This window comes from Rhinolophus sinicus, linkage group LG15 (genome assembly GCF_036562045.2).
Source record: "Rhinolophus sinicus isolate RSC01 linkage group LG15, ASM3656204v1, whole genome shotgun sequence".
Classification (NCBI taxonomy): Eukaryota; Metazoa; Chordata; class Mammalia; order Chiroptera; family Rhinolophidae; genus Rhinolophus; species Rhinolophus sinicus.
In genome coordinates, this window is record NC_133764.1 from 11,791,350 (window position 1) to 12,079,707 (window position 288,358).

Sequence of the window (288,358 nt, forward strand, 5' to 3'; positions counted from 1 at the left end):
AAAACAATCCAATTAAAACACAGGGAAAATATTTGAACCGATACTTCAGCAAAAAAGATATACAAATGGCAAATAAGCACATGAAAACATCCTCAACACCATTAGTGATTAGGGAAATACAAATTCAGACCTCAATGAGATATTTACATACCTATGTTAGAATGGCTAAAATTAAGAAGACTGACATCTACGTGCTGGTGAAGATGTGGAGGAAATGGAACTCTCACACACTGCTGGTGGGAATGGAAAATGGAGCAACCACTTTGGAAAAGAGTTTGGTAGTTTCTAAAAAAAAATTAAATACCGGTATGCACTTACCCATTAACTCCTAGGCATTTACCCAAGAGGAAAGAATGCATATATTCATGTGAAGACATGTACACAGATGTTCAGAGTTGCTTTATTTGAGGGTCAAAAACTGGGAACAATCAAAATGTTCATCAACAGGTAAATAGATCAACAAATTGTAGTACATTCATACAATCGGATGCATTAAACTTATCAATCAAAAGAAATGAACTAATGATACACATAGCAGCAGGGATGAGTCTCAGAATAATTGTGCAAAGTGAAAGAAGCCAGACCAAAAAAGAGTCTATACTGTACAATTCCATTTGTACTTAAAAGCCCCTCAAATTGTAAACTTATACTGATAGAAAGCATATCAACAGTCGCTTGGGTAAGGGTTTGGGGAGAAGTGGAAAGAAGGAGTGATAGGGATACGAGGAAACTTTTGGGGATGATGGATATGTTCATTATTTTTATTGTGATGTTGGTTTCCGTGATATGTACAAAACTTTAAATATGTGCAGTTTTTTTTTTTTGTCAGTAATACCTCAGCAAAGCTATTGAAAAAAGTCTTGGGGTGGGGAAAGCTGGGTATCAGAACAGGGAGGACTTTGAATGCCAGACAGAAGGGCGTGGATGACCCTGAGGCCAGGGGCAGCTTTGGATGTGGGAAGCCAGTCCTGGAGGGGCCAAACCCAGGTCAGGATATCCTTACAATGGCCCCACCTGAGGGGTGGGGATGGAGTCCAGAGATAAGAAGGAAAAGCAACTCGATCATTGATAATTTAGGGCCCCTGCCCTGCCTCCCAGGGCAGTAATTTGATAAATCAAATCTGGGGCAAGGAAGGCCTTTGAGGCTTGAAACAAAAATCCTGTATGTCCACTTCTTTCTGGTTTCTCCCCTGTGAATGAGGTTCTGTGATCACAGCTCTTTCTGCTGACCACAGCTGGGTGTTACTGCCTGTCAAAAAGTCACTCATGGGCCAGCCCGGTGGCTCAGGTGGTTAGAGCTCCATGCTCCTAACGCCGAAGGCTGCCGGTTCGATTCCCACATGGGCCAGTGGGCTCTCAACCACAAGGTTGCCGGTTCAACTCCTCGAGTCCCGCAAGGGATGGATGGTGGGCTGCGCCCCCTGCAACTAGCAACAGCAACTGGACCTGGAGCTGAGCTGCGCCCTCCACAACTAAGGGTGAATGGACAGCAACTTGAAGCTGAACGGCACCCTCTACAACTAAGATTGAAAGGACAACAACTTGACTTGGAAAAAAAAAGTCCTGGAAGTACACACTGTTCCCCAATAAAGTTCTGTTCCTCTTCCCCAATAAAATCTTTAGGAAAAAAAAAAAAAAGTCACTCACTCACTGAGGCTTACCAAACAGGAAGGGGCTGGAGATTTGTCCCTAACCCCGGTCTCCAGGGCAGGAAGTGGACTTGACCCACTGAGCCACTTTTCCGGCTGATATCCCCCAGCTGTCCTTCCCCTGTCTAAGCCAGGCACTGATTTCTCACTCAAGTCACGGACCTTCTTGGGTCTGACCTCCATCTCTCCAGGTTTAATGTAAGGCACACATTTTTATCTCTGGCCTGGGACTTGCTTAAATGATCCTGAAGTCAATGCCTGGCTTTCTTGCCCACTTCTTCACTGCCCCTGTTCCCACCTCAGTTTACACCCAAAATGCCACAGCTGCCACTGTGCCCTGATTAATGGATGACCCCATCAGGTGACAGAATCTAAATATAACTTGGCTGTCTGCCTGGCTGGCGGACTTCCTGTGTGTGCTCAGGGAAAAGACCAGGACTTGTGCCTTTCCCAAGCTTGCACATCCAGTTCCTTGCTTTGGGAAGGCAAGCAGGACACACGCTTGCTAGAGAGAAAGAGAAAGTATTTGTGGTAGGAGAAAGCATGGTCCAGAGAAATATGGGGAATCTGCAAAATCATGGCTTGGGCAGGATATTCAGGTACCAGTTCACTATTAGGACGTCCATCAAAGGCCCTTTGCAGATGGGGAGGATGAACCTCACAGAAGCCCATCGCTTAGAGATGTTAGTTACTCTGTGAGGCTCTTAACTTTGCCTCTGACTTTGGGTTTAGCCCCCATCTTTCTCTGGACTTTCAGTATTGGATGGATGGATGGATGGATGGATGGATGGATGGATGGATGGATGGATGGATGGATGGAGTAGATACGTGTTATAAAAACATTCTTGGGGCTTGGTGACTTGGCCAAAGTAACTGGCCTAGGGAGCGCAGATCTAAGGCTCACACTAAGTCAGTGTTCTTCTGTTAATCGGCCCTACACTTATTTATACAGCAGGGTACTTGGAGCCCAGCAAGGACAGTTACATGGCCCTGGGGCAGAAATGAAGCAATTTGGAAGGAAGCCATCCTATGGAAAAGATTGCAACTGCTCATGTCTGTGGACTTGCCCTTCTGGTTTCTCCTTTTGGAATGCTCTTCCCTGCTTTCATCCGGCTAACTTCTATTCATCACTTAAGACTGAGCTCAATTTAGTTACATGGTAGGATACAGCACAAATTTATAAAGACTAGAAGCCATACAGAAAATATTTATCAGCTTGACTTTATATATGTATGAAAATCCAAACTTCCATACTGGGGTAGACATTGAAAAGTTAAAAAATAAGCAGGAGGCTGGGAGAAAATATTTGTAACACATATAACAGACAAAGGATTACTATCTATAATGTAGACAGGGCTCCTATAAATAAATAAAAAGATAAACAAAGAAACTCAGGCAGAATGGATAAACAAAATATGGTACGTCTATACAATGGAAGATTATTCAGTGATAAAAACAGTTAAAAGGATATGAACAGTCAATTCAAGACTAGAAATAAAGTGGGCAATTAACTTATGAATGAACCAGAGAAATACAAAATAAAACTTCATATCATATTTCACCTATCAGATTGCCAAAAACTTAAAAGACTGATAGCATACAGTGTTGATGAGGGTGCAGGAAATGGGTACTTTTATAGACTATTTGTGGGAAGGTAAATTGGCAAAGACTTTTTGGAGAAAAAAATTGGCAATTTGTACCAAAACTATTTTTAAAAGCACCACCATTTTTTAAGTACACCCCATTCATATGGATCTAGTTTATTGAAATTCTCTAGCCAAAACTCTATAAAGTTACTATTCATTGCTGTAGTATTGGTTTTAATTAGAAACAAGCCAAATATTCCTCAACCGGGTAATGGATAATAAAAATTATGGCACATCTGTAAGCTAAAATACTATAAAAATGTGTTAGGCCCGTAAGTACTGAAATGAAATAACGTTCATGATACGTTAAATTAAAAAGTGATTTGTTGAATAGTGTGTAAAGCATGTTCCCGTTTCTCTGGAAGACACAATTTTAGAACATCATTACATTCTTACATTCTTCGTCTTTTCTTTTTATGACATATGAATCTTCTTCCAAAGTAAACATTTTGTATGAGAGAAAAAGTGGGTTTTTTTTTGTTTTTTTTTACAAAGCTTCAGTGTTGTTTTGAACTCAATTAAAAACTTTCGTAACTAATTTTCTTAAATAATATCATTAAATTTAATTGAAGATCTGTCCTCATTGGCTAAGTGACTTACTTTATATAAACATAGAAAAATATTATTACTACCTTATGGTAATTTAAATTAGAACAAAAACCAAACTCACAGAATTCAGAAGCCGTGGAATACCCTGAAACGGGTTTGGATCTGCTGCCACAAAAATATGGGCATAGGACCGGCTCGGTGGCTCAGGTGGTTGGAGCGCCCTGCTCCTAATGCCGAGGTTACTCGTTCGATTCCCACATGGGCCAGTGAGCTGCACCCTCTACAGCTAAGATTGTGAACAATGACTCTCCCTGGAGCTGGGCGGTGGTGAGCAGCCAGAGGTTGGTGTGAGCTGCCGCTGAGCTCCCGGATGGATCAGTTGGTTGGAGTGCGTCCTCTCAACCACAAGGTTGCCGGTTTCAACTCCTGCAAGGGATGGTGGGCTGCACCCCCTGCAACTAGCAACAGCAACTGGACCTGGAGCTGAGCTGCGCCCTCCACAACTAAGATTGAAAGGACAACAACTTGACTTGGAAAAAAGTTCTGGAAGTACACACTATTCCCCAATAAAGTCCTGTCCCCCTTCCCCAATAAAACCTAAAAAAATAAATAAATAAATAAAGAGTTGAGGGTTTTAACCAATGCAATGAGACCAAAAAAAAAAAAGATACAAAATTTACAATTGCTAGAAATGTAGACTCTAAATTATAAGACTCAAAACTTTAATCTAGCCTTAGTTAAAATCAAAAGAAACTATCTGTCACAAGGTTATTGGACGAGAATGCTGGAAGAGAAATATATTTTTGCCAAAATAATTTGAGAATGCAAGTGTTGTGCTGGTTACTGCCATCTCAGCAAGAGAAGGAAGAAAAAGTTAGCACTGTTGGAGACCAGCCAGGTGTCACCAAAGATCTAATTTATGATTAAACTGTACATGCTTGTTTCCTTGTCGTCATGATGGCAGTTCCTCTTGGTGTGTTCACTGGTATTCGAGGAGAAGGAACTAAAGAGGTTCCATGAGATATTCATCTGTTAGAGTACAAGAGGTTTTTGTTTCTGATTAATCTTACAGGAATGTAACCTTTAACCACAAGGCTTGGACTAACCATAAAACTTGTAAAATATGATTATTTTGACATTTTGTATTTGTTCATTGAGGCCACAAAATACACTTGTTATAGGAAATTAAATTTGCTCACTTAATCTGTAAATGAATTCGATGGTTTTGTGATAATTAATGTACCGTTTTATAAATGAAGTTATTTGCATTGCATAGACATTGGTTGCCTCAAAGAATTGCTGGGACAGCTGGAGAGCCAGGTTTGAGGTTGTGCAGTGAGAACCACAACCAAAATTATGGCACAGAACCAGTGTTGTGAGGACGTTTTCCGCTGCCATCCCAGAGGGGTGGATGCTGTAGGGACACTGACAATGGCTTTGCAACTGGAGGCTACCACTGGCATTGCTGCCACTGCTGATACCAGAAACTGGATGTTGCCGTCACCATCTCCACTCCTGTTAGTGATGATGCTCCCTTGTCTCTGTTCATTCCTTAGCTCCCGATGGAAACTTCAGGACTGTGCATTTGACTGGCTGCATCTAGGTCGTTTGCTCAGTCCTAGCGGCAAAGGACACTGGGAAAGTGAGCATCTGGCAGTTTTAGCTTCTATGGTGAGAGGGTTATGCCATTCACCAAGACTGGAAAGGTGGGGAAAGGAGTTCCAAATATAGGAAATATAGGAAAGGAGTTCCAATACATAGGGAAGGGGTTCAATTCTGAGCGGCCAATAAAAGTCATAAAAGTCCATTATAACTTGTTAACCCCAACTATCCTCTTACTCTGCACCTGTGACTGAAAAGTGAATGTTGTGAGAGAAAAAATCATCTCATCACACTGATTGAACTCACTTTCAATTTATGGCCACAAGTTTAAAATGAGCTGGCAACACTGCCAGGCTATTCTCCACTTTCTTAGTAAATTCATTTTTCTACTCTCTGTGATACTATTTCATATTTCTCTCTCTTGAAATCTCCAACATCTCTCTCTCCTCCTCCATTTAGTGATCCCTTAAGAAAACAGATGCCTTCCGAGGAGCTCTATCTATGTCCTCTTTCCACCAATCACACCCTTCCAAGTGGATCCCATCCCCTCTCCTACTCCAAGACTTCACTCCTGCAATCTCCCTTCTTTCACATTCTACTGGATCATTTCACTGATATGTAAACATATCATCAGATGACTCATCTTCAAAAATGCAAACAAGCCCATGTCCCCTTCCAACTCTTGGCCTCATTTCCCTGTTCCCTTTCCCAAACAAACCTTATTACCATGTTTCCCCGAAAACAAGACCTAGATGGACAATCAGCTCTAATGCATCTTTTGGAGCAAAAATTAATATAAGACCGGTTTTATTTTACTATAAGACCGGGTCTTATATAATAATATAATATAATAAAATATAATATAAACTGGGTCTTATATTAATTTTTGCTCTAAAAGACGCATTAGAGCTGATTGTCCAGCTAGGTCTTATTTTTGGGGAAACATGGTAGAATTGTCCATTCTTTTTTTTTCCTCCTTCTTCCGCCTCCCTCGCACCCCCACTCGGGTTCAAGCCGTTGTTTCTCAGTCTAGTTGTGTAGGACTCAGCTCCCTGGCTCATGCTGGTATTGTGAGCCTTGTTCTCCCTGTCCCCCCGCCTCCCCCCACCCCCCAAGCAATCGGTCGCAGGTTGTTGGTCGGATGCTCACAGCAGCTCTCGGCAGCTGCCAGCCACTCACGCTGGCCACTGGCCGCTCCTGGCAGCACACGGTAGCCCACAGCAGCAGCACACAGCAGTTCATGCCCACCTCCGGCTGCTCACGGCAGCCCAGCTCCAGGGAGCTGGTGTTGTTTCACAATCTTAGCTGTAGAGGGTGCAGCTCATTGGCCCATGTGGGAATCGAACCCGGCATTAGGAGCACAGTGCTCCAACCACCTGAGCCACCCGGCCGGCCAAATTGTCCATTCTTGCTGTCACTCTTCCTCATCTCCAACTTTTCCATAAATTGTTTCAATCAGGCTCTTGTCCTCACTACAGAGGGTGCCAAAAAAATGTGTACACATTTTAAGAAAGGAAAACTGTGTTAAAATTGTAATACTCCATATATACCGATAACAAAAGATGAATACACGTTTGACTTCTGCAATTACAAGAGGTGCTCAAAGTGGTTATCATCAGCGTCCAGACACTTCTGATTATGGGGAACTATTGCTTTAGCAATGTTGACCAAAGTGTCCACTTGTACAGATTTTTTTTTTTCATCCCTGGTATTTTATCAAGGTCACCAATGACCCATATCTTGCCAAATCCAATTTTTGTTTGATTTTTCTCTTGGCATCTCACTGAACTTCTAAGCAGCATTTGATACTGTTGGACACTCTCCTCTATGAAACATTTTCTTCTTGAGCTTCCAGGATGTCCCACTCCCCTGGTTTTTCTCCTCTTTCTCAACCTATTGTGCTTTCCCAGCACTCTGTCCTTAATAGTCTTCTGTTCTACCTACAGTCTCTCCCTCAGTGATTTTCAGCCTCTTTACCTAATTTTTTTCTCCACAAATTTTATTGTATTTCCCCTCAACTTCTTATTTTGAAAAATTTTAAACTTACTCAAAGTTGGAAGAATAGTAACACCCAAATACTCTTCCATGAAATTCATCAGTTGTTAACATTTAGCCAACGTTTGTGTGTACACTCTTCCTCTGTCCCTCACCTCTCCTGCATCCCCGTTCACTTAATTTTTTGCTGAAACATTTGAAAGCAAGTTTCAATCAACATAACACTTATCTCTTAAATATTTTAGCATATATATCCCAAAATTGGAATAAAGATTTTCCTAAGTAACTATAATATGGTTATTATATCTAAGAAAATTAACAATAAGTTAATGTCATCTAATATGTAGTACATATTCAAATTTCCCCAAATCTCCAAAATATTACTTTTGTAAAAGTTTTTCCTTTAAATCCAAGATCCAATCAAGATTTACCTATTACATTTGGTCATTACATCTCTAGTCTGTTTTATTGCAAAACAGACAACGCCTGCCTGCCTTTTTTTTCTCTACAAAATTGATTTTTTTAGAAGAGCTCCCTATTATAGAATGCATTCTAGATCAGTGATTCTCAACTGGGGATGATTTTGCCCCTTAGGGAACATTTAGCAATGGCAGGAGACTTTTTTGGTTGTCATAACTTGGGAGGTATGCCTTAGTCCTTTTTGGCTGCTATAACAAAGCACCATAGATTGGGTAGCTTATAAACAACAGGAATTTACTTCTTACCGTTTAGGAGGCTGGGAAGTCCGAGATCAAGGTGTCAGCAGGCTTAGTGTCTGGTGAGAACCTGCTGGCTGTCTTTTTGCTATAATCTCAAATGGTGAAAGGTAGGAGGGAGCTTTTTTGGGCGTCTTTTATAAGGACACTAATCCCATTCATGAAAGCTCCGTTCTGCCCTTATGACCTAATTGCCTCCCAAAGGCCCCACCTCTAAATACTATTATTACCTTGGGGATTAGGATTTCAACATATGAATCTTGGGGGGACACAAACATTTACTCTATAGCAAGGTGCTACTGACATGTAGTGAGTGGGTAGAGGCCAGGAATGCTTCTAAAACGTCCTATAGTGCACAGAACACTTGCCACGACAAAAATTATCCAGCCCAAAGTTTCAGTAGTACTGAGGTCAAGAAACCCTAGTCTGGATGTATCTGATTGTTTACTTATGATTAGATTCAGGTTCAATAGTTTTTGGTGAGAAAACTACACAGGTGCTATTGTGGCTTGTTAGTGAATCTCATCAGGAGGCCCTTCCTGTCAAACTGTCCCTCTTGGTGGTCCCTAAGTGTGATCACCTGAAGTTGGAGGCTACAGGATCGCTCTATTGTAAAGCTACATTTCCACCTTGGTAATTAGTAAGTAATCTGGGGGTGATACTTGAAGATCTTGTGAATGTTCTATTGCCCCAAAATATTTTAAGCAATAGTTTCGGATTGATGATCCATTGAAAATCAATCAAGGATCCATTGACAATCCTTGCCTGAACCAACTGTCACACTGGGGAATTGCAGAATATTTATTTTCTTTTATTCTATCATTCCTTCTATGATTATTAAACTGGCATTCTCCTATAAAGAAGAGTTTTTCATTTCTATTTCTCTTTTTCATTTTAGTATTGCTATGGACTAATGGAAAACATTTTTCCCCCCTTCTTCTTCCTCCCCGCCCTCCACTCCGGTTCAAGCTGTTGTTTCTCAGTCTAGTTGTGTAGACACAGCTCCCTGGCCCATGCTGGTATTATGAGCCTTGCGCTCCCCCCAGCTGAGGCAGTTGGTCGCTGGTTGTCAGACAGCCGCTCACAGCAGCTCATGGTAGCTCTCGCTGGCTGCTGGCCACTCATCCTGGCTGTTGGCCACTTACGTTGGCCACTGGTCACTCAAGCCAGCACACAGTAGCCCGAGGCAGCACACAGCAGCTCAAGCTGGCTGCCGGCCACTCATGCTGGCCACTGGCCGCTCCTGGCAGCCCACAGCAGCCCAGCTCCAGGGAGAGCTGTTGTTCACAATCTTAGCTGTAGAGGGCACAGCTCACTGGCCCATGTGGGAATCGAACCAGTGACCTCAGGTGTTAGGAGCATGGTGCTCCAATCACTTGAGCCACCAGGCCGGCCCAGCGTTTCTTTTTGTGTTGATGAAAATGTTCTAAAATTGATTGTGGTGATGGTGGCTTACCTTAATAAATATACTAAAAACCGAGGTTTCCAGGCGGGAATTCCTGCCATTCTCAGGAATTTTTTTTGCTTTCCTGTTCCCAAATCCTGAGAAAAGTTGGTTGGGAAATCGGGAAAATCCGCTCCTCAAACCCAGTAATACCCACAATGGGAAATAAACGTACTACTCACAATGTATTTCTCCGACATTTTTCCTATTTGTTGCTAGAGTTTCCGGGTGGGAATTCCCGCCCGTTCTCAGGAATTTCTTCACTTTTCCATTCCCAAATCCTGAGAAAAGTTGGTCGGGAAATCAGGAAAATCGGCTCCTTGAACCCGGGTGATTGGTAGTATCGGCTGTCACTTTGCGGACATGATTCATCGTGGAGAACGGAAAACAGTTTATATCTTGGGATTCGGGAACGGGAAAGAAAACAAATTTCTGAGAATGGGCGGGAATTCCTGCATGGAAACCCTACTAAAAACCACTGACACGTATACCTTAAAAGGGTGAATTTTTTGTTATTTGAATTATATCTCAATAAAGCTGTAATAAAAAAGTTGGAAATACAGGATATATAGGTTAATTCCCCCATTTTTTCTTAACAAAATGTAGCATAGTATATGTACTTTTTGAACTCTGCTTTTTCCCCCTTAACAGTGTATCTTGGTATTCACTTCAAATTAGTACACAGAACTCCTCTTCATTCTTTTTATGGCTACATAGTATTCAATTATTTAGCTGTACCATATATAATTCAACAAGTTTCCTATGTTGGTTGCATTTGGGTTGTTTTTCATGTTTTGCTATTAAAAATAATGCCACAATTAATAACCTTGTGTATTTGTTGTTTCATATTTTTGCAGACATAGCCTCAGGGTAACTTCCTATAAAAGAGGTTACTGGGTCAAGGGTAAATGCATATGAATATATAATTTCATTAAATATTGCCAAACTTTCCTTCTACAGTGTTCTGTTCTGTGCTTCCAACAGCAATGTAAAAGAGAGTGCCTATTTTCCACACAGCCCACTAATAGAGCAGGTTGTTAACCTTTTGAATTTTTGTCAATCAATGGGTGAGAAACAATACCTCAGTGTAGTTTCAATTTGAATTCTTTTTTGAGTGAGGTTGAGCATCTTGAGTTTAAAGAACTTCTGATGCCCTTTTAAATCAACTGCTGTCTTTTGCCCATTTTTCCATCAGGTTTTTGGTCTTACACACACACACACACACACACACACATTTTTCTCATATATATACATACATACATATATAGACATACTCTAGCTGCTGACTATAAATATCATCTAAACTGCTGACTCCCAAACCACATGCCATACCTGAGCTCCAAATCTGTATATCCAACTATCTACTTGACGTTTTCACTTAGATACCCAATAGGCTCTTAGACACACCATGGCAAAAACAGGACTCTTTGTTTTTCCCCTCAGCAAATGCTCATCTTAAAAAATTGTACCCTGGCAGCCGGTTGGCTCAGTTGGTTAGAGCACAGTGCTCATAACACCAAAGTCGCGGGTTCAATTCCCACATGGGCCAGTGAGCTGCGCCCTCTACAACTAGATTAAAAACAACGACCTGACTTGGAGCTGATGGGTCCTGGAAAAACACAGTGTTCCTCAATATTCCCCAATAAAAAAAAAATTATACCCAAACACCTGATCTTTTTTTTTTTTGTATCTCCTCTGGTATAACCCTGGACCAAACCACCATCATTTCTCTCCCTGACTATGGCAGCACCTCCTAACTGGCCTCTCCACTTTCTCTTTACCTTTCCCCAACCCCACAATCCATTTTCCAAATAGTGACCAGGGTGCTCTCTTTAAAAGTGTAAATCAAATAATATAGCTCTCTGTTTAAAACTCTCAATGGCTACCCATGGTAGATGGAATAAAATAGAATAGAATTCAATTCTTTGCGGCTTCAATGTCTTACAGGATTTGACCCTTGCCTACTCTCTAATTGTTTCCCACTACTCTGGCCCTCATTCTCCTTGCTCTAGTTATCATGGCTTTCTTTTGTCTCTTGAACATGCTAAGCTTGTTATACACACATTCTCAGGAGTTTTACAAGTTTCTTCTCTTTTTGCATGAATATTCTTCCCTTCCACATCTTCCTGTGACTGCCTCCATCTTCCCACTCAGGTCTCAGACAAAGCAACTCCAGCCCCACCTTCTATTGCTCTAGTTGATTTTATTCAAAGCCTCTCCCCAAACCAGTTGCTGTTCTGGCCATCTCAGTAATACGAGCAAACAAATTCACCTTCTTTTTAAAAACCAGTATGAGTGCTTTTTTTTTTTTCTCTTGCAACAAAGCAATTCATTAATATATTTATAAAAATGTATCAATAATAAAGGTGGCATTTCAAATCAGTGGGGAAATAATCATTTGGGGATAATTGCCTAACCATCTGAAAAAAATAAAGTTAGTTTCCCTACCTCATACCATATAAAAAGTTATTCTTAGTAGATTAAAAAGCTAAAATGAAAAAGTGAAACTGTACAAATATTGGGAAAACTATTGAGAATACATTTATGAATTTGGGAATGAGAAAGGCCTCTTGGACAAGATAAAAATTCAGAAACTATGAAAGGATAGATAAGTTGGCAATCAAAATGTAAAACTTCTGTAAACACGTAATACTACTAGTATTATTAAAATTAAAAAACAAATAACAAACTGGAAGAAAATACACCGTATATAACATACAAAAGGTTGATATCCAAAATATGTTAAGAGTTCCTACAAATCAATAATAAAAGGCAACAAGTGACAAATGGGCAAAAGATAAATAAAATTCACTGTAGAAAAAATACAAACAGCTAATAAAATTATGGAAAGATTTCTAACCTCACTGATATTCAGGGAAATGCTTATTAAAATGACATTAATATATAATATTTACCCATCAGATTGACAGACATAAAGAAGATTGATAAAAGCCAGTATTGGCAAGGAAGTGACAGCAAAAAATATATACACTTTGGAGTGAAAGTTGGATTTGAATTCTGGTTCTTCCTTTCACTGTGTGACTTTGGCAAGTCATTTAACCTCTGAGCTCTGGGATATTAAGTGGAACCTACTTCAAAGACTTGTGATGAGGATCGTGGAGATAACACAGGTAAAAATCTCTAGCATTGTAGTAGGTGCTGGGTTAAATGGCAGGTATTATTAGTAGCAGTAACGGTTAAAATTCTGGTCTGTAATCCAATGAGAAGTGAAAGGCAGGTGAATGGTGACCAAATAGAATTAAATCACACAGATTTAACCTGCAGATTGTAGATCTTCTCACCACCAAGGATTCCTTATTATTTGCTCCATATATACCTAGTGTTATTCATTTGTTCATCCATCCATCCATTTATTCATTCAATAAGTATTTATTGAGCACATCTTATGTTAGGCATTAGACATACAATATTACAAATGAATGGCTATCTCTATTTTCTTGGCATTGACACCTTACCCCAATGGGAGAAAGAGACACATAGATAGTTGGCAACAAACGTAGCATGGGAGTTACACATGGGCACTGGACCCACCTGGGTGTGACTTCCAGCTCTATCACTTACTAGCTCTGTGACCCTGGATGAGTTATTTAACCTCTTTAGTCTCATCATCAGTAAAATGTGTTGACAACATTCCTCCCCCCCCATTTCCCCATCATAAGGTTCTTAGGAGGATTAAATGAGTCAATACAAGTGTAAAATACTTTGCCCAGTGCCTGGCACAATGGTGCACACTAGTAAATGTCAGTGATTTTTATTTCCAGGCAATAATGCCACTGTGTGGTTGACGTTATATAAGAGGGGGATTCTGACAGAAGGGAGAACCCACCAGATGTAAAGATACTTGTCTATCTAGCAAACTACATATTTAAGTAATAATGGGTCCTTCTTTGTATTATTAATCAACAGCAAACATAGAACTGGAATAAGAACTTCTAATCAGCATGAGATAAGCTCTGTGATATAATTTCTGTCCAAAGCAAAGAAACTTGACATTTTAGCCTTGGGGCCTTATCTAGTGTAAATGGAACAGTTCCGTTAGGCTTTGGGAATATTGGAAATTTCTACTCTGGATCTCTGGGAATACTTTCACAGACTAACTTCTAAGGTGCAAGGGTCTGTCTTCCCCAGGATGGAAACTACTGATCTAGGAAAAGAGGAAGGAAAGAAGAGAAGGAGAGGAGGAAGCAGACATTTGTAGATTAACTACTATGTGTTAGGGGCTAGGTCCTTTATCCCTTTAGTTCTCCTGATGTGCCATGAGACTGGTCTATTATCCTCATTTTAGAGATAAGTAAACAAGAGCGCAAAGAAATTAAATAATGTATTCTGAGTCAACAGCTAATCTGTGTCAGAATTTCCAGGTCTTCCGATTCAAAGCTTGGAGTCCTTCCCTGGACATCAACCTGCAACTTGTGCGAGTATGGGAAAGAAGTCATCCTTCAGTTTTGGGTACTCTTCCGTATACTTCTCACTTGGGAGAGGAATAGGGCGAGGATGGATTGGAGCAATGCTCACTAATCACTGTCTTCCCACTTCAAGTCCCAGGAGGGGAAAGTAGCTGCTCGTGGCAAAATGGACGAGGGGATAACTGGCGAGAGAGGGATCAGGCTGGGGTATTATGACTGAGGACATAATGGTGTCTGTCCCTGATGGGCTCTTCCTGGGAACCCTTATCGAGGAAGCCAGCACCCAGGTTGGGACTTTCCAAGTCGCCATGTGCCTAAAAGCAGACCAGGCCCCTGAGGGAGAGTCCCGATTCTTGTTCTTCCCCCATAACCTTCCCTGAAGCTGTCCCTGTTGAAAGCCAGAGAAGTATGGGACCCTCACCCTACTCCCTGGTTCCTTCCTGCCATTGAGAATTTGGGTCCTAGAGAGAGAACCCCAACACTACTGAGTGCTATCAGCTGAACCCCAAGTTGAGACACCCGGTCTGATAGCCATGTCTGTACTTACAGAAACCACAGGATAGAATTTTGAAATGGAACTTATCCAGGAAAATTTGGTTTATCTACTCGGTGCCTATTGTACAACTTTTGGGTTGCTGTGAGGAGTTAAACGAAATAATACTATATACAGGAAAGCACGTAGTAAATTTTAAAATGCAGCAAACTTATTACTGTCATTACAGAATACTAAATTAAAAAGGGCTGTAAAGATGGTCTAGTCTAATCTCCCAAATGTAGCAGGAATCCCTTCTATAGCACCTCTGACCAATTGCCAGCCATCTCTACTTTCATACTTGCAGTAACAGGGAGCTCACTCTCCAAAAGGAAGCCACTTCTCTCTCTGGTTAATTCTGACTGAGAAAAAGTTCTTTAGATTGAGTTGAAGACTGTCTTGCTGCAATCTCTGGGCATACAGTACATTTGTACCCTTTGTCCTCCAGGGTTTGGGGAGAGTCTTCACGGCCCAAGTCATCTTTTCTCTCCCAGACTAACTTTCTCTGATATCTCCATGTACTTTGCACAGAGTAAGTTTCACTCCTTGGGGCTCCACCCACTCCAGCTGGTCAGTGTCTCCTCACAAATAATGGTGCCTAGAATAAACACAACACTGCTGATGTGTCCTAATCAGGGCAAAGTGCAGGGGAGGTATCACCTCCTATAATCTACACTGTGCGGCTATAGTAATGAATCACAACTCGAGCGCTTTCCAGCAGTTGCATCGAATTTGCTCATTTTAAGCTTGTAATCAGCAAGCACTCCAAAATCTTTTTTTAATTTATTTTTTATTAGTTTCAGGTGTACAAAGCAATGTACTAGTTAGACACTTAAACCCCTCATAAAGTGATAGCCCACCCCCCAAGTCAATATTGTGCTAATTCAGCTTCAGGTGTAGAGCACAGTGGTCAGGCATCTACACAGTCTATGAAGTGGTCTCCCTGATAAGTCCAGTGCCCATAAGCACTCCCAAATCTTTATCACTAAACTACGTCAAAGTTTGTGCTTCCCAGATTTATAATTAGTTTAAATGGACCCATGTTAAGAAATATCACATTGTCAGCACCCGAGAAGGTAGGCTTTTATGCGCCCTCCTTAATCGCATGCCGCTCCTTCCCTGGTCCAGGGACCACTGTCATACCTTCTGTGATACTGGTTCTGTTCCTATCTTTACAATTTACCAACTATGTGTGCATAATGTTTAGTTTTGCCCGTTTTGGAACTTTATATAAATGGAATCACGCTGTATTTTATAATTTGTTTCTTTCTCTCAAAATTGTTTGTGAGATTCATCTCTGTTGACTATGTAGCTGTAGTTTGTTCATTTTCATTGCTGTAAAGTATTCCATTGTATGAATATTTTAAAATTTATCTGTCCTATTGTTAATAAATATTTGGGTTATTTATGTATTTGTTGTATTTTGCCACTATGAATAATTTTGTGCACAATGTGCCATGTAATTGATAAGTAATTATTTCATGTGTTTAAATCTTAGCTCCTAATTTCCTTTAGAACATAAAAATCATCTCTTTTACACTTAATAAAGGCTTTGAGCACACATTAGTTTTCTTTAAATATATACTGCGGGGTGGAATTGCTGGGTTTAGGGTTTACCTAAAAATATGAAAATATACATAACTCTTACATCTCCTGATTTGAAAATTGTGTTTTAACCACCTCCTTCGTATGGGGAGTTCTAGGTGTCCAAACCAGCAGCCTGACCATTTCTGACTGATGATCTTGAGGGTTTGGCTTCAAGCCCCAGCTTATCAATGGCAGTGAACGTGTCTCTCACTCACTGGAAGGAGCCCTTTCTGTAGAGAGCATCCATATCAGCTATCTTTACGGCCACTGCCTCGCATTAGTCATCACAAGACAGAGGATGCACTGGGCTGCCTTATTCTGGACAAAGGTCTCCCAGCCAAGCACAGATTTGCCCACTCAGGAAAGTCATTTATGGAGAGGTGAGCGTGGGGGGAATGACCCTGCTTGCTCTCCCAAAGGCACATCAGCCATTCGAGGATATTAACTGCTCAAAAACTCAGGTCTGGATATAGGCCCTCCCCTGATGTTAGCAAGATTTAGGGCAAAAGTAGATGCCGCATGGCTACCTAATTATTTAAAATTATAAATCACTCCAATTAACTGGTAACCTTAGTATATTCTATTCTGCTTGGACAAATACACATCTTTAATGATGCAGATTCAAATTTAGAATTCCTGGATTCCTCAGATTTATGAACTTGAATGAGGTGGTGACGGGAAGGCACTGTTGGCGTATAGCCCACCTGTCTTCTTTTCCCACCTCTGTCCTGCACTAGCGGTCTGTGGACACAGCGGCTCAAATGTCCAAATGCTGTGCCACCTACCCCAAACACAGCTGCCCCTTAGCCACTTTTAGGGATGTCCTCTGTCATAGAGAGAATGTACCTGGGGAAGAGGCCACAGCCTCGAGCCATTTGGGGAAGGAATTCAGGGGTCTGGGGTTCCCAGAACTTGGCACAAGGTTGGTATGTTCCCTGGACCTGTGGAATCACCCCGTGAGAGGAGTGTGGCCAGAAAGGGGCTAGAGCGGAGCCTCTAACTACGGGGCCTAAGGTAGACTCTCTTGCCCAGGTTAAGGGCAGTACTGTCTGTTTATCATCTCTCCTCTCGCTCCTGAATGCAGGCACCGTGTCTGGATCTATCTCTAGCATTTAGCACAGTGCCTGCCACCTAAGTCACATAGCACGTTGGTGCTTATGGAAAGTAAATCCGAAACAGTTCCTCACATTTTACCTCATTTAAAGTCATCTTAGCCATCATGCTGTGAGGCTTAAAGAGGTTAAGTGACTCGCCCAAGGTCACACAGCTAGAAGTGTAGACGCTGGATCTGCACTCACTTCACCAACCGGCCTCCTCTCTCGTCTTTGTAGTATTTTTTTCTTTGCCTTTGTGCTGGGACGAAGGGACGGAAGCGGTCGCTCTAAACTGCCGGGCTTTACCTGCCGCCGTCCCTCCTCCACGCCCTTCTAGCCCTCTCCGCCCCAATTCATTCTAACGCGGTCCAGCAGCCAGCTCCGCGGCGTCCCGAGCCTCCCCATCCACCCGCTCACTGACCCAGCGTGAAGCCCCGCCCCCTTCAGGGCGACGTCACGTGCCGCTCCGTCCGCCCCCCCCCCCCACGCGCCTGCGCACCGCTTATTTCCCGCTGTCAGGATGAGGAGGCGGAGGTCGGCGTTCGGGTCCGTCTCTGCCCGCGGCTGTGGCGGCGCCGGCGGCTCCAGCCTTAGCGGTTCCTCCCTGGGCGGCGGCGGCGGCGGCTCCGTCGACGCCTCCTCCGCCAGCTGAGCCCGCGGGAGCCCGGGTCGCCGCTTCCCCGTCCATCCCCGCTCCCCGAGGCCCGCCGCCTGGCCATGGCGCAGCCGGGCCCGGCTTCTCAGCCTGACGGTGAGGCGCCCACCATGGCAGGCGCGGCGGGCGCGGCCTTCCCGGCGCCGGCGTCGCGGGGGGACCTCTGGGCGGCGGGAAGGGCACGCGCAGGCCCCGGGGGTGACCCCGCCGGGCGGAGGCGGGAGCGCGCGGGTTCCGGCGCCTGCTGCGCGCGAGGGCGGCGCGGGGGCCTGGGCGGCCGTCGCTGGGGAGGGGGCGGGAGGCGCCGGCGGCTGCGCTGGCGGGAGGCGGAGGGAAGGGCGTGGGGAGGCTACCGGGACCTGGCTGCAGCTGGGGAGCGTGGAGAGGGAGCTGCGATGGGTGGCGGTGGGACTGGCACGTGGGTTCTGCCCGTGGGGAGGGTGGAAATGGGGAACATGTGCTGTATTCGTTGAAGAGAAAAAAAATTGCTTCGATAGTGGTGGTGTGCCCAACCCACCGCCCCGCCCGCCCCTCCCCCGCCTCCCCCGACTCGATCCATGCTACAGACAGCTCTGCGCCCAGTTTTGTGACAAAACTAGTTGGGATCAGTAACTGGAGGCAGTGTGGCTTCATGGTAAGTGCTGGGGCCTGGGAGTCTAAGGGACCTGGATCCTTCACTAACGAGCTCTGGGCAGGTTTTTTTAGCCTCTTTGAACTAAAGTATTCTCGCTTACGAAAAGAAGTTACTTTGTGCCTTTATAGTTTATCTGTAAAGATGGCAACATGTATGTATGTAAACTTTTAGTATCATAGTATCATTAGTACCATTATTTGGGAATAATGAAAAGGATGGTGTTTGATAATGCTGAAGTGGAGGAAACGTGTCTTTTGTAGCATTTATATTCTTGGAAGGAAAAAGGGCCCCATCCTAAGTAATCTTAAATTGGTTGTCAGAGTCCTTCCTGACCTTCTGGGAAGGGGACTAAGCTCCGTTTCAGAGATTGACCACATCCTTCCAGGATTTACTACATGGAGTTAGGTTTAGAAAGAATGTGCTTGATCTTTGTCAAGGTCCTACCATATCTAGTTGAGAAAGTTCTCTCAGGTGTATTTCTATAATCAGTGTGTGTGCTTAGCATCTTTAAGTGTGAGTGAAATGTTGGGATATGGGGCTGGGCACACAGTAGGCACTTTAAAACTTGCTTTTGTGTCGGGTTGTCTCTTAAAATAACCTTTCCTGTAAACCTTACTCTTTGTTCTTGCTTTTGCAGAACCTGAAACAATGTTATCAGATTTTAAAGGCTAGCTGCCTTTCTGGAAGTATGTTTCAAAGCCTGTTAGCCTCTAGTTTTAGGTTTTGTTAGCTACTTGAGGAGAGGTGTCCAGTACCCTTACCTTGTCTAAGAATCTGCTTGCTGTTTCCCTTTCAGCAGAAGAGAAGGGAGGCATTTCTGGTTGGCTATCAGAGAGCGGAAACTGGAGTGTTTTCAGGCTACGTTTTAATTCTCACCTTTTGCATTTGGTGTCAGGGAAGAAAACTTTGCTTTTCCCACAAACTCCTCTTTGTTCCTGCAGACAGGCAGAATACAGAGAGCTCCAGTGGCTTCTGGTTCTGATCTGGAGTGGTAGGTAGGTATGCTTAGTTGGCTGCTGCCTTCTCTTGAGTTGCATGGAAACAAATGTCTAGGGCAGCTCAGGTGACATGACAGTCTGGAATCAAAATTCCCTGCCTCTTTCGAGATGTGAAATGGTCTTCCTTGTAAATAAGCAGAAGTGACTAAGCACTTGAAAGAGGCTAGGAAAAATTAGCTTTAGGAAATCTCTTATTCTTGCTATTCTTAGTACAGGCTTATTCCCTATTTTTCAAATCTTGTGACTCTAGGATGAGATTCAGTGTGCATAGATTGCAGTATTTATTTTCAATTAGTGTAGTAAATGAGCAGCCACAGCTACTGTTTACAAAAGGAGAATTTGGTTTATTTGAGTGCTTTGTGTGTCGGTGTCTTCTTAGAAGTTCATGTTGGGGGTTTAATTTTTCTTTGGCTGAACTTTATATAGATCAGTTCTTAAAACACTTCAGCTTTAAGCACAGTCAAATTTCCTAGCCCTGCTGATTTTTAAAAAAAAACTATTGCAGAATTCTTTTGAGTTAAACTGACAAAGGCTAACTGCTTACTTTTTTTTAAATTTTGCTTTTATCCCATTTGAGAAGCAGTTGTCTTTTATGTTGACAGTTTTCTTTTTTTAATTTAATTTTTTTTACTTTTAATTACAGTTCACATACAGTATTACATTAGTTTCAGATGTACAACATAGTGATTAGACAGTTATATAACTTATGAAGTGATTACTCCGATGAGTCTAGTACCCATTGGACATCATACAGAGTTGTTAAAATATTATTGACTGTATTCCCTATGCTGTACTTTACATCCTCATGACTGTTTTTATATTTGGCAATTTGTACATCTTAATCTCTTCCCCCTTTTCACTCATCCCCTCAACCTTGACATTGTTTTCCTTTTTTTTATTCATTTTTTTGTTTTTTTGTTTTCCTTTTTGACATATCTTTGTTTTCCATGGCGATATGTTAGGTTAAGAAAAGAATTTGACTTGTGTGTAATTGACAGGATGAACTGGAATAATTTTCTTTATTCTCTCTCATTTCTTATTTTGTAAATTTTTGAAAAAGTTTTGTTCTTTTTTGGTGTATCTTAGTTTACTTGTTTAGAATAAAGGTAATTTCAATAGCCAAACACATTTCAACTGATTATTCCATTTTGCCATGAGAATTCAAAGACTATAAGGTAAAAATTTGAAATTTTAATATTTTAAAATCTAAGTTAAACTATATCTTAGAAACGTTTGGTCTGATTTTACTTTATGTCTTTTTTAAAGTCCCTCTATTAAAACGTATATATGTAAGTATGACTTCTTCCATCTCCCAGAAGTAACTACTATTAAATTTTCTGTCCTTGACTTTTTTCTGTAGTTACACAGACATGCTACCTTTTTCCCCTGTCCTGAAGTGCACATGCTTTACATACATAGATCTGCAGCTTGTCTATTTCACTTAATAAATGTTAGCTATAATTATTATATGTGTGTAAATTTTCATGCCATGTAGTGTGCTATATGCACTGCATGTATTATCTCAGGAAATCTTCGTATCAGTAAGGTGGGTACTATTGTAATTGTTCGTATTTGTATTGTTCCTATTTTATTGATGAGGATACTGAAGCCTGGAGAGGTTAAAAGTGCCTAGAGTTATATAGCTAAGACATGGGGGGGAGACAGGATTCAAATCCAGGTTATCTGATGCCAGGGCCCTCTGATCTCTTTGTTTACTAGATCATAGACTACTTTCCACTTTACTGTTATAGATCTACCTCATTCTTATTAAAGAGTATTCCATCACATGCATGTGCCATGCATAATTTATTTGCCTATTTCTCTGTTGATGGACAAGTAGATTGCTTTAGATTTTTTTCGTTATATTATAAGCAGTGCTGGAATAGATACTGTTTTACATATTTTTTAGGTATTCTTGCTTTTACTTCTGTAAGACTACTGAATTAAAGGGCATGAGCTCTGAGTGGTTTAAATTTTAATAGCTATTGCTAGCTTACTCTCAAAAAAAGTATCAATTTACATACCTCCAACAGTGTATGAGAGGGTGGATTTCCCCTACACTCTTACAAGTCCTGGATAATGTCAGTTGTTTTAAATTTGTGTCTTCTGATGGATTAAAAAAATGATATTCTTCAATTCACAAATGTTTCCATGCCTAGCCTGTGGCAAGCCCTATGCTAGGCTCTAGAAAATACAGTAACAAACAAAACCAAACGCAGTCCCCATTCTTAGGTAGTGAATCAGATGACCATTATTGTATTGTGCCGTGTGTAATGCGCTTCCGTGTATAATGCTCACCCATGTTTTTTGCTGAAACTTTCAGGGAAAAAAATCTTTTGTTTTAATTTTTTTAATTCAATTTTTTATTTGTTTACGTTTAGGTACTTGTTTTTTTGTATTATAACGGAATTTTAGCATTTATTTTTTAATATATTATGGTACAAGAAATTTTATGTAACAAATGATTGCAAAACATAAGGACAGATACAAGGTATAAGAAATTTTATGTACTGGTAACAAATTAACGATATTTATGCATCATAGAAGGCCAAGAACTCTTTGTTTTTTTGCAAGTTCGTCATAAGTTCAACAAAACTGATTATCGTATTTCAGGGTATTATTTTGCATATGGAAATGGTTGATTTCGAGAGTTAAACTTTTAACTCATAAGTATAAATAAAATAATTAAAAACATTTATATAGATATGGAAATAGTACTACCCATGTATAATGTGCATCCTTATTTTTCCCCTCACAAATTTGGGCAAAAAAAATGCTCATTATACATGGCAAAATACGGTAATTGAATGATTCCCCCAGACAAGTACAAAACTACTTATTCCACAAATACGAGTGTGTACTACTTGCCAGGCACATTTCTAGGTATTTGGAATACATCAGTGGGCAACACAGATGATAAATAACCCTGTTCTAGTGTGGGAGAAACAGATATTAAAGAACAAACATAAGCAAATGGTATGTATTGTTAGGTAATAAGTGCTGTGGAAAAAAGAAAAAATAGAGCAGGGTAAAAGGAAGGGGGAGATAGGCTGGTTTTAAAGAGGGTGGTCAGAGTTGCCTTATTGAGATATTTGTGCAAAGACTTGAAAGAGATAGAGGAAATAGAGGAGTTAGCTTAACACCAGTTATTCAATAATCCATGTATTTGGTTTGTTTGTTATAACTTGATCAATCTCCCATCCACTGAACTTCAGGTATTTGATCCAAAGCACGAAAACTCTGTGCTTTCCTCATAGTCTTATCACTCCAATGTCACAACACACAGTAACCTGGAATTGTGTAATGTCCTTAATTTGTATACCTTACCTGACTTAGGATAGCTGGAGAAAGTGTTCCAGACAGTGGGATCGATTTTTGCAAAATCTTAACAAAGGAGTGTATCTGGCATGTTTGAGGAATGCCATGAATGTCGGTGGCTAAAATGAAGTTATGGGGGTACAGGGGCTAGGTGGGAGAGGTGAGTAGTTGGGTATGAAATGAGATGTGGTGGGGTGGGCGGCAGATCTTGTTGGGCCCTATCTACATTGTAGCCAAAAAACATAAACATTGGCTTTCATTATGGGGAATCATTGAAAAGGTTTTGAGCAGAGTGATGTGATCTGACTTATGTTTTAACAAATCACTCTGGTAGCTAAATTGGCACTAGAGAGTAAAGGGAGGCAAGGAAAGCATTAATCCAGGAAAAAGATGATGAGGCTTGGACCAAGGGTATATTGGTAGAGGTTATATTTTGAGGTATGGTCAACAGGATTTGGATTAGATATGCAAGGGAGAGAGGAGTTAAGATCATTCAAAGGTGTTTTTTTTTTTTTAATCAGTTCTGATTTTTTTTTTTTAAACTTTTTAAAAAGCTTTATTGGGGAATATTGGGGGACAGTGTGTTTCTCCAGGGCCCATCAGCTCCAAGTCCAGTTGCCGTTTTTCAGTCAGTTGCAGGGGGCACAGCCCACCATCCCATGTGGGAATTGAACCGGCAACCTTGTTCAGAGCTTGTGCTCCAACCAACTGAGCCATCCGGAAGCTCAGCGGCAGCTCAGTTCAAGGTGCCGTGTTCAATCTTATTTGCAGGGGCCGGAGCCCTCTATCCCTTGCGGGAGTCGAGGAATCGAACTGGCAGCCTTTGGCGTTAGGATCACGGAGCTCCAACCACCTGAGCCACCGGGCTGGCTCAGTTTCGTCTTTTATATTTAGTACTTTAAGCTACCTGGCATTTATTTATTTTTAAATTTAAATAGGGAAAGTTTAATATAAAGAATTAACTAAACAGTAGATTACCTAAGAGGAAAAACAAACAAACAATGTACTGTATTTCCCCGAAAATAAGACTTAGCCGGACAATCTCTAATGCGTCCTTTGCAGCAAAAATTAATATAAGACCTGGTCTTAGGTATACTATTGTGTTATATTAATTTTTGCTCCAAAAGACGCATTAGAGCTAAATGTCCGGCTAGGTCTTATATTTTTTGGGAAACAGGGTAGCAATAGCAGATATAAGGAGCAGTCGCTACCTCCAGGGCTGAGGCAGAGCACCCAAGGAAGGAACAGATCTTCAAGAGAGGCCGCTCCCAGGACTGAGATCCAGACTTGGTTGGAGAGGGTGCATATGTGGCCCTCTGAAGGGCAGACTTCACTTTGGCAGAACTTGCTGGAAAGCTGCTTTCTTGTTTGCTGGGAAAGTTGCCTCCATCTGGAATTTAGTTTTGATGTGACATAGGGATCTAACTTTATTTTTCTTCCAAATGGACAGCCTTAATGCAATTTATTCAATAATCCATGTATTTGGTTTGTTTATTGTAACTTGATCAATTACCCAAACACTAAACTTCAGAGACTTGATCCAAAACACGAAAGCTGTGTCCTTTCCTCACAGTAGTTTGATCACGCCAATGTCCCAACACAGTAACCTGGAATTGTGTAATGTCCTTTAACATGTGTATCTCACTTGACTGCCTGTGAGCAGAACTATCTTTAAATCTTAAGGGCTCTGATTTCTAAAATAACTTGATATACACTAGGTTCTTATCCAGTGAAATTTGACGTGCTTCTCTGTGTAATCGTTAAATTGAGTTTAGTCTTCATACGATTTTAGTAAACATTTATTTTGTTTATTTTTGTGTTTTAGAGTTGTGCTAGGTAGTATGGAAAGGATACAGAAATGAATGAGCTGTAGAACAAGAACTTTATGACCTACTAGAGGAATGGGCCTTAGGCATGCTAATGTGAATTGAGGCGGTGCCTAGCCAACGAAGGTAATTTTCCTCTGTTGGATCACAAGTGAAAGAACTGGAAGAGCAATGAAGGAAGGTACCTTTGTTCAGTTTTTTCATTGGAAACCTGAATCTCTTCCAAGTGGTAGTCTGATTTCTCTTTGAATGCCTCTGGAGAGAAGGAACTTATTATCTCCTAGTTTTGACTAGTTCTGATGTTTTGTGTATCCTTTAATTAAGTGGAAATTTGCCTCACCATACAGAGGAAATGCAAGGCATTCTTCTCCATGTTAGTCTGAATAAATTTGATAATAACATTATGTCCTTCCTAAATATTCTTGTTTCTCCTATCAGATGGTTTTGAACCTACTTAACATTCTTTTGATTCTCTTTGAGACAGATTCTAGTTGTTAATGACTTTTGGTGGTACCTGATGTTCTCTAGATGGATATAACCGTAGAGAGTAGTAGACACACAGACATAGCACTGAAAGGAATACTCAAGATTCGTTATCTTCCCTCATTTTACAGATCAGGAAACATAAGGGACTAATGAAGTGGAAGTGACTTGCATTATGGCAGAGGTCCTTTCCTTATGGAGCTTAAACTCTAGTGATGAATACAGACAAATGCCATAAGGGAAGGATATTTTGCCTGGCTGATGATGGTATCCGCAGCACAGCACTTACTGTAGAATGAGCTATAGGTATTTGTTGAAAGAAAGTCAGAGGACAACATGCAGTTACAATAATGTGGTAGCTCTTTACTATTCACAATATTTGACAAAACACAGCAGGAACATCTTATACAGGAAATTTAGTTAACATGGGACCCTCCCTCTATTCCACCCTCACCTCACCCCAAGTTATATCAGAGAAAGTGGCATTTGAATAGAGCCTTAGAGAGTTGTGTAGAATTTTTGACAGGTGGAACAGTGTCTTGGAGAAAGCTGTTGCAGGAGAGCGAGAATCTTTGCAGGGTATGGGTTGAACATATGCAGTGTAAGGTGAGGTGTGTGAATAATCTGATGTCCTGGGAGCGTGAGTCCTGTTTCGAGACAGGTTTGATAAAGGGGGTTGAGCCTGAATGGTAGAAAGCTTTGCTGCCAGCTAAGGAGTTCGGGGTTTTCTAGATGATGTGGCTAGGCCTATGTGTAATAGGGTGGCCCAAACAGTGCTATAGGAAGCTTGCTCTGTAAAGCATACAGAGGTTAGTTTGGTTTTAAGGCAGATGCTTGGTTAAGGAAATTGGTTAGGCTACTGCTGTGGTCCAGGAGAGATGATGGGGTTATAATTTATGTCAGTGGAGAAAAGGAAATAATTGATGTGAGAAATACTGTGGTGGTAAAATAGCAACTTGATGAACATTTAGTTCGGGGTGTAGACAGGAGAGAAATTGAGGAATCTGAGAATGTAGATGCTGTTTACCAATCTAGGCAACCAGTGGGAGGGTGGATTTAGTAGTAGAAAGTGGCAAATTTGGTGTTAGTATGTTGATGGGGAATACTAGTGGGACAGCCATGTAGAAATACCTAGTGGATAGCTGGATAAGCCTGGAGGAAGAAATCAGGGGTGTAGATACACTTTTCGTAGTCAAATGTTTGGAACTCATCCAGGATGAACAGTGCTCTTTGCTTATGCTTATTGCATGATGGGCATTGTGTTGGGTATGACAACAAAAGTACAGGCTATGAGGAAGTCATAGGTAAAACTAAGGGGTTGGATGAGAAAGACGAAACCAATGATTAATCATAGAAAAGGAGAGTTAGGAGGAAAATTAGTATTAGAAGTCAGTGTTAGAGAAAGTTTGAAGGAGGAGGGGGATGGTCACCAGTATTAAATGCTGCAGAGAAGTCAGATGAAGACAAGTGGTCGTTGACATCAGTAGTTAAGGGACCATCAGGACCTCTAAGAGAAGTTTCAGTAAGAAAGAAGTCAAGTAGGTAGAGGCAGCGTGTATAGATTACGTTTTAAAATTATGGTGATACACGTGCAAGTGGGGCACTCACTTGAGAGTAGTAGAATTGTGGCAAGTGTGTGTTTGTGTTTGTGTGTGTGTGTGTATATTTCAAGAATACAGATTTAAATAATTGTGGATGCTGGAGGAACTGCCAGTGGAAAGGGAAAGCCTAAAGATACCAAGACGTCAGGAATTGAGAGCAGGTAATGTGGATCAGGAGCTTGAGTGTCAAGAGGTGAGACAGGGAGCTCATCCTTGAAAACAGACAGAATTTATGTGACTTGTGCAAAGAACAGCAAAAGCATTTCGGTCAAGATCTTCAACTCTTTGTAATGTAGGCTAACATTCCCTCAATTTATCTTTTAATTCACTGTATCATATTGGTTCACAATAAAATGACAACTATGATTTATTGAGAAGCTGTATGCCTTGCACTGTGCCATGGGTTTTTTTCTTTAGCATTTACTATAGGCCAGGCACTGGGGATACAAATATAGTTACAATTAAAAAAGAAATGTAATAAACTTTATTTTTTAGAGCAGTTTTAGATTTACAGCAAAATTGAACAGGAAGTACAGAGAGTTTCTATATACTTCTCTCCCTTGCAAGACACTCCCACCATCAACATTCCACACCAGTGTGGTCATTTGTTACAATTAGTGAACCCACACTTCGTTATCACCCAAAGTCCATCATTTACATTAGGGTTCACTCTTGATGGTGTTCATTTTTTGGATTTGGATAAATGTGCAGTTATATGTATCCACTGACCATTGTAGTATACAGAATGGTTTCATTGTCCTAAAAATCTTGTGTTCCATTTATTCATCCATCTTTTCCCCTAAACCTCTGGCAACCACTGATCTTTTTACTGTTTCCATAGTTTTGCCTTTTCCAGGATGTCATATACGTAGTTGGAATCATACAGTATGTAGCCTTTTCCAATTGGCTTCTTTCGCTTAGTCATGTGCAGTTAAGGTTCCTTAATGTCTTTTGGTGGCTTGATGGCTCATTTCATTTTAGCACTCATTAATATTCCATTGTATGGATGTATCAGTTTATCCTTTCATGTATGAAGGACATCATGGTTGCTTCCAAGTTTTGGCAATTATGAATAAAACTGCTAAAATGCAGATTTTTGTGTGGATGTTAAGTTTTCGGCTCGTTTGGGTAAATAACAAGGAGCATTGTTGCTAGATCATATGTATGGTAAGATATTAAAGTGGCTGTACCACTTTATATTCCCACCAGCAATGAATGAGGATTCCTGTTGCTCCACTTCCTCATTAGGAGTCGGTGTTGTCTGTTTGGGATTTTAGCCGTTCCAGCAGGTGTGTAGTGGTATGTCATTGTTTTAATTTTACTTAGGGCAGGGGAAACATTGGCTTGGTGTGTGAGAGTTCGATGAAAGAGGTGGTTGGAGTATGGACGGGGGTGAGATTGGTTGGTTTGTATATGATAGCCATATTCTGGATGAGTTACTATCTCTAGAAATTAGCTAGCTCTTGGAGGAGCACTCTCTCCCTGGACAGCAGGGCCCCATGACATCAAAGTATCATAAAATGCAGAAAATAAAAATACATTTAAACATCATCCTTTAAGATTACAGTACTTTGTCCCCCCACCAGCAGTGTATGAGCATGCCAACACTAGGTAGTGGTATCTTTGATTAAAATAAATCCACAAAAAAAGTTGGCTAATTTTGGTGAGTAAAAAGTCTTCTTTAGATTTGCATTTCTTTGATTTCTGTTTGTATTTGGAGTTCTTTTACAAAAGATCTATCTTATAATGTTTGTCATTTTATTGATCATTAAGAGCTTTTTATACAAGGACATTATACCAGCAAGTCTAGTGAGGTTTTTTTTTGTTTGTTTGTTTGTTTGTTTTTTTCTGTCCCTATCTCTTGATTTGACTGTACAATTGATGGAAATACTGCATACCTTTGGACCATGTTTACTCCTTCAAGAATCTTAAAATTTTTGTACAGAAGACACTTGTGGATAAATTCCTTTCTCTTTATTCCCAAACCAGAGTATTTCTTGTTTGGTGACATGAAAGCGAAAGCCTTTTTGTTTGACTACTGTTGAGTGATCTGGTTGAATTTGGAACAAGAAATTGGATTGTTTAACTTTCACAGTCTTTCCTCATTAAAAAAAAATTTTTATGAACTTTGAAAAACACCCATGAGTATTTCAGTTTCAGTGTTTGCTTAGTTTTAATAGGACTGCTGTGTCTTTCATGTATCTCTCCAATATGTAAATTAAACTTCATTTTTTTTGAGACTGAGAGTATTGGAAAACACCTAAGCAGGTAAATGAGTATTTGAGAGAGTTGTTGCAGAGATTTAGTCTGTCACTCTTTGTCAGAAGTTCTCAACCCTGTTAGTTTATAACAGGTTTCTCACTTTTGTCAGTATTGATATTTTGGGCCAGATAATTCTTTGTTGTGAATGGCTGCCCTGTATATTGTAGGATGTTTAGCAGCATTTCTGGCCTCTACCTACTAAAATGCCAGTACCCCTTCCCCCAGTTGTGACAACCAAAAATATCTCTAGATATTGCCAAATGTCACCTGGGAAGCAAAATCCCCTCTGGTTAAGAACCATTGGTTTATAACAAAATGCTAATTAAGAATAGATATTTCAACATGTAAATGAACATTGTGACTAAATAAAAGAATCCCTAGGAGGTGGTATTACTTCTGTTCATGATGCCTAAATCTCCTATATTAATTTCTTCTATTAAATCCTTATAATCACCGGGAAATCTGCCTAGGCCTTGGAGCCAGGCAGCTCAGTGTTTGAATCCGGCTCTGCCACTTACTGGTTGACTAACAATAGGCAGATTACTTACTCGCTCAGAGAATATTTTGGCATCTATAACTGGGGATGATGTTGCCTACTTTATGGCTTGTTTTGAAAATTTAATGAGCCAGTGCATAAAATAACTTGCCTAATACTCCACGAAGAGCTATATGTGGTTTATTTAATCCTTGCTACAATCCTAGAAGGTAGTATTCTAGTCCCCTTTTTTACAGACGGAGAGAAGGAGCTATTAGGTTGGTGCAAAAGTAATTGCGGTTTAAAAGGTTAACAATAATTGCAAAAACCGCAATTACTTTTCCACCAACCTAATAGTTTATAAGTAGTCGCGTTGGGCTTCAAACCCTAATTTCAGTCCAGTGCTCTCAACTATTACGCTATACTGTCCCATATAATAACTGATGAATAAGCAATAACTACTAGCCCCTGTTCTTTCTTATTTCAATTTTTCTAGCTTTGAGACTCCCCCACCTCCAATATTAACATCAGTGCTCTCTCGTTAAAATGTTTTACCTGTTGGTTTCTGATGTTTCCTTCCAAAGATACACAATTAGTCTATTTTAGGTATTAGAATTCTGATCCCTCTGTATGTACGACCTTGATATTTCTGAAAAGCTCATAAATAATGCATTCAACTTTCCTTATAAATAAAATATAACCCTTGTTTTTTTATTTATTTATGAACTTCTGATAAGTAACTCCTAATGTCAAATTTATAGCTATATTGTATCCTTTTTGTAACAGTGTATGGAGATAAGAGATTACATTTACATTTTGTTTTTTTTGTGTGTTAAAATGGAGGACAGTGTCTACGCAGGGCATTTGATTTGTTTTACAATATAATGAAACATATCTTAATGTTGCATTAAGCTTGACTTTTCCCGTCAATGATTAAAAAATCTTCAGAATATTCTAAACCAGTTATCATTTTATATGAAAGGAATTGGTAATAACCAGAAATAATTAAATTTTTTATTAGTAGTTCCCCATTGTGAATTGTATGTGTGAATATGTATAATGCCCCATTTCAGGAATGGTTCAAGAATGATGTTTTATTTTATGGGTACGTTATTTTTCAGCTAATTTAGACATAGGCTCTCAAGCACAGAAATGGCAAGACTTAAAAAAAAAAAATTAACCTTGGGAGTCCTTCATATGGAACTTTTAAAACACTTAAAAAGTAAAAGGATTAGGTTGTAGACCCACTGCCCTCTATGTGTCACGATTATCAGTGTATAGCCAGTCTTGTTTCATCGATAATTCTCTCCCCACTTACCCTCCTGGATTTTTAAAAAGCAAATCTCAGACGTTATATGACTTAATTTGGAAACATTTCAGTATATACGTAAACATAGCCACAATACTATTATAACACCTAAAAACAGTAATAATTCTTTAATATCACCAAATATCTGGTCAGTGTGGAAATTCCCCAGTTGTCTCAATTTTAAAAATTGAGTTTCTTTAAATCAGGATCCAAAATAAGGGCCATCCTTAAAATTGGTTGGTATGTTTTGTCTTTTTTTCTCTCTTATAATTTATTTGTTGAAGAAATCCGTTCTGTAGAATGTTCACACTTGGAATTTCCTAATTGCATCCATATGATGGTATTCTCCATTTTCTTCTGCCTTTTGTGTTTCCTCTAATTTGGAAGTTAGCTCTAAAGTCATGATCATATCCAGGGTTTTTTTGGTTTGTTTGTTTATGCGTTATGTTTTTTGTGGTTACTTTGTTTTGCTTTTTAAGAGAATATTTCTGAAGTGGTAGCGCGTACCTTCACCAGGAGGCACATAATGTCTGGCTGTCTCTCTTTGAGATGTTAGGACCATTGAAGATCATTGCCTAGATCTCCATTCCTTAGGGTTTGTAAAATTGTAATTTATTAGCTAGAATACTTCCATAAAGAAAAATTCTCATATATTTTGCTAGCTTAAGGTATAGTTTATGTAGGATATGGAAAAGAAATGTTTGATACTTTTCCCTTTGCCAGTTTTCAAAATAATGACTTGGTAGTCTAGAATCCTTGAACGGTGACCAATCAGTTTTTTGTTTTTTTTCTTTGTATATCATCAAGAACACATGAGTTAAAAAAAAACAAAAATCGTGTATTAGGTTGGTGCAAAAGTAATTGCGGTTTTTGCAATTGTTTCTAACCTTTTAAACCACAATTACTTTTGCACCAACCTAATATATATATGTTTTACTTCATTGTAGTTATTCTTACTGATTGTATTAGTTTACTATGACTGTGCCCACAAATTACCACAAACTGGGTGGCTTAAAACAACAGAAATGTGTTCTTTCACAGTTGAGGAGGCAGGAGGCCAGAAGTCCGAAATCAGTATCACTGGGCTGAAATCAGGTGTCAGCACGTCTGTGCTCCTTCCAGAGGCTCTAGGGGAGCATCCGTTCCTTGCCTCTTTAGCTTCTGGTGGCGGCCGCCATTCCTTGGCTATGTCACTCCAATCTCTGCCTCTGTTGTCCCCTTGCATAGTCCTCTGTGTGTCTTTGTCAAAACTGTTTCTTTCTTGTAAGGGTACATGTGGTTGCATTTAGGGCCCACTATAGATAATCCAGGAGAGAATCCTCTTCCCAAGATCCTTAACGTAATCACATCTTTTGCCATATAACTATTTGCAGGTTTTGGGGGTGAGGAAGTGAATATAGCTTGAGGGCGGGGTTCAGCCTGTGACACTGATGTTCAAATTACCTCATTTTTGGTCAGTGTATCCTCTAAGTTGACTTGTAAGTCCTTTGATAAAGCTGCAATAGATGCCAAGATGTTCTAGGTTTGTCGTGTATATTTCCTGCCAGGCCTGGAATCAGTAGTTTTTCCCAAGGATCCCTGGTTCCTTTTAGTGGGAAATTGTATTTAGAGACCACATCCGGGTGCTATAAGGATAGCATGTATTTTTCTTATTAGAAATTTTTCTAAAATAAATTGCACTTTACCCTGCTTCCTAAACAGAGTACACTGGACATCATTGAATCTTTTATTGATGACATACTGTTATAAACCTTATTAGTTGTGGGACTGAGCTGTAAGCCGGTGACTTCCCCAGTGCTGCTGAAGTTTTTTAAAAATTACATTTATTTGCCTTTATATTAAATGGACCAAATTCCAATGCAGTTCTGGTCATTGTTTTATTTTTGTTTCCCCGTGACCCAGTCCTCCTTGGTATTAGTGGGGTCTCTTACATACAGGGCTTTTCAACTTAGTATTATCTGCACTCATCTCTAAACTTGGCTTTTCTGTATCCATTGTTCTTGGACTAAATAAAACCAAGGGTTATTAGGAGATAAAATCGGATCTTACAGTGTGTAATATTAAGTCGGATAGGAAGGGATGTGTGTCCTCTCCTCAGCTAAGCATTCAGATGTATGAGTTTTTCATTTCTATTAAGCTTGAAGTCTCTTTTGGAGGGAGGGGTATTTGCTCTTTTCTGGGCAGTCAACACTGCCAGACCTCTAGTTCCAGCTTTGGTAAAAGGTATTCATTTATTTGGATTTGAAAACTATTTGAAGCTTAATAGCATTAAAAAAAACCTATTTTAGAATAGTTTTAGATATACAGAAAAGTTGGGAAGATATACAGAGAGTTTTCATACGCTGCAAATCCAGTGTCTCCTGTCGTTAACGTCATATGAGGTCAGACAATTGAGTTTGCGAACTTGTGGCAACGATGTTGCTTACCTTTTTTGATATCAGAGGGATTATTCATTATGAATTTGTACCAACTGGACAAACAGTTAACCAAGTTGGCTATTTGGAAGTGCTGAAAAGGCTGCATGAAATAGACGACCTGAACTTTTCGCCAACAATTCGTGGCTCTTGCATCACGACAATGCACCAGCTCACACGGCACTGTCCGTGAGGGAGTTTTTTAGCCAGTAAACAAATGACTGTATTGGAACACCCTCCCTACTCACCTGATCTGGCCCCCAATGACTTCTTTCTTTACTCTAAGATAAAGGAAATATTGAAAGGAAGACATTTTGATGACATTCAGTACATCAAGGGTAATACAACAACAACTCTGATGGCCATTTCAGAAAAAGAGTTCCAAAATTGCTTTGAAGGGTGGACTAGGCGCTGGTGTTGGTGCATAGCCTCCCAAGGGGAGTCCTTCGAAGGTGACTGTAGTGATATTCAGCAATGAGTTATGTAGCACTTTTTCTAGGATGAGTTCATAAACTTAATTGCCAGACCTCGTGTATTAGTAAGGTACATTTGTCAAAATTAATGAACTAATATTGATGCATTATTCCTAACTAAAGTCCATAGTTTATTCAGATTTCCTTAGCTTTTCCTTTTTTTTTTTTTAACTTTTATTTATTTTAAGTGTGTTTTTCCAGGCCCCATCAGCTCCAAGTCAAGTAGTTGTTTCAATCTAGTTGTGGAGGGTGCAGCTCACAGTGGCCCATGTGGGGATCGAATCCGCAACCTTGTTAAGAGCACCGCGCTCTAACCAACTGAGCTAACTGGCCGCCCCTCCTTAGCTTTTTCTTAATGTCCTTTTTCTGTTCCTATATCCTACCTAGATACTACATTACATTTAGTCACCATGTCTCCTTAGGCTCCTCTAGACTGTGAAAATTTCTCTGACTCTGTTTTTGATGAACTTTTAAGAGGTATGGTCAGATATTCTGTAGAGTGTCCCTCTTAATTGGAATCTATCTGGTGTCTTTCTCATGATTAGACTGGGATTGTACATTTTTGCGGAGAAGATTACACAGGTAAAGTGCCATTTTCTTTGCATCATGTCAAGAGTACATACTATCAGCATGGCTTATATTATTATCACCCCTATTGAATGTAGTATTTGTTACAGTTTCAAGGAACTGTAAAGTTTCTCTCCCTCTCGCTCTTTCGTTATGTGTGTGTGACTTTACATACTGTGCTCTTTGGAAGGAGGTCAGTATGTGCCCCTGACATAATATTATGAAATAAATCAACTAGGTTGATTGTAAGCAGATTTTTCCAGAGTGTTTCCTATCTTCTAACCAAGGTTAATCCCTTGTGGATTTTTTTTTTTTAAGATTTTATTGGGGAAGGGGAACAGGACTTTATTGGGGAACAGTGTGTACTTCCAGGACTTTTTTCCAAGTCAAGTTGTTGTCCTTTCAATCTTAGTTGTGAAGGGCGCAGCTCAGCTCCAGGTTCAGTCGCCGTTGCTAGTTGCAGGGGGCGCAGCCCACCATCCCTTGCAGGAGTCGAACCGGCAACCTTGTGGTTGAGAGGACGCACTCCAACCAACTGAACCATCCAGGAGCTCAGCGGCAGCTCAGCTCAAGGTGCCGTGTTCAATCTTAGTTGCAGGGGGTGCTGCCCACCATCCTTTGCGGGACTCGAGGAATTGAACTGGCAACCTTGTGGTTGAGAGCCCTCTGGCCCATGTGGGAATCGAACCGGCAGCCTTCGGAGTTAGGAGCTTGGAGCTCTAACAGCCTGAGCCACCCGGCTGGCCCCGGATTTTTTTTTTTTAAGTCAATGTCTATGAGCTGTCTAAGAGAATGGTGATGGAAGTAACAGTATAGTATGTTTCACTCAGGGTTGTTTCTTGCAAACAAAAACAATTTATCTTGTCTGGTTTAAGCATAAAAGGAATGTTTTGGAAGCTATGAGGTAGCTTACAGAGTCATTAGGAGGGCCTGGAGAAATAGATTCTAGGCTATTGGTTCTCAGACTTTAGCATGGATCTAAAGGGTTTGTTAAAACACATTTCTGGGCCAAAATACCCAGAATTTCTGATTCAAGAAGGTGCTGGGTGGGGTCTGAGAATTTGCACTACTAACAAGTTCCCAGGTGATGGTGATTCTGTGATCTCGGAACCACGCTTTGAGAATCGCTGCTCTTGCTAAATTTTAACACCCAAAAGCTGTCATTGAACTGGCCGGATAGGAAACTGTTCTCTCTGCTGCTGCTCATCATATGAAGCTTCACTTTAATACAGTTGCTATGCTGCTTGCACATTTCTGGTTCAGGAACTAGACCTATAACCAGTGGCAAGCCACGGAAAGCCTCACAGTAATGAGAACTGAACTTTGTTTCTTTATACGGCTCAATTCTGAATTGAAGTTACATTTGTGTATGTATGATTGGAGGAGTATAGGTGATACGTTGGCCTTCTGGTTTCAAGAGAGATTGGAAATTTGTTTGACTTCTGTTTTAGAAAGCTGCAACTCATAAAATGGAAATGTCTTTAAATGTAGAAAGGATGTTTAAAAGATGATGGGCAGCCGTGGGTTTGACAGTTGTCTGCAAGGAGATAAAAGAGCTTGTACCAGAATGTAAATTCATGTACTGCTTCCTTCATCAAAAAATGTCAGTTGAACTGAGCAATGTGTTTGGGGGTCTTAGTTGATTTTACATTCTGGCACAAACTCCTATCTCGTTAGACCAGTAACAGTCTGCATGCTACATTAGGCTGCATACTACATACTACTGTGCTACTGTAAAAGCGCAAGAGAGAAGGGAATCTAGGGTTTTAAAATGGCTGACCGTAGGGTCTAAGTTGGCTCTGAAGTGTGGTGATACTTGAAGCAGCCTGGCAACTTGGGAAAAAATAGAGCAGGTGAGACAATTAGAGGTAAAAATGAGGGCTCAAAATATCTGGGATATCCAATAAACCCTTCTAAACAGGGCCGTCTAGTAGAAATGTAATGTGAGCCAAAGAATGCAATTTAAAATTTTCTAGTAGCCACATTAAAAAAGTAAAAAACAGCAACAAGAAACAAAACAAACCCCCAAAACTTGAAAATAAAAAAAGGAGAAATTAATTTAAAAAAACAGCTTTATTGAGATTTAATTCACATACCATCAGTTTCATCCTTTTAAAGTATACAATTCAGTGGTTTTTAGAATATCCACAGAGCTGTGCATTCATCACCACTAATTCCAGAGCATTTTAATCACCCCCCCAAAAGAATCCCATACCAGTAGCAGTCACTCGCCACTCCATTCCTCCCTCCTTCAGCCCCGGCAAACACTAATTTACTCTTAGTCTCTATGGATTTTTCTGTTCTGGCATTACATATAAATGGATTCATACGATATGTAGCCTTTGGTGTTTGCCTTCTTTCACTTAGCATAATATTTTCAAGGTTCACGCATTTTATAACATGTATGAGTACTTCATTCCTATTTATGGATAAGTAATATTCTGTTGTATGAATATACCACATTTTGTCCATTCATCAGTTGGTGGACGGACATTTGGATTTCTTTTGGTTTTTTTTGGCTGTTATTAATAATGTTGCTCTGAACAGTTGTGTGTAACTTTCTGTGGAAATTAATTTTGATGCATTTTATTTAATCTGGTATATTCCAGATGTTATAATTTCTATATGTAATCACTAAAAATTATTGAGCTATTTTAGATTTTTTTTGTACTGAAGTCTTCAAAATTCCATATAAATTTCATTCTTAGCAGCATATCTCATTTCAGACAGCCACATGTCAGGTGCTCAGTAGCCTCACGTGGCTAGTGGCTACCATAATGAAAAGCAACAGCATAAAAGGAGCTCAAGGGGACGACTATGCTATATAGGGAAAACGCAGTTTTCCCCAATGGGAGGTGATTGCTTGTTTGCCCCTGGATGGATAACATAGTGTTATTGCCTTTGATGTTCCCACAGGAATGCTCTTCTTGGCTTCTTTAAATCCTTGCTGTCTTTTAAAATCCTGACTTATGTCCTTTATCAGTGGGGTTTAGTTAGTCCAGCTCACTTTTTTGTTTACTTATTTATTTAGTAAATGTTTATTGAACACCCTGTCTGTGCTAAGTGCTGGAAATGTAGCATTGAACAGAGTACATAAGGTCTCTGTTTGCACTGAGCATATACTCTAGTAAGAAGCAACATTTAAGAGAAATCATTTCAGATAGTGACAAGTACTGTGTGGATAATAAAATCAGCCTGAGGAGGAAATCACCTCTGTTGAAAGCACCAATTTATTCTTGCAACTTTAAACTCCTATTTCAATAAGGCTGATGAAAAGATAATTTACATAACTAAAATTTACTAATTTTTTAAATTAAATTAAATTGTATTATTGGTTTCAGGTGTACAAAACAATGTAATGATTAAATATTTATATCCTTTACAAAGTGATAACCCCACCAAGTCTACTACCCCTGTGACATCCTGTACGGCTGTTATAATACCATTGATTGTATGCCCTATGCTGTACTCTATGTCCTGTGACTATACATATATATGTTATATATATTTATATATATACACACATTTTTAATTATAATTCACACTCATTATTTATATTAGTTTCAGGTATACAGCACGGTGGTTAGGCATTTATATATAATCTATGAAGTGATCCCCCAGGAGGTCCAGTGCCCATCTGACACCATACATAGTCTCTACAACATTATTATTGTATTCCCCATAGTGTATTTCATATCCCCATGACTATTTTGTGACTACCAATTTGTATTTTAAATTTACTAATTTTAAGCATATAGATCCATGAGTTTTCACAAACATGTACATACAGCCTGTAACCATCACTATTACTATATTGTAGAACGTTTTACCCCAGAAAGTTCTTTCACGCCCCTTTGGGGTTAAACCCCTCCTCCCACTCTGGGGCAAGTGCTGGTCTGCTTTCTGTCACTATAGTTTTGTCTTTCCTAGAACGTAAGTGGAATCATACTTTCTGTGTCTGGTTTCTTTCACTTAGCATGATGCTCTTGAGATTTATCCATGTTGTGTATATTAATTAGTGGCTCAGTCCTTTTGGTTGCTGAATAGTATTCCATTGTGTGAATATATCATAATTGGTTAATTTATAGTGGGCATTTGGGTTATTTCCAAGTTTTGACTATTACAAGTAAAGATGCTGTGAACATTTGTGTACCAATCTTTGTGTGGAAATATGTTTTCAGTTGTAGGATTGCTGGATCGCATGGTAAGTGTGTGTTTGTAAGAAACAACCAAACTGTTTTCCAAAGTGGTTGCACTATTTTGCATTCCCACTGGAAGCCTTACCAAAACCTGATAAATGCAAGCACAAAATAAGGATTAAATTTAACTTCACTGATAGTGAATCTAGGGTCCTAAGCCAGGTCCTTCTGCAGTGGCAAGATGTAGTTCCACTTATGAATGCCAGTAGAGTTATAGGCAGAAAACTGAAATCTTTCAGCTATTTCCTTAAACAAGCCTGATATTTGAGTTTTGAATAGCCTTCTTCATCTTGTACGTGAGGAACTGAAATATTTAAGTATCCAAATAGTTAGAAAATATATCTGGTAATCAGCCCAGTGATAGTCATCCCTTTCATCTGCCTTGGCATTATGGTGTTTCAAATACTTGGGAAGTAGAATAACACCAGTTTGTACAAATTGAATAGATAGCAGCCCATTTTTATCCATGTGTACTTATGTCAGCTGTTGAACACCAGCTTTTGACAATTATGATAGTTGGACTAAATGTAATCAGAAAAACTGTATAGTTGACTTATTTCTGAAGTTATCCTTGTTTGGTAACTACTTGAGACTTTTTTCATGGTTCACATTTTCAATATCCCATATGGAAATAATGGTAGAATATAGCTTTATAGCCTTATGATAATATAGAAATAGAGCATAGAATATAGTTTATACTGCATTTTTAATCTACTGAACATTCACTGAAATTTGTTCACAGTTCTCTTCTATATTTTTTACTTTTTCTCAAAGTTTTGTTTACCTGCTTGTCTTAATTGATAACTTTGCTTGAATACAACTTCTGGAACATTTAAAAAAGAATAGATTATTGAGCAAGCGGTTTATGAACATTTTAGAAAATGAAGCGATTTTGTAATTATCACTAGGAAGAATCTCTGGAACAAGTTGAGCTAAATGAACAGCGTCATTTTTTTTTTTAAGCAGAATTATGAACCTGAAACTTAAATTCTGAAGTTGTTGATAGTAACTTTCATTTGAGTGCCTATTATATGTGAGTTGCTTTTATATGATGCTATGTCTAATTTTCATAGTATGTGACACTTTGCGAAATGGTATCATCTTTATTTTAATATAGAAATCTTGGAAAGGTTAAACTGCTTGCCCTAGTTCATATAACAAAAGCTTGGGTTTGGGTTGAAATACAAGTTTCTCTGACTCCAAAATTGTAGATGGCTTATCTTTGAATTTTAATAAGCTGTTATGAAATCATGGATAAGATGAAGAAATTAATTTGATACTAAAGATGGTTGGAATGAATTTGTAACTAACAGAGTAATCTAATATATCAATATCAACCTCCACCGAGATCTCAGATGATGCACCAAAGGGCTCTATCATTAGTTCTAATTTAAAACTTTGTTTAAACGAAACAACCCCCCGAAGCCCCAAACTCTGCAACATGGCTACATTTGCACCAGGTATAGGTTGGAGGAAGCCTTGGCTTAAGTGTAGTTCAAAGGAAAGGATTTAAGGATAGTGTTATTGGATAGATTACGTAGTCTTACGGGCTAACAATGACTGTGGCGGTGTGGCCAAAAAAAGCTCGGGTATATTTACGGTACATTATGAAGAGTATAGCCCTCAGATATAATGTTTCTCCTAGACTCCATGCTGGTGTTGTGTTAGGATCACATGTCCTATTCTATGTAGAACTTGACTACCTGTAGTATGTGAGGAGAGCAACTGAGATAATGATGAACTTAGAAATTACTAAAGGGTTAGGAAGCGTTTCATCTAAAGAAGAAAGGAGAGAGCAAGTGTAGGATGTCAGATACTAGAAAATTTCCTCTCTAAGTCTATAGGGCAGAACTAAGATCTCTAAGGAAGCCCATTTAGGGTTGTGTTAGTAAAAGTACGTATTTCTAATAAATGACCAATTATCCAAGGGAATGGACATGGAGGAGGATAATGTAAAATCTCTGAATAGTGGAAGTGGCTGCCCCGTGAGGCAGTAAACTGTTATTATATTTATGTTCGTGTGGAAGCCATGCGATATTGTAGGAATGGATTCCTGCAGGAATTAGGAATCGGGGTTTTCAAACTATTTTTGACCTCTCTCCACAGTGAGAAACACATTTTTTGTTGCAACCCAGTATAAATGTGTGAGTACAGGTTTCCCTTGCCATATGAAAGTAGAATGTTCCTATGAAACCTTTTGTAAGCTGAAGTGGTGTAAAGTGACGAGGCAGTTACCATTAGTTTATATGGAAAAAATTTTGAGTGTTCCCACACCAAAAAAATAACCTACTAAATCATACCAAATAACATAAAACCTAAAATAACACTAGCATATAGTAAAAGGAGCGCTATCATTGCTCAGGGCACACGCTGCCTCTATAACGGCTCCTTGCAAAACAAGCACTGAACACTGTTTTCTCTTTTTTCCTAAAAGTGAAATTCCTTTCTGTTAGTGACAACAGTGCTAATGTAGACCTTCCATAAAAGCAGAACGACATGAGGCAAACTTACAAAAAGTGGGGGATACCTGTATCTGAAATACAAATTTCATGAAATAACATACCCGTATTAAATATGTTGCTGATATTTTCGGTTATATTTCATTATTTTAAAAAGGCAGATTGCTAAACACTAAATTGATTTAACAACTCACCCATGGATTGAAACTCAGTTTGAAATACACTGGACGAGGATAATCTAAAATTGTTTCAACACTGAACCTGTGATTGTTCTTACTCAAGTGATAAACAGAACTAAAAATTAGGCCCAGAAAATTCTATACTGCAAGTGCCTGGACGTTATTAATTTTGGTCATAAATGTCTCTAAGGAGGTGGAAAATGAGAAAACATCCCTGTGTCCTTGGAATCTTCCCGTCTCCACCCTTACCGCCCCTCCAACTCCTCCCCCAAATCAGGCTTTTCCATTGTTTCTTCTCCCTATTTCTACTTTTACCCTTTTGAAGAATCTCTTATTATATAGTTTTTCATTATCTCATTTTTGCCCTGATTTTCTTTTGGGTGTCAGTTAATATTTTTCCTGGATTCATAATAATATCTTCAGGTAGTTAACATAAACACCTAATCTTTACAGAAGAAATAATTGGTTTTCTTATTTGAAACCCATCATCTTAAAAGTGTTGTCTTTTATCTGAAGTATATTGACATCTAATTGCTTTCAGAGAGTTGCAAAACAGAAAAGTAAAAGACAAAATAAGATTTTTCACTTTGATTCACTGAAGGAAGGCAAAGAAGTTGTTCTGTGTAAACTTCTTAACCAAATGTTATTCTGTTTTAAAATTGGTTCATCTCAGTAAATGGACAAGGTGAAAGGGTGCAGTTTCTTCAAGTTGCTAAAGTCAGCTGTTTTGGGGATTATATAAAATAAAATGGGATTATATAAAGTGAAGTCACAATTTTCTGTTGTACTAAAGAATTATGATTATCTTTGTGTTATGGAAAAAGTGATTCCCAAATGCCCTATCTAGTTATGCCATATCTATTTGTTCTAATATTGTAAAGTAATGTTAATCCAGTTACCCACATGTGGACTGCTATTTGTGATGAGTATTCTCTAGATTAGTAATCCCTGGCAGCCCCACCCACTTTCTCCTCTCCCCTTCTCTGAGGCATCCTAAGTAAGTATGGATTTATTTAAATGTTAGCCTAAACAAATCACAATTCAGTGGATAGATTTACTGCAAATGATCATTTTTAGTAATTTCTAAAAGAAGCTAGACATAGTGAGGTTTTTTTTTAAATATTAATTTTTATTTTCATAGTGAGTTTTTAGAGCACAAAAAGAAGGCTACCTAGAAAGCCACTTCTGAAACAGAAGAATAAATTATGTTTTTCAGAAAATTAATCTATTTTAGTAAATTGTTTGTCCTGGGAAAATATGTGTAGTTAAAAAAAAAAAAGATTGTATATAGTATATAGTATATATACAAATATTTTAAGACCACGGAAGTAAATTATGTGCCCTTTTAATGAGCACCAAGATTGATATGGAGCAATAAGATAAAATTATAATAATAACAAATAAAATGAAGTACTTCATTACCTTTTAATTTAAATCCCATCAGTGTAATTTATTTTTTTCATTACTGTTTGATTCAGAGAGGCAGTATAATTTGGCATATTCTTTCCAGTCTTTTTCCTATATATTTTTTGCATAGCTCATATTGTTTGCATATAGTTTTTTATCTTGTTCTTTTTGATTAATATAATTTTTCTGGCCTGATTATTCTGCTGGATGGATGTACCTACCACATTTAATAGTGTCATTTTAAAGTACAAGTTAAGACTTCTGAGTTACAGGAACTGTTCAGATCTTTTGTTACACTGGAATTATGTTCTGTTGTGTGTAGGTTTTTTGTTTTTTGTTTTTTTTTGGCTTGAAATAGGTATTTTATTGGATCTTTAATATCTTTAAGCAAAAAGATTCTGATTGTAGTAATCTTTGACCAAAACTGCTTTTTTCCTTCTCCTATTGCTTGTCTTACCAAATTTATTTAAACAGGTGCTAGCTAGTATAGTAATAGGACACAGGTTGGGGGTTAAAAATATTTTAAAGTTATTATGTGGTCTCTCATTCATATCAAAATTAGGGAAGACGTACCTAAGAATTATTGAATCTTCATTTATTTACCATGTTATTTTTTCTTTTCTTTCTGTGTTGTTGCTTAATTCACATATTTTGAATAGATGGTATATATAATAATTTTTCACTTTGGAAAACCACTAAAAGTAACCATTGCATGAGATAGTTTCCCCCTTTTTCTTATTACGCAAATAAAGGTAACAATATAAGCAATGTGTGGAATGGTTAACAAAGGCTGGCATACTAATAGCTCTCCGCAGCTAAGTTACAGAAGGCTTAATATTGTTGAAGGTTAACATTAACACTAATTAATTTGTCCGTGATGCTTTGAAGATACATGGTAATAGGGAAGGGGATGAACTGGAAGTGTCAGCACGGAACTGAGTCCGAATCATGCATTTGGAAGTGACTTCTGTGGCTGTATACAGGGTCACTTGATCACTCTGCTTTTTCCCTTTATTTAAATAAATATTACTAATTTAATAATTATAGGTAACATTTGTCAATTTTTCTATAAGCCAGGCAAAGTACTACTTTTTACATAAACTATTAGCTAATTATTTTGAACTACTAGTCATCATGTTAGAAAATTATATAGTATTTTGTGTGATGAGAGCTATTTTCAGTTTGATTTGTAGTTGGAGGTTAATGCCCTAGGATATGCCTGTTTGTAAATTCTCCTGCTGTCTTATGCAAGGTGAATTGATTTTTCTAGATATAGCCGTAGAGGCATTCTTATAAAAAGCAGTTGTTTTGGCCCTTTCTGTATTGTAAAATTGCAGTATGTTAGAAGTACTTGAGGTAGATTTGAATTTTTTTTTATTTAAAAAAAAAGGGAATAAAGGAGTTACTTGTTATATCCTCAAAGGGATCCTGAATCCTGGAATAGAAAACTGTCCTGAAGCCTGGAGAGAGGGGTGTGGCCTGTGTCTGAGCTGGGAGTCATAACAACACAATCGGCTGCAGTTTTAAAGGATGCATTTTAGTTTTTATTGATTCGTTAACCTCTGTTTCTAAATATAAAATACAGTGTTGAAAGAATTGGGGTGTGTGTGTGTGTTGGTTGAAGTAGGAGTGGGTGGTGGTGTGGTTGTTAGGAAAAAGTAAGAACAGAGGGATCTTGCTTTTTCTTCTTTTTTGATTCCCCAGAGCCCTTCCCTACCTCATGCAGTAATCAGTAGCTACCAGTAATATTAAAGAGTTAAGTGGAAAACTTGTTTAATTTGTTTAACAGTTGGGATAGGACAATAAAAATACTAGAGAAATAAATAGCACAGAACAATTTTTCTTCATGATTTCAAATGTTCAATATGACAGAACTGCATATTTCCCCTTTTCAGTGGATTCTCCATCTCTTTTTCTGCAAAGGTTATCAAATGTTCCAACGACCCAGTGTCATTCTTTGCTTTGACCTAAAGACCCTAGTATGTGCTCCTCAAAATGACTCTTACCTTTAATGCTGTGGAACTCAAAACAGCAGTCATTTCCTCTTCCTGCCATGGATTGCACAGATACTGTTAGATCTGCTGTAGTGAGGCTTTTCTGAAGATGTCATGGGAATGAACTGGTTTTAGTTCATTATTATCAAAGGAGTCGTAGAGATCTTTGAAAAGCACATGGAAGAAATTAATGAGCCGTAATTCTGATACTAATAGATAAATCATTGGTGTATTTTTCGAGTCTTTTTTCTACGTACCATGAAGTCAGCTCTCAATTAAACTGGGGTAATGGATTGGGAGAGAGGAGGGCCTTTCGAGATAATCTCAGATCATGACCAAAATTCGAGGCAAATCATCATTCTGGGGTGGCTTGTAGTAGGAAACTGGGAACTCTGCTGGCCTAGGTAACTAGGCAGGGGCATTAGTACTGATAGGTATCCTCTGCAGGGATTAGGGCCGTAACTTTGTGGCTGGGCTGCTATTGAGCAAAGGAGGAGGTCAAGGGTTAGACTCCTGGATGTCTCACTCCTCTCTCCAACCAGAAGAGCCTTTGGGTTTGGTCAGGATAGGCATTTATTTAATGGCCAAATTGTGGAGCCCCAAAAGTAAAAATGGGTCCCAGTCCCTGCCATACCACAGTCAACACGAATCTAAAAACCAGATAATCGCCCAGTAACGGAGAGTTCATATAGACTGTAGCGTTCTGTATCCTTTCTACATAAGAGTTTTTGATTATGATTTCAGTATAATGGTACTGAATCGCCTTGAAATTGGAGGAGTAGTTCAGGCTAGTGTGGCTATCCTAATCAGGGAAATTGTTAGATTTTGCTCGTGACACTTGAGAGAAACAGGTGCTAGCAAGATTGGCAGTGGGTTCATTTGTGGCATAAATAGCCCAAGTAATCCAATAATTTAACACTTCCAGCAGTGGATTGACATTCTGTCAGTTATACAAAGCGACTTAGAAATTCTCTTGGGAAATTTGCCTATGTGATTCTCTGTATATATGCTGTTTCACTTTACATGATTCATTCACAGTGTGTATACGTACTAAGTCTAACAGAAGTGTCTTTAAAAATAAAAAAGTTAGAATTTCCTATATTGCATCTTCGGAAGAACCTTGACTACTTGTTTCATTAGAAATGTGCAGCTGGAATACTAATTTATTCTAACTTAATTTATAAATAAAAGTTATTATTTGTTAATTAGTATCTTTTTTTCCAGTTTCTCTTCAGCAACGGGTAGCAGAATTGGAAAAAATTAACGCAGAATTTTTACGTGCACAGCAGCAGCTTGAGCAAGAATTTAATCAAAAGAGAGCAAAATTTAAAGAGTTGTATTTGGCTAAAGAGGGTAAGTTTATAAGTCTTCCCCTAGCCCCTATACTAAAACTGCCTTAAAATGTCAAGTTTCTTGGTAATACAATGTTGTCGTTAAATAAACCTTGATTTTATTTGTGCTTATGTTGTATATAATAAAAGCCTGTTTAGAGGTAAGGATTAAGAATGGAACTGAAAAACAAAATGAGAAATATGTTACTAAGATTTGTCCTTGTCTTTTCACCTTAATGATGATACTTAACATAGTAGGCTGCCTGGTCCTGGGACAGGATTTTCAGTGCTCTTGACCCTTGAGAGAGAGCCCCAGGCAAATCAGGACTGTTAGCATTTCAGTAATAGCCTTAGCCATGTTATATTAAAACTGATAGTTCATGGAATTTATCCAACAATTGTTCAGTTATTTATTACTAGATATTTGTTTAATATTTGTTTAATGAGGCAGAAATTGTGTCTAGGTGCTGGGTATACCGAAGGAGCAAGAGTCACGTGGTTCTTTAACTCATAGAGCTTGAACTCTAGTGAGGAAAACAGATATTAAGTAATTGCGTGATATGCTTTTAAAAAGGGCAAATATATTAGAGCATATCATGAGGGACCTAATCTGAAGGATAAAGGAAAGGGTTTACATTTTGGGTATTAACCTAGGAAAATATGGATATGGTTTTCACAGCCCTCTAGACTAATGGCTGTCAAACTTTAATAACATGGAGAAAAATCACCTGGAGAGCTCGTTAGAACACAGTGTGTTGGGGTAGGGCCCGAGAATTTGCATTTCTAGTAAGCGTGTAGGGGACTGCAATACTGCTAGTCCTGGGACCACAGTTGGAGAACCACTGCTCTAGACTAGTGATCATCCAACTTTCAAATTTATGTACTCCCTAAGGTATTTATCCACGCCCCTCACACCTTTTTAAAGTTGATGTTTAAAATTTTTTATTTTAAGTTTAAAAGCTGTGAAGGATATTTAAATGAAAACTTTCCATCACCACCTGATTTAATAAAACAAATTAGTGAATAAGGTCTTTAGCAGATATTTTGTATTTTTCCCTTCCTTCCTTGTATTGGATTTTCTTTTTTGCATCTCCTTCATAATATTATTCTTAAAGTGTATTTTTTAGAACACAAACTGGAGTGTGCATCAGAATTTTACCTGCAGAATTTGTTGAAACAAAGATTGCTGGGCTCCACTCCCAGAGTTTCTGATTCACTATGTCTGTGGGATCCTGGAATTTGCATTTCCAGCAAGCAGGTGATACTGATGTTACTGATTCAGACACCACAATTTGAGAACTATTGGCCTAAATAAAGTAGTGAAAGAATATTTTGTGCTTAAGCTATTTAAAAAATTTTGGGTGAGACTTCTCTGCAACAAAAATGTACATGTACAAATATATGGTGATGGAAGGAGAACTGACTCTGGGTGGTGAACACACAATGTGATATATAGATGATGTATTACAGAATTGTATACTTGAAACCTGTGTAATTTTACTAACCATTGTTACCCCAATAAATTAAAAAAAAGTTTTTTGAACCAAAAAGTATGCATGTAAATTTATTCTGTATTAAGTTATCATTATAGATATTAAAAGTACACAATTGATCACATGATAAATATTTTGCACATTTAAAAAATAATTATTAAAATGTAAAAATTACTGGACATGCAAGTCTTATGAGTTATGTTGGGTCTTCCTCCCAATTAAGTTATTAACCTCTTGTTGAATATTACTTACTTCCAGAAGAAGATAAGTTTCAGGTTTTTTGTTTTATTAAATAGATACAAGTGCTGAGAACCTTTGGTCTCATAAATAAGTAGATGAAAATAGAATTTAAAAAAAAATAGCAATTATTCCATTCTCTTAACTCTTTCTAAATTGTATGTTAAATCAGTGTTCTAGCCTCAGAAATATTTGTATTCTATTGATTCACAACTCAGTTAGGTCTTCCTTCAATTTTGTTGAAAGTAGACTATCACCTAGCTCACTTGCCAAAAGATTTGTTAGTTATTAGTCATTCACTTTTTTTTTACTGACATTGATATTTTAAGTTATCCCTCTGATTTAATATAACAGGAGTTTTTATATAACAGGGCAGTGAACCATAGTAAAATTCAGGATGGGTAAAAAGACTTTCTTTTGTTAAGTGGGAGAAGGATGTTAAGAAAAAGGAGCTGGGTAAGGAGAACCTGTATTTAAACACCCATTTGTTTTAGGAAACAATATTTATGAAAGTTGAGGATCTAGACGTTGATTCCTTTAAAACAACATGTTCCTATGAATCCCTTGGAAAATCTTTGCTTACTCCCAGGGGTACATGTATGTATACTTTGAAAACCACTGCTGTGGAGTGGTATTATTCAGACTACAGGTTGTAACCCATTGATGGATAACAAAATCGAGGGGATTGTGACCAGCAATTAAAAAAATAAAAAGGAATAAAGTGGAAAACAAATAGCACCTTATACTTGGTAAGGTTAAGTAAGTATAGTTACATAAGTCTTTCGTTTCAGTTAAATATATACATGTATGTATAGAGTTGTTATATATGTATTTTTATATATACCTATATCTATATCTGATCTATATATATCTTATGAGTTGTGGTCAAAGAAGTTTGAAGGCCACTGTTCTACAGGATGGAAGGTTCTTAGGCCTCACAGAATTCAGCTCTGGCTTGGAAATATTTACTGACTGGAATATGGGATGGGGTTCTGTTTTCTGATGGCTTGCAGGAGGGCTGTTTCCTGTTTTATTTTGTTCCTTTATAGGCTGACAAGGAGATTGGGAAGCTGGTGTGCCTGGCTAGGCATGGTGGCACTCTGCAAGGCACTGTGGAGGTTGGGTGAATGAGAGATAGTTTTTGTCTTCCAGAAAGGATAGTTAGTCTTCGGGGGTAGATAATGCATTTGGCACGTATCATGATTGTTTGAATATATGTGAAGTATTGTGAGAAATAAGTTCTGTCCAGTTCTTCATTATGTTCAATGTGAATTTGTAAACCTCTCCTTTTTAAAATTTGTTTTAACCTTGAATTGATGAGACCACTTCAAACTCTGCAATGGTATGTTGTCAAGATAACCTGTAAAACCTTTAAAGTATATGTATAAGGTCATGGCAGTATTTCCTCTGATGACCAATTCAAACTCACTGTGATACTGGTTAGTGACATCCTTTTTCCCCTTCACCTCTCACACCAATAATCCCCTCTGCAGCTTTTTCAAATTTCAGTCTTTGTCTATTCAATAAATTCAAGTTAATCTTGTCCAAAGTTTGTTCATTTGCTTTGTTTTTTTTCCTGTTCCCAAATAAAACTGTTAGGGTTTCCCTTGTTTTCTTATTTTCTTCTTTGAAATGATAAAATTGACTTTTCTATAAAATTCTGAAGAAATGAAAATGACCAAGAACCTCTCATTTCTGAAATACATTATCAATTACAGTTTCATATCTCTGAACTGAAACAGCTTGTAATGTGGATTCATTCACAAAACACACTTGGTATTAAAAGTTAAAATTGCTTTGATACATCTAAACCCAGTAAATCTGTGTGTGTACTATTTATCTACTGTGTGAAGTTCTCAGTGAACCTAATTGAAGCTGGCCATAAAGAACACTTAAGGTAACAAAAGTTCAAAAGGAATAATAATGTGGAACTTTTTGAGAGTTTTTGGTTTCTAAAGAAAATGCATAGTGTGTAAAAGGTAAACGTAGATTTAGTTTCTGACTTGGCTGTTTGCCTATTTCATAATAAAAATCAAATTTAAAGGTGTCCTCTAAAGCAGCAACTTATATTATTGCATATACTGTACACTATAAACCTAGTCTTTTATGACTGTCACAGGTAATGACAGTATAAGTCATTGTTTTGATGTGTTCAGCAGTCTTTGTTTTATCTCTCAGCAAACCAGGTCAAGGTAACCCCAGAAGTCCCAACGTTGGTATTTTTCCGGATAGAAACAGCTTTTGCTTTGGTGCTTTCACTTATTTGGAGAAAGCTGGTGGAATTGCAGACAGTAATGAGGAATGGTAATAAAAGAGATTACCTTTTGACTCCTTTTACTGCCTGTTCCTACATTGGTACCCATTCTTTTCCCAGCTGATTTCAACTGGGAATGTTTTAAATATTTCTGAAAGTTTTGTTGCTTTTCCGTTAAATTTGAAAAAAAGTATCTTTCAAAAATTATTTGATTTAGCTTTTTCCTTTAACCACCTTCACTACAAAGCTTTGACACTGCAGCAGTGTTTGTATTTTGTGTTTTGGCAATCCTCAATTTTGGGCAATGAGTAAGAGCCTATTACATGAGGCAGCAAACAAAGGCCATAGAGTTCTCAATTGAAGGAAATAGTAGAAATGGAATCACCAGAAGACCATGAAGTTTTCTAGTGTTCGGAAAGATTTTGTACATGGTCATAATTTGTATAAAAGTCTGATGCTAACTAACCAGAGTTTCAATAGGTAGAAGCTAGGTTTAGGGAGATATAAGCTTGCATTTGGACATGAAAATAAAACTAGAGTATATTTAAAACTTTTTAAACCATTAGAAACCTTAGAAACACAATAAATAAATTGAAATAAGGTAAATAGATGGTTTAAACTGTAGACAAAGCACAGAGATGTTAGTAAATTTGAAGAATGTATTGTGGAGTCCTCTCTCCCAGTGAGACATAGAGAAATCTCAAAGCAGTTGACATACAGGACGAATTGAATCCTCAACACACATCTAACAAGAGTTCCAGGAGAAGAGAATGAAGGGAATAATAGAGAATATTTGAGGAGATAATAACTTCAAGCATTAAGGAAAAAAAGTGAGTCCTTATCATAAATACTGAGTACCAAGCAGGGTAAATAATAGTAAATTCATACTTTGACACATCGTAAACTGTGGAACATCAAGAATGAAAAGAAAATTTTGAAAGCTACCAGAGAGAAGAAACAATTATGCTGACAAGAGATACCACATAAGCAAAATAGATGCCAGGAGACAATGAAATAAGGTCTTTGAAGTGCAGAGAAAAAATAATCATCAACCTAAAATTTTATATGCAACCTAAAATTTAAATTATTTAAGAGTAAAAGCAAAATAGATATTGCAAGCATGGAAAAAGTAGAGCATTTATCACCCACATAAATCACCAAATGAACTAGTAAAGATAACATTTGCAGAAAGAAAAGTAAACAGAAGGAATGGATAGGATATAAGAAACAATACTAAGCATCTTAACTGATAAATCTGACTAAACACAAAACCAAAAAAACTTCCTAGTTCACTATTATGTTTTTAATAGAAGAAAGTGAAACAACTGAGGCAATAAGATTGGTGCTTAGAGGCAAAAAACATTGAAGGGATGTAGAAGGCTATTATAATGAAAGAAACCATCTACCAAGAAAATGTAATAATCATGAACTATGCACCTAACAAAATAGCCATGACACATCATGTAAAACAAAAAGTGATAGAACTATAAGGGAAATTGATAAATGCACACATAGGAGATGTTTAACATTATATCAATTGCTAGATCAAGCAATAAGTAAAGATATAGTCGCTTTCAGCAACAGAATTTTAAAAAGCTTGATCTCTGAGAAATTCTGTACCCAAGAAATAGAAAATACGCGTATGCATTCCTTTTTTACAGTAGTTCTGCATCTGCAATTTTGCTTTCTGCAGTTTCAGTTATGCAGTCAACTGTAGTCTGAAAATATTAAATGGAAAATTCCAGAAATGAAAAAAAAATCATGTTTTAAATTGTATGTGGTTCTGAGTAAGTAGCATGATGAAATCTTGCACTGTCCTGCTTCATCCCTCCCAGGATGTGAATGATTCCTTTGTCCAGTGTATCCATGCTGTATCTGCTTCTTGCCCATTAGTTACTTAGTAGCTGTCTTGGTTACCAGATTGACTGTCAAGATATCACAGTGATTGTGTTCAAGTAACCCTTATTTTACTTAATAATGGCCCCAAAGCACAAGAGTAGTGATGCTTGGCAGTTCAGATATGCCAAAGAGAAGCCATAAAGTGCTTTCTTTAAGTGAAAAGATACGTATGTATAGGAAAAAAAGAGTATATACAGGATTTGGTGCTATTTGCAGTTTCAGGCATCCACTGGAGATCTTGGAATGTAGCCCCTGCATATAAGGGGGGAGACTTCTGTATATTAAACAGGGAATACTTAAAAAATTGTCTACATTTCAAAGGAAGACAGCATATTAAAAATCAATCTACTCACCATGTTTTCTTACCAAATGCAATTATATTTTAACAATTAACTGTTTTTTCCAAAAGTTTGGAAACTAAGAATATATTCCTATTTCTCATAAGTTAAAGAGGAAATTGCAATGGAGATTGCAAAGTACTTAGCATACAATGAATATGCTTGTGGGGTGCAGCTAAAACAATACTTTGAGAGTAAGTTTATAAGTTTAAATGCATTTTTTTTTAAAAGATTTTATTGGGGAAGTGGAACAGGACTTTATTGGGAAACAGTGTGTACTTCCGGGACTTTTCCAAGTCAAGTTGTTGTCCTTTCAATCTTCGTTGTGGAGGGTGCAGCTCAACTCCAGGTCCAGTTGCCATTGTTAGTTGTAGGGGGCGCAGCCCACCATCCCTTGTGGGAGTCGAGGAGTCAAACCGGGCAACCTTGTTGAGAGGCTGCGCTCCAACCAACAGCCATCTGGCCACCCAGGAGCTGAGCAGCAGCTCACTGACTTCATTCTGGCTGTGGAGGGCGCAGCTCGCTGGCCCATGTGGGAATTGAACTGGCAGCCCTGTTGCCCAGAGCTCGTGCTCTAACCAACCGAGCCACCCGTTTGCCCCTAAATGCATTTATTAAAAGACACAAGAGATTAAAAATAAATGATCTAATTGTTCAACTCCAGAAGATAGAAAAAGAGTGAACTTAAAGAAAATAATAATAGAGATTAATGAAATAGAAAACAAAGTAACAGTTAAAATCAAAAGCACATCTTTTGGAAAAAACTAATGAGAAAATAAAAAGACTATGCAATAGCAATGTAACAGCATACGAGTACTGTGTATGTCTAGGCCAATATATTTGGAAATTTAGGTGAAATGAGTAATTTCCAAGAAAATACGAATTAACAAAAGTACCTCAGAAAACCTGAATAAACCATAACCATAAGAGAAACTGAATCAATAAGCAGAATTCTTATTTACAAACGATACCACAGGCATAGATTTTATAGACAAATTTTGTTAAAACTTCTAGGAACATTTGTTCCTATCTTTTGTATACTATGTCAGAAACAAAAAAAGTCATCCAGTTTATTTTGTGGGATTAATTTAACCTTGATACATAAACAAGAAGCACTGATAATAGCATACCAATAAATCTCATTTATGACCATAGAGATTAAAATCCTAAATAAAATTGACTTCCGTAGAGTATATAAAAATAGTATACTATGACCATGTGTATTAGGAATGCAATGAGAGTTTAACTTTAGAACATCTATTGATGTAACTCACTAAATTAACAAATGAGAAAAAACAGAAAGGACAGTCAATAAAATTGAACACCCTTTAATAATACCAGTTCATTCTAGTTTTTAGCAAACTAATAATTGAGGGGACCTGCTTTAGCCTATGAAAATGTTTCTATTAGAAACTGATAACATATATTATACTTAATGGTGAAACAAGACAAAAAGGCTTATTATTAGTACTGTAATTTGTTTTGTACTATAGGGTCTCCTAGCCAATGCAATAAAATTTTAAAAAATGAGTTATAAAATTTGGAAAGTTAAGGATAGTTTTGTTTCTGTGTGGATACTAGATGACTATCAGAGGAACCAAGACAGTCTACATTATTAGAACTAAAGAGGGTTATCAACATTGTTGGAATAAAGATTAATAAAGAAGAATCAGTAATGTTTCTTTGTACCAACTAATTATTGAAGTAACGGAAAAAGAAATCCTGAAGCAAATAAAATAAGACAGAAGAAAAAAATCAGAGCCCTTATTCACTTTGGAATAAGTCTAACCAAGGATGTATATAAAACCTTTATAAAGGAACCTTATAAAATAGTTTTGAAGGACATACAAGAAACACCTTAATTAAATGGAATGAGATACCGTGTTTCCCCGAAAGTAAGACCTAGCTGGACCATCAGCTCTAATGCGTCTTTTGGAGCAAAAATTAACAATAAGACCTGGTATTATACCCAGATAGTATATTATATTATATGATTATACCCGGTCTTATATAAGACCCGGTCTTATATTAATTTTTGCTCCAAAAGATGCATTAGAGCTGATGGTCCGGCTAGGTCTTATTTTCAGGGAAACACGGTACCATGTTCATAGGTGGAAAGACTCAATCTCAGAGATGCCAACTCTTCAGTTAATCTATAAATTTAGAGCAATTTGAATTAAAATCAGTTTTTCCCCCCTTATGGGTCTTCCAAAGTATCTTTGTGTAAGGAAGAACAAGATCAAGATGGTGACCATTATATTGAACTACCAATTTATAGAAAATACAAAGAACAAAGGAACAAGTTCAACTATATTACAGGAATGCAATTAGCAAAATCCAGACTCTGAGAAGCTCCACAAGACAACTTAGCTTCCTCAACTAACAAATAAATTGCAAGGTAAAAAACTGGAGGGGAAACCTGTAGACTAAAAGACTTAAAATACATTGCAACTAGCTATAAAGTATGGACCTTATTTGGGTTCTGATTCAAAGAGCTAAACTATTTTTAAAAATTTAGACAACTGGAAATTTAAACATTGGATGTTTTATGATACTCAGGTATTGTAAAAAATTTTCAGATGTGAAATGAGCCAGTCAGAAAAAGACAAATACTGTATGATTCCACTTAATGAGGTATCTAGAATAATTAAACTAATTGAAAAAAGAAAGTAGAATGTGATTGCCAGGGGCTTGGAGAAGGGTGAAATAGGGAGTTGTTTAATGGATATACCATATTTTGCCGTGTATAAATGTGTTCCTGTGTATAATGTGAACCCACATTTTTGGCCCAAAGTTTCAGAGAAAAAAATCTTTCATTTTAATTATTATTTTTTTAATTAAGATTTTATTGGGGAGGGGGAACAGGACTTTATTGGGGACCAGTGTGTACTTCCGGGACTTTTCCAAGTTAAGTTGTTGTCCTTTCAGTCTTAGTTGTGGAGGGTGCAGTTCAGCTCCAGATCCAGTTGCCGCATTCCTTGCGGGAGTTGAGGAGTCGAACTGGCAACCTTATGGTTGAGAGCCCGCGCTCCAACCAACTGAGCCATCCGGCTGTCCCCCAGGAGCTGAGCGGCAGCTCATTGACTTCATTCTAGTTGTGGAGGGTGCCGCTCGCTGGCCCATGTGGGAATCGAACTGGCAGCCCCGTTGCCCAGAGCTCGCGCTTTAACCAACTGAGCCACCCATCTGCCCCCGTTTTAATTCAAATTTTTATTTGTTTACATTTAGGTATTTGTTTTTTGTATTATAAAGGAATTTTAGCATTTAAAAAAATATATTATGGTACAAGAAGTTTTATGTAACAAATAATTACAAAACACAGGAACAGATACAAGATACAAGAAGTTTTATGTACTGGTAACAAATTTACAATATTTACGCATCACAGAAGGCCAAGAACTCTTCATTGTTGCAAGTTCGTCATAAGTTCAACAAAACTGGTTATTGTATTCCAGGATATTATTTTGCATACAGATATCATTATTGATTGCTAGAGTTACACTTTAACTCATAAGTATAAATAAAAGAATTAAAATCATTTATATAGATGCAGAATTAGTACTACCCATTTATAACGGACATCCTTATTTTTCCCTCACAAATTTGGGCCAAAAAGTGCACATTATACATAGTAAAATATGATAGTTTCTGTTTTGTAAGATGAAAAGTTCTGGAGCTTGTACAGCAATGTGAATGACTTAACAACACTGAACTGTACATTTAAAGTTCAGTGGTGTTAAGATGGTACATTTTATGTGTACATTTTATGTGTATTTTTAAGAAATGGTTCTTACCTTTTAGAGATACATACTGAAATATTTATGGGTAAATGGTAAGTTTGAGAGTTCTACTTCTGGCATGGTAATGTGAGGAGCTCCCATAGACCCACTCCCCAGCAAAACCAGTGAAAATTATTTTTAAAAACCACCATTTAAAGTCTCTAGAAGTGGTCCTAAGGCATACAGAAAATGAGACATTTCTTCAAGAAAATTGACTAAATCTTGGTAAAAATAGAGTCTGTGGCATTTGATTGATGAAGTACTCCCTTCCTCTCCCCTCCTATCTTGCTGTGATAGAAACTGAAGTCCAGGCAGATGATGCCAGGAACACAGGTCTCCCTCTCTCCCCAGCTCACAGTTGAGGGCTACAGAATCATTATCCCTCTGCCCCCCACACCTGTCATGGCGGCAGAGTTTCAGTTGAGTGTGGCCAAGAGGTCTAGAGGTCCTTTCTTCCATCCAGCGCCCACTCTTAGGACAGAGGGTCTACCTTGGTTGTGGTATACTCAAAATTCTGATAGCCCTTGCTCTAGCTTGTGTGTAGGGTGGAGGTTCCATGCTGGGAGAAGCAAGTCAAGAAGACCAGAGCCTACCACTCCATCTCCCCCACTCAGCGCCCTGTTCCTAAAGCAGATACGTCACTCAGAGAGATGAGCACCAGCAGTTAAGTGGAGTTTGACAGATGGATGTGGTCAGCAAAGAGACACTCAGAGGGGATCCCTACAAAAACTCATCCCCGCGTGACTGCACGTGCCCAAGGCTGTGCCACCTGAGGAGTAACGTCAGTGGCTACTCTGTGTGTTTGTGTGTGTGTGTGTGTGGGGGGGCAGAAATAGGCTTTATTAAAATAATCCAGCCAACCACAAAACAAACAGCAGACAATAGTAACAAGCCAGAAAGGGGGTGGTGAGGAACTAGAGTTGCTGCAATATATTATCAAAAATCTCATTTTCAACAAAAATGAGATGAAATAACCAGGAAAAACCCATACAAAGGAAAAAAAGCTTGCAGTGCCTGTGAGGGTGACCAGATGTCAGATTTAACAGATGGACTTCAAAGTAGTCATAAATATATTCAAAGAACTGAAGAAAACCATCTTAAAACAAGTAAAGTGTGATGATGTTTTATCAAATAGAGAATATCAATAAAGAAATTGTAACAATCAAATGGACATTCTGGAGTTGAAAAGTACAATAATCAAAATGAAAAATTCACTATAGGGGCTCAACAGTGGATTTGAACTGGAAGAAGAATTCGTTAATTTGAAGATAGGTCACTTAACATTATCAAGTCTGGGGGGCGGCTGGTTGGCTCTGTGGTTAGAGCGCAGTGCTCATAACACCAAGGTCCCCGGTTCGATTCCCACATGGGCCAGTGAACTGCGACCTCCATAACTTGATTGAAAATGACTTGATTTGGAGCTGAGATGCACCCTCCACGGCTAGATGGAAAAGAACGACTTGACTTGCCAACTAGATTAAAAAAAAAACGACTTGGAGCTGATGGGTGCTGTAAAAACACACAGTTTCCCAATATTCCCCAATTAAAAAAAAAAATCCAGTCTGAAGAGCCGAAAGAAAATAGAAAAAGGAACAGAGCCTCAGAAATGTGAGATATCATTAAGTGTGCGAACGTCTCGTATGTATAATGGGAGTGCCAGAGGAGAGGTGAGAGATAGAAAAAAAATATTTGAAGAGATAATGGCTGAAAGGTTCCCATATTTGATGGGACCTACACATTGCACTCCCGGTAGGATAGAGATGTGTAGATATAGATGATGCATGCACCACACACACACACACACACACACACACACAGTAAAAATCCTAAAATAAGCCAGAAAAAAAAAAAAAGCTGACTTCTCATTGGTAACAATGGAGGCCAGAAGGCAGTGGGATGGCTTTTAAAATGCTCAAAGGTAAAAAACAAAACAAAACTCTGTTAACCAAGAATCCTATGCCCAGCAAAAACATCTCTCCAAGATGAAGGTGAAATAAAGACATCCTCAGATAAACAAACACTGAGCGAAGTTTTCCTGGCAGACTTCTTACAAGAAATACTAAAGGAAATTCTTCAGCTGAAAGCAAGTGGTTCCAGACAGTAATTTGAATTCAAATGAAAGAAACAATGTCCTCAGTAAATGTAATTGTGTGATTATAACAGTATAAATACATATTTCTTAATGGATTTAAAAGCAGTTCTATAAACCAATGTGTATATTGTGGACTTACTAGGTCCTATGGAAATACATTTGCCAGTATCAGCAGTACCAGATAGTAATTCCAACCCATATAGAATCAAGTGAATAAAGCCAGAAATGGTAAATGTGACGGTTAATATAACATAGGCTATTAATATACACTTGGCTTCCTTTCTCCTCTCAGGTTTTTTAAAACACAGTTATATGAAACAGTAATTACAGCAATGTATGATGAGTTTATAACATACATAGATGGCCACGTATGTAACAGTAATAGCATACGCAGATGTGGGGAAAGGGAATAGAGCTACAGAGGAGTAACATTTCTATACCTGCACACCTCAGAGATGTTGTGCGTTCAGTTCTAGACCACTGTGATAAAGCGAATATCAAAATAAAGTGAATCGTCTTTTTGCTGGTGTGTGTGTGTGTAGGGATCTTTAGTTTGTAAAAAGCACAACATCTATGAAGCACAATAAAGCAAAGTGCAATAAAGTGAGGTATGTGGAATGGAGGCCAGAGAGGTTAGACGTAAACTCATTTAGCCAATAGGTGAAAGAGCTTAAATTGAGCTCTGAAACTATGGCCTTCATCCCTGTTTGGTTAGATAGTTAATATTAATTGATTTGTGATACCCAGCATATCTTACAGCTTACCTTTAATTGAAATGGTTTCATTTTCTAACTTAACATTTTAAAATTAAATGCTTAACTTCTTCATAACAGTGTTAACATTATAAATTTAATGTTTTGTTTCTACTTTGGAATGTTAGCCTTATAAAAGTGAATGCCTCATTAATGGAGTCTTTTACTTTTTTCCCAGAGGATCTGAAGAGGCAAAATGCAGTGTTACAAGCTGCACAGGATGATTTGGGACACCTTCGAACACAGCTCTGGGAAGCCCAGGCAGAGATGGAGAATATTAAGGCCATTGCCACAGTCTCTGAGAATACCAAGCAAGAAGCTATAGATGAAGTGAAAAGACAGTGGAGAGAAGAAGTTGCTTCACTTCAGGCTGTTATGAAAGGTAAAGATAAAGAAAGATTTGTCTTATGATTTTCTAACACAACTGATTCTGATGATTGAGAACATTTTCAGAGGGTCTTAAAATGTGCCCTGAGTGTCGTTTGTGGCTTTATGTATTACCATCTCCAAGGTGTCATTTTCCAAATAAAAGGGAAGCCAATAATATTGTATATGGGTATATCATTTGTATTTTTAACAAATTTAATAATGGAGAATAATAATAAGAGTGTTACAGAGATGTTGCATTAAATGAGAACTATAGTTCATCATAAGGTTTAAAGCAGGGCTTTTAAATGGATTTTTTTATAGGAGTCAGGCAAGTAGTATTAATAAAGCTTTACGGGTACAGAGAGTATGTAGAGCTGGAGAAACCTCCCATGCAAAGAGTAAAGTTACTATTTACACTTATTAATTCCAGCTAATTATTGCCCATTCAGTCCAGTGTTGCCATATCTTTCACCTTTTTAAGAAAAATTTGGATTTTTATGTAACACCTTCACTGCAATCTATGAGGTAGAATGGGCTATGGCTTAGAATAGGCTTGATGGGCTGCCAGCTTGTCCAAGGAAGAGTAGTGGTTTAATTTCTCTCTAATGTTGGTACCAGTGCTGAATTATTTCCTGCATTTCTGAGAAGATAATGAAATGAAGTCAGTTGCCTCCTGAATATTTTGGTTCCTGGAATTTGTTTAGTTAATATTGTAAGTGTGAAATAGTGGTGACTTTATTTTTTCCGTCTTAGCATTTCAGTGTCTTTTTTGCTTTAGTGCTCTTAGGAAAAAGTTGGTAAGACTAGCCCTATTTCTCAGTTTGTGGCTATCACCTAGGGATGACTCTGAGCCTCTGTGACAATACTGATTACAGTGGCTTACATAAATAGGGGTGTATTTTACTCACAGAAGAAGATATCCACAGGTAGGTAATCCAGAGCTGGTTACGGTGGTTCCACGATGTCCCCAGTGTTCTTGGTCCTTCAGTCCTTCTGTTCCTTCATCCTTAGTATGTGGTTTTCAACTTCATTTTGCCTCATGGCTGAAAAATGGCTGCTCCTCCTTCAGGCTGCCTCAGAAAAGCAAAAATTTGCTAGAAATATCCAGCATACATCCCCCCCCCCCCCCAAACACTTAATTGAGGTATGTGGTTACCTATAACGGGAAAATCTAGTTTTTAAGTTGGGCCATTGACTTCCTGGACAAAATTGGGGTTTTGTTAGTAAGGAAGAAGGAGCCGTGGAAATTAATGGGCCACCATCAGTGTTTATCACATAGTGTTTTCAGATTATATTACATTTGAAGCCATTTTATAAAGACTATAGAATTTATTTTAATTCAGAATCTTGGGTTATAGTAAAATATTCCGGAAATACTTCCTTTTTTCTCATACTTGCAGGTAGTTGGATTGGGGTGACATGTTGTATTTGACTTAGGAACCATAGCGTAGTATCTGAGAACAGAGTTTTGGAGTGGCCTTAGGTTTGAATTCCAGCTCTGCTTTTCGGTTATGAAACATTGGCGAGGGCACTTAACCTTTTCTCAACTTTCCTTATCTGTAAAATAATATATGACACAGGTTTATTTGAAGATTAGAAATGATTTAAAGCCCTTAGTAAAATTTCTACACATAATAAGAACTAGAAATGTTAGTTTAGTGGTTTTGTTTTTTTAATGAATTAAAAGATTTCCAGAAACTAGGCAAAAGCTCTTTATATAACTACTTTTTAAATTTTAGTGTGCCAGAACCTTTTTTTTTTCAGAATGCTTAGACGTGAAATATTTGGTGATGTTTTGTAGAAACAGTTCGTGACTATGAGCACCAGTTCCACCTTAGGCTGGAGCAGGAGCGAACACAGTGGGCACAGTATCGAGAATCCGCAGAGAGGGAAATAGCTGATTTGAGGAGAAGGCTGTCTGAAGGTCAAGAGGAGGAAAATTTAGAAAATGAAATGAAAAAGGTATGAAGGAATGTATTCATCTATAGAAATATTTAAAATCCAAATGCAAGATGCTTTAATATTATTGTGGTAATAGAAGTTGTATTTTCATGTTTTCTGTTAGGGGAATTATTTGGACACAGACCTAACTATAATACTAGATAATTTGATGCCATTCCCCCATATATTTGTATAGGAAACTCCCTCACCTTCTTCAGATCTTTGACCAAAAGTCTCCGCCTCATGAGGCCTATCCTGACCGCCCCGTTTAACACTGCAACCTGCCCGTCTCCTTCCCCCACTTACCACAACTCTGCTGATCGCCCTTATCCTATTCTAATTTTTCTGTTTCCACAGCACATATTTCCTTATAATATCCAGTGTTCAGCTATTTATTATGTTTAATGTTTGCTGCCTTTTTCTCCTTGCTAGCATGTATGCTCCACGAGGGCAGGAGTCTTGTTTATTTCTGTATCCTCAATGCCTAGAACAGTGTCTAGAATGTAGGTGCTCAATAAATATTTGTTGAATGAGTGTTGTTGCTTGGTGCTTTAGTTTCTGGTTTTATTCCTTTCTCAATCTACCTTGGTTCCTGTGTGATGAATGTACTGCATATTGTGCTTGAACATATTACCATAAGATGCCTGAACATAGACCAACTAAATATAAGGTGAAATATGTTATTATTGAGAAAATTTAAAAAGCTTTATGGCCAGTTTGATTATATAAACTTTTACATTACTAAATTATGTCTGTGTGTGTGTGTGTGTGTGTGTGTGAGTACATACTTGTATATATATTATATTTAAAATCACATATTATATAAAATAATAATTAGAATTTGATTTTTCTTTTCAATGGGATTAATCATAGTCTTAGATTCCAAATTCTTGGTCCATACAAGGACTACTTTCATGGTTAGTTAGTTTTTTAAAATAATGTAAAAATCTGAGAACCCAACACTCAAAAGTTTGAATCTTGAGGAATAGTTTTTTCCATTCTCTCATTTTAGGAAAAGATTTTAATTCAGAATCTTTATGAGGATCTGACAATGTCTTCATCATCACTAGCATCACTTAGTTATCTAACAATAGACAACCTTCATTTCTCTCAAGTTGAGATGAATTCATATTTGATGCTGCCATTGGAAATTTTATTCCTAGCTACAACTACCCCTTCACATGAGGATAGTGGTTTTTTACACTTTTCTAATATATTCATATTCATGATTTCCACAATCTGCTACTTTTTGTCATTTTTAAAATTTATTTTTTAAAATAAATTTTATTTTTTAGAATAGTTTTTGATCTACAAAAAAAGTGAATACCATGTGGAATTCCCATATACTCCACACCCAGTTTCCCCTATTATTGACATCATATGTTAGTATGGTGCATTTGTCACAATAAACCAGTATTGATTTATTATTAACTGAAGTCCATTATTTGTATTCAGATTTCATTAATTTTTGCCTAATGTTCTTTTGTCTGTTCCAGGCTCTCATCCAGGATACCACATTACATTTAGTCATGTCTCTAGGCTCCTCTTGGCTGTGACAGTTTCTCAGATTTTCTTTGTTTTTAATGACCTTTCTGTCATTTAAAAATATTGTCTTATAAAAGTTTGTTTATAATGTTATGCAGCACTTTGAATTGTGAGGTCATCTTTGCATTAATAAATCATTCCATTAATTCTTTGCATTTTTCTTTCTATTCGCTTTCCTGCTCTTTTCTTTCAGCAGACTTCTGTGAGGATACCAAATTAGCCTTGACTGAAGATATTTTAAAATCATATGTCTTTTCCAAACAGGACTTAGTGCAAAATAAAATAAATGATGAAATGACTTTGTAAGGACTGGAAAACAAAGTGAACCTCTCTTGTGTGAGAGGTTTGTTATTTTAGGGAACATCTTCACTCACATTTGCACATATATGATATTTTCCGTGTCATGAAGAATTTAGGATAAGCTTGAGCTCATTTAAACTTAGTGGATAAGGTGAATTTTCATTTTTACTATAAGGAAACAAGCCAATTTTTTGAGTCTGCCTTTGTTTCAATTTATGCGTGTGTGTGTGTGTATGTGTGTGTGTATAAATAAAATGAAAATTAATTTTCTCACCAGTTTAAGAGTTTATGGATGTTGTTTCCTTTTAATCCATGTTTTTGAGAATGAAGGATGGAAAACAGTGTGGTAATTTTAGGGGTCATCTTTGGGTTTGTTTTATTTAAATATCAAAAATAAATTTATATTTAAATAGTCTGTTTAAATAACTGGATGTAAGCCTTTTTATAGCAATGTAATTTTCTAATATTTTAGCAAAGACATTGTTTTGTTTTTTAATGTTTAAAAAAGTCTTCAATATTCATAAGAAATTATGGTTTCATTAATTTAGTAACCAGATTTTTAAAAAAGTATTTAATATGTGTATTTCCTTTTATGCATAGGATATTTTCCAATTCAATTACTCAATTAATTCAAAAGTCAATTGTCATAGTGAATCTATTTTCCTACTTAATCCCAAATTCTAAGTGGAATATTTGTGAAAACTATTATGACTTGACATTCAAAGTAATGCAACATTTAAACTTGGACATGGTTCAGTTTTGTGAGTGTTAATACAGTGCCTGGTAGACTTACATGTTATACTAATTTTAACAAGTGGGTGGGTCAGAGTTTCTTAGAAAAGCAATAAATCAGTAAGTTGCAGTATTCCATTCTTTTTAACCTTAGGCCCAAGAGGATGCTGAAAAACTTCGGTCTGTTGTGATGCCCATGGAGAAGGAAATTGCAGCTTTAAAAGATAAACTGACAGAAGCTGAAGACAAGATTAAAGAGTTGGAGGCCTCAAAGGTTGTGAAACATTGTAATCCATTTGCTTGAAATCCAAGATTCTCCCCTAATATCATGGGCAAAATTAGAAGCACTAAGGGGGTAAAGACTGTAATTTAGACTATATATCTTAAGAATCTTGCTTTCTTTAAAATGCAAAAAAAAGCTTAGAGATGATTTTGTCTTTTGTAATATTATAAATAATCACAGTAGTGATGCTTGTGCTGCTTTGTTACAAAGTTGGTATTTATTTTCTTATCAGAATGAGACTGGATCTCATGCATTTTCTTATCAAGGAAAATAAGCTGTTCAAAGTTGACTTTGTTTGATTAAGCCAGTCCCAGAATTGATCTGTTAGAGATGATGTAGTTATAAATTGGCTGGATTTGTTGTCCATAAAGACATAACAGAAGAAATACAAAGGGAGTGTGGAAAAATTTAATAACTAATTAAAATAAAGTAGAAAAGAAACAAAAAATAAGAAAAAAGATAGTAAACAGAAGCACAACATAGGAATGTAGAAATAAATGTAGGAAGGTAGAAATGGGAATGTATCAGTAATCCTAATAAATGTAAACTGATAAATCATATACTAAAAGAGATTGGATTTTAAAAAATCTAACTTTCTATTGCTTATAAGAGATATACCTAAAATAAAACTTACAAGGTGAGATTCAAAATAACGGGATATTTAAAGATATGTCATGTAAATTTCTAACTAAAAGAAAGTTGATACAGCATTTGTATTATGAAACAGGATGTAAGGGAAAAAAGAATTAATAGAGTTAAAGAGGGACTCCATCTAATACATAATTTCATCAATAAGATATGACAATCATGAATTTGAATGCACCGTACATAGCCTTGAAATATGTAAACTGAAAAATGAGGGGAAAATTAAGGGGAAATTGACATTTACAATTATAGTAGATTTAAATTGATCTTTAGCAAGTGATAGTGCAAGCAAAAAATATATATATATATTAGTAGGGATATAGGCGTTTTGATCAACTTGATTAATAACTTAGGTGTAATAGACACATAGAACCGTGTACCCAAGAAAGAGAGACTATATTTTATACTGTAGTAGAGCATAGTAGTTAAGAGCTCAGCATTTATTTTCTGGGCTACTTTGGGCAAATTACTTAATCTTACTGTACTTTTCTCAGTTGTAAAATGGGGATAATGTTACCTGCCTTATAAGGCTCTTATGAGGATTATAAAAGTTAACACATATAAAGCACTTAGGAAAGTGCATGGCATAAAGTATTATTTTTAGGTACATTGTACTTTGAGTGATTTGAATATTTTACTCAAGAATCTAAAAAAACACACAAAACACCAATATAGTACCAACAATATGAATGGAAAGAAATAATACAGATAAGAGTAGCTATTAGTGAAATAGAAAAGCAGAAGAAAAATAGAGAATGTCAATATAATGGACAAACTAATAAGATAGACAAACATCTAATAAGACTAGTGAGGAAAAAAGACTCAAACTATTAGAAATTAAGGAGAAGACACAACTACTATTAGAAATTAAAGAGGGGACATAACTACAAAGCAGTAGAGATTTAAAAATAATAAATACTATGAACAGTGTCACACCAATAAATTGGAAGTGAAATAAATTTGATGGAATGAAAACATTTCTAATGAAAGGTAATTAGTCAAAGTTGTCTCAAAATAAAATAGGAAATCTAAAGGAGTTAGTAGCTATTAAAGAAAATGATTTATAGTGAAAAATTTCCTTTCTCCTCTTTCCTCCCCTCCAGAAAACGTTGGATTCATCTGGTTTGCAGGCAAGTTTTTCCAAACCTCTTGGAAAGAGATAATTCTTATATTTTATAAACTGTGTTAGAATAGAAAAAGAGGGAAAGCTTTTCAAGTCATTTTATGAAATTTGTATAACTTCATTACAAATAAATACACACAGAGAAAGGCAGGATAAGCAAAGAAAATTATAGGGCTAGCTCATTGAGGAATACAGAAACAAAATTTTTCAACAGTGTAGCTTAAAAGAAAAAAAGATATCATGACAAAATAAGGTGTATTCCCAGGAATTTAAAGATGGTGTATCACCAGAAAATTATTATGTACCACATGAAAAGATTGTAGAAGAGCAATATATTCATTTTATTTATTTATTTATTTATTTATTTATTTATTTATTTAATTAAAGTTTGTTGGGGTGACAATTGTTAGTAAAGTTACATAGATTTCAGGTGTACAATTCTGTAATACATTATCTATATCTCACATTGTGTGTTCACCACCCAGAAAACATTTATCCATAAAGATTGATGTAAATTTTGAACCTTGGGAGGTGAAGCTATGCAAATGGCAAGGTAACCCCTGGAAGCAGAATGAACTAGCAATATATTCATTTTAAATTCAGAAATGCATTTGATAAATTGAAACACCCAGTAACTTAATAAAGGGCTATTTATCAGACCTTTAGCAAACATAATCAGTGTTTAGCAGCCTTACCATTAAGGACAGCAACAATATGAGGAGACCTGTGCTCAATGATTTTGTTCAGATTTTTGTGGTCTTGGATGATGCAGCAAAACAAGATAAATGAGGCATAAAAACTAGAAAGAAAATGATGAAACTGATTCGATTGTCTATATATAAAAGCAAGAGAATGTACAAAGAGGTTATTGGCCTAATAAGAGTTCAGAAAAGTTGTTCCAACAAGATCAACATACAAACACAATAGTGTTTCTATGTCCCAGTAGTAGCCAATTAAACACTGTAATGGGGATTAGAAAGATCCCATTCAGTAGTGGAAGGCCTGCGCAGCCTGGGTGGAATTTCCAGCTACATTGCGTGGGACTTGTGCTGACCGAGCAGAGCTAGCGGCGCCGGGATGGAGCAGTTCCTGGCGGAGCTGACCAGGCCCTTCCAGAAATGTCGGTTGTCAGGTAGCGTGTTCATCACCCTGAAGAAGGATGATGGGCGAAGTAAACCCATTCCAAGGAAAGGTTCTGTGGGGGGCTTTGAGCCCTCAGACAACAAGTGTCTGTTAGGAGCTACTGATGGGAAAAAGAAGGTGAGCACTGTGGTGAGCTCCAAAGAAGTAAGTTTCAGTGGCTTATTCAAACCTATTGAGAGCTAACATGGATGGGCTGAAGAAGAGGGACAAAAAGAGTGAGAGTAAGAAGACCAAAGCAGCACCAAAGACCAAAGCAGTGGAGGGCACCAGATTCCCTGCTTTCCCCAACTAACCACTGAATTGCTATTTTTCCTTTGGTTTTTACTTTTGACCACAAAGCTTTCTGGTTCCCCTACAATAACTGTTTTCATGTGAGATTAGGGTCATTTTGGATGGGAGAAAGGATGTAATGTTTACAGGGTAGTTTTCAGAAGCCAGTTTATTTTAGATCTGGCTAATTAGTCTATGTTGTATAGGTGTATATTCCTGGATTAAAGTCTCTGTAGCCATCTGTGTGAAGAGGAATGTATCATTAAATGTGTTTGTCAGAAAAATAAACAAACAAAAAACCCATTCACAATAGCAAAAAAGTCCTACAGCAGTCCCCCCTTAACCTGGGTTTTACTTTCCGAGGTTTCATCTACCCAAGGTCAACCGCGGTCTCAAAATATTACATGGAAAATCTCAAAAATAAACAATTGATAAGTTTTAAATTGAGTGCTGGTCTGAGATGATGAAATCTCATGCAGTCCCACTCCATCCACCTGGAACATGTATCATCCCTTTGTCCAGCATCTCCATGCTGTGTCTGTTACCTGCACATTAGTCACTTAGTTGCCATCTGGTTTATCAACTCAGCTTGCGATATCACAGTGCTTGTGTTCAAGTAACCCATATTTTACTTAATAATGGCCCCAAAGCACAAGAATAGTGATGCTGGCAATTAAAGAGAGAAACTGTAAAGTGTATGTATGTACAGGAAAAAACATAGTATGTATAGAGTTTGGTACACATAGTATGCATAAAGTTTGTCCTCGGTTTCAGGCATCCACTAGGGGTCTCGGATGTATCCCCCATGGATAAGGGAGGGGTACTTTATTTAATTTACCTAGAATATATCTAAACAAAAATGGGCAAGATCTTTATGGAGTACATTAAAAATGAAGATCTGAATACTTGTGTGTTTCTTAATAAAAGGATAATGTATTATAAAGCAGACAGTATATCCCCAAATTAATCTGTAAATTAAAAATTCCACTCAAAATCCAACAGGATTTAATAAGGAGCTTGATAAATAGATAAATAAATCCTATAATTCATATGGACATGCAAAGGATCAGAAATACGCCCTGCAAAAATTTTAAGAAGGCAAGGTGAGGAGACTTGTCCTACTTACCAGATATTAAGACTTAACAGTAAAGCTGCTATAATTAAGATAGTTTGTTATTGGTTTAGGGATAAACAAATGGACCAACAAAACAGACTAGAGAGCTCAGAAATACAGAGGGTGCCAAAAAATGTATACACATTTTAAGAAAGGAAAGAACTATATTAAAATGACACTGATGGTAACCACTTTGAGCACCTTTTGTAATTGCAGAACTCAAAAGTGACTAGTATTCATCTTTTGTTATTGGTATATATTCAATATTACAATTTTAATACAGTGTTTTCCTTTTTTAAAATGTGTATACATTTTTTTGGCACCCTCTGTGTGTGTGTATACACACACATATATACATATATATCTCTATATATATAGATAGAGATCGATATGTATACACATACATATGCGTATATACATATATATATAGACCCACATATACACACACGCATATATATATATATATATATATTCAGTGGGAAATTTGACATGATAGGTGTCATTACAAATCAGTGGGAAAAGAATGGATTGTTTAAAAGTAGGCTTTTAAAATAATTATTTGTAAATATGAAATAAAGTGAAAGTAGCTTTGTGCCTCACACTTTACAAATATTAATTTCAATGAATTAAAAACCATAAGAGTGAACAATAAATCTTTAAAACTTTTAGATGAAAAAAAGGGATATGTTATTTGGGATACAAAAACATTTCTTAAGACAAAAATATTGACTGTAAAAGAAAAGACTGACAAATTTGCCTACATTAGAATATAAAACTTCCTCATTAAAAGATATCACGTAAACTTGAAGAACTATAGACTGTTGGAAGATATCTATACCTCATATACCTGACAAAAAATTAGTATTCAAAATTAATAGAAATTGCCAAGTTCCTGTGATAAATGGCCCAGCAGAGAAACAAATAAAGAATATGTATGAACAAGCAATTCACAAAAGAGGAAATCACAATAGTCATGTGAAAAGATACTGTACCTCACTAGAAATCAGAGAAATGTGATACCATTTTACCCTAACCAGGTTGTAAGTCTTACAGTACAAATGTATTGCATTCACCCACTATTGGTGTGTTTGAAACTCTTCCCAATTTCAGCTTCCATTGTCAAGTTGGAGCCCCAGTTGACTATTTTGGGGTTCTTGGGGCCCTTGTTGCTTCCCTTTACTTTCACCTGTGTAGATGCTGATATCATATAGGTCCATGTAGGTAGCTTTCAGTGATTTGTCCCCATCCTCTATTTATCACTTGTGTTTTTGGTGAATATCCATGTGTTTTTGGTTTTGTTATTTTAGTAACTCTGTTAGGATATGTGGAATTCAAGGAAATTCTCATACTTTTAAAAAGTATGAGATGGTGGCCACCATTGCCACCGTCTTCCCAGAGTTCTTCTTAGTAGCTTTTGAATGTTTGAAATTCATTAATTATTGAATCAAGTATTTGTTCAAAGAAGTAATAACTGATGAGTGGTTATATACCACCATTTTATATGCACCATATTGACTCTCCTTTACCATCAACTGAATTATCATCCTCTCCAGATGATAGGGAAAATGCCTCATAATAGCCAGCATTTTGTCATGCTTGGTTAATATCTTTTTGATTGGCTGACAACCTCCAGTGAAGTATCAAGTGGCAGCTTTAAGTAATCATTTTAGTCCATGATCAATACTACTATATTATATTAATGGTCTAGGAGTAAAGATAATCTGAAAACAGATTAGTCAGCTATTTCATGTTTGAAGTAGTGGGAAGATAATAATAGGCTTTAAAATGACCTTGAAAATGAAATTAGACACAACCATTTGAAAAAGTTGGAAGTTAAAAATGGCCAGTGGATGGACAATTTGTAAGACAGGGTGAAACAAATGATGATTCTATTACCACTTTCTGGGGCAAGATTGCATTTTATTATATTTTGGTTATGACTATTTCAGATATTAGACTAAATTATTAACATTTGAACGTTATAGTTAATTGTTCAACAAAAATAAAACAAATTTTTAAAAGATGTGATTTTTTTCATTTCATTATTTTTCCCCACTCTTTTTTTTTTTTCAAATTTATTTATTTTTTTTAAAATTAGTTTCAGGTGCACAAGACAAAGCAAAACTTAGACGTTTATGATTTATATCCCTCACACTGTGTGAACCCCCCTCCCCCATCCACTATCCTCTGTACATTCCCCAAATTAATTTTCAAACCCCCATGACCATCTTGTGGTTACCGACTATTTTTCAAAACCTCTCACCTTCCCCTTATCCCCACCCCCCCCGCCCCTCTAGCAGCCCTCTGTTTTTCCTCCATGTTTCCAAAACTGTCTCTGATTAGTTCATTCACTTATTCTTTTCTTTAGATTCCGCATATAAGTGAGATCATATGGTATTTGTCTTTCTCTTTCTGACTTATTTCACTTAACATAATGTTCTCTAGGAAAAAGATATGATTTTTAAAAAGTATTCTGTACTTCAAATTTGTGTTCATTACAATATGAGATCAGTTATTTTTTTCCATCGTGACTTCCTCTTTTTTTCCTTCCGTAAATATATGTATCTGTGAAAATGTCTCCTTTTTATAAATTTAAGGAATTACCTCATTAGGAATCAAAGATAAGCAAACTTATAAAGGTATGGTGTTATTTTTATCTTTAGAAAGTAATTACTGTTTACAATAAAAACCTGTTTTTACTGAGTATGCCATAAAACGAGCACCTGTATGTGTCGTTCTGGGAGTACAAATTGGAACCACCTTTTTGAAAAGCAAGGTACAAAACTTGTTATGTGTAATCCCAATTATATTTTTATGCTTGTGATATGATTATAGATAATGCCTATTATTAGTTATGTTATTTTTCCAGTTTTTTATAGTATGTATGTAAATTTTAGTTTAATGGAATTGCATTTTGTTTCAGGTTAAAGAACTGAATCATTATCTGGAAGCTGAGAAATCTTGTAGGACTGACCTAGAGATGTACGTAGCTGTTTTGAATACTCAAAAATCCGTTCTACAGGAAGATGCTGAGAAACTGCGGAAAGAATTGCATGAAGGTAAATATATATTCTGCATATTATCTCAGTCTCTAACAGAAATATGAAAGTCAAGTCGATGTTGGTTAACAACAACAAGTCTTACAATCCCAATCTGTTATGGTAGTGATTTAATTTAAGCTTTACCGTTGGTTGCAGTGTTCTCATGAAAATTTGGAGATGTGAGGTCTACTAAAAATATTTAGATTGTTATTGGCTTCTCTTTCCTCCAGGATCCCAGTAATAACTTCACAGGGCATGAGCTATGGGCCAAAAGATAACAAGCTGGGAAGTTCTGCTTAAATTGCTCTTTTCCCCAGACCTATTTTGATGGAGGTGGATTAGCAAAAGTGAACATGGGACAGAGAGAGCAGATAGTGTATTCTGGTGTTTTTAAGTAATATTTCTGTTTATAAGGGAAAATCGATGCAGAAATTAACTCTTATTCTCCCAGGATAGGGGAAGAAGACTCATCTTTTCCCCATTGAAGTAAAAAATATAGTTTTGTCTAATTCTTCTAGGGATTCCTATACACCTGGGGCTCTTAACCATTTTGCGCCAGACTCCTTTACCAGTCTTGTGAAGCCCTCTCAGAATAATGTTTTTAATTTATATAATAGGATTACAAAAGAAACCAATTATATTATAAAACAGTTATCAAAATACAAGTAACTGCGAACTTATGGTATAGTAATAGATTTGCTATTTTAGTAATGCTTTAAATAATAAGGTGTAGTAGCAGGTCTAGTAACTGTTGTAATTTTGAAGTAGTGATGGGCATATATGACATATTAAGATACTTGCAGCAATTGTACTGAAATAAGAAAATACCTGTGGCTTCTGATGGTGACCAAGTCATAGATATTATTGTGCTTACTGTGGTTGGTTACCTATATTTCATAATTGAAGGAAATGATACATTTTACTTAGAGGTAGTGAAAATAAAGATCTGATTTTTTTCTCTCATCCAAATGCATGGGTCCCCTTGAACTCTTACACTTCTTGCGGGTTATTCTAGTAACATTTTAATATTCAGGTTTAGGACTGTGGTGATAGAGTCCTACAATGAATACTTTTAAGTATGTCAAATGCTGTGGAAGATAAAGCTCTTTCATAAATAATTCAGGTTTGCGTATGAGTTGGTTGTTTCCTCCAAATAGTGGAAAGCAGAAATTATATAAGCATGCAGAATTATTTCATAAAATGTTATGAAATAACCCAAAGTTCAAACGAGTCTTTGGCTTTCAGAAAACATTTTTCAAATGTGCTCCTGCACCTCTAAAGGGTGTCCAAAAAAAAGGAATTTCTGTTTAAACTATGTGCCCCAACCCTTCCAGAAATAGTGTAAGACTACCAAATCTTCCTAATATATCTGGAAAAGGATCTGAGAAGGTCATTAAAATGAGTAAGGGGATAGATTAACTTCCATACTGAAAAACTCACACCAAAAAATAGTATTTTAATGAAAAGAAGACAAAAATTAAGTAGCAGTGTAATTTACAGCCTAAGTGGGGGAATTAGATATGCAGCCAAAGTGGTGCAGCTGCACATGAGAGGGGCCTGGCTTGGGGGTGTGTTAGGAGGAAGCAGTGCTGCAGGTAGGCTTCTTAAAGTTGTTCTTAAGCGGAGTTTTGAAAGATAGGTAGGTATTTGTCAGGTAGTCAGATATGAGAGTAACATTCAAGGTCATTTGTATGTGGTGCCACAAGGTAAGGAAGTGTAAGAAGTGTAGTTCAGCAAAAATAGGATACAAGAGGCAATGCCACAAAATGGGAGTGAGATAGGACACCTTATGCTAAGGATTTTGGATTTTATCCTGTGGGCAGTAGGGGGCCTCTGAAGGGCTTAACATTTTTTTTTCCTTGAAATAAAACTTAATTGAGATATAAATCACATGCGATGAAGTTCACTTTTTTAAAGTATACAATTCAGTGATTTTTAAAAAATATTCACTAAGTTGTGCACAATCACCACTATTTAATTTCAGAATGTTTTCATTACTCCAAAAAGAAATTCTGTTCCCATTGCTGGACACCCCCTATACTCTCGTTCCCCCCAGCCCCTGGCAACCACTAATCCACTTTCTGTCTCTATAGATTTGCTTACTCTGGATTTCCATATAAATGGGATTATACAATATGTGGTTTTTGTGTCTGACTTTTCTGAAAGGCTTTAAACTTGAGCGTGATGGTACTAATTTTGAATTTTAGAAAGTTCACTTTAACAGCAGTGTGGAGGATAGAACAGAGAGGGCAGAACTAATGGCAGGAAGACTAACAAAGGGACTAGTTGTAGTTGTCTGCGCCCTGGGGCTGATCTCAGGCAGAGATGGCTGTGTGGTACTGCACAGGAGGTGGCATTAGGAGGCTTCTGACTGTGTTTGGGGGAGGAAAAGTCAGAAGTCTGAGTTGTCTCTTAGGTGTCTGGCTTGGGGACCTAACGAGATGTGTAGAGAGATGATGCTACCTTTTGGTAGAAGATGGTTGAGCTGATGGATGTCAACACCACAAGTGTTTACAAAGATTCTTTGACTTATCCTGAGAGGTCAAAACTAAATGGGCTCAAGAAGGATCCTGGATAACATATTTATCAGACTTCACTAAAGACAGTTAGGAATGGTTACTCTACCTTGGGACTTTAGAGCAATGTTTCCCAAAGTATATTCCCTAAAACACTTGTTATGTGAGTGGCACTGTGGAAAGGTTGTTGTTGTTGTTGTTTTCTGTCAAATAAATTTGGGAAATAATGTATTGCCTACCATTAAAATTCAGTGTTTTTGATTGGGGGATTCCTACAGTTTGCCACCTCTTGGAGCAAGAGCGACAACAACACAACCAGTTAAAACACACGTGGCAGAAGGCTAATGACCAGTTTCTGGAATCTCAGCGTTTGCTGATGAGGGACATGCAGCGAATGGAGATTGTGCTAACTTCAGAACAGCTCCGACAAGTTGAAGAACTGAAAAAAAAAGATCAGGTACTCCACCCCCCACCCACACACGTGACTACATTACTTTATGTATATTAGAGGTTGACTTAAGCCTGAAATAAGGTCAAGTATGCCATTTCTAAAAGCATAATAGCTGCGTTTGAAGGATTTTGTTTTTCAACTTTAGAAATGACCTTGTCTGGAGAAAAAAAACTGATTTAGAAATGATCCTCTTCAGAGACTTCAGGATGCAGCAGTGCATATTTCTGAGAAAATCTTTCTCTTCAGTTCTGTCGAGTTCTCCTAGGGCTCTTGAAGTGTGTTAATCCAGGCCACTCTTCTGTGACATTGCTCTCAAAGCCTGATTAGAAGGTGACAGGGTGGGGATGGAGAGGCTGAGTGATATGAAAAGGCAGGTGTCTAGAGTACTGCATACCCTAGATCCTGTTTCCTCCTTATAGTTTAAAAAATTATTTAAATTATATGAGTAATATACAAATACACCCTCATGTTAAAAATATTTTGTTTTAAAGTACAAAGTAAAATAATAAATATGAAGTGATAAGTGAAAATGTGTCCTTTGACATCTCCCACACCGCCCTTCCCAGAAGTAACCATCTTCTTTGTAATCGAAAGTAATCAGCTTGGAAAGTAGTCTTCCAGACCATTTCTATGAGTATATATTTATAAATGTGTGTTCAGGATGGTTCTTTTCATACAACTGGTATCATAGTATAAGTATTTATTCTAGAACTTATTTTCTCGTAAGTGTTACCTTGGAAATATTTTCACATCAGAGATCTAGCTCATTCTTACTGGCTGGGAGCACGGATGTACTCTGATGGATTTAATCCTTCTTGTGGGCGTCTAGATGCTTTCCTTTGTGCGTGTGTGTCATTTCAAACAGTGTTGCAGCTAATATCCTGCACTGCGTTGTGTATGTGTGCAGTAATTTCCCTAGTTAACTATGTAGAAGCTTTCCTAGGTCTTTCTAGAAATATTTTAAATTACCTTATATAACTTGTTAGATTTTGTTTTTCAGAAGCGTGTTCCTTTTTAATGTTCTTTTCTGTCTCTTAATTCTGACTCATTCATCTTGTGTGTAGACACAGTCAACTGAAAGATTTAAAGTACAGATGTAATCATGCCCCTCCTGCTCCCCATTAAAACAGTCTAAATTCCTATAGCTGGTCATGTAAGGCCTTTGTTAACATTTACTGAGCTTTTACTATATGTCAGCATTGTGCTAAGGCTTTATATATAAAGTTTTATCTTATGTGTTTCTGGAAACAAACAAACAAACAAACAAACAAACAAAACAACAGTACTTTCCAAGTGAAGTAGGGACTAATGGCAGTTCTGAGGTGTAAGCCAGGTTCTGATTCCGGAGTCTAAGCACTTAAATCACCACCGCCTTCCCATATACCTCTCTTCTCATGTGCCTGCCCTCTTTTATAGTCACATCAGGTTATTCAGTATCCCCCCTTATTTCTGCTCTTTTGTGTCCTTGTACTTTTGTCCCTGCTTCCTTTCTCACTGGAATCTTTGCTTGTCTTTTCTCACAAAGTTGGCAAATTCATCTTACTGATGCTTCATGATCCAGATGAAGTGGTACCTTCTTTGGGCCCCCTTTTCTAGCTCCCTCAGATGAAATCAGTCATTGTGGAAAAACATACATACTTGTATAGTATTATAATTGTGTGGGTGCTTGTCCCTTGCCACTAGGCATGAGTAGGTATCTTACTCACCTTTGATGAGTGAATGATTACATCAACTTGAATCCTTTTGTGTTTCAAAAAATTTGTACATGTTTTCTGTTAATTTTCTATAATAATCCGAAGGAATGTTCTACGTAAATTTTCTTTTCTTGGATCATTTAAAGAAGAAGGGTTGGTATGCTTGCTTTTGTTTTGCCTTTCATATTGTACTTTCCTTGGAAGCTGTTCCCTGATTTCTTCTTTTTACAAGGGTTCATACTTTATGCTTATAGCATTTAAATATTTTGTTATGACCATATGCCCTCAGATGTGATTGCAAAACAAACAAACTTAAGTGTCCAGTTTTCTCCTATCATAAAGCTCTTGTTCCTTTTTGTTTTGAGTGGTTTAAGAACTCCATGAATCATTAAATATAGATTCCCTGGGTAATATGTATATTTTTTCCCCCTAACTTTTAGGAGGAAGATGAACAACAAAGACTTAATAAGAGAAAGGATCACAAAAAAGCAGATATTGAGGAAGAAGTAAAAATACCAGTCGTGTGTGCTTTAACTCATGAAGAATCTTCAGCCCAGTTATCAAATGAAGAGGTATAGTGAATCTATAATTAAAATCTTTGTCTACACGTGATGTTATCATTTTTAGCTTCTCATATATCAGTTATATTGTTCATATGGGAAGTATATAGCTACAAGCTGAAAATTAGATAAAATAATATTTACTTCCAATCATTTTTATGGTATTAGAGATAGTACTCTTTGAAACATGCAGTTTCTCTCTCAGTCTCTGAAATGATTAGGTGTTGTTTTTTCCAGTGGTTCCAAAATTAAAACATAGAAGAAATCTTTAATATCTGCAAAATCTTTTTTTGATAGGAATAATTAATGTTGCTAATACTTTGAGCTTTTTGTTTAAAAGAGACTATCTAAAGTATTGAAACAATTAACTCCCTGTAGTATACATTAAGTATTAACCAGTATTAGGTCTTGGGCCCTAAGAACAGTAGGTGACATTTTGCAGAGTGTGATGGGGTAGGGTAGAACATTTTAGGTATTGGGAATGCGTAGACTGGAGAGACCTAGAGATGAAAGGTATGAGGTGGGGTTCCTTTGGCCTCAGCACCTCTCATCCACGTTGTGCCAAGGGCCTCCTCACTGGGTTTCCTGTCTTTAGCACTGCACTGCACCCTCAGTGTTACTGTCAGATTTATTTTTCTTTAGTGCGTCTGCAGTCAGGCCACTCCACTACTCAAGAACCATCACTGACTCCCATTGCCTACAGAATTAAGTACAAATTTCTCACTCAGACAATCCAGGCCCTTCATACTATGCACTGTTTTAGCCACATTGGTTTTCTCATGCTACACCCCCCACCACGCATGTTGGTGCCTTCACCTGGAATGCTTACCTCCCTCTTCCTTTCTGAGTATTGAAATCCTTCTATTCATTCTTCAAGCCTCATGGTGATATCTTCTCTTCAATGAAGGAAATGCTTCTCTTATTGCCTCTAGGATAAAAACTAAAGAGGTTCCTAGCTTGACATATGAGGGCCTTCACAGTTGAAGGACCCTTCCAGCCTTACTATGCTGTCCAGACCTTTCTACTTACGTGCTCATCTGCCTTGTTTATACTGTCCCTGCTGTTTAGAATGTCATACTTACTTTCCTTTTCCCACCTCCTTTCCCAACCTGCTAAACCAGTTAAATTAGATAAGGGTCTTATCTTACTTTCAGAGGTGTCATGTGTCTGTTTAGTTTGCAGACTTACTCTTAGCCATGTATAGTCTACTTCCTGGTGGCTTATATTTCCATGTTTATGGGTTGTTTTATATTAAAAATCATTTAAAAAATCCTAGTGGACATTGAAAAGTATGATGTAATTGTTTTTCTACATTCTTTGTTTTCATACACCAAGGACTACTTGACCTAATTCTACTGTGCATTTTTAAAAAAAAATAGATTCCCAGGAGAATGTCTCAACTTTTAGATACTGCCAAATATTATGTGGGTTCTGTGTCATGCAGTCCTGTGTCCAGGGATGTTTGAAAAAGTTTCAAACTTTTCCAAAAATATTTTAGCAGGAAAATAGGAAAGGGAGAATTGTGATTTTCAATGAAGCTTTTTTATTTTTGATTCTCTCTTAACAGATCTATACAGTATATTCTATATAACATTTCTAACATTTGAAATATCTTTTAGACTTTCAGATCTGGTATTTTGCAGTTTGAATGTTGAGTTTACTTGCTTTGTGTTGAGAGTCATTATGGTTTACTTTAGCCTGTTGGATTAAAGTTAATATGGAATGTTTGGGAGATTTAGTCAGATTTACCGATAAAAACATTTAAATTTGTAGGACCCTATGCCTTCTTTAACCTGATGCTTAGAATATACTTTTCTCACTACAAAACTAATAAATGTTCATTATGGAAAATTTGGAAAATACAGTAAGGTCATACAAAATAAAAATAACTAGTAGGTAATTCTGCTGCCCAGAGAAAACCGTCAGTAATATTTTGGTATGTACCTCTCCTTTCCATTTTTTTCTTTTTTCGTTTCCAAAGTTAACCTATATGTGTTTCTGTTCGTACTTTTTAAACATAATCCAAATGTAACTTTACATGTTTTATGTATCCTTTTTTCCCCCATGTAAACCTGTTTTTAAAGGTTTTGGCACATCAGTAAATGTTTTCCCCAGAAGTGATGTTTAATGGTTGATATATTTCAGCATGTAAGGATACCATAATTCCTTTCTCCTACTGTTGATTTGTGCGCAGGTTTTAATTTAAAAGGTAACTGAGCGACGACATGGAGAAGTCAATGCCATTGAAAGAAGAGTTTAATGTTCTTCACAGTCTGTTTAGACATGGAGTCATGGCACACCATGCAGAGCCATGTAGCACCAGAGTTGGTCATGAGGCAGAAGCAGGAGCAAGGGGAAAGCGTGGACCACAGCCGTTATTGGGGCTTTTGAGGGAAAAGGGAAGGCAGGGCAGTGTAAACAGCATAGGATTGGCTAAGTTTGAATAATTCCAGTGGGCTTTGGGGAAATATTGGCTTGGTGTGTAAAATTTAAATAAAGGAGTTGATTGGGGTATGGACTTGGGGCTGATTGATTTGTATATGAACAGCATGTTTGTAGGCAAGTTATTTAATTTAGGAATTAGCTAGCTTGGGAGTGGCAGTCTCTCCCTGGCCAGCAAGGCCCCCAAAATGTCAAAACATCGTAAAATACAGGAAATAAAAAACATAATTTTACACACTGATATATAGTCAAGTTGATTCCATTGTTTTACTAGCATAAAATTTTTCATTATTATAAGTAATGCCATAATACTATTATATATCATTCTTCCTTGTACAAAAATCATTATGGATTTATCTGATTACTTCCTTAGTTTAAGTTCTTGGGAAAAGAACTTCTAATGAGGATATAAACATTTTTAAGGTATTAGAACATATTGTTGAGTCATCTTTTGGAAAGATTGTAACAGTTTGCACTTCTAGAAGTATATGTTCCTTATGCTACTGTGTTTCCCCGAAAATAAGACCTACCCCGAAAATAAGCCCCAGTTAAGATCATCAGCCAGACGGATGCATTTAGTACGTTATGACGATGTTCCAGAAGAAGATGACATGACTGTATTTGAATAAATGTAGATTGTTGTACATGAAAAAATAAGACATCCCCTGAAAATACGCCTTAATGCGTCTTTTGGAGCAAAAATTAATATAAGACCCAGTCTTATTTTCGGGGAAATACAGTATTACCATCATGGTAGTCTGGTGTTTTTAAAATGGCCATCACAACTTTTCTGCCCCTATCACCTTCTTTCTGTGTCACAGCAGCCTTGTATGTGATAACATTAGATATTAGTCTCTTAGGTAATAGGTTCTCATTCCAATTTGTATTAGGATACTTCTTTGGAACCTTTGCCATAGCTAGCTTATTAATATGTACTAGATTTGTGTTTCTCAGTCACCTGAATGTCACAGAATAAAAAATATCTTTAAAAAGGAAGAAATGGAGGAATTAACATAAAAGTTGTCAACTTTTTATAATATCAAGTAAAGATATTTCTAAAACATTTTAAAAAGTGTATATTCCACAGTTTTTTCTAGATCATAAAAGGAACGGTGTTTAACAACAAAAAGTAGAAAGGCTATTATTACTTTAAAATAAAGGATAGGGGTGGCTAGTTTGCTCAGTTGGTTAGAGCGTCGTGCTGATAACACCAAGGTTGCCAGTTCGATCCCCGCATGGGCCACTGTGAGCTGTGCCCTTCTTAAAATAAAACAAGATAAAAATAAAATAAAGACTAGTACATTTAGTGTCAAGAAAAACTTACTAAATTTTTCTTGTTTTGCTCATTTCCCCACTAGCTTATGCAACTTCATCATAGAATGGCACTGGTGTGCTTTTGGGAACGTGCTGCACCACATTTTTTAATAATTGAGATGAAATTCATATAACATAAAATTTACCATTTAAAGTGTACAATTCAGTAGCATTGAATACATTTACAATGTTAGGCAACCATCACTTCTGTCTAGTTTCAAAACATTTTCATCACCCCCAAAAGGAGACCCCATATCCATTAAGGAGTCACTCCCCCTGCTCTTTCTTTGCAGCCTCTGGCAACTGCTAGCTTGTTTTCAATCTCTATGGATTTACCTGTTCTGGACATTTCATGTAGTTGGAATCAAACCACATGTAACCTTTGTGTCTGCCTTCTTTCACTTAGTGCACCACATGTAGCGTGCTGATTCCACCTTGCGTGAAACTTGGTTTCCAGCATACCACATTTCCCGTTTCCCTTCTGTCACTCTGGCTAATCTTGTCCATCCCCAAAATGTTAGTGTTTCTCAGGATTCAGCCCTTCACCTTCTTCGCATCCTACAGATTCATCCTAGGTGTTCTGATTTGCTGCTTTATAATTATCATTATATGATGGTTACTTACCAAGTCTCTGTCTAAAGACTTAGATGTCCCTGTATTGGGCGGACATCTGCCCCTGGATATACAACAGGCCCCTCACATGCAACATAACCAGCAACGAGACCTTCCCTGACTCCTTATGTCTGGACTAAGTTCCTCTTCCTGAGTTACCAAAGCATTAGGTACATAGCTTGTAGCCTATCATTTTATTAAATATAATTTTCTCACAGCCTGCTTGTTTATTTTTTTCATGAAACGGTAAACTTCTTGAGGTCAGAGATTGCTCACAGTTGTATCCTGAGCTCACAGGACGCAAGTTGTATTTTGTTGTATCATAGATATAAGTTGTGTCTTGCTCACAGTTTTATCCTGAGTGCTTGGTTTAGTGCCCAGCATATAGAAGACAATAAATGTTTGTTCAATGAATATATGAAGGTAGCACACGAATGATTATCATGTGTAACACGTGGCAAAATACTTTTAACATATGGTAGTTTGTTTTTTTTTAAAATATAAAGAATTGCCTAACGTGACAATATGTATGTTCACATTTCAGGAGCATCTAGATAGCACCCACGGTTCAGTCCATTCTTTAGATGCAGATTTACTGTTGCCCTCTGGAGATCCATTCAGTAAATCGGACAGTGACATGTTTAAAGATGGACTCAGGAGAGCACAGTCTACAGACAGCTTGGGAACCTCAGGCTCACTGCAATCCAAAGCTTTAGGCTATAACTACAAAGCAAAATCTGCTGGAAACTTGGACGAATCGGATTTTGGACCGTTGGTCGGAGCAGATTCGGTGTCTGAGAACTTTGATACCGCCTCCCTCGGGTCACTGCAAATGCCAAGTGGATTTCTGTTAACCAAAGATCAGGAAAAAGCAATCAAGGCAATGACACCAGAACAAGAAGAGACGGCATCCCTCCTCTCCAGTGTCACCCAGGGTGTGGAAAGTGCTTACGTGTCCCCCAGTGGTTACCGCTTAGTCAGTGAGACAGAGTGGAATCTCCTGCAGAAAGAGGTAAGTTGTCTTTCTTTTTTCCTTCTGCTCACTTTGAGCGATACCGGGTAGCTCTGGGATTTAGTGTTCATTCAGAGGATAGTCCTGGAGTCAGACCTTCACATGTTGCCCGCAGATGGATGTTAACCCCTATTGTCTGACCCTTACAGAGTCTGCTTTGGCTGTTCTAGGTGACTGTGATGGATAAGGGAACTAACTAGCTAATCACTTAAGGGAACTAACTAGCTAGTGTGACCTTCACCTGAAGCCGCACCTCGGAAGTGGGAGCAGTCTGCCTGAATAGCATAGCTGAGTTTAAGTTAGAATAGCCTGAATTTGGTTTGCTCTGCAGTTTCTCTAGTCTCAGTGTATTACAAGATTCCTACTTTTTCATCTTTGCTTGAGATCTAAAGTGCAGGTGCTTGTCGGCAGTCAATGCTGAGCGTGAGTTACAGGAGGGGGTGGAAAATAAGGGAGAGAAAAGAAGGCAACCTTTAATGAGGTTAATTTTCTACTAATAGTATTTGCAAATTCAGAAGTAAGATTAGGAGATAAAAACTTAAGTATATGCTTGCATAGTGCTTTATAGATTACAGAGCCTTTCACATCTCTGAGCTTTCTGATAACGATGAAGGAGTCAGGATATGATTGTCCCCAACTTACAGATGAGGAAACGAGCTCAGAGGGTCAAGTGAGTTGCTGAAGTTTCCGCTTTGACTTAGCAGCCAAACCTGGGTTAGAATCTAGGTTTTCTGACTTCCAGTGCTTTCCTTTGCTTGGGGTTACTTTTCTTTAAAATAGCTGTCAATCAGTAAGTGGAAGAGCTTATTAAGCCTAAAAGGAACTATTCTCCTTGGTCTTGTGCAAAACATGTGAGAAGGTGCAACTTAATAGTTTCATACCCACTTGTAATTGGAGCAGGTGAGACGGTTAATGGGTACTGGTTCCTCCTCCCATCCCCCTCCTGGGTTGGCTTTAAATTGTGAGTGCAAGAGTACAGTAGAACCTTTTGCTTACTCTGTGTTTTCCTCAAATGTGCTGTTTTGTAGCCCTTAGCCTCTTGGTGGCAAAGTTGTGTCCCTTGTTTTCCTATCATACTTGCATTGGAGCTTACGACTTTTTAGAATCTGACCCTGTGTTGTGTTTTTTGCCATAAGTCCCTGAAGAAATTGTTTACTCCATGTTCTACTTTGAGTAACATATGAATAGGTAAGACTGTGCCTGTGCTCAAGTGTGGGATGTAGAATTCCTTTGTTCTACCTGATAAGAGGTAATTTTGATGCCCTTTAGGTACAAAATGCTGGAAATAAACTTGGTAGACGTTGTGATATGTGTTCCAATTATGAAAAACAGTTACAAGGAATTCAGATTCAGGAGGCTGAAACCAGAGACCAGGTGAGTGTCTTTTGGGTATGCCAGACTGGTTGTCGTTTTCATTGGAGGGGCAGAAGTAATTGTGTTTTTATTCTCTCCCATTTGCTTTATGAAGTATATCCGTCTTGTTAAATATGAAATAATGTGGTGCATGTATGTCAGTTACATTTCCACTGGGAGCACTTTAGAACCTCTGCTTTTCTGTGTCTTTGTTTCATTAGTTTGCCCAGCACTACACAGGTCAGCTCAGCTCCTTTCTCTTCCCTCCCAACCTGCCCCTTCTGCCCACGGCCTGAAAGTGATGTTGTCATGGGAAATGCTTTATGATATGGAGATTTAGGGAGGTAAAAGGTTGACTTTTGCCCCTAATTGAATAAAAGCTTAATTGAATGTAAATTAATCAGTATTTGGAGTCTGCATTGTTTATTACCTACTTCTTATCATAAATGTGTTGAATTGATTAAGGTTAATTTACAGAGTTACAGAAATTAAGATTAGGCAGATCTGGTGAGATTGATGAGTACCTTTCCAAATACAGTGCCTAATAATGGGTTCCTTGATAACATTTAGGAAATAATGTAGCATTTCATGAGAGTGGGCTTGCGAAAGTATATGTAAAAAAAAGTTAATTTTTTTTCTTATATTTCCAAATTGTTCTTTGATTGTTATGAAGATTGTTCACCTGGTCTTCAAAATAAGTTTAAGCAGTTAGAATGATGGTTTAATATTTTCAAATGCCATTGGCTTGCTTTTTTGCATATATGCTTTTTTTGTAGATGGTTTAAAAGAAATTTCTAAAGCTATTTGTGAAACCAATATAGTTGGCCCCTGATACTATGGCATTGGATTGGTCTATCTTGGGCCCATAGTTATTTCAGTAGGCGTCTTACTGGTGCTTCATCTGTGCGTGGCATTTTGCCGAATCCTGGGCACTCAGGGACAGACAGAGCACAGTACTGCCCTGAGGAGCTTTCAGTGTGGCCCACCAAGCCATCAAGGCAGGATAGTTTTTTCTTGAGATGTGCACGTAGAGCTAGAGGAGGGGCAGGGCATCTGAGTTAACTCTGGGCTCAGTTGAGTAACACTTGTGGGTAACACGTGAGCTACGTTTGGTTTAGAGCTGGAGTAAAAATCAATTAGGAAAAGAAGTGGGGGAAAGGGTATTCAAGGAGAGGAAAGATGTACAAAGGAACAGAGTTATGAAGGAAAATGATGTGTTCTAGGAAGTGTGAGTAGTTCATGGGCCTGGCCATGGTGTGTGTGTGTGTGTGTGTGACAAACTCATGGGAGAGGAAGCTACAGAGGGAAGGCCACTACGAGCTCATTGAGGGAGGGGTGATGATTGAAGGGATTTAAATTTTACTTTAGGAGGCATTTAGGGATTTTAAATAGGGAAATAGTAATACAATTTGCCTTTTGTTTTAGAAAAAAATGTGTAGTGTTAATATGGATTATAGATTGGAGGCAGAAGATAGACTAGAGTCCAGGAGGCCGGTGTCCTAGCCTAGAGGACCCAGGAGGAAAAGCAGATATTTACAAATGAGATAATGTATGTGAAAAATGACTTGTTAACTGTAAAGCATAGTACAGTCATTGAACTAGGCCATCCATCTCATTTCTTTCTGAATTGACAAGTCTCTTATGTTCTTCAGGGAAAGGAAAGGTTCGATTTTTAAAAAATTTTCTGGAGTTATGGATTGTTTTCAGTTTATAAAAAATTCTGGTACTTCCTTCTAATTGACATTTAAAATTACATAGGTGAAAAAACTACAGGTGATGCTAAGGCAAGCAAATGACCAGTTAGAGAAGACAATGAAAGATAAACAGGAACTAGAGGACTTCATCAAGCAGAGCACTGAAGACTCAAGTCATCAGGTAACTGAGGGTTTTTAGAAAGTGACCGCGGGAGGTGACTGGGTTGTTTAAATTAAAACATTTGAAAACAGTAAAGTTTCTTTCTTGCCCTGAAGATGTGGCAGTTCTTTTTTTCCTAGTTTTTCTCTGGTATCTGTTTTATAGATGTTAAAAATATAACGTTTGACATAGCTGGTTAATGAATATCAGAAAGTTCTGATTCTCCTTTCCCCTTTGTTTTTCATTTGGTTTTGCTGCTGCGCAACAAAGTTGCTGACAAGAAAGATACTAATTATCTTCTCTTTGACTTTTTAAAAGTATAGCATGCATAGTAAAAACCCAGACATACCAGAACTAACATCTGTGTAACCACCATCAAGGTCAAGTTAATAGACATTAGCCAGTACCCCAGAAGCCTTCCCTTTCCCCTCCACTTACCACCCCTCCCCGAGAGGTAACCACACTGTCCTAACTTCTAACACCATTAGATTAGTTTTGTCTGTTTATTGTAACAAATGAATCATATAGTTTGTATTCTTTTGTGTCTGTCTTCCTCCATTCAACATGGGAGATGCATGTAGCAGTAGTATGTTCATTTTCATGTTGTACAGTTGTACCATTGTATGGATAGATCACAATTCATATATCACAGTGAGTGTTTGGATTGTTTCCAGTTCTGGGATGTTATGAATAATTCTACTTTGAAATTTCTGGGAGGACTTGTTGTGCATGTTTCTACTGGATATGTACCTAGGAGTGAAATGCCTGGGTCACAATGTTCAAAATGTATGTCAACTTTAGTAGATAATAAATGCCACACATTTATTGGTTGTATGAATTTATACTCCCACCAGCAATGTATGAGAAGAATTCCTGTGGGTCCAGTCTTGACAGACTTCATTTTGTTAGTTATTTTAATTATAGCCGTTTTGGTGCGTCTCACTGTGGCTTAGTTTGCATTTCTCTGATGACCACTGAGGTTATATGTAGCATCTTTCATGTTTATTGTCTATTGGTATATATCATTTTGTGTGTGTGAGAGAGAAAGAGATTCCTTCTCAAGTTCTTATATTCGTTTTTCTATTGGCTTGTGTTTTATTTTTATTTTTTTTTGGTTATTTGTATTTCTAATTTGTTAGAGGAGTTCTTTATATAATCTTATTATGCCTTTTAGTGATTTGTGTTGCAAATGTTTTCTACCCAATATCTTGTTTTCATTATTTTAATGGTGTCTTTTCATGAACAGAAGTTCTTAATTTTAATGAGGTCAAATTTATTGATATTTTCTTTATGATTAGTGATTTTTTCCCCAGTTTTCTTACCCTGGGATTATGAAGATCTTTTCATATATTTTGTAGAAGCTTTATTTTTAAGTCCGCGCACATTTATATCTAAAACCTATCTAGAACAGTTTTAGGCATGTGCTGTAGATAAGGCTAAACTTTTATTTATTTTTTATATGGACACCCAGTTCCTATATAGTTTAGCGAAAACATCATCTTTGCTCCACTGCTCTGCAAGGTCGTCTTTATCATCAAGTGAAGATACATGGGCAGGTCCGTTTTGAGACTCTCTTCTGTTATGCTGTAATTTATAGTAAAATCTTCATTTGGTTCTTTTGTATATTACTAGTTTTCATTTTTCTGTTGAGAACTCTGTTTTCATTCAATTCAGAAATACTTACCTTTATCCAATGCAGCATAGTTACAATAGCTACTTTACAGTTTTTGATAATTCTAGCTGCGGTCATCATCGGGTTGGCATGTGTTGATTTTCTTTCCTCTTGAGAATCAGTCACATTTTCCTGATTCTTTCCATGTCAGGTACTTTTATATTGTATCCTGGGAATTATGAATATTTTATTGTGAAGCTCTGGGTTCTGTTCGTCTGATTAGGTTCACGTCACAGGTTCTGTCTTGCCTTCTGTGAGTGGTAGTTCTAATGTCAGTTCATTTTTTAAAAGCCTTTGCAATGCTGCTTTGGATCTGTACACGTATGTATACATTAAAGGTGAGTGTGGGGCTTGTGCTGATTTATACACAGAATTAGGGGATCCTTTTTCTAGCTATCTCTCAGATTACCTCTGCTCTTCAGCTCACAGAGACCCTGTCCTGGCCCTGTGAGGCCCCGTGATCAGAAAGAGTTTTATCTCCTGTGCTGCTGCAGCTGTTGATGCTTTAACTGGGGCAACCCTCAGATTAAAGCCGAAAAGGAAGTAGGAAAAAAAAAACCCCAAACTGTAAACTCACTCCTGTATGAATCGTTTCTTCCCTTTTTGACTTCCCTTCCTAGACTGTCTACTTTTGCTTATTTTTCAGAGTCCTCAGGTAGTTGCTTTTGTATTTTATCCAGAGTTTTTAGTTGTAATTGGGAGAGAAAGGCCATATTGTGCTTAGTCCATCTCGGACAGTCCCAGAAGTCTGTGTTCTCTCATATTTTTGTTTATTAGACATATCTTTTTTTTCCACTTTCATTCAACAAGGTTACTATTGCCATCTATAGAATTCTGAGTACTTAAGTTTTTTTCTTTCAGCATTTTGAAGGTATCATTCCATTGCTTCTGGCTTTCAGGTTTCTGATTAGAAGTCAGCTGGATGTCTTATTGTTGCCCCTTTGAAGGTAAAACGTGATTGTTTTCTTGGCTATTTTATTCATTTTTTATTAAACTTTTTTTTTTAACTTTTATTTATATTAAGAGCTGATTTCCACGACCCATCCGCTCCAAGTCAAGTAGTTGTTTCAATCTAGTTGTGGAGGGTGCAGCTCACAGTGGCCCATGTGGGGATTGAACCAGCAACCTTGTTAAGAGCACCGCGCTCTAACCAACTGAGTTAACCAGCCACCCCTTTCTGACTGTTTTAAAGATGTTATTTTTGGCTTTTGTTTTTGGCAGTGTTTGTGATATACCGAGGTGTTTTTTCCTTCATATTTCTCCTGTTTGGGGCTCACGGGGTTTCTTGGATCTCTGAATTGATGACTTGCATCATAATTGGAATAGCCTCAGCCGTTAATTACGTCTCTTTAAAAAACTTGTTTTTATTGAGACATACATCCAGTAAAGTGCACAAATGTTAAGTGTACAATATGTGAAAAGTTTTACCAGGGTAAACCTCTTGGACATTTCTAATACACTCATGCTGTTTCCTAATAAATAAATACCGCACCCACGTATACATAGAGGTAACAAGTATTCTGAAGTTTAATGCTATGTTTTAGCATTGCTTGTTCTTGAACGTCATATAAATGGATCATATAGGATGCAGCCTTTTGCATCTGGTTTATTTTATCATTATGTCTGTGAGACTCGTCTTTATTATTCTATGCATCAGTAGTTACATTTTAATACTATGTATATTCTATTTGATGGATATACCACCATAATTTATACTACAGTTGAAGGACACTTGGGTTGTTTCTGGATGTTGACTATTGTGAATGAATAATACATTTTCTAATCTTCTTGCATGCGTCTTTCATGTGGACATACGGACTCATTTCTCCTGAGTATACCTTGGAGTGAAATTGCAGAGTTGTTGCATAGGCTTATTTTTAGCTCTACTAGCTATTTTTATTGGCCATTATTTTTGCAAATATTTATATATGTTAGACCTTCACATTGCGTCTACATGGTTTTTTTAATCTCTCCTGTTTTTCCTTTTTTTTTTTTGTCTTTGTTTACTTTCTTCAGATCTATGTTCTAGTTCACTAATTTTCTCTTCAAATGGGTCTAATCTGTTGAACTCATCCATTGAATTTTTAATTTAGGTAACTGATTTTTTTTTCCAGTTTATTATTTCCATTTGTTAATTTTTCATTGTTTGCAGTTCTCTGGAAAATTTTGTCTTTTAAATCTCTGAACATATCAAGTATAGTTATTTTAAAGTCTGCCTTTAATAATTCACATCTGGATTCATTGTAGATCTGTTTCTGTTATCAGGTTTGTTTTTATCTTTTCCTTTTTTTTATCATATTTTCTTGTGCATTTTTACTTGAGTGCTAGACATTGTATGTGAAGAATTTTTGAAATAACATAAAGTCATTTTCCTTATAAAAGGCAGGCAAACAATTGTACTAACAATCCTGGATCACCTTAATCTGGTTATAGGAATTGAGATTATATGAATTTGTGATGGTTGTATTATTTTAAATTCTTCCTTTACCCTTGGTTGTGGCCATTTTGGGACACAATATAATGTACAGGAGTCCCTTTGTATAATGGATCCTGAACTCTTAACCTTTGTCACCCTATTCTGGGGCTCTCAAACTCTTTGCTCAGCTTCTAAGTTTCACATCTGTTTCTTTTGGAATTGGCACATTCTTCTAAATAAGGGCTGTTCCAGATGCTTCACTGAACTCTAGGTGTCCTCATTCTGGTCCTTGGCTCTGTGATTCTTTTTGCCTTGTTCTCCAGTGCCTTCAAGTAGATGTCATTTATATTTTTGTCTTGTTTTCCTAATTCTCAATAGAGAGGTTAGTTCACATTATCTAATTTGCTACTATTGGAAGAGAATTCTGACAATAATTTTTTAAATACCTAAACAAATTTTTTTTATTTTTATAATTCTTATGTGTGAGTCATCAACGTTCACATAAATCTCTCCCCAGGAACATTAAAACTAATTCAAGGGAGTTTGGAGTTCAATAATATTAATCATGTGTTTATTACTCTTAGTAAACCATTGTAGAGGATTGCAACTGTTCAGAAAATATTTCATTTATCCTTTAAACTATGTGTTTTTTGGGTTTTTTTTTGTGGACAGAGTTTCAAATTTTCTTTTTCTTTTTTGTTTTTTAAGCTCCTTTAAGATTAATACTTATAACTGGGTCACATGGATCTGTATCTATGTCTAGAGACCCATCTAAATGGCAGCACATGACCCCAGGGACTTTTGTTACTGCTTTGTGTTACCTGAACGGCTGAGGCTTTGTACACAGCAGATGCACACGTAGCTGTTGAATGAAAGATGAGTGGGTTATAATGAACAAATAAAACGTCAGTTCTGGACATTAAATAAGCAGGAGATGGAAGAGTTAGTTTTACAATAACTGGTTTCCTAACTGTGTTATTTTCTGTGTATGCATTTTTCCCCCCAAAGATTTCTGCACTTGTCCTAAGAGCCCAAGCATCTGAGATCTTACTTGAAGAGTTACAGCAGGGGTTTTCCCAAGCAAAGAGGGATGTTCAGGAACAGATGGTAAGTTAACATTTAAATAAACGTATTTAACTATATTAAATATAGTCCTTTGTGTTGTATCTTGAAATCACCTTTGATATGACCAAAGTGGTTACTGTTCTCCATGGCATATTGAACGCTAGTAATGGACAAGATTATGTAGACATAATTATTATGTAACGACATCATTTATTTTTTTTAAACTTTTATTTATTTTAAGTGTGTTTTTCCAGGACCCATCAGCTCCAAGTCAGGTAGTTGTTTCAATCTAGTTGTGGAGGGCGCAGCTCACAGTGGCCCATGTGGAGATTGAACCGGCAACCTTGTTAAGAGCACCGCGCTCTATCCAACAGAGCTAACTGGCTGTCCTGACATTATTATATAGTAAAACATATAGTAAAAAAAATTTTAGTATAGTATAAGACTAGCTTTTATATAATATGTAATATAATATAATAGGATATAATATAATATAGTATAATATAATAAAATATAATACAATACCAGGTCTTATATTAATTTTTGCTCCAAAAGATGCATTAGAGCTGATTGTCCGGCGAGGTCTTACTTTCAGGGGAAACATGGTATGTATATGTTTAAGTTAAATGACTTAGTATTAAAACTTAGCAGAAATTAAACACTTGTAGAATTTCATTTTATACTCAAATTCATTGTAATAACTTATAAATTGATATAAATTCATAGGAAGTTCCTAAAATTGTTTTATACATCAGCAAACAGAGTAGGAGCCGGTCCCATTTTAATGAGCTACTGAAGTGTCCTGTATTTCGCAAGCATATATCCTCTTGATGATGGCTCATGTTGGGGGTTCTTAGGCCATTCACAGTGACCCTGAGCTTGGTCATCTGTATATGTAATGAAAGATGTAGATGCTTCTCTTTGTTTCTCCTGCCTCCTGCTGAATGCATAGTGAGGAATGAGGAGTTGTCTTGGAGTACATGCCCTGTCTGATGTAAGTCTGGATTGTGTCATCCACTTCCATTGAGCTAGCGATACTGGCCCTTCTGTAGTTCAGGGATATGGGGAAAGAGATTCATTACTTTTAAGCTGTTGGTAGAAACAGCAGAGAATGGGCTCAGATAGCTTCATTCATCACCTGTCTCCTTGAATGTATGTAGAAAGGCTGCAAGTAAAAAAATCTCTGAGCTGCTCTTTGTAAGTTTTAGAGAGCTTTCGTATGTACCCTCCATCTTCAGCCCTCATTTGGTCTGGCCTTGTTTTTCTCTGGTGCAGCTATCAGCAGATAGGATTTACCTTTCTGGCTGTGATTAGTATCTGTTTCTATTTTAGGCAGTGCTGATGCAGTCACGGGAACAGGTTTCAGAAGAGCTGGTGAGGTTACAGAAAGATAATGACAGTCTTCAGGGAAAGCATAGCTTGCATATGTCATTACAGCAAGCAGAAGACTTCATTCTCCCGGATACTATAGAGGTAACTTATTTTCTACATGATCAAAAATGTGCCCAAGTACATTTTCTGAAATGGCTAAAATTTTTCTTTTTAAACAACAGGTTTTATAGAGATATAATTAATATACCAAATAATTCACCTGTGTAAATTGGGCAATTCAATAATTTTTAGTCTATTCTCAGAAGTGTAGCCATCACCATAATCAATTTTAGAACATTTCATCACCTCAAAAAGAAACTCCTCCCCTTTTGTTCCTTCTCTCCCAGAGCCTTAAGCAACTACTGATCTGCTTACTGTTTGTAGATGGCCCTGTCCTGGACTTTCACATGAGTGGAATCATACAATTTGTGGTCTTTTGTGTCGGGCTTCTCTCACATAGTATACTATTTTCGAGGTCATCCGTGTCATAGCATGTTAATCCCTTCATTCCTTTTCATGGCTGAATAGTACTCCACTGTGTGGCTGTTTTGTTAATTCATTCGTCTGTCAAAGGTTGAAAGACGTTTGAGTTGTTTCCACTTTTGGACTATTATGAATAATGTTGTTATAAACATTCATGTTCAGGTTTTCATGTGGACATATATTTTCATTTCTCTTGCGTATAAACTTGGGAGTGGGACTACTGGGTCCTATGAGAACTCTGTGTTTAATCATTTGAGGGTTTCTCCACATCCTCACCAACACTTGTCTCACTTTTTTTATTACAACCAAGCAGTGGGTGTGAAGTGGTACCTCATTGTGGTTTTGATTTGCATTTCCCTAATGACTAATGATGTTGAACATCTTTTCATGTGTTTTTGGCCTTTTGTTTATCTTCCTTGAAGAAATGTCTATTCAGATCCTTTGTTCATTTTTAAATTTCTTTTTTATTATTGAATTATAAGAGTTCTTTATATATTCTTGACGTAGTCCCTTATCAGGTAAATGATTTGCAGATATTTTCTCTCATTCTGTGGTTTATCTTTTTCACTTTCCTGACAGTGTCCTTTGAAGCACAAAAGTTTTAAATTTTGATGAAGTCCAATTTACCAATTTTCTTCTTCTGTTGCTCCTGCTTTCAGTGTCGTATCTAAGAATCCTTTGCCAAATTAAAGGTTTATAAGTTATTCTTACAGGACCAAAGTGAGAAAGCACCAGAAATTAAATGTGTGAAGGGGTCACCACACTGGCTCCTTGTGATGTTTGTTTTTCTATTTAGCACGTGAACGGGAATGTACCACACTCACTCTCCTTCTGACTTCCAGTGCCTTCTATGGCACTTCTGGTCACTTCCATTCTTCTGTGGTTGGATGAATCTGGGCTGCAAAACCAGAAGTTTCCCTGAGACATTCATAACTATCTCCTTAACTTTCTCTAACCTTTGTTACCCATACATTTTTAAACCTTTTAACATATTAAAAAAATGTCACCTTAGGCTAAACCCAAGTAAACACTATAAACAGTCAGGCAAAGATGAAATTTCTGAGGGCAATTTTCCAAGCAAAATAGAAAAATGTTACTTGTAAGATCCTTTTTCTTTTATTTAAAAAAAGAATTGTTAAGAATTATTTAAATATTAAAAAAAATTACCTAAATTTATAGTTTTGTAAGTAACAGTTTTCCCTAATCCTACCTCTACAGTTTGCACCTCATTCTTTTGTCTTTCTCTTGTATACACACAGTAACATTAGCGTTGATTTTGGTTTTCCTTTTACTCATTCTCAAGGGCTCCTTTGCCTACCTGCCCTAAGCTCCTTCCGTCTCATCCCTCTTCCCTGCCCCCCGCCCCCTGCATGTGCTCTCAGCTCAGGTTACTGGCACTCTCAGGGGAGCTCTCCTTTCTGAACTGGTGACTGATCTCATCAAGGAGAAAGTTTGGGGGACCTGTCTCCTGCCATCAGCGTACCACTCTCCACCTCTGTTAAACTTTCTCCTTTGGCAGGAAAGATTCCTCTCTGCCATGTTCTCTCAAGACTTTTTTCATTCCCAGACTTAAAAAAATTTCGAGAATCCTTGAAGGATGTAATCAGACTAGCCTGTAAGCCTTGATTCTTATTAGAGCTGCTTCAGCAATATGTCTTGGGAAATATCCTTCTGACAGTTTTTTAGGTACTCTCTCTCTCTTTTTTTTTTTGCTGTCCCATAAATTTACGTACATTTGGTAGTTATCTAAGAAACCCAGTTTTTGTTTTAAAGTTGCTTTAAGATATAATCGGGGGGATTTTAAAAGAAGACAACTAAAATTTAGGGAAAAACTAAGATTTAAGCTGAATTTATTATAGCAAACAGCTGATCAGCTTAGAAGGCCACTCTTCGCCCTACTTGCCTCCGGCTAACACACACTCTGCTTGTGGTACATGTTCAGCAGCTGTTTGGATGAGTAAGTAAATTTGATCTTCGAGTTCGAACTTGCTTCTGAGTTTCAGCCTTCTTGGTCCTCATACCCTAACTCCCCTCAAATTTAATCAACTCATAGAAGCTCCTAAGCAGTTCGTGGTGATGTCTCTTAGCATTTTTCTTTTTCTGCTTATGAAACAGTTTTGAGGGGAAAATATGTAGGTCACAATACACACCTTTTGGCTGGAAATGTCTTATTTCTCTAACGTACTGAATGTTAATGTGACATGGCACTGGCCCCTTGAAGCCCCAAGTGGGTTGGAGTTGAAAGTCTTTAACTTTTGAATCATTTAAAACAATACCTGAAATTCTGATTGCAGAAAATCTTTAGCTTCTATTGTTTATATTTTCTTTCATCCTCACAAACCCAGTAACCATTTGTTTCTTGAATGCAGGCACTCCGGGAGTTGGTACTGAAATACCGGGAGAACATTATTAATGTGCGGACAGCAGCAGACCACATGGAAGAGAAGCTGAAGGCTGAGATACTTTTCCTAAAAGAGCAGATTCAAGCAGAACAATGCTTAAAAGAAAACCTTGAAGAAACCCTGCAGCTGGAAATAGAAAACTGCAAGGAAGAGATAGGTGAAGATAAAAATGATGTAGTTTAGAAATGAAGGCACTAAGTAAAACTCTTTTCTGACTATAAGAAGTAACACATGGCCATAGAATGTGACAAACAAAGGGATAGGAAAGAGTTAAGTAAGGATTCAGTCCGTTTTTCCAGATGTTCTGATATATCCAGTAATTGGGAGTAAAAACAAACCCCCAAATCCCCCAAACTCATTGTCCTTTTAGAAGCTCTAATGGCCTCTCTGGCAATTGCTAGTAAATAGGAAACTCAATATTGAACCCAGACCACCGGGGAATGTGACTAGATGGGTGGCATTTCCTTGCATAACTTTGATGAGTTAACAGACTCCTGCTGGGAATATCTGCACTCCACACCCCAGTGAGATGTGGATATTTGTTGTACTATTCATGTGGACTCTGCCTTTACCTGGGCTGGATTCTGATGCTGATCGGTTGGGGGTCACTCTGAGAAAGGGGTGTTGGTTGGTGACCCCCCCCCCCATGTTCAGTATGTATTTGACTCCTTTCATTATGAGATTGGGGTTATGGTAGAAAGGGAATTGTAAGAAAAACATTTTAATGCACAATAATCAATAAATGCTAACAGTTCTCCCTCTTTTTTCCTCCTAGCTTCCATTTCTAGCTTAAAAGCTGAATTAGAAAGAATAAAAGTAGAAAAGGGACAGGTGAGTTTCATGAGTTTCAAATTAATTCTGTCAGCAACCAGTAGTTATTTATTGAATCCTACTGTTCTAGACCCAAGGAAAAAACATGTAGTTACGATGTTCCTGCCTTCAAGGAACTTCTGTCTAATGGGGAAAATAACTGTGGGATGAGGGTGTAATGATAAGAGATCATTTATTGAGAGGCATGGTCGTGACATGATATATACGAAAAGCTGCAGTAGAAATATGCACGGAGTCTTTTACAAACAGGAGATGATGTTTTCTAGCTGGCTTAGAGTCCTCTTCTCTTAGACATCAATACCTTTGGTAAATGACCCCACTCAACTCCCTGGCCTCGTTGTTTGTTGACTCAGTGACCTTTGCCTCCACTTGGCCCTCCTTCCCACTCTTGGCTTCACCAAGCCCCATGTTCCTTGACCTCTTTATCATCCTTCCGGCTCTTCATCCCACAGGGCCGTCTGTCTGAGCACCTCGTTCAGACCGCAATTCACTGAACTTTTCCTGTCCTGCTTTTAGCGACTTTCTCGTGGCCTTGCTTTCTTTCCTTCTGAGCTGCATCTTACTTCCATGGCTTGCTTCTTCCCCTTGTCTCCCACCAACACCCGCAGGGCCCGATTCCTTGTCTTTCTGCTGCCCTCACTTGATACTGTCCAACTCTGGATGAATCCTGGTGTCCACCTTCCCTGCCTCTGCCCGAGCTGCTGCTGGCACTGGAACGAGTAACGCTGCGTGCTCACGTCATCGGTTGGGCCTGAAGTGCTACTCAGTCAGCCTTTCATTTGTCCTTAGTTGTCTCCCTTCCGTTCCTCCCAGTGGCTGCTTCAGACAGTCACACTCACCCCCAGCTCAGCAGACGATGGCTTGTACCCCCGTTATCAGCAGCGCCACCTCAGTTTCCGGGCCCCTCAAGGACTGGTCCTTTCTCTTCTTCCCAGCCTCCTCTCTAGTTTCTTCAGAGAAAATGACTTTCTGACCAGTCTTCTCACCTACACTTGTGCCTGGACTGAATCCCTCACATCCTTTCCAGGCATCCTCGCAGCCTTCCCCTCAGGCATGGGCCTTGAACTTCTACCTCGTTATTGGCCTTTTCCATTATGTATAAACATGCTCAGATGTTTCGCGTTACAAGGAGAAGAGTTTCTCTTTGGGTCACACTTCCCAAGCTACCAGTTTTTCTTCCCTTTACCTTCAAGGTTCTTGTAAGGGTAGCCTCCCCTTGCCTGAGCTCATCACTGCTCAGCCGCCGTCTGGCTTTGGCCACCACTGCACTGTGACGGCTGCAGTGGCAGAAATTACCAGCATTCTGATCATGTTCCATCCTTTCCACTCCTACTGCTGCTGTTTATGTTCAGACTTCAATTCTCACGTGGCTTAATGTAACAGCCTAACTTCTTCCCTGCCTCTAAAATTTATCCCATCCCAATTCATCTTCATAATGAAACCAAGGTGGTCTTTAAAAATTATAAGCGCTGTCCCCGTCGGGTTGAAAACCCTCCAGTGGTTCCCTTTATTTCCAGGATCGAGTCCTTATTTCTCAGCCCCACCGGGGATGCTGTGCTCACACAGCTTCTCCAGCTCAGCCCGCAGGGCCCCGCACTCGGCTGCAGCTCGGCAGACTCGCCAGTTCTGAACGCATCTTTTACTCATGTCATCTGCTCTGTCCTTCTGGAGTCTCTCTCTCGCTCTCTATCTTCTTCTCCTCCTTACCACCCTTTTCCTTCTCCTGTAAGTTGTTTCATTTTTTAAGGGTTAAATGTCATCTCTTCACAGAAGCCCTTCCCAACTTTTCTGGCTGAATTAAATGCTTCTTCGTCCCTGTTTACATGTCAGAATTATTTACATGTTCGTCTCTCCTGATTTCTCCTTCCCCAGGCCTTAAAACATAGCAGGTGCCTAAGAAATATTTAATGAAAGAAATAGGTCTTGAAGAATAAATAGTTCAGAGACCAAAAGGTGAGAAAAGCATTACCGACCCAGCCAACGTCCTGGGCCTAGGAGGGCCTGAGGACTCGGGCGGAATTCTCCAGGCTGCAGGCTCCTCCAGGCCATGGGCAGTGACCTGGAGAGAGTTTCAGCTTTTTCCTTCTTACTTTCACAGTTGGAATCCACATTAAGAGAGAAGTCTCAACAGCTTGAGAGCCTTCAGGAAATGAAAATCACTTTGGAAGAACAGTTAAAGAAAGAGACTGCTGCTAAGGTGATATTTTTGTTGGTAATTAAATATAAAAGCAGTGCTAAGAATGTAAGGTCACATCTTGCCTGTTTAAAAATTATACATTGCTGCTTTGAATAGTGTCACCTTCTGAAAGTTGTCAAGATTCTCTGCTTGCAGAAAGGAAATGAATTGACTTCATTAGAGTTGGGTCAAATCTGGACACTGCCAGCTCTAGAGGCCTGTGTCATAGGCCTTCCTGGCTTTTGAGGCGTTGGGCTAACGGGCCATGAACCGAACTTGGCATAGAAGCATTGCTTCCAAAGTGTCATTCCATTTGACTCACTTCAAATATTTCAGTGAACCATATTTGCTGCCTAAATTTTGATTATTCTAGTTAGAATAAAAGTGCATGAGGCTAATTGTGGGGGAGGTTTCCTAAGAAACAGTCTCAGTGAGCTGTGTGGTCAGACCTTTAGGTGTAAAAACACTGTGTACATGTTATTCAGTCGTCCTTTGTTTTTAGAAATGCTCCCACGCGGTCCTGCTCAATTGTCTGTAAGGAAGGTGGGAGGTACTTGGGCTGCCTGGGGCACATTCACTGAGAATTTTCCTGACAGATGCTTGGCTGTTGTGGTTGTCAGAGGAAATCCCCAAACTTTCTATCCCTATTGCCGTGGTAGCTACTGATCTTAGCAGTTGCTTTTTGATGATTAATCACTGTCACCAGGCTGCTGGGGGTGCGGGTGTGTGTGCGCGCATGTGCGCAGTACGTTAATTCATTTTTTATTCTGGCTTTCATACTCATTTTAGGGACCTACAACAGGTAGCTCAGGCAACTTGCACTTTTGCCCTACAGATAACGGGAGACCAATAGGATCTAGGAATGTGACAGACACTCCCCTTTCCTCTCTAGCAGCAGGAGACTACAGGTTCCCAGCCTTCCTAAGTGATTCTGACTTACGGCTCCTTGGCAGTAATCTTCTCTCAAAACTTGTTATTTTTTAGGTTACCATCGAACAACTAATGTTTGAAGAGAAGAACAAAGCTCAAAGGTTGCAGACAGAACTAGATGTCAGTGAACAAGTCCAGCGAGATTTTGTAAAGCTTTCTCAGACCCTTCAGGTAAGGCATTTGGGGAACCTTTAGAGCACCAGGCACGTTAGGGTGCCCAGGAGAACCTGCCAATCCTTGATTCTACCACTGACAATAGCCAGAGGATTAGAGACCATGGCTGCCCCTCCCCCAGCCCAGATACCTGCCTGGTCATTCACGCCTAAAGCCAGCTGTGTACCTCAGATTTGTCCCCCTTCCCTTTCCCTCTGTACCTTGCTGGTCCTTACGAGTCAAGTATAAAGTCCTTAGCATACCAGATAAGACCCTTCCCAACCAGGCCTAGCCCTGTACTTTTTTTATCTCCCTGCCGTACATTTTATACTTTATGTTCAATGTGTTGTAACTACGTGTGGTTTCTTGCCCAGTGTGCTAATCCCTCTGATAAGCATTGTGTCTCATCACCTCCGTACTCCTTTCAAGGCCCAGCTTGGTTTGTCCCCATGGAACCCTCTCTAGGTCCTCAAGTTGGGCGACAGTAGCCCACCACCCACCCCCAGGCTATGCTGCCTTGGCACTCGATAAATGCTGCCAACAGTGATGCTTAGAATACTGTGCTGAAATCCTCTATATGGTTTTCTTTCTCCCCCAACTGAACTGTGGGTTCTTGGGTTGGGTCTCATTCACCTCCGTAGTCCCAGCCCCTTACACTGGGTCTGTTAACCCAGCAGTTTTTGGGAATTGCTCCATCTCAGCTAAACCAGTCAAAGTAAACTTCAGAAAACCTAGGAGGAGCCTTCTGCACTTATCTCACTGTATTGTTTCTCCAGGTGCAGTTAGAGCGGATCCGGCAAGCAGACTCCTTGGAGAGAGTCCGGGCAATTCTGAATGACACCAAACTGACAGACATTAACCAGCTCCCTGAGACATGACGCCTCATAGCAGGACTCTAGTCTGCACTTTGGGTTTTTAACTCATCTTTAGAGCAACATTAATTATTATTTAACTCTTAACTGAAGAAGTCACAATAAGGAAGATTGGAGAAATGCTTATTTCTAGTGGGAGAAGACTGTGCAGCACAGGAACAGCAAACAGTCATGCTAATTTGCAGCAGAAAGACCTTCCAAATAGGAACACTAATGAAACTGCAGACTTGATTCCAGCAGGTGTCAGATCAAATTTGGTGACGGAGCAAGCGCTGTTTCCTGGCTTGCATTACCCAACATTTCCCTACCCTAAAGCACCATCCCAGTAGTGTGTGGAATTACATTTCCCCTTCATAGGTATTGGAAGAGAATTTTTTCTGTTGTCTAGAGTTCATCAGTAATAGTATTCAGTTAGCAGACAGGTGTAATATGCTGTATGAATATTTTATATTAAAATATGAAGTTTGAGAGCAGGCCATTGGCTAGTGACTGTATTTCGTAGCTCAGTGTTTCTTTTTTTAAACCATTTTACCTTGCATTGGAGGACCTTAAATGCTACTGAAACTTGCCTGAGAACCATAAGACGGTGGCAAACAAAATCAATTCAAGCAATGAATTATGAGAATTTGAAAACTTGGCTGGGGCTGTATGTATTGGAAGTTGAGGTTAAAGGAGAAGCACAAGAAACTGTTTGGAAGCACTTTTTCTGCCGCCTGAATGAATTTCGTGGGCCCACAGGTACCCGGATCAAGCTGAACTGGTACCAGCTACTCTTTTGAAAACTGTTTTAGATATTGGATCAGTGGAAAAATAATAATAAAGCAAGCTATACTGACAACATCTAGTATTTATAAATTTATAAGGCTGCTGCTTATTTTCAACTCAAATCAGTGGGCCAGAGTAATGTTTGTTTCAAAAGTGTCAAATATAAAAATGGTGATAACTACGTTTGACAGATAACCTATTTTGTATTTTTCTTTTATAATTTAGACCTGGAGTGTGATAATGCTTGTGAAGTTGGGGGAAACCCAGTTAGTACGTTCATGAGTTTAGAAATCTGCTTTGTCATTTCTGTGAGGTTAGATTCCTTTCCCACTTGGAGAAAGTGTCAGTGAACAGGCCCCTTTGCCATGGCCTGAGGAAGTGGTGCAGAAAGCAGAGTGGATTCCTGTTTGCTGTTTATCCGCTGCAGCACTATTAGCCAGTGGAAGGCTATACTGTTAATTCATCACACAGATGGTTCAAAAGTAAAACTGTTTTCAAATAATTTTTGTGATTGGTATTATGTAACAGCAGGGTACTTGAAGGGACTTTATGGGAATTAAGTGGATTAAGTAAATTTGATTGGCTCACGTAAAGCTACCAACCTACAGTTTAAAGTGAATTGTCTGTTATAAATGAAGTCATTATGGACTAGCCCTAAAGATCTTTATTTCTGTCTTCCATGGGACAAGGTAAGGACTACATACCTCATTCCTTGGGTTATCGTTACTGTCTTGCATTCATGATTATGAATTTAAAGGTAAATACTAATTATAGAAATAGTGTTATCGGCTTGCCATGCATGAAACATTATTTTAATTGGTTTCAAGTCCCTTTGTATAAAGTGCTATTTGATTTAAAGGAAACATACATCCTCACTGAGTTACAGGGAATTTATTAATTCCAAAATGCAATCTGTTTAGATTACGTAAAACCAGTCCCTTGGCTAAGCCCCGAGCTAATTTGTTTCAGATTACCAAAACTGGCACTGTAAGTCAGGATGGGTAATTCATAACCTTCCTGAACTGAACTACAGCTCCCAGGGAGCTGCTCTCCTGAGACCCTGCAGATGTTTTTCTCTGTAAGACGGTCCTGGGCCAATAAAATCACGATTAGAGAACCGTGGTCTCTACCATGGCAGATGCAAACTGTTGGAACCCACTTTGATGAAAAAAATATCCTAGAAAAACCCAAAGTGAGACTTGAAGCTTTGTTAACAATCTACTTCTGGTATGAAACAAACTATTTTGACACTATCCTGGTAGGAAACACTTTAAACTGGGTTTTCTGTATAAATGAGTAACTGATTTAGAAGGTAGGATTTCGCCTGCCTGGACAAAAGATCATGGGTTTCATGAGTGTTCCTGTGCTTGTATTCAGTCTGTACACACGTGTTCTCTCACGCATGTCTAACCTGATTTACCTCCTACCTGCAACCTACCTTACCATGTGGCTTTTAATTGGCAGCCAGCCATTTCTAGGCAGGTACGGTATTACCTTTCAGAACTCATATTGGCAGGTCTAAAAATATTACCTCAAGTTAACTGAGGACAAAACCAAGTTATTTGTTTCTTTCTCCCTTTGAAGTCCTGCACTTAACCCCATCCTCGCGCAGTAACACGGATCAGGACCCAGTGCACAAACTCAGCTCTGAAAGGTAATATTGCCTGTCGAAGAAGTGAGCCAGCAGTGGCCTTACAACTGGATCCTGGGCCCAGTGCTAAGCAGATTTCAGATGTAACCATTTGTTAACTGTACTGAAGGTGTGTCCTTAAGAAGAAAGTGTTCAAATTAAAAAAGCTGCTGCCTAGTATACTGTGTGGCCTTTTCCTTTGAATCCTAAGGTCCTGTCCCTCTTCACAGCCCTACTTCTGGTGCTGCTGCTTTATTTTTTTTCTATTTTTAAAAATTTTTAAGTGTGTTTTTCCAGGACCCATCAGCTCCAAGTCAAGTAGTTGATTCTAGTTGTGGAGGGTGCAGCTCCTAGGGGCCCGTGTGGGGATCGAACCAGCAAACTTGCTAAGAGCTCGCGCTCTAACCAACGGCCTCTTGGTGCTGCTCCTCTAAAATGCAGCTCTGATTCTGGCTTGTTCAACTGTGGAGAAAACTTTTTCGGGTTCATGGAGACCTGGCAGTGTGCAGCTGAATGTCTCCGACTTTTTTTCTTTTTTTAAATCCTAGGGCCTTGCTGAATACAATCATCAACTTGAGCTTATATATAAAGCACATTCCAATTTTTAAATAAAAACATTTATTCAGTAATTATAAAACAAACTATAAAAATGATGAACCACCACACCAAAGCTCATCCAAAATGCCTCTTTATAAATTAGATAATGCTACCTGTTTGTTTTACAATATGAGTTTAAGCCTTGTGTTAACTTCACGTGTGAATCCATTCCTGCTGGTGTCAGAAGTTTATATGATTCCGGATATCATTAATTTGCTTCACCATTTGTCTTATGTGTTCACCCCTGTAAAATCATAAAATCACTCACTTTTAGGAATACAATGAATGAATAAGGCCATTAATAAATACCTATTTTTAATAAGCCATTAATATTAAACTAGTAATGTTGAAGTATCTTAGAAGTGCTATACTAAAATTAACAGCTTAAGGTTTCAGTTGGATAGTAATGGAGTTTACTATTCATTTAAGGCTAACGGCAGCAAACAGTATTGCAACTGCTGGAAATATTTTTGAATATATTCACTGAGGAACACTTTGAGCACAACAAAATCATATTATAAGAAAGTCATCATTTTTGATCCACCATACTCATCTCTTAAGCCCTTATCTATCACATGGCTCCTATTCCAGTACTTACTGAACAGGCAAATGCCAAGTAATCCTATCTGGGCAGAGAAGGTTGGTTTTGGCATATTTGCTGCAAAGGAAAAGCTACCTCGCAGTAACAGCAGGCTCAGTCTACTTACTCCTCCTTCAGGACGGACTGAATGCACTTCCGCTGGTAGGCGCTGAGAGTGATGGTGGGTTTTTGAGGACTCATGACCTTTTCCATCTTTCGCTGCTGGTAGTCTTTTTTCATAGTAACCTTAAGTATCAAACAGAACACAGATGTTTTGGCTATGGTTTGCTACAACATTTTCATAGTATCTATTTTAGTCTGTTCTTGTACATTTTATAAAATTATTTTCTGTAGAGCAAACACTTTACAAAAAGTACAAAATTTAGCCACCCTTCATCCATTCCTACCTGTTTGATGACATTGCCCAAATGTCGCAGTTGATCAGGTATCAGCTGTAATTCTTTCTTCATGTCTCTCTCACTATCAGAGAGAACTGGGAGCTGAGAATGAAAACTGTGAAGTACTTTTTTCATCCTTTAGAAAAGGTAAGAAAACATCTCAGTTTAAGATCTCTGCTACTTAGGAGAAACACAATTATAACTAACGCTCTAATTCATGAACGTGGTGTCTGAAGGAGGCTCTACAGGACGGGTCAGGGGAAAAGCATCTGCGCACTGTCTTCCCTGAGAGCTCAGAGCAGAGGGAGGTGCATGCACTCAATTCTGCAGGCCTGGGAACAAGTGCTCAAGCTCAGGTGTTAATACCTGAGTACTTAATAGTGGCACCTGAGTAGGGAACTGAATATTGTACAACCCACTGACCTGTTCATGATATCTTCTTGTTTTTCCTTGGCTTCCTCATATTTGTCAGCTAAGCGCTCGGCCATTTCCCGTAGACTTTTCCTAGTGGCATAAATAAAACGAGACTTACGGTCCACCTTGATGGTAAAGCCCCCTAATGTGGTCCGGCATTTTACGGTGAGATACAGTCCCAGTCTTATTGAACTGTTTTCTTCGCTCCCTGGTTTTGGCACTTACCTTTCCTCTCGACAATAATTGAGATCTTCTAGTTGTTTCTTTTTTTGGTCACATAGTAATTTAACCCTTCAAGAGAAAAAAAAAAAAAAAAAAAAAAAATCAGAAGCCAGGTCCAGGCCACTATACAGTGTCAGCTACCTGCCAGGAGCTGGCATGTGAGTGAAGGCCATCCTACCTCCGCTGAATCTCCTCCTTTGCCAGGTCCTGTTTAAGAATGTACTGCTCTCTGAACACCTGGGTGGCTCTGCTGATGAGCTGAAGACACTCTTCGGGAGGAGGAGCTGTATCTTTTTCAGATGATCTTTAAAAAAAGTTTCTACCATTACTTCTTAGCTGATTAAAACAATTAAAAATAGACTCAAGTCATAGCTGCTGCTTTCCCTTCTTTTTATACTTCTATTTACCATTCTCATGTGCCTTTATATCTATTTATTCTTTCCTCTATTCATTAGCTGATTAAATATGCCCTATGTTTCTTCTAACTCCAATAGAGCAAAAAGTACATGAAGTAAAATAAATAGATGAGCACAGAAAGGACAAACAGTAATTACGAAAACAGAAGCGAACCAGTTCTTAAAACCTAAATATCCAAATCCCATACTTCAAAAATGCTGGATTTGCAACACTACGTTGCAAAATGCTTCTAATATGCTTTTCAAAACAATCCGGGGATTCAGCCAGAATTCGGAGGGGAGACTCTGCCACTTCAACATCTTCTTGCGTACAAAGGAGGGGAGGAGACGCTGGATGGACTGTGCTTCTGCAAAATACAAACAAAATCTACCATGGAGTTATTTACTGCAAGTATTATAGGAAAGCATGAGCCACATTTATCCAGAACTCCAAAAATCTAAGAAATTCTACAGGGTTACTTGTGTAAGTACAGAACTCACGTTTTCTGCCTTTGAAGGTCACCTTGGGAAGCTACCCCCTTATTCTAACGCAACCATTTGTCAAAGCATTTTGGACTCTGTCACTTAAACTTATTTTTGTAAAGATCAAGGCAGCACAAAGTATACATTTATTACGTACTCTTTTGCAAGGACTTGAAGGCCAATTATATGCCAGAGTCACAAACATAAATGAATCACATTTCCTAGGTATAATTTGGATTTGATCAAACCCAATACTCAGCCAGATAACCACTGTATGTACTATATTTGCTCTATATAACTTGATTTCTAAAAATTACATCCACTCAAATATTACAAATATTCACAATATTACAAGTATTCACTTTCAGAAAGCTTGAAAGATTGTAAACATTAACAACATGGTAAGTGACTTTGAATGCAACAATCTGGGAATTTGTTAAACAATAACATAGAAAAGTATTTCATGGACTCAGCAGAAACATGATTTGAACGTATCTAGATAACTAATATTTAAGAGTTTTCCTTTCCTTTGGAATTCATGTTTTCATTCTGAAGTAATCTAGTGTGAGTAGGTCTTATTTCACAAAAGGTAGGACGGGTTTTTTAAAAATATGCTTCCAAAAGACAAAATAATTTTTTTCTCCAGTGATTTCATTACTTTTGTTTAGTCTCGCTAGAGTTTTCAGTCTCTTTTAGGATCAGTAACACAAAATTCATAGAGATTTAGTTTCCTGTCCAAATAGTATAACTTGTCAATCTTCAAAGAGCACAGGCGTTCCTTGAAGGACAGTAAATTAATGGCAATATTTTGAACTGTGTCAGTGTCTAGAAGCATATGCTTTGAATGGACATCAAAAGACAAGGAGGCTCTAGTGTTCAATGTTGATGGCTCGGCAGGGACTCCTGTTCCTGCATTTATAAAACTCAGAATGGCATTCCACATCTGCAGAAAAAGAAAAATGGTGCTTATAAAGTAATATGAGTTCTTCAAGGAGGAGGATTATGAGATCAGCCATCTACCACCTGTCTTCCGGAGCTTACACATTCTCTCAGGTCCCTCTGAGGCTGGCAGAGATGGAGAAATTAAAATGTGAGTATGGATTTAGAGTCCGAAACCCTGTACTTGCAGCCTACCTCAGTGTGTTACTTCAGCATTTACTTAACCTCTTGAGCTGTTTCCTCTCCTACAAGATGGGGTAACAGTGCTGTCCTTTGGGCTTGCTGATTACAAGAGACAATGCAGGTAAATGGCTTACTTCTAAGCCTGGCACAGAGTTAGAGCTTGATAAGCATTAAATCTAATTCATAATAATGGAGTTCAATATTTAATTTTAGCATTCTTTCCCACACTTTGAAGTAAAGCTCTTGACTTCAGCTAGCTCAGGAAGATACCAGAAATTATGCCTGAAACAAATCTATCCAGAGATGTGAGGAACAACAGAATATCTGCCCTTCCAAGCCTCAAGTCAGAAGCCAAGGCATAAACTAAGTATCTTCAAGCCAGGGAATGAGGGCACTTTCCCAGCTTAGATTCTGCAGAATGAAAAACTGCGTGGGGTGCAGAACGGTACATACAGTAAGGGCCTTATGAGGCACTCGCAGGTGCTGGTGATGCAGATCATCGTGGGCCCCAGGATGTCAGGGACAATCCAGAATCCTCGGATCGGCGCTGGCTGCCTGGAAAAACACAGGCAGTTAAGTTACAAAACAGCAAATGCAATGGCTCCAAAAGCAACGGCATGGCTGAGGTTCGCCACCTTCTCAGGCCTGGGCTACCAGCTGCCAGGGACATGTCATCAGTGCAGTAACCTCAAACAAAGGTGGTGACTTGTAATACAGCTCTGATCGGTTTGAAACAGATGTCACTTAAGTCTAGAGGCCATCTGAGTTATAAGTCCCTCAGGAAGCCAGAGCCTCATGCCGCCCACTGCAATCTCAGCAGCTACCATGATACAGTGCAGTTAATTCTGTGCATCTTTCTGCCCAATGTGCACAGAAGTCCCCGCTACCCCTGGATGCCTAGCTCAGTGCCCAACCCAGATTAAGTGCTCAGAAACTCGTGACTAAACAGAACTTCAGTCTCACATTAAAAACCCAGTGCAGCCCAACGTCTGTCATAGGACTTAACCTACGTGCACAGCCCGCATCTTGCTGTCAATCTTGGTCCTTACTTCACTGAAGAAACTCGGGACCTCAGAGAGGAAACGTCTTTCCTGCCAACACGCTCTCCACCTGCCCCCGTGCTCAGCCCCCCCCCCAGCACGTGCTCCGTCCCCCCAGCACGTCCTGCCCCTGGACTGATGATGCCGTCTCCCCACCTCTCCTGAGGACGGCCCCATCGACTCTAGTTTCAAAATCTCCCTATTGTCTATTTACCCTCAGCTTATACACACGCTCACATCTCAATTCCATTCAAAATACTTCACTGTAATTTCAAGCTCCCCCGGAGCTAGTCTTTCTCCTCTTCCCTTTCGAATCAGCAGTCTTTAAACGGCAGCTTATAATACTATTTTTCCTTCTATAGCTCTCATTCACCTTTTTTGGGGGGAGGGGTGGTGGTGGTCAGGGGGAGTCTGAGAGGTTAAAAAATGTCTCTTTTCAGTGTAAAATCTACACATAGAAGAGTGCACGTATACACTCTGCACCCATTATCCAGGTCAGCAATTAGAACCACACATGCAGTGGCCTAACAGCTCCCACGTGACCCTCCTGATCATAAGCTTTCATTCCTGAGAAGTAATCACTTTTCTGACTTTTATCATATTCAGGTTCTTTGCTTCATAATTTTCCTATCTATGTATTCATTCCTAAGCAATATTGCTTAACTTTACCTGTTTTTGAAATGTATATAAGTGGAATTTTACTATCTATCTCCCCCATTCATTTTTAAACCTGGTGCTACTCTCCCCCACCCCCAAAAGGGCATCCCTGACATCTTTTCCTTCAGGATCTCCTTCCATCTTTCTGGCAGCCCTTGACTCGAGTTTCCTTTCTGGGCTCCTCTATCTCCACTCACTGGTTATAAGAAAGTATCGCTTGAGACTCTCTTCCCGGGTCTGCTTCACTCCTTCTAGGCCCTTTTCTGAGTAACCTTCACCAGTCACAGTTCCAGTGCTGACAATTCTCACATCCACACCGTGCTTGCCCAGACCACCCCACACTCCAGAGCTACGTGTCCAACCATCACTGGGCTCCTCCATGTGGGTGTCCTACAGGAACAGAAAACTCCGAGTGCCCCATTAACACATCGTCTGTCTTCCCAAACACACTCTTTCTCCTGTTCCGTTTTTCTGAAGGGTACCACGTCTACCCAGTTATCCCAGGTAGAGACCTGGGAGTCATTCTAGATATCTCTGTTGCAGTCAACAAATATTTACTGAATGTCTACCAGACACTCCGACAGACACCAAGTATACAGACATGAGCGGACAGGAAATAGTACGAAACACATGCTCTGCTGTCATGAAACATATATTCCAGTAGTGGTGACAGACGTTAAACCAACACAAACATCAATTTTAATGTGCTACAAAGAAAAAAGGAGAGTAACAGGAGAACACTAAGTTAGATTGGGGAAGCAAGGATGTGAGAATTGTCAGCACTGGAACTGTGACTGGTGAAGCAAGGAACCCTTTCTGAAGAATTAAGTTAAAATTAGAAAGAAGAGTTAACCAAGTGAAGACAAGACACTTGGCTGCGACTGGGGAAACACCTTCCAGACAGAGGACACACTACATGGAGTGGCCTTGAAGCAGGGGAGCGCTCGGGATGAACATGAGATGAACTGGTCCTCTTAGGGGTGAGTCTGCACGCGAGTGTAACGCATATACACGTATGTGACTTACTGAAACAAACAACGGTTACCTGTATACAAGAAGAGACGGTTCCTACCTGCACGGCAATGGCTTCGTACAAAGGATGTGCTCTACAAAGCACTTCTGTTCGGTAGCAAGTTCTTGTAAACTATCCTTATCCTCTTCATCTACAAAGGCACATATTATCACGCTATGTAAGTTAACTGACACATCAAAGTCTCCAAATTGAAATGCTGAAGATACTAGTTACATGTAATTAAACACTTGTCTCAAACCATTGCTTAAGGACTATGTCTTTCTGACAGAAATCTTTCCGTAGGGGTCTAGATTTCTGCCCCAAGAAGGTAAATGGATTTTCCTTGGCCTAGTTTCTAAATGCAGAAATGTTTCACTGAGGAGAACAAACCCAGAAATCATTCCTTTCCAATCTCTTCCTCACCCACACCAATATTATTTTTATAAGTTTTTTCAAATGTAATTCACTCAACTCACCCATTTAAAGTATATAATTCAATGGGTTTTTAGTATATGAAGAGAACTGTACAACCAATAAGAAACCCCCATACCCATTAGCAATCACTCCCGTTTCTGCCAATCCTCCAACCTAGGCAGCAACCACTCACCTACTTCTATCTCTGTGGCCTTGCCTGTTCTGGACGTTACATAGAAATGGAAGCACACGACATGCAGTTGTTTGTGACTGGCTTCTTTCACTCAGCATAGTGTTTTCAAGGTCATCCATGCTGTAGCATGTGCCAGCACTGCATTCCTTTCTACTACTGTTGAGTAATATTCCATTGCATGGGTTACCATATTTTACTTAGCTAACCATCAGTTGATGGACACTGGGCTATTTGGCTATTATGAATAATGCTGACATGAACATTCCTGTACAAATTTTTGTGTGGATGTGTTTTCATTTCTCTTAGGTATATACTCAGGAGTGGAACTACTAATTCAATCTCTTTACTTGTTCAAATTTTCTACTTCTTGAGTCAGTTTTGGCAGTCTGTATCTATAAATTTCCCCATTTCATCTAGGTTATCTAATTGGCATGCAGTTGTTCATGGTGTTCTCCTACAATTGTTTTTTTAAATTGGGGAATATTGGGGAACAGTGTGTTTTTCCAGGACCCATCAGCTCCAAGTCAAGTCGTTATTTTCAATCTAGTTGTGAAGGGCGCAGCTCACTGGCCCATGTGGGAATAGAACTGGAGACCTTGGTATTATGAGCTCTGCGCTCTAACCACTGAGCCAACCAGCCGCCCTCTCTTACAATCTTTTCTATTTCTGTAAGATCAGTAGTAGTATCCCCTCTTTCATTCTGAATTGTAGTAATCTGAATCTTCTCTCTTTTATTTCTTGGTCTAGCTAAAGGTTTGTCAATTTTGTTGGTCTTTTCAAAGAACCAACTTTTGGTTTCATTGCTTTTTACTGTTATTTTTCTATTCCAAACTACTTTTTGATAAGAGTCTGTGAAACATAATGAAAAGCAAAGAAAACTCACCAGAAACAAGAAATTTATGAAGTTTATGAATCCAAGTTAGCCCAACACTGTGTACACCAGCTTCATGAGTACAGTGATATCTTGAGGGACACTTGGGATCTGCAAATGGAATCATTAATGACATAAAGGGAACCATTAGAAAAGTGGAAGAATTCACCTCAGCAGCCCACAAACACAGTTGTTGTTGACAGAAACAATGGAAGATCTACAGGACCTTCATATTGTGGCACTATGTCAGGGATTTTGAAATTTTAAAATTTGAATTCAATTTTCAAATACATTTTAAGTATTTTTAAAAGTGTAATTAATAAAGGCAAAATGTTATTTTCTAAATAGTAACACAATAGGAGTCACCAAAACATAAGTACTTGCTGTCAGGTAACTCATTTATGCCCTTCTGTCCAGCTCTGTGCTATTTATAGTTCTTCAAAATAAAATGATGATTAAGATTATAGCTCTGCAGGAAACCTATGCTTGCACACGGCTCCTCACGAGATTGCTGAAGCAGGTGCATGCCTCCAGCACCGGGACTAGAAGGACTTCAGGCAACTGGTTAGTGAATAGCTCTGTCATAGGACATACAGTACGTCAGGGGTGAAATGAGAAGTTCTACTTGTCTTGAGAATGTTGTCTTACAGATAGTTTTTATTTTAAGTTTTGAATACTATTTTGTTTGATAATTATTTATATTTATAACTAGAAATATGAGCATTGTTACATAATTATAATGTAATTTTCTATACTTCTTCTGAGCCCTATCATCAGTAAGACTATCCCAAGACTGAAAGATGAGCAACTTGAATACTTGTTATTATTTATAAGTATTTATTTCTGTGACTCAAGATTTTTAAAACATTAGACAACTAAAACAAGATACAGAAATAATGTATATGCTAAAACTGTCATCCATAAGCCCCTAAATTAAAATATTGTTTTATCTAGCAGGCTCAGTTTCTTACTGTTGAGTTTCCAGTGATAAGTGTATTATTTTTATCTGTTTTATGTGTTGGGATTCTGCATAACACCTCTGCACACAGAATTATGCTATAAGAAGTTGAAAAACTCCTGGTCTGTGGTAATCATATCTCTGTACAATAAAATACTGAAAAGCTTCTCTTCATTTGCCTGCACTTGAGACTTAATTGAAGGCCCAAATCATCTCATTAGGACTACCACTGCTTACAATGGCGTTTCAAAATGTGTCTGTGGTGCTGAGGTCAACAGAAAAATGTGAATATTGGGATGTAACAGAAATCAGTTATGAAAAAGAGGCAAAATTAGTAACTGAAGTAGGAAATTTGCAAAATACTCCCCTACATGTTGTACGGTAGTTTATTCCACTTATGTCATTAAAAATCTGAGTTTCAGTGACTGTAATATGCTGTAAGTACAAATATGAACAAGTCAAAAATTTATTAGTTTCACATATGAAAATGTTAACTCTCATTTCAAGATAAAAATGCCTACATTTAAGATTTCCCAAAGATATATATATATATATATATATATATGTATATGTATCTCTAAAGGAAACCAATTAGTTTTTATTACTTTACCTCACTAGATCTTAATTCCCTCATCTATAAAACAAAGTTCCAAGACTCAAATACTGTTTAATTAGACACCCCCAGTGAGTTCTCTTTGTTGGTTTATTATATAAGGACTACTATCCCCTTAAATGTTTTGGCTATACTTGAATACAGAGTAGAAGCCATTATTACCAAACCTAGGCAAACTGGCTATTAGGACTATAAGCAGATTAGGTCAAACTGCTACAGGATTAAACTCCCCCTCTCTCTAAGGGACAGAAGAAAACTATGACAGGTACTTCCAATTATTCCAGACTGAGTAAGCTTTGTTCCTCATTCATCAGGATCTTTGTTCCAGAGAGAAGATCCTAGAAGAGACTCTGAGAATGGGTGGAGGTGCAAATAGGAATACAGGATTTTTGCGTTAGAAGAGACCTTAAAGATCACCTGATGTTATCCCCGTTGTTTTCAGAGGAGCAAACTGAAGACCAGAGAGGTTGAGTAAATGCTCAATACTACAGACATATTAATATTACAGCTACAGCTAAAACCCAGCACACTCCAGATTCCTAGTCACACACTCCTTCCACTCAGCCACTGTATGAACAGCACATTCTTTGATTGTCTCAGTTGTTTATCCAAAAGCTCCACAGACGAACAGAAAGAACTGGCCAGAGGATCTGGAACCAACCCAGGTAGGAAGGAAAGAAAGAAAAAAAGCAAAGAAAAGAAAGAAAGAAGACAACATTCAAACTGGGTCTGGGTATATAACAAGATACTGTGTCCTAAAAAGTGAAGAAAGGTATTTTATTTTATTATTATTTTTAAAATTTTATTAGTTTCAGGTGCACAAGACAAAGCAAAACTTAGACGTTTATAAGAAAGGTATTTTAAAGAGATACCTTCCTATCAGTAGAACTTGATTTTTAAAATTTATTCAAGTTTGCATACATTTACATATTTGAATCATGAAATATATTTTTGATTGGACTAGGAATAACTCACTATTATAAATCTGGGTAGATCCAGACTGAAGACCACTATCTTAAAACTTAGGAAATTCTTTCAGTTTTCCCTGAACATACAGGGTCATGTAATAACTGAAAGGCCAAAAGAACCCAAATTTTTAAAGGCTGGAACCATAGAACAAATAAATGACAGGGAACAAATCTGTGACAGTCTTGGTATAAATCTAATGGGATAAAATATTCATTTAGTGAATGCCCTACCTCTGTGAAGTTTGATCGGACAAGAGAAGTCAGAATCAAAGGGTTCATCGTCTCCAGACGCCAGTTTCAGGGCAAGCTCCAACTCAACACACTCAAACACATACAGAGAAGGGACGAGGTCGGCCCTGCAACCCCAGGACTTTTCTGACTATAAAAAAAAAGCATTGTAATTTTAGTCTTTCATGTTCATTTGAAAATGTACACAATTAAAAACAGAAGCAAAAACAGCTGGATCAAGTAGTACTTTCAAATTCTTAATTCCACCCCCTACTCTGACAGTGGCTTGTTATTCTTGAGGGGAAAAAAGTCTCTCTTCTCTTAGGAAGATGTAAATAAGGAAGTTTGGGGAAGAGCCAACACAGTGATTCAAAGGTTCTTTATACACGTGATTGAAGAATGCAACTTAAGAGTTCAGAAAGAAATATGCACGTTAGTGGAGCAAGTAAGTTGGGCACCTTCTAACTTGCCCCATTTAAATTTTTAAATGGGCTTCAATTTTAATTGTTTAATTTCCAAATTATACGAAGTGTCAGGTATACACTAAGAGTCCTCAGACATGAAGTGACTCACACTTGTCGATGAAGGACACAAATACCCACACTAGCCTGACTCACTGTTTGTTCATCTTCCTCTTCCCCTTCCAGCACCACGCAGTGATACAGCATTCCTGACTCAGTAGCAATCACGAGGGTGTGGGGGACACAGGGCAAGCAGAGGATAGCACAAGCCTCATAACCGTAGTTGTCTTCAGCTGCAGGATGCATGGGCAATGGGCCTAACAGCTTTCCGATGATCCCAGGGCTGAAGAAAGAGGGAAACATATTTGAGTGAAACCATGTTGACAGAAGACAACCATGCCCATCACTTAAAGCCTTTCTGACTTTGTCTTTCTCCAGCTGTCACACCCTAACTACAAACAGTATATTTACAATGGCTCCACTTGATTGCTTTCCTGGTGCTTCTCAACTGGAGACAATTTTTCCCTCAAGCGGATACTGGCAATTTCTGAAGGTATTTTTGGCTGTCACAACTGGGGGTGTGGGGATAGTGCCCTAGAGAGCAGTTTCCCTAGAGAGCTCTCGGCCTCACATAGGAAGGTGCTGGCTCAGGTAATAGATGGCCGTCAGCTGTGACTAGTTGGCCATCGGCTGTTACCTGTTAGCCATTTAGCCACTGATATAACTGCCGTGGCTGAGCTAGCAAAGTAGCGTAGTGGTGTAGTGGCGTGGTGTGGCGGAGTGTGGATCGCGGACTGCAGAGAGGCGGATTGCAGCTAGCAAGTGAGGTTGGTTGGCAGAGACAAGTGGACAGCGGGCTGCGGATAGTGTGGCACCTGCCTCCCATGTCTCCAACCCAGCCGCCAGCGAGACTATAGTGGTATGACTCCCCTATCTATGGCTCCGTGGGTGTTCCTTTTTGGCCTCACCATATCCTACGTTCTTATGTGGGGAGCAGGAGCTGAGACCCCGCAGACCACCCTGCATGACAGGGGGGATGGAGGGGAGGAGAGAGGGTGGATGACTGGTGTCCAGAGATGCTGCTAAACACTCCCCCACAGGACAGTCCCCTACAACAAAGAATTACTCGGATCAAAACGTCAATAGCGCAGAGGCTGAAAAACCCCACCCTAACTTCACTACAGTTCTATCTTCGCTACTCCACTGAAGCTGCTCTCTGGTCAAGGTCACCAATGAGATTCTAGGTGCTAAATCCAAAAGGCACTTACCTTGACCTTCCACTGCATTTACCACTAGTTAACAATGCTTGCTTCTTAAAATCTCTAACACCTGTAGCAATTTTTCTGAGTTGTCTTCCTTCCCCTCTGAACACACTGTTCTAATTCCTTTTTCTAATTTCTGTCTCGTACGCATTAGTAGTGCTTACCGCTCCTTTTTGTCTAGTAAGTCTCTGGTTTTCACTGGCAGACCTCAACCATGAAAAAAATATTGCTGCTGTAAGCCCTCGTCTCTTCAAAATATACCGTTACATGACAGCATATTAAGCTATGCGTGGTTTTAACTACTACCTACGTGTAGAGTCTGATGACTCCCCAATTTTTTCTTCTGACATGTAGCTTATCTTTAGGGGCTTCAGACCCACATATTTAATTGGATTAGACAAATATATTTATTGAGTGCTAGATGACACCCCCAAGGAACTGATGGTTTAGCTAGAGAAGGAGACATGTAACTAGAACTACTATACCATATGGTAAGTATAAAAAAGCAAGGATTTACAGGGCACAAAGGAATATAGAAACGTACAACGAAAGTGAGGTGTGTAAGAAAGGTATCAAAAACAAGTAGGATCAATGGGGAAAGGGGATGTTCTGGGAAGGGGTGGAGAACATCCCAAGCGAGGAAGCAGCATATGCAATGTCCTGGAGGCATGAAAGATAAGGAATTCACAGGAAGGAAACTTAGCTTAGTATGATGGGAGGCGCAATACAAAGTCAAGGGAACAGAAAAGCAGGGAGGCAAATATTCAGTCCTGGCCTTTAGAGCAGATAGTCCCGTTTGCCACAGTGAAGTGCTCAGAATCCATCTGTTGGGTGACAGTGTGTCACTAGAGGTTTAAATAAAGACTGATGGAGTTTCACTTTACTAAGATTAACCTGAGAGTGAGCAGTAGTGAGGAGAATGACATGGAGGAGACCAAAATAGGATTCAGGGCACCTATTTAGGAATGACTGAGGCAGAAGATGATCAGGGCTGCAGCAAGGAAAAGAGAATGCAGAAAAGAGTGTACACTTTCGATAAATTTTCATGATAAAATCAACAGAATGTTGGGACCAGACTGTATGTAAGAGGATGTAGATGACGCAGGTTTGGGGCTAAGACTACTAGGTAGATCATAATGCGGACAAATGAAGGCCAAGTGGTAAGAGGAAGAAGGGGCAGGGAGAGTAATAACGTTACCACAAAAGCCTCACAAGAGACAGATCACATGGGGAAGGTAGAGAACACTTCTGTCGGTAGTGAAGCCTCACCATTCTGCAATCTATCAAGCTCTTTCATCTTTATCACTCTGCATACTCTCTTCTTTCTCCTGGAACCACTTCTGCTCCTGTTTTTACCTAGTGAATCCTCCTCAGGTATAAGCTTTTGTATTAATATCTTCTCAGGCTTCCATGACAGGCCGGCCTAAGCATGTACTGTCCCAGTCCTGCGGTGCCCTGTGACGCCCGGAGCATACTGCATTGTACTAGTTATTGGTTTGTTGTGTGACTTTCCAGTAGACCAGGAACCACACAGCAGGGATCTTGCCTTCAATCTTACATTCTTATCTGCCACGTAGCAGGCCCTGAATAAATGTCTGCTGAGTTGATTTATCAATGAATAAACTACCAAGTTACAAACTTTCCCCAAATTCTTATCCTATATTGACACTAACTCTCACTATGATGGATATCTTCTTTCCAGTCCTGTATTTCCAATTGTCTATGAAATATTTCCACTTTACTGGTCCAATACTGTGTCAAACAGACTATTTGTAATAACAAATCTTCTTCCTCCAAATTAGCTGCCCTTCCTGACCTCAGTATTTCTGTTAGTGGCTCATTCCCTTATCCAAATAATAACAAAATTGTATTGATCCTTCCTTTGTAGAATCTACTATGTTCATTTCTCCATTTGCATTACAACCATCCTAGTTCAAACTCTTGTAGACTTGAAGCTAAATTTTACAACAGCCTCTTTAAAAGTCTTTCTGCCCCAGTCCCTTCCCAATACCTCCCTTTTCGGCCTTCTCTTACTACTGAGAGACAATCTCTAGCTTCCTACGACGCCTTTTCCTACAGGAAACAACTTCATGTTCCTTAACTAAGTGTTAACTCCACAAAGTTTTCCCTGGGCAGATATTTCTAGCTTTACTATTTAATGTCCCCTATCTGAATCCTCTGCTCCAGCCCCAAATATCTAATCATGGAACCCTGCATGACACTTACACTTGCTTATTTTCATTCTCTACTTCATGCTGCCCTTGTAGTTAAAATGGTCTTACCCTTCCTTGATGCTTCATTTAATCCTGCATTAGACCTTTAAGGCCCACATGACATCAGTGCTTCTCTATGACAATTTCCTTTACTTCTTCAGTCAAGATGATCTCTCCTTCCTCTGGGTTCTTAGTGTCCATGTACCACTAATGTGGTACAGGTGTCTTTTCATGTGTATGTCTCTTCCCCACAACTGGGATATAAGATACCACATTACCATGCCTAACCACCCCATCCATGGTGCCTTGTTCATATAAGATACACAATAAATACTTTTTTCATTGACTAGACTTTGTAAAAACAAATCCAGTTTTATCTTAAGTGATTATTTAAGAATTCCACTGAACTTACCTCAATAATATGAGTAAATGAAAGGTCATATGATCTGTACCAAGTCTTTCTCCAAAATATCAAGCCAAGCATTGAAAGGCTGCAACACTTCCACAAACTCAAAAAACATGGATCCCAAGTGTGACTACGACAATCTCTCCTGGAGCACAAGCTAGGCTTCCTTTCAGGTGGGTTACCTCCTCAACTTACCTGTGTAACAGACTGACGTATGTAAGGAACGTCTCCCCATTCTCATACAAGATGTACAGTGGGTATGCCACTACTTCGTCTTTGCCTTTCTGTCCAAATGTATTCTTCGGGACTGCTGCCAGTGGCCCAAAGTCAAATGCAACTGCTGTCTCTCCTATAGAGGCGGTGTATGCCCTTCTGAAAAGAGATTTAAAAACCAGCTTGTTACAAACAAAACAATATGTCCAATAATAGGAGGTGGGATAGGATTTGTATTCAATGGAGTAAGACAAAAAATTATAATTATGAAGAAAGATAAACAACACTGGGAAATTCTTATAAAATTAAATGAAAGACGAAGGCCATAAAATTATATAGTGCTACTTCAATTTTAAACAGTTTATATGTAAAGACACACAAATAGTAAAATTATACACATACAGGCATGCATAAACACAATAAGGAAACAGGAAGAAAACATATGAAAACACCAATAGTTATCCCTGAGCAGTAGGATGCATTCATTCCACAAATATTTACTATGTACCTACTCTGTGCCAGGCGCTGTTGTAGGCTCTGGGAACATATCAATGAATTAAACAAAGGCCCTGCCCTCTAGTGAGAGAGATGTACAAGGAACAGAGAAGAAATAAACACGTAAGAGAAAGTCAGAAAATGATGCTATGAATAAAAACTAAAGTAGGGTCACAGGGTATTTTTGGAGGTGCTACTTTAGACTAGGTGGTCTGGGCAGGCCTCTGATAAGGTGACATCTGAGCAAAGATTTGAAGGCAGTAAGGGAGCAAGTCTGTGGTTCAGTAGGGAAGGAGCAGGTGGGAGAGGGAAGGACACGTGCAAAGGCTCTAAGTGGGAAGGCGGTCCATGCTGTCTAAGGAATGGCAAGGAGGCCAAGGCAGAGGGAGGAATGAAGCTGGGGGTGGGCATTGGGGGCAGCCCTGTAGGCCCTGCAGGGCCATGATAAAGACTCGGGGAAATAAATGGGGTGTGGAGAGCAGGAAAGCAGAATGATCTGATTTATACCCAAAGTATTACTCTGGCTGCTATATTGAGGAGACTATAGGAGATTACAAAAGATTTCATTTTTTTCTTAATACTTTTCTGTAGTCTTCCCAATTTTCTACAATAAGTATATATTACCTTTATAATCAGGAAAGACAAATGATAAAACATGCTGTTTTTATAATTTTAAGTTTTAGTATAATTGATTATCCAAAAAATTTCCAGTTTAACACGAGGTTAGTGAATATGGTTTAAATAAAATCACAATTTCATGTAGCTGTGACAGTCAACATCATTCTAAGGTATTATAAGTAACGTATCTTAGTTTCTTTATCACATGGAAAGGTACTTGGTATCAGAAAGCAAAAAATGAGAAATCCCAACATCCAGAATAAAAGAACTGCCTGAGTTAAAGTAAAAAAATCAAGACAATGAATGGGAATAAACAGACATAGAAGTTAATTTAGAGACTTAAACTACTCCCAAGTCATCAACACTTAACTGGAACTTAATAAATACAGTAATAATGTATCTAATAACGATAGTAGATATCAATTAATGAGTACTTACTCTGTGCCAAGACCATGCTAAGCACTTTTTATGCATGATCTCATTTATTCGGCACAATAATCCTAATGAATGAGCACTGTTATTATTCATTATATTCACGGAAGAGTTACGGAAATGAGGCTTAGTGCACTTGAGTAACTTGCCCAGATGCCACAGCTGAGATGAGAACCTAGTGTGCTGACAGCAGAGCCAAAGCTGCAACACCTGCCTCCCTACGGCCTCTCCCCTAGGCCATGTGTCGTCAAAGGGAGCTTGATAATCTATGGAAACACTGCCGGGGAGAAAATGCCGACCCCAGAACAGGACCGATCAGCACCAGAGGCAGTTATTTCCCCATTTTGAAGACAGATGCACTGGAATTTAAGAAGCTGGTGCTATGACATTAAAATCATTTAACTGAAATTTGCAGTTCTGGGACTATCAAGGAGAATCAAAGTGGTTCCAGGTTGGTGGCAACCTCTGACCCTTAGCAGCAGCAGATGGAAATCCTCTGTGGAGGAAGACACCCCACCTCAGGCTCTCAATATTCCCAAACATTCAGATCAAGAAAACATAAGCTCACAATTAGAGATCAGCAATCACAGGAAGAAGCCACCATGATTGTGGCTCAGGAAGAAGAACAAATACATATTTAGATCCCCATGTCACCCCCACAAGAACTTCAAAGATTAAAAATGCCAAATACAGAATAGCTATTATGAAATATTCAAAGGAATAAATGTTAAAAAACCAAAAATAAGCCTATTAGATATAACCACCATGGAGACACAAAAAGAACTAAATGGAACTTCCAGAAAGATTGCTACTAAAAAGCTTCACACTACATGCACACACTGTGGGTGACCATGTGTGGTAATTACCAGAAAGACTGATCAGGAGGCCAGAGGAACGGGGTGTGAGTTCAAAGGATGACTCTGTTAGAGGTCAAAGTAGCGAGGACGGTGCCCCCGTAGTGGGTAAGAGAAAAGAAAGAAGCCAGGGTCACAGGAGAATCAGAAGGGCTACCTATGCTCCACTCCAGATTCCGGGATACCAGAGGCTGGTCTGGGAGTTCAGCAATTGCCTCTTCACAGAGTGAACAGCGGGGAGGCCTGTGGCCCAACACTCTTACCTTTCATCTTTTCTGTACTTTTGCAATGTTATAATTTATTCTCTTATTCAAGATACAACAGTTTCAGCCACTCACATTTCAGAATTTTCTTAAAAAAAGATCAAGTTGGTAATTACGGTGACTTTCAGATCTGTAACTTCTTGTTACTTATTCACAGTGCTTACTGTAGCTTACTTCTCACATTACCAAAAGCATGCTCAAGTCACCTCTGGAAAACCTTGCAATATCTCTGGTAAAATTGCATTTACAATACCAATAAACTAATCTGAAAAGCATTTCATGACATAAATAAAAACTTACCGTTTGTTGAGTATTAGATTTTCTTCTTCTTCTGAAAGTATGATGACCTTAGTGGGTGTCTGGGGCTCACGTAGAGAGTAAATTCTAGCAATCAAAAGAGAGGAAAGCCAGCACTTAAAAATTCTTTCATTTCCCAAAATTGTCCTTTCCTCTACATCTAGTCAGTTCTTGAGAATTTTTCTACAAGTTATCACAACCATTTCTTTGCCAAAGGTCTTGCTGTCACTGACAAAGCAGCCTACTTCACTTGCGCTTTAACATTGGAGGAAGGTTTTCTTAGGCCCTAAAGAAATATTCTCTATGCTCACTAAAATTCTTTATTAGTGCACCTCTTTCTTCCATCCTAAGTCCTTAGCCATATTCACCTTATCTAGTAATCTCACTACTGCTCCTAAGGTCGCCAGCTTCCCTTCAATTACAATCATTTTTCTCTGCCTGTCAGACATCAAATCTCATTAGAGAAGGAACGATGTTTCACTATTTTGGCCAGCAGAGTGAGTGGCATGTAGCCTGCACTCTATACATGTTTCTGTCATATTAAAGACACAATATTATGTCATCCCTATTTTCTTAAGGGAAGTATAATACTGAAAAAAATTTAATTCACCAAAATCATTTTAATTTAAAATAACTTGAATTTTCACAGCATATATGGCTATTGTAAAAAGGAGGAAGAATTTTCAAAAGGCCAGTAATATTATTATTAAAAATCCAATGCCCCTTGTAAAGTCTTCATCAAAGTAATCCCTTATTTTGTCTGACACACTAAGAATTTTTTCAACTTAATTCCATTATCAATAAAATGCCATTTAATAAACGTTTTCAATGAAAATTTGATCCAATTAAACATACATTCGTATGGTCTTCCTAGCTACCTATAAGCATTACTGACTTCAAAACACACATAAGTACTAGACAGTATATATATTGGAAAGGGAAATAGTGAAAGAAACAGTGATGCAACAGCACACTGAGTGGGAATTTCTTGTTGCCCTGAAATTGTCAACAGGGTCCACAATTTAGGAAAAGAAAAGTGTGGGCCGGCCCAGTAGCTCAGGCAGTTAGAGCTCCATGCTCCTAACTCTGAAGGCTGCTGGTTCGATTCACATGGGCTCTCAATCATAAGGTTGCCAGTTCAATTCCTCAAGTCCCGCAAGGGATGGTGGGCAGAGCCCCCTGCAACTAAGATTGAACACGGCACCTTGAGCTGAGCTGCCGCTGAGCTCCCGGATGGCTCAGTTGGTTGGAGCATGTCCTCTCAACCTCAAGGTTGCCGGTTGGACTCCCACAAGGGATGGTGGGCTGCGCCCCCTGCAACTAGCAGCGGCAACTGGACCTGGAGCTGAGCTGCACCCTCCACAACTAAAACTGAAAGGACAACTTGAAGCTGAACGGCACCCTCCACAACTAAGATTGAAAGGACAGCTTGACTTGGAAAATAAAAGTCCTGGAAGTACACACTGTTCCCCAATAAAGTCCTGTTCCCCTTCCCCAATAAAACCTTAAAAAAAAAAAAGTTTTAGATACACCATATCTTAAAAAAACCTTCAATAATTGAGGCCAGATACATACCTCCCTTAGGACTTAAGTGAGGAAGACTTAGGCCTATGCGATCTCCCACCCTCTCCTTTTCCAGCATATATGAAAGGAAGACTAAGAGAGGGTGTCAAGAGTCCTCAGGAATACAATACAATGTTTGTAATGGGAGGGTATTCCCTCCTCCTTTTTTTACCCCCAACTCCAAAGACAAAAGGGTGGGCAAGGAAGGCTCTAACAGAAACACTCAGCCAGGTTTAGGGGTGCCGATAATAAGGGGAGATGAGTATCTCATTTCTGAGCTGAATGCCAGATGTGTTGTAGAAAACTACAAGCCACCAAGGTAAGGGAATTCTTGGGTGAAACTGACATATCCTGAGGTTGGGGGCATGTGAACACTATATGGTTATCTACTTCTTATATGGAAATTTCTGAAAGAGGGAGGCAGGAGCAACCTAAGAAAGGACGATGGCATAGTATGCCCAGTTCTCTGTGGCGCTTGGAAGGCAGGGAAAAGGATCTCGGCAGTTACCAGGGCTCCATAGGAAAGACCACAACGGTTAAGCAGAGAAGGAAGGAGGTATCAAGTTTGGGGTCACTCCATCTTGAGAACGGGTTCAGGGCATGGAGAGCTGATAGGGCCAATGGAAGACAGCTCCTCAGTGATGGAGGAAGCTGAAGGCTAAATCCTGCCCCGGAAAACACACACATACACACCATCTGTGCAGAGACCACCACATCAACAGAGGCCACCAGCAGCAGATGGAACTAGATTAAACTAGGATCAAGGATATACTCCCACCCCATCACTCACAGACACCCAGTTAGGTAAAATGCCTGCCTCAGCTATCTCACCATCAAGGAGTTAGACCCAGAGGAAGGAGGAGGCAGGCCCCTTCCTTACACTTCACCCCCTACTTCAAGGTGCTGGGACAAAAAGATGAATCAAAGAGTAGATCGTGCCCTCTCCACTCATTTCAGATGCCTCAAGGTCTGACCTGTGATAGGGCCAGGATATAATTTTGAAATAGATTTGAGATCAGTTTTAAAAGGGACAGACTAAGTTTTTATAACTGAAAGTAACCAGAAAACTATGAGATCAGTACAAGATGCCAATAAGGGATCAAGAATTCAGTAGGGAAGGAAGATTTGGTAGAGCACAGTTAAAAGCACTGATTAGGAAAAATAAAACTGGAGGTATCTGTACCTCAGTTAGTTGAGTCTCCCCATAAACATTTGATATAAGGCAGATCCAGAAAGTTAACTGGTAACAGAAATCTCTAGGATTAGGGCATTAAATCAGAGTGCAAGACCTGGAAGGGGCTTTAGAAGTTACCAAATCAAATCTGCTCATTTTGCAAACTGGAAACTGAGGCTTCCCTAAAAAGAAGTCTAAGATCTCAAAGATACAAGTGGCATTGGGACAAGAATTCCATTCTCTCAACTCCCAATTATATTGTTTCCCCGATGCTACATTACCTCCAAAGTAGCGACATAATGAAAACAGCTTTAGGAAGATTATTTTAACAGTACTTACAGGTCAGATTAGGAAAGGAGAGACTGGAGGCAGGAAGACTAGTAGAGAGGGAACAGCAGTAATTAAGCATGTAAGTTAGGGCAGTGAGACCATTCTTAGATGATTGAGAATAAGTTACAACAGCCATCAGATAAAGCATTCCAACATCCAAGGACTCATGTAGTGGTACCTTGAGCTATTAATTGGGAAACAGAAACAGAACCTCCCCACTCACAAAGCAGTAAGACACAGAAATGAAATTTACCTTATTACGTTGTCCGATGTTAACAGCACTATGTGGGGATCCAGCATTTCACTTGGATACCAGGCAGCATGCTTTAGAGTCAGAGAGGTAGAACTGGTGAAAAATCTCTCAGCAATTGGAGTGGTACTAAAATAAAGACAACAATTTCCCAAAAACATTTTGTAGAACTTGGATGAAAAACCGTCTAAAGGAAAATCTATTTTAACATTCTTTGCTCTTCTTTCCTTCAAATTTCTTTCCCTTAAGTCTTGCTAAGAGAGCATTCAAAGCATCTATATCTATTCGGTCAACATTAAAGAACCAAAATAAAAATATTTCCTAAATTGTAGAGTATTTTATACTGTACTTTACAAGTGATTTTAGGTATACTAGGTTGGTGCAAAAGTAATTGCGGTTTTTGCAATTATTTTTAACCTTTTAAACTGCACTTACTTTTGCGCCAACCTAACAGTATCTTATTTGTTCTTTAGTAACCTTGTAAGGAAACTACAAGGGCAGATAGTACCATTCCTATTGTGGAAAAGAGGAAATAAGAGATTTAGAAAGGAAACATTTTAAGGGGACCCAACCTATAAGTTATGGACCTAAAGGTGGGTTTCTACCTTATATTCTTTTCAGTAGATGTTTCAGACTCTCACTTTTCTGGATTTGTTGAAAAAGAAAATAATACAAAAGTAAAACTTAGTTGAACTTATGAGCAAACTGTCTGGCTCACAGATAATAACTGCTTTTAAAAAAAATCTTATTTCTACTTACTTGAAAAACAGCCTGACTTCCAATGAGATAGCAATGTGATAATTCAGGCAGAATAAAAGTATAATCACACATATACTATAAACATTGTTATCACGAGAAGCCAATGTGCAGACCACCTGGAGTACTCAGAGTAAACATACCTTAAGAACCACTGGTCTTGAACAATTTTCTGCTTGTATTACAAATTATACAGACAAACAGTAAATGGAAATACAACTTACCTACAATTCACTGTTGATTTTCCACCTTCAAATTCAGAATTCTTCCCCCATCTTTTAGGTAATTCTAACACCATAAGTCCTTTTATTCCTATGAGTGCCACATGATGTTGTGTTGGACTTAACAAGACTTGATAGATTTCAAACAGGGGCGGATTTATGCAAAGCAATTTCTGAAATTAAAGCAAACTGGTCAAACTAGTTCATTTTAATGCAAATATATGTGGCAGTTACTTGAAAGCACAGTACTGCTTTAGTTTCCCATAACTGTAAGACAATGAAGCGTTCTGGATAATTACTAACACTTGGGCCATTAATTGATGAAATATTTTTAACCATTTTGATTGGGATGTTATATGAAATACATCAAATTTCCCTACCTTGTTAAATAAATACTACACATAATTTCCCTTATGACCAAGCTCCAGCCTACCACTTAGGTCTCAACTCTCCATCATTCCCCACTTGTACTCCAATCAGATTAACTTGTATTTCTGGGTAATTATCATGCTTTGTTATGCCTCTGTGTCTTTGCAGAACTGTGCCTCTTTCTGCAATGCCCTCGTTTTCCTTTCTTTAGATGACTAACACATTCTTGGAGACTCAGCTTCTAGACACTTTTTTCCCAAGAAAAAATCTCTGATCTTCTGGACAGGGATAAATGCATCTTTTCTATAATCCTATAGTACATTCTGGACAACTCTATTATAGTTCTTATCACCCTGCATTCTAATCATTCTTTTCCTTTTTTATCTCACACAAATTATGAATTACGTAGAATGAATTACTTATGAATCTGTATCTTTCCTCGCTGTATCTTTAGCATAGCATATGGCATATTGCTGACTCACTCAATGTTTTAGTGAACAAATGAACTCAGAAGTATTAATAAATTCTAACTGTTATAAAAAGAAATAGTACAATAAGATAGAGAATGGCTTCAAGTGCTTCTACAGCAAGTAAAATGGTGCTTTACCTATGCAGATTTAATATGGAACTGCATTTGTCTCAGCATCAAATGCCCTCAAAAAAAATTCACTTCTATTCGTATTTCCTATTTCTTCTCTTATGACCAAGTTCCCATTTTCACTTCTTTCTACTTTCAGTGATGAAAATGCCAATGTGTAGAGAATCACCCTAAGCCAAAATCCTTTTAGACAAGACTGTGCTGAATATGAGATTTCTATTGTTACTGGTATCTATAAGCCTGTTTTTCGTTTTGATTTTTAGCTGCACTTTGCTGATTCCAATCAAATGTTTTTTCTCCTGTCAGTGGTTCTTTCCTTCTTTTCCCTATCTTCTCCACCTCCATTGTCTTTCTATTTGATTTTGACAGTCTATCTCAAATCAAACAAGGGCCACCTTTCTTCTGCTGTACATACAATCCAATTTACTTAAATCACTAGTGATAATCACAGTATTTAAGGTTTTTTTGTTTGTTTATTTTGTCTCTAAGTCACTACTCATGCTTTTGTTAATGTTTAAAGTTGTAATTCGTGCTAAGCTGTTTATTTGCCTATCTGAGTTTTTGATATTCTGGAGGACTGAGGGTCATTCAGATACCCACCAATATTTACTGGGAGCTTCTGTGTCCCATGCACTCAGTGAACTACTGGAGATACTGAATGAATGAATGAATGTATGAATGAATAAATAAATAGTAAGCAGACATAGGCTCTCCCTTAGTGTCTATAGTCTAGAAAAGCAGACAATAAACAAATATGAATAACTTAATCATGACTGTGCCAAATGCTGCACAGTAAGGTAGGGTGCCAGTGGAATATTGTGCATCTGAAAATTACTCTGATAAACTGAAATTTTAAAGTAGATTGTAGACTTGGGGTGGACAGATGGCTCAGTTGGTTAGAGCATGAGCTCTGGGCAACAAGGTTGCTGGTTCAATTCCCACATGGGCCAGTGAGCTGTGTGCGACCTCCACACCTAGAGTGAAGACAACAAGCTGCTGCTGAGCTGCCGCTGAGCTCCCAGGCAGGCAGATGGCTCAGTTGGTTAGAGCGCATGCTCTCAACAAGGTTGCGGGTTGGTCTCCAAGGGATGGTGGACTGTGCCCCTTGCAACTAGATTGAAAACACTGACTGAACTTGAGCTGAGCTGCACCCTCCACAACTAAGATGAAAAGGACAACAACTTGACTTGGAGCTGATGGGTCCTGGGAAAAACACACTGTTCTCCAATAAAGCCCCAGAAATACACACTGTTCACCCAATAAAGTCCTGTTTCCCCTCCCCCAATAAAATCTTTTAAAAAAAAAAAGATTGTAGATCAATTTTCAAAACTGCAAAAATATAGCTAGCATCTCTTTAAATTTAAATCATTTCTCATCAACAAGAATCAGGCAATGGCACACAATAGATGTCATGTGTTAGAATGGGTGCCAAGTGTTTTTTACTTTTTAACCTTTGAAAGAAGAGAATCAGTTTATTGCAAATAAACATTTCCATAAAGCAATGTTTCATTAAAGCAAGTCTGGAACATTTTCTCATCACACCCACTTTCACATGCTGTTGGCTTATCAAAGACAAACAAAAATCCCTTCCAACTTTGGGGATGACCTACTTTTCTAAATGGGAAAAGAAAGAATTAACTGGGGACTCCTGCATGTCAGGCACAAAACTTGGTGCTTTCAAATCTATTACCTGACTTGATTGATGCTCATAACAACCCAAGAAAAAATTAGGATTATCCCTATTATTTTATGAGTGTCACCTCAGGAATGAGGTTTCTAAGGACCAACCTACTAAAAATAGCAACTGCACCCACACTCTCTATCCTCTTACCCTGATTTGTTTTTCTTCAGATCATTTGCATCACTGATATGTGATTGATTATTCCGTGGTCCTTCCCTTCCTCCCAGACCCCAAGAACTTAAGCACCTTGAGAGCATGAATTCCTGTAACTGTGTCTGCACAGCGTGTGGGTCAAACATTTGTCCAAGAATAGAAATACGGAAAGAGAGGCTAAAAAAGGTTATATGGCCATGCTAGAGCGGAACGAAAATAAGATAGGAGAGACTTTTCCACTCGAAGTCGGACGTCCCACAAAGGGCACTTGAACAGCGCATCTACCAGAAGACGAAAAAAAGCCAGGATGGGGAGGGAACAAAAAAAATAAAACTAGTTCAAATCCCAGCTGAAGGTCGTTTCCAAGATTAACCTGGCGGTACCTGGTACTGTGAGAGGATGGACTCCTCACTCGCGCCGCTGAGGCCCCGAAGGCGAACCACTAAGAAAGAGCTGTCTTCTCCGTCCCACAGGAAGAGTTCTCCGCCGAGGCCTAAGACCAGGTTTCTCGTCAGCAACTGCGGTGGTGACGAAGGCAATGATGAAGATGCTGGTTTCTCAGCCTCGACTGGGCTCTGGTGTTTCAATCCCTCCCGGAGTCGCAAAAACACGACGTGGTTAGGAAGCCAAGTCTGCCACAGCTCACCATCGCCGGAGAGTCCCTCGGCGGCCGCCATCTTGGCCCGACTGCTCTCCTCACTCCAGTTGCTCAGCCCGCCGCTGAGCGCAGCCAATCGGCGGCCAGCCGCCCACTGCTTCATCCAATCATCTAGCAGGTATCCCGGAAACACGAGCTAGAGCTAGGGGCGGGGCGCAGGCGAGGCCAGTCCATCAGGCAAGGGCATCGCTAGTGGAAAGCCAATTGCCAGGCAAGCGTTTATTCTGGAGCCAAAGGGGGCGGGATGAACGAGGTCAATAGGCCAGTGCCTGTTTAGATAAAGTTTTGGAGCGGCGGGAAGTCTAGAACCTGGGGGAGAGCGTGACACTTGTGTATCTGATTGCTTATTGGACACCTCCACCTGGGTAAACCTAAATACAAAACCTTTCCCGAAGGCTAACCTCCCTCAATCCAGGGTGGGTTAACATCACAAATGTCACTACTTCAGTTACTCATCTTTCAGTTGCCCAAATCTGTCTCCATGTTGGGCTGGCCAGTAAGACAACACTTCCCAGAATTCCCTACCGCGTAGTGCGATCAGCAACCAGAAACTATAACTCCCAGGGTTCTGCGCGCCCCCAGGGGGCGGGGATTTCTGGCGGCGACTCCCGCGAAGAGGAGATGGCAGAGTCGTCTGGCTCTCCGCACCGCAAGCTGTACAAACTGGGCTCGCCTCCTTGGAAAGAGGCTTTCAGGCAGGTGAGGGTGGCGCTTGGGAAGCCTTGACTGGGCCGTCGTCACTCCCGTAATTCGTCCCAGGAACCGCTCCCTTCTGTGTCTTCGCCTCAGCCCAGCCGGGTGAGGCAGGTGCCGGGAGCGCCTGGCTTGTGGAGGTGGACCTGGGACTCAAGTCTCCCACCGTAGGTCTGGGACTTGGCCACCGTCCGGCCGCCTCCCGGAGTTTCTAGGTGTGGGATTAGCCTGGGCCGGCCCAGTCCCAAGGAACCTTATTTTTGCATTTGGGTTTGTTTTAAATTTGAAGTGTGGTCATGGCCACCCATCTGCAACCTGCTGTTGTTGGGTAGGTGGGCACCGAGAGAGGCACTTTGTACACCGTATACGTACCTCACGCGCGAGAGAAATTATTTCTATGATCTCAGACTAGGTCAGAACTGAGATGAGGTACAAGTCTGCTAAGACTTTGTAACTGAGGTTCTCCTGAATAGAGACTTGTACCTCATCTCAGTTCTGACCTAGTCTGAGATCAACATGGTCCCTATAAGTAATATTGCCTATGTCTACAGGAATTCCATAAGTAGTGGATATACTATCCCAGGAAAATAATCTGATGCTAGAAATGTCTGTTAACATCAGGGTTTCTCAACCGTGGCTATTGACGTTTTGAGGAAGATAATTATTTGTTGTGAGAGGCTGCTGTGCATTGTAGAATACTTAGCAGAATCCCTGGCCTCTACCCGTTGGATGCCGGTGGCCCTAGAACTAGAATTATGACAACCAAAAATGTCTCCAGGCATTGCCAGACGTCTCTTGTGGGAAAAAATTGCCCCAAGTTGAGAAACACTGTTGTGTAGGGAGGTGGCTACTAGGGTTTCCAGGCGGGAATTCCTGCCTGTTCTCAGGAATATTTTTCGCTTTCCCATTCCCAAATCCCGAGATATAAACTGTTTTCTGTTCTCTACGATGAATCGTTTCCACAAAGTGACAGCCGATACTGCCAACCACCTGGGTTCAAGGAGCTGATTTTCCCGATTTCCCGACCAACTTTTCTCGGGATTCAGGAACAGAAAAGTGAAAAAGTTCCCAAGCACGGGTGGGAATTCCCGCCCAGAAACCATAGCGATAAATAGGAAAAATGTCTAAGAGATACATTGTGAGTAGTGCATTTATTTCCCATTGTGGGTATTACTGGGTTCAAGGAGCTGATTTTCCCTATTTCCCGACCACCTTTTCTCAGGATTTGGGAACGGGAAAGTGAAAAAAATTCCTGAGAAGGGGTGGGAATTCCCACCTGGAAACCCTAGTGGCTACCATAGCCACTTATCTAGAGCAGCCAGATTTGGGAAGCAACCGAAATGCACTGTAATAGGACAGTGGATGCTGAACTATTATCATCCAACCTTTAAGGAAGCTGGCATTGAAGATAGAACATGAAATATGGGATCTGGAAATACGTAAACAAGGCATTGTAATTTCATCGATCTACATGTGAAAAAGGAAGAGAATATACAAAATTAACAATAGTTAGGATTATAGTTGAAATTTTTTGTCAATAAATTTCCTTTCATGTTTTAACAACTAAGAGTTTCTTTTTTAATGGAATTGCTTCTCTCATCCACCCCCACCCAACCCCCATTTTCTCCTTCTTCCAAGGGATGCCTGGAAAGAATGAGAAACAGCCGGGAAAGGCTCCTGAACAAATATCGCCAGGCTGGAGGCAATATGCCAGGGAGAGCTCAGAACACCTTTCTAGTGCAAGAGGTGATCAAAGAAGAGTGGAATGCTTTGCAGTCAATGGAAGGCTGTCCAGAGGCCTTGGCTCAGGTCAGGCTGGAATATGTGTTTTCAGGGAGGGTGCTGTAACATCCAGAATGCCAAGTGTCCTGTCTCTACCAATTTCCCCATGTTCTCCAAACCCATCTACCCTGAAGTCCTCTAATCAGGATTCTAAGAGTCTTTAACCCAGGTTCTAATATCTTTAATGTCAGGCTCTTCTAGATTAATGGTTCCTAAATACCAGACTGTTGACCTGCTGCATCATTGCATTATAATCACGTATGAAACTTAAAAAGACAGTAATTTCACTCCTTGGCTCCATCCCTGGAAGTTTTGATTCAGTAGGCGTGGGCTAGGAATCTTTCTTTTTAAAAAGGTCTCCAGGAGCTTTCTGATTCTAATCTCAGCCAAAGTTGGGAGCTGAGTATGGCTTGGAAACCATGTACCACTTGTCAGGAAGAGTACTGGATTGGAAGTCAGGAGCTCTGGAATTTTGACCCTGATTTTCCTATTGGGTCTAAACTCGACTCTGTCCTTTTGAGCTTTAGTTTTCACCTTTATGAAAGGAAGACAATAATGTCAGCATTGTGAGTACTGCTTAAGAAAACATGGGAAACTGCTTTGAAAGCATCAAGGCTTTCTATAGTAATGATGCATTACTCAGTGCCTTCTATGTGTCCTATAGTATGCGAAAGGTTTCACAGCTAATACTCACAATTACCTTCTCAGGTAGGTTTTATTCCCACTTTATAGAAACCCAAACTGAGGTTTACAGAGGTTAGGAACTTTCTAGCAGTCACATAGCTTTGGCAGAACCAAATACTTAGCTGCTGCCCTATATGGTCTCCTCCAAATTAAGTGCTATTGTTTTGTCATTGGGTAGTTTAATCATTGGTTGATGACTTCTCAGCATGACCACATTACTCCATTGTCAGCATAATCTGCAGAAGGACTGGACTGATTTCTTCCTGGGTTCTTCAAACTACCCTCCAAGCATGAATCATTGTAGGGCTTGTCAGCTGGTTACAACTCCACACCTCTGATGACCCTACTTTCTCTTGCAGTTGGAGCAGCTGATGGACTTGGCTGTGCTGGAGGAAGTCCAACAGGAGCTGATTGACCAAGGTGACCTCTGGGAGTGGGCCTTCCTGTCTATATCTCGCTGTTCTAATGCTGACCTTTTTTCTGAACAGTTAGTTCTTAACTCTCCTTCCTCTACTTCCATCTGCAGTCAAGTGTCCAGAAGTTTGTTTTTACTTTGAAGTCTTGGCTCTCTGTCTTCTCAGTAATGAGAGTCTGCAGTGTGTTAGGCCTTATGCTCAAGACTTCTCATTCCATGCTTGTTTTCTCCTAACGACTACCCTACCAGGCAGCAGGAGACAGAAGAGAGTGGAGTGGTATCTTACACAGGTTGCACAGCTAGTGGTTTGGAAGCACAGTCAATTTTGGGAATCCATTTCCCATCTTTATTCTCCTATCCTACAGTATGTCTCTATTAATAGATTAATATCACCTTGCAGGATGTAGTGCATGATCAGATCTCTTGTGCCACCTAATTTAAGTGCCTTCCCTCTCATCTGTTCTTTACTGACTCCCCGGGTCTTGTGAGTGTCCACTTCCTGAGGCCTTCATAGCATCGTAGAGTGCATACGTTAGCACCTTATATAATTAAGTTATTTATTCCACATAGCCCTATCTTGCCTAGGCTTGGTTTTTATCATCTGTAAAATATAGTAGACCCACCCTATAAAGTCTGTTTGTAGGCCTAAATAATATGTGTAGAAGACTTAGAGAAGTACCTGGCATATAGAAAACTTTCAACAAATGATAGATACTATTAAGAGGATGCAAGCGCAGGGAGTCTTGAGCCAGACTGCTAAAGATTCACTTCTCAGCTCTGCCACTGTAACTTACGTGGTACCAGGCAAACCACTTAATCTCCCTGTGCCTCAGGTTCTTCCTCTTTAAAATAAGGATAATAATAGCGAAGAAGAAAATGTATATAAAGGACTTGAAACAGCGTTTGGCACGTAGTAAGTGCTCTGCAAGTGTTGTTGTTATGACTGGTATTATTGACTTCAGTTAGACTGTAGATTTTTTTACTTTAGTTATCTTTTTTTTATTGATTCACCCTTACCTACAAAACCTATCTTAGTGTTGAAAAATAGGACTCACTAAATATTTCTTTGGGGGTATATTTAACTAAAAAAATCTGAAGTGATAAGGATTTATTGTGTTCTGCCATACTCAGGCATAAGGAATACTCTAGAACAGAGCTTGGCAAACTTTATGTGAAGGGCCAGATAGTAAATATTTTAGGCTTTGTGGTCTATGCTTTCTCTGTTGCAACTACTCAGTTCTGCTGTTGTAGTATGGGAACAGCCACAGACAATACATAAACAAATGAACATAGCTATGTTCCAATAAAACTTTATTTAAAAAAAACCCGAGGGTGGGCTGGATATGGCCTGTGGACTGTGGTTTGCTGACCCCTGTGCTAAAGTCTAGACTGTATGTCCCTCAAGAGCAGGGACCAGTCTTTTTCATCTTTGTACCCCATGACTACCACTTACTAGGTATTGCATGTTTGCTGAATGAATGAACACACAGATTCTGAGTATATGGACATTAGGGAACAGATCACTTTAGACTCAGCAGGGCGGGCCTGGAGTCAGAATTCAGTGTCCTGTGTCAGCTTTCTTTAGCTGTCCCTGGGACCCTGACACTGTACACCTCTGCTCCTATGGCCTTCGTAGATGTGTGTGAAAGCTTTCTCCTTGTCCCTTAGCCTCACCACTTCACCTCTTGTGCTCACAAAAGGACAGACAGGAGGCAGGAACCTAACAAGAGGAAGCCTGACAGAGCAGTAAATACCTCGTGATTGACAGTGTGATTTTGCCTGAATTTTTCTCTTGTGTGGATGAACCTTTGAAGGTGAAGCTTAGCATTCAAGACAGGGCAATGTGGCTGAAGCATGATGAAGCACTCCAACTGTCCATTGCCTTGCAGAACAGTCCATTATCAGTGAATATGAGAAGAGCTTGCAGTTTGATGAAAAGTGTGTCAGCATCATACTGTCTGAGTGGGAAGCAAACGCCCTCATCTGTCCTGTGTGTACAAAGTAAGAGTTTTCCAAACCTTTTCAGCATTATTGGTTCCCACCCCCACTCCAAGGTGAGTGGAAATACCCCCTGCGCAAATCTGTTGGGGATCCTGGTGTGCTGGCCATGAAGCCCTGGGATCCCAATTCTGCTTCTAGGTACAACCTGAGAATAACAAGCGGTGTGGTCATGTGTCAGTGTGGCCTGTACATCCCATCTCATGTAAGTGTTCCACACACAGATTTTGGGTCACCTCTTTCCACATATTTCTACTTTCTTTAAGAACTTTCAGTAGTGTGCTGGAGCCAAGTATGCACATCTTCTCCCAACTCATGTTCAGTTCGCACTGGTAGCTTGCAATCAGCCGTGGTGAGAATATACGAGTACACAGCATGAAACTTAGCAAGCACCACACATCAGCGTGTTTCCTGCTCCCTCCCCCGAGCCATTTGTTAAACACTTAATTACTGTACCACTGCTTAAGATCTTCATAGAGAGCCCAGTTTGGAATTCAAAACACTCGTATCTGATTGTCCATAAAAATTTTCCATATATGAAGACATACCTACATTCAGAATTTAAGCTTCAGTGATCTTAAAATACAGAAGGAGCCCTCTTATCTGACATGATGGGGACTGAAAGTTTGTCACTTGGTTAAAGTGGAGAGTTATAAAACTGAAACATTTTATAGTAAGTTTCAAACATATACATTTGCTTTCAGTGGGGCTTTGCTGATAGGAGAGCTGAGTCTTTTTTACATAGAACACTCTTATAATGCAAAGTCTGGATTTCCAGTTTTGTTTCTGTAAAGCGCATCAAGAAGCTGAATCCACAGCTTTAGGATTTTTCCTCCCTATCTTTTACCTAATACAACAGCTTTTTTTTTTTTTTTTTTTTTTAAGCAGCTTGTATTTTTGAATGTTTCCTAAACATCCCACTTATTATCACAAAAAAACCAAAACTTTATTTTCTTTCTCTTATTTTGTTGGTTTACATAACATGTAATTAAATTACTCTCAGTTATAGTAGCAAGTTCAGTTAGCACAAACAGATCTGAACCAGGTGCTGCTGGCACTTGATACGGGATCTATTTGGCTGGTGGAGGCCGAAGCACAGGGGAGGCTCTGAGTGTCCCCAGCGCTGTCAGTGGCAGTGTGTTTTGTAGCAGGAGTGGAGCGCTTTGGTTATACTGGAGAGGCGGTAGATGGAGATTGGTTAAGAGATCTTTTTAGTACAGTCGTGAGCCAAGCACATTTTTAGAGGTCCGAGGAATCAAACCGTCACATTGAGTTATGGTTATATTGGTTATCATGATTTTGAACCTGTTGACTATGAGGTAACTAATATTAGGTTGTAGTTTAACTTCTTTGTTTTTTAGTCTCCAGAGTTGACAGAGCAGAAACTCCGCGCCTGTTTAGACGCCAGTGTGAATGAGCACAGTGCACAGTGTCCGCACACACCTGAATTTTCAGTCACTGAAGGGGCAGAAGAAAAGTCCAGTCTTCTCATGAGCTGTCTGGTAAGCCTCTCATGGGACCCGGTGGTAAGAGTGGGTCAGTGTTTGGTTTTCCCGACCTGGTAGAAATAGCCTGGAAACAGGTAAATGTTTAAAAATGCAGTTTCTTCTCTGAGGAATTTATGGGAATGGAAAAGTAAGGATAACAAGTCAGTTCAACTAAAAGGCCAATCTCTCTGAAAGGGGAAGGGGCAGAGGCAGCAGGATAGTGGAAAGTGCATTGGTCTGTAATTAGGAAGCCCGCTTCACTGCCTTCTCTTGTTTGATTGGCAGTTGTGGTCTTGCATGAAGCTGATTTTTTCATATTCATGAGACCTACATAGGCCATCCTGCTACCAGTTTTGTACATGGCTACAGAACAGGAAGCACAGCAGGGCAGCATCAGGCTCGTCTCTTCAGCAAGAATCTTCACAGAGGATCAAGGGCTAGTCTCTAGTCCCCTAGGTGACAACTCAGGTGTGACGGAACAGGACCACACAAGTGGTTCAGAAGCTTAAGCTTACTGTAGGAACCAGTCACCCTTACAGTAACCTATGGCTATAGCTTCCAGGGGAACTTGGGGATTGTGAACACTCTGCACTTAGGGAAGTCCAAAACTGTGGCTTCCTACTGGGTATTTATAGTTAATTCATAGCCCTCTCATTCCAGGAGTTGTTATTACAAGCAGTACTGCCTACTAACACAGCTAACATTTCACTTTTATCATGTTTTTTTTCATAAGTTATTTAATTCTACTCATTCATTTAAAAAAAAAATGTATTGAGGACTTTTTAAAATTCAAAAGTATACATTCTCTCCCAGAGCTCAAGTCTAGGGTTAGTGATTAAAAGAATACAGAAAACAGGTAGTAAGTACTCCTGGAGAGCTGTAAAGGGAGGGCCTATGGGAGTCCAGAGGAAGTGATCTCATTGATGGATGAAGGCTTCCCAGAGGAGCCATTTAACCTTGGCTTTGAAGTGTGGAACAGGATTTGGACATGTAGCTATGGCGAGTTGGGGGAGGAGCTTAAGTGTAAGATCCCCAAGTAGAAGAACAAGGAGACAGAAAATTGTGGATCATGCATGGAGAGCATCACATTCTGCTTAGCTGGCACATTGGGTTCATGAGGGAGAGAAGAGCCATGATCTGATGAGAAAGTCAATACAGTAGCTGTAAATGTGAGATGTTTTGAGTCAGAAACAACATTTAAGAGGCTGCCCCAATTCTCTGTGGGAGACGTGAGGAGAGCTTGGACTTACACAATGAAAGGGGATAGTGTGGGTGGAATGGACACGAGAGGCTTAGAAAGTGAACTGATGCAATTCTGTAGCTGCAGATGCCAGGGTGGAGGAATCAAAAAAGATGCGAGGTTTCAAGGCTGGGTAACCAGGCAACGGTGGAGCCATATATGAAAGACAAGGTTTATGCAGAGAATTCTGGAGTTCGAGTGTGGACATGTTGAATTTGAGATTTCTGTGAGACACCAAGTTGGGGTGCAATTAAGAATGTAGCAATAGAGGTGAGAGGGATAACTTTAGAAGTCAGTTGCTTCCGTCTGATGGCTAAAAGTAGCAGATGAGATGACACAGCTAAAGGAGGACTTGTAGAAAAGGCCAGTGATGTATTCGTGGGCATTGCCTACAGTTTGGGTGCAGGGGAACAAGTGGAGCTTTAGTGGAGATGGAAGAAAAGAGGCAGGAGAACGGAAGTGTGGAAGGCATGGACATCTCCGAAAGTAAGGCGTGAGTGGGTAGCAACACTCACCCCAGAGACTGAAGTAGACTGGTGACTTCATATAGATGAGTTCAGTGGAGTTAGAGTTCGGTTGCTACTACTAGATTTCAATTTTTGGCATTTGAGTCAGTAGGGAACCCAGAAATAGAAACAGTAACTGGAGAGTTTTCCCAAGAAGTTTAGCCATAACGAGGAAGAAAGGTGTTAACTTGGCTTTTAAGAAGGAAGAATGTTTGAGTGCATTTGTAAATTGAGGAGGATTCACTGGAGGGTTACTGTAGGGAGTAGGGGTGGGTAAATGAGGAAACAAGGGCCAGACATACCGGAAGGGATGGGATTGTGGGGAAGGAGGACAGAATTACACTTATTGAACACTTAGCGACGCACCAAGTGTTCTACACATCATTTCATTTCGTCATGAGGTGGATATTGTTCCCAATGTTAGGAACAGGAAGCAGATTCAGTTGAGGTGATTCAGCGAAAGTTGCACTGCTAAGGAAAGATAGAGCTGGTATTGGAGCCCAGGTCTCAGTGGTCCAGCACCCCTGCTATTTCCTGCTCCAGGCTCGGGCCTTGAACACAGTTTTCCTTCAGATTGGATGGAAGGAGACATAATGGGTGACAGTTTAGATAAAACCTGTCATTCCTTCCTGTTGACTACAGGTATATGTACTCCACTGCACCAACCATCTAGAACTGCTTGCAGATTCTCAAATGTGCAAGTGTTTTCGGGCCTCCATGCTCTTGCTTGTACTGTTCTGTCTGGAATGCCTTTGGCTCCTCCCCCTCAGCTCAAGGGTCATTTGCACACATTTATTGAGCACGCTATATGCCAGTAATCAGTGAAGCCTGGCCCCTCAGAGAATTGGCCAGGCTCTCCGTGGCTTCCACCATGCTTGATGCTGTGTCCCTGTAACACTGCTGCAGTTACCTGTTTCTTTGTGCCTGAGGGCACGGACCATATCTTCATTTTCATGCCCAGACCTTGGCACATAGGAGGGTGCCTGATATGTTTGGAGAAATGAGTTGAGGTAGAGGGAGGAGTTGAAGGGGCACAGGTAAGATGGCCTTAATTTCTGCCTTCTCAGTGAGATGAACAGTGAGCCATTTGCAGAGCGCGGTGGAATTGAGCTGGAGTGTGGAGCTCCTTGAGTGCAAGTCCCAGACCAAGTGCTAGAGGGAAGGGGTAGGACAATTACGGGGAGGGATTGCCTAGCGGCTGAGCGTCCAGCTGCAGTTGTGTGCTCTCCTGACCATCAGTGGCCTGCAGCTCAGAGCAGCAGTGAGGCCAAATAGAGGGTGAGTTTGGAAGGCAAGTGCTGTGGGAGGTGTCAGCAGCTGTAGAGACAGCAAGATTGACAATGCTGGCTCCCAGGGTGGGTAGGGAGACCATTATTGGATGAGAAAGAGTGGGGGGGTGGGGGTGGGGCGAGGGCTGTCACAGCAAAGATGAGAAAAGGGAAAAGACAGTTGTATTCAGTAGCCTATCCGAGTTCACCATTTTAAAAGGTAGATCATTTGGAATGCTCTAGAATTCCAGTGTGCCACTTGACATCTGGTTTTACTTATGGGGAAATCGAGGGACGGTTTGGTTCAGGCTGTAGGGTGATTCAGGACAGGTGTGGGTTACAGATGGGTATATATAGCCATGAGGACTTGGGAGTATGAGATGTGACAGGGACAGTGGTCTAGTAGTCATGGGGATGGAATGTGCTAGACTACCAGAAAGCCAAGTATATTACCTATGGAAGTGTAGCGTCAAAGTTAAGCACAGGATTCCTTAGCATAGTGATGGGGCTGAGTTGTCAAGGAACCAGCCAGCTTTATGCTCAAGCGCTTACTGTATTAGTTAGGGGTGACCAAGGAGGAAGGTATGCTAGAATTAATGGATATCCAAGTTGATTGTAGGGAGCATGCGTGGTTTGTAGCTCCCTGTGGCATATGCCTGTTTCAGTCTTGTGATACCCTGAAAGGCCCTCACCTCCTTGCTGGACTGTAAAAGCTGCCAGCTCGCAGAAGTTTGAGTCCTCTTTCTGGTCCAGGGTTTCCTGAGGGGGAGGGTATTTGATCAGTCCATCTCCAGGATTTAATCTTAGCTTGAAGACTATGTTTCTGTTGATGGTTTCAAAGGTAGTTTTGAGGCCACAGGACTAGGTCCAGCAAAGCCTGGACAGGGCTTATCACTCGCCTCTGACGACCATTCCACCTGTTTCCTAATTGTAACTTAAACTCAGCACTATCTCATATGTGGGAATTCTACTTGCAGCATGTCATTACTGATTACAGCTTTTAACCATCTATTGAGACACAACAACATAAGCTTTTTTCTATTTAAATCCAGGCTTGTGATACTTGGGCTGTGATCATCTAAAGCCAGGCTTTCCTCACATCGTTCTACTGGGTTGGAAACAATTCATTCCATCTGAGAAGGGGCCTTGTAAATACAAACTTTTCATTTATAACTTATTTTGTATTAAAACTTTTTTTAAAAAAGAACTTTTCAAATGTCTCTGCTCTGGGTGTTTTGTAACGCAGTTTGAAGGGGGAAGGAATAGAAACAGAAAAGACAAATCACCTGAGCGGGGACAAACCAATTTTATTGTCCATCATTATGATATACAAAAAACTAGAAATAATAGATTTGTAGGGAAGAAATAAATGAATAGCAAATAAGAAGGCAACAGAAATAATTTAAATTTGAATTATTTTCCATGATCAGGAGGAAAACCATTTCAATGCACATGTCTGGCCTCAGAGTAGGTTTTGTTCACTGGCCAAAGCCTGCCATAAAGTGAAGGTGTTCAGTGTCCTGTCTGTTCTACTGGCTCTTGACAAAGCCTCTGAGGTCTTCGAGAAAAGTAATGTACTCCTGGTGCTCCAGGGCCGTGCTGAGCTCCACCAGCTCATCCGCAAAAGTGTTGTCCACCCCTCGGTCCGCAAGAAAATCCATTAAGTGGTCGTATAAGGCCTATAGGAGAAACATTTACTACTTAAAAAAAAAAAAAAAGACTTCATCTGTAACATTTACTAATTAAAATGCTTCTTGGTCTCTCCTTGGACTATGAGTCTCCCCTGCAAGGCCCAAGAGCACCCCATCTTATCAAGCACTCACCCAGTCCAGGGAATCTGTGTTGAGTGTGTAATTTGTGTCCTTCCATTCTGACTCGCCAGTGGACTGAAAGCTCACTTCCCTGATGGAGAAAATGTCACTCTCGTCCTCTTCTTCTTGTCCAACCTGAAGAGACAATAGTTGGGGAAACTGAAGGGTTTTCCAGGACAACCCAGACTCATGCAAAGAAAAGGACTATTTACAGGTTAAAACTAACCAGACTTTAACCTTGCTCCCTGACTCCCCATACCTCTCCTCCCCTGCTTTGCTGGCCTAAACTAGAAAAGGACCAGTAAGACCTCTGGAGGCCCTCCTTGTCCCCAGGGATGCCAAGGTGCTAGGACTCCATCCTACATACCTCATCTTCTGGATAGTGACAGTCGAGCACAAGGGTCTTCTTGCCACCACTCTTTATTACTTCAACCACGAAATTGGGAGTGGATGTTAATTCAGGCTGGGGAAATAAGAACAAGTCAGCACATGCCATTGTTGGCAGGGGTGGGTTGGTTGCCCGGACCAAAGGTCTCAGACAATTCAGGGGGTTTGGCAGCCACCATTATCAGGATATTATGTAGCCATTGTTAAAGTCTTATGCTACAGTGTTTCTAAATAAGGAGCCTAGAATCTTTATTTAACATGGGGTATTAAAGCCACATACCGGCTTATTCAGGAGACTGGGATGAATTCTTCCTATTGATCTTCTAAAGACTATGTTTTAGAGGGCAGAGTACCCTATATTTAGAACAGCCATCTCTATTAGCACCCTAAATAACATACTAGGTTTAGAATTAAGAAATCTGAATTCCAGCCCCAGCTATGTGCCAATTAACTGAGGTCTCGATCATTCCTTAATCTTCCTGGGCCTTTTTCTCCATAAACTGCAAAGCTGGCCTAAAGCTCTAAGATCTCTTTCCAACTGACTATTTCAGGATCTTCCTACGGCCCAGGACCAAAGGCCGGTGCATCTGGCTAACTGGCAGTCTTAGTATGAATAATCACAGCCACTCGCCCTTTGATGGTGAGCCATCCAATGTCAAAGAGATCCTAGTCGGGGTGGCTGAGACAGCAACACAGCAGGGAGCTGTGCTAGTTCATGAGACAATACAGGTGCCTGCTTAGTCAGAAAGTCTGGGGACCCGGTGGCCCTCAAACCAGCTGGTTTCTAGGCTAGACACACTGCTTCCTAAAATGTTTGAAGTCTGGCCACCATCCAGGTCCAACAAACAGGGCCAGCAACATAAGCGAAGACGTGGCCAAAATCTCTGATGTTAAATTAAATCTGATGCCCCTGGCTTTGCTACTTTGGTTAAGTGGCTGGTGTTTATTACCAGCCTGTGACATGTTAGAACATCCCTCACTTGGAAACACTCCAAATGATAATCTCTGATTATCAAATACCTTCCCATCATGGAAGACTTAAAACCGTTTCCATTCCTTTCCATTAGGAGAACACAGGCCAAACTATAAAGCCCAAGCTTGCAGATGGTAATTTACTCAGTCCCTGGGAAAGAAAAGGGGCCATACATTATTCCTGGTGCCGAAGGTGGCCAGAAACGGCTGCTCTGTAAGTCAGAGTCCCAAGGATGGTTATCCTTTGCATTCTCCTCTCTTAATTTCTCTAGCATTAGAGAAATTAAACAAAAACACTGCTCCTCTAAGCCCCGAGAACAGCCTGTCAGAATTCTGAGGTAAAGGCTGGTTATAGGGTTACAAGCTCACCTCCTGTTCTTCCACCTTCTGCCCTTGGGATGGCGCTTCCTCCCCATCATAGGTGGGTGGGATACTATTGTTAATGTTGAAAGTGACAGTGATCCTAGAAAGGCAAAAGAAGACACATCAGACAGGATATAGTTCTCTTTTTCGTTTTTTTCAATTACAGTTGACATTCAGTATTAGTTTCAGGTGTACAGCATGGTTAGACATTTATATAATTTATGAAGTGATCCCCTATAAATCTAGTAACCACCTGGCACCATACATAGTTATTACAATATTGGCTATATATGCTATGCTGTACTTACGTCCCTATGACTATTTTGTAACTGCCAATTTGTACTGCTTCTTAATCCCTTCACCGTTTTCACCCAGCTCCTCAACCAGTTCCCCCATCTGGACGGGGAACTTACTTAACTGAGTAGTTAAATAAGTATGGAAACCTGCTACAGTTAAAAATACGTATTGAAACAAAGTCTCTATCCTAGCTGTCTTTACATCTGAATTATTTACAGACCTTCCAGAAAAGCCTGGGTGCCTACATCCCACCTAAGATGGATTCAGCAGGTCTCAAGTGTGCCTACTATGTGCCATCTGCTGGAAGTCAAACTAACAGGCCCCAGTTCATCTGAGCTAAAAAGAGCCATGTGTGCTCAGGCCAGCATCCTGGGGCTCCCTGCCATCTTGTATCCACTGGTTATCTCATGGCCACAGCCAGCTGACATGGCTCACCGTGCTCCTTCCAGGGCATCTTCCAGCGGCAGTGAGCAGCTGAGAAGCGGGTGGGATGGAATAGATGTCTCTTTTAAAAAGCTTTTCTCCAGCAGAAAATCTGCCCCTTGGAGGAAAGGAAGGAGCACTGGAGGGTTGCATCAGCTAAGGACCAAGAGCAGCCCTGGCCCCGGGAAGGGGAAGCCTCACAAAGAACAATAAGCTGCAGCACAGTCATTCTTCAGAGTACTTGGGGGAAGTTTTACAACCACAAAGCAGACCAGAAACACCAACTAATGAACAATTTCAAGGTACAAGAATCCACCTGACAAATCACGTTCCAACGTTTGAGTCAAAATTAGAAGTGATGTGAGATTTGAAACACTGCTGGGCTGCCCAAGTCCAGCAGGCATTATGTGCACACAACAGCACACTGTAAACGTGTGGCCTCTGGAGCTGTGCTAACCAGCTGCCTTGCCAGGAAGCCACTTTCCCATAGGAACAATGATGGTCTGAGGTTCAGCCACAAAATCTGTCTGATCTGCAATGTGATGACCAAGTTGAGCTCCTAGAGCAGGGGTGTCCAAACTTTTTTCAACGGTTTTTACCAAGGGCCATATGCGGTAAAATACACAAACAGCCGGGCCACTCACTCGAGGTGAAGTACGTATTGCCTCACCTGGTTTATTTAAGTAAACTATATTTTTGGAATTTGCTGCGGGCCAATTAACAATGGATTGCGGACTGCAGTTGGCCCACGGGCTGCAGTTTTGACACCCCTGTCCTAGAACATTATTTATAATGCCCCCAAACTGGCTATGACTCACCCTAGGAAAATGGTTTAGGTGAAATTACAGAATTGACCTACTTGTATATGTGGGGAGAAACACAGTATACCACTACGCAAAAAAAAAAAAAAAAAAAAGAAAAGAAAAAGCCAGAACCCTATTTCAGAAATATATCTAGACATCCACTCAAAACGGATCATAAAAAGAGCTAAGCAAGGTCAAAAGCTCCCCACCCTTCTAATGACAACCATTTATACAACTGTAATCTCATCCTGTTACATATGAGTTGCATGTCTTGCATTTTCATTTACTGTAAACATCAGGAAGCAGGGGCCTTGTTTTACTCAAGAGCCTGTAGTGCAGTGAATCAAGCACTGTAAACCTGAGATCAAACTGATGCTGTCATTACTATAAGAATTTCTGAATTCGCATGCCTAGAGGCAGGGCATAGCCTCCACCACCAGGAGGGGTTTACTGAATGAGTTGTTTCTGCTGGGCATGGCTACACACTTTTGTGCTACCGCCTTACTGTCTCCTTAGTAACCAACCCACAGGAAATTTGTGTGCAATGAAGGAACTACCAGGAACTTAGGAAATTATCCAAATGAATCCTCCTGTCTCTTGGAAACTATGTACCAAAGTACCTGCCTTAACTTAAACTGTTCTGGGGATGACCTGGGGCAGGGACATGGGTTTAGGCCCCTGGAGCCCACCATACTTACTTTTCTCCAGCAACATTCCGCACTAATTTGGCTTCTGTCCCATTCACTTCCAGCTCCCAACCCCCAGACATCTTGGGGAGGGACTTATGCTTCTGTATCTTCTTTTCCTCCTTAATTTCATCACTCAGGAATTCAACAAAAGCTTTGTCTCCTACAACGAAAATCCATTAAAATACAGAAAAAGAAAAGCCCATCAGTTTAAAACGTACAAATGACCCAGGTTACACCAGCCAGAAATCTGGACTTGGACTGTTAATAATCATTCTCTGGGAACTTAGTCCAACTCACATCCACTAAGCCTGTTTCCTTCTCTGTAAAAATGCTGTAATACATGTGGGAAGCCCAGCTCTATTCTGGAAAAGTGATTTGCAACAACGAACTCATTATCATGACCACGTTTCACACAACGCACGAGTTCCCAATTACCCTCTCCCACTTGCCAAAAGGCATAACCACGTTCCTTTCAACCACAACCTTGGGCCTTCCTTAAGTTCCATTCTTGAGACTAAGTTTAAAGTCGGTTTCCAGGATTTAATTGTACATCTCACCCTAAAATGAAACACTTAGCGGACAGGGAAAAGGGGAAATGTGATCACACGTGGGTTTCCTCCTCTGGTTGCCCAACACTGGGATAACGTTTCGGACCTCGCGGGGCCCACTCGTGGTCTACACTTCCCGGACCCCCACCCCATTCAGGAAACCTACCCCTCCCGGCCCCGGCCCACGTGCGCGAACTCACCTTCCGTGTGCAGCGCGCCGCAGCCGCAGGAGCAGGGTCTGCGAGGCCGCAGGAGGCTGGGCAGTCGCGCAGATCCCGAGCGCACGCTGAGGAGCCCGAAGGGCCGGGCGCACGGCCGGGGCGCGGGCTGCAGGAGCGGCCTGAGCGGCGGGAAGGGCGCGGCGGCGCGGAGGCCGGCGACGGCGGAGCCCAAGGCTCGGGGCACGCAGCGCAGCAGAGGAAGCATCGCGAAAGCTGCAGCGGACACGTGCGGATGAGGACGACTCGGGCCAAGGCGTAACCCGACCGAGCTCGCCGCCGGAAGTCCCGCCCCCGCCCAGGAAGCGCTTCCGCAGCGTCGCTTTGCGGGTCACACGCGGTGGGTAGGACTGCCCCCTCTGCTGGGGGCGGTGGGCGGCGCGCTCCTGAGCAGCGTCCCGGGGAGGCCGCAAATCCGCTACCTAACTTTTTATCGGAATCAGCAAGCGTGAGTCTGGTGTGCAGCTTTCTGTTTGATTCGCCAGCATCACTTCTCTCCAGCAGCTGCTTACACTTTCCAAATTTCCATCTGCTGGTCTGAGAGCACGCCAGGCTGTGACTTCGCAGAACGCACTCTTGCCGCCGCCAACAACTTAAAGACTAGCCTTCAAGGTCATCTCCTTTAAGATGCCTTCCTGTAACCTCCTCTCTTCCATGATAGAAACTCACGCCGGCACATCCCCTGCCGCTACACGTCACTCTTTTCTCAGGAGAAACCTCCTGGCACTGCTGGTTTACCTGGCAGCCTCCCCTCACCCCAACCGGACTCGGAGATCCTGAAGGGCAGGATCCCTGGTTAATTCCTGCGACCTTCCCTCTCCATACCCTCCAACCTTAACCTTGCTCTCAGATTCTGATGGGACGTCATTTTTGGGGGTGCAAGAAGCCATGGCTTACGTCAGATTTAGGTTAAGAACCGATGTTCCTACTTTAACAGGACACACAGGATATATAACGTACCAAGAAAGGGAGTCTTCCCCAATTAGTGGCAAAGTTAAGATTAACAATATATTGTCAACAGCATTCTGTAAAGTGAAAGGAGACTCAAGACAGAAGCCATACACATCATATACAAGATTCACTTTTAATGGATGTAAGTCATGTGCAAATTTGAGCATTATATACAAGAACGGATGTTTTTATAGAGCTGTGTCTATTTGAACAAGACCAGATTCTCAAAATACAACACAAACCAGCATCAATTTGATTTTTCTGCAGGTTATAATGTTTTGATCAAATATAATCAAATCCTTGCTCCCCCACAGATGCAGTGTTCCCTTATATGCTCAAGGAATGATATTTTAGATGCCTGGCCACGGTTCCAAGCAGTTCTTGATAGCTGGATTAAATGTATTTATGTATCATGGTACATAAAAAGTTTTACCCACAGAGCAAAATCTTGTCTCCATTCTGGCATCTTTTTACAACCAGCAGAAATGCAACGTTAAGTAAGGGTTCTTAACAAGGACCGGCTGTTGGCAGTTCTTCCCCATAATGAAGTCTGTTCTCATTGCTCTGGATGTTTCAGGCTCCATGGTTACTAGAAGTAGAAGACAGACAGCTGAGGCATGCCAGTTGCTTGAAGTGCATCTATTTACATGAAGCGGCTCGTGGGAGCTAGTGATTTGCCCAGATATGGGTTTCACAGGTTGGAAGAGGTGTCACACCATCAGAAATTTGACCAATGGAAAAAGTAGCTCAAGATGATATTGCAACATCACTGTGAAACATTTAACTTTCTTAAGAAAGTTTAAGTTTAAAATGTACTGTCTCCTGCAGCTCAATATAAATAACCATTTATTTCTTTGTAGTAATTTGTGGAGTCAGAATGGGTTTTCTCATCTGATTTAATCCCTGAGCAGCTATGTTAAAAATTAACTTTTTAAAAAGCCCAATAAAAAACTACTGTATTAAAACTCTATCAGAATGTTACAATGATAAACATATTTCTGTACAGAAACATTAAAGCTACTTAGAAGCTATTTACATTTACTTATAAGGTATTTATCCCTATTCCTGCTCAGAAAAGAATTTATGTTTCCAGAAACTCTTTAGGTACTTAAATTGGACACAAATTATTCTAAGTTTTATTTGCCCCAGAGAACACCTCTCCATAGAGAACTGGCTGAGGAACATGATAAATCACCCCACTCCCTATTTTTTACCAGCATGATGAATGTTTTATTAAAAATATTTTCTTTTACCCAGTCAGGCTAAACATCCTAGGCCTCTATTAAATAAATGAGAAAAACACACTTTTAAAAACCTTTTACAACAGTAAAAACAAGTCAATCTGAGGAAGAGCCAGCTAAGTCTAAGCATTCAATAAGACAGGGTATATAGGATCTGTCAAATCCTCTTTAGCCTAAACGTAACTATTCCTTATATAATTAAATCACAAGTGCCCACACAGCCCTGAACACTAGATGAAAGCTTGACTTCTCAGGGCCACAGCTACTGCTCGAAAGCCTGAGCCAGGCTTAACATACACAAGCATGAACAGATGAGACCCAAAACGGGGAGCTCCAGCAAGCTATGGTCTGGGAGAAGAGTTCACTGGCTCCAGAGTGAAGAGACCATCCATTGTCGCTGAAGAGTCTCTCAGTTTTGCCCCCTGCCTATAAACTGCATGGTTCACTTTAAGTAATGACCAAAATACTGCACACATGTGTTTAAACCAATTGAGCATAATAAAAAGACTAAGTCTTGGATTCTTCTAGGACAAAACATTATCAGGGGAAAAATCATTTGCTTTTGATAATTAAACAGCCAAGAAGAACCTTTAGTGTCTTTTCCTTTCTCAAAATGAGAACAGAAAGACTGTGAAGACCTTCTAATTCCCTCTGAGAAACGTAGAAACAGGGTTAGAGAGGAGTGACTGACACCGTTAGGAAGTAGCAAAGGCAAGTTGTCCCCAAGTCCCAAAGAAAAAAAAGAGATAATAGAAAATAAATAAGATGCAAGAATATAAACACCAGATGAGGTGGATGGGACGAGCTGAGCTAATGCTGTCTGGGTTCTCACTGACCCTTCGTCTCTGCCCTGCACCCACCCCAATAGCTCTCTGAGCAGGGGCTCTGACAGAAAAGAAATAGTTGAAGTATAGCAGGGAGCCATTCCGTATGCTCACATATTTACATGGACCCAGTTACAGAGAAAATGGCAACTGGCTATGCTGGAAGCCTTCAAGATTCAAAAAATACAAAGCAACCCTCACCCAGGCAACTTCCACGTCTCCTGAAAGCACGGATGGGGATATGTGCCACAGAGGCGCCACGGGCAAAGGGGCACAGCTCAGGCACCTGCGAGCTCTCCTTTACTGTTGTTCTCTGCTTGGAGGCAGGAGGAGTCCACACACTGGGGAGGAGGCTCAACAGGGGCGGCCAGCCCACAGGTAAGAGGCAACAGCCCCTCCCTCCTGAACTTTCTGCAGATGCCAATCTCTGATGTTTTCTATTTAAAAACTTCATACAGCTAGACGTTAAAATAGATCCAAGGACAACATCAGAGCTCTGTCACCTCCTATGGTTCCCTCCCAGAAAGTCCCCCTTAGTGACGAGAACTCGGGCTTTTGTTGTACTCCATTCACGTTATGTAAAAAGGAATAATACCACGCTCCTGATTCACATTCACTGTGTGCCAGGCACAGCGCTGGGTACTTTCATTTTCTCTAAACCTCATGACACCAACCTTACAAGTATTATTATTACCCCCAAGTGGCAGATGAGGAAACTGAGGCTCAGAAGTTAACTACATCACCCAGCAAGAACCGAAAGCATAATTCTGACGTCTCAAAGGTATAAATGGTAGGTACGTGTCTACACGGTTCCGTCCTAAGAGGTTAAACGAAGACGCTTGCAAGCTCCTGGAGCCGGGTTCTAAAGCCGGCTGCATTAGAACCAGCCGCTTCTCCAGGCGCCACGCTGGAAGCCAGCTGCCAGGACAGGACGGCTGCTTCCAGGCAGCTTCCAGGCCCCAGCAGCGCCGGCAGCGGCCGGGCGGCTCAGTTTCTGGCGGTTCTCAGCTTCCTGCGGAAGTACTCGGGGGCGGCGTCACACAGCCACTGGGCGTCCACCACGCAGAGGTCTCGCATGTAGCACTTGTTGGTGCGCAGCAGCTCCGTGTACACCACGCAGGTGGGCTTACAGTGGAAGAGGACGGACGAGGGGTGGATGGCCACCGGCTGGTGCGTGTCCGTGGTGGCGTAGGTGCCGTCCAGCTGCAGCTCCGCGGTGCTCATGAAGAGGCTGTGAGCCAGGCAGCGGCGGACGCTCTCCGTGTCTCCTCGGCACGACACGGTCGGCATCGACATCTGTGTCAGGGGGAAGCGAGAAATGGAAGAGACCCCAAACATAAATACCGCTCAGCACCGCACAGTATTCGGAACACCTGTAGCTAAAATGCAGCCCACACTGCCGGCCTGACCAAGTGGGTGCTGCCATTCGGCGGGGGTTTCCTCACGTGCCTCCGCCATCAGCACGGGCGAGGAGGGGCCCGGTTGAAGGAGAGTGGACTGAAAATAGGAAAATCGCAGCCTGGGAGAGTAAGGGCCAGGAGGGAGACAGGCATGTAAGGGGCCAGACCACGGACAGTTATGTGAGCCAGCCCTCAGCCGCCCACGGACACGTCCCAGGACGTCCCGGGAAGGAAAGGCCCTTCCCTCTGACTACTTCATTCATCAGCTCCTCACTCCGACCCATTTCGTACACTGCCACCAAATGCATCTTCCTCTAGCGCAACGCGAACCATTCCTCATCCACTCAAACACCTTCCGTGTCCCTACCGCTCTGGCCACGCAAGGTAAGCTTCCAACTGTGAAACTGTGAATGAGCCTTCCTCAACATGCTGCGGTCCTCCGAAATCAACTGCCTTCTCTTCCCCAGGCAGAGGGCGCCTTCGCCGGCGCACTCCTCAGACAGCCGCCCCTCAGCTCCACAGTGGAAGTGTCAGCCAGCAGTCAGTCTCCTGAGCAGGTCGTGTCACCTTACACCCCAGGTCACAGCTGAAGCGACCAGTGGCAGACACTTGCCTGACCCACACTGGGCAAGCTTCTCTTCCAGGCATTTGGAATCTGAACATGGGAAATCTGACCAAGCCTGTTAGTCCCTTGAGTGAAAAGCTGGGGCAAGCAGTCTGAGGTAGAAGGTGAGAAGCGGGCAGGAGGTATGCAGAGAGCAGCCAACTAGAGGCCATGCAGGCCCAGAGCAAGCTGCCCTGGCTCCTGACAGCCTTTTCTGGTTCTTCATTCCAGTCCCTGAAGGCTGGATTATTTCCTGCCCATAGGTTCCCAGAGACACCTCTTTATCCCCTACCCCCTTTTCCCTTTAAGGCAGCTCAAGGGGTTCTGTTCTTGGACAAAGACACTATCACCTCATCTGTCAGGATAAGCTCAGTACCACCACCTCCAGGAAGCCCAGAGTTCTACAGCTAAGTCGCGTTCTCACCTTCCAGACTGCCAGCTCCACCCTCCCTGGCTGTGAGATTTGGGACAAATTACTTAACTTCCTTAGGCTCTAGTTTTCTCATCTGTAAAATGGGAGAAATAACAGAATCAACCTTATAGGAGTGAAGTGAGGATATCAAGTAAGGCAATACATGAAAAGTGTTTAGGGTGCCGTGTTTCATAAACAAAGGCGATTATTATAATTATTATTGGCTCCTCACATGAGTTATTCATATGTATATGTCAGATTGCCCTCTGGATTGTTCTGTAAGATACTTAGCCTTAGGCAGACCAGTGTCTGGCATACAAGGAGAGGCGTGGTCAGCTACTAAAGCGTCCTAAGTCAGAACTAATAGAGGAACACCATTTCTACTGTCATTCATAAACTGAGAAAACTCATGAAGCCAAGAGGTGTTCTGGCAGGAAAACTGTTCAAGTGCAAGAGACGTTTGGAAAAATGAGTAAAATTCAGAACACAACAGGCTACTATGAAAAGAAATAGCTTTAGTATTAACAGGCTGACGACAGGCAAGAGCTCGCTCTCAGGGACATGCAGATGTCTGCAGGGAGGGGCTGTCTCAGACGAGGCCTGAGGCACAGACACCCCCCACAGCGTTGTTGTGACAGCAAAGAGTGGGCACGTTCAGGTCCAACAGCACACGCTTATGTAAACTACCGCTCTCCCTACCTCTGAGGTAAACCGTGGAGAGTCATATCATCAATACAGACACACGACAGGACTTTAAAACGTGATGTACTCTAAGAGGGAATACAAGCCAATAGAAAACTCACTGGTAGATGATTTGGCAATAACAATCAAGACCTAAATCCATCATCCATGAATTCATCATTCATTCTATGTACACCAAGCCACAAACACTTGATCTTAGCCCAAAGGCTGAGAAGCGATCCCAAGCCACAAACATATCATTACAACATAATCTAAATAACTACCATTAGGGGCTTGGTTAAGTAAAATGTGGTGGATACAATGAAATGCTATGAAGTCACTAAAAAAATTCAGAGACACATACAGACATTGAAAGACAGCCCAGGCACACTAAGTATTCAAGAAGTCTACCAAGTGGAGAAAAGCAAGATGCAAAACAAAATGTGTATCATATTTGTTTCAAAAAGAAAATTTTATGTGTGTATCGATGTATATGTACACACACACACACACACACACACACACACATACGCGCGCGCGAAAAAATTATAGAGGGATCTACACCAGACTATTAACAGTGGTTTGTCTTTGGAGGGCAGTATTATAGATACTTCTTTGAAACTTTCTGCATTATGTATTATTATTTTCTGCATTGTATCAATTTGTAACAATTATGCACTGTTTTTGTAATCTGAAAAACTAAAGATATTTCTACTAAAAAGAACCTTAGGAAGAACCCTAATATTTGACAATACTTTTAAAGTTTATAGAAGCTAAATATAAATTATATATACAATGTATCTACACTTAAAAACAGGTCTATGAGGAATTAGACCAAAATGGTGAGAGGTGTAATTACAGTAATTTTTACTTTCTTCCTTAGTTTAAAATTTCCCTAAGACAAGAGCTTCTTTTGTAATTACTAGCAATAAGCTATTAAAATTTTTTCACCTAGAAAAGAGTGACAGCTTAGTCCCCGAAGAACAACCAGGAAGAAAGAATACCTTTAGGCAGATGTCCCTCAGCTGTGCTCTGACTTCAGCTACTAGCATCATATTCTTGCTGTTGACAAAATTCTCCTTGCACCAGTCCTGAGCAAGAGAGAAACAGATATCACAATCCTTTCATTTCTATAGGGAAAATAACATAATTTTTAGAACATAGTTGAATTCAGCTGCAAAACTTCAGTTGCCAAAAATAAATACAAGAAAATATCTTTATATCAAGAAGCATGAAGCATAAGAAAAAATATTAATCATTTAAACTAAACTAAAAATTTTCTTAAGTCACCATGAAGAAAGCTACAGACTGAGATGTTTGTATCACTACACCCCGTAAGTATAAGTACCTCCAGAATATATTAAAAAAACTCCTACAAATCAATAAGAAAACGACCAACAATCTAATAGAAAATGAACGAAGGATGTGAACAGACAACTCACAGAAGATTAACCAGAAAAGACCAGTGACCAATAAACTTATATAAGGATTCTCAGTCTCGTGAGGAATCAAGGCAAAGTAGTTTAAATAGCTGAGATACTATTTCACATCCACCAACTTGGCAAAACTTATAGTAAATTCAGCTAAGAGTTGGAGAGGATGGTGGAAATGGAAACTCTATACATTACTATGGGGAGTATAAAGAGGTGCTGACAACTTTGGGGAGCCATGTAGCAGCCTGGTAAGGCTGGATGCAGCTACCCCAAGACCATCAGGTCCATTCCTAGGTGTTGACCCCAGAGAAACTCTCCCCATTGTGCACAAGGAGACCTGTACACTGCGGGGCTAGAAGTGGAAACAAGCTGCAAAAGGATAGTGTAAGAAAACATTGATAGTATGTAATGTTCACAGATAGGAAGTGAAAGTGTGCTGTCACCCACGGGAACACACTCCAGCTTCGGGATGGTGGTTACATAGAGAGGAACGACTAACATAGGAGCAGAGCAGGGCTGTTGCAATGTAAAATCTATAGCATTTCATTTCCTTAAAAATAGAGGATGGCTGGTTGGCTCAGTTGGTTAGAGTGCAGTGCTCATAACACCAAGGTCACTGGTTCGATAACACATGGGCCAGTGAGCTGCACCCTCCTCAACTAGATTGAAAACAACGACTTGACTGGGAGCTGATGGGTCCTGGAAAAACTCACTGTTCCCCAGTATTCCCCAATAAAAACAAAACCAAAAAAAATTAAATAAATTGAGGCAAATATAGCAAAAGGTTCACAACTGCTAAAAGTGGGTGGTAGCTTTTTTTTGTTTTTTTTAAAGATAATTTATATTAAAAAGCAGACAAAGTTAAAGCACATACACAATGGCACAATTACTGATTGTACTGATAAATGAAACAACATATTGCCATTTTCCATCTTGGTCCAAGGAACTGAAATATCATACAAACAAAAACTACTATGAAGAAAGTTAGGGGCAGGTGGGGGAAAAAATCCATTTGGTAGCTAAGAAAGTGGGTAACTAAATACTTAACTAACTTGCTCACATCAAGTGTGAGTTAAAGACAAGCAGAGAGAAAGGCAGGAATTACATTTCTTGCCTGGGACTGTTCCTATATGCAGATGTTTCTGAAATGACATCTGGCATTCTTTGGGTGGCTCGTTAGAGCAGGGGTGTCCAAACTTTTTTCAATGTTTTTTACCAAGGGCAACATGCGGTAAAATACACAAACAGCCGGGCCACTCACTCGAGGTGAAGTACGTATTGCCTCACCTGGTTTATTTAAGTAAACTAAATATATTTTTGGAATTTGCTGCAGGCCAATAAACAATGGATCGCGGGCCGCAGTTGGCCCGCGGGCCGCAGTTTGGACTCCCCTGCTTTAGATGATTCAGCCAAAAAGGAAATTCCGCTCGAAGCACCTGCCTGAAAGGAGGGCTCATTTGAGACAAGGAATGAAAGAAGGCTCACCTTATTTCCTCCTACGTTTTTGAAGGTCCGGTAGATATTGAGCAGGGTAATGTGATCGCCCTCGCTGGATATGAACTTCTTCCGGACGCCCTGCACTTCATCCCGCCGGGAGGGGGGGTTGTAGAGAACACTGTCCACAGACAGCAGGGAGACAATGGTCAGTATCTCCTCTGTACAGTGGAATTTGGGGGACAGGAGGATGGTCTGCAAATCAAAATTTAATACTGTGTAAACCAAGATTCTTCCTGTTTCTGTATATTGCTCTTGCAGCTTCCCTTCTAAAGTGTTTAAAGGGCAGGTGTTTCTAAAACCACGACTATGTGTTATTTTACTTTTTTGTAAAACGGGTAACTGCCTTCCCCGCAGGATCCCAAATTGCCTGTGGGTACAGCTCACGACTTAATATGAGTTTGAATCCCACACAGAACAGAAGTCAGTGTTAGGCACAAAGTAGGGGTTGGATAACTATTTAGGAGAAAAAATGAAGAGATTAATCTAAAAGCACTGGGTTCAGGAGCCTACTTTGGGATGGCTAACCTCTACTGTAGAAAGGGGGCTGAGGAGAAGGTATCATTTACTTTGGCAAATTTGGGTTCTAAAGGAAATGCTGCCATCTTTCTTCCAATTGGAGTCAAGGTAAGCTGGTCATCCTTATGTTCAAGAGCACCTAACAGGTCCAGTTGGGCAATGGCCGCCTGAACGTGATCTAAAGAAACAGAGACATAAAAAGGAGGCAAAAGTCCAAAAACGAAGTTGCACCTACTTCAGTATTTCTGGGATCTTCTCATAATTCTACAATTGATCAAACCACACCAAAGATCACAACCATCGCTGTCCCCAGGACACACTTTCAAAGCTGTTAATGACACCACTGTCTTCAGTTCCATTCCCCTTTAAAGTCGGATCTATAATTTGGTGATATGTATGTAAATTTTAAACCCAGCAATGTTACACGTAAGAACTTCACCCACAGACACGCTCGTACATTGTGCAGGGACCTGTATTGCTAGAAGCACACACACGATGCAAATACCAGTGCCTCACGGGTTCCTGGGGAGGATACTATTTACTATTCACTCTTGTATACGTTTTGAATTTGGAATCATATAAATTCGTTGCCTATTAGAGAATAAAAAAGCATTTCTAAGATGTAATAATATATGTACATACTGAGAGGAAATGATCTGAAAGACCTATTAGGCACACAAAGCAATGTGCCATGTCTCAATCAATAGAATAGCTACGTGCATTTTGCTTTATCCATAAAATGGAATAGTATTCCGTGGTAAAATGTATCAACAAAAATAAACCTAACAAAACATGATGAAGGAAAAGGGAAGGTTACTGAAGAACTGATACATACATATATGTGCAAATTGAAACAATACATTGTTTAGGGAAACACACACACAGAATAAAACATTATAGAAAAACAAGAGAACTACAAACAAAATGTGGGAGGGCGGTTACCTCGAGGGAATGGGGAGGAAGTGAGGGTGGCAGGGAGGGGTCCAGGGCACTATAAGGGTGCTGGTAAGGGGTGTACAGATGTTGGTTTTACTACTACTTCTACCTACATGTATGTTCTTCATTTGTGTGTAGGAATTTAGCAACAAAAAGAAAAAACACAGTTTTTTCTTTTTTTGCTTTCTCTTTTTTATTGTGTCTATATGAGATGATGGACGCCAACTTAATACAGCAGAAATCATCTCACAACATATGTAAGGCAAATCATTGTGCTGTTCACCTTAAACTTATACAGTGATATATGTCAATAATATCTCAATAAAACTGTGAAGAAAATGAAAAATAAAGGGTAGAACAGTGCACAAGGTGTATGGCTATTTGTATTTTAAAAGAGACTACATGTACTTGCATATGCATAGAGAATCTCTAGAAGACAACTAGAAAATGGTCACAGTGGTTGCTCAGGGACCAGAAACTAAGAACCTGAAGATCAGGGGTGGGACCCTTGATGGGGACCATTTTATTTATTTATTTATTTTTAATCAGTTGCATTTCTTCACTTAAAAAGGGAGAGAAAATAAAGGAAAATGATGTAATGAAGAGATGCCAAGCACTAAAGTCGTTATCATTAAAAATCCCAATTACTTTTCTTCCTCCATGGGGATTACCAGTGAAGGGCAGCAACCAATGAAATTCCAGTCAAAAGCAAAGAAGCTTGATCTTTTCAGTCCTTTTGTTGGCAGAAGTACAATTCCGTCAGGTTTCTGCGTAACCCACAGGTCCCCCTCGACTACCTTCACTGGTTCCTGTGGCTGTGGAACTGAATGAGTCCCTGTAGGAAGCCACTGTTTCTGCTCCGGGCTGGTGCTGATGGCACAGAATCTATACTTCATGACTCTGAGATGCCCCTCTAATAATTAATGTTGTTCTCCACCAAAGTACAAAAGGAGACCTCTAAAACATTTTTTTGGAGAGTCCATTTGCTGCTGTTTGTCTACTGGTTCACCTACCCCACTGTAGATTACACTCACCTGGAGATGGTCTGGACATGAAGTCAAAGGTGAGCACGTTGGGGACTTTCATTGCTAGGAGCTGCAGCATCACACTCGCCAGGTTACACCTACGAACAGTGAGAGTCTCAGGCTGTGCATTCTCCCTGATCCTCCAGCCAGTGAGTCAGAACCATCCACTGAGGAGTGTTAGTGAGAACTGCAGCTCTGGGAAGACACGAGCAAGCAGGAAAGGGCGACGTGGGCACACGTGACAGGGGGTTAGGAGCACCTCAGGCCTACCTTTGGATCTCTGGCACGGTCATCTTCTCGAACTTCTCAAACTCATCCTCCGTGTAGAGTCGGTAGCAGATCCCACTGTCCTCTCTGCCGGCCCTGCCTGTGCGTTGCCAGGCCTGGGTCTTTGACACCCGCTGCACAGCTAACACCTCCAGGCCACTGTCTGGAGGGAGAATGGCCCACATTAGTGCTTCACTCATCACACAAACAACTGTTTCGACAGTGTGGACAAAAAGAAGCATTCTTCAGAACAGCAGTGATCCTTTCTGTAAGACATGAGTCTAGAAAAACTCAAGTCTAAATTGGAAAGCACAACACCAGACTTTTCTGCAGTGGCCACTCTGTGAAATCTGTTACTGAAACATCAGAAAAGCCTCATGCTCATTGCAGGGGGCTAGGAGAATACATTTTAAAGGTCTGGCTTAGATCACAGGGTGACAACCACCCCAGTTGGCCCAGGACTTGGGACTTTCAGTGATAAAACCGGGACGGTCTCCAACAAACTAGGATGGTTGGTCACCCAATCAATCAATGATTCAGAAATGAAATGCCTCCAGTCCCTTGTGTGCTATATCCTCCCTCCCACCTCAGAGAGACAACGTGATGTTGTTACTCCTTGGAGTAAACAAGGCTAATTTTCTTGATGAAGGTGTACTCTGTGCCAGGCACTGAAGAACCAAGCTCTTTCACATGTTACCCCAAGAGATACACATGTGAAAGTCAGCAGCTCAGCAGTGCATTTCCATGAAATATTCTGGAGTGATCATTTCAGCTGCCTCAAATCCTCTGTAGAATAAGCAAGGTGTACAACAGACACGCAGAAAAATGACTCCAGCCAGCTTCCCACTGATCATCCTCAGGACACAGCAAGAGCCTCGTCCGAGCCCAGGGAATCTTAGGAAACCTGGTGCCCAAACCAGCCATCTTCAAACAGTACTTCTGATGAGAGCCTCTGATGTGGTATCAGGCTATCCCTGGCCCAGGGCCATCAATCTCACCCAACTTTTGATGGGATTTCAGACCCTCTGCCCAGGTTCCTGAGCCTCCATCCCCAGGTTTGTTAAATCCAGGCTTCTCTTTCTGCCCTGCTTTCTTGTCTCACATGCCTGCCTCAGGTCTCCTTTCTGGCCTGGCTTCTGGATTGTCTCACTTTTGGTGCTGCCACCCAAATCTCACTTAGTTACAAACATGAAATGCTCATTTGGGGCAAACTAGGACTACAGGAAACTCAGTGGTGGCTCACTACACACAGAAGAGACATTCATGATCTACAAATTCTCACCAGGGTTATACTTCTTTGCTTTAACCATGCCCGTGTCAACTACATATTTTATTCCTGTAATGGTTATGGAGGTTTCAGCGATGTTGGTTGAAATGATCACTTTGCGATAGCCCTAAAAGGAGGAAGAAAACCAAAAAGCCGTATGACACACATATGATTCAGAAGTTTTAAAACATATTCCTTACCATTAATTTCCACAATGCAATCATGATCAAGAAAAGATGACTTTGTTATTAAAGACAGCTGTTAACATTGATGGTCAGTCATTAAACTGGGTGGGGGAAGGAGGGATATTCCAGTTTTCAAAGCTTATTTTGAGGTGATGAGATGTAGCAAACAGGCACAGATTCAGAATTAGGTAGATGTGGATTGGGACCCTGGCTCTGCCAGTTACTTATTCTGTGTCCCTGGAGCAATTGCTACTTCATTTCTCTGCGCCTCAGTGTTTATAAAATCATAACCTACCTTGCCAGTTCTTGAAAGGATAAGAGACAGTGTGTATAAAATGTTAGCACAGTGCCTGGCACAGCATGGGCACCCAGTAAGTGGTATTATGGACAAATGCGGCTTGTTACGTTGGACCTTAGCAGCATCACTCATTTACCTTTCATCGTTTGCCTTTGCACTCTCCCTCATCCCGACAACTGTTTCCCCATTCTTACCACGACAGAACTGTATGTGTAGCTACATGTTATATTCCTGCAGCTTTTCAGCTACGGTATCTGGTGCCTGAGCATCCCGTCCCACACACCTCATCTGGAGTCTGGTGACAGGCACACCTACAGGCCCCACGGGTGGATCCATCTGCGTGCCCAGGGATGGGGCTGGACAGAGGAGGTGGTGCGCTCACCTTTGGGGCCCCCTGGAAGACTCGGAGCTGCTGGGAATAGGGCAGGGAGGCATACAGAGGAAGGACCAGCATGGAAGGGCAGCCGTCTGGGAGGTGCTTTGCAATGTCTCGGCAGGTCTTGCTCATTGCTTCGATCTCCTCCTGACCCGTGAGGAACACAAGGATGTCCTGAGAAGAAGGGGCTTCCTATAAAAAAGGTGAAATGGAATTACTAGGCATGAATAGAAATGCTTCACCTTGCAAAGGAAGGAACGTCCAAGTGTTAAAAACACACCTATTCACCTGATCTTTCCTTGAAGTATGTTCACATATATTTGTAAAGTACTTGATGGCAAAATACTTAAAAAAATGTGTAATAATATATGTGTATATGTAAATATATATATTTTCATGTGTGTATATGTATATATGTAAATATATAAATATGTATGTGTGTAACTAAGTGAAATTTGTGTATGTGCACTTTTTTTAGCCTAGTATTAACAGGACAAATATTCAAAGGTACACACAGTATAAAATCTAAAACAGTCAAAACTTCGTCAATGGGAGGACTCATCAAAGCCATTATGTAACCTGCATGTACCTGCAGCTGTCATTCATGAAAAAGCCTCACCTCAAGTTGGCTTTTGGCAGTTAAACAAGGAAGATTGACCTTCTTCTCCAAATACTGTCGAGATGACAGTGAAGGCATAGCTCAGAAAGATACAGACACCGTGAGAAAAAAATAGATCAGAAGTTTCAACCCATTTTGAAAGATGGAAGAGATGGGGCAGAGGTGGATGACTTCACTGGGCAGAGGAAAGTCCAACCTGGGTGCCTGCTAAAGGGAATGGTGACAAGAGATGTGCCAATTTCCCTGGAGAAGCCAGAAAGACCAGGACTTGAGTGCAAGGCAGAGGTGGATTGTGGGAGGGTGAAAACCTAGGAATTGGCTCAGAGTCTGAGTGTGGTTGAACCCCCCCAGCTCCCCTCCTCTATGTGATGCAGTCAGGAGGCTGGGAAGACACATGGTGACATAATGGGATTTTCAACATAGGAGGGTGGCAAAGGGAAGAATCAGGATGACAGCTACACAGAGGCCCAGGAGAGCAACCTGTTCTGAATAGAAGAGCAGCATAAAGGACTCTGGGAAAAATTGGAATATGTTTGAACACATAACAAATATTCCTGATTGGCAGATGGTAGATGATGAAACAGTTGGGAAAAAATTAGCCATACATACATAGAAAACTTGTACAACTGTGCCATACAAGGAATATGGCACTGGGATGGTGCACCACTGGCAATGTAGGGACATAATATTGCAACTACTGATACTTTGATTTAAAAAACATTGTGATCTAACCACATTGAGGATGAAGGAGAGAAACAAAAGGTAAGGGAGGGGTATTTCTAAATCCTCATCTACTATGATAAAAAATTAATATATAATGCCAACAAGTCAACAAATAGCAATACAAGCAGGTTATTTTAGAAATATGAAAGTAACATCCAGGGGAAACAGAAAGTAGTTACTCTAAAGAGCAGGATCTGGGATGGGGAAGGAAAAGCAACTGCTGTTTTTTATGAGCCTTTTAGAATTAACTACTTGACTCAAACTTCACACTATACATGCATCACTTAGATGAAAATAAAAATTAATTTTAAAAAGTTTGCCTCTAGATTTTTTGAGAAAGCTAACGGGAAGATTAAAAACAGTCAATTTTATACAAATTAAACATAAATGAGGTGACGTACTCAAATTTTTAAGTAAATGCTTAATAAAATGAGAAGAGATTTTGAAATATTTCTCTAATACAGTTTTATTTGTAAAAATAAAACTAAATTGGAATCCATTATTGGCTCAATACCAACTTTTTATTTTTTTATTTTTTTTAACATGAGGCAGAAAATACCAGAAAACACATGTAGTAAAGGAGACAGTGTTTCATAAGCGCCATTTCAATTGTATATATTGTGTGCTGAGTTGCAACATAAAATGTGCTTCTTACTGGGGGTTATGATCAAGAAAGGTTTGCGAGACACTGGAAAGTATTCTGGCTCAGCTGAGGGAAGACACCGGTCAGAGTTAAATCAGGTTTTTTTTTTTAGAGAAAATAAATGAGAGCTACCATAAAAAAGGATAAACACCTGGCCGTGCTCAGTGAACTCTTTACTCAGTGACATGGCTCACCAAGTTGTTTCCTTCAGGAGCTTCTCTTTTCAAGGCTGAGTGCTCTGTCAAGTGCAAGGTAAAGCAGACCGTGGCAGGAGCCACACCCACCCCTCACCTGGTGAATCTGGAAGACTGAGACGAGGGCAGCGTGCAGGTAATCGTGCTGAGGCTGCTTGGTGTAAAAAATCTGGATGGGGTGCTGCCGACCCTCCAGGTAGAGGACGGGGGCGCCATTGAAATACTGAGAGAACAGGTCCACGTCCATTGTAGCTGACATCACAATCACCTAGTATGAGATGAAGAGGAGGATGGGAAACAGACATCGCCACGGCCTTTCTGTGTCCCTCCCAAGCCCTAGAGGTGGATGATGAGGACTATGTCACTCCCGGCATGGTTAACTGTCTCCACAGTATTGAGGCAGAATGGGGGACGGAGAACATGCTGAGGAAGAAATACAGGCCTCTTTCCTTGAGCGCACTCGACCTACTTTGAGAGGCAGCTTCCCCAGCTCCTTTCGCCTCTTCTGTGCAGCTTTCACCACTCCAAAGAGCACATCTGTGTGGATAGTCCGCTCGTGGGCTTCATCCAAAATGACACAGCTGTACTTCCGAAGCAGGGAGTCTGAAATTGCTTCACGAAGAAGCATGCCATCTGTCAGGAACTTGATCCTGGTGTCTTCTGAGGTGACATCATCGAAGCGCACTGTGTAGCCAACCTGTGCAGAGAAATCAGTCATCATCAAACACTTCATGAACACCCACTACGTAACCAGCACTGTGCCAACAGCAAACAAGACCAACTCCGACACTGCCCCGCTCCCTCAGGAGCAGGCTGTCTGGTGGCAGACACAAAGGACATGTACCTATAACTTTAATACAATGATAATAAGCATTATAAAGAATTCCAAACTAGCCTCCTACCCACAGCTTCTTAATAGTTTCAAGTGAAACTAGGTACAGATATGAAAAGATGTCCCAGATGTTTTTAAGTGAAACGTATAAACACACACACACAGATCAATTTGAGTTATGTATAGTTCGGGGATTCATTCTCAATACCCACATATATGCTATAGAAAAATGCTTAGTTTTTCTAGAAAGACATATAGATAAAAGATGTAACAGAGGTTACTGAAGCTTAAAAATGCTCAAGAAAAACAGCTAATTTATCCAACCTGCCAACAGATTTGAAAGCAAAGCAAATGGGATTGATAGCCTGTCAGACCCTCTGATTTCTTAGGAACTGGTTAAGAACTCTGACATAGGTTGAAATAATTGTGGCAAAAAAGAAGCTCATGGGGTGGCCGGATGGCTCAGTTGGTTAGAGTGCGAGCTCTTAACTAAAGATTGAAAACGGCGACTGGACTTGGAGCTGAGCTGCACTGTCCACAACTAGATTGAAGGACAACAACTTGGAGCTAATGGGCCCTGGAGAAACACTGTTCCCCAATATGCCCCAATTAAAAAAAAAAAAAAAAAGAAGCTCACTATGTCTTATTCAGAAAAATAAAAGGGGGGGGGGGAGGAGAAATGTTCATAAAGGAGGAAATTAGGTACCAGCTTCCCAAGTTCAGTTCTCTTCTCATCTGAGACTCTAGCAGCGAGAGAGATGGCAGCTACTCGACGCGGCTGGGTCACAGCAATGATGCCCTGGCGACTAATTCCCCCTTCATAGAGGTACTGAGGGATCTGAGTTGTCTTCCCAGAGCCAGTTTCCCCTACGAAAGAAAAAAGTCTCATTTAAATGCAAACTGAAACAAATTTCACCAAACAAATGGGCCGAAGTCAGAAGGAAAAGATAAAAGAAAATACTCTAAGTTGGCAAAGCCACAGGCAAATGGGTATTCCCAAATACCACTGGCAGAGTGTTAATTGGAATTGTGTGTCAGGAGACCAAATTATATTAGAAAAATCTTTAAAATGTTTATACCCTTTGATCCACAATTCCACTTGCAGGAATTTGAGTCTAAGGAAATAATTAAAGATGTGTATAAAGATGTAGCTTGAAAGATGTTTCATTCAACTTTGCTCACGACAGCAAAAAACTGGAAAAAATATAAATGTTCAACAACAGGTATAGTAAAAACATCAAGCGAAACACAACTGTAATATAAAAATGTTGTACTATTCAAAAGAATAAATGAGATTTATATGTTCTGACACGACGTGAAGTGCAGTCATAACAAACTCCTCACCATTCCCTAGCCTGCTGCCTTCCTTCAAACCCTCTGCCTTCGCCCTCGGTGTCATGAAATATCTGTTCTCACTATGTCGGCCTGGCAAAAACTATAGGGTGAGCTAGACCCTGCACTGGTGGCCTTCAGTGTGCTCCCTGCTGCCTTGGTCAGCTCTCTTCCAGCACTGACCATCCTACATTGTGCGGAAGCACGTTTCTGTGCTCCTCCAATCCCAGAAGCTCCTGGAGGGCAGAGAAGGTGTGTCTGTCTGTTCCAGGTACATGAGCTTCTGTACACAGTAAGCACTCAGTGTTATTTTCGACCTTGGTGGGTTCCTTTAACAACAGTGCTTACTTAGAACAAAGAATCAGTAAACCTGTGCATCCTTTCTCTCCTTGCTATCACTACACCATCTCCGACCTCACCGAGTCCTACAGTCCCATTATTCTTCCATGTGCTTCCCTCTAACTGCTCATCCTTCCTGACCTAGCTAAGAATCATAGACTAAGAATTTGATTATTCTGGGCGTGGCTGGTTGGCTTAATGGTTAGAGCTCAGAGCTCATAACACCAAGGTCGACCGTTCGCTTCCCACAGGGGCCAGTGAGCTGTGCCCTCCACAACTAGACTGAAAACAACGACTTGATATGGAGCTGATGGGTCCTGGAAAAAGCACACTGTTCCCCAATATTCCCCAATAAAAAATTTAAAAAAAGAATTTGATTATTCTGCACTCTTCCTGCTGAATCCACCAGGCAAAACCCCAGATGTGGATCAATGTCTCCCTGTCCATCTTTTCCGCTCCCACACCAGGCAACTGAGCATTGATAAAGCAAAATAACCCAACTGCAGACAAAGCCCTAAGTTTGTTGTGGGGCCCAGTGCTCCTGGGCACCAGCACTACCATCCGTCCTTTTCTGTTTTTTGCAGCCTGTCTTTTGTTCCCATCCTCTCCAAAGGCCTCCTTGATGCCCTGAAACTCCTACTCTCAGCAGAGTTCCTGCACCTATTTCATAGAAAAAGAGAAGTCTTCAGACATGACCTGCCCCTGCCAGCTTCTGCAATCCCATCCATTCTCATCTCCTTTCTCCAGCCTCACCTGCCCAGCTTCTTGGACATCCTTTGTTATAATCCAGACCAACTGTGTTCTAGCCTTTGTTGCCAAGTGCAGCCCTTCCCTGTGCCCCCTGACCACTGCTCTATTAGTGCCACTTTCCATCATCAGCCTCCCTCTCTACTGAGTTCTTTGGCTCAGCCTATGAATACTTCCTTGCAAGTTCCTCCCAACCCCCCCACCTTCTTCTCAAAACAGAAGCCTGCTCCCACTGCCTTCATTCCCTCACCTCCTACACAGTCCTCAGCCCAATGACAAAACAGCTCCTACCCCACAGCTCTGCTGAAACAGCGCTCAATGGGATCCACGATTAATACCTCGCATCCAAATTCAGTGAGCATTTTTTGGGTCCATATATTCATTACTGGACCTCATTGCTGCATCTGTTCACTCTCCTCTTTTTATAACTCTATTCCTTTGACTACCGGCTCTTCTGGGTCTCCTTCTCATTGGAGGCTCATGCTCTCGGTCCTTCAGGAGCTCCTCTGACTTAAACGTTGGGAATCAAACTCCCTTGTAATCAGCTCCCAATCCACAACTGCGTTTTAGTTAATGCACCAGAAACTACTTCTCATCAGACCGGACAGTTTCTCGCCTCCACTTTGTCCCTCGCGCAGCAGGCTCTCCCCTTGGCGTAGATCGCCCTCCCCTGGGCACCACCTTCCCCGCTGCCTCCTCCCAAACTGGCTCAGATCCACTCTTCTAAACTCCCAGAGTCTCCGGTATGTTTCTACCCTTGCACACGGGAGGCTGAGTCTTTGCCTAACACGTCGGTCACTCCCCCTGGGTTGTGACAACCTCCAGAGCGGGCCTCTCCGACTCCTCCAAGGCCCTTCCCCGGGCCAAGCCACATAAAAGGCGGTCAGGTTTGTTGCGGAAACAAATGAAAGAGGGTGCGAGGCACCTAAGAAAAACTGCTCTCGCAGAGCCAGGAACCGAGAGCAAGGAAGGACCTGGCCGCGCGGCCACTCACCGATGAGGACGGCGCTGTCCAGGTTCCGGAGCTGGGCCAACAGCTGCCCCCGCGCCTGGAAGATGGGCAGACTCCGGCGCTGCAGCTCCACAGCCTCACGGTAGGGGCTGGCCGAGGGCTGGGCCAGGGGCAGCTGCCGCCTCCGGCCTCCTCCTCCGCCCCCGCCGCCGGCGCTCAGCAGCATTACCACTCGCCGCGTGGGAGGGCAGGACCCCGCGCGGCTCGGAGGCCCACAGCCCGGCCGGAATCTCTTGGCCGGCGGGAAGCCCGCCTCCTCGGGCATGTCGGGAGGGCACAGCGACGCCAGGCGCGAGGGCGGGCAGCGGCGGCAGCTCCCGGGAGCAGGCAGCTAGGGCGCGCCGCCGCTTCCCGCCACGTGCTAGCGGCTCGTGGCGACCACCGATGACCTCACGGCCACTACAGCCTTTAGTAAAGGGACTGCAACTCCCAGCAAGCACTGGGAGCGTGGGAAGGCTTTCACTTCCTGAGGGCGGGGAAAGCAGCTTCCGCCGTACAAAGTGAAAAAGGCCCGGAGCGACGAGAGCGCAAGATAGAGTATATGGTTCCATGGGACCTTAACCTTGAATAATAAAACGGTCTTCTCTGTTTTAATTATACTGGGAATACTAATTCTAGTAAACACGCGTTTCCCCTTCTCTGCCCACAATAATTCTCTTCAAGGAGAGTGCTTCATTTTGTAAAATCAATGAAGAACACACAATTGCATTATTTAAGTCTCTAAATAATTTATATAGATGCTGATATTATCCCCAATTTACAGATGAAGAAACTGAGCCTCTGAGATTAAAGTCTTTCAGAAGTCACAAAATCAGAATGTTGAAAAGAATACTGGTGATCATCTTGTGTTACAGAAGAGGAAAGCATTATATATTCCATGACAACCACATATTATCTTCAGAAAATCACTATCCCAATGGACATGGTCTGCTCCTGTAATACAAGCCAGGAAAGAGGGAGTTTACTGGGACTAAAATAGTCTTTTACCCCTCTTTTCCTTATTATCCCTGCCAGACTCTGAAGTTTTCCACAGTACTTAACCCCATCACACAAACACCAATCAATGAAGATTCAGAACCCCACCAGGGAAAATAGGATAAAAACTAGTTCCACTTTCTCCTCCTAAATTCAAAGCTCTTAGATGATTTGCTAATTCACCACTGAAAGACTGGCGAGCAGCTGTTTGCTCTGTGTACAGGAAATGATTTCCAAAGATTTCGTCATAAGCTTCAACCCATGTGAAGGACTTCTGGCATCCTCTGAAGTTCATCTCCATGAAACTCATATTTGTGAACCTGTTAAAACTCCTCCTTCCCCTTTCCTCCAGGTCAGAGGCAATTTTCCTCTAGTCGTTGACAGTATAGTGACCAGGGGTTACTGAAAATGTGCGTGTTGAACTAACAGCCGACACGTGTTTAAGAATAAATTGACAAAATTTCACTTCCTATCCTTAAATATTTAGAAAGGCAACCCAAACTAAAAGGGAAAATGACCGTCTTGGTCTGATCAGGCTGCTGTAACAAAATCACAGACTGGGTGGCTTACAAGCAACAGAAAATTATTGTTCACAGTTCTGGAGGTTGGGAAGTCCAAGGTCAAGGTGTCAGCATGGTTGCCTTTGGGTGAGGGCCCTCTTCCTGTTCCATAGCAGCTGCTTTTTTGCTGTGTCCTCACATAATGGAAGGAGGTAGGGATCTCTCTGGAACTTTTTCATAAGGCATTAATCCCATTGAGGGTTCTACCTCATGACTTACGCACCTCCTAAAGGCTCCACCTCCTAATACCATCGCATCAGGCATTGGGATTTCAACATATGGATTTTGGGGGACACAAATATTCAGACAATAGCAATCACTATTAACTTTCAAATTATGGACCTTGAGTATGTAAAAGACAGACTTCAGTCCTTTTTCCCAGTGTGCTTTCCAGAGTACGTTAATGGAGGAGACATATGCTCCAAAGATTGAGTCCAGGTTAAGTAATATAAGTGAGTGAAATAATTTCTCGAGGACATGCTGTCTCTAGAAGCAGCCACTAGCTACCTCTAAGCCATAGCTGCCGTGTATGCCAGGTATTGCCAGATCTTCCAATTTTTTCAAGAAAAAGAAAAAAATGAAGATTTTTCATGTGAAGTCTGTCAATTTTAAATGTTGACTCAATTTTTTTTAAATGGTGCAGACCAAACAAACCACATATGTAGGCCACTCACCCATAACCTCTGGCCTATGAATCCAACTCTTCTGCAGCCTCAATGAGTTGAAAATAAAATCCTATATAGAGGCATCAAGGAGTGTTACACACGTCCTCCCGTACCCCAATATTAGGAGTCTGCCATCTGTATCCCCCTGAAAGAAGTCTCTGGTAATCAAGTGGCTTTCATATGCAGATGATTACAAGCTAATAACGATTCAAAGAGTATTTGGGCTCTTCTTCCAAATGCTGAATTGTCAGACACATTTAACTCTTAACTGCTCTGGGATGGTCTGTGGACGTGACTGTCTGTTCTCCCGCAATCGTACCGTCTGGTGGTCACTGTTGTGGCTTGCTTGCCTGACCACCAAACCACAGTCCTTGACCACGGTCAGTGTTGCTCCACCCTCCTTCAAGACAATCATAAGCCTCAGCAAGTGGGTATAAGCTTGCATGCACATATGTTAATCCCCTTTATTAAAAATACCAGATAGTTTGCTGATCAATAAACAAAGTATTTATTCAGCACCCATGTGCCAAGCACTGTGCTAGGCACTGTGGTGGATACAAAATTGAAGACATAGTCCCTGCCCTTAAGGAGCTTACATTCTCATGGAGACAAAACTAACATACATGTACCAGCTAGAAACAGTGCAAGACAATATAGAATATATAGAATGTGGTGTAAGAGTATGTCATACAGACTTGAAGCTTTAGAGGGATTCAAAAAAGACAATAGGCCTCAGAATCAAGATTTCTTGAGGAGCCAGGAAAGGGGCCAGGCCTTGAAGGGCTGAAGAAAGGTAAACTGAGGTGCCTCTTAGGTAGAAGTGGGAGTGAAGTTTCAAAGGAATACAAAAAGTATGCATTTGATATGGGGGCTAAGAAGTCACTGGATTTCTGAGCAGATAAGTGACTTGATCATAAAAAGTCCAAGTACTTTAATGCAAATTTATGTCATATGCAAATAGCTTAGGGGACACCCTACAGAGTACTGGAAACCTCGGCAGTATTGTGACAACACAGATGGCACTCACCTGTCAAAGGAAAACACAGCCGTACATAAAATGCAGGCTATCAAGGATAGATGACAATTCTAGTAAGTCCCTTACCCGACATGCCAATAGCTCCAATATTTCCTAATTTCCACAGGTCCTGGAGACAGAGTGAGAGGTTTCATTACCAAGATCCAGGACTGGGGTGCTTTCTGCTTAGAAGGTCTACACAAGAGGAAATGAAAGATATTAGGACATGTAAGAGTGACACAGAAAAAGAACAAGTGGAAGAGAGAAACAAATAGAAATCCATAGTGAAGAAACGCACCAAAATGCGTATAAAATGTATCTCCTAGGGAGATGCAATTTGCACGTCCATTTTTTTTTAAATGAACATCTATTGTATTTCTACAACAAAAAACCTATGCCTTAGTCAAGTGTGCTTTTTAATATTACCGGTAGAATCCAGGAACCCCTTAAATTATGTTAGGTAAATTAGTCACAAAATTCCATATCCTGAATCTCACTTTTCAGTTGATTTGCATTATGAAAAAGAAGGGTGTTTTGGAAGAATTAATACTGAGAAGTAAGTTAGGGAAGAAATGAGGACTCTTTCGTATGTTCAGGGAAGTTTGGGTAACTTGTTAAGCAACACAGGGCTAGGGATGGTGGTAGTGGAACTGGCCAAACTGGTGTGAGGTCAGTGATTGAAATTACCACTGCCCAGGGCCCAGAGTAGTAGACAGCATGGTATCCTGCCATTAAGAATTCTCATCCCATAAAATCAGAGAAATCAAAATCCCATAACTGACTGTTTAGGTCATAAATTCAAAATTTGTTTCCTGTTTTATCCAGGCATTAGTATGTACAGACATTCCCTACTTAAGTGGTCAGTGAATAGATTTCAGGATTAAAATTTTGCCACAAAAATTCCACGAATTGGATGACGCAGTTAACTAAGGGAGAACAAATATAACTAGAGAAACCTGTTTCCAGCCCCAAAATAACTTTAAAATCCTTCTAATTAAATTCAAGCTTTCTTGAACAAAGACACAACAAAATTTAAGAATCCCATAATAAGGATACATTCCAAGATCCACATTTAAGATTTTTTTAAAAACCACTTAGGGAAAGAAAGCAGTCCCATTAAACCTACATTCCATAACTGCAACAATCATATTCAAAGTTACCGATCAGCAACATGTAAAATACTTAAATTCCATTACTTATGCATATTCCATTTAAAGATGCTAAAATACTATTCACTTAACTTCACAATCTGAAAATTCCCATTTAGGATTATTGTGTTTAATCTAAACCTTCATCTTTGAGGACAATCTCACACCCTAGTAAGCTACCACTTAACCAGGCTGGAACTACTTAGGATATAGTCCTGCGCCTACATGCTGTTTATTAAAACTATTTGAAATCATCTCTTTCCTGGGGGTGTCCATTTCAGTCCTCTCGGTTTTCTGACTTAAGACAGTGTGAAGGCAAACTTGCTGAGACCTAGAGAAGTTAATATTTTGGGTATTTATTGAATCACGGGCATTAAGTGCCTATTTCTGTGGAACCTGTCTAATTTTGACCTGATTGGGAACGTAAACCAGGTACTTGGCTCTGAAAAGCTTCTTGGCTTTTCATGAAGCAAATGACAAATGTCCATCAGACAAAGGCCCAGGAGAAATGAATCCCTGCCTAACTGGTTAATTGTTCATCTGGTTCCAAAGTCAACATTCTAATTTGTTTTTCAGGTCTAAAGATATTTCTGTTGCTTTCCAAAAAGGTGGCCATTACCTGTCTTTTTCTGTATATTTCTTAATGTACAAATGCAAGCAAATAAGATGCTACATTAGCTTTCTGACTATGGACTCTTTTGTAGCTAAACTCCTGCTGCTATAGGAACTACCCCACCTCTGCCTTTTCCATGTCATCTGACAACTTGGAAGTTTTGCAAAACCCAGATGAGAACTATCTAGACAACAGAAATAAATCTTCTTCCTACTGGAGCTGGCATTCTGAATTAGTAAGGTGTATATACAGCCACAGTATATCAGCCACATATTTCCAATCGTGAAATGAAATCCAGTTGAAAGCTGTGGAGATACACGAAGAGTGGGCATGTAAACTGCTCCAAGCTCAGACCTATGCAGGAGAGCTGGAATATGTTATCATGATTTAAAAGATCACACACAAAAGCTTTAATTCAGCGAGAGAGAGATGGAATTCAGTTTTATTATGTCCTCTCTGAAACTTCCATTTACACCATGGTCTCGTCTATCAAAGAGGAGGAGGAAAAAGCTCTGCCTTACACCATAGAACTCAAGTACTCATGTACTTGTTCGTTAGAGGCGGCGGGTATTTTTTTCTCCAGTTTTTTGGCTCCAAGAGATTACACTTTCAGTACCAGTGTAGTGAGGAACCACTGGCAAACTGCTGGAAATGTCTTCTGGATTAATCAGTGTACCATTTTATAAAGTGCTTCTGGAGTTAAAATCTGTCAAGCTGTCAAAAGTGTCCACACTTTTGCAACACAAAGGCTAAAAGAATCCCGATGGGTATGTCACTGAGTCCTTCCCAGCTGGGTCTCATTATTGGCACTGCCATTTTACCCGCCGAGGCGCTGGCCCTCACCCCAGGCGAAGCCTCCTGGCCGCTCTTCAGGTAGTGGATTATAATTTGGATCCTCATCTGGCGTATCAAAAACAGCCTTCCTAAAAGACAGGCAACAGATGTATCTTAGTCCCAGAGTCAACCTACGTTCTAAATATTGCAAAGTCAAAAAGATCCCACGGGGTTCCTACCAATGGACAAGCATTACATCTACCTACCAATGAGAGAGTTATCATATTTTGAAAGTATTCATAATTATTTCGTATTTACATTAGTTTTTACCTCCTTTACTAATTTTTACTACAAAAGCAAAACATGTTAATTGTAGAGAAAACAGGAACAATATAGGAACATCCTAAATCCCCAGAGATAATTATTGATGTTTTCATTACTCTTCCAGAACTTTTATATATGTACTTTTATAAGTTAGGTCATACTTCTTCTGTTTTATAACCTGATTTTCACTAAATTTATCATGAATGTCTACCCACAACCATTGACAGATGAATGGATAAGCAAAATAGTATATAGGTACAATGCAATATTATTCAACCTTAAAAAGAAATTCTGACACATGCCACACCATGGATGACCTTTCAAAACAGTACGCTAAGTGAAATAAGATAGTCACCAACGGACAAATGTTGAACGATTCCACTTCTATGAGGAACCTAGTGTAGTCAAACTCATAGAGTCAGAATGTAGAGTAGTGGTTGTCAAAGGCTGGGGGGAGGGAAAATGGGGAGTTACTGTTTAATGGGTACAGTTTCAGTTTGGCAAGATGAAAAGAGTTCTATGGATAGATGGTGGTGATAGAAGCACAATGTGAATGTACTTAATGCCACTGAACTATACACTTAAAATGCATAAGATGATAAATTCTATGCTATGTGTATTTTACAACAATCAAAAATTTTTTAAAATTAACAAGTTATTCCAAGAAAAATTACAGAACATAGGATGGGATAGTAAATGTCCAAAAACTTTAAAAATACTATTACGTGGTCATTCAAAATCTCCCTAAAGAATTAACCATTAAAGCAGCTTCCTCTATTTACATTTATATTTTTAGTTGTACTTCCCGACAGTTGATAAAATTAGAAATGTATCTGAAAACTTCTATTTTATATTGGGGTCAGGAAAAGCATCTATATTTCAATATGAGCTCCTTTAATTCTTATAAATTAACAATAAAAACAGACACATCAATAGAAAAAATACAGGGCTGATCAGGCAATTCAAAAAGGAAATCCAGGGGCCGGCCCGGTGGCTTAGATGGTTGGAGCTCCGTGCTTCTAAAACCAAAGGCTGCCAGTTCGATTCCCACATGGGCCAGTGGGCTCTCAACCACAAGGTTGCCCATTTAACTCTTCGAGTCCCACAAGGGATGGTGGGCGGTGTTCCCTGCAACTAAGATCGAACACGGCACCTTGAGCTGAGCTGCCTCCCAGATGGCTCAGTTGGTTGGAGCGTGTCCTCTCAACCACTAGGTTGCCGGTTCGACTCCTGCAAGGGATGGTGGGCTGTGCTCCCTGCAACTAGCAACAGCAACTGGACCTGGAACTGAGTTGCACCCTCCACAACTAAGACTGAAAGGACAAAAACTTGAAGCTGAACGGCACCCTCCACAACTAAGATTGAAAGGACAACAACTTGACTTGGAGAAAAAAAAAAGTCCTGGAAGTACACACTGTTCCCCAATAAAGTCCTGTTTCCTCCCCCACCCCCCAAAAAAAAATCTTAAAAAAAAATAAATCCAAATGGTCAGTAAACATGAAGATGTTTGCTCTCACAATAATTACAGGAAATCATGTTACAAACTAAGACCCTTTCTACTTCCCAAACATTAGATGGAGCAGGACAAAGTAGGTGTTATAGTAAAGTAGGTCTTATAGTAAAATAAGACCCGGTCTTATATTAAATTATGTATTATATATTATAATATCATTTTATATATATCATATCATATCATATCATATCATATTATAGACCGGGTCTTACATGTATTAATTTTTGCTCCAAAAGATGTATTAGAGCTGATTGTGCAGCTAGGTCTTATTTTCGGGGATATATGGTACTACTGGAATACTACTTAGCAAAAAAAAAACACAATTATTGATAATATGCAACAAAATAGATGGATTTCAAAAACATTATGTTGAATGAAAGAGGCTTTACACAGAGGAGTACACACATACTTATGATTCTACTCATAAAATTATAGAATGTGCAAAACTAATCTGTGGAAGAACAATTTCAGTATAGTGACTGTTTCTATATAAGGACTGACAGGAAAAGGGACATGAGGAAACCTTCTGGGTAATGGTAGTTTTCTTTATCTTGATAGGAGTTTGGGTATGCAACCTATGTAAGCTATGTGCATCTATGCAAGACCTTAGTTGACACATTTGAGATTCGTGTATACTATTGTATATAAATAGAGAACTCTAGTTAATGATATACACCTAGACAAAGTACCTAGACAATTAAGTATACGGGAATGGAAAGATGGATGGATAGATGTACAAAAAGCAAGAACAGTAAAATATTAATTGTAGAATCTATGTGGTGGGTAAATGATATTCACTGTACAATTTTTCCCACTTTCCTGTAAGTTTGGAAATTTCCATAATAAAATATTGGAGGAAGAGTAAAGAAAAAATCTAGAAAGAAGCATGTGGAATTGTATTAGATCCAGGAGTATCAGCATAAACCAGTGTTTTAAAAAATATACAGATCTAAAACTATAAATATAAATGTATAGCGTATACTCATATGCATACACGTAATTCCCTTGCTCTGTTTACCGAGAGGACCTGGGAACAGGAACACTCCAAAAACAATAAGCACATCCAGATCCTGGCTACAAATACTATTCTCCACTAAGAAAAAACTAGGGCTCCCTGAAGACATAGCATCAATGAGAGCACAAGATGAGCCTGGGATATCTTGTTGGGCCAGAAAGTAATAAAGTGCTGCTAACAACAGCAGCAACAAGATAGGAGCATGCTGGAAGCACTGAGAAGCCAGTTTGAAGGGGTTGCCATTGGCCAAATCTGAGACAATGCGAGCATCAAAACAAACAATAAGGGATTATAATCCACGAATAAGACATGAAACCATGAATTCATGCAGCTATAAATGAGTTGAAATTTTATAAGGAAAGGAATATTTACATAATCTTAAAGTACCTTCCCACAACGCAATGACAAAAGGAAAAACAGGAACTTTACAGTGGAGAAGCCTCACAGGCCTTCATTAAGTAAGCAAAGTGACTACAACCATTTTGACAAATTCAAAAAACTGAAATCCTGTGCTAACAGCCTGCAATTAGAAGAACGCAGTGTCACTTCTCTGATATTCCTGCTGAAGATGTAAAGCCTTGTGAGGGAACATTAGACAAACCCAAATTGAGAGACATTGTACAAAATGGGCCTACAATCTTCACAAATGTCAACATCATGAAAATCAAGAAAAAGACTAAGGAGCTGTTATAAACTGAAGGAGACTAATGAGATGTAACTAAATGTAACCCCTAAATCTGAACTGGATTCTTCTGCTATAAACGTTATAAAACGTTATTAGGACAATTGGCAAGTGTGAAATTGGGTTTGAGGATTAACACTTATTTCCTGATTTTGACCGTAGAAAAATGTCCATGATTATAGAAAATATACATTAAGGGGGGGTTATGGGGCATCAGATTGACAATTTAATTTGAAATACAAAGGCAAAAAAGGTCATCCGTACTGTTTGTAATTTTCTATAAGTTTGAAACTGTTTCAAAATTAAAAAAAAAAATACATAAAAACCAGAGAGACACCGTGTTATGGCTATCAAACTAGGAAAGAGTTAATACAATACCTCCCACGTTTGATGAGGATGTGGGGAAATGGCAGAAATTGCTAGTAGAAATGTAAACTTGAACATCATTCTGGATGGCAATTTGGCAATAAAATAGCAATTCCACTTCTAGGAATTTGTCCTTTGAAAATAATCACAGCTGTGTGCAAAGATTTTAGCTACAAGGATGTTCACCACTCCAATTATAGAAAGGAAAACCTACTATCAACGTCCATCAATAAGGGATTAGTAAAATTATACTATATTCATACCATGGGGTACCATGTAGCTGTTACAATTTTGTAGGACATTTACGATGGAAAAATGCTTATGACATATTACTTTAAAAGGTTATAAAAAACATTTTTTTAAAGTACACAGACAATTAAAGACTGAAGAATATGTATCAAAAAGTTAACAATGTTACACATAAGTGATGGGACTGAAGATTTTACTTCCATTTTGCTTCACTATTTTACAACCAACATTTTATAATAAAAATACACATTTTCTTCCTCAGGTGATCCTTTTTTAATGCAGTATATCCCAAGGACACAAAATGCTGAAGTAGAAAGAGGTCCTATACATCAAAGCGCTACCCCCAGGAAACATGAAGTGCAAAAAAGGAGAAAGGACTTGCTTAAAATCACATAGCTGGTCAGTGGAACAGCCTACACCTGGTTTCCAGCCCAAAGCTGTATTTCCACTCCACTGTTCATCTCTACCACCTCTGCAGAAGACCAGACATTCCACCGTTAAAAACTTTCCTCCGGTCGGTCAGCTTTGCCCATTTTGCTACTTCACCTCTCTAAACTCGGAGCTTTTGTGAAACCAGTAAGCTCCTCCCTGCGACAGGAGGTGCTAGGTTACCCGGGACAGCACCTTCCAAGTCAGCCTCAGACGTCCTGAGCCTATTTACCTGGCTCCTCCACAACTCTGGCACTGTCTGCTCCTACCCAATACAATTGCTCAACTGTACCCAGACTGCTCCATCTGCCTATATACTGACCTGCTGTGTGTGCCGGGAGCTACAGGAGTCTCAGGAAAGCACAGATCATTGACCCTGTCCCAGTTTATCTGCCCCAAACACATAACCTGGTATTAAATACTCACAAAATAGATGGTGTTTTCAGAATTCTTATTCCACCGGGCTGATTGGGAAATACATCTTCTAAGAAAAAATATATGTGTCCAACTGCAATACCTAGAGTCAACCAGAAATAAAGGAGAGGATTAAAATTTTGATTGCAGGTGAGTCTGCCAACATGAATTCCTTATATTTAGGAAGAAATGTCAATATAATTATTAACAAGTTGCGTACGGATCACGAGAATCTTCGTTTTTTTCTGAGCCATGCATTAAGGACAGATAATGAGAATTCTCGTTTTTACTGTTGACTCTTTACTTTGCATATTTTATTGAATTATTTGTAGAATAATTATTTATAGAATAATTTATTTGTAGAATCTATTATTTATAGAAAAATAATAAATGACATAGAAGCATTTACGCTTTAAAGAGTGCATTTTAAAGTAGTTTCTTTTAAAAACCTGCTGGAACAGAGGGGTATGAGGGATTTAAACCCTGCCGTACGCAACGTGTTAAAAGTTTAAAAACTAATATTGTAGTCTTTGAGCGTAGAACTATCACATAATCCCACAATAGCTATTATGTGAAGGCCAGTAAACTAAACATAAAAAACAGCGACAAAATAAGTTTGTAAGTAAAATAATAGAAAAAGTAGTGATAAGATTCTTACCCAAGAGGTCCACAATGATTGAGTTCCCCAACAACAAGGAAAAGCCCATGAGCACCCACGGTAGAAAGGGGGCCTGGAAATTAAGAAGGCCGAAGAAGTTCATGCGGACATATGGGTTCCTTCGGCTCCATACGTAGACAAGCATTATTGTAAAGGCCTGACCCAAGAAAACTAAGCTCACAAACAAACCAAATATCTAGCAGATGGTATTAAGGAAAATACCAGCGTTAAAAGTGAAATAGGGAAGAGGGGCAAGAGAACTAAGGATTGTGTTCTAACAAGTCTGAATTAGGAACATGGAGTATTAGTTACTTACATCTTTAGAAGAAAAGAGCCTGAAAATAATTTCCCAGAGCAATCAGGCAAAAATCTGCTTAGGCCAAATCATCTGGATGGTATCTATTTCAAAGCAATATTGTGCTTTCATGAAGTTCCTTCCTCTTTGGAAAATGTGTTATTTGGTCAATAATTGTATTAAATTCACTCACCCTTAGTACCTTTACAGAGGTAAATAAAGCCAGTAGGAGTAAAATCCATTTTGTCAGACAGGACTACATTCAAGTCTATTATACAGATGACAATTCTTTAAAAAAAAATAATAATTTACTAGTTTTGATAGTAAACAAATAAGTATCTTACCAACTTAGTTTAAAAGTGAAGTACACCCATTAATAATAATATATCTAAGATATGTAATAGTAACCCACCTGGGTTAAAAGTTCCTCTAACTTGCTCACAGTAGAAAAGCATCCTGTCCAATCTCTAGGCTTAGAAAGCTGTCACATAAAGTGTGCTGTAAAATAAATAGTACCCTGAAGCTAAAATCTGGAGGTCTACTTTTCTCTGTTTGTTCAGAGTATCCAATGAATTGTGGGAGACAGATGAAAAGCTTTAGGAAGAGACGTGATGTTCTTTAACATTGTTCTCTATTTGTTCTATTTATTAAAGGATACAGTCATTAAGAATCCACCAAAAAGGAACATAAATACAAAGTCTGCTGTCCGACCTCGGAAAGAGCCTTCTTCTAGCATTCGACAGTAACGGTATCTTAAGTTCCAAGTTAAGAAAATGTTAAACACATAAACATGAAGAAAGTAAAATTTAATGTATCACTTAAGTACACTTGGATTCCATGTTATTTGCAAGAAGTCAAGTCTTCGTTTCTGTAAGAACATTTATGAGTGGCAGGATGATTACTTGTCTTTTACCAGGCATTTTAGACTAGCTCCATATTTAACAAAAACTGTTCCTGAAGGGGGAACTAAGCCAAATGCTGCATAATATTGCTATTAAACCTTTTAAACCAGTCATCTATTAAACCTTTTCAGATTTGTATCATCTTTTCCATGTTCAACCACACCACAATCTACATCACCCTTGCTTTTTCACAACGTAACTTGGAAGAAATCCCCATGAAGAAACCTTGTGTGATAACCTAGTTTTTCAGACCAGGGAGATTAAGCATTCCTATACCTCAGTCAATGAAGATGCATTACAATGAAAAAATTTAGTTATTAGAAACTTACCAGAATGATCTACCATAGAGGAGACACAGGAATCCACGCTAGGGCAGGAATCCTGTAACCCCTAAGTGGCCCTCTGTCTACTGCAGATGACCTCAGCTGTGACTGCCCTCTTAATCCAGAGGGGCAGGGTGGAGGAGAAAGCTCTGCTCAGTGGCCCCAATTATCCTATGACCAGAGCACAACTCTTCCTCTCTTTCAATGACCTGGAACGTGGCAAGCCCGGCAGACATTACGGCACTGTCTTTTCAGCCAGGAGAACCAGCAACTAAGATACAAGGAAATCTCAAGTTCTCCATTCCTCATGAACCCACTCCCAACCCTCTATCAAAACTCTGTTAATTATTACTGTACTCAGATTGTGTTTTATTACTTGGTATCTAATGAGGCAGAAAAAAATTAACAAAAGTGAACCTGGGGCTGGACCTGTGGCTCAGGTGGTTGGAGAGCCTATGCCGAGGTCGCCAGTTCAATTCCCACATGGACCAGGGAGCTGCGCCCTCTATAGCTAAGATTGTGAACAATAGCTCTCCCTGGAGCTGGGCTGCCATGAGCAGCCAGAGGTTGGCATAAGCTGGCATGAGCTGCCATGGGCTGCCATGGGCTGCTGAGTGCTGCCACGGGCTACCATATGCCGCCATAAGCGGCTGGTGGCCAGTTTGAGTCGCCGGCAGCCAGCGTGAGCCACCGGCAGCTGGCAAGAGCTGCTGTGAGCAACCGACTGACAACTGGCAACCGACTGCCTCAGCCGGGGGGAAAGCAAGGCTCATAACACCAGCATGGGCCTGGGAGCTGTGTCCTACACAACGAGCCTGAGAAACAATGGCTTGAACCGGAGTGGGGGGGAGGGAGGCAGAAGAGGAGGGCAAAAAAAAAGTGAACCTGAAGGGGGACTGCCCAGGCCTGAACCCCCTCCCCAGGAACCTTCCAGGCTCATCCTCTAGAAATAAATCAAAATGTCCAAACACTCTCCTAAAAAGAGGAGATAAGACCCAACTGGTATTAACTGGTTCTTCACACATGCGCAAACTGTTAAAACCTATTCGTTACTAGAACTCTAGCCTCATTATAACACAATTAAAATAAAATGAACATTAAGGTTTGGCACCCCAGTGGGTTTTTCTGTATGCATTCTGGGTACAGAGCATGTGCGGAAAGAAACTAGTTACATATCCAACATATGTCAATCAAATGATCTTAGTATATAACTCACATCTCCTGCTGTAAGAGAATTTACCCACCCTTTCCTATATAAGAAAAAGCTAACCTAAAGTTAGGTGCAGTTGTCTGCCCCGGCAATTTCTATGTCAGCATCTTTCTTCTTGAATAAACTTACTTCCCCGCTCTCCTCATTTCAGGCTGAGTCTGAATTTTTTCACCTTTTGCAAATGACCAGGGGTTAATTCCAATGACACAACAGTATCTGCTGACGTTATTTTATAATTATGCCTCAATTAAATCACTCCTCTCCCTTGATCAGATTTGCAAGTGACTTGTGGGCAGAAATGTAATCATTTGATGGTTAAATACCACCCATTTGAATGCACAGTGACCTATAAACACCCTCAAAACATTACTATTTGACCAACTAACTACTCTGTGTACTACTGAGCCAGTACTAGAAGTTACAGCTAAGTTTGAACTTAACATATTTCCTAAGTAAACCTAGTTTTTACGCAAACCCCACTTAATAAAGGATACAGAAAAATCATGTTAAATAAAAAATTGAATCCAACTGGCCCAAAAAATAAGAAATTGGTGATTAGCCTCCATATCTGTTAAAAGAAAAACAATCAAGAGAAAGATAAATTAAGTAAAATATACCAGGAAACATTTCCATATTAAAAGACATACCCTATGACTACAATGGCTGAAAGGCCATGGATACATGATACTATGTTCTGAACCAAAAAGCGGGGCACACAATCTGACACTGATTTTTGTGCTGCTTCTAGTTGAAAGTCTGAATCATAAAGTCAGACCTGAAATTTGTAAGGATAATAAGACAGAAAACTTGAGATTGTGATTGTCTTTTTAAAAAGCCCACCCTGTATATATGGTCAGGCAAATTATGAAAAACATTTAATGGAAAGACTTGGTTAATTTGAATAGAAAACAATGCTTTCATATACATAGTATCATAATGTAATGACTAGTCTTGATAACCAAGAAAAACTCTAGGGAATCTAATATAAATCACAAAGAAATGTTTCTATATTAGGCAGTCCAAAACATCCAGAGTAAAGAGTAATTTTAAAGTGCATACTCAAGTTCTAGTCTGAACAAATAGCCAACTCCCTATAAGACCTAATGCTCTAATAATTATAGTCTAATTGACAGATATAAGGACACTAATTTTCTTATATGAAACCCTGATACAGACTTCCCTACCCAATCCTCCACACCCACAATGAAAACATCTACTCACAAAGGGAGAGAGAGCACTTAACATTTTAAAGTGTTTTAACATATTCTATTATCTTAATCCTGTGCCACCCCCTCCCCCATTTCACATACAAAGAAAGAGACTTGAATACTTTTTAAAATGGCTTGCCCGAGGACACAAGGGCTTATAAAGGAGGACTCTGAACTCACACCTAGAATTCCTAACTCCTAAAGCAAATATACGGTATCAAGCCAAGCAAGCATTAACTTAGAAGCAATGCTTAGATGGAGATACAGCTCCCAGGAAAGCCCATGTGAGTATTAAAGGAAGAAGAGAGTGACAAGAGTCCACAGGGCTGCTTTATGCATCATTAGTAACAACTGAAGTTGAAACAATTCAGTTCTACATACTAACTTAACTGCATCCAGGGTTTTAGAACCCTCAACCTAGAGAGGAGACAAGCATATAAATAAGTGCAAGTATGAGATGAGAGATACTCTAAAAGGGTTATTTACAGATATCCTAGGGACACAAAGGAGAATGAATCTGAGGTTACACAAAAGCTGTGTCTTGAAAGGCAAGCTGGAATTCAATGGGTATAAAGTGAATGAAACACATCTGAGACAGGGAATAGCATGTATAGAGGCAGAATTACTGGCTTTTGGGTCTCTCTCCCACTCCAACTATAACCTATATGCACATTCTGGAGCAGTATATCTCTCTTTTAGCATTCTAATTACTGGAAAGGACTATCTCCCACTGTAATCTAATAAATATGGCACGTTGTTTTAGATGTCGGTCTTTTGGAGTTTGGAAGATGGATCAATTTAAGGACATCCTGTGAGATTTTCCCTGGGCAGCTAGCTGGTTAGTCTCTCAAATACAATATTAACTCTGAACTATTGATTCCTAAATATAGGAACTGGACACATCAAATCAAAACCATGCAGAGAACTTTAAAAATAAGAGATTTTTAATTACCTACCTTTGGTGAATCTGATTTGGTACATGATGAGGAACTTGAGAATCTCCCAATTAGGCTGCAGAACCACTGCTCTATACCCCCCACAATAAGACTTATAATCAAATATTCCCACTGATATACTTCTTGAGATAGTATATGGCAGGACTTGCTACTAAAAAGAAAAAAAAAGTTTAAAAACTGAAATAATCATAGTTATGATGGATCACTTACTTGAAAGTGTTTAAAGATTAATTCAGGATTGAAGTACAGCTGAAACGGTGTGATCAATTCCAACTGCTGAAATAGAAAAAGAGCTCTTTAAAGCAAATCGATCAAGAAACAAAACTGCATCATTTATAACAAAGGATCAGTAGGCCTAGCAATTTCCAACTCTCAGTCACTTAGACTGAATCCTTTAAGGCAGGAGGAAGAGGATGGTAAAGAATTCTCTAGAACTGGTACAATTCTTTGTATCCCCAAAACCTAACACAGAATAAGTTTGTTTTACATTGCAGTAGTTGAAGCTGACACGAAGGCATGGGAGCTACGTGGTGTTCCAGGTGGTGTTATCTTAGATACAGGACAAGTAAAGGACAGCTGCCATGAATCTGCCCATCACATAGGCACCACCTGAAACACCTGTGTGAAGCAATGCAACTCACTCAAAAGAACCGAGACTCGAGGCCCTGCCGCCGTCTGGCCTGGGTCACTCCAGCCAACCTCTATATCTGCACTCTCTTTATTTCAAAACTCTTCCCTCTCGACAACTTCCAGCTTTCTATCCTCAATATCCAAGCTTCTCCACTAACCAGACTTTTCTCCCATTAGTCACCGCGATACCACTTGGCCATTGCCAGAGTTCTCAGGCATGTTTTCTGGGTGGGCGGCTCCCGCAGCCCAGACTTGCTGTAAGTCCGGCCTTCATCTCTCAAAAACGGATGTGCAGTCCTGATCCTCCGCCAATCATGCAACAGCACTCCCTTCTTGGGTCACTAGATAAGCACTCTCGGGGCCATTTCGAACCCGAGAGTGAGCCCTGTCCATCTCCACGCACCCCGAGACCAACCCATCTGGGCTTCCCCGAGGCCCAAACCCCAGTTTCCTGAGGACCCGGTCATATCCAGCCCGGAGAATGAGAAGCTGGCGCTGCAGCTGCTCACCACAGCGGCGGTGGTAAGGACGCAGGCGGTGGTGTAGGCGCGGCTAACCGGTGGGATTTGCAGGTACTCCAGCCGGAGGCTCTGGTACGCCATCTTCCCCACCGCCACCTGCCCCCCCCCTCCGACTTCCCCTTCCGCCAGTCAGTCCAAGCGGCGAGGCGGGATCAAAGCGGAGCCCTCGTTGGCCTGCCCGCTGATGTCCAATCAGCGCCGCGCAATCGGCCAGCCACCAATCGCTAGAGCCCTAAGGAAAGCCATTCACCAATCACGAGTTGCGTCTCCGCGGCGTCCCAGCTTTGCTTCTCCAGCCACCAGCGTCGGGAGAAGAGAGTAAATACCCGTTTCTTTCGCCAATCCCCGAGGGCCACAGCTAGCTTGCCCGCCCGGCCCCTGTCTGTCCCCAATCTAGGTGGCCCATTCCCGACGGGACAGCCAGCCAATCAGGAGCGGGATAGCATCCCGCCTTTGCTCTCGTTCGCCGAGGCAGGCGTCCGTCGGATTTTTGGGGAGCCAGCAGTGCCACCGATCTCCGGCAGCAAGAGGTGGTTTAAAGGAGGTGGCGGGAAGCCGGTGTTTGATAAAATTCGTCACCCTTATGGTCGCTTCGGTAAGTGCCACGGGCTGCATTTTCTGAGAGGAGGAGAGGGAAGGAGTGGCACTGGGTTAGGCATCTTCGCGGGGCGCTGGAGCAGCGTAGCCGGCCGGCTTCCAACCCAAAAGTCCCGACATGCCCTGGGGTCGCGGCGCGGGAGGGGCTGGTCCTCCGGCCGGAAGCAAGTCCTGCGGGCGGTTTCTGGAGTTCAGTCAACTCAGCTCACCGAGGTGTCCTGGACGCCTCCCGCCGTTTACTCTGCAAATATTGATTTAGCTACCCTTATCCTGCCCTCTGGAACTCTAGGGCTAGCTGAGAAGGTGAGACAGGCCCGTGATAATATCCTAAAGTAGAATTCGGTCAGTGCCGGAAGACAAGTCCTGATGGGGATTCAAAGGAGGGGGTGCGTCACCAGGGCAGTGTATTTAAGCTGACCCTTGAAGGCTATTTGGCCCCGGCATCCTTCTTTGAGGGAAAAACGTAACAGGGAAAGAAAATAGCTCGGTCTGGTTGGAACAAGGAGCAATCAGATTTTGACAGGCAGTGTAAAGAATGTCATAGTTAATCAGGTGAGTTATAAGGAAGCACTAAAGGTTGTTAGAACAGGGAGTAACCATCAAGACTGGTAGCATATATAAGGAAGGAACCAAGTAAAAGTGGTTTTTAAAAGGTATGAATGAGTAATTCAGAGGACAAATCTGAAGCGCTAACATGTATGTAGTGGTAATTCTACTGGTAATCAAAAACGCACATTAAAATACTTTTTGCCTGCTCCCCAGATATTACCCCTACAACCGGTTGATAAACCAATGCTGCGTGTACTGCTTACCCTGGTCAGGGAGGATAACAGGCCTGACAGAACTTTGGCAGTGTCACAAAGGGAAGACAGGCAAGATCAGCATTTTTTGAAAATTGCAAGTTTGGTTTATGGTGGGTGGATCTTTCGATTTGGGGGCAGGATTAGGATTGGGTGGGGAATCGTGAAATAACAGTGCAGGATTGGTAGAAACAGCTGAGGCAAAGATTTTTGAGGCAAGTGTTTCAGGAACTTTAGGATACAAATTGATGCTTCCCATTGAGGAGCTGATCCATCTTTTGGGGAGTTCAAACCATTAGAAGCGTGAAACTATTATTTTGGCCTCCTGGAATAGTAGTCATGCTAATGTAAACAGTAAGTTGTTTGTTGGGGGTGGGGGGTTTAGATAGTTTCAGTCCTCAGTGTCCAGCCTGTGTGTAGGGCTGGATGGTTTTGGTTTTCAAAAAACAACACTGTAAAACAATTGTATATTTACCAGATTGGCAAAAATTAGAGTGTTGAATAATATCAAGTGTTGGCGAAGATATGAGAAATGTTCATATACTGCAAGTGGGAATGTAAACCAGCCTAGGAACTCTCTGCCCCAGCAAAATGTTCTGGAGGATGTTTTGGCAGTATTTAGTGAAATTATGTATCAATAAGTTCTATGGCTCAGCAGTTACTTGCCTATGTAAATATCTTGCGAGTCTCTAAGGAGACATTACAGGAGAGTATTTATTACAACATTATTTCTGGTAGTAAGATGCTGAAAGCAAACTAGGTGTCTGTCACAAGGAGAATGAGACATCAAGTGTGGTATATGAATATGATAAAATTGATGGAATACTTAATTCAGAACCAATGAAGTAAACTTAAGTATAATAGTAACATGAAATAAGTGCGAACATGAAAATGTAAACATATATATAGAAAACTTTTTCAAGAATATATATCTAAAACTTATTAAAAATCAATTAAAACTAAAGTTGAATTGAAAAAGCATATGTTAAAAACATTAGAGTAGGTTCCTGTGGGAGGTGAAATGTGGAAAAGAATAAAATGAGTAAGAGAAGACCTAGCATGAACCAAAAATAGAGTGCCATGAAATAGGACGTTATTATCAGCTCAGTTATGCACATGTGAGGTCCTTCAAAAGGACTATGTGATTGGTCAGGTTCAGAGGATGAAGGCCCTTGTAAGCCATTTGGAAGAGTTTGATCTTGATCCTGAAAGCATAGGGCAGTGTTGAGGAAATAAAACTCCTGCCAACCCAAAGAATCCTCTCCACAGGACATAGAAAAGAAAGCAGTTTTTAAATAAATAGTCATATCCAGATTACAACACATTGTAGGAATCTGAGTGAGATAACAAAGACAAAGAAATTCTGCCCTGTTTATACAGCCATACAGTTACAACCATTCTGTTTTTAGCCGTTACATATGTAAATTCTTAAGATTAATGACACTTTTGTCTTTCCATAAAAAGATTTGACTCTACCATTTGCTTCAAATTCTTTCATAAAGTTCATCCTAAATTCACCTGGTAATTGAAGTAGCCATTTATTTTAGCTAATTGCCTTTATCTGAAGGAATAATAACACTTCTCTTATTTCTATGACAAACATGTGGTTATAGCTCAGGAAAAGGTGCCTAGGTTAAACTCCCACAGTGACAAGGAAATAGGAGTGCTATTTTCCTGAATGTTTACATGCTAAAGGAATGACTCCTATGCCCTTAAAAACATGTTGAGGTTGTAAAGCTGACAAGAGGTTTGCTCAACTTCTAACTGGGATTTTTTCCAAATGGCTAGATTGGAAGGACAGGGAGTTGAGAACATTGGCAAGGAAGTGGTTGAAGTGAATCTTGTAGCCTAAAATGGATAGGGAAGGACGTGAAATGGGACAGACTGAGCACAAGGAAGAGAGGATCAGAGGGCCGCCAGTCTTGATGATTAAGGCATAGTGTAAGTATGTGAATGAGAGTTGGAAGAGTAGCGTAGGAAATTGTCAAAAAATAGGGGCAGTTGGGGAAAGAAGTTACAAATATCAAGAGTCAGGTGTCTTAAAGTGAAGGTGAAGCCATTGAAACTCATGAAACTGAGTCTCTAGGATGCTGGTTAGGTCATCTGTCTAAATTCAAACATTGTCTAGGAAAACAGACTTCAGAAGATTGAGCCATAGGCCAGAGTCCTGGGTAAATGAGAGGTGAGGGGGGACTTATTCTTTGGATGAGATCGAATGAGAAAAAGGTTGAGTGGGTGGCGTCTTTATTAACCAGTCACTCCTCTGTGGGACAGCCAACACAGAGTGGGTGCTCTTGCCCATGAGGCAGTTTATAACTAGTGGAAACAATGAGGAAGGGGATAGGGAAGTTGTAGGCTGATGGAAAGAGCCTCAAGAGAGGCAAGGGTTTGTATCCTATTGTGGATGAGTGAGGCTGGAAGTGACATTGCGTATCAAGGAACACAAACTTATTTTTTGTTTGCTTTCTTTTTTCTATCTGTAATGTGATATGTTACTTTCCTCAGATGGTTGTCTTTTATCCAAGGGATTTTTTTTTTTTACATTTGCAGATTGTTCACAATCAAAATTAACATAGCAAAATAAGCCAAGATGTCTGTCGATCCAATGACCTATGAGACCCAGTTCTTTGGCTTCACACCACAAACTTGCATGCTCAGGATCTACATTGCATTTCAAGACTACCTGTTTGAAGTGATGCAGGCTGTTGAACAGGTTATTCTGAAGAAGCTGGATGGCATCCCAAACTCTGAGATTAGCCCAGTCCAGATTCGTAAATGCACGGAGAAGTTTCTTTCCTTCATGAAAGGGCGTTTTGATAACCTTTTTGTCAAAATGGAGCAGCTGTTTTTACAGTGGATTTTGCGTATTCCCCCAAACATCTTGCTTCCAGAAGATAAATCTCAGGAGATGCATCCTTGTAGTGAGGAAGAATTCCAGCTTCTCCAAAAAGAAATTGAACAGTTACAGGAGAAGTATAAGGCTGAGTTATGCACTAAACAGGCCCTTCTTGCAGAATTAGAAGAGCAAAAAATTGTTCAGGCCAAACTCAAACAGACATTGGCTTTGTTTGATGAGCTTGAAAATGTTGGCAGAGATCATGGAACTAGTGATTTTAGGGAGAGCTTGGTGTTCCTGGTCCAGAACTCCAGAAAACTACAGAATATTAGAGACAATGTGGAAAAGGAAAGCAAAAGACTGAAAGTATCTTAATTTCTAAAGAGTAAAAGGAGCCTGTCAAAAGTACAATGACTGTGGGATTTATATCAATGACTATTCTTAATTTAGTGAACTGTATATTTTATTGGATTTTCTTTGTTTACTCTTTCTTGTATTTGCACATCTTCCTGTTTTTTGGTTCACTCTTCTTATATCTGTGTACTACCCCAAACTAATCTTTGAAGCATCTATTCCTTACCAGCTTCTAATAGGTGGGAAGGGATTCTTGATTCAATAACGACTCATTTTGGAGCATGATTGAAGAAATAAAGCTTTCCCTGGCTAGTCAAAGATATTTGTAAAAGTTGTACCTTCGTCATGAGTCCTTTGTAACCTTGATTCTTTTGACTTATTCTTTGGATGAGATCGAATGAGAAAAGGTTGAGTGGGTGGCTTCTTTATTAACCAGTTACTACTCTGTGGGACAGCCAACACAGAGTGTGTGCTCTTGCCCATGAGGAGTTTATAACTAGTGGAAAGAAGCAGGTAGCAGAAAAAGTACAGAAGAAAGAAGTTGTTTTGTTTCTAAAATAAATCCTTTTTTTGACCAAGGCCTTGGTGATGTTAAACAATTTACTGTTTTGGAGCCCAGCAGTGAAAGACCTTGGACAAAAAAGGAGCAGATCTCACTAGACTAGAAAAGGAAGCCTGGAACCGTACCCAATAGCAAAGTTTATATTAACTGTTAGGTCTTTATGTCATTTTTTTCTACTTTAGTTAGTTTTAGAATCTTCCTTGTATCTAATGTTTAATTAACTTACGTAAACACTCATAAGCATCAAATTTTAATACCCTCTGGGAAATTTTAGCTATGTCTTTTGTAATTAATGCATATAACATGATCAGTCACCTGAGGAAAGGGAAGATATAGCAATAGTTACTCTCAAGGTATTGCATGCCCTCCATGTCTTCCTTTAAAACAGTATATTTAGAGTTTCTCCTTTCTGTAGAAGAATAACTTAGTATATTAATATTTGCAAGTAAATAGTCATAGATTTAGGAAGTCTGTTTAACTGGAATATGTTTATTATCAAAGAGTTCTTTTTCCAATCATGTATGAAATATATGTTTTTAAAGGCTTTGGTTTTCGATTTTCTGCTGCCTATAATGTCATGGTATGTTTCCTTCTTCAATATGACGTTTTGCCCAATGATTTTTTTTTTTTTTTTTTTTTACATTTGAAGCTTATTGAAAATCGCCTGGTGTAGTGGGATTGAATGGTGATTCCCCGAAAGGTGTGTCCATGTCTTGATTCCTGGAACCTATGATGGTGCCTTATTTGGAAAAATAATCTTTACAGGTATTCTTGAGTTAAGGATCTGAAGATAAGGAGGTCATTCTGAATTATCTGGGGAAGTGAGTTGGGCTAAATCCAATGACAAGTGTCCTTACAAAAAGAGAAATTTGAGACAGATCACAGAGGCAGATTGAATGGGTGATACAGCCACAAGTCAAGGAACGCCAACAGCCACTATAAGCTGGAAGTGACAAAGAACAGATTCTCCCCTGGAGCCTCCACAGGGAGTGTGGCCCTGCTGGCATCCTTATTTTGGATTTCTGGCCTCCAGAATTGAGAATACATTTCTGTTGTTTTAAGTTGCTAAGTTTGTTATGGTAGCCACAGGGAACTAATGTACCTAGTGAAATTAAAATGTTAAGATATTCATAAGGATGTAAGCTGTTGTTAAGGAAACAACAGCTGAGAATTCGCTGGTCTCCTTATACATGTAATAATATGGTTTGTCTGAATACAGTTAAAATATGAACGTGACCTAGATAGAAACGTGAAATCTAGTGTTTAGAACTCGAGTCTATTTCATATTGAGTAAGTGCTTAATCGTTGGATATTAATACTGTTACCATTTGTCATAGTAGTGTCTCTACAGGAACAAATTAATCTGCTTAGCCCCATTGTCTTCTAATAATTAAATTCCTCCCTCAAAAATTCAGAAACAGGGGCGGCCAAATGGCTCAGTTGGTTAGAGCGCGAGCTCTCGACAACAAGGTTTGCAGATTGAATTCCCGCATGGGATGGTGGGCTGCACCTCCTGCAACTAAAGATTGAAAATGGCACCTGGACTTGGAGCTGAGCTGCACCCTCCACAACTGGGTTGAAGGACAACAACTTGGAAATGAATGGTCCTGGAGGAACACACTGTTCCCCAATATTCACCAATAAAAATTTAAAAAAGCAGAAATCAGGATAGTAAACAGTCACCCACTGTGCATCATTGCTGTATCTCCCATCCAGCAGCATCTGTCTCACCCAATTTCCTGCTTCTACATTAGATCCTATGGTTTTGTAATAGTAAACCTTCAATTTCCCTAAATGCCTACTCCTAAGATTTCCCTTGTATTTATTCTTCCTTAAAATATCATGCCTGTTTCCCACTATACACTCCCAAGTAGACTTTTCTCATCCTGCTGCTCCTGTGTCAGGCAGTCAGTTGAGACAGTCTGGCATGGTATTAATAGTAAAGAGTAGACATTACTACCAACCTTACAGAAATAAAAAGAATTATAAGGAAATACTATGTAAGCGGTTCTGCACTCAATTCTGATGGGGGGAGAGGTGGCGGGACGAGGGCAGTTTGCCCACACCACCAAGTGATTTTGGACAGCACCTGGTTGTCCTACAATTCAACTCAACGTGACACCATCTACCCAGAGCTAGTATCAGATTCCACAGGTTAAGGGTTCAGCCCCACAAAGACTGCCCTCGACTTCAGATTCCAATCACAAGCCTGTGCTTTTGACTGGCTGACTATAAATCAGAGGTTCCCAGGACCCCCTCCTTGGGTTCAATTAACTTGCTAGAGTGGCTCACAGAACTCAGGGAAACTTTACTCACTAGATTACTGGTTTATTACAAAGGGTATATGAATCAATAGCCAGATGAAGAGATACATAGAGCAAGGTCTCAAACAAAGGTGCTTTTGTCCCCATGAAGTTTGGGCCTGGCAGAAGCATTCTGGTTACCCAACCATTCTGGAAGCTTTCCAAACCCACTCCTTTGGGTTTTTAAGGAGGCTTTATTACATAAATCATGGGCCATTGGTGATTGAAGTTGAACCTCTACCTCATACCCTGTACAAAAATAAAATGGATCACAGACCCAAATATAAGAGCTAAAACTATAAAAATTCTAAGAAGAAAACAGGCTTAAATCCTTGTGGTCTTGAATTAGGCAATAGAGATGACACCAAAAACAAGCAACAAAGGCAAAAAAAAAGGGACATCAAAAAAAAAAGTTTTGTATTTCAAAGACAGCCTCACAAAAGGGAAAAGACAAACCACAGAATGGGAGGAAAATTTTTACAAATCATATCTGAAAATGGACTTGTATTTAGAATATATAAAGAACTCAAAATTCAAGACGAACATCCAAATTTTAAAATGGATAAAGGATCTGAGTAGTCATTTCTTCAAAGAAGATAATACACATGGCTAAGAAACATGAAAAGGTACTACTCAACATCATTAGCCATCAGGGAAATGCAAGGCAAAACCACAATGAGATACCACTTCACACTCATTAAAATGACTATAATTTTTTTAAAAAGAGACCTTTGAGATTTCCTGTCTTCTGTGGGTTTGGGTGGGGGTCCATGGAAAGAGGACATGCTTGGCTTGACCTCCCTGTCCAACCGAGGCAGTGCACAGAGCTTAGATCTAGGGACTGGCAGGAGGGAGAATCCAGCAATCAGCTTAGAAGCACAAAAAAAAAATCATGTTTTCCAGGAAGACAATTAGCAGCAGCCCAAACAGCAGGGATTCCTGGAACTGCCCTCCCCCCTACACACACCACCACCACCTCCAAAGCTTGTTTCCTCAGCTGGGCATGAGCACTGTGAGCTAAAGTGACCTTTGTGAATTTTGCCTCTCGCTCTGTGTACAGATTCTAAAGGGAACAGCCCTGTCTGGCTGCAGGGTGAGGTCCAGGACACGGTCTTTGGAGGTGGGCCGGCCCAAGTGGGCAGTTAGAGTGGGTGGGACGTTGGGAGGTGTTGCTCTTCCTCATAGGTTAGAGGGGCCTGGGTTAGAACCCCAGTGCTGACAGTGCTAGTGGCAGGTCCTGGACAAGCTTCACCTCTCAAGCCTCAGTTTCCTCATTTGAACATTGGAGAAAATATGGGTGCTTGACTCACAGGGTCATAAAAATTAAGTGAGACCATCTCTGCAAAAATTTTCCTAGCACACAGTCAGTGCTCAGTAAAGTGTTGCCATTATTATTATTATTATTATTATTACTATCATCATCATCATCATCATCATCATCATCCTGGCCTCATAAGGGGTGTCGTCAACATGGTGAATTGACCCCTGTTCATATTTGGCTGTTGGCCTGGCAGACTCAGAACCCTGATTTGTGTTCACTCAGACCATGCATCCTCCTTCCACAGACAGATCTCTCTAAATGGATGGAGACCTTCCATCTCAGCCTGGAGCAGAGATCCTCTTGGAAGAGGCTGGCTCTCTCCCCTTTGAGAGGGGTGTGTGCTCTGGGCAGGTCCCAGAAGCAGGAGCTAATGGCAGTCTTTGTGCATTCAAAGCCTTTGGTAGATTCTGGCTCCTGGCCCAGGACTCATGAAGGTTTTCCTGGAATCCTCTGGCACCAAGCAGGGAGTGACCTTCAGGTATCTGCCTTTTCAGGGCTGTGTGGGAATCCCAAGCTCCCCGGCCTAGTGCAGATTTACTTGTCTTATTGCTGGGCACCAGAAGAGTGTCTGCCAAGGTGAGCCCACTGAGTTGGTCAAGCCCTCTCAATCCCTGAGAAATAACAGTCCCCAGAGATCCCCTGGGCTGGGCCCAGAGGTGTTTTACATGCACTCATTTCTGTACAGATGAATCAGGTGGAAAAGAGCAAGGTGTCCTAGGGATAGTGAGTCTTTATTGTTCAGCCTTATAGCTTGTTAATATGCAATGGGCCTCCGCAGTAGCTAGAGCACATCTAACATCCTCACTCCTCGCTTACCCTCAGCCCCTCCTCAGTAAGCCCTTGCTTGTACACACACACCCAACCCCACTGACAGGTTGGTGTGGCTTTCTCCATGTCTCAGCCTCGCACACAGCTCTTCCATGCTACCCTACACACCTCCAAGCTGTCATTCCCCTTGTGGTCTGCAACTTGAAAAATTCCTTGACCCTTGGTCTTGAGGCCAGGTGGAGAAATTGAGGCTCCATACACTGCCTTATGCACAGGGGTGGCTTCAGCAATTCTAACAGCGAAGGGGCTTCAAAGCAACAAATCTGGTTGGAAGGAGGTAGGGGGGACTTGAAACCTTTTGCATCACATAACACTTTAAATAAAACTGAGAAAACATCCATTGCCAAGATCAAAGAATGGGGGGACTAGTGGAGATTATGGGGGAGTTCAAATTCCCCCTTCATTTCCCCTTGAACTCACCACTATCTTCAAGGGAGAGAGAACATTTTCTTTAGTAATAATTGTTCATATTTGTAAAGAGCTATACAGTGTAAGAGCATTGTCATTGTTCTGGCATTTCCCAAATTTCAAGCATTCTTAATCAGGCTTGTTGATTTTTGCTGTATCTGTGTGCCATCTGTACAGTTTCATTATTAATTTTTTTCCTTTAATTAAATATTTTTAGACTTGTCCTAAGCAGTAATATCTGTGGAATCTTGAATTCGGTATATTGGTTACATTTTTTGTAAAACAGCAAAATAAGTACAGAACCGTTTAAAAAAATGTTGTACTTATGCCACCTAAAATCGTCTTATTTATCTGTGGGGATACACAATACCACTCTTAGGGAAGCACTAATTATTTAATTGTATTGTCATTACAATCCTGTTAGCTGCACTATATTCTTAAGCCCCTTCTGGAAAGGAGAAAACCAATACCTACAGAGGTTAAATGATTTTCTAAATCCCTTACAGATAGAAAATGTCAGAACTAGGACCGGAGAGCACACTTGCAGTTTGTAAATCTGAAACACATGCTCCCTTTCTCAAAGACTGTTTCATCATCTCCCGTTCCTATCTGAGGCCTCCATGATACATCTCCCTCCTCTACGGCCACCCAAACTGGCAAAGATCTCTGCCGACTGGATTGCTAAACCAGACAGCACATCCTCCATTCAGATTTCTTTAAACTTTCTGCTGAATTTGACCCTGTTGACCACTCCCTGGAGTTCTTTATCCCTAGACCTAACTCCTCCGACTTCTCATCTGCTTCTTTTATTCAGCTCATCCCTTAAAGGTTGGTGGTCCTCAGGGTGCCCTGTGAAGCCTCATCTCTTCCCACCCTCCTGGGCAATCTTATCTACGCTTGTGGTTTCAACCATGGCCTTCATGCTGATAATTCCCAAATCTAGATTTCTAGCTTAGATCCTGCATATAAGCATACTGTTGGCCAAGGGACATTTACTCCCATGTGTCCCTTAAGGACCTCAGAACCAACGTGGCCACACAGTAACTCATCATGTTCCCTCTAGACCTGCTGGAGAAACCTCAGTTATTCCACCTCTTCCCCATCTCCCCGACCGGTTTTCAGCAAATTCCTATTTAGCTCTGAAATGTTCTTTGACTCTATCCTCTTCTCTTCACCCCACCCCCCCAACCCTGCCACTTCTGCCTCTTTTCATCTCTAACTGAGTCTAATGCAGTGCAATCCTCATTGGTCATTCTGCCACCAACTCCTCCCCCTGTAGTCCAGCCTCCATATGGCCAGAGTGAGCTTTCTAAAATGCCAATCAGCTTAAATCTTCCAATGGATTTCTAGTGCCTTTTGAATAAAGTCTAAATTCCTTTCTGGCTACATGTCCAATCCCTCTCTATCTCATGCACGACATTGAAACACTACTCCTTAAAAACATCACTCAGTATATGGCATAGTGGATAGAAGTGTGAGCACCAGCATCCTGGCTCTGCAAGTTATTTGCCCTGTAACCTCTCCTTTTGTAAGGTAGAGTGCAGCAAACAGCCACTTATGCTGTCCATCACTTTGCAGCGTGACTTTGCACAGGCTTTGAATTTGGATTTGGCCATATGATTTGCTTAGCCAATGGCACAGTAAATATAATGCAGGCAGAGACTTGAAAAGTCCTTGTGCTCTGTAGCTTACCCTCATTTTCTCCTTGGAACCCTGAGACCACCGCATGAATAAGCCCAAGCGAGCCCGCTGGACGATGAAAGGACATGAGGAGAACTGAGGCATCTGAACGACAACTTGCCCAACTGCAGACATGAGGTCATCCTAGGTCATCCAGCCTCCAGCTGACCTGTCAGAGGGACGGCAGAACCCAGTAGAGATCAGCTGAATCAGCTCAAACCAGAATCTCCCAATTGACCCACAGAATTGTGAATAAAACCACATGGTTGTTTTGTTTTGCCCATCTGAAACCTGAGAAATGATAACTCAGTGGAGTTTTATAAAAACAGTCTTATTGAAGTGTAATTTACATACCATGAGAGTCACCCACTTTAAGTGTACACATCAATGAATTTTAGAAAATTTTAGAGTTGTGCAACTATCACCACAATCCAGGTTTAGGACATTTCTATCACTCTAAAAAGTTGCCTTGAACCTGTTTGCAGTTACTCGCCTCTCCCACTCCAGGCCCAGGCAATCACCTGTCTGCTTTCTGTCTCTATAAATTTGTCTTTTCTGGACATTTCATATAAAAGGCATCATACGATCTGTGACCTTGTTCATCAGGCCTTTTTCTCACTTAGCATAATGTTTTTGAGGTTGTCCGAGTGGATAGTGTCCCGGGGGTAAGATGTCTGCGACTCGGAGCTGGAAGAAGATGCATGGAGCTGAAGGCAAGTAGACATGCTTTATTTACAGGCTTCCTGGGACTCAGCCTGGGGTTTCTCACGGCTGCTTGACACAGCTGGACATTCTCAGGTTACAACCTGTAGCCAGTAGCAGCCTCATAACTCCCAGCAGCCTGCTTCACAGCAGCCCACAGCAGCCCAGTTCAGCAGCGCCCCCCTAAAATGGCTGGACCCTTTTATATCCCACTGAGACAAAGGCGGCTCACAGCCAAAGGTGCATACATAAGGGTATTTACATTAACATGTTAGGATGGCCTGAGCCTGAGCAGCATTCCATCTTATCGGACCGGCGGGCCGGTCAGGGTCGGCAGCTGGCCGGAGGAGGGAAGCCTGGCTCTATTTTCCCCACAGAGGTTCATCTATGGTGTAGCATGTATCAGCAGGTCACTCCTTTTTATTGCTAAATGGTGTTTGCCTAGATAAATCACATTTTGTTTATCCGTTCACCATTTGATGGACATTTGGATTGTTTCTGGTTTGAGGTTATTACTAATAATGCTTCTATGGGCTTTCACGTACAAGTCTTGGTGTGGACGTATGCTTTCATGTCTGTTGGGTGGAGACCTGGGAGTAGAATTCCTGGGTCATATGGTAAGTGTATGTTTAAGTTTTTATGAAAACTGCCAAACTGTTTCCCAAAACAGCTGCACCATTTTACATTCCCAACAGCCGTGTATGAGGGTTCCATAGTTTCCACCTCCCAGCCAACTAGAAGCTCTTTTAGCCGGAGTTGCTAAGCTGTGAGAATGTGAATGTGCTGCTACCAATAGCTATTCATTTGTTGCATCATTTATTTAACAAGTATTATCTGAGTACCTAGCTCTACGTGGTACCCTCTGGCACTGCAAGAAGTCCCTGACAATTCTGTAAGTTGGAGGTGACAACACCCTGGTGACATTGTTTCATCACACTGTTCCTGTTTCTCCCCTGCCCCAGGCCTTTCAGATGCAGGACGTGGTGAGTTCCCTGATGAAGTTTGAGTTGGGTCTGCTGCAACCGGAAGGGTCTGCCAGTGCACCCCTGTGGGGACAGAGCCCCAGAAAGCAGTGAGCTCTTGGCCTCACATAGAAAGCTGCTGGCTCAGGTAGTAAATGGCCATCAACTGTGATTGGATGGCCATCAGCTGTGGCTAGTTGGCCGTCAGCTGTAACCAGTGAGCCATTGGCCACTACTATAACTGCCGTGGCTACGCTAGCAGAAAATGGGGGCTAGCAAGAAGATGGTGGCTGAGCCTGCAAGCGGCGCAGTGAGGGTTGAGAATTGTGTGGTTCCTGCTTTCTGTCTCTCCAACCCAGCCGCCAGTGAGACTATAGTGGTATGACTCCCCTATCTATGACTCCGTGGGTGTTCCTTTTTGGCCTCATCGTGTCCTGCGTTCTTATATGGGGAGCGGGAGCAGAGACCCTGCAGGCCTCCCCACATGACAACCCCTCCAACCCCCTAGGATCCAAATAAGTCCTAGTGTCTGTTCTCCCCACATTCCACAACAGAACACCAACCAGCCTCGGAACCTCGAGTGCAACAGAGTCGGTGGCAGTACCAATGGAAGCCAGAGAAGGGCCTGGTGGATACAAAGAGGGGGTGGGGGGACGGGCTCAGGTCAGGCAGGCTTTTGAAAGTACCGTACTTGTTCCTCATCATACAGGATACGTCCAAAAGGCTGGAATTCTGAATTTGTGGGTGAGGAGCGTGGAAAATTCAGGACACAGATATAGATGTAGATCTAGGGAGACAGGAAAGGAAGAAGGGAAGAAAAGCAGCAACACCTTAACCATGCTATCTCTGGGTCTCGGGATTGTGGGAGCCTTTATTTATTACTGATTTTGCTTATAGTGATTTCAAACTTTCAAGTTTTCTACAAATATTGTGTATTAGTCTTTTCATGTGTTAAGTTTTAAATTAAAAAAAAGACCCGGCAATCATTATTTCTTTTAAAAAGAAATAAAGTCCTGGGGAAGGTTTGAGCGCCGCTGGGGCGCTGGCCGTCTCCATTTCAGCTTCTTTCCGGCCAAGGCCCCTTTTCCCCGTGCCTCTGGCTCTCAGCTAGCAGCTGGCACTCCCTCAGTCTGGCGATGGGCTCCAGGTTGCCATGGAAACAGACCAGTTTGTGCAGCGACTTACCAGCTGCAGGCCCTGGAGCTCCTTAGGGTTCGAACCTGGAGAGCCAACCTCTGCAACAGGCTGGAGTCAGAAGGAGGAGCTAGAGAAAGCGGTGCCTGGGCTGAGAAGCCGGGCGGACCCTGCAGAAGCCTTCCTGGTCTGGCTGGCTCCACCCCCACCCCCGCTATCCCTCCCCAGTGATAGAAACACAGCTGCAGCCAGGGTCACAGCTCACTGCGCTCCCACACGACCACCCAGGCCCAGCAGACCCACATCCCTACCACTCCTCGCCAATGGCTAACGAACTCTTTCAGCGTAAACCCTGGGACCCCGAGCAGATTCGTCTGGACCCAGACACTGACTCGGAAGGCCTGTTTGACGTGCCACCCCCGGAACAACCTCCTGCTGCCCGCATGCTCAAGTCCACCGCCGCCTCGGGCAAGAAGGCTGGTCGGCAGCGTGTGGGCGAGAGGGTGCAGGGGGTCCGTTCCAGGCAGATCTCAAAGACCACTGCGTGCCCCCTGCCCAAGGAGGAGGCGCCTCCAGTGGACGAGGGCTGCTATCTTGATCATTTCCCGCACCTCTCCATCTTTATCTACGCAGCCATTGCCTTCTCTATCACCTCCTGCATCTTCACCTATATCCATTTACAGCTTGCTTGAGTGGCGGGTGTGGGGGGGGGGGCGGGGGAGGGGGGTGAGGGGGATTGGAGAAGGAAGGGAAAAGAAGGGCTAGGCATTTTTGTGTTTGGGAGACAACGCTGTATTCCTTGCATTTAGCTTTCTTCTCTGCTTGTCACTACCTTTGTCCATCAGTAGAAACATACAAAGCAGCTACCGGTAATGAAATAAGGGTCTATTTGCACCTGAAGATTAGGGGAGGGGGTAATCAGACCCCAACGGTTAGAATCTTGGGGTGCAGTAGGACCTCATTTATAATTAAGATAATATCCTTGGACCCTACTGCTTTATGAGGTGGGGGAACACACAGGGAACCCATCATTTTGTGTTTGGGGCATGCACAGCAAGCCCAACATTCTGTTCTGTAAGGGATGAGCCAGCCCTGGGCCCGAGGCCTTCCAGAGAGGGCTCCTCAGGGAGAGTGGATGCCCTGGCCAGAACTAGGCGAGAGCCCTGTGAAGCTGCATTGCCGCAGGAGGAGCCAGTTGTATCTCCACCTGGCACACACAGATATCCGGCGGGAGATGGCGGACCTGAGCGCACGGGATGCCCCCAGAGCGCAGGACACAGTGAGTGGCTCTTGTCAGAGTACTGTGACCTGTTCCCAGGGCTTCAGGCTGCTCTGAACGTTTTTCCTGCTTTAGGCTTTGCTGCTGCCACCGCTGTCGCTCCTGAGCCTAGCGGAGACCCATAGCAAGAGGAGCTGTCCTGCAAGGAGCCCATGCTCTCATTGTGTCTTGGACGGCGTGGGACCAGTTGCAGACTCCCCGGGACCACAGGCCTATAGCTTGTGCTTTGCAGGATGTGGTCCAGGCTGGAATCCTCGGGAGGGCTGTCCTCCAGGACTGTGGAAGCAAGTTTTAACCTGTGTGGGGAGAAGCCTGGACGATGAAATCAGAGAGCTAAAATAGCTCAGCGTTAGATAATTCAGCATTAAAATAGCTCCGGTGAAATGTGGTGTTTCTGTTAGAGGAAGCCTCCGAAGGGGGAAAGGGGGCTCCACTCTGCGGGAAGACTGACTGAAAGAGAATCCTCACTTGAGAATTCATTCGTTGCGTGAATTCAGCAAACATGCTATCTGCCCTGAACCTGTGCTGTCGTAAGCTCTGAGGGTGTACAGATCTCGGAAGGTGTCCTTGTGGCTACCAGGGGAAGCAGTGGGAATGCAGTGGTTTTGCCTGAGCCGGATGGGAGTGGGGATACTACTAGAGGGTCACTTTATTAACTAATTGTGCTGGGGGAATTGCTAATGGATGCTGTGGTGCTGCCCAGCCAGAGTCTAGAGGCTTCACGGTTGGTGCCAGGTTTGTATCCAAACAGCATTGTGTGGTGTGAAAATTGTCTTGTGGGAGCCAGAGCAATAAAGCTCTTTTCTCTGCACATTGACCAGCTCTGAGTCTTTTTTGCACTGTCAGGTAGGGAGGATCTAAGACCTTCCACCCTTGAGCAAAAAGAGGGATCCCTGTCCTGGTTAGACTATGCTTTCCAAGGACTGGGCTGCCTGTTTGGAGGGGGGTGAGGCGCCCCTGGGAGCAACGTTATGGGGACATTCTAGGGGTGCAGAGGACATGGCTCTGACATTCAGGCTCTAATCAGTAGAGGCTGGCCCTGCAGGACTGAGAGTCCTTCCACCTGGCCTTTTTCTGCCTCTTATTGACCCATCACTATCTGGGCTCATCCTTGCATGCTCCCTCCCCGCTCTTTTCTCCTTATGGCAGGCCTTCTCCTCTTGTCTTCCAACGGTCTGTCCTTGCCTTCCCATTAGAACTTAGCGGCTCCCTGAACTGCCCCTCTGTACTGTCCCACAAGTCGATACACTGTACAGTTTAGATCTAATGTCTCCCACATATTTCTTAATCTTAGACCCCACCCACCGCCCCCATCTGCCCAGCATTCTGCCTTGCTGTTCCCCAATTTGGAAAGTGTAGTTTCATGATATACAAATGTCCATCAGCCCCGAATAATAGGGTTGGGGGAGGTCGTGCTCTGACAGTACCTGATTGGGCCTGATTGGGGTCCCAGATAACTAAGGGTCACCGGAAACTAATGTTGATATTATAGTGTGGAGTTAGTGGGAAGGGGGTAGAGATTTAGAAGACCCTGGAAAGGTATTCAGTTCATTAGGTTCCTGTCTTATTCCAAAAGGAATCAAAGGAATTGAGTCTTTTTAGGACTCTTGGTTGCAAATAACAGAAAAGACATTGGAACTAGTTTAAGCAAAAGGAAAATTAAAAGGAAGCAGAATGGCTTATGGAACTTAAGGGCACAGATGTATTGTAACTTTAGCAATACAGTGGAAGCAGTGACTGGAATATTGGGCATTCCAGGTCCCCATGGTCTCCATCCCTCAACCTTGCTTCTCTCTGGTCAGCGACATCATTTTCTTTCTTACTGCAGCCTGGCTGTCTCTGGTATTCCCAGAAAATGGCCTTTGCTACCATCTGTCTGCGGCCAGTCTGCTGGGGCTCGAGGAAACGGGTCAGTTGTACAAACATGGCTATTCCTGCTACAATTTAGCTTGAGGGGCAGGGGGCTGTTTGAAATAGGGGGCAGGGCTGGGCAGGCCATCAGAAGGCGTCCATTACACTCTACTCCTGCCTGCCCATCACAGGAGGACACACACACACACACACACACACACACACACACACATCTATCACAACACAAACAGTACACACATCACCCTCATCAATAGTATTTCAAAGATGCCTGGGCCTAACACAATTTACTTTTGTCGTGCAAAACAACAAACAAGTACTGTCTGTGCTGAAGAGACCCAGTCCCCAAACATTCTTGCTCCTGCCAGCAGAGGTGAAGGGGGAAGTGGATAGTCCCGCTGTCGTCTATCCTGGGAAGTGTTAATCCTGGGGCAGGAGGACCAGATCCCACTCCTGTGGGATTCATAGGTCTTGTCCCCACACCAAAGTCATTTTTGTCACGCTGTGGTAAAATACGTTGGCACAGATGATCACAAGTGGGGCAGAATACAGAGCCTGAAAATACCACTGACTGCATCCCACCAGTTGAAGAAAATTAGAATTTCTTGGAAGTCAGTGGCTACCACAGGGAATTTAATAAAAATGATTTCAGGCACACAAAGAGGAGTAGAAGTCTATAATTTAGGCAACTGAAGTCCATCTGATAGGAAGAAATCATGACCCAGGCCCAAATGTATCTTCTGGGCCCATAGTGGGCAGAAATAAACAAGTCCCAGGAGTCACTGTATCGGATTTGCATTTCCATGTCTGGAGTGACAGTGAGCCGTGTATCTAACAGAATCCTGGGGATTAGGAGGGAGGACTGCAGCCAGCCTGCCAGGGGTTCAATCCCAAGTCCATCACTTTCTTGAGACTTTAGGACTCTTACTTAACATCTTTCTCCCTCAGGTTTTTTTTTTTTTTTTTTGCAAATGAGGATGATAGTAATACCTGTTATCATAGGCTTTGTGATGGTTAATTTTATGTGTCAACTTGACTGGGCCACAGTGCCCAGATATGTGGTCAAACATTATTCTGGAGATTTCTATGAGGGTGTTTTTGGATGAGATGAGCATTTCAATTAGCAACATTGAAATTAGTAACATTGATATTAATAAACCAGGTTGCCCTCCAGCATGTGGTTAGCCTCATATAACCAGTAAAAAGCCTGTATAGAACAACGGACTGATGTCCCTTGAGCAAGAGGGAATTCTGCCAGCAGGAGGCTGCAACATCAGCTCTTCCCTGGGTTTCCAGCCTGCCAGTTCACCCTGCGGATTTTGGACTTGTCAGCATCCGTAATTGTGAGAACCAATTCCTTCAAATCAATCTTTCTCTCTTCCTCTGTCTCTCTCCCTCTCTTGCCAAAAAAAAAATGTGTACGCATTTTAAGAAAGGAAAAACTGTATTAAAATTGTAATACTCAATATATACTGATAACAAAAGGTGCATACAAGTCGTGTGTACACATTTTTTTGGCGCCCCCCCAGTACACACACACACACACACACACACACACACACACACACCCTATTAGTTCCGTTTCTCTGGAGAACCATGACTAATACAGAGTTGTCATTAGGGTTATATGAGTTATACATGTAATACTCTAAGAACAGCTCAGGGCTTGTTGCCCACTGTAGTGGACTATAACTTCAGTGTTCGCACATATCTGGTTTTAGCTTCATGGAGGCCTATGCTCTCTCACTCTTTGAACACATCCCTGGGTTATTGAAAATATCCTCATACCCTCAGCAAGGGTGTGAGGGCCATTGGGTTCACCCAAAGGTGAGGGACTCCGTAGAGGTGGCAGGGCAGGAAGGGGGAGGTTGCCCCCAGCACCGACTGCATTGACTCTTTACTGTGTGGCCCCAACAATGGTCACAACGCCACCTGGGATCTATAACTTGGAGGACAGCGCCTGGGACAGGCCCTGAGCTATCGGGCTCCACCTGCACCATCCTATGGAGAGGAGCAGAGCTTCCTCTGGGGGATCTAGATTCTACCTCGAGATGGAGCAAATTAGAAACAATGAATAGGCACTGTCCTGTGCAATATGAAACCCAATGCAAGGCAGCAGGAGCGAATAGTTTTGTCCTGAGAGTGTTCTTCCATGCTTGTTAGGGACTTCCATGAGGGCTCTGGCCATTTGGAAAACAAACAGGCTCTATGACAATTTGGCATATCTTTATTCTCCTAAAATAGCTGATGACATTAAATTCAGAATCAAGTCATGTACTTGCCACATTTGGCAGAAAACTACTGATGCAGGCAGTTGACTTGGATTCTGCTCAAATGAGCAAGTTCATTGTGCAAGCTTTCTTGTTCTTAGAGGTGGAGAGCCAGAGTCCTGGGTGCTGAGCCCTGATGACGTCATGCCTTCTACGCAGGCTTATCCTACCTGGGGCCAGAAAGCAGCACGGTTCCCTGGACCTTAGGAAAAGGACTTCCTTTTCAAGTGTGGGTGTCCTGCTACACTCCACTTTCACTAGAGAACAGCTTTAAGAGCTGGGATCCAAAGTTCAGGGACTCTCTCATCCAGCAGAAGGGTCTCGACAGAGTCAGCCAAATGTACCGAACATGCAATGTGACCTGAGCAAAGGTCAAAGGGTCCAGAAGGTGGCACCTCTGCACATGCTTATGAAGAAACTGGGACGGCTGCCACAACAGTGGGACTTTCCATTCTTGAGTTTCTTGATGTTTGTGCACTGACCCTATTGAGTTCTTTCTTGTGGGTAGTTGTGGGAGGTTGAGAGACGTGCTGAACTCTCTCACACACCCAGGGAGCAGTGAAACCAATCGATACCCACTGCTTATTGTGTCCTCACTCTGTGCACTGAGCTGAACACTGATCTGAACTCAGACATGTGTTATTTCATTTAACTAACAGATTAACCTCAGCGTCAGGAAGGCCAAAGAAGAGACACCCTAGGCTGTGTGGTGGAGGCTAAGGACAGGGTGAGGCCCAAGCAGATGGCAGGAAGATGTGATTCTGAGGGAGGAGGGTGACAGAGTGGGGAGGGAGGCACAATCAACTCGGGCCACTGTGTCTTAGGCTCAGGCAGCCTGAGTGAAGCTTTGCTCTCACAAGTTGAGAACAACACTGGTATAAATGTTTCAACAACAATGGTTTGAATTCTAAGATTACTGATTCACTGAGGCCAAAGAGTGGCCTACTCACTGGGGAATTGTTACCAGGGTGGACCCTTGGATTATATAGACAGTATGGTGGCCAGGAAAGGCATGAAAGGATGTCTCTGGGGACTGTTTCTTTACCATTTACTTACTCATAAGTCCTCACTCAATACCCACCATGTGCCAGGCACTGTCCTAGGCACTGGGAAGAAACTGACGAGCAGATCAGACATGGTTCCTGCCCTCGGAACTAAACATCTAGTGGGGAGAGACCAGCAATGACACAGGAAGGACACTGCCATATGCTGAGTGCTCTGATGGGGTGGGGGACATTAAGTGCTGCAGGGGCACAGGACAGTGGTACCTAAGCCAGGTATAAGGGCATGGAATCACTTTCCACAGAAGGAGTCATCTAAGCTAAAACCTTGACTCCATTTCCCCTGCAGCCTCCTTCTTCACCCCTCTCCTGGCTCTAGGAATTCACCTAGACTTCAGAAACAACAAAGTACAATCCACTAATAGAAAAACCAAGCTCAACAAAGACAAGTGAAAAATAAATCTTTTTTCCCCTCCTATTCACCAGCCATTCAAAACTCCCAAGTTGTCCATTTCCATTGTCTGTCTACAGCTGGACATGTCCAGTCCTCCCCACCCTACCCCTGCATCTGGATGGCACAGGGATGGTTCTAGGCTTGACTGTGGTCACCACTGGATGAGCTCTTCGGTTAGGCTTCTGCAAGGTCTGCAGACGTCCTGCCAGCTGCAGATGGACATTCTCTGAGATGCTGTCATCCCACTTGAACAGCTGGCCTGTGAATGCCAAGGAAGGCAGTCTGGGTGACCGTTTGGCATCCAGGGACATGTAATGCCCAGCAAAGCCATCATCAAAGTTCTATAACTTTAGGGCTAGAAGGCAACTCAGATGGCAACATGTTTAGAGATGAAGAAACTGAGACCCAAAGAATGGTCAGGCAGCGTCAGGACTCACAAGCAGCTGTTCAGACCTCAGCTGCTGAGCTTGTGCAGAGCCCGTGTAGCCTCCTTCAGCTCCTGCTTCTCCAAGAGTTCCATAATTAGGTGAGGATGGGTCTCCTTCAGGGCTCGGTAGAATTGATCTTTGCAGGCCCAGCCCCAGGACTTGCTGAAGCTGAGCAGCTTCCGCATCTGGTCCGGCTTGGTGGACTCAGCCCGCACCCTCTCATACTGCTCATCGCTCAGCAACCGTCCATACAGCTTGTCCAGGACAGCGTCCACCGATGTCACTCGAGCCACCAGCTGTTCCCGATGCCGGTCCAGAAAGTGTGGCAAGGTTGGGGCATCTGGGGATGAAGGTGAGGTTGGCAATGAATAAAGAAGGGCTCCCACCACAGGCCCTACCTCTGATCTCCACCGCCAAGTCTTGACCCACCTCATTTGCATCCCTGGCTTCTCCTCTCCCTGTGAAGGCATTGGACCACCAGAGCGGCACCTCTGCCCTCCCTCCTGTCAGCATCTTTGCCCAGCATTGTGCTGAGCTGGGGGTGGGCTGCATGTTGGAGGCATTTGAGGTTGTCCAGTGGTAAGGACCAGGACTTCCATGGGGGATGGGGAAGGACTCTGCCCTGGGGCACACATCACTCTCCAAAGACTGATTCCTTGTGAGGTTTGCAACGATAAAGTCCCTTCCTTTCTCTCTTTCCTCCCCTCCATGACCAGATAGTGCACCCCAGAACTGCCATGGCTTTTGTGATCTCTAACAGTTGTTACTGACCTGTCAGATCTGGAGGGACTGGAGTAGCTGCAGGTCTGAGATCTCCTGGAGGAAAACAGACAGGAAGAAGCATCTAAAATAGTGCTAGTTATTAACACAAATAATAAGCCTTGAAACTCCTCCCCATGTCTCACTTCTGAGATTTCTTTGATTCTGAGAACGAACTGCAAACTAATTCTGACAGAGTTTGGAGTAAGGGTTGCAAGTGCCCTTAGAGATTATGTAGATGAATCCCTTCCTCATGCATATGGGGAAACTGAGGCCCAGAGGCCATAATTAGAGAGAGAGAGAGAGAGAGAGAGAGAGAGAGAGAGAGAGAGAGACAGCAATTTCTTTTTCATCATTGTACACATGGTTTAATTCAGTCCTGGCTTGAATGCATCCCTGGTGGAGAAATAACCCAGTCCCCTGCTAGATGGCTTGAACTATTGAAATCTCCTTATTCTGAGTGGAAACAACCTCCTTGTCCTTGTTTGGCCTTCCAGACTCACAGTGTTTGTTCTGGATTTTGAGGTCAGAATCAAAAATCAAAATCAAGAAACTCTTAGCATTTGAGAGTAATGGGTGACTTTTTCTGGGAAAAGTAAGTAATAACCACCACAACAAATGAAGGGACTTAAACAATTACTTGCATAAAAAGAGGAACAGGGCATCCACAGCAGCTCATGTGGTCAAGGCCTGAGATTTTGAACAGACCCAAGTTCAGTGCGACCTGACGTGTGGGGAGGTGGGCACAAGCACAGGGGAGTTCCAGCTGTGACACTGGGAGCACCAGGTTCATTTGGATGGACAGAGTAGGGAGTTCCACATCCTTCATGCTGACTGGACAGTCTTAGAGTCCATCTTGATTCATCTGCCAACAGAAGCAGCTTCTGAGGAAGGCAACAGGATGGCAAAGAATTTAACTACAATATAAGAGGAATGATGGAAGGAACTAGAGAGTTTAACTTGCATAGGAAGAGTTTTAAGGGAGGCCTTGATCACAGTCTTCAAATACCTGAAGGGCATTCTCTTGAGGATGGAGATAGATTCTTCTGTCAGCACCAAGGGGCAGAATTAAGACTGAGAAGAGGAAGAGACTGGCCTAAGATGAGGAAAAATAGCATTATCACTACTCTGTGTAAGGACCACTGCATGAGATGTGTCCATATTTCACTTTATTTAATCTTTCCTACAATCCTACCAGTTAGACATATGATCTTCATTTTATAGATGAAGAACCCAAGACTCAAACGAGTTAAGTAATTTTCCCAAGACCACCCAACAAGCAGGTAAGTGCCAGAGTGGGATTCAAACCCAAGTCTCATACTGGGGCTGATTATTTCTCCACCTGTGATTGCTTCCAAGCCAAGACCCATTCTTTTTCCTGCTTGTATCTTCACCAAATTTCAACTGTGGACCATGGCTGGTTGCCCCAAAAAGACTGTTTAGGGGATTTTGGTTTTGGGAGGTGTCATTGCTAGTTTAAGAGACTGTAAAATTCCACCCATTCCTGAAAGTTCATTATGTGATTCCCTCCTGTCTACCTTGAAAATATCTAAATGATCCAGGTTAGCATATGTGCTATTGCCAATATTGGCGTAATCCATACAACCATATAACCATCTTGTTCTTATTCTTTCATGTCACATCGAATCTATCATGAGAAACTTTGGCAAAGACCTTGTGGGTGCCAAAGTCTGTTAATACAGGGCATTGTGGAGACTCTTTGGGACATGGGGAAGGGAATGGGGCTTACTCGTAGAGTCAGATAAACTTGAGTTCAAATTCTGGTCACACCAGCTGTTGTGTAACTAGAAAAAGTCATATAACATCTCTAGGTTATTTCTTGTCATCAGCAAATTGTGATAATACAAACTGATATCTCTCTCTCTCTCTCTCTCTCTCTCTCTCTCTCTCTCTCTCTCTCATTGACTTTCTGAGCTCCCTGGGCTTGTCTTGACTTTACCTGATTTTATCAAGGCTTCCCATACAGTCTTATCTTTCTTGTCTTTCATTTTCAGCCTGATCCCTGACCCCAAATGGCCAATGTAGAGCTCAGAGAAGAGCTGGGATTTACCAGGACTCCGATAGCAGAGCTTCAGTTCCTGACGAGAGAAAGAGTTGTCATGTGAGAAGCCATGGTTTATCCTGCAAGTCAGGTTTTCCCTCACGTGGCACATTCTTGGCCCAGCTCTACTCCATAGGGATCCGTGGATGATCTGTATTGAAATTAATCACCACTTCAGGCTCTGCTCTTTTCCAATTTTATATAAATCCTGACTCAGAAAAATAAGGACACAGCTGCATACCCCATGGATGAGTCAGGACTCATCCATAATATAGTACTCACACATCCTAAACCACATCCTTCTTCCATCTTGAACCAGATCCTTTTCTCTCCATCTCTTCCATCTTGAATCCAAACCCTCATTTCTCCAGCCCAAAGCCTGTCTTCCCAATGCATCCTAAGCTTGACCCACTTTCAATCAACAGAAAATTCATATCCATCCCCTCTCCTAAATCACATTCAAGACAGACTCTTGATTCCCAACTGTCTTCCAAACACGCTTCTTACTCTGTTTCCCCAAACTCAGTAAATGGCACTACCACGCACTGAGCACCTAAGTTCCAGATTTTGGTGTCATAACTCCTACCTTTCTCTCCCACACACCAAGTCCTATTGGCGTTACCTGCAACATATACCCTGAGTCCATCGACTTTTCTCCATCTTCACTGCTCCCTCCCTAATCAAGCCCCCATCAACTCCTTCCTGCATTATTGCAATAGCCTTTCAACTTACCTCTCTGCTTCCACTCTTGCCTCATTATTATACATTCTTACCGAGCAGCCAGGAGCATCTATATGAAAGTAAATCGACTCCTGTATTACCAAGTCTAAGACCCTCTAGGATCGTGTCATTGCACTTGGAACCAAATCTAAATTCCGCATCAGGACCAAAGGGTGATGGGCCCTAGGAAACCTCTGCCTCTTGTCTGACCCCATCTTCCTCCTCTCTCTTGCTGGTCATTAAGCTCTGCCATACTGGCCTCCACTTTGTCACGTGGAGTTATAACTGTGCCTGCTCCTCAATGCCTCTGAAACCCTCTGCCACAAATGTCCATCTGCCAGAACCCTTCTTGTCACTCAGGCCTCAGCTCAAATGTCACCTCCTCAGAGACACCTGCCCTCACCACCCAGTATGAAGTAGCCCACGTCACTGTCTTACATGGCCTGGTTGTGTCTTCCTCATAGCACGTCATGGTTCTTGGTCACTACTTAATATTTATGTAAGTCTCATCCCACTGGATCTTATCTTCCCAAGGGCGGGGCCTTGCCTTGTTCACTGAATTGTCCCAAAAGAAGACAGCTTAGTTGGCACTGGCTAAATGTTTATTGAATAACTGAATCATGAATGACTCTCATCTCTTGTCAACGACTGACACAGCAGGAAAATCTAAGGTATTCATGCTTGGACTCATGTTTCCCAACTGCAAAGATATATCACACTTCCTCTTAACTACTGGACATCCATTCCATCTGTCGTCATTACTTAAGGTGGTCCAAAGACTCATCTGACAATGGAAGGAAAAAGAAGGACTGACCGTGGTTCAACAACAAACTATCATTCAGTGGACACTGACCCAAGCAGCAAAATCTGGGCAATGGTGAAAATGTGGATGTCCCGTGGCCTGACATCATCCACGTTGTCAAAAGGGGAGACTGAGGAAGAACAAGAGACAGCCCCTGATGTCCAGTAACTGATGTGATGCTCACAGTTAGGCCTCAGTGTTATTACAAACTTATCTGAGGCTGCCATCTCAGCCATGTTGTCCTCCTGTTGGACATACACAATCTCACAGAATGTCCCCTTCAGACAGGTCACTGTGTAACCCACAAATAGCCAAACATCACCCCACCTCACTATAATATTTACTGCTGTTTCAGCAATTATAAATTTATGCTTGCTGTGTCTGCCCTGCCTAGAGATAACATTTGCTGAGGTTCCCAATCAGAATTGCCCTGCTTCCTGTCACCACCCAATCTAGAGCAAGTCTCCATTTCCTTAGATGTCCCCCCAAATTACCCAACCAAGGCCCAGATCCTGTAATAGGTTCTTTCTGAGGCCCTTGTCCTGAGAGGCCTCACGGTTCGCATAGGAGCGTGTTCTCTGGCTGCAATGAGGAATAACCCCACTGTGTTCAGCGACAGGCATATTCCTTGTGGATTTGCCTGGAGAGCGTCGACACCCTGTAGCCCAACACTTCTCAGTGCCCCTAAGTCACACCCCATCATTGTCCCCCTCTAAATGTGACCCTCCCACAAGCTTCCTTTCTCCCAACCTTCAAAGCATTCCTGCTCACCCCAAATCCCACTCACTGTCTGCCCAACCCCACTTTGCCCTGACCCTGGGGAAGCTCTGGGACTTGCCCTGCAACTATTCCCAAGCGTGACCTCAGACCCCAGGGAGGGGTAAACATCGGGACTCCTCACCGGAGGGATTATTTCCATCTTCTCCGGACCAGACACAGTGTAGAGGGAGCCCATGTACAGTGGGCTCAGCGGGGGTGGCTTGCGTATTCGCACAAACTGGAACTTCTTCTCTTCGTCGTCTATGGCCTAAGGAGCAAACAGAACTAATCAAGGAGGAGGCATCTCGTGGCTGGCTCAGAGAGTCCCCCTGTGTCATCTGGTCTGAACAAAGTGACATGGTGCTTCTGCATGTTTATGTGGGTGCAAGGAGCGATACCACCCCTGCATCCTTGGCCCCCATGACTGCTACACAGAGAGCTCGGTACTTGGCTTGCATTACTTTCAGGGTGGGACTTGGGCCATTGCTAGAGAAGAAGTGAGAACAGAGGAAAGGAGACAGCTCTGGGCATGGGGCCCTCCCATCCTTCTGTCTCCTGCAAAGAGGCTGCAAAAGGTTCTGAGAGATGAGTGATGGAGCAGTGAACCCAGCTGAGAGAGACCTTAGGGACCCAGGAGACCAGTGCATGGCTGAGGAGGGGCAAGATTATTCATCCACTTCAAGATTCCCTCTTATAAGAGGCCCATCCATTTGCCCAGTTGACCCATCTCGAAGGCTCTCTGGCTGCATGTCATGTTGCTATCAGCCCACCCTGGCCCAGGCTTTCTGGCTCTTATTGTCACCTTCCTAATTGAACAGTCATCGGGGATCAGGTAGAGGTGGAAGGCGACTTCCTCACGATGGAGGTGATGGTAGAGCAACACGTTGGAGCTGACAGGAATGTACAGGGCAGCACAGATCTTTCTTAGAACTCCAATGGGGGAGAAGCTGGGGTTTTCCAGGACTATGTAATGCGGCTCCACCTTGGCTGGCTTCTCCAGGACTATTCCCTCCTTTCTAAAGTGGGCCACTTGGAACAGATCGACGTCCACATGATCCCCTGTCAAAGAACGGATTTAAGAGGTGAGGATTGAATGCTGTCACTGATTCAGGCTTGGCCAGGGCAGTGGGGTCCCAGGGTATAGGCTCAGAGACCTTTCTGGGGTCCCAGCAGGGGAAGCAGCATGCCTGGCTCTAGGGCCTTTCGGGGCTTCTGGCAATAGTGTCTCTAGAGTGTGATCATCATAGGAACCCCCTCAAGCCTAACCTATATACTGCCCTTGGCCCTGAAGCCAGGAATGATACTGATCCAGGAAGCCAGGAATGATACTGACCCCATGGTGACCTGTTCTGGCATGGATTCTGTATATAGCAGGGCCATTAGTGACCCTGGCAGGTTTGACTCCGGGGAAGGTAGAGAACAAGGAGGAGGAAGGGACAGTGGGAAAATGGAGTGTCCGTAGGTAGTGGACATTTGTCAAGTGTTTGGTTACCCACCATTCAGATTCTTCCTTTTGGGAAGAACTTTCTCTTCCATCATTGTGTGGGTCTTGGCAGGAGACAAGCTGTGCCTCCCATTTGGGAAGCTGCTGCTCCCTGGCAGCTAGGACACAGATGTGTGACCAAGAAATGACTAAGTGGATCCTCCTAACTAGGACCTTGATCTAGAGGTGGTGAAACACAGATGAAAAGACAGAGATTCTTTTGGCCGGAGCAATGGGATCAAGGGTCCCGCAGCCACCCCAGCAGGAGGGTCCACAGTGGCTGTGTCTGCAGCAGAGGTCTCTCCATATTTTTTTTGTTGGGACCTTGGCTGTGTTTTTGGTTTCTCAGCAGTCTTTGGTCACTGCCATTTTTCTTCTTTCTTTGACTTTTTGCCTAATCATTTGTTAAGTCTAAGAGCTACTCAGTAACCTTCCTATACATTGCTTTTCTATCTAAATCAGCCAGAATTGGTTTCCTTGATTGCAGCCAAGAACACTCACCAGTACACCAGGTGTGGATGTTGACACCACGAGAGAGAGCTTGAGAGATGAAGGCTGGTAGTGGGAGAGATACTGGCCTAGAGGTCAGGAGTCCTGGCTCCATCCCTGAGTTGCCTGGCAACTGCTGCAATGCAGGTGGTTTCTGGGCAACAGAGAGACATCCAGCAAGGTGGACAAGGCCCTTTGGTGTGCATGGGCACCTATCAGAACATTACTGACTGATGTTAGTCTCAGGAGGGGCCATGGAGACCACTGTATACGTTTTCTCATTTATTAATTGCTTTTCTTGTGTGAAAAATAATATCACAGTGGTGTACAAAACCTGAAAAAATGCAAAAGAATACACCTCTATCTCAGCAAATAGTACAACTATTACTACCATCTTTCCCTTTTCCATTAGTCTTTCTCTGCAGCAACGCCTTTTCATGTTTTTATTATAGTCCATGTAGCTTTGTCTCCTGCCTTTCCCACATTAGTTTAAATTGTCACAAGCACCTGACAGACCTTTCTAGTGACTGCAGCATATGACCTCTGCTAGTGGACGCATCATCCTGTACTCGTAGTTCATCGCTCCCTTCTTGTTTCAGCGTTGTAGTGGCTTCCAACATTCACCATGATGAATGGTACTGCAATGCACATGTTTCTGCAGAGAACTTTTCTATTTCCCTTGGGTTATTACTTTTGAATTGATGAGTCCCAAGGAAATCATCATGTGTGAAAGTATGTGAACATTTCTATGACTTGCCATGTTTTGCCAAATTGCTCCTCCGAGAGATGGTGAGCTTTGCACTGCCGTTGGTGACACTGTGTGGGTGATGTCACCTCACCCTCCACAGCACTGGAAAGTCCTACTGTGTCAGATGGGGGAACTGAAACCCTTAGAGGGTAGTGCTTTTCCCAAGGTCATGAGCCAGCCACTGCCGGCCAGATCCCTGGGCTCAGACCATGGTTTGTGGCACTCACAGCCACTTTGTGCCACATTAATTTTGGCTGAATTCTGGAAGGTTCTGTGTGTATTTAACTCTGTTTCTTGCTAGGATGACCAACTGTCCTGGTTTGTCCAGGACTGATTGTGTTCCTGGAATGCAGGGCTTTCAGTTTTAAATCAGGAAAATGCTAGGCAAACCAAGATGAGTTGGTCACCCAACTATTTGCACCTTCCGGGCTCAAGTGAGCTATTGAGGGATAGAGTGACTTTCCTGCTCATAGAGGGACCCCGGGACCCCCACCATGTAAAGCTGGGGGTGTGAAGCACAGTGTAGCAGAGTGGGTCATGATAAGGGCTGCTGGAGTTTGACTCTCAGCAAATGCACTTCCCAGGCCTGGGAGTTTGAGCAAGTTACTTAACCTCTTTGTGCATCCCCTCCAAAGTGGAGCCACAAAAGCATCCACCTCCTAGTGTGATTGTGAGATGAAATGAGTTTGTGTCTATAAAGCACCTGGAATAGCACTGGTTACCTGCTATGATTATGGGTAAAATGCAACCTAACCAAGAACCTCATAACCGGGTTGTGTGGTTCTTTCTGTTTCCTCCTTAAATGACTTGGCCCACTCCTCTTGGGGTCTGAGGAGGAAAAAGTCCTATGATCTTCCGAAGACGCATTTTGCCAAACCTGAGTAATGGTTTTGGAACTCTTTGCTGTACAATCAGAAGGTATTTGTTCCAGAGAAGCAATAGTTTTGAGGCACATGGGATATCATGGTGGTTACCAGCCATTTAGAGCAGGTTCGTTCCTGGTACAGGTAGGGCAAGAGATAGGAAGGAGCTGGGAATGATCCCACCGAGGTGACTGTGAGGGCCCTCCTTCCCTGTGGGCAGCACAGAGAGGAGCGAGCACACCAGAGTGAGTGACTCACATTCCAGGAGGAAGAGCCACATGGATAGCAGGGTCTGTGTGTGCTGAAGGAGAGGGGTCGTGGGGGTGAAGGGCCCCAAAAGACAGGACTGGCTACCTGTGCTTCATGAGGCTGCAGGAGGGCCTCATGATGGGTTTAATGCTCTACTGTCACCATTTTGAAACTCTTAATAGATTTTGAACAAGAGCCTCACGTTTTCATTTTGCTCTGGTCCTCAAAATGAATAGAACCAATCCTGCAGCAGGGTGAGAATTCCCAGAGTGGCAAGGTCAGTGAGGCCTTGGGGAGAAGCTGAGATGCTGAAAGCTCTAGGTTCTATCGATAGTGGGAGAAAACTCACTGTGGGAAGTTAAGCATTTGTTGTAGGACCTCACCAGTGATGGTGAAGAAGCAGCCAGTGCCCAAGTCCTAAATGAGGCCACCATGAAGCAGTGAGGTCATCATTTCCAGGACAACCAGTAGCTGCAGGCCAGAGAGCAGATAGCAAGGATTCCTGAAAGGGGCCTTGTTTCCTGGCTGGGCTCAGGCATGGTGAGCTACAAGCAGCCTTGTTGCCTTTTGCTTCTTGCTCTGCGTACAGAATCCTAAGGGAACAAGTCTTGTCTGGCCACAGGGTGAGGTCCAGAATGTGGTCTAGGGAAGGCTGATGGAACATGGGCTTGGGCTGGCCTGGGGTACATGTGGGAGCAGCTCTTTTCCTGGCAGTCATAGAACCTGGCTTAGAATCCCAACTCTGCTTAAGCATTGTCAACTCTGAGCTTCAGTTTCTTTATTTGTACATCAGGGGGAAACCATAATACCAAATTCACTGGGTCATTGTGAAAATCAAGATATTAGTACATATCGACCTACTTTGTCTGATATCAGGCACAGAATGCTTAGTAATCATTCACAGTTGTTATTATGCATGTCCCAGGAGCCCTCAAAGGAAAATGTCATCAACTTCGTGAAGTTACTCCTGCCTAGATCTGGCCTTCAGCCTGGTAGGCTTAGGCTAGTTTCCTGTGCACTTGGAGGGTCACCTCTTCCTTGGGAAAATCCCATTTCCAAAGCCCACCAGACTGACCAGGGCATGGCTAGGGTGTCCTCACCACAGGAAGGGGCCAGCTCACCCACCCCTGAGACAGTGGTGTGAACAGGGGAGGGGCCTGGGAGCAGGAGCTAAGGCACGCCTTGTGTTCTTGGGCCCTGTTGGTACATCCTGGCTCTGGGGCTTAGACACATGAGGTTTCTCCCCCCTAGAATATCCTGGTGTAGAGCAGGGAGCGGCAGTGTAGCCCAGAACATCCCAGACCAAGGGCAGACCAAATTCTCTCATTACTGGGCAGAGCTGAACCCACTGACTCCATTGGCCAAGCCCCTGTCACTTTGACAGAGCACTTGGAGATGCCCTGGGCCAAGATCTTGCTTTGCAGAAGAGGCAGGGTGGTTGTTGGAGTGGCTGTATTCATCACTTGATAGATGGTCAGGTGGGAAGAAATAACCTGTCTTATGGGAATTCTCATTTGATGTATGTTAGGCCTTCTCATGGTATCCTCCATGTCACTTAATCTTTTTTTTCCTGTTTTTTCCCCACATTTTCTGTCAATTTAGTATGTTTCCAAACTTGATTGATCATTTTTAATGGTTTATTGCTTCTTGCTCATATATATATATATATATATATATATATATATATATATATATATATATATATATTTATTTATTTTTAAGATTTTATTGGAGGCAGGGAACAGGACTTTATTGGGGAACAGTGTGTGCTTCCAGGCCTTGTTTTCCAAGTCAAGTTGTTGTCCTTTCAATCTTAGTTATGGAGGGTGCTATTCAGCTTCAAGTTGTCCTTTCAGTCTTAGTTGTGCGCAGCTCAGCTCCTGGTCCAGTTGCCGTTGCTAGTTGCAGGGGGCGCAGCCCACCATCCCTTGTAGGAGTTGAAGCAGCAACCTTGTGGTTGAGAGGACGCGCTCCAACCAACTGAGCCATCTGGGAGCTCAGCGGCAGCTTAGCTCAAGTTGTCGTGTTCAATCTTAGTTGCAGGGGGCGCTGCCCACCATCCCTTGCAGAAATCGAGGAATTGAACTGGCAACCTTGTGGTTGAGAGCCCACTGGCCCATGTGGGAATCAAACCGGCAGCCTTCGGAGTTAGGAGTGCGGAGCTCCAACCTCCTGAGCCACCAGGCCAGCTCATTCTTGCTCATATTTTAAAGACTATTTCTTTAAGCATATGAAACATACTTATTTTGTGTTCTGTTTCTGATAATTTCAATGTCTGATTCTTTATGGGACTGACTCCAGTACGTGAGGTGTTTTGCTGGCTTTCACTTATGGTGCCTTGCTCCCTGTTTGGGAGATTTTTGACTGTGAACTTACATTGTTGGGAAGTCTTTGGAGGTGAGAGAGGTTGGGATAACCATGTTACAGTTTATGACTGACTACATCTCCTACTGGGATGCCCCCTCTTTTGTGGCTTGAACTCTCAAATGAAGTCTGGTGACACGGTTTCTTCTTCATTCCTTTAGCAGTAGCAAAGGCTTCCCGTTTTCTGTTAGTCTGTGGGTACCCCAACATTCCTTGTTGGTTCACTTAGCCTTACTTTGCAAATAGTCCTGACTTTGAAAAGTCTCTTTGAAAAGCTCGGAGTATATCTGAGTATATAACTGAGTATACCACCTGTTTCTTGCTGTGGCCCTGAGTGAAACAGTCTATGTAAAGAAAACTTAGTAAGTAGTAGTTATTATTGTAATGGGGGGGACCACTTTCTATTGAGAGGATATTTCCAGTAATTCAGGCAAAAATAATTATGAATCTGGGGGACAAAAGTGCTTCAAAAAAGATATGCCCAGAGCACTATGAAATGAGAGTAAAAGCTGTCTCACTTCTATAACCTTTTTTCAGTCTCTCTAAGGAAACCATGAGCTCCTCTCTCAGGACATTGCCATCCGAAGCCCCTTTCAGGCCCATTCTTGCCATCATCACCTTCCCTCCACACTTCCCTCTTGCTTACCTTGCAGGGCTACAAAGTGAGGGAGGTGCACAGCCACCACTGCTCCTGGATGGGCCTTGATGTCAAAAAGAGGCCCTGCAGGCATCCAACTGTGCTGTAGAGCAGACTTGTTTAGGAACTGGTCCCAGACACAGAATTCAATCTCAATGGTCACAGGCTGCCTTACCACAAAGCGGAGACCAGTGTTGGGCCAGTAGTAGGAGCCGGCCACAGGGAAGTGAACTCTGGGGAAAACAGGGAGAGGTAGACGCTGAATTACTCTACACAAACTTGCTGAGCCCGTACTGGATACCAGACCCCATGCAAGCCATTGCGGATGTAATAGTGGCTGCAAGCTCAGATATCATTGAGGAATTTGGGTTTCAGTCCCAGCTCCTCTGCTCTCTGCCTATGGATCCCTGAGCAAGTTATTGAACCTCCCTAATCTCAGTTTCCTCTTTTGTAACTAAGAATAATAATAGTACCCATCTCAAAGAGTTCGTGAGTAAAAAGTGACCTAATGTATGCTGACTGCTTAATACATGCCTGGAGGTGGTTAGCTGTTTCCATAATGATGATGATAATAATGAGGATAGTAATGAAATAAGAAAGGATTCTTGTTTTTAAAGGGCCTATTTGCCAGTAATTAACAACAATCTACACGGTAATATTCATGATAAACCCTTGGAGCTCAAAACACTTTACAGAGATCTTAAGTGACTTTTCCAAGGTTCCCCTGGGGCAAATGGGGTCCCAGGATGTCAGCTTCTGTAGATGTAAGTTGGGAGTAAATTTATCTCCCAGCAGAGACAATGTCTGTGACAATGAATGGTAACATGTTGAGTATGAGATCATGATTATGATTATGGACATTTATGATTTATGACTGTGAACCCTTGGAAGGCGAGACTGCCATATTCATCCCAGGGCTCCCCATTATTGGTATGGTACTTAGCACATAGTGGATAATAATAAAACAGGAGCATATAGATGGAAAGAGATTGAAATGAGATTTACAAGCCGTAACAAAGTAAATACAACAAAATGGACTTTGTCTGGATCCTGATTAAGACAAACCACCTGCAAGGACAATTTAGACAAGCGAGCATGTCTGAATACAGACTGGGTATCAGAGGATAGGAAAGACTATTGTAAACTTTGTTAGATATGACAACGGCACTGTGGTTATGGCGGAAACGGTCTTACTTTTGAAATGCATCACAAACTATTTAAGGGTAAAATAATCTGAAATCGTGGATTTGATGTACTGAAACAAGGGGGGAATTGAACAGTTTAAGCAAATTTGGTAAAACGATTGTTGAAGTTGGGTACATGGAAGTTCCTTAAACTCTATTTTGGTGTATCTTTGACATTTTTCATAATGAAACCTCTTTTTCTATAATAGAAGCACCAACTCAGTATCTCAGTTCTGTCTCTGCCTGTTGGCTTGGCAAAGGGAGGGGACCACTGGGCCATGAGTGGGGTGCTGTCTGTGTGGGAATGGCAGGGTGGGGGGGGCAGCCAGGGACAGTAGAACCCTGTCACTCACCGGTACATGCTCCTCTCTTTGTCCACTACCTCAGTAGCCACAGGCCCTGTGGGGCCCAAGAAGTCATCTTTACTGTCCGGAAGCTGCATGTACAGGTCCCTTGGAGGGGCAGGAGAAGACAGACAGAAGTTTCTACCTGTGTTAGTTGAGGGGTGCTCTCCTCTTGAAAAGACAAGGCAAAGGTCAGCTTTAGGTTCTCTTGCCTGGCCTCCCCCAGCTCCTTGACTGGAGAGGCCCTTCCCAAGGCTAGTCCGTCTGGACAGTGTCAGGGAGCTGTCTGCAGCCTCCATCCCTGCTCCTGGGGCTGCCTGCCTGCTATCTAAGGAGGCCCAACCCTGCTGTCCCTTGACTTCTCCTGCCTACTTCCCTTTCCCCACTGGTCCAGGGGTACTGCTATTCCAAGCATGCCCCAGGTGCGCAGCTTATGAGAGGAACAAGGCTCAAATATGGATGCGCAGGGATGGAAAGGTGATTCCCAGCCTCAGAAGTCCAGAGTGGGACTTGGGAGACTGAGCCCTGGCTCAGAGTCTGAGACATGCCATAGAAGTTCTGGAGAGAAGCAGCTCCAGTCCCCAAGGCTGGGAAAGAGGGAAGCAGAAATCCCGCAAAGTTCTGGGAGTAGAAGATCTCACCAGGGGCGGGGCTCTCCCAGATGGGCTCCTGCCATGGCGGGCATCACAGGCCCCACCCTCACCCCCATGCAAAGTCGTGATGTTCCCAGCATGGCTCCTTCGAGCTACCTGATTCTGGTTCCTGCCATTTGAGTACAGATCCGTCATCACTTATCTCTCTTTCATCTGGGGCCTCCTCATAGATGGTCAGACTTGGCTTCCTAGATACAGAGTTGTTCATTCTCCCTGAGGTCCCCATTTAAATTCTACTCATCTGAATTTGAACTCATGGTCCCCATCCGGCTTCTCCCCTACTCCCTGTTTCAGGGGTCTTTTCCTCCAAGGCTCTCTCTCTTTGTCTTTGTCTCCCCCTCATGGTCATTGCTTTTCATGTTCCAATTCAATTCATTCAATTTTCACTTTATTTTATTTTTCATTCAATTTTTAAAAATTTATTCATTTCCTTATTTATATAATGGAAGGGTTTAAGCAGAAGAGTGACGTGAGTTTTTTTTTGAAACAAACTAACAACTTCACTCTGGCAGCTGTGGTTTTTTGGCTTCTTCCCGACTTTATCTATCCCTGCCTCTACCCCTCACGTCTTAGATCTGGACCAGCCTCAAGGTCTCAGCCCTGAACCCCGTTCAGCCCAAGGAAGTTTGGGGTCTCCCCTCCTTACTTTTTGTTGACGACGAGTAGCTGGGGCTTCTCCTTCTCCAGGGTTTTCAGAATCTGTGTCACTTCCTCACTCAGCTGAGGCTGGTCCAGGCTACAAGCACAAAGGAAAGCCTGGTTCTCCTGGGACCACCACATGGTCCCAAGGTCCTCAGGCCCAGAACCATAAAATCTGCCACCTCCCGCAGGAACCTGTCACAGGGTAGTTTCCCTGGGAAGCAGGCTCCGAGATGGAAAAGAGAGTGAGCAGATTATTAGCGGGTGTACTTGGGTCAACACCAGGGCAAAGGAGGGAGGAAGCAGGACTGAGCCGAGGGAGGAGATGGGCTGTGATGCAGTCTCAAGGGGGACAACAGACTCTGTGGGGTTCTGATGTCGGCACGATGCTTCAGAGTGCTCCAAACTGAGATGAGGGGCTTTATACTACAACATAAATCACTCACTGGATGCAGGTCACCCTAGGAAGGGGATGTGACCCTGGGCGAGATGGTCCTTAATGGCAGATGTCATCTCTGTGGCGAGTTGTTGGCCTCACTCCCAGAGGGTTACGTCTTCATTCCTGAAGGGGACCTGGGCAGTTCCTCACAGCATCCACCATAGGACAGCCATTCACCATGGCCTCAAAATGACTACCTAGGGGTAGGTCCTGGGATTGCCTTCCTATGTAGGCTAGAAGGTTTGCTGGAAAGAGAGTGTCCTGTTTCCATTCCCACAGGCCTTGAGTTTTGGGGTTTCTGTTGGATTTGGGATAACTTTTGCCCTCTCTGGATTAGTTGCCCTTAGCTCTAACATGGATGGACCTGCTGTCCCTATTGTGAGCCATGGACAAGGGAGGTGAAAGAACTCTGCACTCTGTAAAGGGTGGTGCACACCTCACTCTTTACTGCTGTCAGAGCTGTTCTGCCCTGGGGAGGGGCATGGAACCCACGAGGTAGACTTTCCATTCAAGTCCCAGGGCTCCATGAAAGAGGGAGGCAGAAACTTTCACAGGCCATCCAAGAGTAAGCTGCTCTGAGGCAAGCAAGACATTACCAGTAACTGGTGAGCTGGGGCAAGAATGCAGACCGACTGCAAAGGTCCATCTCTGGAGAGTCCCTTCCAGGTGTGGGAGACGGTGAGAGCCATTAATGCTCAGTGGGGAGGGGGCTGGCGTGCGAAGGTCCCAGCCCCTGCCTGGGACCGGAGTTCCCCTGATTGTCAAGGATCAGAGTGGAGATTGGGAGGACCCACATGTAGACTGTTTAACCCCTGCTAACCTGGCCCTCCTGCTCCCTTAGGTTTGGGAGAGGTCGTCCTGGCTGAGGAAAGCCCAAGGGCCTGGGCTTCACGGCCTCCTCCAAGAGCCGGCTGGAGTCTCAGCGCAAGACCAAGGGGTCAGGGCATGGAGGTTTGGAGTCCTTCAGCTTTGTGAGTGTGGCTGCAGGGAAGTGTTTAGCCAGAAACAGCCTGTGGATTTGTTTTCAGGATGGGAAGCAGAGGGTGGAAATGCCAAGGGACAACATGGGAAATGAGGTCTGGGGCTTGCTACACTCAAACCACACAGATCTCCCGTGCTCTGAGCCTGTATCTATCCCGGGGCCACCCCAAGCTAATCTCACCTGGACTGCTCTCCCTAACAGGGCCTGGTCAACTCCTATTTCTGCTTCAGGTCTTGGCCTGATGTCACTTCCCCAAAGACGCTTTCCCTGCCCCATCAGTCTAATTCCATCTTCCACCCATGTTACGCTCTCATAACACACTGCACTTTTTCTTCACAGCACTCCATGGAGCTTAGAAATACATATTTGTGCATTAATATGTGATTAACATCTATCTCATTCCCACTGGAGTGTAAGCTTCAGGAGGGCAGGACCCTCATCTCTTGCTCATTGTTTTCTTCTCAGTGCCTGGCCCAGTGCTTGGCACATGGGAGGCATGCAATGAATAAATGAATGAATTAATGAATCAATGAAAGAATGAAGGAAGCACTGTCCTGGAATGGAGAAGTGAATCTGAGCATCCTCTAGAACACGTGGCTTCAGTAACAGTTATCATTTGATCCTTTCAACTGTCTTCCCAGCACTACCCTAGTTTTACATGCATTTTATTTCATCACAGTCTAAGAGGTGGATATGATTGTCCCATTATACAGATGAAGAAACTGTATAGAAGAGTCTGAGATGAAGACCTGCTTAAATCTCATGGCCTAAGTATGTAGCAGAGCTGGTAAGAAATCTAAGCTGACCACCTGTTCCTTTACGTTCCCTGTCCAATTCCAGGGCACCAGCATCCCTTGCCACCCCCTTCCTCCCCTTCCCTGCCCTATACCCAAAAGGCCTTACTTCAAGAGCCTGAGTTGACAGGTAGGCTGCCTGAGCCCTTCACAGAGCAGCCTGATGCCGAGGTCACCCAGGTCATTCTGCTGCAGGTCTAACTGTGTCAGGTTGGAGTTGGCACTGAGCATGGAGGCCAGGTCCTGGCAGCAGCTGGATGTGAGGCCACAGCTGACCAGCCTGTGGGAGAAACGCACACAGGCCCACATTATTGTCCTGAGGGCCCTTTCTTTAGGGTAATGAGGGTCTGTGGCCCTTGGGGGGGGTCCTTGGTGACATTAAAGGAAGATAAAAGACGTCTGGCATGTAGTAACCTGGGAGGGTTTCATTTTCTCTGGTAGCCAAGGAGCCACTCAGGATGTAGGCAGCCTCCCTTTTTCACTCCTGTGTAATTCTCACAAATCCTGCCTAATCCTCAACCTTATATGATTAATTTACCCAACGTTCCACTTGTACACCTGTGTCAAATTGTTAACTACATTCACCCTGCCAAAGGGCCAGTTAGCTGATATGGGCTGCTTTGGTGGGTTTCAAAACTAAGGGCATCTATCTGCCCTTCCCCCACCTCATCCAGCCAAACTCTCTCCTTCTCTCTGTCCCATTGTCTTAGGGCAGCTCCCTTGGCCTCCTGTGCCACCTCCCTCCCCACCCCCCAAAAAAACAAAAGTACTGTCAATGGGAGCAATTACAGCAGTTGCTGAAGCTTGCAGCTTGACTCTCTCAGCTTCTGGAATATGTGCTTAGCTCCGGCGTCCAGAAGCATGTTGAAGCTCAGATCCAGGTTGATCAGGGTGCTTCTGGCACTTATCCCACAGGCAAGGTCCTTGCAGCTTTCTGCTGTGAGGCCGCAGCTGGCCAACCTGTGGGAGACACGCACCAATGGCCTTGAGTTTACTCACCTGTTGATCCCACAAACACCGACAAGTACCCATCGAACACCTCTTCTGTGCCAGGCAGAGGTCAGTAAGATCCCTCAGGCCCCCAGAAATGCATAGATGCTGGGGGAGGAACATAGAAACAAATAACAGTGAGCCAGTTTCAGATCTCTTTTAATGAAAAGCCTCCTATGATTTCCCATGTCATCAGGGTTAAATTCAAGGTCATTGTCCTTGACTATGGGACACTGAAGATCTGGCTCCTTGTCATCTCTGTTCTCATCTCATATCCTTTTTGTCTGCATCCTCACTGGTCTCCTTGCTGTTCCTTAAATACTCCAGCATGGTGCCACCTCAGGACCATTGCACGTGCTGTTTCTTCTGCCAGAAACAATATTATCATTTGATATTTCATGGCTTGTTCACTCACCTGCTTCAGGTGTTTGCTTAAAAGTTAGCTTGGTGAAATCTTGCCTCACCCCGTTCACTATTTAAAATTGCACACCCAGCCCCATCCTCTACTCCTTTCTGCTTTACTTTTCTCTATAACCCAGATCACATACAATATATTTTACTTATTTGCTTTTTGTCCCCCGCTTCCAGAATGTAATCTCTATGAGGAAGGAGTTTTGCCCGTTTTCCTTACTCAGTGTCTGGCACATAGTAGACACTTAATAAGTATGTGGTGAATAAAGGAAAGAAATAGTGTCAAGAGGGGCAGGTCAGGTACAATTGAAAGCAGAGGAATAAGGGGTGAATTCAGAACAGGGAAGGAGAAGAAGTATGAGTGATGAGTAGGAATTCACCTAAATGAGAGTGGTGGGAGGAGACACTTCTGGCTGGCACAGTGGATAAAAACTGCAGCATGTGTTTAGTATAGTGACGTTGGCATAAAGGCTCCAAGAGAGGAGACAAAGTTTTATGCTAAAGCTAGAAAATATCAAGATAGTGGTAGGGTTGGATGTCCTTATTAGATGTTTGGACCTTGTTCAGGTGGCAGTGATGAGCCAGTGACAGTTCTTGAGGAGGGTATTGATGTGTTGCTTTGCTTTGGAAAGATCCCTGACAGTGAGTGGAGGATGGTTGGATGGGGCGAGGCAGGGAGCAGGTGGTCCGGATGAGAGAGGATGAGATAAGCAGTGGACTCAGAGCACTGGCTATGGTAGGTGTTTCTGGCATATCCAACAGTACTCGGTGCCTCTCTAGATGAGGGGCCAGGGAAGCTTCTCTACATTAGATACAGAGTTGATGCTGTGGCCACTCACTGAGAGAATCAGTGTGAGAGGAGGCAGGGTCAGCCTCATAGACATACAGCCAGTGCAGTTGCCCGTGGCCCCATGCTTGGGGTTTAACGCCCTGTGGTCACCATGTTGAGTTTCTTATTAATTTTATCTTTCAATTTATTTTTGTAAGTGAAGACTGATGGGATAATGGAGACTCAGCTCACGTGTTCCCGTCTTCTGCCACCTCCATACCTCCGCAGGAAGAGTTCTTGGCCAACTAGTTCCCTTCCACTTAATGCCATGGGGCTCAACTCAGACTTCCCCTCTGCCCATCGACCATTGTCCCCATGGGAGTGTCAGTCACACATGGTGAGGATCTGGGTTGGCATCTTGGAGTTGTGCATAATGCAGCATCATGGCACCTTCGGTGATTTGTTGGGGGCAAGTCTCTCACCCTCGGTGGATCCAGATACCTAGTGCATCCTGGCAATACCCTAATGGGGGGGTCATCCATCTGCTGCGGGTCAGGGTGGTGGGCCACAGGAAGGGGAGTCTGGCTTGACTTTTCCACCCATTCTAGGGCACGGTGCATGAGTCTGGATGCTGGTGGGAGGAGAAACCTGGCATCTGATGGGCTGTGGTCACATTGATGTGGCCAGGTCCCCTGGTACCTGCAAGAGTCTGCATGCATCTGCGTGCCAAGGGAGTGCAATATTAAACAGCAAATAAAAAGCACCATGATAGGTTGAGAGAGTCTGGGGTGGAGGAGAAAAAAGCTTTATATCTTAACACTTTTAATCGCACTTTTTCCCCCTGATGTTTGAGCAAGGGCACTGCATTTTCATTTTGTACAGGGTCCTTCAAATTATCCAGCTGGTCCTGACAGGAGGAGCAGGATTTGTCTGGTTAAGGAGGAAGTCTAGTTTAGAAAACACTGAGTTTGAAGAGCCTCTGGGACACCCCAAAGGAGGGTGTTGTTTGGGTCTGGAGCTGTGATGAAATCTTGGCAGGTGCCTGCAAGGAGGGGGCTTGGGATGCGATTTCTTTGTTTCTTCATTTTCGCTGCCTCTCTGTGTTTGTTTCTATGTATTAGGTAGATTTGCTATTTCTCCCAGGCTTGGCTGGGTGGCCTTATGTAGTAGGAGTCCTGTGGGGCCCAGTGGCATAGTTTCCCTAGTTACCTGCTTCAGGTGCTCCAGGAATGTCCCTTGTGGGGGTTGTGTGAGCCCTCCTGTTATAGTTGAGCCTTGGTTGCTATTGGCACGTCAGTGAGTGAGATTGATCCTTAGGCTGATGGGCTGTGAAGTTTGGCCACATCCTCAGCTTATGGGCTGCTGCTGTGGTGGTAGGGGACTTATCCCAATGTGTGGGATTTGCCCCAATGGGCTCTGGTGCCTGTTGAGACCACCCTTTGTATATGCTGCTTGTGGGGCTAATTGGGTGGTGTTCTGCTGTGGTCTGAAGCCGACCTCCAAGTATGTTGGTTCTGGGGCTTCTTGGGAGGGGCTTTGGTGCAGGCCCAGATCACCTACTGCCTGTGACTGTTCAGGGACTACCTGGTAGGAGCTACAAAGTGACCCGTGGTTGTTCACTGCTTATGTTCTAAACCTGGAGGCACGTGGGAGAGGCTATGCTATGAACCGAGGATGTCTGCCACCAGTACAGGGCCTGGGGTAGCTCTGCAAAAAGCCAGGACACCCTGAGGCCTACTTCCACCTGCCTGCTCCCTTAAGATTCAGCTGCTGATAGAGCCTCGTGAGGTATGCAGTTTGGGTGAGGCAGGGTTGCAGGGAATCACTAGAGTGGGAAGAGTTGTGGTTACCAGATTAATGTAAATCCTGGTTTGGTGTAAGTGCTGAGCCTGGAGCTACTTAGCAAAAGTCTCAGGGCACACTGAGGCCAGCTGCCACCCACCTGGGTCGTGAGGACTTCAATAGTTTTCCAAGAAAGCATGCAATGCAGGTGGAGCTGCCTGCTTGGGGAGAAAGTGCCTTCAGTGTTGGGGGAGTTGTACGGGGCAGGGTTCCAGTGAGTCAGCAGCTGTGGAGCAGTGGAGCTCATCAGGCCGATCAGATTCAGATTTGGCCGTGGTGGGGGTGGGATCAACACAGGAAATATGGCGCCCGCCTGCCAGCTGCATGGGAGGAGGACCTCACACAGGCAAAACGCCAATTGTCCTTCAGTTCGCCCCCAAAGCCACACACCTGTCTGCCTCCCCCCTCCCCCCACCGTAAGTCTCTGATGCCTTCTGAGTCATCGTCCCTCTGCTGGACTCCACTCCAAGGTGAGTGGCTGTGGCCAAGCAAGTGAGTCCGTGCGCAGGCCATGTAAGAGGACTTCTGTGTTTCTCACAGCCTTCCATCCCACTTGGACAGTTGGAATTCCTACTGTTTTTCACAGCCAGAAGTTGTGGGGGCTGCTCTTCCCAGAACCAGTACTTCAGTCTGGGGAGACGGGTGTAGAGCTGGGGCCCCTTGCTCCTCTGCGGGGAACCTCCTCGATGGGGATATCCCTCCTGATTCTCAACTGTCACTCAGAGGTTTGGGGCCCATTCCTCATCTATGTCCCTCCTACCAGTCTCGTCATAGCTTTTTCTTTATATCATTAGTTATAAAACTTCTGTTCAGTTAGACTTCAGATGGTTCTCCAGGTTGATCGTTCTATAATTTAGTTGTAATTGTAATATGTTCATGGAAGGAAGCAGGCACAGTGTTTATCTAGTCCACCATCTTGGATCTCTCAGTGACAGGATTTTCTACATACAAGAGCACATCACCTGCCAATAGAGATAGTTTTACTTTTTCTTTTATAATCTGCAAGATTTTATTTCATTCTCTTGCCTAATTGCCCCAACTAGACCCTTCATTGCAATACTGAACAGAAGTGGCAAAAGCGGAAATTTTTATCTTGGTCCAGTCTTAGGGGGAAAGCATTCAGTCTTTCAGCATTAAGTATAATGTTAGTTGTGGATTTTCATAGGTGTTCTTTATCAGGCTGAGAAAGTCCTCTTGTATTCCTAATTTGTTGAGTATTGTTAATATGAAAAGATGTTTGATTGTCAGCTGCTTTTTCTGCATCTATTGAGATGACCACGTGATTTTTGTCTATTAACATGATTATTTCATTAATCGAGTTTCCTGGGTTAAACCAACTTTGCAATGCTGATAAGTCCCACTTGGTCATGATGTACAATCCTTTTTATAGGCTTTTAGTATTTTGTTGAGGATTTTTGTATCTATATTCATAAGAGGTATTGGTTTGTAGTTTATTTTATTACTTGTGATTCTCTTGTCTTTGTCTGATTTTGATATCTGGGTACTGCTGACTTCAAAGAATAAGTTGGCAACTATTTCCTTCTGTATTTTTTTGAAGAGTTTGAGAACATTGGTGTTAATTCTTCTTTAAATATGTGGTAGAACTAATTAGGGAAGCCATCTGGACCTGGGCTTTTCTTTGTAGGAAGGTTTTGTTTACTAATTCAATCTCTTACATCTGGTTTATTCAGATGTTTCTATTCCTGAGTCAGTTTCAAGTAGTTTGTGTTTTTCTAGAAGATGGTCCATATCATTTAGGTTATCTAACTTGTTGGCTTACAGTATTTCATAATATTCCCTTAAAGTTCTTTTAAAGTTTTTCTATGAGGTCAATTGTGATGTCTTCTCTTTCATTCCTGATTTTAGCAATTTAAATCTCTCTTTTTATCCTAGTCAGTCTAGCTAAAAGTTCGTCAATTTTGTTGGTATTTTCAAAGAAAAGACTTTTGGTTTCATTATTTTCAGTATTGTTTGCTTTCTTCAGCTAGCTTTTGGTTGTTTGTCCCCCCACTTCTCCCCCCCCTTTTTTTTAACTGCAGTACTTTATTTTCCTCACAATGACATGTTGCTGGGGCCTAATGTTCTCACATGACAGTAGAAAATCAAAATTTGTTGTCATCTCTTAAAGAATTGAGAATTGCATAAAAAACCTTACATAAATGAAAAGGATGAATACATTTACAGGTGTGAATGCAAACTGTTTTCCAACTCAAGGCAAGTAATAACCCACAGTGTTCTGGCAGGAAAACATCAGCTAAAAAATGAAAATGGATCCTAATGCCCAGACCCTCCCACCCCCATTAGACCAGCAGGATAGAAGTGACTCTTGCTGGCCTCTAGAGAAACCCTGGAATAGGTAGCTCTTCCACATTAATATCCTGCACAGATCAAGAAATGCGTGGTCTTACAGATTATCGAGCCACTGGATTTCTCTTGCTTAAACATGTTTTCGCTTCAGCCACCAAGTGACTGAGTCGCATGTACGACGGGTTTAAATCAAATATATGTACAGGGTATTAAACACGCACCAAGGGAAGAGTTAACTTGACTACAAGGTCAAAATCAGCAACCAAGTCTACAATCCAGTGCTGATATCAGATACAAGCTTGAAGGACAGATTTCTTTTCAAAGGCTTATTCCAGTTTCACGAGGCTAGTATGAGGTGCATACATTTGCCAGGGCAAACTTATACTTCTGATGAACTCACGCAGCAAGTGCTATGTATCTGCTCACCATCCATTTAGAAGCATTTGTGATGGACGATTGAGGGGCCCGACTTGTTGTACTCCTGCTTGCTGATCCACATCTGTTGGAAGGTGGACAGCAAGGCCAGGACGGAGTCCCTGATCCACACCGAGTACTTGCACTCTGACGGGGTGGTGAGCGTGATCTTCATTGTGCTGGGGTCCAGGGCTGTGATCTTTTTCTGCATTCTGTTGGCGATTATGAGGTCCATGGGGGTCCCACCAGACAGCAGTGTTGGCATACAGGTCCTTCTTGATGTTAATGTCACACTTCATGGTGGAGTTGAACGTGGTCTCATGGATGCTGCCGGACTCCACACCAAGGAAGGAAGGCTGGAAGAGCGCCTCTGGACACTGCAAGCGCTCGTTGCTGATGGTGCTCACCTGCCTGCCAGGCAGCTCATAGCTGTTCTCCAAGTAGGAGGAGGATGCAGTGGTGACCACCTCTTGCTCAAAGTCCAGGGCAACATAGCAGAGCTTCTCCTTGATGTCACACATGATTTCCTGCTCAGCAGTGGTGGTGAAGCTGTAGCCACGCTCTGTGAGGATCTTCATGAGATAGTCGGTCAGGTCCCGGCCAGCCAGGTCCAGATGCAGGATGGCGTGGGGGAGGGCGTACCCCTCGTAGATGGGCACAGTGTGGGTGACCCCATCCCTAGAGTCCATAACAATACTGGGGGCAGTCAGAGGCGTACAGGGACAGCACTGCCTGGATGGCCACGTATATAGCTGGAGTGTTGAAGGTCTTGAGCATGAGCTGAGTCATTTTCTCACGGTTGGCCTTGGCATTCAGGGGGCACTCAGTCAGCAGCACAGGGTGCTCCTCAGGGGCCACACACGACTCATTATAGAAAGTGTGGTGTCAGATTTTCTCCATGTCAACCCAATTGGTGATGGTGCCATGCTCGATGGGGTACTTGAGGGTCAGGATGCCACACTTGCTCTGGGCCTTGCCACCCATGTCTCTGTCTTTCTGCCCCTTGCTCACATGATGCTCTGGTGTCAGGGACGCCCGACAATGGATGGGAACACAGCCCGGGGAGCATCATCCCCAGCAAAGCCAACTTTGCACATGCCAGAGTCATTGTCAATGACGAGTGCAGTGCTTTCTTCTTCCATTGTGATCAGTGGAGGCGGCGGTCCTGGGGCAGAGGAACAGACAACAGAACAACAAGAAGACAAGGAGAGGGAGCCAGCTGCAACCAGGCAGGTTTTTTAAAGTTTCTTAAAGGGGAAGGTTAAATTATTGATTTGAGCTCCTTCCTCTTCATCTCCTCCTCCTCTTCGTCCTCTTCCACATTTCCTCCTTTTTTCTTACATACACTTTTTTTTTTTAAAGAATAGTTTTAGGTTCACAGCAAAATTGGTCAAAAGCATGGAGAGTTCCTATATACTCCTGTCACCACATGTACAGTCTCTCCCATTATCAATACCTGGCACCAGAGGGGACATTTGTTGCAATCAGTGAACTTACACTGACACATCATAATTATCCAAAGTCCATAGTTTTCATTAAGGTTCACTCTTGGTGCTGTGCATTCTATGGGTTTTGACAAATACGCATATAAAATGACATGTATCCACAATTATAGTGTCATACAAAAGAGTCACTGTGTTCTGTTCGTTCATCCTTCCCTCCGCCGGAGCCCCTGGCAACCACAGATCTTTTACTCTCTACATATTTTTGCCTTTTTTAGAATGTCACATTGTTGGAATCATATAGTATGTAGCCTTTTCAGATTGTCTTTTTTTCACCTACTGATATGAATTTAAGCTTTCCCCATGTGTTTTCTTATTTTTGTGGCTCATTTTTTTTGTCCCTATGCTGAATAATATTCCATTATATGTATGTACCACTATATATCTGCTCACCTACTGAAGGATGTCTTGGTTCCTTCCAAGTTTTTGCATGCCTGCTATAAACATTGGTGTGCAGGTTTTTGTGTAGACATAGGTTTTCAATTCATTTGGGTAAATATCAAGCAGCACAATTCCTGGATCGTATGGCAAGTGTGTGTTTAGTTTTGTAGTGCACTGCAAAGTGGCTGTACCATTTTGCATTTCCAACAACAATGTATGAGAGTTCCTGTTGCTCCACATGCTTGTCAGCATTTGGTGGTGTCAGTGTTCTGGATTTTGGCCATTCTAATGGGTGTGTGGTTGTATCCATTCTTCCTTTAAAATCTAGGCATCAATAACTATAAATTTGCCTCTAACTACTGATTGAGCTGCATCAAATAAGTTTTGGTATGTTGTGGTTTTTTGTTTTGTTTTGTTTTCATTAATCTCAAAGTATTTTCTAACTTTCCTTGTGATTTCTTCTTTGACCCATTGTTTTTTTAGGAGTATGTTGTGTTATTTCTGTGTGTTTGTGAATTTCCTAAATTTCCTTTTGTTATGGACTTCTAATTTCATTACATTATTTGTTTTATGGGGCAATCTTATTTTTGCATAGAGCTTTATTTATTATCTGCTTGACCTCTCCACTTGGATACCTCAAAGGAACTTGAAATAAACATTCACAAAATCACACTCATGACATCCCTCCCCCCACCCACTCCTCTTCCAGTATTTCTGATCTTAGTGAAGGTGCCACTGTCCCATGAGTTTCTCTGGCCAGAGACCTACATTATCCTATATATCTCCATCTCACTTTCTCCATAAATCCAATCCGTTACTGAGTCTGGAAGCTTTTACTTTTTTTTTTAGATCTCTTGAATCCATTCACTTTTTTCCATTTTCATGGCCAACATTGTAGTCTGAGATATCACCATCTCTTGCAGAAATTACTTAATTTTCCTTAGTCCGAGCTTTCACCATCTTTACAGGAACTACTGACACTTTCCTCTGAACTGGTTTCCCAACCTCTACTTTTACTCTCCTCCAAACCATTTTTCACATTGCTGGCTGTTTCTACTTTGAAAACGTACTTATCTCATCAACTTTCTGCTTAAAATTCTATTGCATTAGGAAAAAACCCTTAAATTCCCACAGGACCCATGAAAGCTGGCATAGTCTGTCTCCTGCTGATCTCTGTAGCCTCGTCGCTCCTTTTCTCTCCATCCTCTGGTTTCATGGGACTGCTTTCAGTTCCATGACTGCCCATCTTCCCTCCTGCCACAGGGCCTTTGTACATGCTGTTCCCTCTGCCTGGGACTTTCTTCTCTCCTGTGTCACTTAGGTAAATCCTCAATATTCTTCAGATGTCCTTCAAGCTTTACTTTCTTAAGGAAATTTTCCACTGGAAACCCTTATCTGGGCTAATAATTATACATTTGTGTGGTTAACATCAGTCTCTTGCAAGCTCTAGAATAAAAGAATCCTGTCTGTGTTTGCTCACTATAGTAGCACTGGCCCCTGGTACAGTGCATGGCCAGAGAGGTGCCCAATGAATATTTGTTGACTACAAAGATCAACCACCCATCCGAGACATGGGTTCTATCTTGGATCTCTTGTCTATCCCTGTTTTAGAACAGAACCCAGGCCAGACTCACCGCAGGGTCTTCAGGCGGCAGTGAAGACATTTCAGGGCCTCACAAAGACTCTGTACTGCAGAGCAACTCAGGAAGTTTCCACTCAGGTCCAACTCCTTGAGGCTTCCACTGACTTTGAGAATGGAGAAGAAAATCTTCCACCAGGCATCTGTGAATGGGACCCAGCTGGACCTGAGGAAGGGAGAGAGGGACAGGAGAGATGTGAGCTGTGTGTGCAGGGCCTTAGGTGCACAGCCCAGCACGACACAGTGGGGCTCTGCCCCTGTGAGAGTTCCTACTGGAGAGGGTTTTGTAAGGATGTCAAGATATTACAGAGTATCCCCCAAATTTAAGCTTTAACAGCTCCAGACATATACATGCTGCAATGGTACCAAAAACTCATCATTTGAAAGTTTAATTATTTGATTTCTTTAAAACATGTATTTCATTTTGGGAAATTTGCATAATACATTTTTAAACTTTTCATTTCGGTCAATAATTGCCATCATTAATCTTTAATCAGAGGGACTGAAAGAAAAAAACATTTATTATTCAAAATGCACATTGCTTAATTATAAACCAGATACCTGGCCCTCCCCATCCTTACTATCTTGGTTTGGTCCTCCTGTCCTTTCCCACAGCCTTTGGCTAATCTTCATCATTTCTTCCTGGACTTTTTGTTTGTTTGCAGGAGCCTCCTTGCTATTCTCTCTGCCTTGTCTGCCTGACTCGACACCTCTAAAATCTCCCTCCCCTCAGCAGCTGCAGCCTCTGACTTTCCCATGGGACACTCTCCAGGCTCCATCTACCCCTGTCCCTTGCAAACACTCGTGCCTTGCCCCATTGCTCCGCACCTGGCCTCTGTCTCTGTGCCTGCGCAGGACACTTCTGAAGGCCACTAGCATTTGCCACACCTGTACCCAGGTACTTTAAGGACCAGTTCACCTTTATAACCATGAACAACTAGAAATAACCTAAGTACCTCAAAATGGAGGGATGGTCAAATCAGTTGTGGCACCTTCCCTGTGGAATATCATATGGTCATTCAAAATGATGTTGTATCAGGCTACTTCAACACATGAGAAGAGAGTCTTAATATAAAAATAAAGAAACAAAGCTGACTATAAAATAAAATATACAGTATAGCTCAGTTTTGCTCTAGAAATGTTCATAGAAAAAAGACTAGAGGATATACCCCAATTCCTAATGATGGTCACTTCTGAGTAATGAAATTCTGGTTGATATTAATTTTCACCTCTTTGCTAATTTACTATCCTTATTTTTCTACAAAGAACATGAGTTTATTGTGAGAAAAAAACTTAAAAAATCTGAAAATAAAAAACCCAAATCCAGTGTTTCTTCCTCTGAGATTCTGTCCTTTTCTGGTCCACTCGTGTGATCACTCCCTTCTTTGGGCCACCATCCCACCTTGTCCATGCCTCTTTTATCATAGGCTTTGCACTGTATTCTAGTTGTTGGATGGATATCTGTTTTCTCCTCCCGATTTTCAGTTTGTTGAGGGCAGGGATGTGCTTTATTAATCTGTGATCTGTAGGGCCCGGCATAAAATCAGTGTTTAGCAAATATTTATGGACTGAATCATCTGAAGAGGAGATAGACACATAAAAGTATTAAATGATCAGTACTGCCACTGAGGTGGGGCAACCTGGATGGGGAAGTTGATGGTGTTGCTGGGGTTGGAGGGTGGTTAGAGAAAGCTACTCTGTCATATTCAGATGGTGGGTTTTAGGCAGAGTGTCTGAGGTAATAGTGCATCATTGACACAAACAAGGAAGTCAGTTCTGCAGGAAAAAATAGAGACTCCTTTCCAGACACATACATTTTGAGGTGATGGAGTAGATCTCTGGGTCAATGTCATAGTCCACAGCCATCAAGGTGGTGCCTGAAGCAGCTGAGTGAGCTGCTGCTTGGAGGAAAACATGTTAAGAGAGAGAAACAGAGGCAGGTGGGTTGTGTGGAGGGGAGCTGACATCAGCATCATGGTGGAAGGGCATCCAGGAGAGAAAATGGCGGTCATGACAGAGGCAGGAAGAGAAGCAGCAGAACAAGGCCAGGCCATATCAATATACCCAGAAGCGGGCAGGGCAGGTCACACGGTCAGACGCTGCTGCAGAGGATCTAGGAGGACAGAGAATGGTGGTCAGACTTGGCAGTTAGAAGTCACTGGTGACCTCAGTCTTTAGCCCCTGGGACCAGGCTTAGTGAGAATGCTTCCAGTGTCCGAGATGGTGGAATGACAGATAAGCTGGAGAGAGGAAAGGGGGGAAGTACTCACAGAACGACATCAGAGGGCATCTGTGCTTGTCTGTATTGTCCACCATCATTCAGGTGAAGACTCTTCGCGCAGTAGTATTTAAAGAAGAAAGTGAACATCAGGAGCTCCATATCATTTTGGATGTGCACCCTCGTTCCTTGGAAAGGGGTCAACATGTGTCTCAGGAACTTCTCATCCTGAATCTCATACAAACAGTGGAGCAACTGCCAAGAATATGGTGGCAGGGAGGAATTTCTGCGCTGGAGCTCTTGTCTAGCATAATGTAGCAGTTGCCTATGCCTCTCCCAAGATAGCTTGCATTTGAAGATGCTCTCCATTTCTCTCACCCCATGCTCACTCAGAAGGCCAAATAGGAAACATGTGGTTGGTATCCCAAATGGAGAATTTGTCTGATACATGTCTGTCAACTTTCTCAAACCTCTGGTTCTTTCCTCCTCCAATGCACAGGACAGTGCTGCAAAGAACTCCTGGAAACACAGGTGAATGAAGCTGTAGATCAGAGAAGTGGGGTGCCTTTGAAGAACACCCATCTTTAAGAGAGTGTAGGTGATGGCCTCATCTAATCCATGTTTCCTGAGGTCCCCTTGTCTGAACAGGGTCTTTCCTTGCCAAGTACCCTCAGCAGCCAGAGAGCAGAGGTCCCTCAGCTTAGTCCCGAGAGACTGAGCTTGGAGGACATGGAAAAAGTAATGCAGACAGAGGGCTGTGGTGGTGTGGGATGTCAGTGATAGTTGTTGCCTCTGTTCCATTTGCTGCTTCAGGCAAGTGCAGACCAGCCAGGACACCAAGGGCATGAGACACATGGTCAAGAGTGCCTGGTTTGATTCAACAAAGCTAAAGGCTCTAATCGCTTGGCTGTCATGTGTGAAATACTTGAAGAAATATTCCTTCCTGGCAGACTCGGAGAAACCCAGGACTTCCACCCAGCGTGGATGCTTTAAAGAAGGAATGAGCTTACACAGATCTGTGATCCGAGCTGTGATCAGCAGGGATGCCTCGGGAAGTAAAGTTTTCTTCAGCAAACTGCCCAGTAGTGTGGGCACCTGGTGAGGCTGGTTCCAGTGCAGACAGTGTTGAGAATTCTGCCCCTTCAAGTGCCACATCGATTTATCTAAATTATCAAGGATGAAGAGCAGCTGCTTCGGCTGAGACAGGATCTGTCCAGTGGGATCTGTGGGGCCAGCCCAGTCTTTTGTGATGAGCTGTCTGAGACTCATTGCCTTGAACTGGGCCAGCTCTCTGCAGTTGAAGTAGAAAACATGCTGGAAGCGGTCCCTGTACAGCCGGCCTTCTTCCCATTCTCTCTTCACCTGCCTGGCCAGTGTTGACTTCCCGATTCCAGCAACCCCATGCAGTATGACTGTACGAGACTCTTTCTGCGTACTCAGGCCTGGGCCAAATAAGTCTCCCATCCCAATCAAATGTCCTTGCTCCTCTACCACCATCTCATGTTTTCCTTCCCAGAACAGGAACTTATAGTCTCTGGGTTGAGATCTGTGTACAAGTAACAGCTGGATGAATTTTTGTTGGAAATTCTCATTCTTCCATGACTGTATGGGGCAGGGCTTCTCTTTCCTTTGGTTCTGGTATTCTTCTGGGATTTCTAAGTAAGGGAGGGAAAGATGGAACATAAAGGTATAGGATACGTTTGTTCATTTGTCCCTTCCTTCCTTCATTGAACAAGTTTTTAAGGCACCCACTCCAAGCTACCCACTGTTCTGGCTTCTGATACTTGTATGTTTTTGCCACATCAGTGAAAGGAACATGGGCTCTGGGTGAGAAGTTCCAAGCTCAAGTCTTGACCTGAGCAAATCATATGTCCTGTGTGATTTCTACCACTTTTTGTTCTCATTAAACTCATGACTGAGCCTCAGCTTTATCATCCATAAAATGGGGATTATGACATCTCCTTATACATGGTCATGGTACAGTGAAGGAGATAATGGATGATGTAGCAGATTCAATTGGTTCCTGACAGCACCCCCTCTGTACCCACCATTGAAGCACATGCCAAGGGTATCCTTTTGTAAGCACCTGTGCTTGTCTATCTGAGGGGTCTCTCTTAGTCCATGAGCAGGACAGGCCAGAAATGCTGGGTGAGTTAATGCTCCAGGAAGAGTCTTCTACCAATGACAGATGGCAGTTCCTTGGCCCCCAGGAGAGAAAACTCTGAGGTGTGTTCTACACTGTCTCCTAGAGATTTTCAGTGCATTGAATCTCAGTTGCTCACAGGGGTAAACTACTCCATAACACAGGTTACTTTGGTTTCCCTCTTCCCTGTCTCACTTCTCTTTCTACTGGTGCTTCCAGGAAACCACTTTTCGAATAAGCCACCTGCACTCCAACCCTGTCTTAAGGTCTGCTCTTAGGGTCTGGGGAAATCACCTAGACAGTCAGGAAAGTGCTTTTTGAACTGAGGAGCTGAGCACATGTCAGGGATTGTCCCCCAGGGAGGGACCTCAAGCTCATATCTGAGTCAGATTCTAAGTGGAATAACTGTTACAACCCTTCTTCCTCTTGACATATTTTGAATGCCTCTCACTTCTCATCTTAGGTGAGATGATGTAAGTGATTCATCTGGGATCCTGAAGCCCAGTTCATCTTGGGAAACCTGCTGGATGTCCAGAGTATACGAGGCCAATTTTCACCTTTAGCTTGATGAGACTAAGGTATCAGGGCGCCGCCCCTACTTCTGAAATTACGACCTGTAGATCCATTTTAATTGTTTCTTGTGAGAACATTTCTGGCAATGTGAAAATCTTCTAAGACTGTCAGGAAGGCCACTCTGGGTCACCCCACTCAAGGTCCCGTGTTTGCCTGAGATGACAAAAGAGGGCTTAGGTCTTCTTGGTGCTATGTTTTCCCTTATATCCTGGTTCCAAAGGATCTGTTAGCATGCCATGTATCTAACTCCTCTTGATTTAATAAAACTTTCAAAATCCTCCCCCTATCACCAATACCTCTACAGGTTACATTTTTAATATTATGCTTTGGACCAGGGGTTGGCAAACTCTGGTCAAAACCAGCTGTCCACCTGTTGTACAACCTGTGACCTAAGAATGATTATTGCATTATTAAATGGTTGAAAAAATCAAAATAATATTCCATGACATGTGAAAATCATATAAAATTCAAGATTTAGCATCCATAAATAGTTTCATTGTAATACAGCCACAGCTATTTGTTTATGTATTATATATGGCTGCTTTCAGGTTATCATGAAGAGTTGATTATTTACAATAGAGACAATATGGCTCACAAAGCTTAAAATATTTACTTTCATGTCCTTTACACATTAATTTTACCTATCTGCACTCTTCATATGTCAAAATTCATACCATGTAGTTTTTGCACTCACTACAAAACTTTTGTTGGGATATTATTTTGTTCAAGATTACCACTTGAAGAATACCCTTAGAATTTAATAAGATCATGGAATAGGAGATACCAGTTTCCCCCTCCTACAAAAAACATTAGGTAGCTATGCACGAATGAAAATAGCCTGGGGAGGGTTCAAGAGTCCAATTAAGAACTTAAGCCAACACAGTGGAGCAAAAATGAAGAATAATTGGACAGAAAGTATTGCTTGGAAGATTGGCTTGAAATAGCTAGGAACAAAGAAAAAGTGCAGTGGCTACCAGTATCAGCATTATAGTGGTGGGTGCTATTGTGGTACCTGATAGCATGATCTGTAGAGGGATCCAGCAGTCTTTGCTGTTGAGTGCCTCAATGACCCACACAGCTGCCATACCTCAGCTTTCATTGAAGAGGACCCTGTAGTGTTCATCAGTTTGGACCCAGTGGTCTGCTTTTCAGTGGACACTGGCAGCTTTTGCCACCTAGGAAACTAACGGTCTTCTCCCCAGTGGACTTTATAGGGAGAGAGACACTACTGCACTCCCTAAAAAAGGAGCTGCTATTGTACTGCCCTGGGACCAGCCTCCTTCCGCCTAATTCTACATGCACGCCCTGGACTCCAGAGTCCTGGATGCTTTGTGTGTGCCTGTGCTTTATACTCTGGCTCTGAAGCCACTCTATGTGCACCTGCGTGAGACACCTATTATCACCCTGAGGGTGTGTGCAAGGAGGACCCAGTGCCAAGAGGGATCCTCTTGGTTCCTCCGCTGTGGGAGAAAAAGTGATGAAGAGTTCTGCAGCAGTCTTAGCCATTGAGGATCACTGAAATCTTTGCTGACACTGACCCCAGCTGATGGAGCTGCACAAGGATGACACTGGAACCTTCCTCAAACCAGAGCTGTCATACCCCACCTAGGTGGCATGATCACACCCATCCACAGGTAAATGTCTTTCCCACCAAAATGAATTTGTAAAGCCTGGAAGAGGCAAGTACTTCATCAAATGTATAGACATCAACATAAGGTTACATGTAACATGAAAAATCAAGGACATGATACCACCAAACGAACACAATAATTTTCCAGTAATTGACATCAAAGAAATGGAGATCTGCTGCAAATTACTGGGCAAATAATTAAAAAAAATTTTTTTTTCAGGAAGCTCATCTACAAGAGAACACAGATAGACAACTCAATGAAATAAGGAAAACAATACTGAAGAAATTAAGTTCAATAGAGAGATAGAAATCACAAAATAGAACCAAACAGTAATTCTGAAGCTGAAGAATACAATGAATGAAATGAAAATTGTAATAGAAAGCATCAACAATGGACTTGATCAAGTAGAAGAAAGAATCAGTGATCTCAAAGACAGGCCATTTGAAATTATCCAGTCAGATGAGAAAAAAGTAAAAAGATATTCTAAAAGGAGAGAAGAAAGCCTGTGTAAATTACAGGACACCATCAAATAAAATAATATTCACATTATGGGAGTCCCAGAAGGAGAAGAGAGGTATAAAAGGTCGGAAAAGTCATTTAAAGAAATCAAAGCTTAAAACTTTCTAAACCTGGAGATAGATATGGACATTTAGGTAGATGAAGCTCACAGGTCCTGACACAGTTTCAACCCCCAAAATACTTCACTTATACACATTGTAATAAAACTGTCAAAGATCAAAGACAAAGAATTTTGAAAAAAGCAAGAAAAATATGACTCATCACATACCAGGGAACCCCACCATAAGACTAGAAGCAGATTTCTCTGCAAAAACTTCACAGGCCAGGAGAGAGTGGGATGATGTATTCAAAGTGCTGGAAAAAAAAAAGTCAACCAAGAATACTTTACTTAGCAAAGCTTCAGAAATGAAGGAGATAAAGGCTTTCCCAGATAAAAGCTGAGGGACTTCATCATCACTAGACTTACAAGGATTGCTAAAGTGAGTTCTTCAAGCTGAAATAGAAGGATGCTAATTAGTAACTGGAAACCATGTGAAAGTATAAATCACACTGGTGAAGGTAAGTATATAGTCGAATTCAGAATATCATATACTGTAATAGTGGTATGTAAATAACTTTAGTAGAAAGGTTAAAAGACAAAAGTATTAAAAATAATTATAGTTACAATAAAGTGCTAATGAATATACAATATAAACGATGGAAATTTGACATCAAAAACATAAATATGGGTGATGGAGTGAAAGAGTAGAGTTTTTGTATGTGATTGAAATTAAGTTGATATCGGCTTACAGTAGACAGTTTAACTTTGAGATGTTTTATGTAAGATTCATGATTGGCACAAAGCAAAACCTATAGTAGTAGATACACAAAAGACAAAGAGAAAGAATCAAAGCATACCACTATAGAAAATCATCAAATCACACAGACAGACAGCAAGAGAGAAAGAAAGGAACTATAAAATAACTAGACAAATAATTAACAAGTCCTTATCTATCAATAATTACTTTAAATGTAAATGGATTAAATTCTTCAATCACAAGACTAGAGCAACTGAATGGATAAAAACCCAGACAACAAAAAAAACCAAAAACCAAGACCTGATTATATGTTGCCTACAAGAGACTCACTTCAGTTTTAAGGACACATATACTCTAAAGGAAAGGGATGGAGAAAATATTTAATGCAAATGAAAACCAAAAGAGAGCAGGAGTAGCTATAATTATATCAGACAATGGAGCTTGAGCTGGTGACCAGGGCTTGGGAGCAGGAGGAGTGAAAGTTGGCACAAAAGGAAAGGAAAGAGAAAAGGAGCACAGGGAAGCCGGGGCTGGCAACCTTCACAAAGCAGCAGCAGGGTGGAGGTAGAAATCACTGCACCAGGAATGGGTGATTCTAAGTTCCAGTCCTGGTTCTGTTTCCAAGTGCTGTGTGAGCATGGACTTTGAAGAGGAAAAGGAGTAGCTGAGATTTACAACCTGGGCGACTCAGTATGGTGGAGGCCCAAATAAGAGAAGTCAGGAGAGGGAACTGACTTGGGCTGAGGATTAAGCTTACCTTCCTCTTGGGTTTCATCTGGAGAACAAAGTCCTCTCCCCTTGGAACATTCTGGACCACCCTGACTTCAAGGACCTTCTGAGTCTACCGAGATTACAATCTGGACAAGGACCATGTCACACATGGCATCTTGTTGGGTAACGCTCACTGCCTGGCCTGCATAGGTCTCAGTTTACCCATCTGTCAATTCAGAGTGGTTGTAATCTCATCACTGAAATGTTCCTGCAAGATTATTCCTAGGCCTACTGACCCCACAACCGAATCCTGGCTCCTCATTCTTTTTTCTGTAGTTTCCCTCTGCCCAGGTCCCCATGCAGCTACAGGCTCACATGGGTGAGACCCAACTGGCTGGTTTGCAGTTACACCTGGGGCCCTTGGGCCAACATAGTAAGCCTCACTTTCCACCTATGTCCAGATGTGTGAGGCAGGGTTTCTAATTCTTTCTCTCTAAGTCCTGGAGGAGCCTCAGGAACTCAGGGTCACAGAATTTCAGCACCATGGTGGAGGTGAACCCCATGGGGGCCTACTGCTTGCGTGCAATTGGGGAGTAGAGGAATGGAGGATATTGGGCTGTGAGAAGCAGATGAGGAGGTTGGGGGCTTGCCAGAGGGGAGGGGCAGGAACCAGGGGACTTAAACAGGGGTTCTTCAACCAAGAAGAACCAAGAAACCAAGAGACCCTGTCTTCGCTAAGATAGGTCAGGAGAAACCAGTGAACCCATTGCAGCCCTCCCCAACCTCTCCAGATGCTCATCAGAGAAGGATGCCCTGACACTACTGGGCAAAATGTCCTAATGTGGGGACCAGGAAATGTGCATCTCTGTCCTGGTTCTGTCTCTACCTTCCCATATAAGTCATGACTCCTCTCTGAGCCTCAGCTCTCCCACGTGGGGCTAAGAGCCTCTGCCACCCATGGCTGCTGATACTAATAACATCAGCAGTGGCAGCAATAATAGCACAGAGCTCCTATTTATTGAGCACCCACTAGGAATTAGATTCTGTGCTAAATGTCTAACATGGGTGATCTCTTTAACCCTCATATAGTCCAGGAGGCAGGATGTTACTCTCCCATTTACAGATGGAAAGACAGAGCAGTGAAGCGACTTGCCCAATGTGGTAGTGCCAGGACTGGGACCTGCTTCTCTCCGACTCCCATCTATGCTTATAGCACAAGGTCAGGCAAGTGCCTGCTTGGGAGCTGGGCCTGAAACCCATACCCTTCCTGCTGGTGCCTTCTGATTGTCAGTCTCCAGTCTCTGGCCCTCTAGGCACTTCCTCCTAGGCAATGTGAGGACCACATGGGGTGCTGAGAATGCACTTAGCTGGAAATGAGGTCCAGCAAGGTCACCGCTCCCCCAGCAAGCCTCTTAACTCCAGCCTAGTATGGGCTTGGATCTTGGAGTCACTGCCCAGAGAAAGGTCTATGGAGGGGGGGGGTTTCCGTATGTGTACCGGGCAGCGGGAGATGGACAGCAGGCAGAGGGAGATTTGTCTACTCACTTGACTCAGAGACCATCAGGCTCCTGGTCTGAGCATGTGGCTCACTCATGTTCATCTGCTCCTCCCAGATGTGGAGTGCCAAGTCCCGGTCCTGCAGCTCTCCGTATCGAGCCATCATGCGTGAGGACACCTCCATGCCACTTGCCTTCTCTGGTTGAGCTGAGGTCCCACCGGGAGAAGGCTCACAGAGTTCCTTGTCAGGCAGCTGCAGCTGGAGCCCCTTCAGCTCCTCCTCGTCCATTACCTCCGACTTCAGGTACATCTCTGTTCCACTGACTATGTCTGCTCCACTGGCCATCTCTGCCCCAGATCGGGGGTTCTTGGGGATGTTCACTGGGGAAGGGGTAAGTGGTGGGTGGTTAGGGGTATCAGGAAGGCAGAGACTATCAGTCTTCCTCTGCCCAATGCAAGAGTCCCACTAGGGTCATTTCTCTTTGCTTGGTAAACTCCTATTCAGGATTCAGAACTCACTTTTGTAAAACCCAGGGCATCTGCCAGTACATGGTGTTGGGAGAAGGGAGGGAAGGGGATTGGTAGGAAAAGGCATAGGAAGCAGGAGCCCAGAGGAGGCTGGGAGACACTGGAAGAGGTCAGGTTACTGGGTTGCTGGGTTGGAGCCAGGGGTCAGTCAGGAGTGTGAAGGGGCAGGAATGAGAGGATGGGAAGATAGAATGTTCAGAAAACTCACTGTTCTGAGCTCCTTAGTCTTTCCTCTCCTGGGACTTGGACGCCTGCAACCAAGCTTTGAGCTGCGATCCTGACAGGAGATCGAGTGGTGGGAGAGGTGGAGAAAATGGTGGGCTTTCAGAACCCAGGGATGAGCTTAGAGCTGCCCCTTCCCAGGTCTCTTGATACCCTGGGACACAAACAGGAAGAAGAGTCTCACCTAGCCAGAGCGGGAACAAAGATCACCCAGAGGAAATCACATGGGTGTGTGGCCAGAGGAGGGAGTGGCCAGGACGTTTATAAAAAATGGCCTGTAAGTGCACTGGAGGACATTCCACAGCCACACTTGCCAGGAGTAGAAAGTGCTGCCCTAAGAGGTGTGATGATCAGAGAGATCTGAAACTTCCATAAAGGGTCCTGAGACCAAGTATGGTGGGAGGTATGGCCTGAAGGAGGGGTGTGAGTGTTTTACTTCCTCCTCACCCCAATTAATTCTGGCACCAATTCTCTGGACAATAGCTGGGTGTCCTACAACTCAACTGTGACACTAACTACTCAGAGGCAGGCCAGGACCCTTGGGTTTAAGGGCTCAGTCCCACAAGACTGCTCCCCACCTCAGATCCCAGATTGCTCACCTTTCTGTTCAAGTTGGTAACAAATTCAGAGCTCCCCACGCCCCACCTCTCAGATTTGGTAATTTGCTAGAATGACTCACAGGACTCAGGAAAACACTGCTTACTGGTTGATTAGAAAGGATAGACCTCAGGAACAGCCCGATGCAAGAGGTGCATACTGCAAGTTTTGGAGGATTTTATGGAGATTTCATTACATAGGCAGGGTGGATTTGTTCTTCCTGGACATGGTGCTTCAGTCTTTCTGGTGACCAGCCTCCATTCAGAAGTTATCTAGAGGCCCCCAGCCCCAGTCTTCTCACCAGCACACAAAACACTCTCTTGTCACTCCAGAGATCCCAAGGGTTTTAGGAGCTGTGGGCCAGGAACTTGAGACAAAGACCAAAGATTTATATTTTTATATTTTTGTGACTTCACAAGAGGTCTCCTAGAATTCTGGGTAACTTTGGAGACTGTGAAGGCCTGGAGGTCAAGGCCAAGGAGAGAGGGGCTGATCGAGCAGAACAGTAGCAGAGAAATGTACTCCTCCAGTGTCTGTCTTTACCCATGTCCCCAGCCAAGCAAAACCCTTGGGGGCCCAGTCACCTGTCCCTGTTTTTCTTGACCTATGGATGCGATCATGTTCGCTTTAGTGCCCCTAAGCTATCAGCACGGAGTATGGAAATCCTTGACTTATCCTTTAATTTTGGGCACATCAAGAGGGCCAGCAGAATGCGGTGTGGAGGCCCAGAGAAGCAAGAGGACTTGCTCAGATGATACAGCAGGTCAGCAGCTAAGCTGGCACCAGGAGCCAGATCTCTGGATACCCGGGCCAAGGAGTTTTCCTCTTCTAACACATTCCGTTTAATTCTAGGCCAGCAAGGTTTGGAGGAAAGGATATGGGACTTGGAGTCAGAAGGTTCAGCTCTGCCTTTAGCAGTTTTGTCATCTTGGACAAGTCGCTTAGCTTGCTGGGCCTCAGTGTCTATGTCTGTAAAATAGGGGCAATAATGCCTACCTCCTAGGGTATGAAACCAAATAATGCACATGAATGCAGTAAGCACAGCTGCTGGAGCGCTTAATAGGTGCTTAATACAGGTTGACCTATCCTTTTTCTTATTTTGTCTCCTAAAACCCTACTCATTTTTCAAGGTCCAACCCAAATGTCACCTCTTTCATGAAGCCTTTCCTGCTTTCCATTCCATGGTTCATTAAGCATATCTCAGATACCTGGCAGTTCAGGTATCTGTACCTGGAGGCTGAATAGTGCAATGGAGAGCATAGGGGTTTTGGATCTGATAGGTTTGTGTTCTGAGGCTGTCTTTGCCACCAGCCGACTGTGACCTTGGGACCTTGGATGAACCAATGTATCTTGTCTGTAAAGTAAGGAAATACAGCCAAGCCTCAAATTACTATGACGGGTAAATGAATAAATAGGACCACGCTTAGCACAGGATCTGGAACGTAGCAGAGGGTCGAGAAACATCAGTTACCATCTTAACATCATGGGTTCCCTGAAGGCAGGTAACTGAGTCTTATCTTTTTGTATCCAGAAAAGTAGCTCAGTGCTTTGCGTAGCATTAGTGTTCGGATAATATGTGTAATGAAGAAGTAATTTAAAACATTACTTTTATTTAATTTTAATTTCCAAGTAACACATGAATTCAATTTCATCATGAAAACTGTCAGCAGTACAGACATGGCTTCATGGAGTTTACCACTGTTCTTAGTACGTTCTATGTCCTTCCAGACACACACACCACATCTATATAAAACATGTAATTTTGTTGTAACACACCATATGTTCTATTATAAAGCACATTTTTTTTTTCATTATGTAATACTGGATGCATACAAAAGAACCCTGCAGTGAATGTCTTTGCTTGTGCCTTTTGGGGTAATGCTGATGTCTTTTGGGATAGAGACCGAGAAGCAGAATCCAGAGGTTATGCACCTTTTACATTTTAGTAAAAACCATCTGATATTGGGAAAAAAATAAATGGAATAAGCATTGCTAAGAGCATCACTTAAAATCGTCAGGAGGATATTAAAGAAGTAAGACCTACACACACCTTGTGCCTCAGTTGTCAGAGGGGCTAAACCTGTTGTTCAACTCAGCTCAAGGTCGAGCCATAATTATCCTGGAGCCATAAATATCCCGGAACAACCACCGCCACATGGACACATATGGACTTTACTTCCTTCCTTGTCATGTTCACCTCCTTTGTTTGCATATTGGAACTAACCAGTTCCTATTAACCTAGAGAGCAATCTTTCATTTGCATGAAAGAAGTACACTCATTGTAGTTTTTGCCTTTATTTAAACCCTGACTTTTTTTGTTCTTTTTAGAGCACATTTTGGGTTGCTATCTGAATCTGTGTCTCTCTTGGATTCAAATCCTTTATGACTCCAAATAAACTTTTAATGGTTTTACAGCTTCAATTCTTCATGGTTAACAAAACAAACCGCTCGTCTCGTAACCATATTCACCTTTGGAGCTAAGGGAGCATCACTCCCTCGCGTTCTTGGCTACACGGAGGTAGCAGGCAGCACCATTTACCTGTGGCAATCTCCCACATGGGGGAAGGAGCCTTTCTCTGTTGTTTGAACCTGAATTTCCCTGATCACAAGGGAGTAAGACCTGATAATGGGATTTGGTTGTGGATGGTGCACTAGATGCCCCAGAGCCCCAGGCTTTGCTCTCAGATCTCTCCTCTTTTCCAGCTGCACTCACGCCCCCAGTGGCCTCATTCAGGCTCAAGACCATACTTGTGCCCATGGATTCTTGACCAGCCCAGATCATACCTCTGAATCCCAGAGCCTTTATCTAGCAACCGCTCAACCTTTGCACTTGGGCGTATCACAATCCTCTCCAACTGAACACCCCTAATTGGAGCTCCTGATTTCACCCAGTCCTGCCTCCCCTCCAGCCCTCCCTGCCCACAGGCTCTTCATGTCAGTGAGTGACAGCTTGGGCCCAAAGCACTGGAGTTCTCTTTGACTCCTCTCTTTTTCTCAAACCTCACCCCGATCTGTCATCAAGTCCCGCCAATGCTATCTTTTAAATGGGTCCAGAATCTGATTCTCACTGTACCCACGGATACCTCCGTGATGCAGCCCGCGATTGTCTCCTACCCAGATCACTGCAACTGCCTCCTAACGGTTACCCCTGACTCTGACATTGCCCTCGAGTGTCTACTCTTAGTCCAACAGCCAGAATTACCCTTTTATAACCAACCAGGTCAGGTCACTTCTCTGCTCAAAACCTTCCAATACTTCCCATTTCATTCTGAGTAAAAGCCAAAGTCCTCCCAATGGTTCACGAGGCCCTTGATATTTTTCTGTTCTCCTTCCTCCCTGTGCTCCAGCCCCTCACATCCCCTTTCTGTTACTTGAATTTACCAAGAATACTCTCACCCCAGGGCCTTTGCACTGGCTTTTCCATCCTCTTGGAATGATTGTCTCCAGATAGCCAGAAGGCTTGTTACCTTGCCTCCAATAAAGCAGCCCTGCATCTCAACACTTCCTTAGGCCCCTTACCCTGTTTTATTTTTCTGCCCAGCACCTTTCACCCCCTTGTTTATTTGTTTACTTTCTGTCACCATCACCTGCCAATAGAATATTAGCTCCCTGAAGACAGAGTCTTCTTATTTTGTTTACTGTTGTACTCCCTGTGCCTAAAACAGTGCCCTGGCTCACAATATCAGCTAAGAAAAGTTGCGTACATTGAATGCCTTTTGATCTATTTCCTTTTTATCCATCTGGCCACGAGATGGCAGTGAAGTACTTTCTGTGCCTTTAAACAGCTTCATAAGTTTGGTCAACAGAGGACCTTCAGAGAGCTGAGTTTTTGAAGTTGTCTGTTTCTGGTGCTTTGGGTCTATGCTCTCTTCCTGATACTTCAGGGCCTTTTAGGAGCACATTAAAATCCCACTTTAATTCAAATAATGCTAATTTTTATTACAAATTAATGCATGTAAGTAATCGATATGTTCCATACCCCTCCAGAATAAATTGATACTTTCTTTTTATATTCAAATCATTACAACTTGAATCCAAACCTGGGTAACTTCTAGAAATTGGCCTCCTTAAAATTTCCCTCCTTCCAACTGTGTGTCAGAGTGTCCCGGTGTTGCCTCATGGGCATTTTCAGCCAGCCCTCAGCTCCCTCCCTGACCTCCTCCTCTTACTACCTTGCTGTTGCCTCCATGGTCTTAGATACCATCTCTGTCCTCCTCAGATGCTGGGCCTAGTGTCTTCTCTGAGTCAACAAATCTGGGGAACTGCTTTTTTTCTGTGCCCTCTTGAAATTTGGAACAGTTTTCCCCAATTCCTCACAGCATAGCTGAGACCATGATAGGAAGATATGACTTGGAGAACGACTCTGAAGGATCAGGGATAAAGGAAAGTAGAAACAGCAAATTGTCACTCACAGGGACTTCTGCCAACATTGTTCTCAAGCCTGCAGGTCAGGGCCATCCCAGGTCAGGTGTCCCTGTAACTTCAGCTGGTCTCCATCTGAAACAGACAGATCATTTCCCAGCTCCAAGATTCTCCAGCCACCTCCAAACCTTGGAGGATGGGTCAGTCTGGCTTCAGACTCCCAGAAAGAGAATAAGCTCCTCACCACATACACTCCTAACACAGGGCCTAGTATTAACCTCCTTCCAGATAATTGATGCAAAAACATCTATTCCTTTTTGGTGTGTGGTTGGTCCTATGGGCTCAACAAGGCAATCCCAGTGGTTTGACAATTCACTTCCCCAAAGTCTGTGTATCTCAGGTTTAGATAAAATTGTGCACTGACCGCTAATAATTGAAATCTTTTCTTAAAGATTTTTATTAAAATATAGTTAACATACAATATTATATTACTTTCAGGTGTACACCATAGTTATTCAATATTTATATACCCAAAGAAGTGCTCACCATGATAAGTCCAGCAACCATCTGACACCGTACCATGCTAGCACAGTATTATTGACTATATCCCCTATGCTGTATATTATATCTTCATGCCTTATTTTATACCTGGAAATTTGAATCTCCTATTTCCCTTCATCTTCTCCCCACCCCTTTAAAAAATTTTCTGCTATGACCAAGATTGAAGTTCTCCATAGGATGTAATAGTCACTCAATAGTGCTATGTTTTCCTGAGGAGATATAAGATTTATCAATGAATGGTGATATGGGAAAGTAATAAATATCTCCCAAGTTAAAAAAATAAAAATTTTCCATTGCAGTTGACATTAAATATTATTTTATATACATTTCAAGTGTACAGGATAGTGGTTAGACATTTATGTAATTTAAGAAGTGATCCCACTTACTAGTCTAGTACCTATAGGCTCTATATGTAGTTATTACCATATTATTGACAATATTCCCTATGCTTTACTTTACATCCCCATGACTACTGTGTAACAACCAATTTGTACTTCTTAATCCCTTCCTCTTTTTCATTCAACCTCCAACACACACCCATCTGGCAACCATCAAAATGTTCTCTGTATCTATGAGTTTTTGTCTTTTGTTTGCTCATTTTGTTCTTTAGATTCCACATATAAATGAAATCACATTACATCTGTCTTTCTCTGTCTGACATACTCCACTCAGCACAATACCCTCCAGGTCCATCCATGCTGCCACAGATGGCAAGAACCCATTCCCTTCCATGGTCGAGTAATATTCCATTGTATATATGTACCACCTGCTCTTTATCCATTCATCTATCAACGGACACCCAGGCTGCCTCCACATCTTGACCATTGTAAACAATGCTGCAATGAACATATAAATGCACACATCCCCTCAAAGTAGCGTTTGAGTTTCTTCAGATAAATACCCAGATGTGGGATTACTGGGTCTTTCTTTGTCCCTTGTTATAGGCTTTGTTTTAAAGTATATTTTGTCTGAAATAAGTATTGCTACCTCAGTTTTTTTTTCCATTTTCATGAAATATCTTCTCCCCATCCCTTTATTTTCAGTCTCTGTGTGCCTTTTGATCTGAAGTGAGTCTCTTGTAGGCAGAATATGTAAGTGTCTTGTTTTCTTATCCATTCAGCCACTCTATCTTTTGATTGGAGCATTTAATCCATTTACACTTAAAGTAATTGTTGATAGATATGTAATTATTTGCCATTTTATTATTCATATTTTTAATCTTTTTTTGTGTGTGTGTGTGTCTCAAATAAGTCCCTATAACATTCCTTGTAATGCTGGTTTGGTGGTGAGGAACTCCTTTAGCTTTTTCTTATCTGGGAAACTCTACCTGTTTTGTGTTTCTAAATGATAGGTTTGCTGGGTAGAGTAATCTTGGTTGTAGGTTCTAACTTTTCATCTCTTTGAATATTTCCTACCAATTGCTTCTGGCGTGCAAAGTTTCTGTTGAGAAATCAGCTGACAGTCTCATGGAAGCTCCCTTGTAGGTAACTAACTGCTTTTCTCTTTCTGCTTTTAAGATACTTACTTTGTCTTTTACTGTTGGCATTTTAAATATGATGTATCTTAGTGTGGGCCTGTTTGGCCCTGTACTTCTTGAGCTTGTATGTCTATTTCCTTTGCCAGGTTAGGGAAGTTTTCCATCATTGTTTCTTCAAATGGGTTTTCAATCCCTTGCTTTTTCTCTTCTCCTTCTGTTTCCCCTATGATACAAATGTTGTCATGCTTGATGTTGTCTCAGAGGTTTCTTAAACTATCTTCATTTTAAAAATTATTTTTTCTTTTTGCTGTTTTTATTGGGTGTTTTCTTCTACCTTGTCTTCCAAATTGCGGATTTGATCTTCTGCTTCATCTAGTCTGCTCATGATTTCTTCTAGTGCTTTCTTCATTTTAGTATTGTTCATGATTTCTTCTAGTGCTTTCTTCATTTCAGTTATTGTGTTCTTCATATCTGACTTTTTTCCAATGATTTTCAATTTTATGCTTATTACCTCTTTTTTGGAGTTCTCACTGAGTTCAGCTATTCTTTCCCTAAGTTCATTGAGCATTGTTATAACCATTGCTTTGAACTCTGTATCTGGTAGGTTGCTTGCCTCTATTTTGTTTCATTCTTTTTCTGGGTTTTGTTCTCGTTCTTTCTTTTGGGATTTATTCCTTTGTTTCCTCATTTTGGCTGCCTCTCTGTGTTTGTTTATATGTATTATGTAGATCTGCTACATCTCCCAGTCTTGGCCAAGTGGCCTTATGTAGTAGGTGGCCTTGTGTAGTAGATGTCCTGTGGGGCCCAGTGGCACAAACTTCCTGGTCACTTGCACCAGTGGCTCCAGGAGAGTCCCTTGTATAGGTTGTGCACACTCTCTTTTATAGTTGAACCTTGATTACTATTGGCACGTTAGTGAGTGGGATTGACCCTCAGGCTGACTGACTGTGGGGTTTGGCCATGATCACAGTGTACAGGCTGCTGTGCGGGATTACTTACCCTATGAAATGGAATTTTCTCCATCAGGTTCTGGTGACTATTGAGACCTCCCTTTGCGTGTGTCACTTGTGAGGCTAATTGGGTGGTGCTCTGCTGTGGTTTGAAGATGACCTCTAGGTATGTTGGTTCTGGGGCCTCTTGGGACATTCATGGAGGTCCAGGTCAGCCACTGCCTGTGACCTGCCAGGGACTACCTGATAGGAGTTACAAAGCAATCCATCGTTGTTGCTGTCTGTGCTAGACCTGGAGGTGCATGGGAGAGGCCACACTGCAAACCGAGGATGTCTGCCACCAGTACCTGGCCTGGGGTAGCTCTGCAAAATGCCCAGGACAACTTGAGGCCTGCTGCTGCTGGCCAGCTCCTGTAAGGTTCAGGTGCTGAGAATGCCTTGTACAGTTTGAAAGTTGGGTGAGGTGGGGTCTCACAGTGTCACCTAGGTGGGATGAATGGTGGTCACCAGATTAATGTAGATTCTGGTTTGGTTCCAGTTCTGAGACTGGCACTACTCAACAAAAGTCTCAAAGCACACCAAGGCCAACTGCAGTCCACCTGGGGGTCCTCAGACCCCAGAGAATTGTTCAAAAAAGAGTGCAATGCAAGCAAGTCTGGATACTTGCTGAGAAAGTGCCTCTGGCATCTGGCGAGTTGGGTGGGGTCCTAGGGTGTCACCAAGGTGGAGCAAGGGGAGCTCACGAGGCCAAATCAGATTCAGATGTGACCATGAGGGGAAGGGCTCAACACAGGAAAAATGGTGCCTGCCTGCTGGCTGCATGGGAGAAGAACCCCACACAGGGAAAATGGTGACTGTCCCTCCAGTCCTTGCCTCGAAACCATGCAACTCAGATTCTCTCAGTATGTCTGTGGCTCCCCCCAAGTCACTGTCACTCCACCAGAGCCCAGGGTGTGTGCCTGCAAGTGAGCAAGTCTGTGTGCAGGCTTTTACAGAAGACATCTAGGTTTCCTGCAGCCTTCTGTCCCACTCAGATGTTTGGAATCCCCACTATTTTTCAGAGGCAGATGTTGTGGGGGCTTCTCTTCCCAGCACCAGTGCACCAAGTCTGGTATGGGGCTGGGGTCCATTGCTCCTCCAGGGTCACCTCTGTGGCCAAGATATCCCTCCTGATTTTTAGCCACCACACAGAAGTTTGTGGCTAACCTATCCTGTGTCTCTGCCTCTCCTATCAGTCTTGATGTGTATTCTTTATATCCTTAGTCATAAAATTTCTGTGCAGCTAGACTTCGGATGGTTTACAGGTTGATGGTGCTATAATTTAGTTTAATTTTAATGTGGTCACTGGATGAGGCAAGCACAGCTTTTATCTACTTTGCCATCTTGGATCCTTCTCAATGTGTATTGTTGAACAAAAGAATGAATGAATAGTTGAAGAGCTGGTCTACATGGAACTGTCCAGGGTCCTTACCAGTAGCTGGCTTCCTTTGGCAAATTGGTCCTTTACCTTCTCTTTTTCTCAGGGTTTTGCCACAAAACATGTTCCTAACACATACTTGCTGAATTATGTACTATGTTGACAATATTACTGTGCCCTGGGGGCCATGGGATCCTGATGAGTTGGGTCCAAAAGAGTGGGTTTCTTGGCATATGACCAAATAGGCTAAATGTTTCAATCCTCATCTGTATCTGTGGAGTTTTAAGTTCTCAATTCCATTTCTTCCCATGTCACTACAGTAAAGGGTTCGTGGTGGGAAAGTGGCAAGAGATGGTGCTGGAAAAGGGAGCTGGACTCAGATTGTGAAGGATGTAAGGCATGAATTCTTGAGGCAGGGAATGTGTTTTGTCCATCTCTGAGCGCTCACAGTGTCCTGCATATTTCCAGGCACAAAGTAAGTGCTCAATAAGAGATGCAAAATTTCTAGTTGTGCAGCACTGTTTGGAGGATCTAGAAAATGCCAATCTGGTTCTAAGCTTAGTCCCCCTGGAATGGCTCAGTTAATACTCTCTAAGGAATAAGAGAGGAAGGACCCCTATTTTCATTTATTTCTTACTTGTATTTGCTTACTCACATCTGGATTGACTAAAGGAACCAGTTCTTGGTTCTTCTCTATTGCTTCACACTATCTCAGACCCTCACACAATACAAGGTGAAGATTGAGAGTGAGAAGGTTGGAATCAGGAGCAAAAGCTAGAGTCAGGGGAGTGAACTTAAGACCAGAGATTTCAGGTTTATCAGCAGGCTCTGGGGAAAATAGTTTTCTGCTGCCCAGCTCAGAAACAAGAGGGTGAAGAGATACAATTTCAGAGCCACCAATATAAATGGACCCAGTGGTGGATATGCAGAGTGATTTGGGGAAATGACAAACCTTGCAAGCTCTAGTATGATGCGAGGAAGCCTGATGTCAGTGCTCAAAGTGCATCAGCAACAACAAGGGTCCCCAAGGCCAGGCATCACCATGCAGAGAATTAGGCATAAAAGGAAAACCACCTTTTTCTTTGTACAAACTCTAGAACACCCACTCTCAGGACTCTGGGCTCATCTCTGGGATCCTCATCACCTTGGAAATATGCAGAGACGGCAGAAGCCCAGTGAAAGATGCTGTGTCGGGTGCCCTGTCTCTCCATCATCCCTCACGTTTAATCTGTCCTTTAGCCATCTTCATTTCTAGTACTTGCTCCTTCTTTCCATCCCCTCTTCTCTTCATCATTTCTTTTCTGGATTACTGTGATAATCATCTCTGAAACTCTTCTACCTGCCTTTGATCTGATTGCTTCCAACCATCCTTCACGTAGGCAGCCAGAGAGATCTGTCTAGAACATACACAAAATCATGTCACACCCCTGGATAAACCTCTTCTATTACTCCTCTCTGCTGTGTGGCATTCACAGTCCTCTGACCTTAGTCCACCTTTCAGGTCTTATCTACATCCTCCTCCATGTGTGCTCTCCACTCCAGCTTTGTTTTCCTCAGGGCCCCCAAGCCGCCATATCTTGCCACTTACTTAGTGCCTTGTGTCAGACTGTTCCCTCTATCTGAGATGCCAGTTTCTTACTTTGTGAACTCCTTCTTATACAAGTTCAGATGTCACCTCTTTCTGGAAGCCTTTTCCATTTCCCCAAGCACAGTCTTTTTTTGGCCTCCCATAAATCATTTATTTATTGTTATAGAGAGCCATGTGCGTACCTGTCTCCCTGAGACCATAAGCTCCTTGAAAACAAAAATCGTATCTTATTTCTTTTCATATTCCCTTCCTCCCACTTCCCAGCAGAGGGCCTGGCATGTATTTGGTGTGTTTTAAGTATTTGGAAAATTGTAAAATTAATTGAGCCCATAGGATTGACACAGAGACTGCCCTTTGAGAACAGACTCTTCAGTCGAGAAGGACCAAAGCTGAGAAAGGACACAACTGAAAGCAAGAAATCCTAAGGAAAATAAGGGGGTGGAGGGTACATGAACTACTGGGGTGCATCTGTTCTTTGGTCCCTGGACTGGTCATTGTCTCTTGCTTTCAAGTCGACCCTTTGCCTTTCTCTTGCAGGGTGTGTTTCCCAGGCCCCTTGCCACTGGTTTCTGTCTAGGTTTGGCAGGAGACTAGAGCTTGGGAGGAAGGGAGAAGTCAGGGCTTTTCCCCTTCTGTCTCTGCTCTGGGCAGAGAAGGGCATTTTCTGGCCCTGGGTCCATCTGTACGACTGTTCCAGATCCCTACTGGACATCCTTCCCTCCACGGCCTCACCTCCTGCTGGGCAGCCTCTGCTGTGGTCCTAGCTCAGGCTGGGTGGCCCTGGCTTCTGGGTTTTGGTAATACCATAATCCCCTGGGATTCCACAGCCCTGGAGGTAACCTGGCGTCCTGCTGTTGTTAATTTTTGGGGTTGCTTCACCATCCTTGTTTGGCTTTTTAGCCTTCTCATTTTCACTGTGGCCCATCTTCTGTATTAAATTCCCTCTGTGTGAAATACTAGAGTGGTTTAGGTTTTCCAACTAAACTTGGCAATTACAGTCTTCTTGCTTAGACCAGCTGAATGTTCAGACCTGGGGTTCCTGGAATGACCAAACTCTGTCCTAGCTTCTATTCATGGGGTCCCTTGCCTCAACCACAGTTTTCCTGCAAGGCAGCCGTTAGTGGCCCATATAAGAGCCAGAGTAGTCCCCTGCCATCATATGCTTTATAATGCTTTATATATATTTTATATGTGCCTCATGATTCCCTTAGGGTGATTTTGGAAATCTGAACCAATCCTCACATGCCCTATGGTTCTCATGGAGGAGGCTATTGGGTCCTGGCAGGATGAGGTAGGGGTGGTGTTACAACACCACAATCCGTGTGTAGCCACTATTTCTAGGATGCTAATTACCTGTGCCTTGACACTTGGAAGAGGAATGTTTGAAACACATTCAGAGGGTAGTAAACTTCAGGAATTCATTATGCCAAGAGCTGGTGCCAATAGGAAATATAAAACCTTTCCTGAGAGACCTGGCTAAACTCCACAATTGATCTGTGTAGTTTTGTTAAGGGGAATGAATCTGTCACGCAGACACCCCTGCTGTGGAGCAGTGATAACGGACCTTCGGGGACCATGCCAGGACCCAGAACCTGGGCTGGGTAGACCCAAGGTTAGCCCCATGGGTGGTTCCCATACACCCATGCAGGATGGCAGGAGGTGAAGAGACTTTTCCCAAGCTCTGGTGGAATTAAAGGTGTAGGGATTGAGACACGGGGTGTGGGGCTGGAGAGGAGATGGAGGGGCCATTAGAAGGAGGGGGATGGGACCAGATGCCTGCTTCCCTTGGTGTGGAGAAATGAAAATGTTTAAAGTTTCAGTTTGACAAGTCAATATGACTCTCATTGAGCAGGGAGAGAGGAGGAAAGAATGAGCTACAAGACAGGGAGGAAAAGAAATCTGGGGATCAGAAAAGAGAAGGGCATTTCTACAAAGGTCATGGAGGGGATGGGATGTCAGGAAGGAAAGGAACTCCACATGCAGGGTACTGATGTTTGTGCTGTCAGACAGGATCTTTTGTCTTCATTGACAGTCCCCCCACGTGCCAGGTAAGTGCAAACACAGAGGTGAAAAAGACATAGTTCCTGGTATGGGAACCATGGGCACTCATGCTCTACTTGTAGAAAACAGACAATAAAGCAGATGTTCACGATTTTGCATGATAAGAGCTCTTGTACAGGGGCATGCTTGTTGCTGTGGGAACTTGAAAAAGAAGCACCTGCTCAGGTCAGCTTGGGAGGCCAGGGAAGGCTTCCGGGAGGAAGGGACTTCTGTGTGGAGTCTTGAAGGATGAGTTGCAGTTATCCAGAAAAAGAGGAAGCAGTAGGAGTGGGGAAAGGTGTGGAAGGCATGTGAGAGTGGTACTTAAAGATCTGGAGAGAGACAGAAGGGCCTATTTTGGGAGCTGGAGCGTGGGGTGGGGAGGCGGGTGGATGGTGATGGGGATACTGGAGAGGTTAAGTGGTGGGAGAGGGTCCCGAAAGGCCTGATGCTATCTGAGGGGTGTGGGGGACTGTACTCCTGTGAGCAATGGGGAGGAGTGATATAATCATATTTACAGTTTAGGAAGATTACCCTGGCTTTCAAGGGGAAGCATGGGGGGAGAGGAGTAAGACTGAGGCAGGAGACTTCACATGTGGCTGTTGTAATGGTTCATCTGGCCCTTCTTGAATGCAAACAATCCTGCTGTAACAACGGAGGGGATAGATGGGGCCTGTCCTGTCATTAACAAGGATCCATGGGGCTCCATGGGGTTCCCTCTGGCTTGGAGAGAGGGGGTGCTTGGGGAGCTGCTTTGGGAGCAGACATGGGAGAGAAGTCAGGGCATCCCAAGCTCACACATAGAGTGCTCCGCAGCCCCACATGGGGCCACACTCTGTGACTCAGTGGGGCAAGGGCTTTGCAGGTGGAGGCAGAGGTTTAATGGCTGCTGATGAGTTGTGAGAGTGTGGGGTTTTTTTGGAATGTATGTGAAGGAGGCATCTCTATATAGCTAAATTCTTTTATTAACTTAATGAGCTTGGCTGCTTTCCTGGAAATGCAAGTGCCATTTGGCACCATTGCTGCTGCTTCAGAAAGGGTGTCATTAAACTAAGAGTCTGTAGAAACACACAATGGCGATAAACGAAGCTGCTTGGGAGATTACAGAGCATCAAACAAACTTTGCAAGGACTTTCAGAAGAGAGAAGCTATGTAGCTACTGGGTGGAGGTGGGTGTGGAGGAGACTCCAGCAATTATCTGGACAATCCAATCAATGGAGGTAATAATGAGTTATATTTGAAAGACTAATATTAAAGTTATATTCAAGTTGAAGAAGAGACCTCAAAGGGGTCAAAACGCCTCCTAAATCTCCTCCATCCCCCATTCGCACACGCAGTTTCTTGTCTGCCTTTCTAAAGGCAGGACCCAAGTTGTGGCTTTGTTCTTTCCATATCCCAGCTTTGCCTCTTACAGTCCCCACTGAGAGGGAAACTTGAGGCAAATTACTTCTTCCAAACAGTGGACCAGACTCAGAACACCAAGGGCTGAGATTAGATCATTGGACAAAATGGGAAGAGAAATCTCTCTTTTTGTTCCTTTTGCTCTTTGGAATGGGAGAGGGCTTGAAGTTAGGGGGAGACGTGGGGAGCCATTGGGCTTTCATTTCATACTATTGTGAATCCCCCTTTCTCTGAATTGAGTTTGGACCTGAGAGTTGGATGTGGACAATGTGGGACAATAAACCCTTCCCAGATGATGTCCACCTGCCTTCATGTGATGCCACGTCTCCAGGAGCCACAGCTGCACAGAGCATGGGACCCATCAGCACAGCAACCCCCTGCTGTGTGCCAGTCACTCTCTCTCTGACCCTCGCAACAAGCCCGTAATGGTGGTAGTAATACTTTGCAGCTGAGAAGCAGAGGCTCAGAGAGGTTAAGATACTTGCCAAAACCCACCCATCTGGTCATTGTTGGAACTGGGATTGAACTCAGATTGTCTTATGCTGAAGGTGGGCCGTTGCCCTTGTAGCTCTCTTTGCCGACAAGGAAGGTGTATGTTATGGGATCCATGTAAAGTCAGGTTTGAGCTCAGCCTGAGAAAAGTGTCTATGGTTCCTTCCACCCCCTCTTGGCTCCATCCCAGGCAAGGATTCCACATGGTTGGGCACTGTTATAAAATTTTAATTTTTCAATTATACATTCACTGTACCAAATCCAAACAACACATAAGTGGACAAAACAAGAGGAGAAAGGCCCTGTCCGCATCCCCCTCCCCCCACCGAGAACTTGTCCTATGCTTACGACATGTGGTTGACAGGCCCAGTTCTGGGCTCCACCAATTACTAACCCCACAACCCTGGGAAAAGTATTGAACTCCTCTGGGCTTCTGTTTCTACATCTGAAAAATGGGCTAATAGTACTTATCTCATGAAATTGTTGCAAGGTTTAAATATTTAGATAAGTGCCTGGCAAAGCAGACATATTCAATAAATCATTAGCTATTTTTATTATGTACGGCTTGTAAAATCCAAAATGAGTATTAACACGATACACATGGTGCCACAACTTCCCTTTTCACTTTACAATATTTTGCAGACTTCTTTCCAAGTCTGTACATATGGCGCTTTTAGAAAATGGTTGCGTAAACTTTTATTTGCATGAAGTTGCTATAATCTATTCATTTAGATATGGACAGACATTTAAATGACAGGCATGTTACACCCAAAGATGTTTCAGTCAACAATAGACTGAGTAGATGAGGGTGGAAGCTGAATTTCCTGTAAGAAATGGAAGGCTAGGTGGTTCAGGAGGACTTATTTTTCTCTTAAAGGGGCAACATCTGTGGGTCTTGTCAACAGATTCCCTCTCACTCACAGGACCTCAATTTTGAGGGCACAGATTACATTCCAATCAGTCAGCCACTGGCCTGTTTCGGCACCGAGGAGCCTGTCCCCCCAGCAGTACGTACTCAGAGGATTGTACAGCCCTCCCAGACCTAGCTTGATGGTACTCAGAGTACCGTGTACATTCTTTGTTGAGGACCTAAGATCCTATAGAAAGACACACGTCCACAGGCACTACCTTAACGAGTAGTAAGTGCCACTGCCACTTCAATAAAAGCTTTCTTTGGGAGTGTGGAGCCAGCCTGTCCTTGTACTTTGGAAATATTTTCAGGTCGTAATGATACAATGCATAGAGGTTTTATTTCTTTCATCAGTTCAATGCCAGAGAGAGCCCTTTGTGCTAGATAGGGTCAACGGAACCAAAAACAAATTTCTGAAGTCAAAATATTGAGTCTACAGGTCTGTTATACCCTCTTCACGTTAAACACCCTCTTTTCAAATGGATTTCACAAAGTTTCTTAATCTGACCACTGATCCAACATGCAGTAACCAAAACCACACTGCCAGAACAATCTCCTGTGTTCCTTTATCTCTCTGTCTTGATTTTTTGTTTCTACTGTTCGCCTTTCGCTCCCTTCTGACAGTCACTGTTTTGGGAACCTACATCTTACCCAGCCAGTTTCTCCTGGATATTTCCAATCAGTCCAGCCCACGTCCCTGTTCAAGACATAGCATTGACACTGTTGATGTTCTATTTTTGACCCTGTTGCAAGGAAGCAGAGAGAGGGCTTGTGGGACAGTGTTTATAAAGTCTTCAGTGGTGTACGGTAGGGTCCTAAGCCTTCACGCTCACTCACCCTCCACTCACTGACTCACCCAGAGCAACTTCCTGTGCTGCAAGTTCCATTCATGGTAAGTGCCTGATATAGGTGTGCCATTTAAAAAAAATCTTTTATACCATGTTTTTACTGTACCTTTTCTATGTTTAGATACGTTTGGATACACAAGTGCTTACCATTATGTTACAATTACCACAGTATTCAGTACAGCAACATGCTGTACAGGTGTGTAGCCCAGGAGCAACTGGCTGTACCATAGAGCCCAGGTGTGTAGTGGGCTCTACCATCTAGGTTTGTTTACGTGCCCTTTGTGATGTTCACACAATGACAAAAATCACCTAACGACACATTTCTCAGAACATATCCCTGTTGTTAAGCAACACAATACTGTATTTCCACTTTTTTTTTGAAAAAACCATAATAAGCAATGTTGCATTATGTGGCCATGCTAGGATTTCTGTAAGCTATGAGTTCTAGAGGTGGAATCACAGGACTTTAGGGTATATATATTTTAAATTTGATTATATATTTATACACTTTTTTGCCAAGATAGAATGCCAATTATATTTTCACTGCAAGCATGGTAAGAAAAAGGCTGCTTACTCAACCTTAAGTAACACTAGACTTGCTCATCTTATAACTGTTATACTCAAGAACTGTCTAATGTTGTACATGATAAAGATGTTTGTACTGTTAGCCTGAAAATGAAAGACCTTTCAAAGTGAGAGGCAACACGCATTTATTTGAGATCAAAGAATGGCTATTCAGGACCCACTGACTCAGGCAGAAGCCCAAACAGTGTTCTGATTAGGAGACAAAGAAAAGGGGTATTTATGAAAAAGGGAAGGGGAACAATTACCTCAATAGAAGGCAGGCATTTCTGTGGGTGCAGGTAAGCTAAGATAGTAATGCTAATTCTAAACATGTTTTTAATTTTTAGTTTAGTAGTCATCAGTCCAGTAGTCATAATATCTGCTACTTTTTTGTTATCCTTGCAAACAGTTCTTTGGGACACAATATTGCTCTAGGCCCGGTCCAAAGGTTATTTTGCCCTGTTTTAACATTTCCAAAGGTTTGAGGCATAAAACATGCATGCAATTCTTCTGGGATGGCAGCTCCAGCTCCATTTTAAAGTGGCGCCATTTATATTATTTTTACAGTACAAAAGCAAGTTAGGTCCCTAATTTACATCACTGGCATGCACAAACAATATAAAAAAGACCAATAACCCATAGGAAAAAAGATGTCAAAAGATATAAAGTGTCTTCAGCATAATTTTGGGTGTGTATAGGAAGCACAATTCGAACATTCTCTAATCCTTATGACACCTTCCCATTATTACCCTCTCCCCCATTTTAGAGATGAGAAAACTGAGGCAGGGAGAGATTAAGTAGCTTGCCTAAGATCAAGCAATTGATGAGCGGCAGAACTTAGCAACTGAACTCATACCTCCATGACGTCAGGATGAGTTCTGTTTGTTCAACCAGGCTGTCTCCATGTAGAGGTCCGCAGAAAGAAATACTTTGGATTTGAAGAAACTGGTGAGGTCGCAAAGAAGTGGAAACTGTACAACTTTGGGATGCAGAACTCCAAGTGGTTCAATTCTGCCACCCTTCTTGTGTGGCTCCAGACAGTTTTCCCATCTGTGAAGCTCAGGGACTGAGCTATAATAGGAAAGCACTGGGGCTGACAGAAAGTACTCTTGTCCCTGTCTGCCCCTCAGGATGGAGGGACCGGGAGGCAGGCAGCAAAATAGCTCTCCAGTTAGACCATATTAGCATCCCTGTGTATTTTTATCAAATAGTCCATCGTCCTTCTTGCTTTCATTTTCCATGCATGCCTATCAGTGTAGTAAATCCTGAGTACTGCTGCTCATTTTTTTTTTTTAAAACAAAATGGAATCAGAGCCTTTTGTGTTTGAAAGCTGTGACCATAAATCAGTACTCCTTGAATGAGACACATGTATGGACTCATAAAGACAGGCCTTTGAATTATTTATCAAGAGGTGATGCTGCTTGGAACCTTAGGCACACTCAGTCCCACAATAAAACTGGCAGCTTCTCAAGATGTTTTGGGGCCATGATGGATGATGACGGGTTAAAGAACCATGCATGGGGCCACTCACCGTTTGGCTCCTACCCACTTTTCCAACTTCCCATTTGCCCCAAGCTGCAGCCACACCCACACACTTATAGATTCCCTGATGTACCCTGCTTTGCATATACTGTTTCCTTCCCTCAGATGTCATTTTGCACTTATCCACTGCAACCGCCTATGTGTATGCTAACAGCCAACTTAAATGTCCCCTTCTTTCAGAATATTTCCCGCCTTCCCTGTCAGAGTTAGTATCTGTGTCCTTTGTATGTCTGGCTAGATACTGAACCCTTCAAGAGCAGAATTAGTTACATCTGCATATCTACTCATAGATCAATGTCAAGCACATGGTCAGTGTTTTCGCTTGTTGAGTGAGGGAATGGGGGGAGAGCTGTGCTTGGTCAGCACAATGTGTCTGGCACATGATGCTTATTTAATTTCAGGCACAGTGTGTCTAATACTTCTGTGAGGGGCTTGAATGAAGATGCCAGGGGCAGATGCATTACTGACTTTGCAGGAAATGCAAACCTAGAAGTGATAGCGAACCCATTGAATGATTAGTCAGTATTTGAAATGACCTTGATAGGTTGACAGAATCGGCTGAAATTAACAAGATGAAACTCACCATGGTGTTCAAGTATTACCAATACAGAGGTCTGTGATCAATGGCTCTTGGTGGCTGGGGTGCGGGAGGAGAAAGAGCAGAGCCACAGGTGACTAAGGTGTTAAGCAGCCCTCTACATGTGCCACGGTTTTTCATACCCACAGTTGACGGCAAGGTTTGGGGGGGGGGGCATGGATATGAAGACTTTCGTTTACTGTATCCTCTGTACCTGTAATGATGCCTGGAATTTAGTAGGTGCTCAACAAATATTTGTTAAATTATGAATGACTACTTCAGTGACTTTGCATTTACCTCCTTCTTGGAATGTCTTTTGTCTCTTCTTGTTAATGCTTCAAGACTAAACTCAGGAGTCACGAACTCTAGGGCACTTTCCCTAGTGGGTACATCCCCACCGGGCTGTTATAATATTCTGATTTTAAACATAGGACTTATTATACTGTGTTGATGTTATTTGCTTATGGTATGGATCCCCCATTAGACTGAGAGCTTGGTAAAAGCAGGATGTGGATTTGATTAATCTCTGATTAACCAGTGCATTCTATATCATTGGTGCTCAATAAATACGTGTGGACTGAATGACGGAGAAATGCTGGCACATCATGTTTATTTCATTTCCAGCAAAGCTCAGTGGTTTGAGAAGTAGAGGTGAATCAAAGGACAATGTCCTTGATGATGGCGGGCAAGACTGTGAGGCATGGATTTCAAAGACCCAGGGTATCACTAAGAATAGCACTTCATCTAGAAATTGTAAGGAGATGACTGAACCAGGAGCTGGGCTGTTGGCCTGTGAAAATACGTAGGTTTGATATCCAAGCTCAAATCCTTAGATCATCCTCTAGGAGCTTAAATGTGAATTCAGGTGTTCTGATGAAATCTAGTGCATTATGCACTATGTCACAGGCATGTTTGGGGCGTTAGAAGTCAAGAATTGCAGACTTGTGACAAGGTCCCAGGCTTGGGGGACAGTGGAATAGAGGAGAATGTCCCTGGAGTTAAGGTGGCTGGAGAACTGTAAGACCAGGGTGTTAGATGAGCATCATCTTGGATGTTCAAGGATGATAGTATCAGGGGATAAGATGCAGAACCCATTTTAAAGAATTCTATACACAGAAAATTAAAGAAACCAACTTCAAACAAGCTTAAGCAAAAAAAGGGTAATTTATTGGCTTCTAGCGTCCTAGAAAGGGCAGATCAGTCAAGCTGTGGAGAAGGCAGGGAAGTGGCAGGATCTCTGAAACAATTGGAACTAAAGACTTTAATGCCAGCCTTTCTCTCACTCTTTCCGTACCTTGCCCCTTGGGCATGTCTGTTTCATTTGCTGTTTCAATGGTGAATAACTTTCTTCATATGGCAGAACATATGGCACTTCTGAGTCTCACTTCTCAGCTTTAAACACCAAAGAGACCGAATCTAAAGGACACATTCCCAGGGCAGAAATCCATTGGTTCAGAAGGAGTGAGGTGCCCGTTCCTTGATTAGGGTCCTCTGGCCCTCAGGTGGGATGGAAGAAGAGCTTGCAGAGGGGAGTAGGCAGGATGGGAAACATAGTCATTTGGGAGACATCTAGTTTTCATTGTGTGAGAGGTGATATATCAGTTTGGATGACTTTGGCTGCAAAGAGGATAAAATTGGACTCAAACCGATTTAAACAATAAGGAGATGTATTGGCTCATATGAGCACATAACGGCAAGTCCAATGGTGTTCAGGTTGGCTTGCTCCTATGGCTCCAGGGTCCATTTTTCTTCAGTCCCCTCATTTGTGGTCTCCTCTTGCTTTGTCTTTGCTTGCTTTTATGGAGGCAAAAAAAAAAAAAAAAAAGCTAGCAGTTTCTTATTTCACATCTATACACTGAAAAATCCAGAGGAAGAGGAAATGTCTAGAGACTTTTTCATAAGAACAAAGAAGCTTTATTCTCAGAGTCTTTCAGCAAACCCCTCCTGTGTTTCTCTGGCTCCAATTGGGTCACATATTCTTTCCTGAACAAGTTGATGGCCAGGGGATTCTACTGCTGGCAGGCTTAACCCTCTCCGTCTCAGAGCCTGTGGCGAGGAGATTGGGATTGCCCTGGTTGAATTAGACTAAGACCATCCAAAATACCCAAATGCTGCACTGTGGGAGAGGGTGTATCAGTTGTAACAAACCACCAGAAATGTAGTTGTTTAAAATGTCATCTATTTATTTAGTTCAAGTTTTGTGGGTCAGCTAATCGGGCTGATGGGCTAGTTGGGGGTGGGTGATTTAGGACGTCTTTGCTGAGATGGCTGGGATGACTGGGGACTCTCCCCAGGGTTGTCATCCTCCAGCAGGCTAGTCTGAGCTTGCTTGCATGGTTGTCTCAGGATTCCAAGAGCAGGAAGAGAAGACAAGCCATATGCACAAACACTTTCCAGGTGTCTTCTTGCCTCATATTTGCTACTATCCCATTGGCCAGAGCAAGTCACCTGGCAATCCCAGAATCAGGTGAGGGGAAGATAATTCAGTGGGGTGGTTACAAGAGGGAGTGAACAAATCTGGAGCCATAAATGCAACAACCTACCACAGTGAGGAGAACTGATGTTGGGAGAGAGTCACAGTTTTTACAGAGGATGCAAATGGAAAAGGTGGTTCTAGAGAAAGTGTAGGATGTAGGACACTTTGATTTCAATATAACAGGGGCTAAATAGGACATATTGGAGGAAATACTCAGGTGCAGGATACATCTGCAGAGGAAAAGTGTTAATTAAGTCCACGAGGTAGGGAGAAAGAAGTTTGCATTTAGGACTGCAAATAAGGATCAAAGGAACTTAATATCTGTTCAACTTTTAAACAGTGACAGGTTCTGGACGAGGCATGTTGCATACATTGTCTCATTTAATCCTTATAGTTGCAGGTGAAGAAACAGGCTCAGAGAGGTTAAGCAACTTGGCCAAGGCCACACAGTGAGTAAATGTGGATTTGAGGCCAATTCTCTCTGGCTCCCAGGCCTGAAGAAGCCAGGATCCAGCTGAGGCAGAAGGGCAGTGAAGGAGAAGGAGGGATGTGGAGTGAAAGAGTGCTGAATCAAAGGGATTTGTAGCGTCAGCTCACCTCAGTGTCGTGCAGAGTGAGCCTTTATAAGATGCCTTCTGCCAGCGTGGCGTCCTGAACTGTGAGTTCCGAGGGGCAGTGACCACGTTTCTGCTCCAGCCCCCTGGCCCTGTCGCATCTGGAGAGTAACAATATTGAGCACTGAGGGGGCGTGTCCTGTGTGTCAGGTGCTGGGTTAAAGGGTTTACAGCCATCATCTCAGTCCCCAGTACCAATGTGGGAGGTGCTGCTCTTTGTCTTCATTCTGCACATGGGACAACTGCAGCCCGAGAATGACGTAACCTGTTCAGGTTCACAGAATGAGTGACGGAGAAGGCTGGAAGGCAGGGCTGTGTGGCCCAAAGGTCATGCTCTGAAATGCTCACTATCCTGCCTCGTGGAGGGCGCATGTGTGCCAAAGGTAAAGGTGGTGGGCGGTGGAGAACCTAGATATGGAGACCCTCATGGTGAGGGCTGAAGCATCACCATCAGAAACTTGTGGGGGCTTGTTACTACTGGCCAAGGATTGGACTAAGTATTTTACATATCTTCATTAATCCTCAAAAGTACTTGGGGATAGATACTACTAGCTTGCCCATTTTAGAGATGAGGAAACTGAGGACCAGAGAGGGAAATCCATTTGGATCAGAGAGGTAAAATCATATTATACCACTAACAAGTGCCAAAACCACAGACAAACCCGGTCCTGGTTCACCTCAAAGCCCACGCTTACCCACGGTGCTATTCAGACTGCATTGTTGGTGAAATGCTGGCTCCTCCTATCCTGGCCGAGTCTGACAGTTACACCCAGATAGATGCCCTTCAGGTGTGCATAGGAGGAGCGAGGTCCCAGACTTGCAAGGACTGAGGACCTAGTCTAGTGTAAGTGTAAGAAGTCCCGATGCAGCCTCTCTGCGGGAGGGGCATGGGTGAGTTCCAGACCTTCCATTCTGGGAGGAGACCACCTATGAACCTGGGGAAACTAGATCAGGTTCTTATGCACAAAGAGTTTCTCTGTTTTTCATGAGTGCTATAAACCTCCAATGCTGTGCCAGCATGGCAGGCAGGAGTTGAGCAAGAACCATGTTCTCCCTCTGAATCAAACATTTCCCACAATCCCCTTTCTTCCCCAAGTCATTAATAACAATCTTCATTCCCCCCAGCCTCTGCTAATGATTTATTATTACATGGGTAGTATAGCATTTTCATGTACACAACATTTTTCATCCCAGGTTGAGTTAATTACAAATGACTCACAAGCAAGAAGGATTTCCTTCAGCAATCCATTGCAAACAATGGCACGTTGCTCTCCCCCACCAACCTGAAGCAAGATTTTGCCACCTTTCTCTAGTTTCCACAACCTTCTCTCATTTATCACCATTGCTCTTAATGAGTCAGGCAAACCAATAGAAAAGGCCTCTGAAACTTTTGACTCAGAGCCTCTTCCTGCTAAAAGCAGGTTGTAAAGATACGTGAGCTCTTCTTGAAAAATTAAGTCCTAGTTTCTCATTGCATGGACAAAGAATTTCTCCTCGGGGCTCTCTCTTACCACCTATGTCCATAAGATATGAGGAATTGTGGTGTTTTAGAGATGACTGAGGGAACTTAAGGTTCATTTAGTCAGGGAGGTGACAATACTGCTGGGTGGGAGCAGGGCTGCCCTGAGCGTAGCTCACCAAATTGGTGCATTTTCCATAATTTTAAGGTAATAAAACAATAATAGCTAATATCTAATGTTTACATAGTTCTATTATGGGCCAGGCACTGTTCTAAGTTTTATATGTATAAATATATATGTATATATAACGTATACACATATAACAGAATATTTACCGGGGGTGCCAAGAAAATGTATATGCATGGATACTTTGGTTAACGTTGCTCAAACAGTAGTTCACCGTAATCAAAAGTGTCTGATGGTAACCACTTTGAGCACCTCTTGTAGGAGTCAGATGTAACTTGTATTCATCTTTTGTTAGCAGTATATATTGAGTATTACAATTTTAATAGTTATCCTTTCTTAAAATGTGTATACTTATTTTTGGCACCCTCTGTATATATAACACAGCATCCTCCCAACTATTTTGAAAGAGCTACTATTAGTATTCTCACTTCACAGATGAGGAAACTGAGGCACAAATTGCTAAGTGACTTGTGATTTGCCAACATAATATAGCTGATGAGGGTGGAGTGATGATTCAGGTCCAGGGGATCCTGCAGTAGTCTGAGCTCTTATCCATTCTGCCTTCCCGCCTTTCTGAAGTGTGCAACCTGTTTACTTTCATATGGCAACACGATGGTTCTGAAGACTATAAAGGAGATGTTGAGTGAAGCAGTGTAAGCAAAGACCATGAGTTTTGTAGAAAAGGCAGTCAAAGCGTTGCACCCTTTTTAGGGCTCTCTCCCTGCCACCAAAAAATGGGAACCTCCTTTCCCTCCACCCAATGGAAACCGCTCCCTCAGCTCTGTCTCTGTGAGGCATCTAGGTGGAGGGGGCACTCTTGGAATTGGAGGACCTGAGTTTGAGGCCTGGTGTCATTCCGTTTTGGCTCTGTGGTATGAAAGGAACACAGCCTGGTCTTCCACTAACCAGCCCTGTGCCTGCAGGGATGTTGTTTTCCTCTCTAGGCCTTAAATTTTGCATCTGAAGAATAAAGGAGTTGAACTGGGTGATGACCAATGTCATATCTTGCTCTCATTGCAAGTCTAGTGCAGGAGACAAAAATCATTCATTTGACGAACCGACTTCAAATCATTTTGGTGGTGGCCAAATGGAGCATCTTTTGGAGAGCAATTCTGAGTTCAAATTCAGGCTCAGAGGCAAGTAGTGTTTTGACCTATTCATGAGTCTGCCACAGACCCTGAAGGGGAGGCAGTGACTGTTATGGCAGCTGTTTGACACGCTAGTCCTGCTCACGCCACTTTTCAGACGAGGAAGCCAAGGCCTAAAGAGGTCGAGTAATTTTTCGAAGACCTCACAGTGAAGTAATGATGGAATTGGGATTAGAAGCCACTTCTTCTGCATATGGACTGCTTAATAATCACTGTATAATAGCTAATAATGCCATTATAGTAGCACCGTATAATAGCTAACAAGGTTATCGCTGGCATAATGGCCAATAATGGCTGACATTTATTGAAACCTCATTATGTCCTCACCATGTGTAGTAGATTAAATTATTGTTCATCACTCATTCCTTTCTCGTCAATCTCCAACCCCCCAAAAGTGAGTAAGAAATACATGTTTGTTGTTGTCTGACCCCAGGATTTTGTGATTGTTATGCAGCCATAGCTAACTGATGCAGAAATTTGCACCTGAAATGGAACGCTTCCATAATGAAAACCTGAAATACGTAGTATTGGTTTGAGACTGGGGGGCATATAGTGAAGACAGTGTTATAGGAGGCTGGTAAAATAGCACTCATGTGATGTAATGATTGAATATTTGGTAAAATTGTCACTTGCAATAACCTGGAAGGTAGAAAAATGTACCTAAAGTGTTTGTCAAGTTGGGTAAAGAGATTTGAGGCAAGATGTTGAAAGTATGAGCTGGCTGCTGTTAATTACATTTGAAAGAGATAAATTCAAGAAGGAATTGGTTAGTTTGCAAGCAGAATTTCAAGGTACTGTAGAAAGCCCAGAAATTACCAGGTTGGAAAATGAAATGGTTTCTCACCAAATCAAAGGTGTGCCCATTACAACACAGCCTTGGGGAGAAGACCAAATTAGGTCCTTTTATGTAAGATTTTGTGGGTTGTTTCATAGCAGTAGCTGACGGATAGCTAGGTACTCTACCAATCACTTTGCATGCATTATCTCATTTAATCCTTATAGTTATTCCATAATATAATAATTTCATAAAAATGTAGTTTTATTATTATTTAACTATGGTGAGGCCAACCAAGAGATTAGGAGATGATTGCCATTGAAAAGATATTTACTCACAATCCTGAAGAGGAAGGGCCATGCCATGTCACATAGGGCCACACGGGGAAGAACCAGGGACAGCCAGGAGACAGAAGAAGTGGGGAAAATGTGGCAAGAGCCTTTACTGTGGTTTCTATGGAAAGGAACAGACAAGACAGAATAAACAGGTTTAGACTGGCTAGTGTGAATAATTTCAGTGGGCTCTAGAATGTAGGGGCTGTCCTGAGTTGCCTGGTACCTGGTCCCAGGGTGATTAGGGCAGAAGAATATTAGCCTTGAGTGTGAGAGCCCAGTAGAGGTGGTGGTGGGGTGTACGGACTCTGGATTGATTAAGATTTATAGTAAAGCCTTGGTTGCAAGCAAGTCCTTTACTATCTCTAGGAATTGGATAGTCTTGGGAGGGGCAATCTTTCCAGGGTCAGCAAGGCCCCAGATGTAAAAGCATCAGAATAAAAAGACATGTTGCGCTACTTTTTGTTTTGTTTTGTCTTTATATCTTTGATATCTTTGCCTGTGTTGAGTGGGGGTTGTCGGTTGTTTTCACATGTGAATGTATTTGATTTTTTTCTTTGTTGTTGTGCTTGGTGATTTGCTTTGTTCTGAAATTGCCCTACCAGGGCCCAGCTTAAGAGGCACAAGATTCAACACACCCAGAGGCCAACTCCAGACCAAACCAGAGTACTACCGGGTTTGACCTACAAGTGACACACCCAGAGGGAATTCTCTACAGGCACAAGAGCCCATAGAGGCTAAACCACATTTAAGTGGTCAACCCTCATGCAGCAGAACACCCTGCAGTGGGCAGAGCCAAGTCTCACAACTAGTCAGCCTAGGAATTAACCCCACCTACTCACAAGTGAAAAGCAATTAAAGATCTTCTTTAACAGGACAATATACACAACACAAGAGTCACCTTTGGAGCACACGCAGAGAAGAACGAAGTAGTCAAGTCAAATATAAAGGACACATACTACATAAGATAACCCAGCAAGAACCAAGAACTCTAGGGGATCTACTTAATACATTGAAGCAAACACAAAGAGTCAGCCAGAATGGGGAAACAAAGAAACATGCCCCAAATAAAAGAACAGAAGAAACCTCCAGAAGTGGAACCAAATGAAACAGAGGTAACCAACCTATCAGAGACAGAGTTCAGAACACTGATGATAAGAATGTTTAAGGAGCTTAGAGACGACATAAAGAAGGATGTAGAAATCATAATGAACAACCAGTTAGAACTAAAGAACACAATTACCAAAATAAAGAACTCACTTGAAGGAATTAACAGCAGGTTCGATGAAGAAGAGGATCGAATCAGCGACTTAGAAGACAAGTTAGCAGAGATGACCCAAACAGAACAACAGAAAGAAAAAAGAATAAAAAACCATGAAGATGGTTTAAGAGACCTATGGGATAACATCAAGCACAACAACATGCGCATCATAGGAATACCAGAAAGTGAAGAGAGGAAGCAAGGGATTGAGAACATATTTGAAGTAATAATGTCCGAAAACTTCCCTAACCTGATGAAGGAAACCAACATACAAGCCCAGGAAGTGCAGAGAGTTCCAACCAGGATAAACCCAAACAGTTCCACACCAAGTCTCATTCTAGTTAAAATGGCAAAGGTTAAAGACAAAGAGAGAATCCTAAAAGCAGCAAGAGAAAGACAGAGGGTTACATACAAAGATAGTCCTATAAGACTATTTGATAGTCCTATAAGACTATCAAATGATTTTTCTACAGAAACATTGAAGGCCAGGAGGGAGTGGTAGGAGATACTCAAAGTGATGGAAAACAAAGCCCTACAACCTAGATTGCTTTATCCAGCAAGGCTATCATTTAAAGTTGATGGAGAGATAAAGAGCTTCCCAGAAAAGAATAAGCTAAAGGAATTTATTACCACCAAGCCAGCATTGCAAGAAATACTAAAAGGACTTCTGTAAATAGAAGAAAGATGAAAACAATCTAACTACAAATTTAAAAATGGCACTAACTATGTACCTATCAATAATCACTTTAAATGTAAACGGATTAAATGCTCCAATCAAGAGACATAGGGTGGCTGAGTGGATAAGAAAGCAAGACCCTTGTATATGCTGTATACAAGAGACTCACCTCAGATCAAAAGACACACACAGGCTGAAAGTGAAGGGTTGGAGTAAGATATTTCATGCAAATGGAAATGAGAAAAAGGCTGGAGTTGCAATACTTATATCTGACAAAATAGACTTTAAAATGAAGAACATATTAAAAGACAAAGATAGATGGGCACTATATAATAATAAAGGGATCAATCTGACAAGAGGACATAACCCTAGTAAACATCTATGCACCCAACATAGGAGTACCTAAATATATAAAACAGATATTAACTGACATAAATACAGAGATCAACAGTAACACTATCATAGTAGGGGACTTCAACACACCTCTGACAACAAGGGACAGGTCTTCCAGACAGAAAATCAAATATGGAAACAACAGCCTTAAATGACACATTGGACCACTTGGATTTAATAGATATTTTCAGAGCATTTCACCCCAAAGCTGCAGAATACACATTCTTCTCAAGTGCACATAGAACATTTTCCAAGATAGACCATATGTTAGGCCACAAAACAAGTCTTGATAAATTTAAGAAAACTGAAATCATACCAACTGCCTTCTCTGACCACAGTGCTATGAAATTAGAAATGAACTACAGGAAAAAAACTGGAAGACACACCAATTCATGGAGGCTGAATAACATGTTACTAAATAATGAATGGGTCAACCAGGAGATCAAGGAAGAAATCAAAAGATATCTCGAGACAAACAAATATGAAAACACGACGACCCAAAATCTATGGGATGCCGCAAAAGCAGTCCTAAGAGGGAAATTCATAGCATTGCAGGCCTACCTAAAGAAACAAGAAACATCACTAATCAACAGTTTATCTTCACACTTAAGGGATCTGGAAAAAGAACAGCAAAATAAGCCCAAAGGGAGTACATGGAAGGAGATAATAAAGATCAGAGAGGAAATAAATGAAATAGAAACCAGAAGAACAATACAAAAGATCACTGAATCCAAGAGTTGGTTCTTAGAAAAGATAAACAAAATTGACAAACCTTTAGCCAGACTCATTAAAAAAAAGAGAGGACCCAAATTAATAAGATCAGAAATAAAAGAGGAGAAGTGACAACAGACACTGGAGAAATACAAAAAATTTTAAAATTACTATGAGCAACTATATGCCAACAAATTTGACAATCTGGAAGAAATGGACAATTTTCTAGAGGCGTACAACCTTCCAAGGCTAACTCAAGAAGAAACAGAAAACCTGAATAGACTGATTACCACCAGGGAAATTGAATCAGTAATCAACAATCTCCCAACAAACAAATGTCCTGGACCAGATGGCTTTACAGGAGAATTTTACAAAACGTTCAAAAAAGAATTATAACCTATTCTCCTCAAGCTCTTCCAAAAAATCCAGAAGGAGGGAAGACTCCCAAATACTTTTTATGAAGCTACTATCACCCTGATCCCAAAATCAGACAAAGACACCACAAAAAAAGAAAACTACAGGCCGATATCTCTAATGAACATAGATGCAAAAATCCTCAACAAAATATTAGTGAACAGAATTCAGCAATACATTAAAAAGATCATACACCATGATCAAGTGGGATTCATCCCTGGTATGCATGGTGGTTCAATATCCACAAATCAATTAATGTGATACACCACATTAACAAAATAAAAAATAAAAATCACATGATCATATCAATAGATGGAGAAAAAGCATTTGATAAAATCCAGCAGCCATTTATGATAAAAACCCTCAAGAAAGTGGGAATAGAGGGATCATATCTCAACATAATAAAGGCCATCTATGATAAACCCACAGCTAACATCATACTCAATGGGGAAAAGCTAAAACCATTCCCCTTAAGATCAGGAACAAGGCAAGTTTGCCCACTTTCTCCACTTCTATTCAACATAGTGCTGGAAATTCTAGCCACAGCAGTCAGACAAGAAAAAGAAATAAAAGGCATCCAAATCGGTAAGGAGGAAGTAAAATTGTCATTATATGCAGATGATATGATGCTATATATAGAGAACCCTAAAGACTCCACCAAGAAACTATTAGAGCTGATAGATGAATTTAGTAAAGTAGCAGGGTACAAAATTAATATTCCAAAATCAGTTGCATTTGTATATACCAATAATAAAACATCAGAAGGAGAAATTAAAAAACAACAACAATCCCATTTACAATTGCTCCAAAGACTATAAAATACCTGGGAATAAATTTAACCGAAGAAGTAAAAGATCTGTACTCAGAAAATTATAAGACACTGAAGAAAGAAATGAAAGAAGATACAAATAGATGGAAACACATACCATGTTCATAGATAGGAAGAATTAATATAGTTAAAATATCCATACTGCCTAAGACAATATACATATTCAACGCAATTCCTATCAAAGTACCAACAACGTTTTCCACAGAAATAGAACATATAATCCTAAAATTTATATGGGACCATAAAAGACCCCGGATAGCCTCAGCAATCTTGAGAAATAAGAACAAAGTGGGAGGTATAACAATACCTGCCATCAAATTATACTACAAAGCTACAGTAATAAAAACAGCATGATACTGGTATAAAAACAGACCCATAGATCAATGGAACAGAATAGAGAGTCCAGAAATAAATCCATGCCTATATGGCCACTTAATCTATGACAATGGAAGCAAGAATGTATGGTAGGGTAAAGACAGTCTATTCAATAAATGGTGCTGGGAAACCTGGACAGACACATGCAAAAAAATGAAGCTGGACCACCTTACACCATATACAAAAATAAATTCAAAATGGCTTAAAGACTTAAATGTAAGATCTGAAACGACACAATTCCTAGCAGAAAATATAGGAAGAAACTTTACAGACATTACCCGGAGTAAGATTTTTACTGATATATCCCCTCGCCCGAGGGAAGTAAGGGAAAAAATAAACATGTGGGATTACATCAAACTAAAAAGTATTTTCACAGCAAAGGAAACCATCAATAAAACAAAAAGGGATCCTACTGAATGGGAGAAGATATTTGCCAATGATATATCTGATAAGGAGTAATATCACAAATTTATAAAAAACTCACTCAACTCAACTCCAATGAAACGAACAATCCAATTAAAAAATGGGCAGAGGACATGAAGAGACATTTTTCTAAAAAGGACATACAGATGGCAAACAGACATATGAAGAAATGCTCAACCTCACTAACCATCAGAGAAATGCAAATAAAAACCACAATGAGATACCACCTCACCCCAGTCAAAATGGCTATCATCAATAAATCAACAAACAACAAGTGCTGGCGCAGATGTGGAGAAAAGGGAACGCTTGTGCACTGTTGGTGGGATTGCAGATTGGTGCAGCCACTATGGAAAACAGTATGGAGGTATCTCAAAAATCTGAAAATGGAACTACCTTATGATCCAGCAATTCCACTCCTAGGTATCTATCTGGAGAAATCCAAAACTCTAATTCAAAAATCTTTATGCACTCCTATGTTTATTGCAGCACTATACATAGTAGCCAAGACATGGAAACAACTGAAGAGCCCATCGATAGATGACTGGATTAAGAAACTGTGGTACATTTATACAATGGAGTATTATGCAGCAATAAAGAAGAAAGAAATCTTACCATTTGCAACAACATGGATGGACCTAGAGAACATTATGTTGAGTGAAATAAGTCAGACAGAGAAAGACAAATACCATATGATCTCACTTATATGTGGAATCTAAAGAAAAGAATAAGTGAATGAACTAATCAGAAACAGTTTTGGAGACATAGAGGAAAAACTGAGGGTTGCTAGATGGGAGGGAGGGGGTGGGGATAAGGGGGAAGGTGAGGGGATTAGAAAATAGTCAGTAATCACAAGATGGCCATGGGGTTTTGAAAATTAATTTGGGGAATGTAATCAATAATGTTATAAAGATCTTGCAGGTTATCCGATGGACACTTGTCCCATTTGGGACACTACCTCAGGGGTGCTGTAGATGCCTGATCACTGCACTGTACACCTGAAGCTGAAGCTGAACAATAATGAATGCCAACTATAATTTTATATATATGTATATATGTATATATGTATGTATATACATATATATATATATATATATATATATATATATATATATATACATATATATATATATGTATATACTTACAAGAAGCAGAGTACAGCATTAGGAATAGAGACAGTGGAAATGTAATGGCTGTGTGCAATGTCAGAGAGATAGAGGATGGGGGGAGGGGGTTCACACAGTGTGAGGGATATAAATGATAAACATCTAAGTAGTAATTTGTCTTGTGCACCTGAAACTAATTAAAAAAAAGGAAAAAAAAAAGACATGCTACTTGGTAGGCACCATAGCCCTACTACAGCAAACCCTGCTCCATAGGGTCAGCCCCTGCACAACAGTTTTTCCACTGTAGTCATGGCCAGTCCTCACAACTAATTTGCCTGAGCATCAGTCCCTTCCATTGATGTGCCAACAGCAATCAAGACTTAATTACAACATGAGGGCATACAAAATCCACACAAGGGACACACCTGCAGCACCCAGCTCAGGTGACCAGGGAGACTGCACCACTGGGCCCCACAGCACACCTACTACATAAAGTCACTCTACTAAGACTGAGAGGCATATCAGCTCTACCTAATCATAGAAACAAACACAGGGAGGCAGCCAAAGTGAGGACACAGAGAAACATGTTCCAAATGAAAGAACAGAATAACGCTCCAGAAAAAGAACTAAACAAAATGGAGATAAGCAATTTACCAGATGTGGAGTTCATAACACTGGTTATAAGGATGCTCAATGAACTCAGTGAGAACTTCAACAAAGAGATAGGAAACATAAAAATGGAGATAGAAAACATAAAAAAGAATCAGTCAGAAATAAAGAATACTATAACTGAAATGAAGAATACATTAGAGGGAATCAACAGTAGATTAGATGAAGCAGAGGATCCAATCAACGATTAGGAAGATAAGATAGCAGAAAACACCCAATCAGAATAACAAAAAGAATTAAAAAAATGAGAATAGTTTAAGGGGCCTCTGGGATAACATCAAGCACACCAATGTTTGCATCATAAGGGTACCAGAGGAGAAGAGAGAGAGCAAGGAATTGAAAACCTACCCAAAGAAATACTGATGAACACTTCATTAACCTGGCAAAGGACATAGACATACAAGCCCAGGAGGCACAGAGAGTACTAAACAAGATGAACCCAAAGAGGCCCACACCAAGATACATCATAATTAAAATGCCAAAACTTAAAGACAAAGAGAATCTTAAAAGCAGCAAGAGCAAAGCAGTTAGTTACCTATAAGGGAGCTCCCATAAGACTGTCAGCTGATTTCTCAATAGAAACTTTGCAGGACAGAAGGAATTGGCATGAAATATTCAAAGTGAGGGAAACCAAGGACCTACAATCAAAATTACTCCCCAGCAAAGCTATCACTTATCATAGGACAGACAGAGCTTCCTAGACAAGAAAAAAACTAAAGGAGTTTTTTACCATCAAACCAGTATTATAAGAAATGCTAAAGGGACTTCTTTAAGAAGATGGAAAAAAAGATAAAAATATGAATAATAAAATTAATAACTACATATCTATCAACAATTACTTTGAATGCAAATGTGTTAAATGCTCCAGTCAAGACATAGAGTGACTGAATGGATAAGAAAACAAGGCGCCTACATATGTTACTTACAAGAGACTCACTTCAGACTGAAAGACGCACACAGACTGAAAGTAAATGGATAGGAAAATATATTTCTTGAAAATGGAAACAAACAAAAGCTGGGGTAGCAATACTTATTCCAGTCAAAATAGACTTTAAAAGGAATGGTGTAACAAGAGACAAAGAATGACTCAGCAATTCCACTTTTAGGTATTTGTCTGAAGACACCCAAAATACTAATTTGAAAAGATGTGTGCATCCATATATATTCATTGCAGCATTATTTACAATAGCCAATATATGGAAGCAACCTAAGTTTCCATCGATAGATGACTGGATAAAGAGGAGGTAGTACATATAGACAACGGAATATTACTCAGCCATACAAAGAATAAAATCTTGCCATCAGCAATAACATGAATGGACCTAGAGGGTATTACACCAAGTGAAATAAGTCAGACAGAGAAAGACAAATACCATATTATTTCACTTACACATGGAATCTAAAAAATATATGTATAAACTAACAAACAGAACAGAAACAAACTTATAGATACAGAGAACATTTTGATGATGACCAGATAGGAAGGGTTTGGGGATGGGTGAAAAAGAAAGGATTGAGAAGTATAAATTGGTAATTGCAAAATAGTCATGGGGATGCAAAGTATAGCACAGGAATATAGTCAGTAATATTGTAATAACTTTGTATGGTGTCAGATGGGTACTAGATTTAACCGGGGTGATTACTTCATTTTTTTTTTTTGAGTGAAAAAAGTATTTTTATTTTCCAGAACCAATATATATAGCTAATATTGATCAAGTGAGTAATATGGGTTGACCATTCTGTACGTGTTAACTTAAAAAAATATTTATTTCTTAAAATTGTGGTTGACATTCAATATTATTTTATACTAGTTTCAGGTGTACAGCATAGTGGTTAGACATTTATATGATTTACGAAGTGATCCCCACGATTAGACTAGTACCCACCTAACACTATACATGGTTATCAACAATATTATTGACTATGTTCTCTATATGTTACATCTTGCGACTGTTTTGTAATCCAGCAATCCCACTTGTAGGTATTTATCCAAAGACATCCAAAACACTTTGTAAATTTTATAAATATCTAATCATGATGCTGTACACCTGAAACTAATATAATATTGTATGTCAACTATAATTGAAAAATAAAAGCAATTTTTAAAAGACATACTTAATAGAGTAGATGCCATTACTTCTATTTTAAAGATGATGAAACTGAGTCTTAAAGAGGTTTTGAAACATGCTCAAGGTTGCACAGTTATCAGAGGTAGAGCCAGGATTAGAACTCCATCGGAACCCATCTGTGAATTAGACTCCAAAACCCATGGTTTTAATCAGAAAATTGTTCTGCTTCTCATCCCATAAATGTCTGTGTTCTCTTTAATGTTAACATGTAAAGAGATTATGAGTGCAATAGGCAGAGTAACAGCCCCTCAAAGATAATAACTCCTCAGAATTATAGCCCCTCAGGGTGTCTGTGTTCCAATCCCCCAAACCTGTGACTATGTTAAGTTACGTGGCAAAGGGAGAGTTAAAGTTGTAGGTGGATTTAAGGTTGCAAATCAATAGACGCTGTTCACTAGGAGCTGACCTTGAGATAGGGAGAGGTCCTGGATTATCTGGGTGGGTCCAATGTAGTCACGAGGGGCCTTATAAATAGAAGAGGAAGGAAGAGGAGTCAGAGTCAGAGAGAGACTGGAAGATGCTACATTGCAGCTTTGAAGATGGAAGATGGGGCCATGAACAAAGGAATGCATGCAGCATCTAGAAGTTGGAAAAGAAACATTTTCTCCTGTAGATCCTCCTAAAGGAATGCAGCTCTGCTGGCACCTTGAGTTTAGCTCAGTAGACTCATTTTGGACTTCTGACCCCCAGAACTATAAGATAATAAATTAGTGTTGTTTTAAGCCATGAAGTTTGTGGTAATTTGTTACAGCAGCAATAGTAAACCAATAGAGTGATTATCTCTGGATGTGTGATTTCTGCATACGTACGTATGTGGCTTTCTAAGTGCATATGTCTTTTCAAAAGTCCTAATGTCTTTGAGTGAGGAAAGCCCCTCGGGTGACCAAATAGGGATGCAAAATCTAGAAGATTCCTGGGAGGGCTGCAAACTTTCCATCTACTCTTTTATTAGTTGGCCACGACCCAACAGAGTACTGTAATGTAATTCAACAAGCTTGGTGTGTCAGAAAATGTAAAGGTAAGTAGCTATGTGAGTGAATAGATGCAGGCATCTCTGTTCCAGTACTTGCACGTACCTGTGATAATTCTATGTGCCGAGATGGATGGACACATGTGGCATCTCTGTACATGTATGTGTGTAGACAGATGCTCTTATGTTTATGCATATGTGCAGGCATGGATAGACATGTATAAGGCACACAAGAACACACATGTACACCTCTATATAGTGTATGTGTGTGTGTGTATGTACCCTATATTCACTTGGGGACCTCAGGCCTGAGATTAGGACACTTCTAACCCTTCTAATGGTAACCTTTATGAGCCAGGCCCTGGACAGAGAGGTAGCACAGGGCCCCTGACAGGAACCATTAACTTGCTCTTTTCTCCCTGGGCCTGGAGTAAAATGAAGCTGTTTTCCATTTCTACACAATGAGAAGAAGTGTATTGATTTTCCCCACTTCTGATTATTCACATTAGAGGCTTGTTTCTAAATAATTGGCACCCAGATCATTTGTTTTACTGCACCAACACATTTTATGAGTCACTTTTCCCTGGGTGGGCCCGAAACAAGTCTGTTCTGTAGATCGGTGCTGTCCTGCCTTCAAAAAGTAAGTTCAGCAGCTCTGGTGACACCTTTTCGATTGTTCACTTGTTTACTCACTAGTTTGTTCAAAAAATTGCCTTGAGTGTCAGTGATGTGCGGACAGCATCCAGGGGGTGGGGATGGGCTGTGGTTGAGGGGCATGAGCATGTCATTACTTGTGAAGCCGTCCCTCTGGGACTGACATGTCAGCATAGAGGAAGCCTTCTTCCCATCCTCCTTAGGAAGCAGGAAGGAAATCCAGGGTGAGAGGAAAAAAAGGAGGAAGAGGGAGAGGGAGGGCCAAAGAGTTGAAGCACCAGGCTAACAAGGTCCATTCTCCTAGCCTTTGCTCACCTGTGCCGACATCTCAAAGGATGCGGCCCATCTTCCCATCCACTCCTTTCCATGCTCAAGAAGAGTTAGGCTTCTCTGGGCCCACAGAGTAGGAGGATGCCTCCGTTCTCTGACCCCTTCCCTCCCAGGCGAGCATCTGACCCCTTTCCTCACATTCTGACTTGGGTTTCAACACAAATTCTTTGTGATGTAATTTCCTTGAGGGCAGGAGCTATTCCCAACTCACCATCTCCAGCTTCCCCAAAATAGATATCTAATACCACTGCCTCTACACTCAGCTCGCCCTCCCTGGTGTAAATCCTGAAAGAGATACCTGGGATGGAACATGGCGGCCACCACTCTCAGAGATGCTGACTGGTGGTCTGGACACCTAGTACTGACCCCCGATCCCAACCCCTGGTTGTTGTCGTCTCCCTGAAGTTTTTAAAATTTGATTAAAGGCTAATTTCCTTTTTTCCGGGTGAAGCTAAACCTAGCAGTTTCTTCTCCCTTTTCACGGAGAGCTCAGGTTCCCGAGCTTTAGTGCCACTTTCTGCCACCCAGTGAGGAGGAGAAGGGAAGATCCAGGCCCAAAGGCATGAAAGGGTGATAGCTTTTCATCAACCCCCAGAGGGATAGGCTTCTTTCTGGCAGCCTGTGGATCCCTGAGGAACTGCGTTTGCCTTATGCGCTCAGGTCAGCCATTCTTCCAGGAGGCCTTAGCGGGTACAACAGCAGTGGCAGGTATTGGGATGTACCTCCTGTCATTTCAGGTGGCCTCAAAGACTCATGGAACTTTCTTATATAAGGTGAAGTGAGGAATGCTGATTGCCTTCTCAGTATGTATTCTTCTCTTTGTCCTTCATTGCAGAACTCCGATTCTATTTCATGTGGCAATAGGCTTAACTAAAGGACTAAGCTTTCTTACAGCTAGCGGTGGCCAATTGGCTGGGAACAGAAGCGGTTGGATAGAACTTCTGAGAAAGTGCTTTTACAGAGGGACAGATAGTGACATGTGACTTTTCCCTCTTTCCTCTGCTGCCTGATTTCTTCCTAGAATGCAGACAGAATGGCTAAGGCTCCAGTAATCTTGGGTCAGGAGTGGTGTTGAGGATGGAGGCTAAGTTCTAAGGATGATGGAACAGAAAGATTGAAGACCCTGATTACCACAGAAAACTTTTTACGGCCTATCTTGGGGCTTCTTTTATATGAGAGAGAAACAAGTTATTTCCAGTTTCTGATACTAGTTTCCGAATGCAACTCCTGCTGTATGAGGCTATATCGTCATAGCTTTTTACCAAGAATAGCTGGGTATTCAGGGGCTGGGTGGCCCATGCAAAAGTAATCTACCAATCTTTTAAAATTCTCTTTTAGAATCCAAACATGTTTTTTCATTTCCAGCAGAGCATTGGGTCTAAAATTCGGTCGATGCATCATAATAGCGCTACATGAGGCTGCTCTGAATTTAAAGCTTCTTGGGACCTCACTACATTGGGGATAGTCAGGTGACCAAAGGGAGAAAGCTTTATTGTAAAGTGGCAGATGTAAGGGGAGCTCAGGCCCCCAAAGGGAGTTTCTCAGAGACTCCTGCAGTGTTTAGAGTAAAGCAGCAACCAACGTAGGCTGGAGGTGCCAGGCATGGCAAGCTGCCAGGCTGTGGAGCCCAGCAGAGCCCACTCCACTTCACCCAGGCTGTACATGAACATGTGCAGGGCTGACAGTCAGCATGGTTGCCTGGATGGGTTACTAAGGTCAGTGTGTGTTCTGAATGGTTGGTGGCTGTCCATGCTGGTTAAATATTTTGAATGTCACTCTTGCAGACTACAAGGCTTTTAAACCTGACCACCTTCTCCCTTGATGATGTATTACTTTACCCCCTAAACTGGAACCATGGCGTCCACCCGAGTTCAAACTGTATGTTCATATACATGATTTATTCTACATGTGTATGACTCTCCGTAATATTGAAAGAGGGAGGAATGGCCTGAGCGTGTGTATTAAGGGGCCACAGAAACCCTTGCTTCACATATGTAATTCTCAGATTCTTTAGGTTGTTTTCTTTTTTTTTAATTCCCTACTTGGTTGTCTTTTGATTAGTACAGATATGCTTTGACGGAGAATTAATTACTATATTCCACTGCACAGCCAACTTTTTGTCTGTGGCAAAAATAACGAGCTCTTTACCTTCAAACACAGTCATCTATTGCGTGGTGTTGTGTTCTTCAAACAGCACTTTGCCTTCTGATATAGACATCCACTCAGCATGAGCAAGTGCCAGCCCCTGGGCCTTTCTCAGTCGGCTCCTTTCTCTGCAGTTAAACTGGCCATTCTCAGCCCCACCCAAAGCGTGGCATGACTCCCACTACATGTGGTTCTAATTCTTGATTCCAGTGACATGATTCCTGGCTTCCCGGTGCTCAGCTTATTATCTCCACTGTAAGCCCTTTGGGCCCATTACCGAGAGCTCTAAAGAACCTCTAACCAGGGGTGAGTTCAGAGGCCCCCCCCCTCACTGTCTATTTCCTAGTGTGTTTTTGGGGTGTGGCCCCTCATGTGTTCCTTTAGTAATTCCTCTTGAGCAGAAGTGGAAGTTCCTGTCCATTCTAACCCTGAGCTATGCTTCTCATCCCTTTTGTTCCATCCTGAGTCCTACAGGCCCTGTTCCCCTCATTCCAGCACAGAGGAGGAAGGCAATGCAAGATCATACAAGGAGGAGGAGACCTTGGAAAGTTTCTTGAGTCCATGAGAGTTTAAAAATATTCCTGGAGGACGTCCTGTTCAAGGTGCTGAAACAAGCACACGTTATTATTTCCTCTCTTGCCAGTAAAATGATGATAGAAAAATACAAATAGTAGAATCCCATAACAAAAAGGGCAATGAAGGGGACAGTAGATGAGAGACTTTAACAAATTTCTGGAAGGCAGAAAGTACCTAAAGAAATGGTGGTTGACAAAGCAGGGTGGAGAAAGTCCCAGAGCAGAACACATGCAAAAGGGTATGGAGGAGAGGCACACGAACTGCTTAATGGAGCCTCGAGAAGGCCTCACTCTTGGCACTGACAGACAGGACATTGTGATGGCCTAAGATGTGAGAGGGTGAGGCTGAAAACAGAAGGAAAAATTGAAGATCTGTACAAAAACAGTTTGCCCCTCACGACACTCTCTCTCTCCTCCCAAATGGAGAGTAGATGATGGCCTGGAATTTACCTCTAGGACAAAACAGAAATTATTTCTTAAGAAACTGTGTGAAGTGTGTGGAAAGAATTAAGGCAGTGAGTGTGAGTTGGGGCCTCAGAGGAGGGTCCTTTGCTGTATGGCACTTTGAAGGGGACTTATTTTTGAATAATTTTGACCCCTGAAGCCTACCCTCGGTGGTGGCTTCACCCTCGGATACTGAGCTCTTAGGCAGGCTTCCAATCACTTCATTCATAAAAGTGAATGGATGACCAAGGATCCCCAAACATCTGAGGAGAGTCTGAATTAGTCAAGAGATAGAGTGAGGTAAATAGAAAAGTTGACTTCAGAGAAAACAGAGATGATTAGGGAATAGAAAAGGACGTGTAACACACCTCCCACCCCAAGCATTCACTTGTTCCCTGGATGTATTAGACTCCCAGAGCGGGCTTGCCAAAGGCCCTCTCTCTTAGCTTCCTGCGGGAAATCTACGCATCTTGGTTTGGCATCTCATTTATGGGTATCTGAAATTTATGCTGCAATGTGCAAAATTGGTGGCGATTCACCACATGTGACTATTTACAGTTAAATTTACATTAATTACAATGAAACAAAATAAAAACATTTAGTTCTTCAGACACATTAGCCGTATTTCAAGTGCCCAGTAGCCACACGTGGCGAGTGACTACCATAGTGGATACTGCAAATATAGGTCATTTCCATCAGTGAAGAAAATTCCGTTGGACAGTGTTGATCTATAACATTAAGTTATGTATATATATGCAGCCAAAACTTGGCATGTTAACATCGTTCCATAGATTTATACACACAAACACACATCAATCACCTCTTTTTAAAATGATGTAATTTATTTATATATGTATTTAGATTGACACATAATTTATATGTAGTAAAAATGCACAAATATTAAGTGTACAGCTTGATGAATTTTTAATATGTGTATACCACTGTGACTACCATTCAAATCAATATATGGAACATTCCCATCACTCCAGAAAATTCCCTCATGCCCCTTCATAGGCAATATCCTGTCTTACTCCCTTACCTCTCTCCCAGGTAACCACTCTGAAATCCATCACCATAGATTAGTTTTGCCTGTTCTTGAGCTCTTACATGAGATCATACAGTGGGTAGTCTTTTTGCATCTGTTTTTTTTTAGCATAATGTTTTTCAGATTCCTTCATGTTGCGCATGTATCAGTAGAGTGTATTACTTTGTTGCTGAATCATGTTCCAATGTATAAATATACCACAACTTATCAATCTGCTCATCAGTTGATGGACATTTGGGTTGTTTCCAGGAAGCTTATGTCGTTGTCTTGTAGAGCGCGTAGATACCTGATGACTTAGAAGACCATACAAGTCATGGGTCTGTTTGTTCTCAGATCCGTTCCTCCGCTTTCTCTGCTCTGTTCTGTAGGACCCCTGAAAGCATTTCCCAGCCCATGTGTCTGTGCTTTCTAACAAGGCTCAGCCAATGAGAGGCACTGGTGGAAGATTGGGGGGCTTGGAAGAAGGGAGCAACTGGGATATTTCTGTCGACCTGCACTGCTTTGCATGGAATCTCCCGTAGCACTTGTACCTCCTTTGTGAATCCAGCTTCTTCAGGGTGACCCTGGATCCCCCTGGTCACGCTTCCTCTCGGTCTCTGTGGCCTGGGGGTGGTAGTGGCTTCCTTTTATTGCTCACAGTCCTGCTCAGCTCCCCAGCTTTCCCAGCACCTGTGTAATCAAGTCCCTCTGCCTTTCACATTCAAGTAGGTTCTGTTTCCTGGTTGGATCACAATTAATACAAGACTGAATTGTGGGACGTTGCTTCTCTGCTCAGGACCTCAGACCTTCTGGGGAAATTCACCTACACACACAAAGGAGAAACTCCTTTGGACACAAATGGAGGGAAGTACCATTTACGTCTGAAAGAAGACACTGCTGTTTTTCTAAGAAATAAAAGAATAGATAAACATGTCGGGGAGAGGAAATAACAGGAGGTTTTGGGGGGAATAAGTAATAATTACAATAATAACAACTTCCAATTATGAGACCCCTTGCATGTGCTGGATGCCTTGCATATATTCTCACTAACCCTTCATGGAAGTGACATTGCTCTCATTTGACAGAAGAACAAAGGAGGCTAGTAAATGGCAGAACTGAAATCTGAACCCTTGGTCTCATTCCCTCCAAAGACCATGGCCAGTCTGTGCAGCACGCTGAGAGAGAAGAATCCTCACAGCGATATAGTAATATTAGTTATACGTGTAAATATATAAACTATACTGTGTATCCATACATATTAATTAATATACAGTTGACCATTGAACAATGCGGGGCTAGGGGCACCGACCCCTGTGCAGTCAAAAATCTGAGTATAACTACAAGTCGGCCCTCCACATACGTGGATTCCCAACTGCAGATGGAAAGTACGTATTTATTAATAAGCTTATTAAACTAGGACTTGCCACTCATAATTGGAACTGTTGAATCCTCAGTGTCCAAATGACCCTAGTGATCTCAGGATGTCTGTCTTAATCCCTTTGGGCTGTTACAATAAAGTCCCACAGACTGGGTGGCTTATAAACAACAGACATTTATTTCTCACCGGTCTGGAGGCAGAGATCCCAGTACCAACATGGTCAGGTTCTGGTGAGAACCCTCTTGTGGGTTTCAGACTGCTAACTTCTCGTATCCTCACATGGTGGAAAGAGGGCAAGAGAGCACGGAGCTCGTTTATAAGGGCACTAATCTCATTCATGAGGGCTGCACCTCATGACCTAATCACCTCCCACAAGCCCCACCTTATAATACCATCACATTTGGGGTTAGGATTTCAACATATGAATTTGGGGAAGACAAACATTCAGTCCATTGCACACACCAAGCTTTCAGACAAAGGCTCAGCCATCCGCCAACACAACCAGCAAACAGCCTGTGCGATACCCCTGAACACACAGGTATCACACTGACTGGTACTTTAACAACGGTTTAAAACTGCATTTCCAGGGAACATGCAGCAGCAACATTCCAGGCCTGATTGTCCAGGAGACTGTGTTTTCCTCACAGGCCATAGAGCAAACACTGTGAGAACCAAACCAACTACAAAAGAAAGAGAAGGTGTCAGAAAGCAAGTAGGGTCCTTGCAGTGTCCACGGTTTATAAACCTGACCAGAGAAGCCAAGAGAATGAGCCTCAGAGGACTTGGTAACACTTAATTTTTCTTTCAGAAGTCTGCCCTTAGGCTTTAGCATTTATTTTTTTAAAAGGCTTTTGACAAACGTACAGAGGAGAGCAGAGCGTCCTTATCAGGAAAGAATTGAGGTCAAACAGAGGCAGTAAAGCAGCTGCTGTGCTCCTTTTACAAAACGGTTTTCACTTATTAAACAGAACTTTGTTCCTCTAGCCTCCTCCCAGGGTTACTAACAGGCAAGTACGTGTATGAAGGTCACTGTTTCCTCAGCAGTGGTGTGTGGGGTCCTCAATCCCTCCTATTCACTCGTTAATTCTTGTCCTCAGCGGTGGGCTTGCAGGTTAATCTGGGGCCATAGAATACAGAACAAGACCTTGGCTATTTTCATGGGGTTAGATTTGGCCGTCCAGGCCCAGTTGTCCCCATCAGTGCCACCTGCAAGCCTGTGCCTACGCTGTCTCTCTTACAGGACAGGCCCGTCTGCTGTCACTCCACCAATCTCTGCTCATCACCTCTTTCATTTCCGACTTTTCAGGTTCAACACTCTGAGGTAAGCTCTGGATCATACACTCCCTCAGGACTGAGTTATGGGTTTATATTCAGTCATTATAGATTTGTTCTCATCTTTCCCTTGTCTCCAAATTGCCCTACACGCCTCTTCCAGATTTCTTTCTAAAACACAGCTCAGACCTTATCATTGTTGGATGCAAACTCTCCAGCAGCTCCCTACTGGCTGCAAGGGCAACTGATTGAATTTCTCATCTCCTGGAAACGCTTCCCCCCACGGTGTTTAGGGTACATACTCTCCTGGGGTCCTCCTGTCTCACCAACTGCCCTTTCTCAGTCTCCTTTACTGCTTCTTCGCCACCTCTCAGACTGAATTGTTGGAGGGCCCCCAGGCTCAGTCCTGGCACTTCCTGTCTTTCCTTAGCTATGCTCACATTTCTGGTGATCGCATCCTTTCTCATGTCCTTACTGAGTGCTATTTGCTGAAGACTTCCAAATGTATACTCCCAGCTCAGCCCTCTTTCCTAATCCTAGATTTACATATCCAATTTTCTTGGGGTGAAAAACACAAGCGCGGTGAATGCAGCCTGTTGTATTGATCGGTGCAAAGAGCGAAATGTAGAGGATTATATTTTCCCAGGGTGGCTGTAACAGTATCACCCATGATCTTCTTAGGATGTGTCCTTGTCACTCCTCCCATGTGGAGTTCCCTTGAACCAGGGTAGACCTCGGTGACTGTCTTGACCGACAGAGTGTGGCTGACATGAAGCTCTGTGATTTCTAAGACTCAAAGATAAGTATGCCCTGCTCTCTTGAGATGTGCTTTGAACGCAGCCATCATGCTGAGAGGAAGCCCAAATGAGCCTACATGGGGAGACCATGTGGAGAGGCCACACAGGTATTCTGGGCAACAGCCCAGTGAGGTCCAGCTGACACCCAGCTTCAACCATCACAGGTGTGAATGAAGATGCCTCCAGATGATTCCAGTGCCCAGCCATCGTGTTACCCGCCCCCCCCCGCCCCCTCCCAGCTGATGAATCTTCCCAGCTGAGGCCCCAGACACTGGGAGAAGAGACAAATTGTCCCTGTCCAAACTTCTGACCCACAGAGTCCATGAGCATAATGAAATGGTTGCTTTAATGCCACTAAGTTTTTGGGAGTGTGTTATGCAGCTGGAGCATTACAGCCACCTGGGGTCTAGGATTTCCCTCCAGTCTCAGGCTCAGTGAGGCAGGCCCCCTTCTCTGCATCACCCTTTTCTTGGATTTACTTCAGATATGATCTCCTTTTATTGTATATTCTTATAGTGACCTACCTCCTCCTCCAACCCAGGCCAATCAGACCCCATGCACCCATTCTCCAGTCACACTGAGGCTGGACTAAAACACTCAATGCCATTTCACGCCCACGTGCCTTGCATGCATAACTCTCCTTGCTGACCAGTTATTCTGTTTCCCACACCTCTTAGCCTCTCAACCTGGAGAACTCCTACACACCCTTCAATGACTCATCTAACTGTTTCTTCCTTGTAAAGAAGTCTCCAGACTGAAATCCTCATGGAGTGAGATCAGGCCTGGGGTGTGGTGGGTGCTGGAGACCCCACGTCCCTCTACGGGGCTCCAGATATTTTTTGGCCCCTTGGATTGGGGACTCCGTGTGCTTAGACCTTCTGAGTTTCCAAGGCAAGTCTGAGATTTTATGTGAAGCCTTCTGATTTTAAATTCTTTAAGCAGGCCAAACAAACTGAGTTGGCTCTGGCCTGGAGGCCACCAGTTAGTGCTCCCTGCCCTAACTGATTCGTCACCACCCACCAGAGCACATTCCACACAGTGTTTCCAGAGAG

The 288,358-nt window shown here is 41.6% G+C and overlaps 9 protein-coding genes, 1 long non-coding RNA gene and 1 pseudogene across 17 annotated transcripts; 4 read left to right on the top strand and 7 right to left on the bottom strand.

The window, feature by feature from the left end:
• Window positions 1–17,746: 17,746 nt before the first annotated feature.
• Window positions 17,747–101,929, top strand: RABEP1 (rabaptin, RAB GTPase binding effector protein 1). 2 transcript variants are annotated; one of them, XM_074319646.1, is made up of 19 exons: window positions 17,747–17,992; window positions 45,719–45,847; window positions 58,848–59,051; window positions 60,840–61,000; window positions 63,711–63,830; window positions 65,588–65,614; window positions 71,058–71,193; window positions 73,970–74,148; window positions 76,277–76,408; window positions 81,309–81,776; window positions 83,046–83,150; window positions 84,888–85,004; window positions 90,080–90,178; window positions 91,469–91,609; window positions 94,360–94,549; window positions 95,168–95,223; window positions 97,322–97,420; window positions 98,384–98,500; window positions 99,259–101,929. In XM_074319646.1, the coding sequence occupies exons 1-19, from the start codon at window positions 17,959–17,961 to the stop codon at window positions 99,358–99,360; spliced, it is 2,616 nt and encodes an 871-aa protein (XP_074175747.1). In that variant the 5' UTR covers window positions 17,747–17,958; the 3' UTR covers window positions 99,361–101,929. The 2 variants fall into 2 exon arrangements, with proteins under 2 accessions (XP_074175747.1, XP_074175748.1); XM_074319647.1 differs by lacking the exon at window positions 65,588–65,614.
• Window positions 101,930–102,421: 492 nt separating this feature from the next.
• NUP88 (nucleoporin 88) lies at window positions 102,422–128,239 on the bottom strand. Its single transcript, XM_019718115.2, has 17 exons — window positions 127,907–128,239; window positions 124,726–124,895; window positions 123,749–123,874; window positions 120,432–120,515; window positions 117,452–117,628; window positions 113,532–113,718; window positions 112,918–113,065; window positions 110,160–110,258; window positions 108,730–108,820; window positions 106,414–106,515; window positions 104,565–104,723; window positions 104,139–104,264; window positions 103,964–104,029; window positions 103,748–103,828; window positions 103,334–103,460; window positions 103,054–103,172; window positions 102,422–102,590 (listed from the first exon to the last, which is right to left on the bottom strand). Exons 1-17 carry the CDS (start codon window positions 128,198–128,200, stop codon window positions 102,527–102,529), a joined length of 2,220 nt encoding a protein of 739 aa, XP_019573674.2. The 5' UTR covers window positions 128,201–128,239; the 3' UTR covers window positions 102,422–102,526.
• Window positions 128,240–128,661: 422 nt separating this feature from the next.
• On the top strand, window positions 128,662–139,461 carry RPAIN (RPA interacting protein). Of its 3 annotated transcripts, XM_019718103.2 has the most exons (7): window positions 128,662–128,880; window positions 130,513–130,683; window positions 131,700–131,760; window positions 133,645–133,756; window positions 133,895–133,958; window positions 135,115–135,255; window positions 139,307–139,461. In XM_019718103.2, exons 1-7 carry the CDS (start codon window positions 128,803–128,805, stop codon window positions 139,334–139,336), a joined length of 657 nt encoding a protein of 218 aa, XP_019573662.2. In that variant the 5' UTR covers window positions 128,662–128,802; the 3' UTR covers window positions 139,337–139,461. The 3 variants fall into 3 exon arrangements, with proteins under 3 accessions (XP_019573662.2, XP_019573663.2, XP_019573664.2); XM_019718104.2 differs by lacking the exons at window positions 133,895–133,958; window positions 139,307–139,461 and having other exon boundaries at window positions 128,723–128,880; window positions 135,115–135,250; XM_019718105.2 differs by lacking the exons at window positions 135,115–135,255; window positions 139,307–139,461 and having other exon boundaries at window positions 128,723–128,880; window positions 133,645–133,809.
• Window positions 139,462–139,541: 80 nt separating this feature from the next.
• On the bottom strand, window positions 139,542–145,066 carry C1QBP (complement C1q binding protein). Its single transcript, XM_019718102.2, has 6 exons — window positions 144,748–145,066; window positions 144,009–144,159; window positions 141,794–141,887; window positions 140,433–140,528; window positions 140,078–140,200; window positions 139,542–139,933 (listed from the first exon to the last, which is right to left on the bottom strand). The coding sequence occupies exons 1-6, from the start codon at window positions 144,971–144,973 to the stop codon at window positions 139,784–139,786; spliced, it is 840 nt and encodes a 279-aa protein (XP_019573661.1). The 5' UTR covers window positions 144,974–145,066; the 3' UTR covers window positions 139,542–139,783.
• Window positions 145,067–145,830: 764 nt separating this feature from the next.
• Window positions 145,831–165,521, bottom strand: DHX33 (DEAH-box helicase 33). The gene is made up of 12 exons (XM_019718101.2): window positions 165,102–165,521; window positions 162,396–162,556; window positions 161,327–161,554; window positions 160,955–161,125; window positions 158,685–158,870; window positions 157,835–157,946; window positions 156,556–156,715; window positions 156,295–156,383; window positions 154,375–154,502; window positions 153,797–154,000; window positions 151,883–151,969; window positions 145,831–149,077 (listed from the first exon to the last, which is right to left on the bottom strand). The coding sequence occupies exons 1-12, from the start codon at window positions 165,382–165,384 to the stop codon at window positions 148,769–148,771; spliced, it is 2,118 nt and encodes a 705-aa protein (XP_019573660.2). The 5' UTR covers window positions 165,385–165,521; the 3' UTR covers window positions 145,831–148,768.
• A 4,983-nt stretch (window positions 165,522–170,504) lies between these two features.
• Window positions 170,505–182,707, bottom strand: DERL2 (derlin 2). Of its 2 annotated transcripts, none has more exons than XM_019718108.2 (7): window positions 182,553–182,707; window positions 181,624–181,689; window positions 179,744–179,817; window positions 177,473–177,566; window positions 176,520–176,715; window positions 175,874–175,964; window positions 170,505–171,018 (listed from the first exon to the last, which is right to left on the bottom strand). In XM_019718108.2, the coding sequence occupies exons 1-7, from the start codon at window positions 182,643–182,645 to the stop codon at window positions 170,913–170,915; spliced, it is 720 nt and encodes a 239-aa protein (XP_019573667.1). In that variant the 5' UTR covers window positions 182,646–182,707; the 3' UTR covers window positions 170,505–170,912. The 2 variants fall into 2 exon arrangements, with proteins under 2 accessions (XP_019573667.1, XP_019573668.1); XM_019718109.2 differs by having other exon boundaries at window positions 181,624–181,686; window positions 182,553–182,697.
• A 105-nt stretch (window positions 182,708–182,812) lies between these two features.
• Window positions 182,813–187,469, top strand: MIS12 (MIS12 kinetochore complex component). Of its 4 annotated transcripts, none has more exons than XM_019718110.2 (2): window positions 182,813–183,159; window positions 186,512–187,469. In XM_019718110.2, exon 2 carries the CDS (start codon window positions 186,552–186,554, stop codon window positions 187,170–187,172), a length of 621 nt encoding a protein of 206 aa, XP_019573669.1. In that variant the 5' UTR covers window positions 182,813–183,159; window positions 186,512–186,551; the 3' UTR covers window positions 187,173–187,469. The 4 variants fall into 4 exon arrangements, with proteins under 4 accessions (XP_019573669.1, XP_019573670.1, XP_019573671.1 ...); XM_019718111.2 differs by lacking the exon at window positions 182,813–183,159 and adding an exon at window positions 183,307–183,464; XM_019718112.2 differs by lacking the exon at window positions 182,813–183,159 and adding an exon at window positions 183,509–183,713.
• Window positions 187,470–197,239: 9,770 nt separating this feature from the next.
• LOC109438304 (uncharacterized) lies at window positions 197,240–199,141 on the top strand. The gene is made up of 2 exons (XR_002136365.2): window positions 197,240–198,330; window positions 198,406–199,141. It is a non-coding gene; the product is annotated as an uncharacterized LOC109438304 (long non-coding RNA).
• A 5,237-nt stretch (window positions 199,142–204,378) lies between these two features.
• Window positions 204,379–217,913, bottom strand: LOC109438313 (NACHT, LRR and PYD domains-containing protein 1). Its single transcript, XM_019718116.2, has 7 exons — window positions 217,825–217,913; window positions 216,297–216,520; window positions 210,257–210,513; window positions 209,597–209,722; window positions 207,072–207,210; window positions 205,124–205,168; window positions 204,379–204,692 (listed from the first exon to the last, which is right to left on the bottom strand). Exons 1-7 carry the CDS (start codon window positions 217,911–217,913, stop codon window positions 204,379–204,381), a joined length of 1,194 nt encoding a protein of 397 aa, XP_019573675.2.
• Window positions 217,914–222,154: 4,241 nt separating this feature from the next.
• On the bottom strand, window positions 222,155–229,039 carry LOC109438314 (actin, cytoplasmic 1; annotated as a pseudogene).
• On the bottom strand, window positions 228,854–242,594 carry LOC141568859 (NACHT, LRR and PYD domains-containing protein 1-like). The gene is made up of 5 exons (XM_074319739.1): window positions 242,403–242,594; window positions 241,715–242,047; window positions 233,848–235,450; window positions 231,573–231,743; window positions 228,854–229,220 (listed from the first exon to the last, which is right to left on the bottom strand). Coding segments are annotated over exons 1-5 (2,163 nt in total). The 5' UTR covers window positions 242,404–242,594; the 3' UTR covers window positions 228,854–229,165.
• Between the last annotated feature and the right edge of the window lie 45,764 nt (window positions 242,595–288,358).

Coding starts and splice junctions, on each gene's coding strand:
- RABEP1 (XM_074319646.1), top strand. CDS start 17,959: ATGGCGCAGCCGGGCCCGGCTTCTCAGCCTGACG. Junction 76,409..81,308: donor CCCAGTTATCAAATGAAGAG/GTATAGTGAATC, acceptor TTCACATTTCAG/GAGCATCTAGATAGCACCCA. Junction 97,421..98,383: donor AGAAAGAGACTGCTGCTAAG/GTGATATTTTTG, acceptor GTTATTTTTTAG/GTTACCATCGAACAACTAAT.
- NUP88 (XM_019718115.2), bottom strand. CDS start 128,200: ATGGCGGCCGCCGAGGGACTCTCCGGCGATGGTGAGCTGTGGCAGACT. Junction 108,821..110,159: donor TCATAAATTTCTTGTTTCTG/GTGAGTTTTCTT, acceptor GTGCCTTTGTAG/ATGAAGAGGATAAGGATAGT. Junction 104,030..104,138: donor AAGGAGGAGATTCAGCGGAG/GTAGGATGGCCT, acceptor TTTCTCTTGAAG/GGTTAAATTACTATGTGACC.
- RPAIN (XM_019718103.2), top strand. CDS start 128,803: ATGGCAGAGTCGTCTGGCTCTCCGCACCGCAAGCTGTACAAACTGGGC. Junction 131,761..133,644: donor ACAGGAGCTGATTGACCAAG/GTGACCTCTGGG, acceptor ATTGCCTTGCAG/AACAGTCCATTATCAGTGAA. Junction 133,757..133,894: donor ATCTGTCCTGTGTGTACAAA/GTAAGAGTTTTC, acceptor TTCTGCTTCTAG/GTACAACCTGAGAATAACAA.
- C1QBP (XM_019718102.2), bottom strand. CDS start 144,973: ATGCTTCCTCTGCTGCGCTGCGTGCCCCGAGCCTTGGGCTCCGCCGTC. Junction 141,888..144,008: donor CGGAATGTTGCTGGAGAAAA/GTAAGTATGGTG, acceptor TTGCCTTTCTAG/GATCACTGTCACTTTCAACA. Junction 140,529..141,793: donor AGAAGGTGGAAGAACAGGAG/GTGAGCTTGTAA, acceptor TTATTTCCCCAG/CCTGAATTAACATCCACTCC.
- DHX33 (XM_019718101.2), bottom strand. CDS start 165,384: ATGCCCGAGGAGGCGGGCTTCCCGCCGGCCAAGAGATTCCGGCCGGGC. Junction 161,126..161,326: donor TGGGGAAGCTGCCTCTCAAA/GTAGGTCGAGTG, acceptor ATCTCATACTAG/GTGATTGTGATGTCAGCTAC. Junction 149,078..151,882: donor TGAGGGACATCTGCCTAAAG/GTATTCTTTCTT, acceptor CCCCTGACACAG/ATGTCGATGCCGACCGTGTC.
- DERL2 (XM_019718108.2), bottom strand. CDS start 182,645: ATGGCGTACCAGAGCCTCCGGCTGGAGTACCTGCAAATCCCACCGGTT. Junction 181,690..182,552: donor TCCTTACCACCGCCGCTGTG/GTGAGCAGCTGC, acceptor TTTCTATTTCAG/CAGTTGGAATTGATCACACC. Junction 176,716..177,472: donor TTGGTGGATTCTTAATGACT/GTATCCTTTAAT, acceptor ACCATCTGCTAG/ATATTTGGTTTGTTTGTGAG.
- MIS12 (XM_019718110.2), top strand. CDS start 186,552: ATGTCTGTCGATCCAATGACCTATGAGACCCAGTTCTTTGGCTTCACA.
- LOC109438313 (XM_019718116.2), bottom strand. CDS start 217,913: ATGCAGCTTCCGGACAGTAAAGATGACTTCTTGGGCCCCACAGGGCCT. Junction 205,169..207,071: donor GGAAGCCTTGATAAAATCAG/GTAAAGTCAAGA, acceptor GTTTTCCTCCAG/GAGATCTCAGACCTGCAGCT. Junction 204,693..205,123: donor AGTCCCTCCAGATCTGACAG/GTCAGTAACAAC, acceptor CTTCATCCCCAG/ATGCCCCAACCTTGCCACAC.
- LOC141568859 (XM_074319739.1), bottom strand. Junction 235,451..241,714: donor CCTGATGGTCTCTGAGTCAA/GTGAGTAGACAA, acceptor TCCCTTACTTAG/AAATCCCAGAAGAATACCAG. Junction 229,221..231,572: donor TGCCGCCTGAAGACCCTGCG/GTGAGTCTGGCC, acceptor CCTCTGCCCCAG/GACCGCCGCCTCCACTGATC.